The 285,629-nt window shown below is 50.8% G+C and overlaps 2 protein-coding genes across 5 annotated transcripts; both read left to right on the forward strand.

Moving 5' to 3' along the window:
- The first annotated feature begins 65,298 nt into the window (after positions 1 to 65,298).
- CHST8 (carbohydrate sulfotransferase 8) lies at positions 65,299 to 193,947 on the forward strand. Of its 2 annotated transcripts, none has more exons than XM_045988449.1 (4): positions 65,299 to 65,657; positions 130,602 to 130,817; positions 191,798 to 191,835; positions 192,424 to 193,947. In XM_045988449.1, exons 2-4 carry the CDS (start codon positions 130,688 to 130,690, stop codon positions 193,528 to 193,530), a joined length of 1,275 nt encoding a protein of 424 aa, XP_045844405.1. In that variant the 5' UTR covers positions 65,299 to 65,657; positions 130,602 to 130,687; the 3' UTR covers positions 193,531 to 193,947. The 2 variants fall into 2 exon arrangements, with proteins under 2 accessions (XP_045844405.1, XP_045844406.1); XM_045988450.1 differs by lacking the exon at positions 65,299 to 65,657 and adding an exon at positions 126,578 to 126,622.
- Positions 193,948 to 221,273: 27,326 nt separating this feature from the next.
- KCTD15 (potassium channel tetramerization domain containing 15) lies at positions 221,274 to 237,352 on the forward strand. Of its 3 annotated transcripts, none has more exons than XM_045988146.1 (7): positions 221,274 to 221,500; positions 223,163 to 223,260; positions 224,871 to 224,963; positions 225,600 to 225,775; positions 230,279 to 230,423; positions 232,867 to 233,172; positions 234,416 to 237,352. In XM_045988146.1, exons 3-7 carry the CDS (start codon positions 224,898 to 224,900, stop codon positions 234,572 to 234,574), a joined length of 852 nt encoding a protein of 283 aa, XP_045844102.1. In that variant the 5' UTR covers positions 221,274 to 221,500; positions 223,163 to 223,260; positions 224,871 to 224,897; the 3' UTR covers positions 234,575 to 237,352. The 3 variants fall into 3 exon arrangements, with proteins under 3 accessions (XP_045844102.1, XP_045844103.1, XP_045844104.1); XM_045988147.1 differs by having other exon boundaries at positions 223,166 to 223,260; XM_045988148.1 differs by lacking the exon at positions 221,274 to 221,500 and adding an exon at positions 222,937 to 222,959 and having other exon boundaries at positions 223,166 to 223,260.
- The last annotated feature ends 48,277 nt before the right edge of the window (positions 237,353 to 285,629 follow it).

The raw sequence follows: 285,629 nt of genomic DNA on the forward strand, positions 1-285,629 counted from the left end.
GGAGGGCTGGGGAGAAGGGCACACGTGGAGGGCACAGTTCAGGAGGGAGAATCTGCCAGAAGCTATCCCTCCTTTGCTTTCCGGGGCACTGCTGTTGGGTGCCGGGTCCTCCAAAGAGTTGGAGGAAGGGGTATCAGGGAGGGAGACTGGGAAGCAGGTGTTCCAAGGGAGCAACCTGGGCTGCGGGTGTTTTAGAATGATGGTAATACTAACAACTACTGGCAACAGGTACGGAGCACTCCCTGTGATCCCGTCCTTTGCAGATCTTAGGATCAGATCTTGAATCCTCACAACAGCTCTGTGTGGTAGGCTCTGTCTTTAAGGCCATTTTACAGATGGGGAAACTGAGGTCTAGAGAGGTGGGTAACTCACCTGAGTTCACACAAGGAGCCAAGTTTATGCAGTGGCACCCCTGACTAGTTACCCGTGCTGGCTCTGTGAAGGAAAGGGGCCCAGGACTGGGGGTGGGGGCGCCCCTGAGGTCCTGGGTCACATGAGGGTGTGCAGATGTGCAAGGACAGGCTGGGCCCATGCTCATGGGGATCCTGATCCCAGTCCCCACCTTTTTCGAAGCTGGAGGTAACTTCTGGTTGAAGGACTTGGGTTTGGGGATGCCTCTTGCTTCTTTGTGAAAGACAAGGATGGAGGTCACCATGGCCAGGGTGGGAGGCACCAGAGGCTATGAGATGGAGAAACAGCTGTGATGTGTTCCTACAATACTGGGAAGATAGCCAACCCCTTACACAGGGGAAGGAACCAAGCCTGACCACAAGCAGAGTGGGGGACCCAACATGGCCACTTTGAATCCCAGCACCATCCCTGGGTTCCTCATCTGTCAGGTGAGATCTAATGACACCACCGCATAGGGCTGCTGTAGGGTGTCAGGAGCAAACATCCGGGCACCTTTAGCCTGTGGTATAGCCAAAAGAGGTACCAAAGGCACGAGGAGGAAGGTGGCACCTCCAAATAGCCCTTCACCCCTCCCTGACCCAGTTAAGGTAGAGGAGAGGTGATGGAAGAAGGGGTCCCCATCCTTGCTCCCCCTTCCCACTACACATATAGCAGCTCTCAGGGATCTCCATCTTCCAGATAGGACTCGCCCAGAGAGGGTCTATCAGCCCCCTTGCCAGTTTCCGGGGGGAGAGGGGGGAGCAGAGGACAAGTCTCTCTACTTTACCCCCTGGCCCTAGGCCCCCAAGAACTTGCGCCCCTCCCCCCACTGAACAGTTGCGCTACCTTCAGCTAAAGAAACTGCATCCCATAAAAAAGAGACACTTTTTGAAAATAACAAAGGGTGAACAGAATGAGCTTTTCATGTTCCTTTCCAGAAGAAAAACCTGGCCCTGAGCTCATTAGAGCCCCTCCACCATTTCTTTTGACATAAAATACGTCAAAATTAAGCCAACTGCCAGCTCAGAGTGTTTATTAACATAAAAAAGAAGTAATTATCCTAAACATCCACAAAAATGAAAGAGGGAGGGCACCTACCAAGTCAGTGGAGCTCCCTGGTGTCCCTGCCCTTGACTCCCGTGCACCCAGGCCCACCTGGACGGAGGCCCAGCCCTGCTGCCCGCTACCACTGACCGCTCCCCATCAGAGGCTCTGGCAGGGCGGGGCTGGGCCCCACCCCCACCCTTCCTCATCAGGAGCTGGGGCTCCCAGAGAAGCAGCCCTGGGAGTGGGAGAAGATTTCGTAGTTACTCATGCAGGGCAGATCCAGACGCTGCTGGGAGCCAGGAGGCAATTGGAGAAAGATTGATTTTAGAGAGTTGGAGCAGGAGTGTGTAAATCAGCGAGGGGGAGCACGAGGCAGCACACTCAGGCCTTAAGCGATGTCACCTCCGAGGTCACAGGTCTTTGGCTGAAACAGTCTGCCATCACTGTGACCTACAAGGGGGACGGGGAGATGTTCTTGCTCAGCCAGCCCAGCAGCCAGAGCATCGGAACTCTCCCCAAGTGCCCTGCCCCAGCCAGACGCCCACAAGAAACTTGGTCCCAGGAGAGCTCCTCCTTGGCGCTTCTGTGGCTCCTTTTGTCCCTAAGACACTATGTCCTGCCAGGTTCCCCCACTCGCCCACCCCCGCCACCTAGCCACGTGTCCTTACAGCCCCGTGGACATTGCTGACAGCTGGCCACCTGGAGATGGCAGCCCCAGAAGTGGCCACCAGCTGGAATGACACAGGAGCCACCCTCGGGGCCTTGAGAGGTGTCCGCTGGAAAAAGCGTGACATGGGCCTCATCCATCTTCAGCTGCATGCTGGGGACACTGGTCTGCTGGAAGTCTCTGCAGGACCACACTGGAGGTGGCCTAGATGCTAGGTCTGTCCTTGGCTACCAAGCTGTCCCCCTTGGTGCCACTCTGAAACTGACCACGCTGTGAGGGGTTGGGGCCCCGAGCCTATGCACCGGAAGTCCTGGGACAGAGGAGGAAGAGGAACCCACCAACCGGGGGAACAGGGATACAGGCTGCCGTTTCCTCCCACCATCCCACGATTACTGATTCTGGGCAGGAAAGCAATGGGGGCCAAGTTCACATCTGGGGCTGGAACTCCCGGGGGTCAGAGGACAGAACTGGAAAGAGCCAGCAAGGGACTCTGCGCCTGCCCCAGGGGAACCCCAGCCTCAGGGTGTGAGGCGTGTGATGTGGGGTGTCATTTGGAGTTTTTGTGATTGTTTTGCTTTTGCTGAGAACAGAAGACTGGGCTCAGGGAACTTGTACCAAAGGCACTGAGCAGAAGAAACAGAGAGGGCAGGAGTGGCATGTTCCTACCCAACCTCTCCCAGAGTGGGGAAGGAAGGAGCGTGATGGAAAGGGAAAGCCCACGAGGCTGCCTCTCCATCAAGGCTCTGGCAGGTCCCAGACTTCTGCCTCTGCAGTGTCGGCAGAGACAGCCGCAGCTCTCCCATTCCTGAGGCCAGCTCGACCGCCCCCCTCCATCACGCATCCCCGGCATTTCTCCACCTTACTGCTCCTGCCCCTGCCTCCCCACCCACCCGCCTGAGGAGCCCTTTTCCTGCAGAAAAGAGGCAGAGGCTGAGGGGCCCTCCCTGGGCAGCCCGTCAGCATCTCAGATGAAGTGGTCCCCGCTGAGTGCTTTGCCAGGGTCTACGAGGCAATTCAAGATGAGAAATGGCATGGTGGCTCCAGGAAGGCAAATCATTCCAACAGCACCTTAAAAACATCGACGGAAACAAGCTCTTTGTGTGTGTGTGAGAATGGGGAATATATTGTTTTTCACTGTTTGGAAGACTGTTTTCTCATCTTGAAATCACAAGCTGTTTTCTTCCAGAGAGACTTATAAATACATCCAATTATCGACATTCAATATAGGAAATAAAGTTCTGAAATGGTTTTCTTCCGCACATGCGGAGTGGGCCGGCCGGGTTGCGCAGGTGATAATGACTTTTATTTCTCGCGAGTCGTATCCGTGCGGAGTGGCTGGTCCTTCCACCTTTTATTGCTTTCACCTTTATTACATTCCCCATGCTGCGCTGGGCTATTCATTGGGGTAACTTTATTACCACTTTCAAGATCTTGATAAAAATGAGAGACCTAATTTCAAGAGTGTGAGTGCCAAGTCCCAGAGCAGGGGAATTTGGTCATGTGGCTGGTGTCCTGGGGGCATCTGAAATCTCCCTGGGGACAGGGGGCAGGGATAGCTCTCACTTAGCCCAGCTCCAAGTTCCTGAACGTTGGCCCTTCCTGCTGACATTTACAAATACCCAGCTCCTGGGTTCCAGCCAGGGTGGCATTTGAAGGGGGACATTTTTGGCCCTTTAATGAGATTACCCACAGACTGTCCTCAGCAGCCACGTAACCTATGCATGTCACTGGTAAGACTGGGGTCACCTGTGACTCTGCCTTCTCTCATCCTCAAACCTGTCAACCCTTCCTCCTCAGTACCTTGTCTCTGTCCTGCCTTTCCCTTCCTGAGGGCCTTTGTCACCACTCCCCCATGTGACTGCCAAGGCTTCCCAGCTGCCTGCCTGCCTTCAGTCTCTCCCCATTCAAAGGCCCCGTGCTCATCAGGATTCTTTGCAGCAAACAGCCCCTGAGTCTATCTCAAGCAGAAGAGAGATGTGTCGGAAGGATGTCAGACAGCACATTTGAAGGAGAGGCAGGCTCGGAAAACAGACAGGAGCTAGGTGCGTGGGTCGCCCGAAGCACAACCAAGCCACACCACACAATGCTGCCCAGAACCCTTGCCACCACTGCTGCCCTTGGACATAACCTTGGACGGACACAGTAGCCTGAGGCTTCACTCCCCCTGTGGCCAATGCCCTTGGTGGGCAGTACAGCCCGTTGCAAAGCCCAAGCCTCGTGCCCATACTGGCTATCTCTTACCCCTTTTGGCTTTGGGGCAAGGGCGGGAGGATTGGGTTGGCCATTGACATCTCACGAAGTCCCACTCTGCAAACGGGGCAGTGGGGGGGGGTGTTGTTAAGATGTTGGAACATAGACACAAAGCCCCACGGCACACGGTGATGGGTCAGCTTGGGGTACAAGCAACTCCCCCGCAAATAAAACATGAAAAGTCCAACTTGGACAAACTCGTCCTGAATATTGTGAGTAAAAAGCCTAGAATGCAATTATTTCCATTTCAGCACAAGTGTGAGTTTCTTGCTTCGTGACTCTTATTTTCAGTTTACATGGGAAGGTATATAATTTTCATTTCCTCGGCTCTAAAAATCTTGCCTGGCCCTGCCTGTGTGTCACTGACAAAAAAATATCCCAAGCACAAAGTGGCCCATTAGAAACCATGTCATGGGGAAAGAAGTGCCTGGCCTTCAAAAGCCCAGTCTTCTGACTTCTCTGGTTCTCACTTTACCCATTTGGAGAGGGAGACAAGATGTCTTTGCCTCCCAATGGGGCAGTTCTGAGGGAGAAGCAAGGTCTTGGGAGACAGTAGATACAAATGTGTCAGGAGTCCCTTTTGTTATTATCATACTTACTAGAGAACATTTACACAATGGTTCGGAAGGTGGATATAGGAAACTAGATCCCATGCCTAGGTTTGGCATGTGTCTGCTATTCTATGTCTGCTAGTTGGCAGGCTGTCTCACCAGCAGACCAGCCAGGGCATCTCCACAAGGTGGCAAGCCTTCCGAGAGTGGCAAGAGGGTAAGCTCCCATAGGTGAGCACCTTCCAAGGCCTGTGCCTTTGCTAATGTCCTGTTATCCGAGGTAAGTTAAGTGGCCACCCTGGATTCAAGAGCTGGAGAAATGGATGCCGTCTCTAGGCGGGAGGGGCTGCCGCGTCATTAAGCAAGAGTGTGGACGCAGCGAGAAGAATTTGAGGGCACAGGTTTCTGCACAGGTTTCACTGTGTGGCACTGGGAAAGTTACTCAACCTCTCTGAGCTTCAGCTTCCTTCTTGGTAAAGTGGGGGTGATGGGTCTGAGTTTGGAGGATTGTTGTGGATTGTTGTGAAGGTGAGATAGGCTGGTCCTATGAGACACAGCATAGCCCCTGGCTCATGATGACCACGAGCCTTATGTCAATGGTCAGACGAGAAGTAGGGGCATTAGGAAAGGACCAGACCCCTCATCCCATGCCCTGTGAAGTCACTCTCAGCCCTGTCCTCCTAGAGAGCAATTCTACACAAAGAAGCGAGTTCCATAATCCCAAGGCCAGGCGCCCATGTCTCACTCCCTTCAAGAACGCTGGCTGCGTCCTGGGGCTGCCTGACTACCTTGAACCTGCCCTGGGCGCCCTGCACGTGGGCTGGAGCTTCAGTCTGCAGGGGCTCCGTGTGTGGGCATGGATTTGCCTGTGGAGAAGAGGGGCCGCCAGAGCTTTGTAAGAGGGGCTAAGGACATATAACTGATGGCAACACTGCCCTCAAATTCTTCTCGCTGCGTCCACACTCTTGCTTAATGACGCGGCAGCCCCTCCCGCCTAGAGACGGCATCCATTTCTCCAGTCCTTGAATCCAGGGTGGCCACTTAACTTACCTCGGATAACAGGACATTAGCAAAAGCACAGGCCTTGGAAGGTGCTCACCTATGGGAGCTTACCCTCTTGCCATTCTCAGAAGGCTTGCCACCTTGTGGAGATGCCCTGGCTGGTCTGCTGGTGGGACAGCCTGCCAACTAGCAGACATAGAATACAGGCTAGGCTGGCCCACATTCTCAGCCTCCACCCAACCTGAGAGCCGAATGCAGACTCATGAATGGGTCCAGCAGAGACCAGCAAGCCGGCCCCCAGAATCCTGAGCTGTGTAAATGATTGCTTAGAACAATTACATTGAGTGACTTGTTCCACCAGTTTATCAGAACCAATACAGGGCAGAGGGAGGAGAGCCCGGGGCTCCGCCCCAGAGCCGAGGCTGGGAGATGACGCCACGGGGGCTGTTTGCGCTAGGAACTCAGGGAGCTGCAGCGTCAGGTGTGAGGACCACTGCTGTGGGGCCCTGGGGAAGAAGTGTGACCTTCACCTCACTCCTGCCTCGAGCACAGCCCAGCTTCAACTTGGAGAATGTCACAGGGACGTGGATCCTGTCCCCGCACGGCATGATTGCACTAACTTAGGGACCCCCCCCCCCAGAGGCAGCACCGCCCCACAGCTGCATGGCCATGTGAGGCTGGGCAGTGGTAGTGCAGGGACGGGGTCCATCCGTGGGGCTTCCTGGGCAGCAGACTTAAAGTACAGGAAGTGGGATAAGGATACTTCTGGGCACCCGCAGGATCCCTGGAAGAGATTTCCAAGGAGACTGGAGGACCCACGTCATAGAGATGGGGCTGGAGCCAATTACATGGAAATGATTATATCCATGGAACAATGCTTGCCCCCAAAAGCCAGTGATCCTATAGCCTGGGGACTTGGCTCACACTGTCACATCCCAGGGCAAGGCTGGCATGGGGTTCACCTGCCATGAGATTACACCCGGGGGACCTGGATGGGTAACTGAGAAGTGACAGTCAGCCGGGCATTTACCCCTGCTGCGGAGACACCTGCCCAGGTCCAAGATCGGGACTGTCCAAAAGGAGCACCCTCCTCCACTTCCGAGCACTGGCCATTATATTCAGAGCATCTTTCGCAAAGATTAATAGGTAGCCCGGAAGTTGTCACTGCCATGCTCCATCCAGACGGTAACACGGGCGAGGCCTCAGACGTCAGGTTCACCAGCAGAGCAATGAGCCGGCAGGGGCCTCAATCCCTTCCCCATCTTTCCTGAACATTCTGTTCAAACAGTCTTTGGGAAAGTCACAGTTATATTTCCCTATCTCAGAGATCAATATTGAGGGCTTGAGGGAGAATTTACTGAAGATCAGCTCACAGTGGAAACAGACCACGAATTCACCTGCAGAACCAGCTGTCCGCCCTCTGAACACTGGGTGTCCCTGGGGCTCACCCCACCCCCCTGCTCCCAGCCTCTGGTTGGGAGCGGGAGTGACAGCCAGGCCTTACTTCACAGGGCTCTGGGAGGAGAAGGGACTGATCATTTCCAGCGGGTACCACATCTGCCTGAGGGGGAAGGTGGCCAACCCTGGGCTCAGGAGAGCTCCTAGAATTTGTGTTTGTTTCCTGAGCTCCAGTCTACAGAACCGGCTGGCCAGAAAGCCAGTTTTAGCTTGGAATCTAGCACCAAGGTCAGGCTCTGTCGCTTCTGTCATGAAGGGGCACTTGTTATGTGAAGACCAGGGGCCCTTTCTGTGGGGTCCAAGTCCTCTAGGGAAGGTGCACCCAGCTTGGATAAGTTCCAAGATCTGCTGATGTAGTTTTGGGCAGGATGGTGGGGGGGGGGGGTTGGGGAGGAGAGAGGGGAGGTGACATGGGAGCCGCCCCTCAGAGGTCCTGATTTAGTGGGCTGAAGTGGGACCCTGCCAGCCACCCCTCCAGGGATGAGGGGTAGGCACGGGTCATCAAGCCTGAGCTCATCAACCTCCAGCGCTCACACGCTTATCCCCTTCCTCCCCCCAGTGAGACTCTTTCATCTTCCCTCCTGCCCACGAGGCCCCCTTCTGCCCTTCCCACAGCCTAATCAAAACAGCTTGCTGCCCTGGCCAAGTACTGTTACCCACAGGGCCCCCGCCTCCTGGCCAGAGAGCCCGCAAGCCCCTCCGTTCCACTCTAAGACTGACACAGAGTAAAGCTTGCAGAGACAAACGCTATAAGGCCTTGGGGAAATAAATTGGAGCAGCTCATTTGGAGAGCACTTTAGTGATAGCTATTAAAACCCCAAAAATTAAAACTCAGCCTTCTGACCCGTAATTGCAACACTCACGATCCACCCTGAGCCTCCCCCTCCGCGTGAGCACAAGGAGTTATAAACCGGCGTTCTCACTGCAGGATTATTTGTGATAGTGAAAAATGGAAAGCAATGCCTGAGTTCATAACTCCCATCTGCTTGCGTGCTGGGAGAGCAGTTAGGAGGAATGTCCTAGATCTACAAGTATCCACATGGAGAAGTCCCAACAGCACTTTGTTGAGTGAAAAGTCAGAAGCACGACACACGCCGTGTTATGTCGTTAATGTTTACAAACCCATAAAACAATAGACTGTTCTATGAATTCTCTGCGGATGCGTGTTTTCTGTTGTAAAAGCACTTACAAGGTCCGGAAGAAGATAAACCAAAGGTTGTCTTCAAGGAGTAGAGGACGGTGCTGCAGGAGAAATCAGAAAGGAATGGAACTTTATTTAGTGGTCTAATTTCTTAGAAAGGAGGACGTCACCCATCTTTTGTGTCATCAGAAATAAATAAAACCACTTTAAAAAAGAAAATCTCTATCTCAGGAAGGGCCATAGCCTGTGTGTGTGGGGAGGTCTCTTGCAAACTGGGGAGCTTGTTTTAATCCAGAATCTGTTGGAGCCTCCCAGCTGTCCCCTGCATGCCCCCACTCTGGCCTGTCTCCACCACGGTGCCCTCCCCACGCCCGGCTCCGGAGTCACGGTCAGACCCGGTCAGGGAAGGGAGGTTGGTTGGTTTGTGTTTTGAAGGAAAAGGCCTGGTTCTTATTGTCAAGGATTGTGGGCAGATTGTTCCGGGGCAGTGCCGAGAGAAGAGAAGTGAGGCAGGCAGCATGGGTCTGAGAACCCCAGCGGAGGGTCCCACGGGGCCAGCCAAGAGGGTCCTCACCTTCACGCAGGATAGAAATTAACCGCGAGCCAGAGGAAGCAAAAACAGAGTTTATTGAATAGTGTGACAGGTAGAGAAGTGCAGAGTGTCTGGGAGACTCAGACAGGAAAGGAAAGCAGAGTGAGTCTCCTCCTTGTTTAGGGCTGGGGGTTTATATTAGAGAAGGGTCTAGGGTGGGGTGCCTGGGTGGCTCAGTCAGTTGGTACCAAGCTGACTCTTGGTCTCAGCTCAGGATGTGTCTCAGGGTCAAGAGTCCCACGTCCTACTCCACGCTCTGTGGGAGTCTGCTTGAGGTTCTCTCTCCCTCTGCCTCTACTCCCCTGACTCACACACACGTGTGTGCATGCTCTCTCTCTCTCTCTCTTTCTCTAAATTAAACAAATAAAATCTTTTAAGAATAGAATAAAATGGGGGCACCTGGGTGGCTCAGTGGGTTAAGCCTCTGCCTTCAGCTCAGGTCATGATCTCAGGGTCCTGGGATCGAGCCCCGCATTGGGCTTTCTGCTCGGCAGGGAGCCTGCTTCCCCCCCGCTCCCCCCCCCCCGCCTGCCTCTCTGCCTACTTGTGATCTTTCTGTGTCAAATAAATAAATAAAATCTGAAAAAAAAATAAATAGAATAAAATGAAATAAATAAAAGAGGGTCCAGGGTACCTGTTCCTTCCGGGTAGGGTCCGATCGAAGGCAAGTGTCATATGAACAGCAGGAGTTATTCCAGAAAGTAGGGGTATGGGGTCCAGGGTCAGCTGAGGCTGATTTGCAGCTAACATCCCAGATCATGTTGAGGATCTGGCTCTTCTTAGGTGTTCGCAAGTGTTTGGGGCCGAGGATGAAACTGAGATTGATTAACTTCATTGCTCCCCTCTCCCCCGCCACCCCCAGAAGCAGGTTTGGACTTTCTTTGGCTTATTCAGAGGCAAAACACGGAACATGAGTAAATGGGGCTGAACAGACAATCAGCAGAGTCGGAGCCTCTCTACAATGGAAAGCCTCAACTTCCCCACTTCAGTTGGGTAGTTGGGGCTGTTGGGTGGGGGGACTACGCTGGCTCATGGGAGCTCGGACCCCACGTGGCCAACCCCACCATGCCACTCCTGCCCCCCACCGTGACTCCCCACCCCACTTGCCAAACTCTGCCGCTTCCCTATTGACCGCCATCTGCCAGCCTCCTCCTCCACCAGGAGCCCCTCTCAAAGCCTCACCCCCATGGCCCCTTGACCCTTGACCCCCCCACCTCCACCGCACCAACCACTACCTGATCCTCAGCCCCCCAACTCCTGTTCCCCATCTCTTCTCCCCCTACCCTGACCCTTGCCCCTCAACCCGGGCCCTGCCAGCTCCTCCCGAAGAAAGAATCCTCCTGCCCTTGTCCCCAACAGCCCTTGAGGGACATGGGAGCCAATGCATTAGTGGACAGGCGGGCAGGGAAACAGACATGGGGTTTCAGGCATTTACTCCTTAAGGAACAGACCCCCCTTCTCCCCCTCCCCAGGATTTGCAAGAGGAGCTCAGTCCCCTCCTCCCTTCTGATTTCCAGCTTCCTCTGTGGTTTCCATGGATTCCGAGAATCCTCCCAGCACCTGAGCCCAGAGAGAGGGGGAGGGGAGTGAGGGAGCAGCCCAGTGGGCTGGGGGAGGGCAGAGGAAGCTGCTTTTCCAAAGTCGAAGTCGCCCCTCAGGCTCACCTGCCTGACCACTCCTCCCGGAGACCCCAGAGGGGCACCTGGACTCCCAGGGGAACTGATGTGTCTTGTCCTCCTTCTGGAAAGCCCAGGGAACTCCAGGAAACCTGATCTACCCTGAACGACTTCAAAGCCAGCTCACTGAGAGGCTGTCACCCCCAACCAGAAAATGCTAACTGTGGCCACAGCAAGATGGGACAGCGTCCAAACTGGCTGGTGAGGGTCACACTCTCAGTGAGAAGAGCAGGACAGTTTAGGGAAGTGGCCAAGGACATCATTGGGTCGGTATCTGTTCTGCGGGACCCAGGGGGTCCAGCTAAGAGCTCACTTGGGGCTCTAAATGCAGAATCTAAACCACTGGAGAGAATGTAAGAAGGATCTGCGATGGCTGGTCACTGACCATTGTCCGCTTGGGGGTAACGATCCTGCCCCGCTTAGCCCCTTCCGTTCTGCCAGGGCCCATGGGGGCACTGTCACCGTGGCTGCCCAGCAGCCCAATACCTTTTCTCTCTTGAGGCTTGCTAGGTGTGTAGGCCCCAAGCATGGCCAGGCCAGAGCCCTGCCCAGGGTCCAGCTTAGCCAGAAAAGCTTCAGTGGGCTGTGGGAGCACCAGTGAGAGCCAGGACGGGCAGCTGAGCAGGCTTTGACCGGAGCCAGTGTCGGTGGGGCCGTTGGGCAGAGGCTGTCCCCCCGGGGTCCTTCGGCCAGCCTGGTCTCAGCAAGTCCAGAGAGCCGCCTCCCACTCTTCTAGTGAGGTCCTTTCCACGTTCTTTGGCTCCAGTGCACGTTTGAGAGTCTGCCTGACGGGTTCGCCACGGGGTGGGTGGGCTTCACTGGGCAGTTAGATTATTGGGAATCAGTCGTGATCCCAGGGACCACCCACAACACAAGGCCTCCTGGGGCTCTGTCTTGGCTTCTGGTAGAATCCTCTAGAATCTTTACAAGCTAGTGCCTAGCTTCCCCCCAGACCAACTCCAGGAATGGAGACAGGTCCCAGGGATTTTTGAAACCTCCCGACTAAAAGTCAGGATTGAGAGAGCTTTGAGACAGAGTCCTCCCCAAATCCGTCGGTGGGGATTGTGGGGGAAGGGTCCCACACGAGGGATGGCAGGGTGGTAAGCGGGCAGGGTGCCCTCTCTTCTGACCAACTTCACAACCAGCTCCCCAGGGTCCACATCCGTCCACTCTGCTCCTGCTTCCTAAAGGCCGCCCACACGGACCCTGCCTCCTCACCCTCCTTGTCCCTTTCCCCCCTTTTACCCCCAAATCCTGGCTCCATCTTCACATTCAGCCGAGATGAGCCATGAAACCTGGAAAGGAAGTCATCTCTCTGCAACCTTAAAACACATGACTCACCTCTGATGCGGCCCAACCCACTTCCCAGGGAGACGTCCACCAGCAGACACGGGCCAGCCTGCTCACGGCTGTACCGCTCAGGAAACCCACAGACCAGAGCCATCCAGTCAATGACAGATCGGGTAAATCAAGTCACGTTCTCATATGGTAGAATCCATGCCAGGGAGAGGCGGAGTCTCAGAAGTCCGGTGAGGAGTGGGATGGACCAGGAGTGTGCTTGATGATTCCATGCCTGCCTTAGACTCCGGAGAGCTGAGCAGCTGCAACAGACACAGTGGGACCCGCAAGCCCAAAAAGCACTTGGCCTCTTCCAGGAAAATTTGCCAACGCCTCACCTATAAGGTGGGGGGAATGGAAAGGGACAGGGAGGGAAGCAAGACTTTTCAAGGAGTACCCTCTTTTCTATCACTTTGGTTTGGGGAACTTAATGAATGAATGGTCTGTTTATTTAAAAAAAAAAATAGAATAAAAACAAAATCCATGGGACACCTGTGGCTCAGTCGTAAGTGTCTGCCTTCAGCTTGGGTCATGATCCCCCGGGGTCCTGGGATCGAGCCCCGTATCAGGCTCCCTGCTTGGCCGGAAGCCTGTTCTCCCTCTCCTACGCCCCCTGCTTGTGTTCCCTCTCTCTCTCTCTCTGTCAAATAAATAAATATATAAATAATCTTTTTTTAAAAAATGCATGAAAAAGTGCACTAAAAACCTCATTTAAACTGTGGGAAGTCAGAACAATGGCCATCCGTGGCTGATAGGGCCGGGAGGGGGACACAGGAGGAACTCTGGGCCCAGCGATGTTGAGTTTAACTCATCTGGGTGGTCCCCTGGGCGTCTTCAGTTTGTGAACACACGGGGAGCTGCACACTTAGGATGGATGCACTTTCAGGGATGTGTGCCGAACTTGAGGGAGCGGTGCTGGTCATTGATGGGGCTGCCTCCAGGAGGAGGACGAGGAAGGTGAGGGAAGCGTTTGCAGCTCTTACTAAAGGAGGGAAGGAGAAGAAATCTAAACCACCAGGTTCATTTTCAAATCAGTGGAATATTTGCATCCTGCTGGCAATCTGTCGCTCTCCATCTCCAAGGCCACCTTGTACCCTGACACCTGGTGCTGAGAGGTGCAGACAGGAGGCCAGCCCAGGTCAGCCCAGGCTCCTCATCCCCTCCTCCCAGCATCCCCCCACCCAGACCTGTCTGGATCCTTTCCACCTTGTCCCACTTGGCCTCCTGGTGCCATAGTGCCCTGGGGATCTGCTCCCCCCTTCTTAAAACTCTCGCTTCCTTTATCTGCTCCCTCCCCTCCCTGGGAAGAGATTCAGCCCACCCCTCATGTCACGGGGAGAAGGATCCCCAGGCTAAATTCTTCCCCTTGGCTCCTTTTCTTTTGCCCAAACGAATCATCAGGCCTCTCAGGAATCTTTGGGCAAGACCACTAACTGCAAGCAGCCACTCCTTGACCTCCACTGATATGTGTGGCCAGCTGTCCACACAGAAATCTGATGTCATCTTACTTTCATGGGCACATCCCATCTGGTGCCAGCTCTCCTCCTAGATAGTTCTGGAATTCCTGTCCCTCTCCCACACATTGCCCTGGACTAAGACCTCTCTCTCTTTCTCTCTCTCTCTCAACAGGGTTATCTCTCGAAACTTCCAAAGGCTCTCCCAGCTTCTGCCCAGTGATCCTTTAAATAAGAGATCTCACCTTGTCCCTCCCAGCTGCTCGCAGCATTCTGGGAATGCCATGTTACCCTTAGGCGAAAGCAGGGAAGTATCAGGCAGGGCTGCATTTTAGAATCGCCTGGAAAGCTTTTAACAAAGTTGTATCCCACCTGATGCCAAGTCCCCACTGAGTCGGGCCTCTGGGCATGGGGTTTCCAACACGGGTGCAGCTCCTCGTGCCTCCTGTGCTCAGCTCTTATGCCATCGTTCTCTGTGCCCCCCCACACCCCCTTCCCCAACTCTACATCCCCAGGGCTGGTTCTTCTGCTTCCAACCCTCATGCACCAAGCAGGAAGTACGCTGTCCCTCCAGCCTCGGACCTTTGTCCTCCCTGACACTCCCTGCCTCTAGCACCTTCAAGGACACCCTGGACTCTTTCCCTCGCTCCCTCCTTCCCCTGCCTCCCCTCCGCTGAGGTGTCCTTCCCCCATGTGCCTCCTGTCCCTTCCTTTTCTTCTTTGTCTGTCTCCCTGACTAGAACCGCCCGCCAGGAGGGCACAGAGCCTATCTACCTTGTCTCCTTGACCTAGACTCTCTCTTTGTCTGAACTTAGGCTCCTCGGAGCTCCCCTCTCAGCTGGGCCCCAACCCTGGCCTATAAGCCTGTAGCCTCAGCACAAAGTCAGGACACCCCACCCTAACAGATGTGAGCCCTGTCTCTTGGTTTCTAGCAGCTCTAGGCCCTGTCCCTGCAGCCTCCCTTCTCTTCCTGCCTGGGGAAGCTGAAGGCTGTCCTAGAAATGTGCCCTTCATTCCTGCCAATACGTGAGGATAGGGCCCCCCCGGCTCCCGGTTTCTGGGGGAGGATAGAGGCCTATTTCCAGAAGCTCCCGGTAGCAACCCCCACCTGCTTTTTGCTGATTTTCCCTTCCCCAACTGCCCGGCCCTGGTCGCTGGCCCTCCCCACGAGCCCCCCACCACCCCAAATGCCCCATCACCTCCACATGAGGAGTGGAGCATAGGTGTACCACTTGTCCTTGTCCTACGGCTGTGGCTGCCACGATCTCTTTTTTAGCCTCTGGGTCTGGTGTTCTGCATACCCTCTGCTCCTTATCCTTGAGGGAAAGGCAGGCAGGATGCCAGAAGGCTCGTTCAGGCTTTCTGATGAGGGTCTGAAGCCCCAGGCACACTGCACTTGGCCAGCCACTGGAGAGGGAGTGCCCCCGCCCCTGAGTGGGCACCCCCGGTGTATTGACTTCCTAGGACTGTTATAACAAATCACCCCATGCTAGGGGGCTCAAAACAATTTATTCTCCTGTGGTTTTGGAGGCCAGAAGAGCCAAAGGAAGCTGTCTGCCAGGCCAGTTCGTTCCAGAGGCTGGGACAGAGAACAGTTCCAGGCCTCTTCCCTAGCTTCTGGGGGTTCCCGGGAACCCTGTCCTCCTCAGTTTGAGACTCCAGTCTCTTCCTCTATCTTACCTGGCCTTCTGCCCTGGGCTATGTCCTCTCCCCTTCTGTCCCTTGTAGAGACACTCGTCATTGGATTTAGGGCCTGTCTGAGTCCACACTGGGACATTAGGGGACTCCCCCGCCCCGAGGAACCCATGGGGCAGGGAGGACCCAAGTGGAAACGAGAGAGTCATCCCCAGGATGCTTGCATAGACCCCAGAGCGCTCTCTAGGGTGTGCAGAGAGAGCGTGCACACCTGTCCACCTTCTCCCCAACCCAGATTCCTGTGTGGGGTACCACCCCCTCCCCATACTCAGAACGGGTCACCCCATTGGGTCACCCACAATCTCTCTCTAGAAGATTCAAGTTGCAGTGCGTAGCCAGGATCAGGTCCAGCCCTGAATGGAATAATGAACACATCACATGGACTTATCAACCAACACCAAAGACTCCACCACGATGGTCCCCAAATAATATTTTCAACAATGGTTGTATTAGGGTTGTGGGATTATAAGGGATAGTCTTCTCTGTTTTCCAAATGTTTGCTAATGCGCTGATATTATCTTCATCATTAAAAAGCTAAACATTGAAAAATTATCTCCCAAGTTCCTTTTGTCAAGAGTACAGCCAGGATAATTACCATTCTAAAGAGGCTGCTCAGGGGACAAGCCACCAATTCACAGATGGGGACCCGCAAACCCTGTTCCCCCCGCCCCCTTTCCAGTTCTGATCTCCAGAAGGTTACAGAGCAGCGGAATATTTCTGCATTTTCACCCAGACCCGTTTTTGCCACTGAACTCCCTGCCCTCAGTTTCTGCCGAGGTTCAACAGACACAATGCAAATGTGTAGATTGCATTTTCCATAAAACGGCTCAGAGACACCATCCGCGGTGTTGTTCACGTCTCTTGCAAAGATCCGAGTGACACGCTCCTGTTGGAGTCGTGGCGGAGGGGGGAAACGCTCTCTTGATCAACCCCTAAGCTCCCGAAAAGCTCAACCATGTCTGTTTGGCTCATGTTGTTTCTCAGTGTCCATGCAGTACGGGGCACTGACGAACTGTTTGAGTATCGTTCGTAGAATGAAAGAAAAAAAGAACTTATTGACTTGCCCAACTTGGAAGTCCAAAGTACTTTTGCATCAAGTATAGCTAAATGTCAGGGTGCAGAGAATATCATCAGGAGTCTAACCTCCCACCCCGGCTCTGCTTTCTTGTGTTCTTTGCCTTCCTTCTCAGGCAGGCTGATTCCCTGGGACAGCCAAGAAGGCCACAACATTGTCCAAAGTTACTCCTGTACAACAGCTTGTCATCCCGTAGGAAGAGGGTACTTCATTCCCTAAGGTCCCAGGGAGGACACTGGTCAGCTGGTAGGGGCTGCATGCCCATCACGGAACCAGCCCAGGAGGCCAAGGGAATGAGGTCCTCTCATTGGCGATCTGGGTCATGTCCCACCCCTGGAGCAGGGGGGAGGAGCCAGCTGCATCCCACTCCAGATCGTGGAACCTCTTCTGCCCAGCGAGGACAAGGTCTGGTACTAGAAGAGGATCTGGAGAGAAGCTTGTGGAACCAGGGCTGCCCCAGTCTCTGTAATGGCCCAAACCGGACTCCAGGTTTTGCCCCTCTACCCTGTACATCCCCACCCTGATAAATGGTACAACCCCCAGCTCTTCTGTTCCTAGAGCTGGAACCCTGCAGATCATTTTTTGTTCTTCCTTTCCCTCCCCTGTGGGCTCATGGCCTGTGAGCCACCTAGGCCCACTAGGGACATGTGGCCACAGAGGTCCAGCCACCCAGCAGTCCAGCCTTAGTCCAGCACAGCCCCCACCTACTGTCTGAAAACTGAAGAGTGAAGTCATTATGCCCATTCTATGGATAAACACACTGAGGTCAGGCTGGGCTAATGAGGCCTCTCCTCAGGCTATCCAGGAAGCTGGTGGCAGAACCAGGACAGACTCCAGGACTCCTGAGACTTTTTAAAAAAGATTTTTTATTTTTATTTATTTGACACAGAGAGACACAGGGAAAGAGGGAACACAAGCAGGGGGCGTGGAAGAGGGAGAAGCAGACTCCCCACTGAGCAGGAAGCCCGATGCGGGACTCTATCCCAGGACCCCGGGATCATGATCTGAGCCAAAGGCAGACACTTAACGACTGAGCCCCCCGGGGCACCCCCAGACCTACTGAGACTTAGTTGAGAAATATGCCCTCTGTTGCATCACACCTTGGCCTGTGGCTCTGTCTGCAAATGACCACCAGCACCAGTGAGCCTGGTCCTTTCATCCAACAAGCCTCTCCAGCCAGCCGTGGCCCAAGGTCTCTAGGTTGGAAGCCCTGGGCTCCCTCAGTGTGGGGCAGGAGGGGGCAAGGCTCCCCTGTGGACCCGTGGCCATGGATGGGATAGCACTGAGAACATCTTTCCTTGGGAGCTCCTGGGCTTGGGTTCCAAAGCCAGCCTTCGCTGCGACAGGCTGCTGGACACGGGGACGGCTGCCAGATGTGTCTGCACTCGAGCTGTGCTCTCAGTAAAGCAGGACCCCTGGGGTTGAGGCTCAGAAGGCCTCCAGTTACTAGTGAGGACAAATGTACCTTTGCTCATGGGCTCCTTGACTTTGCGACATTTCAGTCTCTGATACAGAAGAAAGGATGTGCTCCCGTTCAGAGACTCCAATGCAGCCCACGTTAGCTGCGCCCACCAGGTGTCTGGCAGGTGCAAGGTGCAACTCTGGGCGGCGCCATCCACTCCATTCCTGCGCACAGTGCCTCCAGGAGCCAGGGATCCCCGCCTGACATCCTTGTTCACACAGTCCCCTTCCTCCCGCCTCGCAGCTCCGTGGTAGCCTCGTCCTCTGGGCCACTTGGGACCTCCAGGAAGTGGATGCTGAGATGCAGTGAGGGGTGCGACAGGTTTATGGGGGGGGCAATGTCTGCGAGAGAAAATAGGGAAGAAAGTGATTGGCAGGGAGAGCTTCAGATCCCAGCAGAGATGAGCTGAGACCTCGGCCAACCAGGGTACAGCATGGAGGCCTGGGGGCCCATGAGGATCTGCATTCAGCCCACAAGTGTCCCCACACCCAAAGGAGGGAGGCATTAAATAGCAAAACAATAAAAATAAAAATAAAAATAACAGGGGCCCCTGAGTGGCTCAGTAGGTTAAGCCTCTGCCTTCGGCTCAGGTCATGATCTCAGGGTTCTGGGATCGAGCCCCGCATCAGGCTCTCTGCTCGGCAGGGAGCCTGCTTCCCTTCCTCTCTCTCTGCCTGCCTCTCTGCCTACTTGTGATCTCTGTCTGTCAAATAAATAAATAAAATCTTTAAAAATAAATAAATAAATAAAATAAAAATAACAAAAACTCCCACCAAGACAGGTAAAGACTGAAAGAAAGAAGGAAGTTTTCCCTGCTCTTTGACCCAGAGGCCCCGAGTTTTCTTTCTTCCTTCTTCCCTTCCTCCCTCACTCTCTTCTTTCCTCTCTCCCTCCCTTTCCTCCCTCCCTCACTTCCTTTCTCTTTTTCCCTCCCTTCCTTCCTTTTTTCTTTCCTTCCTTCCTTCCTTCCTCTCTCTCTCTCTGCCTCTTTCTTAACCCTGAGCCCTGCAATGATACAGCCCTGTCTTCAGAGCTGCTGATGGTGCTGGTTTTCACCCTCTGAACCCAGGTCCTGGGCTCTCTCACTGTGGCCCCTTCCCAGGGGGCCCTTCTCTGGGAGAAGATGGGGCATTTGCACACACCTGCAAGAGAGTCGAACATGGGGCAGAGGGAGGACCGTCGCTCATCCCCCCCCACCCCCACCGCTCTGAGCTCCAGTCCTCTGCCTCCCCCCCACTTCTCACCCAATAGCCTCTGGCCTTCATTCTGCCCTCCCCCACCCTTCAGTGTCCCTTTTGCCTGGACTGCTCCTTCCAGCCCTTTCCGTGGCTGGATCCTGGGGTTCCCACTCCTACTGCCTATTTCAGGGGGCCCCTCCTGAGCCCGGTTGCATTTCCTCCACAGCTCGTGAGGATCTCTGAAATTCAATTTGGTTACGTGTCTGCTGGCTCTCTGCTCGTCCACTCTCCTGCCCTCCTTCCTGAGGGCAGAACTCTTTCTGTTTCCTTCACTGATGTGTCCCCCGAACAGGGCTAGACGCACAGCCAGAGCCCAGCAAACATTTGGTGAAGGCACCACGAGAACAGTGGGCTAGCTTAGCATTTGAGCCACAAGTCTCGGTCTAAGGCATGACTTCCAGGGTGCCGGGCCAAGACCCAGCTGGACAGACCCCTTCGGGCTGGCCCACGCCGGGGGGGGGGGTGGGGTGCTGTGTGGAGCGGCCCAGACTCCCTACAAAATGCTCCTCTCCTGCCATCAGCCACTGCTGGCAAGGTGGCCGGGAACACCAGGTGCCCCGAGGGAATGAATGACGAGGGACGAGGTGAGGTGTTGGATACACTCAATTACTACCCCAAACCCTATCATTGCTCATAATCTGCCTGAGATAAATCACAGGCAGGTAATTATTATGTCAGGCCAGGTAGCAGAAAGAACTTTTAAAATAGCAATCAAAGAACTTCCTGGTTAATTCAAATCTACCCTGACTCCCTCCGGGGGATAGAAGTGCTTTGGCTGTAGAATTGGCCAGGCGTAGAGAAATGCAATTGCTCAATGCAAAATGGGGGCTCCTGGACTTAATGTTGCTCTCTGTCGGGCTTCAGAATAGCACACCTGTCAGGAGTCCTAAATCAATGATCACCCACCCGGAGTAAATCATATCGCGGTGACGTTCTATTTTTTGGGTGTCAGACCCAAACTCTCCAGCCTGCTTGCCAGATGGCTCCTGACCGCTCCAGCTGGGCTTCAGGCCTCAGGACTCTCCCTTTAGTCCTGGGCCCCCAACCCCCAGGCCTTGGCCCCTGGGTTTCCCCCACCAGCAGCCCCTCCCCCTTCAAAACCTCTCCAAGGCTCAGCTCAAGCCACGTTGTCCCTGGGCATCCTGGCCCCAAGCTTGCAGGAGTCCCGTTCTTGGGATCTGTCTCTGGAGCTCCCACCTGCTGTTCCCACCCCCAGAGGACAGTGCTGGTTACCTGTCCTTGTCCTGGTCAGAACCAGGGGCTTTCCTGGAGCTCAGTCTGCCCATTCTCATTCTCTTGAACAAAGCAGCCTTCCCAGACCAGCCCCACCCAGCAGCAAAGGCCACTCGAGGTTAACTAAAGCCAGAAAAGTAGGTGGGTTTACTGGAAGGATGCTGGGCATGGGGAGGTCTTTGGCCAGGGGTGGGGGGGGGCAAGGGTAGAACACTCAACCCACTTTGGGCCAAGCGGACCCTGTCCAGGGCAGGCTGGTTGGGGCTGGACTCAACCGCTATCTCTGGGATCTGGGCTCTGGTCGACTCTGTTGGTGACAATCCTGGGATCTGCGTGGTGACCTGGTAGTTCCTCATACCTGCCCAGGTGTGAATCCACCAGCTCATGGTGGACACTGCTCCCACTTACCTCAGATAAAAACCCTGGGGCAAGTTCTAGAGGGCCTGTGTGGCCAGCGTCACAAGCACGTCCCAGAGCCAGCCTCCACCCCCAAGCTGGCCTCCTCCTAGAGGAGGAGAAGAAAGAGAGGGTTTCCCCTTCCCCAGAGAAACAGAATGGGGGCACTGGTGCCGAGGCCCTGCAGTGAGCCTGGACAGGTGCACACTTCTGGGGGTCTCCTCGGGACCCATCTCTGGGGCCTCACTGGGCAGCCGGAGGTGACCTCTCTCTCCACAGCTTTTAAGCAAGGGTTCTTGGCCAACGTAATAAGACGACAAATAAAGAAGAAGAAAAGCAGCACAAAGATTAGGAAGAAAGAGACAGTATTATCATTCTTGGCAGATAATATGTTTATGTTTACCTAGAAAATCCAAGCGAGTTAACTGTGCAACAATTAGGGCCACTGAGCGAGCCCAGAGAAGCGGTCAGACAGAAGACACTCGGAGAAAAACCCACAGCTGCCCACACACCAGAGCATAGCTGACTGGAGAATGAAATGAAACAGGGCCCCTTCACAACACTGACAAAGCTACGAATCATACCAACTTAAACATGCGGGGCCTGGATGAAGAAAACATTGCAGCATTAACAAAGACAATAGGACGCCGCTGGTTTGAGGGAAACGGTTCTTTCGGGGGTGGGAGGGAGACCCTGCTGGTGTGGAGGTTCCGGCTTTCTCCAAGCTTATCTATGTTTTTATTGCGATTCCAGTTTAAAAAAAAAAATTCCCAAATCACTGGAGTTTGAGAGGAAAACGCACAAGGTCCTCAGAAAGAAAACAAGAAGCCAGGCTGGGGGTGGGGGGCATTGCTGTCCCCACACATGGGACGTGGTTCTGCCACACACCAGCCCCTCGGGGACCCTGAGGGCCACTGTCCCCGCACAGCCGTGTGTCACTGCACGTACTGGGGATAGGCCGGCTCTGTGACCCGGAGCCTGGGTGCTGTCTGCTGGGTGGGTGGCCCCCAGTGGGTTCTGAATCTGCAATGGGAAGGTGAGGGTCTCCCCAGGGAAAGGGTGGTGGGCCCAGGGGAGGGGGCCCCAGGCTGAGTCTGGACCAGGGAGGACGGCTGCGTGGTGATGTCTCCCCAGGCTCTCAGGGGTCTCAGCCCTGCACAGACGTGCAGAAAAGAAGGCAGGTGGGTCAGGGAATAGAGAGCTGTAAGGACCTGGCCTCTGGCTGCAGAGTAGCGGCTCTTGCTCTGTCCTGACCCTCTCCTGTGGCTTCCTGAGCCGGGAGGAAGAGCCTCGCATCCCCTTGACCTGCCATTCCTTTTGTTGTGTGATCCTGGACGCGACCACTCTGTCCCCGATGTTCCTCAGTTTCCCCTTCTGTAACACAGGGAAGCAGCTGAATCTCAGAGGCTGGTCTCTCCAACAGGGCTGCCTTTCTCGGCAGGTGGAAACTGCCCTCGGATAAAGGGGAATGGGATGTCCAGCTGGCTGGGGAGACCGGGGCGGGGGGGTGACACAGAGCAGAGCCGAAAGCCCAGGACAGTCTGGAAGGGAGGTCCAGAGCGGGGTTCTTCCAGGATCTGGAGACCTCAAGCTTCTCACCCCTCCACAGAGGGATGGCGGGCAAACGGGCTGTAGGGAGGGGGTGTGGACCAGTGCGTGGATCTGTGTCCTCACCCCTACATCTGGCCTTCCTGTGATCTTGGAGACTCCCTTTTCCCAACAGGCCTGCGACCCGCAGTTGGAACCGGTCCCTTGCCTGGGTGACCCATGGAGCGTCCCTTCTTGCTCCCCCCGGCCTGCTGCCTCTGTGCCGGAACTGGGGACACTTTGCCGCAGGATTCATGACGGGGCTGGGTGGGAGCTGTGACTTTTTCTGCCTTACAGCCGAGGTCGCTCTCAGATTCATGGGAGCCATAAACCCGCGCCCTATTTCCGCTCTAATTGAGGCTATTTGTATTGGGACTAAAATAATCAGAGACAATTTTATTGGTATATTTTAAAAAATAACTACATCCTATCCATTTAAGTTATGTCACCGCAGTGAGAATCTGCTTGGGGACCCCAGGGCCCCAGCTTGGAGGGCCAATGCTGGAGGAGCCCTGTCCCAGCTCCAGCACCCTGCACCTCCCCAAGTCCAGGGCAGAGCTGACATGCATCCCCAGGGCCCAAGGCACAAGCCAGGGGCCCTCCGGAAGACAGGCAGGGAAGATTGGGGAGCGGGCGTGCCAGCCCAGGGACCCCAGAGCACGGCAAGAAAGCAGAAAGAGGGGTTCTCTGGGTCCTGCCCAGACCTCGGCCCAAATCTGGCCTTCGTGGGGACCCTCACCATTTTGCCACTCAGCAAGGAGTCACCTGCCTATTGGTCACCCCATTCCTCTCTGGGGACCCCCCACTCTTTGCCCTGCAGTTGCTCAGGAGCTGCCTGCCCCGCCAGCTCTGGGACAGGTCAGTCAAGCATGCCCCAGCCATGGTGGACGGGTTCAAGATTGACTCAGCCTGTTACCCCCACGGGGACCTGAAGCCGGCGCCGGCCCCCGGATTTTTCTCCAGCGCATGTCATTTGGGGTTAAGTCTGTTTGAGCTGGGCTTTGGTCCCTGGGATCAAAAGAGTTGTAATTGCTGTAACTTCCACAAGGGAGAGAACAATAGCTCCTGCCTGGTGGGTTTGGACAAAGACACATGGAGGGGACACACCGGCGGCACGGAGCCTGGCCCCCACCCCCAGCCCCGTAAACAGCGACCGTGGCTGTTGTCAGGGGTGTCAGGAAGCACAGACACTTGTCACCAGAACAAGGAGACGAGAAGAGTCTTAGAGGACATACTGCAGCCCAGGGGGGGCCTGGGTCTTGTTGGGAGGCTCTGGCCCCCACGTTCGAGGGAGGCAGGAACTTTCTTCTGCCGACTTGGCTGTGCCATTGCTGCCTTCTCCATCAGGGTCCTCCTGCGCGGGCCTGACCTGGCAGCTGGTGCTCGGCCCGGGGCCCTGGGTCACCGGAGGCCCTCAGCTAGGCTCCTTCTTCCTTTTCCTCCTCCGCATCCCTGGGCTCTCAGCAGAGTTGTCTGACAGGGCCGGGAAGCCCCCCTGGGCCCTGCTTTTGGAGCTCAGCTGGGTGCTGGCCTGTGTGCCCGCCAGGCTCACGGTGCTCCCACAAGCGTTGGAAACTCCGGGCTGCCGGGAGCAGGTTCCCTCTCCCCTCCCCCCAGAACGCCACATTTCTCCAAGCCGCTAACGGTTGGTGGGAGACTTGCCACCCTGCCCAAGAAAGCCTTTTCTCTGCTGGGCTCAAACCCTCTTGGTCTTAAATAGCGGGGAGAAAGCCCACCGTCTACCCGGGGTTGGGGGGACAATACCTTCTACCCCAGGACCTCTCTGGTGGGTATAGTGCTTGGAGAAGGGCCAAGAGAAGTATGGGGACCACAAAACCCCTTGGGACTCCCAGCCCCCCTGACTGCTGGTTCAGAGCAGACGCTCACCCTTGCGCACCCACAAACACTCACATGCCCCGGAGGTCTTACTTTCTCTGCCTCTGCCAGAGCGGACAAAATTCGGCAGGTGGCTCTCTTTGGAGCTCCACGCCCCTACACGCCCCAGGCTCTGTGTGAGGTGAGCCCGGGAGACGGCCAGCTTCTGGGCGTCCGTGTTCTCCCCAGCCCTCTGGGTCCCCAGCCTGACAGGTAGGTCCTAGCTCGCATCCTCGGTCCTTGTGAGTGTCGGCTTCCCCCCCCCCCCCCCACCAGATCCTGGATCTCATTCTTTCCTGTTGTCAGCCCTTATGTGCCACAGATGGCTTTGCAAGTCCAGATGCCCTCATAGGCCCAAGTGCGAAGTGCAGAGGACATGAGGCCCACAAAATCCTCCCAGCCTCGGGGAGACATGCAGACGCTGGGCACCTTTGGTACAGCTGGCCCCTGGGGTTCAGTGCGTGTGTGTGTGAGAGAGACACCCTCATCTCTGGATCTGAGTTACAGGCCTCCCCGTCTTGAGATCCTAGAGGGCACAGTCTGGCAGTGAGCACACCCCTGTTTCCCCCAGCAATGGCAGGCTCTTTCCCCCAGTAGTGGTCTCGGGGATTCCCTCCCACCATCTCTGCCCCCCAGGACCCCCTACCAGTGCCCACAGAGCCCTCATCCAGACACGTGGACTCCTGGACAACTTGCCACCTGCACACCCAGAACAGGCAGTGTCCCCCTCAGGGCACAGGGTAGGGCACTCCCCCCAACCCGGCCCTATGTTGTCACTATAACACAGAGGACATGAGTCTACCTGATCTTAGACTGCCTCCATGGGCACCGGCCAGTCCATTCTCAGAGGCCCTCCCCTCGTGTCAACGAGCCAGGCCCCTCCAGCACAGCCCCATGGAGGGGTCCTCTGGGTCTCCCACCCATCGCCTAGCCAGCCCGGTCTGCTCAGCTCTTCCTGACTCAGCTGTGAGGGAATCAAGAAAGTCAAGAGTTCCCTGTGGACCCAGACAAGCCAAGAAGCCTTCATGGAGGAAGCCCTCCTCCTCCCTGGGCCTCCAGACCAGTAGGTGACCTGGTGAGGAAGGTCAGCCAGAACCTGAGAGTGTGAAGACTCAGGCAGGGGCAGGGGGCTGGGCCTGCTGGAATGGGGGGCCCTGAGGTCCTGTCTTCAGGACCCACAGTGGGGCTCTGGGAGACACCATGCGTGCTCCCTGGTGATAGAAGTATAGCACAGATGCCCTGGAAAGAAGTAGAAGACAGAGGGAGAGAGGGATGAAGAGAGAGAGTGGGGGAGGCAGAGGGAGGGGAAGACAGAGTCTGAGAGCCCCTCAGAAGTATCTGGAAAAGCAGCTGTGCAGACTGGGAGCTGGTGAGGAACAAGGGGAGTCCAGGAGGGGACAGACAGACAACATCTGGGCCCCACAGGAGATGACTAGGTTCACCCTAAAAACAACCCTAGATCGGGAAAGAAAAAAATGAAACAAGATGGGATCGGGAGGGAGACAAACCATAAGAGATTCTTAATCTCATGAAACAAACTGAGGGTTGCTGGGGGTTGGGCGGGAGCAATAGGGTGGCTGAGTTATGGACATTGGGGGAGGTTATGTGCTATGGTGAGTGCTGTGAATTGTGTGAGATTCACAGACATGTATCCCTGGGACAAATAGTACATTATATTGTTAATAAAAATAATTTTTTAAAAGATTTTTATTTATTTATTTGACAGAGAGATCACAAGTAGGCAGAGAGGCAGGCAGAGAGAAAGGGGAGGAAGCAGGCTCCCTGCTGAGCAGAGAGCCCGATGCGGGGCTCGATCCCAGGACCCTGCGATCATGACCTGAGCCAAAGGCAGTGGCTTAACCAACTGAGCCACCCAGGCCATCCCGTTAATAAAAATAATTTTTTAAAAAACCGCTAGATGTCTGTGCCAACACCTAAAGACCTCACTCCACCCCACCCCCACTCCTTGTTCAGAGGAGGGAAACTGAGGCAGATGGGCAGCTCCAGGTTCCACTGCCAGCTGTGGGTGTCCAGAACCCGGTCAGGGCTCCCAGTTTGGTGCTGGGCTCTCACCAGCGACTGCCCCAAACCACGGCGCTTCTCCATCCCTCAACTCTCCATCTGCAAAATGGGGGCGTTGAGCCAGAAAGTTGCAGATGCCCCTTCTGGCTTGGATATCCAGAGACTTAGGACCCCTCTCTCGGAGCCTCTGGGAGCCCAGCAGGAGCCCGGGCAGGTCCAGAATCGCCTCCATTCTCACCGTTGGGCACCAGATCATTTTTTAAATTAGCTCTGTCAGTTACACAAGTAATACCTGCTGGCTGGCTAACCAGTTTCTAATAGCACAGAACAATACAAGGTGGGAGCCGGAAGCGCCTCCCACCCCAGTCTGTCTCCTCTAGGTGCCAGGTGTTTGGAGCAAACCCGAGCAAACCCTTCTCCAGCTCTTTAAGCAGTTCTTCCTGTGGAATCCAGGAGGACAGTCTGGAGCGGGTGAGCCGGGGTTAGCCCTGAGGCCAGGAGCAGCAATCCCACTCCGGAGCCAGCCCCCTGCCCACACCGGCCCCTCCCGGCGCCAGCCCCCTGCGCAGCGCCCAGGGACAGGGGCTCATTATCCCATCCTGTCTGCCTTCCATGTTGCAGAGTGACAGCTGTTCTGTGTTTAATTACTGATGGGCTGCGGCTATGCCAACCCATGAATAAAATTACAGTTGTTCTGCAATGCAAATACCACGGGCTTGGAGTCTGAGGGTCTGTGAGATGCTTATTTTGATTGGCTGGCTTTTTTAATGAGAAAAGTTTCATTACACTTTAAAGAACATTAGTAATGATGAAACTCACACACCTCAAGATTTATATAGCGCCGCAAACAAGTAGCAAGGAGAAGAGAAGTTATTTATAACTTCAAATATGTTCCTGCTCATCTGATTGCATTGTTTTAGGGAGCAGAGCATTTTTAGCCAATAATTGCTTTAATGATAAATGGGGGAAACTCAGGACCAAAATATCCGAAGTGTCTTTAAAAGACAAAACCTTCACCTACAATTGGGATGAATGAGCTGACTTAATTTAGGGGAGGGGACTGGAGAAGGGGGAGCATGACCTCAGCCAGGCACAGGTGGAAGGGGGGGTAAGAATAAATTCCAAAGAGTCGACCGTGGCAGGGGCTAGCCATCTGCAGGTGCCCCCAGGTACCGGTTCAGCCAATGAAACCAAACCTGGGACATGTGATCGTCCTGTTGAAGCCGCTTCTGCTGGACCATGGGACTCTTCCTGCTCTGTAGTTCTTGGGCGTTTCCTTTCTGAGTGATGTCCCCATGCTGTTGTGACCAGATGTCTCATCTGAACGATAATACAAAGTTTGGATGCACGATCTAAAATCCACATAGATTTGCAGGGCGCCTGGGGGGCTCAGTTGGTGAAGTGTGTGCCTTTGGCTCTGGTCATGATCTCGGGGTCCTGGGATGGAGCCCCATGCTGGGGTCCCTGCTCAGTGGGGAGTCTGCTTCTCCCTCTCCCTTTGCCCTCCAGCCCCCACTCATGCACACACACAGTTTCTCTCTCTCTCTCAAATAAATAAAAACTTTAAAAATAAAATAAAATAAAATCGATATAGATTTGAACCCAGAACATCTGATTCAACTTCCCCTTTCACTGAGAACATGGAGCTTCCCCCAGGAAGGGAGGCATTTGCTGAATAATGGGCCTAGGCGTTGGCATTTCTCTTGCTAAGTTTTCCATGGAGATCCTTCCCTCCGGAGACATAGCTGAGTCCAAGAACAGGAGAGCTGAGAGGGAGGGTTCTCCAGCTGGCCTGGGTCCGAATCTCCAAACAGAATAGAGCTGACAAACTTAGCAGCTTTGGTGCATTTCATTTGTTCCCTCGTTCTGCCAACATATATTTATGGCAGGTTTACCGTGAGCCAGGCTCCTGGCACACTCAGACGAGGAGGCTAGAGCCCGAGCCTCCAAAAATGGCTGCCTGGGTGTGGCAGAGACAACTGAGCCCCACGAAGTGACTATGTGACAAGGACAGTCATGGAGATATGGATCCCCAGCTCAGGGACAGCAGAGGACGAGGGCCCAGTGCTGCCTGGCAGGAGGAGGGGGCATCGGGTTGAGGGTCGTCCCCACCAGTATGAGCTTGCAGGAGGCAGCCACCACCTCCAGGTCTGTGGGAGGGAAGGGGACTGTGTGGGCTGGGAGCACAGGGGGCACCTAGGGGTCAGGTGGACATCAGGTCAAGGCACTGGGGCTTGTTCCCGAGGGTCCCTTTGCAGCTCAGAGCTGGGGTTCAGAGAGACCTGGAGGCAGCTCTGATGGGGATAGGGAGGGAGCCCTGACAGAGGGATGGGCCAACAGACAGACCTGTGAGAAACAGCGAGAAGATGGAGTTCGTGTTTTCTGCTTCCTTTCTCTTAGAGGTCAGCCAGGCAGGGCATCTCCCATCCATTCCGCCAAGGACCCGACCCTGGATCGGGGAGGCCAAAGAAAAAGGGGCAGGAATCCCAGACCAGCTTTGGTGCGTGTGCGCACGTGTGCACATGCAGTCTTGTTTCTCCGCACGTGTTCATTTGTGTGCGTGCCTCCGTGTGCGCTGTGTGTAGCTCCCATGGGTGTGCATGACTGTACACGCATTTGTGTGTTTGTGCCACGTGTGAATGTATATGGCGCGCTCACATCTGTGTGAGCATGCGTGCGTGTGTCGGTGTGGGCATCATGTGTGAGCGTGCACGCTGTAAGACGGTGCGCTCGTGTGTGCATTTGAGGATGTGTGTGTGCCCGTGTATGTGTGTGCATGCTGTGAGACGGTGTGCTCGTGCGTGCATTTGAGGATGTGTGTGTGCACGTGTGTGTGTGTGCACGCTGTGAGACGGTGTGCTCGTGCGTGCATTTGAGGATGTGTGTGAGCGTGCACGCTGTGAGACGGTGTGCTCGTGCGTGCATTTGAGGATGTGTGTGAGCGTGCACGCTGTGAGATGGTGTGTTCGTGCGTGCATTTGAGGATGTGTGTGTGCCCGTGTATGTGTGTGCATGCTGTGAGACGGTGTGCTCGTGCGTGCATTTGAGGATGTGTGTGAGCGTGCACGCTGTGAGACGGTGCACTCATGCATGCATTTGAGGATGTGTGTATGCGTGTGTGTGCGTGTGCACGCTCACCAGAGGATCCATGTCTAGACCAGACACTGGGTTTATTTGGTTTTGTTTTGTTTTTAATAAAGCCTGACAGCTGGGAAGGGACCATCGCTGGAACGTCTCCGATGAATCGGGTCCAGCTCCGCACACAGCTCATTCCCTGGGCGGCTCAGGTCGCTGGAGTCTCCTTGGTGAAGGGAAGCAAATGGAAACCGAATCATCACTGAGAGCGCTGCCTCCTGGGACAGCCCACACCAGGCTCGGGGGGAAGTGCGGGGTGGAGGGCAGCTGAGGCTAGCTGGATGGGCCCCCCCACCTGGACCCAGCCTCAGGCCCCTGGAGACAGGAAGGTGTCCCATCGCCTGGGCGTCTGTGTTGGTGCACATGGGCGTGGGGGGCAGGTATACACACATATGTAAGAGTGCACGTGGGCAGATCTGTGCAGGGCACGTGTGCATGTGTGCGTGTGCACCTGCTCGGATAGGCATGTTGGTGCCCGTATGTGTGTGTGCACATGAACTGTGTTTCCTGATGCAGGAACAACGTTGAGCACAGAGCTACTCAGAGTCGCCTCCGAGGACAGAGCAGATGAGGAGTAGCTCCCTGATCTACCAGCATCAAAGCTGCCCCAGGAAGCCGACCTTGCAGGGAGCTAGAGGGCTAGAGGGGTGCCAGACGGGTGCAGGACAAAGCAAAGGCGCTCTGCACCAGGCCCGTGCCACGGCGCGCTGGGAATTTGCTGCCTGTGCTAGAGGCCAGGTCTCTTCCTGTGGTCACATTGGGGGTTAGCCGACAGCATGGGCCCGCAGTGACGCAGTCTCTATTGGCTTTGAGGCACTTTTCTCGGGCAGCCGAGTCGCTAGATGTCTGTTTCCTCTTTCTACCTCAAGGCTGGGGCAGGCAGAGGGACCAGGGTGTGGCCTATGGGTGGAGATGGAATGAGCAGAACGTGCCCATTTTGGTGACAGTAGGAGGCCTGCAGGGGTGACTTGGCAGCCAGAATAGCTAAGTGCTTGGGATGCAGTAGACAGAGACACCAGTGTAGATGGCTTGCCAAGCTGCAGAGGGGAGATAACCTGGTGCACAGGACGGAGGACAGAGCTGATCCAGCTACAGAATTCTTCTCACCTGGGAGCGGGGTCATGAGTCCATTTCACAGGCAGGAAACCAAAGCTCCCAGAGGTTGTGGCCACTCAACTGGTCGGGTCAGAGCCATGGCTGCACTGAGGTCACCTGAGCCCATGGTGCCGCCTCCTCCATGCAGCCCTCCTCTCTTGTCGCTCCAGCCAGGCCATGGGGCCAGCAGGGCCTCGAGGTGCCAAGACCTCTGAGCTAAGTCTAGACATGGGGGAGCTTCCTGGAGCAGACATTGGACTGGACAACTGTGATGCTTGGAAATACACAAGGATTTCCTTTTGCCTCAGCCCCTGGCCACAGAGCCTCATTTGCTGAATTATCTCCATTTGCTCACTGTGCTCGGGGTGGGAGGGGGGATCCCTTATTTTGAATTTTAAGGAAGGGCACTAGTGAAGTAGTAGGTAGAGATCTGGACTGTGAGGCTGCATTTCAGAGGCCCTGCAGGAAGAAGAGGCTGACTCTGGCTCCCAAAGGGAAGCCCGGATGATATTGAACTATTAGGTATTAATTCGTCCCTCTAAAGTCACTGCTCAGGGGCGCCTGGGTGGCTCAGTGGGTTAAAGCCTCTGCCTTCGGCTCAGGTCATGATCCCAGGGTTCTGGGGTCAAGCCCCACATCGGGCTCTCTGCTCAGCGGGAAGCCTGCTTCCCTCTCTCTCTCTCTGCCTGCCTCTCTGCCTACTTGTGATCTCTGTCTGTCAAATAAATAAATAAATAAAATCTTTAAAAATAAAAATAAAAATAAAAAAATAAAGTCACTGCTCAGTGTGTGTGCACACGCATGTGCATAGAAATACACGGATGTATATGTATACACGTGTATATATATAAATTATGATTCCTAGCTGAGTTTGGGGCAAGATTAGTGTTGTAGGATAAACCAAAGCAGCACAGTGTTGTTTTTTTCCCATGGGAGTGCCATGCTTATTCACCAGTGTTCTTTATTAAGTCCTGACTTGGAGATAAGAAGATAATCCCAACCTCGGGCTTTCTGTAGTTTAGACAGAAAGCACAGAATGCGATTTCAGCCTAACACAGGATTGCACCGCGGATGTCGCGTTGTAGCAGGAATAAGAGTGACAGCTTCTATTCCGATAAGGAGAGTCTGGGCCTCACCCAGCCATCTGTTCCCTGTACCCTGTTGGAAGGGCTTTGCTGACATTCGGTGTCTCCATGAACTCAAGCCATAGAACCGGAAGCAGGTGTTGTTCTTTCCCCCGTCTTCGGATGGTTAAGGTGAGCTTTCTGTATCTCCAAATTTCCCAGAGATGTACCATCAACTTTATCACAAGGACGCTGCGTTTGCCCCCTGTTCAGGTTTCACTGGAGGAGTTTACTCCTCAAACTCCGGCCACGGGCATGTGTGGCAACAAAGCAGCCGAGGGTTGCAACTCCACAAGCCTGAGCTGTGTGCACGGAGGGGGTGGTGCGAGGAGAAGGTTTCGGATCCCTCCCTGAAATGAGAAAAATGCAAAAAAGGAAACCCAGACCGTCCTGCTGATATTCAAGGGAAGCCACAGCCCCTTGACAAACGTTCAGGAAGTTTCTGCTAGGTGCTGGGTAGCTGAGCCACAGCGCGGAGGTCGCTTGAAGTGGCCCCAGGGTTCTCTTTCCTGGGTGTGGAAAGAGATGGGAAAAAGTGTGGTGTCAGGGAAGGTAAGTCGAGGAGATGCTGGGGGGCCTGACACGTGTCTTCTCTAAGGCTTGTGGTGAGCACAGTCATGGGGAAGTGGGGGGCCAGTATGTAGAGTAAAGACCCAAGGGTCTTTAGAGGCCCCAGCCATGGGGCCACGAAGCAGGAAGCAGCCTGTGTGCTGGGAGTTTTCTCTCTTAACTGATATGGAAGAACTCCTTCTAGAACCTTCTAACTCAGAAAGGTGGACTAGAGAGGGTCAAGCATGTGTACCTTTTGCCCACCAGGCCCACCAGCCACGAGGTTGGCTATGCTGGGCCTGGACAGACTGAGGGTCCACGCCATACAGAATTCTCTGGCCAGGTTCTTATCGAATGTTCCCTTCCCCCACTGCGGCGGGCTCAGTCTGCCCTCAGGAGCTCCATCCCAGAACAAGAGGGCTGCACTTGCTTACGCCAGGGGACAGGGCATGCCTCACCCCCATCCGGGAGTGAGGATGAACTCAACCACAGACAGCCGAAGAAAAGATGGATGGAGCAGAAAACCATATTGTGATAACATCAAAGAAGGAGGAAAAGCAAAATTTGGAAAATATTTATTGCAGTGACAGTAGAGGCCTTGGACAATTGACTCCGTGACACGCAGAGTGCGTTCGAGGGGATTTTTCAGAATGCGGCAAAAAAAACCGACCAGACAAGGTAAAGGCAATCAGAGAGGGGATGGCAACTTTGAAGCCAAAAGTATAGGAAATCCGATAAGGGTTGATGAAGAATACAACACAATTAGCAGAAAAGAAAAACGTTCAAAAATACAAAAGAGGAAAACCCGCTGAATTGAGACAGATCCGACCTGTACCTTGAAAGGGTTCAGTCTCCACCAGGCAAAACAGATAGATATTGAAGGAGAGCTGATAGGGTGATCTGATCTGTTAAATGGATGAAAAATAAGGGCCTTCCATGACAAACAGACCAGCTGGTCCTGGTTGGTCTCCCTGCACCCCTGCCGTCCGATTCTCCTTGGAGGGAGCCTTGCCCTGACCTTTTTGTTTCTCTTTCTCTGCATTCTTGCTTACCCCTCCCAACTCCTGCTCTCAACCCATCATCATTAATCCTGATGCAATATACTCGGCACTTCTGGTCCTGCCTCTGGGCTGTCCAGATGGCCCAGGTGGCAGGAGAGTCTCCAGGGACCAGAAGCTGCCAGTGCCCACAAGCTGAGTCTCAGCCAGTCAGGCTTTCCCAGACCAGGGCCCCCATCTGTGAGTGGGATCTAGATAGGCAGAGAGAAGAGACCCATCTTTCTTCAAATCCAGATCGGTCAGTGGACAAGCCCTGAACAGCAGAGGACACATAACTACTGGGCCACATTGTAGATCAAATGAATGTTGTCCTGAGTCAGTGGGCCCACTGGGAGTGTGCCCAGACTAAGCCAGATGCCACCTGGCAGGGCTGCTAAGTCCCTGACCACCTACCCTCCCTATGACCCAGGGAGGGAAATGGCCTGCCAGCCAGTTTCTTCCAAGGCAGCTGTCGCCCAGAAGGATGAGAAACTTAATTAAAATCTCAGGTGCCTTTCCCCAAGGGTCATTCCAGCTGGAGAGCCTAAATACCATACAGGGTATGAATGTGCTACATTTATTATTTTCACCATGGAGACGTCCAAAGAAACTGACCTTTTCAGCTTCAATAAAAACGGATTTTCCTGTAGGTCCTTTGACAGCAGCTGTGATCATGAGCCAGCCTGAAACTCAATATTAAACACCAAAGAACAGAAAAAGGAGGTGCTTTCCCTCGGCCTGTGGGGTTATTGACAACTGTCTGCAGCTACACATGGGAAAGCATGTGGGGACCTGGGACTTGCTCTGAAGGGATTCCTACTACTTTTCTCGGGCCCTCATGGCTTGGACAGCCCTTGGCATCAAAAGTGTCTATTATTCACACACTGAGTTCAAGGCGGATTGTACTTAGAACAAAGCCATAGTAGCGGGCTGCTTTGGAAATTCAGAAGGGCTGGTTCTGGCATGCTCAGGACACATTGTCCCTCCTTATATATGCCCAGGAGCCCCCAGCATCCCATTTTGACTCATCTTCCCCTAAAATGCCCCCCAGGGCTGACCATCTTGATGTTGTTTGACCACACGGGTGGGAGAAACATTGCAGACCATCTACCCCACCATGATAGCCAATACTTAGAGGAGAAAAATAATAGTCAAAGGGTAACAGCGGTGCCTTGCACTGAAATTTTAAGAGGTTTAACCATGGGGCGCCTGGGTGGCTCAGTGGATTAAGCCGCTGCCTTCGGCTCAGGTCATGATCTCAGGGTCCTGGGATCGAGCCCCGCGTCGGACTCTCTGCTCCTCAGGGAGCCTGCTTCCTCCTCTCTCTCTGCCTGCCTCTCTGCCTACTTGTGATCTCTCTCTCTCTGTCAAATAAATAAAAATTTAAAAATCTTAAAAAAAAAAAAAAAAAGAGGTTTAACCATGGCGAAACCTGGAATTCTCGTGAAAAACCAGTGGCTTGACTGGGGGATGGTTGCAAGTTCCAGACTTACCGCAACATAATATCAGAATGTCTAGATCTCCACCGAAGGAGGTGAAGGGGGTTAAGAGGTACAATCTTCCAGTTCTGAAACAAATAAGACTGTGGAGGTATTAAGTACAGCATAGGGAACCCAGGCAATAACATTGTAACAACTTTGCCGGCTGATGGATGGTAACTAGACTTATTGTGGGGACCATTACTTAGTGTACATAAATATCTAATCCCTAGGTTGTGCACTGGAAACTAATACAATATTGTATTTTGATTATTCTTCAATAAGAAACAAAAATGAACAATGACTTGACCTCAGGCATTTCCTCCTTCCCCTTCCAGCCCTGTCCCAGTGAAAGTGAAGCAGTTACAAAAGGTAAAAACCAACAAGGACAAAGAAAAGAAGTAAGAGCAGCGAAGGATTTTCAATGAATTCTGGAAGGCAGAAAGAAGAGGAAGAGTGAAATCCGAGAGGGCAGAGCAGAAAAAGAAACACCAGAGGTGTCTTGGAGGGGACACTCGTGAGCATGACTTCACGAACCACAGAATCCCCAAGTTCAGTAGAGGAGGGGCTGGGTTCCTGGAGCTGGGCATAGGCGGGGGCGTTGCTTAGGAGGGCGAGGGAGAAGCAGACTCTCCACTGAGTGTGAAGCCTGAGGTGGGGCTCGATCCCAGGACCCCAGGATCTTGACCTGAGCTGAAGTCAGCTGTTTAACTGACTGGGCCATCCAGGCACTCCCCAAACTTATTTTTAATAGGCTTGTGGCAGAGATTTCAAAATATGTGGGAAAAAAATTCATGGGCGCCTGGGTGGTTCAGTCGATTAAGTAGCTGCCTTCAGCTCGGGTCATGATCCCAGGGTCCTGGAATCGAGTCCCGCATCGGGCTCCCTGCTCAGGAGAGAGCCTGCTTCTCCCTCTCCCGCTGCCTGTCTCTCTGCCTACTTGTGTTCTCTATCTCTCTGTGATATAAATAAATAAATTCTTTAAAAAAAAATTCATGATGGGTATATTGAACACCCAGCAAACACAAAAGTGAAGTAGTCACTAACTCAAGAGGGAAAGCAAAGGTTGGACAAGAGAGGAGATGGGACGATATTATAATTCCTGACTTGACAATAAGCAATATTTATAAAATCATCATGACATAAGCAGTGACTCTAGTCTTAACCAGAAGTGTGACCAGGGATGGTGGAAGAGAAGTAGGGAGAGGGTCCCTAGGAATGCTAGAAACTCATTCACGTAGTGGGATATTAATAAGGAATGACAGACCATCTGTATGAAGACAGGGCTGGGGTTGTGACTGTGCATTGGAAACATGGAGAGAAACATGATGGGAATGGGTATAAGAAGTAAAAGCATTGCATCTGGGATCAAGATTGGGACCTAGGGAAGTAGAATGCTATTCCTTATTACAAATCTTCCAGTAATATTTGACTTTTGAACTTCAGGCATGCATTGCTTTGATAACAACATTTAAAAATTAAACAAAACAATATTAAAACCTAACAATGTAACTCAGATGCCCCTTATGGTCTAGATAATATTTCACATGCAACAGAAAGACTAAGAACCCTCCCAAGATTTGTGCAGAGCTGAGCCTGAGAGTGGGGGAGGGGTGAATTATGTTCTCACGGTGCTTCAGGCTCCGTTGCTCCCTCTGCACAGTGTCCTCTGCTCGCCATCGCGTCTCTGTGATCTACTCATCACGGCCCACCCTCCCCAGATTCCCTAGCCTCCCCAAGTCAACAAGGTCAAAGGCTGTGAATGTTGCAACCTCTGAAGAGGGGGTGCTTCTCAGACTCCCCCTTTTTCCATGGCAGGCCTCCCCGCTCCAGCTGGTCCCCTGCCCCCACTCTGTCCCAGCAACAGAAGCCCCCAGGAGCCCGAGCTCTTATTCCCATCACCCCAGGCCCACGGTGGTTGTGCACACGCATGCGCATGCATACACACACATACACACACGTGCAAGCGCACGCACGCGCGCACACACACACACACGTGGGTCTGCACAAAGAGCAGATCTTCTGAGAAGAACCTGGAATGATTGTCTTTCCTTCACCAGGCTGCAGTCTCCCAGAACAGAGTGGCGGTTTCAAGCCGCAAAATTTTCCTCCACTACAACGTCACTCCCCCGACACTGCCAAGCGCAAGAAGCTGTGACTCACCGCGGTCCGAGGATGCGATGGTAACACGGCTTATCCCTGGCAGCTGGCGATCCCCGTGCTCTGCGTGTGGGCATGCAGGGAGCCATGCCATGTGGCCTGGCCACCATCCACCTTCCCCGAGCACGAAGATTGATGCTTAATGCTCTGACACTCCAACTTCCATCTCGGCAACCCAGAGATCAGAATGACTGGCTTGGGGTGCTCCTCATAGGAAGCCGGGGGTCGCTGGCTTTAGGCGTAAGGAGCTTCACTCATCCAGAACCTCTGAGGAAGGACTTTGGATCCCCTCGCAGGCCTTGAAAAGCGTCTCTGTCCTGCAGGGCTGAGGCCTCGGGGGGAGCAGAACAGTCCTGCACCTACAGCATGACCTCAAGCTCATGAACAACCGCACTCCGCATTCCTCTCCCATCTCCCCGGCAGCATTATCACAGACCTAGGGGATACCTGGAGTCTTATCCCTCTTCACCGGGTGGCCAAGGCCCACCTTTGGTCCTCCTGGCCTTCCTGAGGACACTATCCACACAGATGTTCAGGGAAGGGCTGCCTCCAGCTGGCTGGTCCCAGGACGAAGCTGCCAGTGTCCCCATGGACAGGGCAGCCCACAGGAAAGGGCTCGCTGACCCTGGCCAGCCCTCCCATCTTCGGACTGCCCTTCCATGTGTCTACTCTGCCCTGTGGGACTGCAAGGAGAGGGCAATGGAAGGTTCCAGGGAAACGTCCAGCTGCCACGATAAAGCCACATGTCCAGCAATGGCAGAGAAGTGAACATCCCGGGTACAGTGCTGCCCAGAGGCTATGACATTGACCACTGACCTGGCCGCACCAGCCTCCAGTTCAACCCAAGTGTGGACATGTGGCCTTTCCTCAGGACTCCAGAGGACAAAGGCCAGCACGCCCAGACAGCTTGGACTTCTTGAGCCTGGGAGGTTGCTTTCTTCCCAGCTCCTGACCCACCCCACGGGCATCCTCGTCTTGGAGCCTGTCCTCCAGAGGCCACACCTCAGGGCTTTCACCTCCTTTGGAATCTGCCTGTCCCTCCCTCCCCACCTGCCTCCTGCCTGGGCGGACACAACCTTCTACCCTAGTCCAAGTTTCCCCGAATGAGAACACCAGATATAGTCTTCTCTTTGGGCTGAACATCCATCCTCCTATCCCCTGCCCTCACCCCACCAGGACCCCCTCCAGAAAATTCAGGGGCCACTAGTCAGAAGAAAGGGAGCCAGGTGTCATTGAGAATGCAAGGCCAGAGTCCCATCCCATCCGCATTTCGAGTATTCTTCCTGGAGCGGGTCAGTCTCAAAGCTGTCATCAGAATCCCGGGGCACTTGGACTGGTTGCCATAGGGCTGTTCCCTCCCACCTTCCAGAAACTCCCTGCCCCCACTCCCAAGTCCTCCATGGAACTCCCTTTGGCTGGGGGCTGGTCCTTGAACTCGATCATGCCAGCTCGGACTTCCTAAGGAGCCACCCCAGAGCGGGGGGGGGGGGGGGGGAGGGAAGCACACGCTGTCCTGAGATGCTCTGTGTCTATGGAAACGCTCATGTCTGTGAGGCAGGAAATGTTCCCTCCTTCCACCAGCAAGTCTGGTCCTCACTGGTCTCCAAGCCACCAGGGCCAGGATCAATACCGGTGTGAGCAGAGCTACGTCCCGAGTTGTTAGCTGTCCTCCCTGGTTTGGAGCATAATCCATAATGCTTCTGCTGGCTTCTGGCTCCCCACAGGCTCTGGGGTTGCTGAAGAGTGGGGCATCTGGTCAGGGTGTGGGGGACACAGTGTCCTGGGGGCAGTTCTGGTTGAACCGTGAGGAGCGGGAGGCTGAGCTGGCTGTCAGCCACTCCAGCTAGGAGCCCGGCTGCCCCTGATCCGGGGAGCACACACACCCGTCTCCCCCCAGCACCAGGAGCCTGGACCCTCCCCAGACTTCCTCACGTAGCTGAGCTGCCCACACGTCCTTGTCTGTCGAATTTGCTGGGGACAATTTGTTAAGAACCGTCCGTGTGCTCAGCCATAATGAGCCTTGGCCCTTCCGCTCTGGCCCTGGTCGGGGGTGTTCCAGGGAAACAGGCTTTCCAGGGATGTTCGGCTTGGCCGTGCTGTATCCTGGCAACCAGACCCAAAGCCAAGTCCTCCTGAGACCCTGGCTCCAGCCCAGCGCGGGGCAGAGTGGGGACCGGCAGCCATGGGGGCTGCCCTCCGCACCAACCCCCCCCTCCTCCCCTTGGTGCCTGAGCCATGGAGGAGTCCGCACCCCTCCCAGGCAAACACACCCTTCTCCGTACTGGCCTGCTTTGCCATCACTGCCTCTTTGGGCTCCCAGGGCTGTCCCTGGGGTCACCTCCTCTTTGAAGGGGACGTGGGAAGGCGACACTGTTCCTCCGGCACCCACTCCCGGTCCCATGGCTCCCCAGCTGCCCACACCCTTCTGCCACTTCTCATTCTCTGCACAATTTGTTCAAAAGCCACAGCGGAGGAGGTGAAATTTGGGATCAGGGTGAGGGGCCTGTGATCTCCAGACGCAGACCTCCCTGTCCTCAGGGCAGACGTCTCCAAGCCGGGCCAGGCTGTCTTCCCAGAGGACCTTCCTCTGCCCCTCTGATCCAGGATCTGGAAAGGGGAGCAGCACACTCTGGGGCGCAGCCCCCCCTGCCGTCTTTGGGGACCCCCTCGAGTGGGTGACGCCTCAATTTGCCTTGCTTCCATTTGGGGCCAAGTCTGGAGGGCAGCTCTGGAGCTTTCTGGAGGACTGGCTGGGGGCCTCAGCTGTGTCTGCACTTCTCGCTCTGCCCACTCCTGCACTCCTCCCTTCCTTACAGGGGTCCTCCTGAGAGCCCTCGCCCCCTGGGAAGCCCCCTGCCCCAAACTCTCCACCTCACTCGGCTTCCAGGAAACTCAGCCTAGGATGGCCCTGGGCTCCGGGGCCAGTAGGTTGTGCGGATGGGCATCTTGGGCTCCCAACCTCTTGAAATCTTCACCACAAGCTCAGAGTGGTAACCGTCCAGGTCCTGACCTCCAGCGGACTAAGGCATGGGTCTGACCTTCAGACGCCCGGGGCCTCCCCTGGCTCACCACCGCTGTGAAAGTCTCCCTCAGTGATAGACATTAACGCTCTGCCCAGACCGTCTGCCAGCCCCTTCACCCCATCTGGGCACCTTGGGCCCCGATTCTGGAAGCCGTCCTAACAATTTCCCAAAGGCAAGCTTTGCCCACAGGCCCAGGGAGTTCCTGCTCCTTGGGAAGTTCTTAGGGGTTTGCTGTTGCTGTTGTTTTTACAAACACAAGAACAAAGCTCTTAATATCTTTTTTTAACATTTTATTTATTTATTTGACAGACAGAGATCACAAGTAGGCAGAGAGGCAGGCAGAGAGAGAGGAGGAAGCAGGCTCCCTGCTGAGCAGAGAGCCCCATGTGGGGCTGGATCCCAGAACCCTGGGATCATGATCTGAGCCGAAGGCAGAGGCTTTAACCCACTGAGCCACCCAGGCGCTCCTTAATATCTTGTAGCTAAAACATTCTGGAAGGGACATCAGCTCTCCCCGGGCACAGATCCTGACTTGGAACCCTTAGAGCGGGCCTCATCCAACCCCGACAGATGGTTTCCAGGGGACAACCTGGCCCTCCGTCATTGGCTGGGGGCTCATGGAGGTGGTGAGAGGAAGGCCCACCAGGGTCACCAGCCCTACAGTGACTGGGACAGGCATGTGAGAGCCCGGCTCCTCACTTCAAGGCAGGTGTTGCTCAGGGGCCTGGTCCTAAGAAGCCCGAGCGGAGACACTCTTATCAGAGAAAAGATGGAGCCTAGAGAGGACCGACGCACACACTCAAGCCCGTGGGCCTTGCATTTCCATGTTTATGTCAGGTCGGGAAGAATTTGCTCCCACTCAAGGATCCACCACGTAAAGACTGTTCACCCACGTTTTCTCCCATTAGTTTTGAGAGCTTCAGTTGTTATAATTAAATCTTTAATCCACTGGTTGGAATTTATTTTGGTGCACAGTATAAGGAAGGAAACCAATTTAATATTTTTCATAAACAGTTAACTAATTATCACAGTGCCGCTTATTTATTTATGTGGCTTTTAAATTAAAAATGAATTAGTACATGAAATGATTGCCAAGATATTATTAAGCAAAAAAAAAAAAAATAAGAAAACAAAAGGCAGAACTGTGTGTATAATAAGCTCTTATTTGTTTAGCAAACTGCAGGCAAGCACCTCTCTATGTGCGGGCAGTTCCTAAAAGGGTTTCTAGAGATCGTTTCTGTACATCGTTAATGGTGATTGCCTCCAGAGAGAGGGACAGGGTTCTGGAGTGGAGACCTACTTTTCATTGAATACCCTTTGACTTATTTGAATTTTTTTTATCATGTTCAGCGATGTCCTTTCTAGTAAAAAATAAATTAATTTTAAAAATTCAAGACTCTGTAAGTTGCAAGTAAGAAAACACAGCTGAGCTAACTTGAGCATATGGGGGCACATATTTTAAAGGATGTAGGGATCACCCAGCCTGAGCCCAAGGCTGGGAGGCCACCAGTGTTGAAGCAGGGATGTAAAGCTAACACGACAGCTCCTTCTTCTGGTCCAGCTGTCTCCAACCTGGATCAGAGGACTTTGCTCCCAATGGAAAATGTCTGAAACCCACCTGTCCTTGCCCTCCCTGCCTTCTGAGCTCAGGAAGTCACAGGGTTCCTCTTCTCGGAGCTCACTTTCTTTTCACAGGGCACAATTCACTTGACCAAGTGATAACACAGCCCAAGGACAGTAGTAAGTTTCATTTAGACAAGGTGACATGTTGGGGCCCTCTGGGTGGCTCTGTCATTAAGCATCTGCCTTAGGCTCGGGTCATGATCCCAGGGTCCTGGGATCAAGCCCCGCATCGGGCTCCCTGCTTGGCGGGAGACCTGCTTCTCCTTCTCCCATTCCTCCTGCTTGCTGACTCTTGTTCCCTCTCTTGCTGACTCTCTCTGTCAAATAAATAAGTAAAATCTTTAGAAGAAGGAGGAGGAGGAGGAGGAGTAGGAGAAGGAGAAGTGACATGTTAAGAATCTTCCTGAAGGGGGCGCCTGGGTGGCTCAGTGGGTTAAAGCCTCTGCCTTCTGCTTAGGTCATGATCCCAGGGTCTTGGAATAGAGCCCCGCATCAGGCTCTTTGCCCACTTGTGATCTCTGTCTGTCAAATAAATAAATAAAATCTTAAAAAAAAAAAAAATCTTCCCGAAGATGTCTTCCTGCCCAGGAGGAATAGGGGAGTGACGGAACCAATGGATTCTTGCCTTCCACAGTTCTCTGGCGGTTTGCCTCCCTGGCCAGCAGCTACCCCAGGGTCCATCGGTCAAGGGGGGACTTCTCGACCCAGTGTCCTTTGGGCTCATTCCAGAGAAAATTCCAGAGAAGATCCTGACGGCCTTGGGAGTCCACTCCCAGCTAGATCCCGAGCTCGGAACTGTGGATTTCCTGAGGGACTGAGAAGCAATCACAAACTCCTGTTGGCCAGGCTTTCTCTCCTCTAGCAACACATCTCTTATGAAAACCCGAGCCATGCAAAGGCAGGGGTCCTCTATGGCTTTATTCTGTGCTGGCCCCTAGTCTAGACCCGAGAGCCAACAAGCACCACAATGCTTCTCTGATATGTAACCCAGTTGATGGGCTTCTCAGTGTTGGGTGTGAAGTCCTCTGTGTTCTCAGTCAGCGCTTCATCTTTCAAGGACTGACTCCACTTCCTGTATGAAGGTGGATATCTTTTACTATTCTTCCGGTGACATCATCCAACTAAAACAGTCTTAAACAAAAATATGTTCTTTTTTAAGACTGTAGAACTGGTGGATGGAAACCAGGCCTTGGGAAGGTCCACACTCACTCAGAGCCTGGATTCCCATTGCTGGACAGTTGAAAACATGGCCGCCAACCTTTCCTAGCCAGAGAGGGGACAGGTCTAGCCACACGAAGGACTGACTTTCTTAGTCTGATCCCAAATTCCTGGCCAGAAGATCTTGACTGGCCTGGCTTGGGCTGATGCCCACCCCAGGTTCAACCCTTCAGGCCAAGATGGAGGGTTGAGGAGAAGACAGGCACATGGTACAAGATGGCTGCTAGTCACTCACCAACTTTGTCAAAATAAAGTGCTAGGATTAGAGATTGTTTTGAGTGGAGAAGCCACCTCTTCAAGGTGGACAAAAATCTAGTGGTATAGATGATCACTTTTCCATTTCAAGGGAAATACATGTAAATTACAGCAAAAGCTTTAAATTCAGGAAACAGGAAACATCCTTGATCTCATATACTGAAACAATCATCATTAACGCCTTGGTGTTCAACTCTCCCGCCCCCTTCCTCACTTCATCTGTGGGTGCGCATCCTTCCAGTCTTTTTTCTCTTTATTTATAATAAATTTTACACATACTTGGCAGTAGAATATGACTGCTCGGCCTGCTTTATTAGAGAATCTGAAGTCTTAGATCTTTTTTCTCTCCTCTGTTCTATTAGAGAGACAGAATGCAAATATTTCATCTCTCCTCCAGGAAGGTTTGCATATTAAGCCCTTCCTGCCCTTGAGGAAAGAAAGGGTAACCAGGTTTTTGGCTGCTAAATGATGGGCTTAATGGCTCATCAAATCAAGCCTATTGTGAAAGAATGAGAGAAGATGAGGGGTTTGTTGGCATTTGAGGTGAGCAATAAACAATACCCTTCTCTCCCCATCAAGTTTTGAACCAGCCGAACAATAAAATTCAGTAATCAGGCAGATGGAGATGAAATTGTCAGCTTTGGTTCTGATGAGGTCGACGTGAAGTCCCAAGGAGCTGCAGCCCCTGTCGGGTTTCCTAATATTCCCCCCGCCACATATCCCCTCCCCTCCCCTCCAGCTGGGACAATGGTTAGTGACATCCCCTTGCATATGTATCTACAAAAACGGATCATACCATATTCACTTTGCTCTGAAACCTGCTGTGTCCTTTGTCAATACCCTTTGCTTTACAGATCTCCTTTAGCTGACATCTGAGTTGTTTTAACCTGGAGACTATGATGAACAACCATATTTTTTATTGTATTTAACCTGTTTGATGATTTTCTTGTGAAAAATTCCAAGAAGTGGATCACATTAAAATTGTGTATGCATATTGCTACATTGGTCTCAGAAAGATGGTAACAAAAAAAAAAAAAAAAAAAGAAGAAGAAGAAAAAAGGAAGAAAGAGAGAAAGAAAGAAGAAAGAAAGAAAGATGGTAACAATTCAGAATCTTCCTAACAGGGTATGGAAGTTCCTGTTTTTTCCCCATGGGCTCATCCACATTGATAATTACCCTTTTTTGCTCTTTGCAAATATGACAGACCAGAAATATATTGTTTTAATATGTATTAATCATGATCACTAATGTCGGATGTCTTTTAATGATTCTTGTGCATTTCACTTCTTTTGGAAGATCGCATTTGTCTTTTCATTTTTTTCTTTTTTCTTTTTATTTATTTATTTATTTATTTATTTATTTGACAGAGAGAGAGATCACAAGTAGGTAGAGAGGCAGGCAGAGAGAGAGGAGGAAGCAGGCTCCCTGCGGAGCAGAGAGCCCGATGCGGGGCTCGATCCCAGGACCCTGAGATCATGACCTGAGCCGAAGGCAGCGGCTTAATCCACTGAGCCACCCAGGCGCCCCACTTTTCATTTTTTTCTTATTGACTTCTAAGAGCTCTTTATATGCTGAGGACAATAACCTTTTGCTCATTGTAATGTATTGCAAATCACTTCCTATATACACTCTTGTCAAATTTTTTTTTCTGATTTTATGGGAATAATTTGGAGATTTTTCACTATACACATGCCAGGTACATTACAAAATATGTACTATATACCAGGCACTGTTCTAATTGCTTCACATACATTAAATTATTTAATCCAGACAACAATAACCCTGTGAGGGTCATACTATTATTGTACTCATTTTGCAGATGCAGAGATAGGCACAGAGAAGTTAAATAGCTTGTCTAAGACACATAAACAGTAAATAGGATTCAAGCCCATTGCCTGGCTAAGAAGTCCTTCCTCTAACTGTAACCTAACACTGCGTGTATTTACGCTAAACCCTGGAGAATCTGAAATGTTTCCTCGGGTTTTAGACAGCATATGCATGTGAAATGCTCCCCAGGCAGCTGGTCATACCCCAAGGATGAGCACCAGTGATCAGTGGCGTTTTATTTGCGTTTTGCGCTACAGACATTCTAAATTTTTATGTAGTCCAATGTGTCCTATTTCTATTTTTCTTTAGTACTACATAAAGGAAAGGCCTGTTTCAGTCCAAATCTGTCAGTTATCTATTGCTGTACACAACACTCTACTCCAAGGTATAGTGGCTTAAAATGATAAATATCTATCAGTTTTTATGATTCTCTGGGTAGCATTTGGGCAAACCTCCACTAGGTGGTTTTTCTGATGGTCTCAGGTAGGATCACTAACGTGGTTAAAACCGGCAGTTGGTTCTGGCCGTTGGCTGGGGTGTCCTGGTTCTCTGGTAGAGAGCCTCTCCCTTCCTCCAAGCACCCAGGCTGCCCTCCATTGTGGCACAGTGGTCTTAGGCTGGGAGAAGGCCAAGTAGAAGCTGCAAACATCTCCTAAGGCAGAGACTCCAGACCTGGCCCAAGGTCACCTCTCTGCATTATTTTGGCCCAAATCAGGTTATGAGACCAGGCTAGAGAGACAGACTCCATTTCTTTCTTTCTTTTTTTTAATGTTTTTATTTCTTTATAAACATATAATTTATTTTTATCCCCAGGGATACAGGTCTGTGAATCTCCAGATTTACACACTTCACAGCACTCACCATATCACATACCCTCCCCAATGTCCATAACCCCACCCCCCTCTCCCAACCCCCCTCCCCCCAGCAACCCTCAGTTTGTTTTGTGAGATTAAGAGTCACTTATGGTTTGTCTAGACAGACTCCATTTCTTGATAGAAAGAACACCAAAGCAGGGCGCCTGGGTGGCTCAGTGGGTTAAAGCCTCTGCCTTTGGCTTAGGTCATGATCCCAGAGTCCTGGGATTGAGCCCTGCATCAGGCTCTCTGGGCTCATCTGGGAGCCTGCTTCCCCCTCTCTCTCTGCCTGCCTCTCTGCCTACTTGTGATCTCTGTCTGTCAAATAAATAAATAAAATCTTTAAAAAGAAAGAACACTAAAGCCACATTGCAAAGGGCCACAGACACAGGAAGATAGATTCGCTGGAGGACATTATGGCAATGTCCAGAAGATGTTGAAATCACTCTTCTGCAGTGTCTTCTAGTACTTTTTATTTTAGGTGAAATGCACATAACATAAAATGAACCATTAACCATTTTACAGTATACAAGTCAGTGGTGTTTAGTACATTCACAGTGTTGGGAAACCAACATGTCTGTCTGGTTCCAAGACATCTTCATCACCCAAAAGGAAAACCCACACCCATTGATTGGGCAGTCATTCCTGAAGCTTCTTCTACTCAGGCTCCTGGAAACCACGGCTTCCTAGCTCTATAGATTTACCTGTTCTGGGCGTTTCCTATAAATGGCAACGTACAACGTGTGGCCTTCTGCATCTTGCTTCTTTCACTCAGGATCATGTTTTAAGGTCCATCCGTGCTGTGGTACATCACCAGGGTGTCGTGTCCTTTTAGAGCTGAATAATTTTCCACGATACGGACGCACCACACTTTCGGTATTCATTCATCAGTTGGCGGCCATGTGGGGTATTTCCACCTTTTGGGTTTTATGACTCTGCTGCTATGAACATCTGGTTCTCTTGATTCTTCTTTCATTAAAATTTTGCCCACATCTGGGATTCAATTTTACACCATTCAAGGTAGAAAATCGGACTCCGTGTTCTGCCTTTTATCCCAGTGATGTGAATTGGTAGACCATCCTTCTATACCAATGTTTTCAGCCACTCTTATCACATCACCACGTGTGCCTTTGTGCAGGTTACACAACCCCCGTTGTGCTTTCGTATCCTAATCTGTAACTTGGGGTAGTAATAGTAACCCACCCCACAGGGTTGTTGTTTGTGTTAAATGAATTCATATATTTCAAGTGCTTAGAACAGGGCCTGGTACATCGGAAGTATCTGTTAATAAGTACCCATCATTGGGGCACCTGGGTGGCTCAGTCGGTTAAACATCTGTCTTTGGCACAGGTCATGATCCCAGGGTCCTGGGATCAAGCCCCACATTGGGCTCCCTGCTCAGCGGGGAGCCTGCTTCTCCCTCTCTCTCTCTCTCTCCCTGTCTCTCATGAATAAATAAATCAAATCTTTTAAAAAGTACCCATCATTATTCTTAGTCATCCCAAAGTTCTACATACGTAGGAAGCCACTTTGGACTCTTTCCTGTTCTGTCGTTCTCTTTGTTTCCATTTGTAATGAGCATCATTTCATATTTGTTTTCATTTCCCATAAGCCAAGTCTACCTTCATTGTTCTTCTCAAAAAAAAAAAAAAAAAAAAAGTTCTTGGTTCATCTTGGCCATTTGGAATTCTTCCAGTTGAATTTTATCAGGTTTTTTCCCCTCAATCCTGCTGGGATTTTTATTAGAATTACAGTTATAGATTAATTTAGGGAAAATTGAAATATTTTTATTACCAAGACTTCCTGTACCATAACATGGATTTTCATTTATTAAACTCTTATTTTATATCTCACGGTACAGTTTTGTGGAATTTTTCTTTTAGGTATTGTAGATTTCTTTTGGTTTATCCCTGGATATTTTATATTTTTGTTGCTATGGTAAATGGGATTTTTTTTTTCATTATATTTAAGTAGTTACTATTTGTGTTTAGGGAAACTATGGATCTCGGTTTCTTGTTTTATTGTTGATGTTCTAAAGGTTTTATTTTTTTTTTAAGATTTTATTTATTTATTTGACAGAGGGAGAGATCACAAGTAGGCAGAGAGGCAGGCAGAGAGAGAGGGGAGGAAGCAGACTCCCTGCTAAGCAGAGAGCCCGATGCGGGGCTCAATCCCAGGACCCTGGGATCATGGCCTGAGCAGAAGGCAGAGGCTTTAACCCACTGAGCCACCCAGGTGCCCCTAAAGTTTTTTTTTTTTTAAGCATATCTTCCAATAATTACCTTCTTTTCTCTTTTATCCATCATTTTATCTATTTTTTTCTTGACTTATTGCACAGACTAAGACTCTCAGAACGCTATGAGATAACGGCATTACAGCTGTGAGAAGGCTTGGAGGAGGGGCAGTGGGTGGCAGGGAAGGTGTTTCAGTGCAACAGAGTGAAGGAGGAAAGTGGTGATGTCTTTCCAGAGTGGCGCAGAGAAAGGAGAAGTTGGTCTTGAATACCACGGTGGGGACTGTGGGTTTGACTTGGCAATGGTGAGTGTTAGTCTGGTGTGGTCGGGTTGTATTTTGGAAGCATGTCTCAGGCCATCGTGGAGGGTATACCACGGAGAGGTGAGACCCAGACAGAATGACCAGAGGAGTCTTCAACAATCATCAGATGAGTGGTGATAAGGACGGGAGCTGATAGGCGTATCTGCTGGTGCCCTTGGTGATGAAGGACACTAGGTTTTCTGTTGGATTAGGTCCTAAAACCCTGGGGCCCTGCGTCACCTGGGGAGCACACCCAGAACGAAGGTTCATGCTTCTCCAAAAGAGGTTCAACGGTGGCAGGACCAAGCTAACGGCCCCACCTCCCTCCAGTCTCACCTTCCAGAAGGACGTCTACACTCTCAGTTGTACCTCCAAGATGGGATGGGGTTTTGTGGGATTTGTTCCTGTTTCTGTTATTGATTGTTGGATGTAATGTAATTAGTACCCATAAAAACTCAAGATTCTAGGCCTCAAAGGGATAGGACTCCAGGCTTTAGGGTAAACCCATCTCACACATCAGGGGTGGTGACTTTCTTCTTCTGTGGTCAAGGCCTCTCAGGTCCCCTCCTCCTTTATCTGGCTTTGGTTGGCTCAGTCCCATAAAGGTCTAGGGTCACCATGGTCATCTCCAGGTTGGGGGGAATGTCTGAGGGGCAGGCCTGAGAGACAGTGACCAATGTGATAGCAGCACTTCCCCACTCCCATCCGCTCCACCCAGTATCCCCAAGGGAGTTATTCGGACCTCCCTATCCAGCCATCATGGAGAAGAAGAACAAGAGGCATCTGGAGGTGGGGCCCCCACCGGGAGACTAGAGAAGAGAAGTCAACTCAACACCCATTGCAGCAGGAGCAACAAGGAGCGGGTAGGCAGCTAACAGGTGAGAAGAGAAGGGACGGTCCTGGGGCAGAGAGGGGAGCAGGTGGATGGGGGATGGCGGGGGCCCTGTGAGGTGTTTGGGCATGGGGTGGAAGTCCTCGAGGGCCTCAAAGTCCTCCAGAACAATCAATGTGGGGGAGGGCCAGCCCTGGCAGAGAACCCTTTGTTCCGCTGACCCCAAACTCCACTAAGGAGCCCAACCCCATTCCCAAGCCTCACCTGATTCTGCTGGGCTTTCTGCTGGCTCTGGCTGCCTTTCGTCGTTTTTTATTCCAATCAGCAAGAAAGCAAACCAAGTGTCCCTGGCTTCTGGTTCACCGAAGTCCAAGAATGATGGTGGACAAGAGATAAACTGTGATCTTCTACTCAAACCCAGCGCTGGATTCCCAGTTGGGACTTTGATTTGGTAGTTGACAGAAGCGTGCCTGGTAGTGATGCAGGGGATGGGCTGCTGGATGGGCAGGACTCCTCTGCCCACACCTGCCAATGCTCGACAGCCCCACCTGGTGGTGCCTGGGCTTCACCCGGGCATGGCAGAAACCCCCAGACTTACCCCTGGCGATAGATAGAAGGTGCAGGGTTTTCCCCGCCATCCCAGACCCCAGACAAAGTGGGAGACCCCTTGCCTGGCAAGCTGCTCATTCTGATTATGGGGATCCTGGACCCTCCCTCCAGGAAGTTGTCAAATTTGCAGCTCCCTCTCTCCATGACAGACCTTGGCTGGTGGGCAGGGCCCCACCCCACCTCTGCTTGGTGGGTTGCTCATCAGTGGACATGAAGGACCAATCCAAGTCTGGCGTTGGCTTTACTGTTGTGTGTTCACGTCTGCTGAGAGGTCCGAGGGTAGGAACCTATTGGAAATCCGCACGGACGGAGCATTTTAATTAACAGAGCTGGTCTGAAACATGAGGCCGATACAAGTTTGCTCAGTGCTGAAGATGATCCCAGTTTAACATCGGGAGAGAAAAAGCAATGAAGGAAATAGATGAGATGAGGCAATATTGGGAGTTTATGAATCCTGGGCATTTTCTTGTGGCTTCACAGTGATCGCTTTTAAACTGGCTGTCACCCATGCGTGAATTATCACCTCAACCTGGGAGGACGGGGAGGCTGACAAGACATACACCCCCGCACAGGGCACAGGCACTCGCCCAGCTCATAATTCTTTCTTATGCTGCAAAAGTGGAGAGCACTGTGATAGCAAAGAGAGATGTGACCCTTGTGATGCCTTTGGAAAAAAAAAAAAAGAAGAAGAAGAAGAAAGAAAGAAACCAACCCTGGGGGCAGGAGAGGAAAGAGGAGAGCTCAGAAATAAATAACAAAGCAAGATGCTATTTACATACCCAGGGAAGGCCTCTGAGACCACGCTCAGTGCCTTGGATGTCAGTAATAACTCCGTGATGGAAATAAAGAGACTGCAAACCCACATCGCCTGAGATGGTATCAGCGCCGTCTTTTCCCTTTGTTTCCAGGCAAATTCCAGCACAGCGGAGGGCCAGACAGGCCAGTCAAAGGGAACGGTGAGGTGGGGGCAGGGGGTGAGTCCAGTGGTCCCCATGAAGACTCAATTATGTTGGCTGTGAAGAGATTAATTAGAATTGAATTTTCTATTGATGTAAACCTGCCTTTTGCACCTGCCGCTGGCATCCTCATTACTGGTTTTCTATTACGGGGGATTATATGACGTGGGGAAATAAACTTTATGCTTCCCGAGCGGTACTCTTCAAATGGGTTTATTGTACTTAAGCTGGTGGAGAAGAGGGTTACCTGAGAGATATATGATTTAACCCATTCTCTTCTTCTTCTTTTCTTTTTTATCTAACACAAGGGGAACCTCCATCCATTTGTGGAATTTGTAAGGCACAGAGGTTTTTGGTTTTGTTTTAAAGATTTTATTTCTTTGACACAGAGAGAGACAATGAGAGAGGAAACCCAAGCAGGGGGAGTGGGAGAGGGAGAAGCAGGCTTCCCACTGAGCAAGGAGCCTGATGTAGGGCTGGATCCCAAGACCCCTGGATTGGGGCGCCTGGGTGGCTCAGTGGATTAAGCCGCTGCCTTCGGCTCAGGTCATGATCTCAGGGTCTTGGGATTGAGCCCCTGCATCCGGCTCTCTGCTCCGCGGGGAGCCTGCTTCCTCCTCTCTCTCTGTCTGCCTCTCTGCCTGCTTGTGATCTCTGTCAAATAAATAAATAAAATCTTAAAAAAAAAAAAAAAAAAAAGACCCCTGGATCATGACCTGAGCTGAAGGCAGATGCCTAACGACTGAGCCACCCAGGCTCCCCAGGCACAGAGGTTTTACTGTCCGCTGACTGGGTGATAAGCTGTGTAGAGAGGGCTTGCCTTACTCACTCTGTGCCTTGACACTTACTAGGAATCGCCAGCTCCCTTCACTGGGGTGAGTCACCTTGTGCGATTCTCTGGAGGACATGGCCCAGAGGTCCGAGGGTAGGAACTGGAGTCCCTCTGCAACTTGCCCCTTGGAGAGGCGGTACAGGTGAGGGGAGGGGTGCCAGCACCTGTGGTCTGGGGGGAGCTGGTGATCAAACAGCGCCTTCTGACCCATGAACCGCCTGCTCCTCCCTTCCAAAGTCAAGTTTGGGAGGCACTGGTGGGGAGTGGGACCCTCCGTGCCCAGGGAAGGCTCAGTAATTGTTCATTAAATGGAAAACAGGAGCATCACCCTCAAGAGCCCTCCATCCTCTCCTGCTGGGATAATGACTAAACATTTTGGCCTCTGCTGTCCGAGCCATTTAATGGCTCGAAACCGGGGAGGAAGCAAATAATTCCCAGCAATTTTCTATAAATCTGAATTTCATCTAAATCACCTTAAATGATTCTACCTTTCAAACATGCCCTGAATTTGGGTGTCCAAGGACAAAGGTGGTCCCTTATGTTCTCATGTGGGTACACCTGGCATCTGATTTTCTTGGGGACCCCCAGGAGCTGCAGTTGGGGGCCTAGATGGGACACATCAGTACAGGTCTTTCCTGTAATGTCTTTCTCTAGTATTTTGGGATGAACTCAGATTAAAAGAGAATGAACTATAGGTGTGAGCCCCAGAGCCCACCGATGTCCTTGCCTCTTCTCAGCAGCTTCTTCTCATTCAACAAGGTGAATGCTTAGTCATAGTCCTGGCTTCTCCAAAGCATCACCAATCTGGTTCAAAATTAAGGAGAAAGCACTATATCCCATTCCTCCCTGGCCGGGCCAGTCTCTCTCTGGTCTTCGTCTGGAAGCAGCAAGTCAATCCTTCACAAACGTGGCTCACCAAGAAGGTTCCCAGGACTCCACAGCCACCTCGTCCAACCAGGGGGAGGGCTGGCATCCAAAAGGGTCAGGAACTGACCTCAGAGATAAAGTTATGACCGAGTCAGAAAGAGGGAGGAGCCCGGCCTTTGTGGGGGGAGGGGGAAGGGGTGGAAGAGGGAGGAGGGATGGGAGGGTCTTGGTGTCTTCTACATGTTTTACCTGGACAAAGTGAAACCCCTGCCACATGCATTCATTTAGCAAATATTTATTGAGCACCTACTACATGCCAGGTGCGGCTGGGAATGCAGTCATGAACATGGCAGCAGCGGTGTCTGACATCCAGGAGCTTATATCCTGCTGGGTCAGTGGGTCTTTCTCATTTGACACTCTGTCCTTACTCCGGAGCTAGAGCCCTAAGGGAAATCAGTCACGGCCACAACCACCGCCCCTGGGCATGTGGAGAATGAAGAAGAAACGGCCGTCTGTGGAAATGTTTTAAAGGAATCTCTTGATTGCGAAATAAAACAGACAGAAAAAAAAAAAAATAAGCCAAAGTAACAGACAGCATAAGGAGTTATTATGAAGACCAACACCGGCTTGAGGACTAGAACTTCACCAACGTCCCCAGAAGTCCCTCATAAGCCTCTTGGGAATTTCAGCTGCCTTCCTCCCTGCAGAAAAGACCCCTCCGCTGACTCCCACAGTAATCTATTCTCCGGCTTTCTTTAGGGTGTCTCGCTTGAGTGTGTCTTCCTAGACGGATGAGGTGTTCTTGCCCGTTGTAGAAAAGCAGATCTGTCTTAAGAGTCTCTTTTAATCTATAGGCTTCTCCCCTCCATCCCTTTCTTTCCTTTACAATTTATCTGTTGAAGAAGCTGAGCTTTTTGACCCAGAGCTTCCCGCTGTCGGGATTCTGCTGATGGATGCCCTTGATGCAGTTCAAGAGTGTTCCTCTGCGTTTCTTGCAAATTGGCAGCTGAACCCAGACTTTGGATCAGCCTCAGGTTCGGTCATTTTGGCAAGACCACGGGTGTTGTGTTCTTTCACTGGGAGGCGCATGGTGTCCGTTTGTCTCTCTTTTTGCCAAAGTAGCAGCCGTTGGCCTCTCAATACCTGGGTCTGTTCATTTCACAGGGGAGTTCGAGATGGTGATATCCTAATTCTACATTTCTTTTTTATGTATTAGGTGATATCCTAATTCTACGTTTCTTTTTTATGTATTAACTTTTTTAATGTATTTCTTATTTATGTATTATGTATTAACTTGTATTAACTCCTTCTCTATAAAGAGAAGGTCCTGCTTATCTACCACGTGGCCACCCAGTGGCACAGTTTACAGGATATATGTCTGATTCTTTCCTTTTCTTTACCCATTTTCGAGAGAATAAATTTGTTCCTTATCGTCTGAAGGCAGTGATGTGTGTGTTTTTTTTTTTAAGATTTTTATTTATTTGTTTGACAGAGAGAGAGAGAGAACACAAGTATGCAGAGAGGCAGGCAGAGAGAGAGAGGGGGAAGCAGGCTCCCCACTGAGCAGAGAGCCCGATGCAGGCTCATGCAGGCTCCATCCCAGGACCTTGGGATTATGACCTGAGCCCAAGGCAGAGGCTTAACCCATTGAGCCACCCAGGTACCCCAAGGCAGTGATGTTTTAAGAAGTACTATGTATTAAAGGTTTAAATATATTTGATGGGTTTTAATCCATTACAATTATAATCTTTATTGAAGCCCATACAGTTCCATATTTGGCCACTGGGATCATCTCACAGATGGCTCCCATGTCCGTTTGTCATAATTGTTTAGTCTCTGCCCCCTTCCTTGCTTCCTGGTGTGACAAGGTGTGCCCGGCTCATCTCACACACTTCTTCCTCCAGACCTTGGATGCAATCAGCCGTGGAGAAATCAGACCCGGAGAAATCAGCCGTCTCTCCAAGAAGTCCTGGTGTTTATTAGTGGAGACTCTCTTTTAAAGTCAAACGAGGGCGCCTGGGTGGCTCAGTGGGTTAAGCCGCTGCCTTAGGCTCGGGTCATGATCTCAGGGTCCTGGGATCGAGTCCCGCATCGGGCTCTCTGCTCCGCGGGGAGCCTGCTTCCCTCTCTCTCTCTCTGCCTGCCTCTCTGCCTACTTGTGATCTCCTGTCTCTCGCTGTCAAATAAATAAATTAAAAAAAAAAAATCTTTAAAGTCAAACGAAAGAAAACAAACATAAAACATCAAGAAAATGAGAAGACAAGCCACAGACCGGGAGAAAATATTGTAAAGACATATCTGATAAAGGTCCGTTATCCCAAATATACAAAGGAATAAAAAGAAATGAGCTATCAAGCCACAAAATGGCATAAAGAAACTTAAATGTATGTCACTAAGTGAAGGAAGCCAATTTGAAATGGCTACGTCCCTGTGATTCCAACTATGTGACATTCTGGAAAAGGCAAAATTGTAGAGGCAGGAAAAAAAAAATCAGTGGTTGCCTGGGGTCAATGGGAGGAGGGGGAAGGAGGAGGGATGAATAGTTGGACCCCAGGGGATTTTTAGGGCAGTAAAACTGTTCTGTATGATACTATAATGGTGAATACATGTTCTTACACATTTGTCAAAATCCGCAGAATATACAACATAGAGTGAGCCCTAAAGTAAGCAATGGACTTGGGTTGATGTTGGTCAGTGTTGCTACATTGACTGTTGTGTCAACAATGTACTCATGGCCACTGGATGTTGAGAGTAGGGGAGGGTGAGTGTGTGCGGAGGGGATTTAGGGGAAACTCTGTACTTTCCATTCCATTTTGTGGTGATCCCAAAATAGCTCTAAAAAATAAATTCTATGAATTATTGCAAAAAAGATTAAAAACCTCATGAAGGAATACCGATTCTTAAATTCAAATTCAGAGTTATTGGGTGTTTACCTAAAATATTCTTTTTTATACCTGAATTCCTTTTTCTCACCCCAGACTCATAGCACAGGGGATGACAGAATCAGCATACCCAGCAATGACTCTTACCTTATTCTGTCACACCCACAATAGCCTCCATGCAAAACATTAATACTTCCTCAATCAACATCATCATTGAAAACAGGTAACATTTTCCATTGTGCTTCCTCCTTCCCTTATCCCTCCTCTTTATAGATGGCTGTCATGTAACTATATACCATCAGACATCTAGCCATCATGCATTCTACTATTTCCTCTTTAATCCTCATTTATTCTTTTTTTAAAGGTTTTATTCATTTATTTGACACAGAGAGAGACAGTGAGAGAGGGAACACAAACAGGGGGAGTGGGAGAGGGAGAAACAGGCCTCCTCCTGAGCAGGGAGCCTGATTCAGGGATCGTGACCTGAGCCAAAGGCAGATAGATGCTTAATGACTGAGCCACCCAGGTGCCCCTAATCCTCATTTATTCTTAATTCTATAGGCAATTTGTATTTCATGTTCACCTCCGTATGGTGATGTCCCTCTGGTCACCTTGGGTCTCCGAGGCTCATTTTCTAGTAGATTCCTCAAGAGATTCTCATGGGGTCCATATTTCCTGAATTCGTGCACGTTGGTGTGAATTTGTACCCTCTAAACTTGACAGTCAGTTTCCCAGGATATAAGATCCCTGGTTCATATTTTATTTTCTTGAGTATCTTAAATAGAGTACTCTACTTGCTCGTGGCACATGTTGCCATCAAGAAGTTGACGATAATCCCATTTTCTGAATCTTGTGCCAGTTTTGTTTAGGTACTCAAGGGTTTTTCTTTTTCTCTAAACCTTTATACTAAACTAAAATGATGCCTTGGTTTTGGTAACTCTGGGTCAATATTTTCAGGAGTGTGGTGTGAACTTTCATTATGTAATCTCAGCCCTTCCTTATTTCTGAGAGATTCTCTTGAAATACAGTTTTTGGTATTTGCTCTGTTCCCCGATTTCATTTTTTTCCCTTTGGGGACTCCTATTTTCTGTGTGTTGGATGGTCTTTACCTAGCTTCAGGATAGGTCACTTTTTCTTAAATTCTTTGTATTGTGCTCACTTCTTTTTTTTTTTTTTTAAGATCTTATTTATTTATTTGACACAGAGAAAGATCACAAGTAGGCAGAGAGGCAGGCAGAGAGAGAGGAGGAAGCAGACTCCCTGCTGAGCAGAGAGCCTGATGTGGGGCTCAATCCCAGGACCCTGAGATCATGACCTGAGCTGAAGGCAGAGGCTTAACCCTCTGAGCCACGCAGGCACCCCGTGCTCATTTCTTTCTGATCTCTAGAAATTTCCATGTTTTCCCATCCTCTCCTTCTTCTAAGGCATTCTCCATCATGTTTACCCATCCTTGTATTCTTTCCAATTTACTGTCTCAAAATGATGCTTTTTAGACCCAACTCTTTCTTCAGTTTGTCATTTCACTTCTGAGCTTTTCCATTTCTGATTTATGCTGTTTGTTCATATATCATTTTCTTAATTTATTTTCGCTTTTTTTGGAATAGTACGTTATAGGTCTTTACTTGTTTGGTAGGCATGTCTTTCTGGTGTGCTTTTCATTGTCTGTAGAGACAGCATTCTACCGCTTATTTTCTTTTTTCTTAAAACAACTTTGTGTGGGATCTGACCTTGATCCCTTTCTGCTGCTCATTTTTGTAAAGGTGAAATTAATTTTTCTGAGCTTTTAAAAGGAGGTTTCGTTCGAGATAGCTTTTCCAACTTCCAGCATTCTAACTTCACAAAGCTCCCTGTTTCGTTTCATGCAGTTAAAAGGTATGTCTCCCTCTTTTCATCTGGATCTTCTGTTTGCTTCCTCTCTATTCCTGCTCTTTCAATTTTGATCCTTCTCTCAGTAGTTTCTGCCCGGTGTGGGGCCCCTGTCCGGGGAGGAAGACCTGGCTGGTCAGCCTCAGGAGTTCCCAGGGGCTAGGCTCTCCATCCTAAATGTACTTACCTAATGACCTTCGCACTTACACACTGTAGCAGTGGGCAAAATGCCTCCCAGTTTCAGCTACCGTTCCAAAACTGCAGTCTGGTGTTTTCCAGTGAACACCTATTGGCTATTTTGGGGTTCTTCTGTTCCCAGGCATGACAAGCACCCCATTTCTCCCCTTTGCCACTATTTTGATGTTTGGGAAGGATACATTACCCACTCTTTTTATTGTGACTGATCCCCACTGTTTGGTCTTCCTATCTAGTTGGGCTGTTCCGTTTTAGGGGATTCAAGAACATTCAAAATTATACCACTAACCCTGCCACCGTCTTCTGAAACGTGCCCCAGGAAGAACTTTTAATAACTGAAGCACGGTATATCTCAAGCAGACCAGAAGAGAAAGACCACGTAAACATCTGCTTCCAAAGTCATCTGCTTCCAAAGCCTGGTGACCCTGGCGATTCGGGTGGAGTGTTACGGGCTGATCATGACATTGGAGCAGTCCCTGTTGATCTTCTCACTGCATCTGAGTTCAACCGGGAGACAGTTCCAGCTTCTCCATCTCCTGAACTTCTACATCTCTCCTTTTCTCTTTCTAGAGCTTTCCCTGGTACCACCCATGGTCTTGCTTTGTGCTGCCTGATACATTCTGAAATGAACTCCCTGCACCTGGATAAGCTTGTCTTGGGTCTGCTTTGGGGCAAACACAGCCCAAGAGGGACGCAAAGCTGTGTTCCAGGAGACTTGCCTGTTTCAAACACCTCTCATGTAGTATAACCTGCTGATGATTTTCAAAAATGGAGAGGCGCCTGGGTAGCTCAGTGGGTTAAAGCCTCTGCCTGCAACTCAGGTCATGATCCCAGGGTCCTGGGATAGAGCCCCGCCCCGCCTGCTTCCCTTCCTCTCTCTCTGCCTGCCTCTCTGCCTACCTGTGATCTCTCTCTGTCAAATAAATAAATAAAATCGTAAAAAAAAAAAATGGAATGATGTTAGCTTCATATTTTTCATAGTCTTTGGTGAGACACCATTTTATTCTACAGAAATGAAACGCTCGTCTTTCCTGTCTACACACCCCTTTATTCCCTCAAAGGGCCCTGGTTGATTAGCTGCTTCCCCTAGACACTGTCTTTCCTGAATGCTAGGTTTGTTTTCCCAAATTCAGCAACCCTGTTTTCTACACGTAGAGTCTATCCTTTTTCTGGGCATGAATATGAGAGCCCTTTATCTGTAGGTACCAGAATATCCTTTGTGTTTAACCGAGTATATACGGAATTACCATCCCTGGCCCTTTGTGGCTGGGAGTCTTATGAATGAGGACAGGACAAGTGAGACAAGTCAGGTCATACTCCACCTCTTCTGTGAAGCCCTCCCTGATGCCCCAGGGAAGACCACTTGGACACCTCTCTCATGGCTTCACCATAATCTGCCTTGCATTCTAGTCTGTCTGTCTGTCTGTCTTATTCCTTCATTGCAAGCTGCTCTCCCCATTGCCTCCCCTCATCCTGGCCCGAGCAGTCCCCTCAGCAAAGCCTTTGCTGGGCAGTCTCTGCCTAAAGGCAGGTCATTCCAGACACCTGAAAAAGAGGCTGGGGCTTCACCCTCGAGCATGCCTCCAGCTGGTGCATCCTGTCAGCACACCTCTAACCAGGACAGAGCAGGGCCCCTGAATCCTGGGACAAGGCACAGAGCCTGGAACAGGCACAGAGGGAGGACTCATTTGAGCCCCAGCCCTCACTGCGGAGAGCAAGCAGACAGGAAGCTCTGTCTGAGGACAGGGACAGGGAACAGAGTGTGACAGGCTCCGTGCTGGGACCTGAGGGCTGCCTTCATGCCACAAGGCCCTTCAAGTGGGGTCAAAAGAGGAGATTTGGGTTGTCTTGTGTTGTTGTTGGTTTTTTTTTTTTTTTTTTTTTTAGAACCTAACTTTAAACACCATTGACAGCAAGATGTCTCCAGCACGAAAGCCAACAGGGAGGCAGTAGCTCAGGGTTTCCATAGCTACCGACAGGACGCCACCGGGCAGTGTTCTGAACCCCAGAGCACCTCGGGCTCTGCCTACAGGATGAAGTTTCCCGGGCTCTGGGAGAACTCAGCGATGAAGCGGCAGGGGTTTATCTCGGTGTATGCGGCACTGCCTGCTATTTTCACTGACAGGGTCCCGTTCCTCCAGGTGTCCAACGCTGTCGCCTCAGATCACTCCTGCGTCTGGGAATCCTGAGGAAGCTGGAGATGTCCCTTGCCCCCACAAACCTGCCGCGGGTAAGGATAGCTGCTTCCAAAGCCTGGTGACCTTGGCGCCTTCTTGGAACTGAGGGGATGGCTCGGCAGCGTCGGGAGGATGGTTTCCTGGGTGGCTGGCTGGCTCTCAGTGACCCGTTGGCCGTGGAATAGGACGTTTTGGCATTACCAGTGTGCAGTTTGGAGAACCCCTGGAGTGTCTGCGGAACCAAACCCTCTCTGATTTTTCCAGTTTCTCCCTCTGAGGGTACCTGCACGACAAGGGTTTGGGCGCTCTCCTCTAAGGATGACCCCATGGCGATGTCGCCCCACAGAGGAGCGGGCAGCTCAGGTGCTGGAGGGGGAGAGGCACTCCTGAGCTGATGCCCTTGTGTGTGCTGTCCCCACGGAGGGACAGGCTGCCTGATTGATGGGCTCCTCCCGGTCTCGTCTCCTTGGATGCATCCTCCAACAGGCTTTTGTTTTCAGTCCCGGTGGAGAGATTCCTGCTGCCAGGCGTTGTGTGGGCTCCCGGCACAGTGTGAAAATACCACTTGCTCAGGACCGCCTGGAGACGCAGGGTAGTACCTGTCGCTGCATTTCCATCTCTGCTCGGGCCGCCCACATGGATTGGGGTGCAACTCGCCTCTCCTAAAAGGGTCTGAGCAACTCTTGAGAATAACCGAAGGCTTTGGGGAGATTTTTAGGGTGTCTGTCCTGGGGGCAAACAATGACTGGTACCCACCTGAGGGACCCCTTGGCATTCTGACTCCGAGGACACAAACCTGGGGCTCCTCCAGCACGAGGCCCCCAACCTGGTTGTGAAATTGCCCTATGCGTGACCTCTGTCTCCTTGTCGCATCTTGGCACTCCTCTGTCTGTAAACCTTCCGAATCAGGGAAGTCCCAGGGTGCACATCCTCCCCCGCTGGCATGCTCCTGGGGGCATCTGATGAATGTTTCTAGAGTGTTCCTATTCAAAACAATCCTTCCTTTCCTTTCAAAATCATCAAACCCAGTTCTTAATACCAAGCATTAGAGGTACAATAGCATTCACATTTGCATTTAAAAACATGCTTTTAGCTAGCTCAGGAACTCAAAAGACAACTTAAGCCCCACTTTTCCCCTGCCGTGGGATGGCAAGATAAGAGTGGATTTACAACCCTTAGTCAGGGTGGAGTTCTAGAAATGAGCTCTGGGCTGAAGAAAATCTTGCCCTGAGAGGACGCCCGCCCCCCCCCCCCCCACAAGGCCCTTCAGACCCCACAGAGCACTGGGCAGTGCTCAGAGACCTAGACCCACTATGATCTGGGGAGTGACCAGCAGCATCCTGACAGCTGGCCTAGTTGTGCCAATCTGGCCTAAGCGAGAGAAGTCAAAGCCTTTATCATCCGAGGCAGAGAAGACTGCCCCCCAGCAAGCCTATTCTCACCTTCCTTGACTGATAGTGAAAAAAGTCAACTTCAGCCCCGTCCTGTGTGACGTGAATGCTGGGTTAGTTTCGACCAAAGGAAAGGCATTTATTGAATTGCGATATAAAAATATTCCAGAATTTTAAATTCTTTACCCCCAAATAAAAAAGAAAAATCTCCATTGCTTATGTTCAGGGCTTACCTGGTCCTACAGAACCTCCTCCTGCAGTGAACCCCACCACCAGTGTCCTCTCCCATCTCCCGGGCAGGCCGCCTGAGGAGGGCCGGGCTCGAGATCTGTGAGGACTGAAGGAAGAATCCAGCAGCCCAGCCCAGTGGTGTTTTGTTTGTGTTTTGTTTTGTGTTTGGTTTTGTTTTTTAATTAAGAAGCACCAAAATGAACTTGAGCTTGGCAAGACCTCAAGAACTAAGCCAGGCTGGCTCTGAGCCCAGTCTGCATGGATGGGCTGGACTTGGACTTGGGCCTGGCTCCCTCTTGGGCTCTGGGGTCAACAGGGGCATGTCTGCAGATCGGCTCATCTTAGATCCGGGGAGGAGGGCATCCTTTCCTGCAGACCCCAGAGGTCCTGGACCCCCACCCCCAACCCCAGGGAGTTGCCGTCCTCCCCATGCCCACTCTGTGAAACTCCTCCAGGGTCCTTTCCAGGAGTCCTCCTTTTTTTCTCAAGTTAGCCACGTTGTTATTCCGTGCTACTCAGAAACCCCTATCTGTTCATCAATTCTCGTTCGTGCTAAGGATGGACACGGTATCACCTTAGCCTGCCTCGGAAACCTATTCTTCACAAAGGAAGTATTTTTATGATGGTGGAATTTCAGAATTTGCAACAGGCAAGGGAGGATGCAGGGTTGCCTGGAAGCCCAGTGGCATTGCTGGTGCGGAGGGCTCTCCCCAGACACGCTGGCATCGGAAATTTGCAGGCGACTCAACAAAGCAGGGACCAAAGAGATCCATTCCCTCCAGCTTCTCCAAAACCCAAGGGGTGACAGAAAAGGAAAAGGGTCACGGGGAATGGAGGAACAGGGGCAGGGAAGGGACATTCATCCAATATGGTCCTGGGTGGTCAAGGGAACCTCCCTGGGCCTTCTCTCCAGGGGAGGAATTTTTAGAAATTGTGGCTTTACAGCACAAGCCTGGAGGGGTCTCGAGAGCCTGGTGTACACTCCCCCCCCCTTACTGTTCAAATGGGGAAGAAAGGCTTGGCCCCGGTCCCACACAGAGGCCATGGCAGAGGCAGCTGGGGAAGGCAGCTATGTTTCTGGAGAAGGGGCTCCCATCCAGACGGTGTTCCTAGACCTGCCACTCCAGATGGCTCCCCTCCCTTCCCCAGAAAGGTACTCAGATTCTCACAGAACGGAAAGTTGAAGACTCAGGACACAGTCTTGCCATGGGCTTATGGGCCCTTCTTGAAATACAAGGTGCTTCCCCATTGTGTTGCCTTCAGCTCACCACCAGGGGAGAATCTGCACTCCAGCGGATACCCTGGGGGCCCAGAGTCCAGGGAGTGCGCGGTGGCGGGGTGGGGGTGGGGTGGGGGGTGGGGTGGGGGTGCCTGCCAGCCCAGGGAGGGGGGGATTTGCCTGCCACCGTTGGCCAAACCTGGCCTGGCCCCCTCTTCCCGCCTCTTTGGCAGCAAATAGAGTGGCTTCTGGACCTCTCGCTGACCTCTTTTGGGGCTTGGGTTGTAGGCTCCTGGGGTGATCTAATGCAAATATCTTTTTACCTTCGTTGGGATGCAAAGGGAGAAGTTTGCCACTCATCTTTCCGCGGAGACACACATAACAAAAACTGCAAGCGAGCACATGGGGCTTCATGCCTGGGAATTTGCAGCGTTTCTCCGCCTCTCTTGCTGCAGAGGCCGAGCCTGACTTTCAAAGAAGGGCACGCAGCCCTTGGCAAATCCCGAGAAGGAAAACACAGCGCAGGTTGGTGCCAGGGGCCTTGAGCCCGCTTTGGGGATTTCCCCCAGGGCCTCTCCAAACCAGAAAGAAGTCTGAGTGAAAGATTGGAAATCAGGCATATGTCAAAGGAATGCAGCATTGTTGATGCCTAGCAATGTCTGCTTGAATATTAGATGCAAATAAGTGCTAATAAGTACAGTTGGAAACGCTAATGGAAAAACCGTCCTTCCCGGGAGGATCACTGCACACAGATGTACGGGGTTCTGGGGAGGGCCTGACGGGCCCCACTTGCTGCTAGCTTGGTTCTCATAAAGCCTGTGCAGAGTCGTCCCGTGGAAGTAGGGCTGGTGTGGACTCGTCCAGTGGACTTGTGATTCAGAGCCTCCTTCTGGCTATAAGGCTGGGCTCAGGGGATGGAAACTCCTCTCCCCATTCCCTCCCAGCTGCCTCCTGCTGAGTGTGTGTGTGTGTGTGTGTGTGTGTGTGTGTGTGTGTATTCTCCCGCAGGAGTGTGCCTAGTACTAAAAAGGTTCCCTGGATCATCAGCTCTCTTCGGCAGGTGCCCACCCAATTAGTGGCCAGGCCTCTGGGAGCTGAGAGATGGCTGGAGGTATGGGGGCAAGAGGCGAGGTAGAGGGTCAGTGCTCTCTGGGCTCATCAGGCAAGTAGCTTTCTGCTCACTTAAACCCCCTCAACCTCACCTTTGTTCACCATCTTTCTTTCTTTTTAAAAGATTTATTTATTTGACAGAGAGAGATCACAAGTAGGCAGAGAGGCAGGCAGAAAGAGGGGGAAGCAGGCTCCCTGCTGAGCAGAGAGCCCAATTCGGGGTCTCTGGATTCAGAGGACCCTGGGATCATGATCTGAGCTGAAGGCAGAGGCTTAACCCACTGAGCCACCCACGTGCCCCTGTTCATCATCTTTCTTCCTGTTCTGCTCTGATAGCTTTCGGTCATGGGCTGGATAAAGATGCCACTGCCCTGTCCCTCCTGACACTTGCATCCTTGTCCCTGATATTCTGTCCATCCAATCTGCACCTGAATGAGGAGGAGCAGGGCAGTTTCAGCCCATATGTAACACTCATATGCAGACACAAGTAACACAGAGCCAGTGGAACACAGCTAGGCCTAGCACCCTGGGTCTGGAACAGTCTCTGAACTCGGAATCTTGGAGAGGAGAGCCCAATGAACCCACTCCACTTTGGAATCAGCAGCTCAGCCCTGGCTCTGCTACCCCCTGAATGTATGGACTTCGGAAACCCGGGGGCATCCTTGTACCTTGCTTTCCTGAACTGGAAAATGGATATGATAGTGCCTACTATGCTGTTGCAAGAGTTAAGGAAGATTGTGGTAGTGCTGGTCTGCTCAAGTTTGTCCTCTCACCTTCAGTGTTCTTTCTTTGAATGTGCTGAGCTCACCTGGGGGCTCTTAGGCTGGCTGCCTCCTAGGCCTTCTGCAGCTCTACTGCTGGGGACTCCCTGGCCTTCCCCAGGAGCAGCCCTGCACCCTGCCAGGGCTGCCCCAGGCTCTTCGCTCTCTGATCCATCAAAGGCCACGAGTCCACCTCACTGTCCAGCTCCATCGAACACTCTCAGCAGGGTGGAGTGGTCAAGCCAAAACAAATGGCAGATAAAATGAGAAGTGGGTGAACATTCTTTATTTTACTAAAGCTTTCTGGGCAGGTTTTTGAAAATACTGGGGTCCCATCAAGATTAAGAAGTGACTTATTTACAGCTTCATCAGGTTCCTGGAAGCCAGTCTGCCTCCCTTCCCAGCACCTGCTTGCCCCCTGCAGGTGGGGGCTTCGTCTTTTCAGGAAAAACAGGACTGGAGTCTGAGCTCCCTCTCCCCCCTTCCCATCTGGGCTCCGTTCCGGTGCTCCGTCACTGTGCTCTGCCCCTTCCTCGCAGTGTTGTCGAGGGTGTGTATAGGGAGGAGCTGGCTGACCCAGGGTGACCGGGTTCACGAACCCCGCCCCAGCCCCCAAATCTCAGGACTTGACTCAACAAGCACTTCAAGGAGGTAGCCCTCAAGAAGAGCCTGGGTCATGGGTCCTTTCAGCAGAATCCAGAGCCCCAGGAATTTGGGGATGGGTGCAGACACCTGGGACCAAGGCCGGCCAAGACCTTGACCAAATTTCACTGAGGCTGTCGCCCAGGGATCCCCTCAGAACGCTGCTAGGGACCGATCCTCAGCGTTTCACCAGCCCCGCGCCCCCGCAGCGGCCGGTCCCGAGCGCGCGCCCCTGCCCAGCAGTGGTCACGGCCCGCTCCGGTGACGCCTAGTCATTTTCCCAGGTCGGGGCCGGCGTGCGACCCACCGAGGCAGTGGCAGCACTTTGGCCGCGCTCTGGAGCCAAGTGGCAGCCCCGAGGCCGGCTCTCAGGGAACCCGGGAGACGGGCGCGGCCCCCCACACCACCGCCCCCACCCCCGCGGCCGTTGGACCGCGCCCAGCGGAGGCTCCCTCGAAGCGCGCGGCCAGTGGGGCCCGCCGCGGGAGCCGCAGAGCGCGCGTGGGCGCGGCGCCCGCGAGCTCCCGAGAGGAACCCGCGGGATCGCAGGAGTGATCCCCTCCCCGCCCGGCCCCCGCCGCCACAGCCACCGCGGGGCGGGGCCCAGGCCGGGGGCGGGGCGCCGGGCGGGTGCGGCGTTATTTCCAGCCTTGCCGGAGGCTCCGCTTGCACTTCGCTGGGAGCCTTCCCGGCGCGCTAGCCGGATCTGGCGGTGCTGTGTGGAGAGGAGAGGCCGGCGGTGGGGGCCGGGAGGCGGGAGGCAAGGTACGGACCCGGACCCGGGGCCGTGGAAGAACACGCCACCGCGCCCTCTCCTCCTCCCTCTCCTGCGCGCTCTGGCCGCCGGCCCGCGCCGCTCGTCTCACCCACCGCACCCGGCTCGGCTCGGAGCGGGAGGAGGCCCCGGGCCCGAGCTGGGGCGGAGGTCCTCCCTGCAGCCCGGAGCCCGGGAGCGGAGGATTCGCCGTGGAGGACCGAGCCGGGGCTGGAGGCGCCCGCGGCCCCGCGAGCGCCGGCTGCGCCAGGTAAGTGCGCTGCGCCCCCGCCCCAGCCCTTCCCCACCCTGTGCAGCTCCCGGCCGGGAAGGGCGCCCCGAAGGGTCCCGGGAGGACCCGCGACTGCACTGCGTCCCGGCGCGGAGAAGCTGCACGGTTAAGCGTCTGAAGCCACGGGCGGAGATAGGGCGCGCGGGGTTCCAGTCCGGCCGCGCTTCGGGGACCCGCTCCAGTAGCGGGAAGTTTAATTAGACTTTTGCTCCATGGCTTTCACTTGCCGCCGCGAGTCTGTGCACTGCAGCCCTCGGGCTCCCTCGGTCCCCGTGGACGCTCTGCTCCTCTTCCCAGCTCTGGGTGCCGGGCGCGGGGAGGCGGCGTCGGCGGCGGAGAGGGCCGGGCTGGAGCGCCCGAGGCGCCCAGGGCTTTCCCGCGCGCTCCAGTCCGGGACTCCGGGGCGGGTGGCGGCCAGGGGCGGGGGAGGACTTCGGAGCTGCCTGGGCTTCCCCCCGAGCGGCGGAAGGTGCCCCCGCGCTCCGTCGCGCGCTTCTCCACCCCGCGACTCTCCAGGGCACCGGCCTGTTTTGTACTTGAGGCGAGTGTGTGTGCGTCAGTGATCGTGCAAAGGTGTGCACGTGAGAGTGTCCGGGAGTGCGGGAGTCCGAACCTGGGGCGACTCGGGTGGGCGCGGGAAGGATCTGCGTCGCCGCGGGACCCCGCCGAGCTCTGGCGGTGGCTGCAACTCCAGCTGCTAGCTGCCAGTTTTTCCCGCCCGCCCGCGCTGACCTCGGTACAGGCCGGCGTCGCCAGGCGAAGGTGCGTTGGCGGGTTTTGGTAGTGCCGGTGTTGGCGCTTGAGTCGGAGGGGACCCCTCTCCCTTCCCAGGCGCGGGACTCTTGCCGCCCTAACTTTGGCCCTACATGTGGTCCCCAGGCTCCGGGACCCCGACCCGGGACTGGCCCGGCAGCCGCACAACGCCCTCGGCTGGGAGCACCCGCTGCGGAGCTGCTCTAACCGAGAAGTAGGGGCAGATCCTGGGGCTCCCAGTGTTTATCCTTCCCGGGTATCGGGTGGCTCTCGGGTCCTTGGGCGCCTCCCTGTTGGACCCTGCGCAGCTGGGACTGACTACGTAGGGAGATTGGGCAGCAGGGTGGTTTGTGTCTGGCCCCGCAGCAGAGCAGGGGCGGAAAGTGGTTGAGTGAAGGAACCATAGCCCCTGTGGGGTGCATGGTGGGAGAGGAGGTGGCAGAGGAGGAAGGGACAGACTGGCCCCTTCCCCACTTCTGGGATGCTTCCAAGCTGCACTACCAAGCCCACTTTTTTGGGGGGCGGTAACCTCTCACACCCGAGTTCACCTTGACCCTTGCCTATGGGTGGGGAACTTTCTCAAGTCCTGCTCTAGAGCAGGGCGGCCTTTGGAACAGAGTGGCTGAACCCTCTTTAAACTTTCCCAACTGTTATGGCCTCTCCTGGCCACCTTCTGTCCCTGTCCCAAAGGCAAGGCAGACAGGCTGCAGGAAGAGGTGACCTTCTGCTCCCTGTAGGAGACCCTTTTAAAATCCAGGCTGCCCACCACCTAGGGCAGGGCAGGGCAGGGCCGGCCGGGCCAGGCCAAGGAGCCCTCCCAGGCAGAGTAAAAACACATTTCAGAGCCCTCATCAGACTTGCCTCTGTGAAATGACCCACAGGAGGAATAAAATGCAGACCGTGAAGAGGTTGAGTTTCATAGGACAGTCAATGATGTAATAGCATCTGAACAGAGAGAACCTCAAAGTCAGGCCCCATCCCATTCACTGCCTAGCCCCTTCACCCCAAGACACACCAGTAGGGTGGCTTATTTATTTATTTACTTGGAATCAAACTCCGGGGAGTGAATTATGTTCCCCTGGTATTGATTTTTAAAAAGACCCCAAATTAAAAAGTCAAGGCTTTCCTTAAAACAAGGTCAAGGATTAATTATTTATAGAGAGACATCAATCAGGTGAGGTGGGGACTCATTTATAAAACCCCTGAGCGGGCCCAAGAATCATGGGCTGATTTTCACTGGCTCAGGCTGGGAGAGGAGCAGGCTTGTCTGACCTTCTGGGCTTGGCAAAGCTTTGCGGGATTGTGACCAGAGGAAGAGGCTTTGTAACTCAGCCTGCCGTTTGAGATGCCTTTTTCATCTTGTAGCCAGAATACCACTTGGGAAATTTCATGCATATTTGCTGTGTTTCCATAATGAACATTTACTGATTACAGAGTATCAAGGGAATTTCATTTTTTAAACATTTATTCAAATGTCTGTTTATGTAAGCTAATAAGTCTGGGAAAAGTTCAGTAGTGACTTTTTTTTTTCTTTTGCCGTATGGTCATACAGTCGTACGGTCGTTGGGAAAGCGAGCTGGTGAGCTCCTTGCAGAATTTGCTTGGGATTCACTTAAAAGGTGGGAAGTCAGAGTCTCCTGACTGGAAACGCCCTGGCAGACTCCCTCTCTGCTCTTTGCTCAGAGTTTTTGCCAGCGTCGACCTGATAGGCTTTTTGTGGTTTTGCTGATCGAAGTGATGAGCGCTGAAAGCTTTTATCATGATTTGCTGATGCATCCGGCTGGAGGCACCTGTCATGGGTGCTGGAGTCTTGTGCGGGCTGGTGGGAAGCACGGAGGCCCCCATCTCTGGCCGGCAGCCTGACTTGGAGTGGGAGATGTCTGTCTCAGCTGTCCCTGCTGTGCCTCCCTGATTCTCCCAGGTGGGTGTGAAAGCCTCCTTGGGGAAAATGTGGAGCAGGGAGGGAGCCTGTGGGCAGGACAGTGGACCAAGGGTATGGCGGCACCTTCATGAATGGCTGTGGTCATTAGAGCCAGTAAGCACTGTGTGAAACAAGCAAGGACCCTGGCCTTTCTGCTAATCAGAAGGTAATGAGTTAGAAACAGGAGGTTTATGGAGGGCTGGCCCAGTGAGATCATCGTGGCCCTGCTGTGGGACAGAGAGAAATTAAAAAAAAAAAAAAAAAAAAATCGAAGGTTGTTGTCTGGGTGTGAAATCGGGAGATGGTGTCCTGGAGCCTTAGGAAATTTGCTGGGAGCGGGGATCCTGTGTGGTGACAGCATGGGGATAGTAGGCTCCCTGGCACTGTCTTTGGAGTCAGAGCCAGGACTAGCCTGACTCCAGAGCGGCTGTGTTCCCTCCCTGCGGGGAAAAGGCAGCCCCAAGGCAGAGGGAACCCCTGCGTTCAAACAACCAGGGGACAGGGCATTCAGTCTGGTGGCAGGGGACACGGGAGATGCCATCTCATTTCTTCCCAGCTGGAAGGTGTGGGACCCCATGGTCAGTAAATCACGGTGGCCCAGGATGAGACTTACAAATCCGTGGTGGGAACAAGTGATGACTTTTACCCTGCACAAAATTACTTGTCATTTGCGATATGGGGGCGCTAGCGGGCACCTGCTGGTTGAACTGTAGCCTCGGCCACCAGCAAAGTGGGGGAGCCTGCGTCCAGGTGGGGTGACAGCAAAAGGCAACTCTGATTCCATCTGGAAAGCCAGGAAGTCAGAGTGTGCACAGGCAAGGGGCAGGGGCTCCACATCCCAGCTCCCCTACTTGAAGGTGGGCCATGCCTTTCTGGGAAATCAGGGGGCAGGAGCAGGGGAGGGATAGGGGGTGAAGGAGGCTCCCTGTCTCTGCCAAGCTGCCACCAGAGGTGGCCCTGGTAAGCAACAGTTATTCGAACTAAATGAGAGTTGTCAACATTGAAACCGGGAGCCGGAGGACCCCATCCCACGTTCCCATCGTCCCACCTCTTGGGGCTGTCCTCCATTCTGCCATCAGGGAATGCTTGTGGAGCAGGTAGCAGGTGTCTGTCTCTGGACCAGGCTCTGGGGACAGAAAGTAAACTAAACTAAGAGAGACCCCTCCCCCTGGGGGACAGCCACTCCCCCATCACTGATTCATCACTCACTGATTCACGCTCTGCCAGATGACGCCATTGCTAAACAAGTAACCAATACGTGTGTTTCTAGGCTGTGACAGGCGGATAAAGGAAACATCTGGGTGGTTCGGAGATGCATCGTAGAGTAGCCTGCCCGGGACTGAGGGTCGGGAGGACCTCCTGGAGGAGGTGAAGCTTCAGCTGAGGTCTGAAGGAAGAAACCTGAGGCTAAGCAGCAAGGAGGGGCGTGGCCAGGGGGAGGGAGAGAGCTTGCCTGGCAGAGTGTGCACATGCATGAGAGAGGGAGCTGCGGGAAGGCCCGCATGGCCAGCAGAGTGGAGGGGTTGATGCAAGTGGAGACACAGCCAGAGCCCTGGCCATGCTGGGCCTTGAAGGCCAGGGAGAAGCTTAGACCTTGACCCCAGCAGCTGCCGAAGAGGAGGGAGCCCAGTGAGGAGGGAGCTGCAGTAATCCTGCTGGAATTACTGGAATTACTGGAAGGTTCTGAAGAGGAGCAGGCCTGTGGGAATCTGCTGGGATTCTGGTGCTGGATTTGGTGTGAACGGGGAGATTGGGAGGCCGTCGGGACCCTGACTTCTGAATCGCTGCTGGGAGCTATCGGTTCCCTGAGGCCACCTCCCCACCCACACCCCTAGATCAAGAATTCCAGGTTCCTGTCCCCTCTGGTGGGGTCATGTCCTCCAGGGCCAGGGCTCAGGCAACTGCCTTTATGCCCCTGCCAACATGGCCCACTTCTAGCTTTCTTCTAAGCCCTTGGGCCTTCTGCTGCCTTGCCCCCCAGCAGGGAGTGAGACTCAGTAAGTGACAGTCCAGTGCCCCATGCTCTCCAGTGAGGACAAGCTGCTCTGTGTCCACTCTCCTTTTGAATTGATTGCCTGCAAGGCTGCTGGCCAGAGGTGGCCCTAACCTGGGTGTCACCCTTAGCTTTGTGGGGCCCTGGTAGGTCCTTTACCTGCCACCCACTTGTACCTGCCCTGGCAGCTGGCCGGCACTGGAAAGGACTCGCCTCCGGTCAGTCCAGCCCTCTTTCCTCCCCTCCTCCCCGTGGGAGCCCATCTGGACATGCTCCTGCCCTCTGCTGGGGGCTCTGCCGTGGACTTACAGCTCTCCAGCTCCCTCAGATGTCAGCGAGTTCCCTGTGGCTGTCTGCAGCTCCGCTCGGCATCCCCACAATCCACTTGGCCCCCCAGCTCTGTCTTGCAGAGCTGGGGTGGGGGGAGCGGCTCTATGAGTCACCCCGCTTCCCGTTGTGCCCACGCTGCTGGCTGTGGGCCCTGAGCCGAGCGGCCGCTGAGCTGCAAGCAACAGCCCAGGTCGCTGTCACCTTGTCCTCACTCTGGCTGGGCCTGAGCCAGCTCCTTCCCAGCTGGGCCAGACTCGGGGACAGGAGGGATGAGAGCCAAGGAGAGGATCCTCGGAGGTAGAGATGAATCCTCTGGCCCCAGGTGTTTCGGGAGCTGATTCTTCCAGCACCGGGACCCTTTGCCTGGAGGGTGGCGTCACCACACTGTCCCTCCCTGATACCCCGGGGGCTGCCTCATCACCATAGACCACCGACCGGGTGCCCAGGTGCTCACCGGTGGGAAGGTGACACAGGAGAGCCCTCTGCCAGCAGCCCCTAGTCCAGACTGACTCACACTTGGCAGACTAGTCATTCCCCCCGCTCAAGGCTGCTTCTTCTTGGGGGCTGACTCATCTCCCTGGACAGGACCCATCTGCCCAAGCCTGTGAACACAGAGACCCTCCATCCCTGAGACTGGGGGGCTTTGCTTCCAGTGCTCCTGACGGGAGCGTGCCAGGCATCCAGCAAAGACTGACTGCAGTCCTTCTGTGTGTGGAGCCGCCTGCCAGGCCCAGAGGAGGCTGAGGGAGCGTACGGGCAGGTTTCCGTGCTGGTTAAAACAGTACTCACTTTGGCTGTCGGGGCCGCGATGAGCTCGGAGAAGGGACTTGGTGATGGCTGCTGGCGGGCAGAGTGAGCTCAACTTTGCACTCTGTCTACGCCAGCTGAGCCAGTGCCTGGTGGAGGGGGTCTGTCTACACTGGCTGCATCTAGGGTGGGAGCACAGATACTCCCATTCAGTCTGGGCCAGTCCCACTCTGCGGGACTTTGTACAGGGTTCTCTGTGGTTTTGGGCATGGTCCCCGTGCCTGGGCTCTCCAACCCCTCCCCCACGGACATGGACCCTATCCATCAGGCCCTGGCTCCCAGAGCTGATGGGGGTGAGCCTGCCGTGCAGAGCAATCCGTCTACATTCGTTGAGCCCAGTTTGTCATGCAGGGAGTTTGTTTATACGGGTTGGGCTCAGCGCACAATTCAGGCAGTCTGTCTACACTGGTCAAGTCACAGCATTATGCAAACCATCTGTCTACAATGTTTGAGCCAGTGCTCAGAGCAGGTACTCTGTCTCTACTGGTTGAGTTGGAGGAGGTGCAGCCGGCCCGGTTTGGCTCCCTCTGCTCCCTCACCAAGAATATTCTTCTTAACCCCTTCCCTTAGGTGTGTCGGGGTCCGATTTGAATGCTACGTGCTTTTCTTGACGGCTCCCTCTGCTTTCCCAGGTCTGATTCCAACCGGCCAAGGTCGGTCTGGGCTGGGAGCGGGGTGGCTGTGGGGCCTGCTGATGGGTGGTGAGCTCCACGGGCTGTCCCCTGCCCTGTTGTGGCGCTCTGGGCACCGACGCTGCCTGGGGTCAGTGGCTACTGGCTCCTGTCGTCCCGCACTGTGGCCACACGCATGGCTCTCTCTCACAGACGTCCTGTAGGTGTGGATGACTCGGGTTGGGTCTGTCTTGCCTTCTCCTGTTCAGATTTTGGGCATCTTTGTGCCCTGATGTTATCTCCCTTCCCAAGGGTTGGTCTCATCTGCACATTTAATGTCTGTTCATCTCTGGGAGGACGCGATCTAGCCCTTTTATTTACCTGTTCTCAGTCCCTCTGCTGTGAATTCAACTGTCAAGGGGCAGCCATGAATGGCCACCAGCTCCAACCCTCTGCCTGCCCCCATGCAGCCAGCCCCGGTTCTGAATGAAACCAGCACCCAGGGTCAGATCTCCTGGGTTCAAATCCCAGCTTCGCCGCTTGGTCACCATGTGGGCTAGAGGCTCAGTTTCCTCATCTATAAAATGGGGATGACAGTAGAATCCATGTCCTGTGGCCATATTATTATCCTTATTATCTCCTGTGTGTGGTCTGTCTGTGAGTCCCTTTCTATCTCAGGTGCGAGGAAACATACTGATCAGGGCCTTGCCTGGTAACGTGACAGAGGCTTAGGGGACATGTGACCGCACTGGCTTGTGTCCCCTCAAGTCTCGCCTCTTCCCCATCCTGCATTTGGTCCATCAGAAAACTTTTTTTTTTTTTTAAGATTTTATTTATTTATTTGACAGACAGATCACAAGTAGGCAGAGAGGCAGGCAGAGAGAGAGAGAGAGTAGGTCCCTGCTGAGCAGAGAGCCTGATGCAGGGCTTGATCGATCCCAGGACACTGGGATCATCACCCGAGCTGAAGGCAGAGGCTTGAACCCACTGAGCCACCCAGGCGCCCCAGAAAACTTTTTATTCTGAGTGCAGTATGCATACTGAGATTGTGTGCACCACGTCGTGAAATCCCACAAGCCAAACACACCTACGTGCCAGCCCCCAGAGGAAGACTGGGAATGTGACCCATGTCCCAGCGGTCCCTGGGTCCCCTTCCAGGCCCTTCTGCCCTACCACGGCTAACTGCTATCCTCCCCGAAATGGCACTGATCAGTTCTCCTTGTCTTTGAACTTGATGTCAGTGGAATCCAAAGTCTGTACGCTTCCAGGGTCTGGCTTACCAGCCTGGGTATGAGACCACCTACCTTGTTTATTCGTTCTCGCGACTATGTGGGATGCCGTTGTGCGAATGTACCCCCGTGTACGTCTCCATTCTCCGGCTGACTGACACTGGGATTGCTCAGAGTTTGGGGTTGTGGTGAACAGTGCTGCTGGGGACATTCCCGCTCGTGTCTCTTGGGCACAGGTGCTCACCTTAACGAACATTGACCGAGAAGAGAATTGCTGGGTCTCGGGGTGCACGTAGGTTCACCCGTGCGGGTGCTGTCGGTTGTCTGACGTGGTTGTGTTAATCCCCTGCATGGACACCAGTTAGCTGAGAGTTCCCCTTGCTCCACACCCTTGTCCACACTTCCTGGGGCCCATGTGTTTTGTTTTTGTTTTTCATTTTAGCCATCCCATGAGTATGTAGAGATATCACACTAGAGTTTTAATTTTATTTTCCAGATGACTAATACAGTTTATTTATTTATTTGGCTAAGTATTTGTTGAACTTGACACCATTATTGAACAAATTTGAAGATTCACTTCCATCTTGCATATTGTGGGTATCTTAAATGTCTGGGGGGGCTTGTGATTCCCTCTGCGGGGCAGGCTTGAATCTGCCTGCTGGGGGATAATGGGTGCCGATGACAGGTGTTTCTCTGGATGAGACTGGGGACCGGCCACCGGCCTCAGGTTCACTCCGGGAGTGTCAGAGATGTAGGCACTGGGCCCTGGCCCCGGCCCCCAGTCACCAAATAAACCCTTGTGTTCTTTTCATCTCTCTGTGGCTCATCTTGCTTTCCCTTCACACATTCCATGAGCATGAGCCCTCTGTCCATCCTGTTCGCTGTCATGTCCCAGAACCTAAAAAAGTCCTGGCATATAGTGGGTCCCCACTGACTTGCCCCTTGACCTCTGCGCTCTCCCACCCCAGCTGCCTTGATGGGGTTTTGTCCATAGCCTGGGCTGCTATGGGGAGGGTTCTGGGAGTTGGGCTCTGGAGCCTCGGAGGGTGTCCCATCCTGGTGCTCTGCCCTTCTAAATGACCTCCTTGTCTCCAGAGCCAGCTTCTGACTCTGGGTCTTTGGGTCTTAGGCCCTATACTCTGTGTTGGTGTCCCTAAATCCCTGTATGCCCCCAGAGCTCCGGGCATTGGCTATTTAGGAACAACTCTTGGGTGACCTTATGTCTGATGGGCTTCTCTGTCATTGGGTCCCTCTGGAGAAGCCTGAAAACACCCCCCAAATGCAGCAATCCGTCCCTCTGCCAGTCCGTCCCTCTGCCACTCCGCATCCTGTGTTTCACAGACGACACACCCTTGGGTCAAGGGAAGGCAGGAGGGCCAAGTCTATGACCACCTCATCCACTCCTGCCCAAAACAGGAGTGGTTCCCATGAAAAGGGGATAAAACCTCCTTTCTCTGGGTGTTTCTTGTTCCCTTTCTTCTCAACTCTGACATACTTACTTGCAAGGCAGTATGGCCTGGGGGATGAGAGCTCTGGGTGAGACCTGTTTGGTTCAAATCAAGGTTCTGTTCTTGTTTGGTTTTGAGACCCACCCCTTGCCCCTAGGGAAGAAAGGGCTATTCACACACACAATCCTGATGCCACTGGCAGGGGATGGCTAGGGTGGCCAAGATCTCTGAGGTTGAAGAGTGAGAACAAGGGATCTGGCTGGGGCATCTGCAGGCAGGAGACTTGGACTGGTCCTCAAATGTGCGGAGGGGAAGATGACACCTGATGGGTCACTCAGTGTGAGCCCCACCCTTGAGGGTCCGCAGGAAAGGGAGTTCTCAGGGAAGGAATTGCACTGAGCTGGCAAGAGAACACAGTCTCGTTTACCCAACACTCAAGGGCACAGAGTAATGATCAGGGGATTGCATGTTAAAGGCCAAGAGTGAGAATTTTCTCCTGGTGTCAGTAGAAATTCTCTCCAAACTGTAGAATCGTGGGGCACGGACAGTGGGAGCCACATACCATTGGCTTTAAAATAGGGCAACAAAGAATCCATGACACACACACTGTGTTTATGCGATGTGGAGGCGGTGTGCAAAATGAAAGAGCTAAAAGCAGTTTGGGAAAAACAGCACCTTTTTTTGTTGTTGTTGTTGTTTTTTCGGTGGAAAGACAGATTAGAAAGGTTTATGCTCTTCTGTGATAACTAATATGAAAGGTTTATCAAAGTTAAAAAAAAAAAAAACCAACCCTTGACACTTTTCTCCAAAATTGATTTGAAGACTTGGCAGATTTGAAGAATCGTTCAGTAGCGTTTTATGGGTCGATGCTAATTTGATGCAGCAGACCCGTGCATCACGCCAATTTACTGCCAAACCAACATTAAGCACAGACCTCTCGTGCAAGGTTTATAGGCGGACAGCTCATAAAGATGCATGCTTGACAAGTATTCTTCTTCTCTTAGGATGTGCGATACGAAGTGTTTATCAAAAACTAACTAAATCGCCCTCGCCTTTTCCTCGTAAACAATCTCCGGGGACTTCAGGCCTGGATCACGGGTGATAATTCCCGTGCAATATTTCACTGCTCCGGCTTCTGTTACGCGGGGAGCCTTTGTCTCCAAAAGCCACAGGTAGCAATCCTCTGGAGTGGAGGGTTCCCTTAGGGACCACTTTGGAAAGAACCTGTAACCCAGGCCACAGGAAAGCCGGTGATGGTGACGTTCTTCTTAGCGGGGTCTCCTAAAAGCAGTCGAAGTTTGCACCTGAATGAGATCGGTGGCCCCAAGGAAATACATCTCCTGCCTTCGTTTTTGTTTCCGGGGCTGATGTGTGATGGGTGATCACCGCATGTCTCTCTTGGTCCAAATATGCGTCAGAGCCTTGTCAATAAGGAGATCACCCAGCTCTGTTTTGCTCGTCGGAAAGTGCTTAACCATAAAAATTGCTGAAACTCCTGTCTTTCACCACCGAAAACCACAGCTCACGTTTTCCACAAAGGAAAAGTGGACTTCGGTGGTCCTGGGCTCCTCTGCACACCCCCAGGCCCCCCAATGTCTCCCAGCCCCGTGTTAATTACCGGGACTCCAAAGAAGCAGGTTGCTGAGGGGAGGGGGCCCATGGTGTGCAGACGGCCGTGAGCAGGGAGCCTCGTGGGTTTTCACAGGGGGAAATTTGATCTTGGGCAAATGTCAAGACGTTTTTGAAATCTGTGTTATGATATCAGCTCATTGCCAGTGTAGGGCTTCATCTGGATTTCATAAATATTGAATGGACCTTGGCCAGCTGGAGAACACAACAGCTAACTCCTCCCCAACACACACACACACACACACACACACACACACACACACACACACTCACTCACATCCATGGGAATCACAATCTATTGCTGAGTTGTCATGAAAAGCCAATTGGTGATATTTCAATCACAGTGTTCTAACAAATTCCATTCAAATTCCTTCGGAATGGGAGCTAAGCCTTCCTCCTGCTGCTGAGAGAATGATATGCTAAATGTAGCTTCCTGGGGCCCTGGCAGCCATCCAGGCTTTGTAATTTATAGTTCTCCTTCGTGGTTCTTCAAGTGACCTTGGAACCTCCATGCTGGTGGATTTCTTAGGTTTGCACGTTGCCCTCCGTCATCGTCTCTTACGAGACGGGTCCCCAGGTGCCCTTCCAGCACCCACCAGCCTGGAGCTGGAGAGAAAGGATGTGAGCCGGGACGCCCAGGGAGCCCATGGCAGGTGATTGGAAGATTGCTTGTTTGCTTGTGACCTTTCCTCTGAAATTGATGTTGGCCACGAGCAACAGTCCAATATTGTGTTTCAAGGCAGTCTGCTGGTGACAGGAGCCTTCCCCCAGCCCCCGCACACAGCAGGTAATCCTGGAAAAGAAGGGGAGGGACACTTCGTGCAATTACATTCATCAGCTATTTCTGGTTGGGGAATAAACAAAATGGCCCAAAGTGCTGCTGTTACAGATTCTAGCAGAGGAGTGGCGTGTAGGAAAGATTAATGTACAATTAAAACCCGTGTACGGGTAAATTACAGGGTGACAGCAAACTAATGCAAACACCGCAGACGTGTAATTAAGAGGAGTTACGGGCTCTCGAGGATGGATTTGCTGAGGAAAGTGCTAGGGAGCTGTCTGGGGAGCCGGCTGGACAGGGGCAGGCGCCTGGGGCCAGAGGGGAGGAGGCGGGGTGGCTGGGGAGGTGGGGAGGAGAGCCCCGCAGCCTGTGGGTGGGGGCAGCTCAGAGGCAGTGGGTGGGTGGGCACCGCAGTTCCTTCTGGGTGAAGCAGTCTGCCTCCCCAGCCTCAGCCAAGTCTTGTTCCAAGCTTCCAGCTCTTTCTGGGGCCACCCCGCTCTCCCCCTCCTCACCTTTGGCTCTGTGGCCATGAGCGCCCATGGATGTCTTTTTTTTTTTTTTTTCAACGCTTTTAATTTCTCCTGCTTTGTCAGCTTTTTAAGGAATATGTTACATTATGTGGAAATTGGATGCTAACAAGATTTGTATGAATAAATTAGACTCTTAACTTTTTATGTTATTACAGAATTGAAATGGACTCTAATGACAGTCAGAATTAATGTTCTGTTTCAAATAAATGCTGGGGATGTGACTGAATTTTCAGTGCACTCTCCTGTCTTGAGCGTCTGGCCCTTTCCTGAGAGACCTTTCTGGAGAGCAAGTGGGAGACACCTCCGGGCCTTTCTCGTGGGACAGCCTTCTCGCCCAGCCTGACCGCAGTGGGTGCTCTGGGAAACTGCCGCTGCTGCTCCCAGAAGTACCCGCCAAGAAGAATGGCCCTTGGCCTGGATGGCTCCTTGCCCAAGGGTACGTCCCTCACTGTGTCCTCCCAGCCCCAGAGTGCCCTATGGGCTCAGCTGAGGCCTCACTGCCTTTCTCTCTGCTGGCTCCTGCCCCCTCACTTCCTCACAGGGGTCTCCCAGGAAGCCTCCCCAGGGAACTCAGCCCACCACACTGGCTCTCAGAGATTTCAGATTTCCTACACCAAACCTCTGCCCAGGTTGAGTCTCTTCTGCCGCAATCAGAGCCCCCAAGGACCAAGATCGGCCTTTCTGCTCTCTGTCCCCGTCTTGAACCCCGGGCTGGATGCCGCGCTGATGGGATCTTGGCCTCGGTCCTGGTCCACCTTGTAGGGTTTGAGCAGCAAGCAGTGGGACCAAAGGGATCCCCCGGATCTGACTCCCCAAACCACCTGGCTCTGTGTAGGGGGCAGACTTGGAGGGATTTTCTGTGATGAAAACTCCCATGTCCCAAAGGGCAAGGTTATTGGGGGGCTGAGGACACAGGGTTGGGGACCACAGGTGATGGTGGGAGGGAGGGGCCTGGGAAAGTAGCAGAGAGCGGGAGGCAGTCCAGACCTGGAGCAGCCTAGGTGAGGGGCTCAGGACGCATGGCAGCAGACACGCATGGGGTCTGGGGGGCCAGGAGCCTTACCCCTTGGAAGGGAACAGCAGATCCCCGGCACCAGCTGTCCCTAGCAGGATGGGGGCCCAGGGTGGCCAGATATTTGAACATTCAAGAACAGACAGGTTTTTGTACGAAATCTGTTCCTTTGGAGTATGGAGACTAATCCCAAATTTAAAAATCAAAGTCTTACACCGACCACACAATTTGTCCGTGACCTGCATCTGGAAGAATCTGCAACCCAGAGTTTTACTGGCAAGGTGGACAGTTTCCCTCCTAGAAGACGAGGGCCAGAGCCCCTGGAAAGGGACAGTAACTGCCGAGACCACAGGCCATGGCTGTGCAGAGCTATTGGGCTGCAGGCAATGGTGGCCTGCCACATGTGGCCTCTGTCCTGCCCCCTCCCCCCATCTGCTGGGAAGGGGGTCCTCACCGGTGGGTTCTGGGCATCCACGCTGCTGGGTAGGCCCTGAGTAAGGTTGGCTTCTGGCAAGTTTAGCCCTGCCCCGTCGGGCCACTCCACGTGGGGCTCCGTGGCTGAATGGGGTAGCAAAGGAGCCCATGTGGACCCCCACCCTACATCTGACAGACCTCACCTTCAGCATTTCCTGTCTCCTCCTTCACGAGTCCTAGAAAACCCCTGCAAAAAGGCTTTAGGAAGAGTAGAAAAAAGATTAGAAAAAAAAAAAAAAGTAAAAATAAGAAACTAAAAGTCTTACCACCCACTCAGCACGTTTTCTGGAGCTGGGGTTCCCATACATTGTTACAGAGAGCGAATAGCTTATATTTATATGTCTTTATATGCATAAACTCGTAAGTCATATTCATTTTATAAAAATGTAATAATTTTTATCCCTACTGCACATACCCTGGTTAATCACTGTATATATCACGAACGCCTTTCCAGGGTAATGGATCTATTTCCATCCTGTGTTTTACACCTGCACAACATTGCTTCATGTGAATTTATCATAATTTATATAAACAGTTCCCTGTTGGACATTTTGGTGGTTTTCATTTTTGTTTTTCAATTTTAAAGAACGTCAAAGCGAACGGTCTTGCTGTATTCCTTGGTGTCACTTCAGGATAAATTTCCAGAAGTGGAATTGTTGGCTCCGAGGGTCTGCATGGTTAAGACTTTTAATATTTCCTGACAAATCACCTTTCCAGAAAGACCCAGCAGTGCGTGAGTGTGCCTTTTTCGCACCGGCGAATCTTCATTTTTTTAAATCTTTGTCAGTTTGATAGGTTAAAGAGGGGCGTGCTTAGTGCTTTTTAACAATAACTTGAATTTTCGTCAAGGTAATCTATCTATATGTAGTTTAAAAAGCATAGGTAGTAGAAGGCTTATAATAAACCCCGAGCTCCCCTGCTTTGTTCCTCACCATGACTCCCGGTCCCGCCCCCCAGAGGCAAGCCCCTAGGACTTTTCTAGCAACTTTGTTAGTGGAGATTACTACCTCTGTATTTCTGTGTAGCCTGTATACTGCAGGCGTAGAAAGGCCAACCAACCATCAGACCACCATTTAAGGAGCACCTACCCTTTGCTGACCGATTTCCAAATGCCATCATTATCGTTTGCTTAAGTCTTTTATTTCCTGGGCTCATGTGTGGTCTCTTCTGTTTTAGTCTGCCTATTCTAGGACCAGAACCCACTATTTTAATTAATGTATCGCATGAACACGTTTTTAATATTGCAGAGGGCAAGCGTTTTCCCGTTATTCTTGCGTGACTCCACATTTTTATTCTTTTGGAGGTGCCCTTTAGAAAGAACTGTTGGGTCAAGTTTCCGATGATACCCCGTAGAGATTTGTGTTGGGGTTGTGTTTCATTTCTAGATAAACTTGGAATAAATTTGGAGGTAAATGGACCTATTAATATCTTTATTACGTTTTGCCATATTGAGTCTTGTGATCCCTTGAATAGAGAAATTTTTATTGAGAACCAGCCATGGGCCAGACACCGTTCTAGGCACTGGGTTTATCCCAGGAAACAAAGTAGAGGAAGATCCCAGCTCCCATGAAGCCAGCATAACAGTTACTTTGGAGAGACAAGCAGGGAAAGGGGGATTGGAAGTGTGGGGTGGGGTGAGGGTGGGGTGGATGGAAGTACTGAGTGGGGTGGTCAGTGTGGGCGCCATTGAGAAGGGGAGACATGAGCGGACATGAGATTTGGGGGGAATGTCAGCATGGACCATAGAGATGATCCAGACCAGTGGTTCTCCACCTGGGGCAACTGTGCCCCCAGGGGACTCGGGAGGCTACTGGCATCTAGTGGGGACAGGCCAGGGATGCTTCTGAATATCCTACCATGCACAAGACAGTCCCCACAACAAAGAATTGTCTGGCCTCAATTGATAGTGCCAAGGTTGAGAAGTCTTGATCCAGGCGAATATCTGCCAGGCAAGGGGATGCTCAGTAAAAAGTCTTAAGGCAGGAATAAGGAACAGCAAAGAAGTAGAGAGGGGGGGGCCAAGGGAGCTGGGAATGAGGCCACAGAGGTGGGTTGGGAGGGAATGGGGAGAGGGCCAATGATCTGGGCCTTGTAGGGCAGGATAAGGAAGTTGATTTTCTGCCATTGAGTTGGGGAGCCACTGCGGGGTATTGAACAGAGGAGTGCCATGATTGAAGTATGTTTTGAGAGGATCGCTCTTCTTGCTACTGTGCTGAGGGCCAAAGAGCTGGTAGGTTCTTACAGTGAGAGATGATGGTCTGAGCCAAGATGGTGGCAGCAACGTGGAGTGAATAGGTCAGATTCCAGGTCAGTTTTGAAGGCAGAGCCAACAGGATTACCTCACGGATTGAATGGGGTGTGAGGAAAGGAAAGCTTTAGTCTGAGCACCTGGAAGGATGGAGTTACCCCCAACTGAGTTGGGAAAGACAGTGGGCACAGCAGGTGTTGGAGGGGTTTAGACCAGAAGTTCAGTTAACACATACTGTATTTGGGATGTCTAGTATACATGCAACTGTGTATGTTGGTTGGTTGGTTGGATATACAAGTGTGGAGTTATGGAGAGAGCTGGACATATAAATTTAGGAGTCATCAGCACATGGTTTTTGAAGCCATAAGACTGGTTGAGGTCAGTTAACCAGTGAGTGTAGAAAGAGAAGGGAAGAAGACCGAAAGCTGATACCTAGAATATTCCAAGGAATATTCCAGGTATATTCCAGGAAGAAGTCAGGGAGATGAGGAGGGACCAAGATCAGAGGCCAATAAGTGACCAGGGAGGTAGGAAGAAACAGGAGAACACAGCATCTTAGAGGCCAAGAGAAGAGAGAGTGCCTCGTGGAGTGCATCGCTCACCTGTGTCAACGCTGGTGGAGGACCTGGGATGGACCAACGGATTTGGCAGTGCACCCGAAGAGGATGGTTTTGGTGGAGTGGAGGGAACAATGTTCTTGGGACTATGAGACAATGGCAGGAGTTGAGAATATGGGTAATAAGAGGCTTTGCTGCAAAGGAGAGCAAAGAAATGGGAAGTTTGCTGCTGAGGGAAGAGGGGCTGAGATGCTTTCTGTTTTTGCTTTTAGGTAAAGGGAAGAAATAGCATGTTTATATGTTGATGGGAATGACCCAGTAGAAGGTGGGAGATTCTGTAGGTAGAAGAGAGGATCGCTGGAGCAAAGTCTGGTAGCAGGAGCACTGAAGTTGGTGGAAGTGGAGGGATTGGCTCTAGGAGCACAGACTTAAGCTCTGGTGAGAGCTAAGAAGGCAGAATAGTGGGTACAGATCTGGTGACTGGAATATGGAAGTTCTCTCTCTCTCTCTTGCCACAACCCCCTCCCCATTATTGAGATAGAATCACATGACATTCTCCCATTTAAAGTGAATAATTCAGTGGTTTTCTTTCTTTCTTTCTTTCTTTCTTTCTTTCTTTCTTTCTTTCTTTCTTTCTTTCTTTCAGATTGTATTTATTTGACAGAGAGAGATCACAAGTAGGCAGAGAGAGAGAGAGAGCAGGAAGCAGGCTCCCTGCTGAGCAGAAAGCCCAATGCTGGGCTCGATCCCATGACCTGAGCTGAAGGCAGAGGCTTAACCCACTGAGCCACCCAGGCACCCCAATTCAGTGGTTTTCACTATGTTCACAGAGTTGTGCAACCATCACCAAAAAGAAACCCTATCTATGTTACTAGTCACTCTCTATTGAGACCTCCCCAGTCCTAGACAACCCCTCATCTACTTTGTGTCTCTCTAAATTTATCTATCATGGACATTTCAGGTAAATAAATCATGTAATAGGTGGTCCTTTTGCTTTGTTTTGTTTTGTTTTCACTTAGCATAATGGTTTCCAGGTTCATCCCTGTTGTGGTACCTCATCATTCCTTTTTATAGCTGAATAATATTCCATTGTATGGATATACCACACTTATTATTGTATCTTTTCATCCATTGATGGACATTTGGGTTGTTCTTGCTTTTTGGTTATTATTAATAAAACTGCCAGGTACACATTTGTGCACGAGGTTTTTGTGAATATATGTTTTCATATATCTCTGTGGTATATACAGAGGGGTGGAAATCCTGGGTCCTTTGATAACTCCGTGCTTAACCTCTTGAAGCATGCCAGATTGTTTTCCAAAATGGGGGCACCATTTGACATTCCCACCAGCAATGTATGGGGGGCTCTAATTTCTTCATCTCCTCAGCAATACTTGTTACTGTCTGTTCTTTGGTTCATAGCCATCATAGAGAGTGTGAAGTAATCTACGATTTTCATTTAGCATTTGATTTCATTATAGTTTTTTTTTTAAATATTTTATTTATTTATTTAACAGAGAGAGAGGTCACAAGTAGGCAGAGAGGCAGGCAGAGAGAGAGGGAGAAAAAAAGGCTCCTCACTGAGCAGAGAGCCCGATGCGGGGCTCGATCCCAGGACCCTGAGATTATGACCTGAGCCGAAGACAGAGGCCTAAACCACTGAGCCATCCAGGCGCCCCGATTTCATTATAGTTTTGATTTGCATTTCCGTAATGATTCGTGATGTAGAGTGTCTTTTCACGTGCTTATTGGTCATTTGTACATCTTTGGGAAATGTCTTTTCAAATCCTTTGCCTATAAATTTATTTTGTTTTGTGAACTATGGAATTGTAAGAGTTCTTTATGTATTCTGGGTATAAGTTCCTTTTCAGCTATATGATTTGCATGTGTTTTATCCTATTTTATGTATTATCTTATCACTTTCTTGATGGTATCACTTGCAGTGTTAAAGTTTTTAATTCCAGTGAAGTCTGACTTATGTATTTTGTTGTTGTTGTTGTTTGTTTCTTTGGTATTGTGTCCAAAAAAGCCTAACCCAAAGTCATGAAGATTTACTCCTTTCCTTTTTTTTTTAAGGTTTATTTATTTATTTTAGAGAGGGAGAGCGAGAGCGTGCATGCGCGCAAGCAAGACAGAGAGAGAGAGAGAAAATGTGTACATGTACATGCCCACACAGGGAAGGGGAGGGGCTAAGGGAAAGGGAGAGAGAGAATCTCAAGCAGACTCCTTCCGCTCCATCTCATGACCCCAAGATCCCAACTTGAACTGAAATCAAGAGTCAGATGCTTAACCGACTGAGCCACCCACATGCCCCAAGACTTACTCCTTTCTGCTTTTTTATTTATTCATGTTTTTTATTTAATTTTCCTTTCTATTTGAAGTAGTAGGTATTCCCAGGATATTAAACAGTAGTGGGCTTTCCTTGTTCTATTCCTGACACTAATGTTTCACCATTAATCATTGATGCTGTCAATATGGTAAGATTTTTAGAACTTAAAGAAATAAAGTGTCCCATATACATTTGTGTTTATGAATAATCAAAGACTTCTTCCCAAATTTATTTGATCCATCTATGGAGATAAACATGGTTTTCTTCTTTGATCTATTGATGCAATAAGTTATATTAATAGATACCTAATATCTGTTATGGCAGTTCTGTAATGCATTTCTGGATTAATCTTAATTTGTTGGGGGTACATAATTATTTTATTATACTACTGCTTAATAGCTGGAAGTTTTATAATTTCCTTTGTGATTCTTTGGCTCATGAAATATTAAGACTCTTAAACATTTTAAGGGCATTTTTTTTTCTTTTCTGCTTTTCAGTTATTGCACTATATTCGGAAATTGTAGTTTGCATGCTATTGATGCTTTAATTTTAATTGAGAACTGCTTTGTGTCCTGGTTGGTATATGGTCTTTTTTCCCCCATTATATTTAAAATGATCGTATCATTTAAAATAATACATACCCTCTAATCGCTGGGTGCAGAATTCTATCTGTATCATCTATATCTATCTACATACAATCTTCAGTTAGTCTTGTTACTTGTACTGTTTGTATCTTTTATATCCTTTAATTTTTTTGATGCCTAATTTATCAACTTCAGAGGGAGATGTGTTAAAATCTCCCAATATGATTATGAATTTGTTTATTTTTCTTTACAATCTTATCATTGTTTATATTTTTCAAAAGCTTTATTATTAGGTGCAGATAGGTTCGAGATTATTATATCTTCATAGTGAATTACCCCTTTTTTCTTTGTGTAATGACTCTTTTAATGTCTGTTGATGCTTTTTTTTGCTTTACATACTGTTTTGCCTTATATTACTATTATGAAAACAACCTTTGCTTTGTTATTTATGTATCTTTGTTATCTTCTCAGTATCTCTTGACTTCCAGCACTTTTGCATCAGGCTTTGGAAAGGTCTCATAACAAGTTAATCTTTTTTTGTGTGGTTACTGGTGTATTTGCTTTCTTTGTTTTGTTTTATTTTGTGTTTTTTACTTTCCTTGGTTTTTCATTCTTTTTTCTTTTTTCAAAAAAATGTGTTTGAACACATCTTCTTTATCAATTTATCAGTCGATGGAAAAATATTACTCAGCCATTAAAAAGAATGAAATCTTACCATTTGGAATGACATGGATGGAGCTAGAGTGTATTATGCTAAGCAAATAAGTCAGTCAGAGAAAGACAAATACCATATGATTTCACTCGTATATGGAGGTTAAGACACAAAACAGAGGAGCATAGGGGAAAAAGAGAGTAAACCAAGAAACAGTCAACTTTAGAATGACCTGTTGGTTATCAGAAGGATGGTAGTTAAGGGGTAGGTTAAATAAGAATAGGGATTAAGGAGGGCACTTGTGATGAGCACAGGGTGTTGTATGGAACTGTTGCATCACTAAATTGTACACCTGAAACTAGTATTACACACTATGTTAACTGACTGGAATTTAAATAAGAACTTAAAAAAATATATTTTCTGCTTTCTGAAAAATTGATTGTACTTTCTTTTTTTCTTATTTCGCTCCCTCTATTGATTTAGAAGTTACGCATTCTATTATTTATTCTTTCGGTGATTACTTTCGGCTTTTTAATGTGCATACTTGGCTTAATACAGTATGAATGACTCCAAGATTTCTGCCTTCCTCCAAAGCAACACAATGATGATAGAACATTTCAGTTCTGATCATATTCCCATCTTATATCTTTTGTCTATTTTTAGTGCTTTATTGTTAATAAGTTCCTAATTTTTTTTTATCAATGTTACTGTCATTAACATTTACAATTAATGGTTAGTTAGATTGATTGCTGTTTTCCAAGTTCTTTGCTCACTCCTGCTTATTGTGTCCTACTCTCTGGGTTCCATTTCCCACTGCTTCCTATAACTGCTTTCCTTAGTCCTTTCAGGGAAGGCTTGTGGAAATGCCCTTGGATTTTGTTCATTTAAGTATGATTTTCCCTTGATTGGTTGAGCTGAGTCTAAAACTCTGGGATGATAGGTGTTTTCCTTTAGCTCTTGAAGACTTAGATCATTGTTTTCTGGTCTCTACCATTTGTCAAAGGAGCCCTGGTGTTAGTCTGCCAGTCCTTTGTGGATAATATCTTTCTCTCTAGTTGTTTTGGTGATTTTCTCTTTGCTTTGATATTTCAGCTTCACTTGGGTATGTCTAGGTATATAATTTTCCTTTCCCTGCTTGGAAGTCGAACAGTTATTTATTCAATTGTATGGTTGTCTCAAGTTCTGAAGTTTTCAGTCATTATCTCTTTAAATAGGTCCTTTCCTTACTAGCCCTTTAAAGGCCAGCCACTTGTGTGAGGGATGTGACGGGTAAGAACACGGACTCTGGAGATAGCTCCATGGATTCAACCTTCTTCAGTGCTTAATAGTTGAGGACAATGACTTAAACTCTCTGTTTCTCAGTTTTCTCATCTAGCAATTGGGCATAATAATAAGCTCTTAGGTTGTTGTGATAATTAAATGAGTTAATATATGTAGAGTGATTAAAATGGCTCCTGGCATATGGTTGGCCCTATGTGAGCCTTAGTTTCTAGTGTTCCCTGAAGGGCTCCAGAGACCCTATACTGATGCTAATGTGATCATACGTTTTCTAGATGCATCTGACTTTGTTTCAGTCCCTGGGGATGCATTTCTGCCAGTCTCCATGCTTATTAGTATCGTTTTTGGACCTTCTTTTATTCTCTTCCTTGTAACCTCAGTCTCCTATTTTCCATGGATGCATGCTGGCTGGTTATGTCAGATAGATCTCCTGGTCACAGCGTCTCCTGGCTTAACTAATCAATCCATTATTAAACTCTTACATTGCGTTTTGAATTTCCATCACTCTATTGTTTTTTATTTCTAGGACTTCTATGGAGGTTTTTTAGATCTACATGCTATGTGTTTTAGTAATTTCCTGTTCTTTCATTGTTTTTAGTTCTTTACTCACTTAATAATTTAGAATGCAATTATATTATCTTTCTTCAGTTTTTCCTTATTGCAGATTTGTAGAATGCTAGTCCTTCTGTTTGCTTGACAAGCTGATTTTTCCCTCCTGGTAAATCATTTCCTTGAGCAGATTATAATGTCTTTTTTTTTTTTTAAGATTTTATTTATTTATTTTAAAGAGGGAGAAGGGGCGGAGGGAGAAGAGAACCTTCAGCAGACCCCACGCTGAGCACAGAGGTAGATGTGGGGCTCGATCTCATCTGGGGCTGAGATCACTACCTGAGCTGAAACCAAGAGTTGGATGCTTAACCGACTGTGCCACCCAGGTGCCCCCAGATTATAATTTCTATATGATATTCTAGGGAAGCAAAAATTATCCAAACTAAGACTGGTTTTGGTGGTTTTTTTTTTTTTTTTAACTTTTTTTATGGTAACCCTGTGCTTCTTGGATTGTACCAGGATTGCTTCGGAACATTTCAAAATATGTTTCTGTTGGCAGTCCCAGGGATGCATCCGCTAGGACCCATTTTTCCCATTATTTCTGTATGTGAGGATTCTACACCATATAGGTAGTGTAACTTTCAGCCTTTATAGCCAGGGTGCAAGCTTGGGACTTCCTTTCTTCCTGGAAAGTGCCCCCCCCCCAAGATTCTTTGTATTTTCCCCAGACCAGGGTTGAGGGTTCCTGCCCCCCTTTCACTGAGTGGGATGCTTTCTAGAGTCTAAGTTTTGTGCAGGACCTCAGGTCTTGCTCCTTATCACAAAAGGGATGAGAGCCCAGGCTGGATCCCTGCCCTTTGTGGACATCGGGCCCCCATCCTGGCCTCTGGGGTCTCTGTTGCTCCAAGGCCTCTGGGGCCCCAGCTGACACTTTATGGCTCCGACTCTCAAATCTCTTCATTTTCTGCACCTGAGGATTTCCTTTTCTTTCCTTCAAGCTCAATTATGTATTTAATTATTTTATATTGTGTTTTGCCCAGCATTTCCATGCATTGGGAGCTGGGGGGTGTTAATGTGTGTGTCTAGGGGGAGATGCTGTGCATATTGATTATCATCTCTTATTTAGGATTTTTACATCTAGAGTGACAAGCAAGATTAGTCTGTGATTTTTTTTTTTTTTTCGTTTCATCTTTCATAGGTTTTGGTATCCGGGTTATGAGTTATTCATAAAATTAATTAGGAAGTTTTCCTCCTTTCTTTATCCTCTGGAACATTTTAAATAGCATAGAAAATTTCGGTTCCTTGAAGGTTTGAAATTTTCTAGTGAAATGTGTCTGAGGACTACGCCTCTGGGGTGGGGATGATTGTTTTCCACACTTATTTTCTAGTTGGCTTTTCTACTTCTTAAATCAGTTTGTATTAACTTCTGCTTCCCTAGACTATCATACATTTAATCAAGACTTGAAAATTTATTAGCATAAAGATTCCACGTGGTATTCCTGTGTTTTAATTTTTTTTTTTTTTTTTTGCATCTCTGGCTACATCTCTTTCTTATTAATGCTGTTTTTTCCTCTCTCTTTTTAAAAAAAGATTTTATTTATTTATTTATTTATTTGACAGAGATCACAAGTAGACAGAGAGGCAGGCAGAGAGAGAGGGGGAAGCAGCCTCCCTGCTTAGCAGAGAGCCTGATGCAGGGCTTGATCCCAGGACCCTGAGATCATGACCTGAGCGGAAAGCAGAGGCTTAACCCACTGAGACACACAGGCGCCCCTTTTCCTCTCTTTCTATTCTCGATTGGACTTGCCAGAGATTTATATATTTTATTGACCCCTTCTGAGAAATAGCTGTTGGGTTTATTTATTCATCCTATTATTGAATTCCTAAAAATCAGTACTTCCTCCTGTCATCTTTAATCTCTTTTTAAGGTTTCTTATCTTGCTTTCATTCTGATTTTTTTAAGTTGAATGTTGAAGCCATTTATTATTATTTTTTTCTTTAAGAATAAAACACTTAAGGTAATAAAATTTCCTCTGAGTACAGTTTTGGCTACGTTCCCTAAGTTTTGGTGTGCATACGTTGTCACCATCATAATTTTTCATAGCCGAAAATTGCTATTTTTATCTCCTCCTTGAGTATTTCATAGCTTCTAAGTTTCCCTCTTGTTATTAATTTCTAGTTAGGCAGTATTGCATCCCGTACATTTTATCAAAACTACCATATTTTTTTATGAAATTGCAATGATCTTGATTGTAATGTATATCATTATTTTCCGTACCATGAAGAAAGAAAAAAAAAAAATCCACCACTGCTTAAATTCTAACATCCTGTCAATTGTAAGATGTATCTTGGTTTCAGAGATGATGTGAAAAAAGCACATCTTAGAATGTCTGAAAGGTGGAATTTGTCATTCTTTTTTTTTTTTTTTTAAAGTAGGCTTCACACCCAGCGTGGGGCTCACCTTGGGGCTTGAACTCACAACCCTGAGATCAAGACCTGAGCTGAGATCAAGAGTCAGATGCTCAACTGACTGAACCCCCCAGGCACCCTGGTTTGTTTTAAATTTAAGTGCATTGTGATTTGAGAATGTGACCTATATGGTACTAGTTCCTTGCAATAGAGTTTAACCCGGTATGTGGTCAGTTTTTTATAAAATGTTTTACAGATATTTGAAAATAATGCATCTTCTCGATCTGCCAGCTATAGGAATACACGCACACATATATATTTCTGTACATTTCACATATACACACATTCACACTCATGCATATATAAAATCAATCTTGAAACAGTGCTTTTCGAATTCTCTGTATCCTTGCTAGTTTTTTCTTGCCACTTGATCTTTTCCATTTCTTTTTTTTTTTTTAAGAATTTATTTATTTATTTGACAGAGAGATACAAGTAGGCAGAGAGGCAGGCAGAGAGAGAGGGGGGAAGCAGGCTCCCTGCTGAGCAGAGAGCCCGATGCAGGGCTCTCGATCCCAGGACCCTGAGATCATGACCTGAGCTGAAGGCAGAGGCTTTAACCCACTGAGCCACACAGGTGCCCCCTGATCATTTCCTTTTCTAAGTGAGACCTGTTGTAAAATCTTCCACACAAACAAACAAAACATTTCCACACTGTGGTAGACTTGTTCATTTAATTCGTGATTACCACTTTTTGCTTTACAGTTGATCCTTGAACAAAGTGGGAGTTAAGGGCACCCATCCCTGAGCACACTTTTGACTCCCCTAAACTTTTTCTAACAGCCTACTGTTGACCGGCATGATTATAACTTAAACAGTCGATGGGTATATTTTGGACATGTATTACATACTGTATTCTTACAAGGGTCCCTAACTTTTCCCCATTGTTTTTGCCATTTCTGGGCTGTGTGGTTCATCTGTGAGTTTTTTCAAATGGTCACAAACCTCTAAAAATTCTCTAATATACTGTTTGCAAAATTTGCATAGTTCAAACCCGTGTTGTTCAAGAGTCAACTGCGTATATTTTGAGGGGCTTTTGTTAGATGCCTACGAGCTCCTGTTAGGTCTTCTTTTTTAAACTGCCCCTTTCCACCTTCTGTTGTGCCACTCCTTACCCCTCCCCTCACTGATTCCTTTTGGCCTTGAAAGCAACTTCATCTGATAGTAACGTCACAGTGTCAGCTCTCCTTGGGTTAGTATTTCCTGGCATTCCACTTAACATGGACTTACTTCTGTTGCCTTTGAAAGGCTTTTCCACCAAGATTGATGGCCTTCATCTGGCTGGCAGTAGGCTGAGAACACAGGAAAGGCACAGGCTGGGGAACCTGCCTGGGTCCGAATTCTAGCCCTGCTCAGCCAGGAGGAGGCAATTGCACACTTTCCTTCACCTCCCAGGGCCTTAGTTACCCCATTTATAAAATGTGATCATAACAGAACCTCGTTCATGGGCTTGTTTTGAGCATTCAATATGAAAATGTGTAGACCGTGGCTTGACTTAGAGTGACCATTGCTAAATGTTAGGTGGGCTTAATCCCTAACCAGTTATTGTCATCACTGATATTTTGGATTTCTTTCCTTTTCTTTTTTTTTTTTTTTAAAGATTTTATTTATTTATTTGAGAGAAAGAGAGAGTGCCTGAGCAGGGGGAGGGATAGAGGGAGAGAGAGGGGGACTAGCATACTCCCCGCTGAGTGCGCCGTTGGTCCCAGGGCTCCATCCCAGGATCCTGAGATGATCACCTGACCCGAAGTCAGGTGCTCGACCAAATGAGCCACCCAGGCACCTCCTTGGATTTATTTCTATCACCTTATTTGTGGCTTCTGTTTACTATTCTCCTCTCTTGTGCACAGTCTAATCGATAACATTTTCTTTTTTTCCTCTGTTGATTTGAAAATGGTGGATTTTTTTTCCCTATCCTTTGATTACCCTAAGATGTTAACATACCTATATAACTATAAACTTTTAGCATGTCCAAAGTTATTGTCTCGGTCATCCTTCAAAATGATCACGAATCTTCGCACACGGGGACTGCAGAGTCTCTCCCACCATCTTCCCACTTGTTAGAGTTGAGGACTTTTTCTGACCTTAATACAGAACTGGTATTACCAATATGTAGAGTCAATGGTTAATTCAATTTGCTAACAAATTTTTATCAATGCTTGTGTTTTTTAAATCTTGCTCATTTTCTCAGGGTTCATTTCTCTTGCATAAATGTATCCTTTTGTGTTTTTTCTTTTCATTAAAAAACATGTGTTTTTTCATTTTTCTTGTTTTTCATTAAAAAAAAAAATAGAATGGGGGCGCCTGGGTGGCTCAGTGGATTAAGCCGCTGCCTTCGGCTCAGGTCATGATCTCAGGGTCCTGGGATCGAGCCCTGCATCGGGCTCTCTGCTCTGCAGGGAGCCTGCTTCGTCCTCTCTCTCTGCCTGCCTCTCTGCCTACTTGTGATCTCTCTCTCTGTCAAATAAATAAATAAAGTCTTTAAAGAAAAAAAAAATAGAATGACCCCTATTTACTTATAGCACTTGGAAAAAATGTATACTTCACTGTCGGCTGTTATTCACACCACTGGTGGGTGATCTGTCTTTTCTTTCTGGTAAACTTTAAGATTTTTCTTTTTGTTTTTTATTGTGAAGTTTTATCAAGATGGGTGAATTTTTTTGACTTTATCCTGCTTAGCACTGTCTATACACTTACACACTTTCTGTATAAGAAATCATGTGTTTCTTCAATTCCAGAACATTCTTAGCCATATCTCCTCAGTTTATTGCTTTTCCTACAAGTACCCCATTCTTTTCTTTGGAAACTCTATATTCAGTGAATGGGGTGATTTTCCCAACAATTGCATAGGATTCCAGAGTTTGGATGAACCAAAAAAAAATTTTTTTTAAGGTTGTATTTATTTGAGGAAGAGAGAGGAGAGCACAGAGGGAGAAAGAGACTCCCCCACTGAGAAGAGAGCCCAATGAAGGGCTTGATCCCAGGACCCTGAGATCATGACCCCAGCTGAAGGCAGGCCCTTAACCAACAGAGCCACCCAGGCGTTCCAGAGATGGATCAAAACTTAATTAAACTTTTAGCCACTGATGGGAATTTATATTTTTCCACCTTTTTTTTCCTATTAAAAACAAAGCTGTAGCCAACATTTTAATCTTTCTCTTTTCTCTGATTCTATTTTTATTGCGTTCTGTTAGATAATGACTTCTATTGAGGTTTTCTTTCCTGTAGTGTGATATAAGCCCATTTTTCTAAATATTCTATGAGTGAGAAAACTGTATTCTGTTTGCTGAGTGCAAAGGTGTAAGAGGTAGGGCCAGAGTTTTATTAGTAAAATCTTTAATATTCTCACTTAAATTTGCTTGCATAATTTGTTCACTTAAAAAGGGTTAAAAACCTTTATGACTAGGGATTTGTTAAGTCTCCTTTTACCCTAATCGTTTCCTTTATAGACTCTGAAGCTATGTTAGGAGATGTTTCAGTGCCTCTCTGGAGAGGCCATTCCATGGGGTTGACACTCCCAGGGTCCCCCTGAAACCTTCTTTTTTCAAAAAAAATTTTTATTATTTTAGAGAGGGAGGAGGGGCAGAGGAGAGAATCCGCAGCAGACTCCCATTGAATGGAGAGCCTGCCCCAGGGCTCCATCTCCTGACCCTGAGATCATGATCTGAGCTGAAACCAAGAGTCAGATGCTTAACCCGCTGAGCCACCCAGGTGCCCCTCTCCTGAGCCTTTTTGAACCTCCTTCATGGGTGCTTGGTATCTGCCAGGCTCCCCGACCTCCCAGTGGCTGCCTGGTCCCCCCCATTCTGTGCCCGCTGTTCTAGGTTTGCAGGAATTCCTGGTGCCACCGGCTTCTCTGCTCCACTCTGCACAGCTTTCCTCCATGAACACGGGCTCTGTGCTGCCATCCCATGTTTATATGGATTGGATCTTTCAAAGGAAAGTGGGTGGGAAAGGAATTAGGCTATTGGTGCCTGCTGCCACCCTTCGCACAGAAGTCCCTTTCCTCCCATCGGCTGCTTTCCAAGCATGAAAGCTCTTTCCGTCACTCAGCTTGACCTCCTTCCAGAGCTCCAGCCCACCTGCGTGTGCAGGTGAACTCTGTCCATGTATGCACGCGTTTGTGGCAGGAAGGAAGGGTTCCAGGACTCCTGGCTGCAGCGTGGGGACACAGAAGCTGTGTGGCACTGACAGCCTGGGCTTGATTCCAGGAGAGCGGTTTCTCCGCTTCCTGGCTTGTTAACAAGGGCCAGGAATTCGTTCTGCTGATGGGATGTTAGTGCACGGCAGCAGCAGCAGCCGCTGAGTACCTCTAGCGGGCCCAGCCCTTGTTTGGGTACAGTGCTGCGGGACCTCACCCCGTTCTTACAGCAAAGCCCCAAGAACCACTGATGTGGAGGAACCCAAGGTTAAAGCCTGAGTGTGTGGTCTTCCAGCCAGCCGGCGGTCCAGTGGGATTTTCAGTGGGGTCCTCCATTCCTGGCCACCTCATGAATTTCAGCCGGGTCAGAGCTCAGTACCCCTCTGCCCTGCTTTCTTTCCCAAAGGGAGGGTCCATGGAGCCCTTCGCTGTGGCTGGACCCTCAGGGGAGAGGCAATGCCCCTGCCCAGCTATGCCGCCCCGCAGCCCGCACAGCCCTAACCCCAGGCACGAATGGGACTCCTGCTCCTTTGACTAGGTGTTTATCCAGCTGCCTGTGGGTGGGGAGAAAGGACAGGCGGACAGCTGCCCTCCCCTTCCCAGATCTCTTCTCCACCACCAGCCAGAGTGTGTCTTTTTTTTTTTTTTTTTTTCCAGAGTGGGTCGTTTAAACAAGAAAATTGCATCCATCCGGTGGGAGAGGTTCATGCACCGGATTACCAGACCTTTGCTTGGGGGTGCCCCGATCCCTTACCTGCCGTCCCCCAGTCTCTACCTCCCCCATCCTAGGCACAGGCGCCTTCCTTTGCCCAGATCAGGGCTGCACACCATGGGGCCTTGCTTCAGGACCGTTTGCATCCCTGGGAACCCCGTGAGGGTGGGACGTAGGGGCTGGCACGTGGTGGGAGCAGTGCTCAGTGAGGGAGGTGCAGCAAAGGGCTAAAGTGAAGGTGGGGGGTGGGGGGAAGAGGAGGAGATAAAAAGGGGCGGGGGGGGGGAGGATGCTCTTGAGCCAAGCTCCAGGCTCTGCCTGTTCTGAAGCCTGCCTGCCTTTGCCGCACCGTTCCCAGAGGGTGCCGGCTCTGAATGCCTGTTTAAGTCACTCCACGAAGCTCAGCTTCTCAATCTGTTTTTTATTTGCAAGGGCCAGATTCATCTTCCTTTTTTAAAAGTCAAGCTTCTGAGAAAGTCATTTAAATTCACAGCGATTCTCCTTTCAAATAGCTTCTTTGAATGGGGTATTTGGAATCATGGATCTTAGGGGCTCTGCCAGGAGAGTGTGAGGGTCATGCAAAGACTCATTGGCAGGACGCTCATTGTGGGCAAGGGCCCAGGGCCCCTGGCGGGGGGGGGGTGTATCTTCCCATAAATGGGGTAGGCGCCAGGGGCCTGCAGGCCATCCGCTGAAGGTCAAGTTCCAAGGTGACTGGTGGTTATTGATTGTCCCAGGAAGGAGAGCTGGTACCATCACCTCCAAATGTTCGTGTGCCTTGAGATTAGAGTTTGCAATACCCGAACCTTTGGAATATTCTGGACAGTTAAAAGGCATGAGGTAGATCTGTAGGAATGGCCTGGGAAGCACATCCAAAATGTATTGTTAAGTGAAAAGCCAAGTGAGAACAATGCATAATATATAAAAAATATAACATTTATGGCTATAAAACCACTAGGATATATTCACTATTTACATATTTGTAAGTACATTATCTAGAGACGAGCCTAGAAGCGATGACACCATATTAACCCCAGAGTGGAGTGGACTGGATTGGAGTGGTTTTCCAAGGGATCTTTCATTGTACTGTTTGAGGTTTTTTTTTTTCCCTGTGAGAATGTATGTGTGTGTGTGTGTGTGTGTGTGTGTGTGTGTGTGAGATTTAAAGAGATAATGTGGATTTGGAGTTGGCGCCCTTCATGATTTGCCCTGAGCATCTGGGATTTTCATTTTCATTTCTTCAAGTGATGGTGTTGAACGGCTTACTCATAGTTGATTGGGCATCCCCAAGGGTTGTTTGATGATTGATAAAGAAATCACATTTATAGTTTAGATCAGAGGTCAGCAGACTTTTTTTTTTTCCCTAACAGGCCAGGTAGTAAACATTTTAAGCTTCATGGTCCAAAAGGTCTCTTGCTGAAACTTCTCAGCTCTGCCACCTTCATGTGAGGCAGCCATGACCATACGAGGAGGATGGACATGGCTGTGTCCCAATAAAACTTTATTTATAGAAACCAGTGGCGGTTCGGTTTTGGCCTGTGGACTGAAAGTGGCTGGTTCCCCACAGGTTTTATCGAATCTTAAGACACAGATAGGTACAAAAATAGAGAAAAATGGCTAATGGAAGTATTTTCTAGGAATTTAGTCAGAACTATCATGTTGAAAGCATTGTCTGAGGGGCCACAAAGTTTAAAAAAAAAAAAAAGTATTGCCTTTCTCAAGTACTGTCCTGCAGCTTCTTCCAGCCAGACCAAGCTGAGAGAGGGGCTTCCAGAACCCAGGAGAAAGGCCTGGATGAGGGCATTTGCTGGGGCTCTGCGGGAAGCAGGCCTTCTGGAAGATGCCCCAACAGTGGTCTGATCTTGTGCCAGTCTATAAGGTGCCTGATCTTGCACGTGGCTGGCCCTCAGTAAGCTTTGGTTATGTGAACAGGGCTCCAAGTGGCCAGGCCCTGAGGAGGTGGTGGCAGGGTCAGACTTGGGGCAGAGGACCAGCATGGCAAGGTTTGGGGAGACGCTCCCGGCATCCCCACGGTTAGATGCCGAAATCCAGACAAGCCTCTGCCGTCCTGGACGGGGTGTTAGAACCCTTCGGCCTCAGGTTTTCCCCGGGGTCAGAGAGCTGAGGTTATGCACCGTGGGCTGCCGGACTGGAAGGACTCATTGGCACCCAGCTCCATAGACCATTCTCATTAGACATGTCGCTAGAGATGCAACACAACACTCGTGTATCTGGCATTGAGCAGTTCATACCCCACGTGACTTGGAAGGTCAGGGGATGCCTACGGAGTGTGTTCCCTCTTGTCCACGCCCCCTGCAGCCTTCCAGGTAGAAAGAGGCTGTGCGCGCGCATGCGCACGCAGATGGGCGTGACCGTGAAATAATCACTGCTAGACCAGCACCTGCACGTCCTCCTCCCAGCCTCAGGAGGAGAATTCTGCCTGCTTGGCATTTCCCGGGCCTCCCTGCGGTCAGGGTAATAAGAAAAACAGGTCCTGCTGGTCCTGGGAGGAAGAAGGGATAGGGAAAAGCAGAGTTCTCTTGGTGGTGGAAAGAAGGGAGTAGAAGGAGCGGGAGGCCACTGGCCAAGGAGGCTGAAATCTGGGTCTGGGGGCAGAAGGGATACACAGGAGATTGCGAGGCAAGGTGGAGACAGGGCTTTGACAGGCAGCCCAGCATTACCAGTGGGATCCCTTTTGTTAACTTAGTGAACTTTGCAGATAGATTTAATTAGAAGTTGGTTGTTAAATGGGTATTTTTATAATTCAATTTGTTGAAGCTACAAAAACAAAACCAGTTCATTTCTTCCACACATGCCCCAACACCCCCACTTCTGGCCACCACTAATCTGTTCTCTGTATCTTTGAGCTTGTTCTTGTTTTTTTTTTTGTTTTGTTTTGTTTTGTTTTTGTTTTTTTTTAAAGATGGATAGATAGATTCTACATGTAGGAGAGATGGTATAGTGTTTGCTTTCTCTGGTTTATTTCATTTAGCATTATGCCCTTGAGGTCCACCCCTGTTGCCACGAATAGCAAGATTTATTCTTTGTTATGGCTGAATAATATTCCACTGTGTGTGTGTGTGTGACATCTTTATGCATTCACCTATTGATAGCTACTTAGATTATTTCTGTATCTTGACTATTATAAAAAATGCTGCTCTGAACATGGGATGCAGATATCTTCCAAGTTAGTGTTTTCATTTTCTTTCGATCAATATCCAGAAGTGGAATTGCTGGATCATAGGGTAGTTTTTGTTTTAATTTTTTGAGGAAACTTCATACTGTCTTCCACAGTGGCTGCACCAGTTTGCATTCCCACCAAGAGGGCTCCCGTTTCTCCACATCCTTGCCAATACTTGTTATTTCTTATCTTTTTTATAATATCCATTCTAATAGGTGTAAGGCGATATCTCATTCTGGTTTTGATTGGCATCTCCCTGATGAAGAGTGATGTTGAGCATCTTTTCATGTACCTGTATGTCTTTGGAAAAATGTCTATTAGGATTTCCTGCTCATTTTTTTTTTTTTAATATTTTATTTATTTATGTGACAGACAGAGATCACAAGTAGGCAGAGAAGCAGGCAGAGAGAGAGAGAGAGGAGGAAGCAGGCTCCCCGCGGAGCAGAGAGCCCGATGCGGGGCTCGATCCCAGGACCCTGGGATCATGACCTGAGCCGAAGGCAGAGGCTTTAACCCACTGAGCCACCCAGGCGCCCCTCCTGCTCATTTTTTAATTGAATCATTTGGGGGTTTTTGCTGCTGAGTTATATGAGTTCTTTATATATTTTGGGCCTTAGCCCCTTATCAGAGAAATGATTTGAAAATATTTTCTCCTATTCAGTGGGCTGCCTTTTCATTTTGTTGATGGTTTCCTTTTTTGGGCAGGAACTTTTTACTTGATGTAATGCCACTTGTTTGTTTTTGCTTTTGGTGGCAGATTTAAAAAATCATTGCCAAGATCAAGGTCAAGAACCTTACCACCTATGTTTTTTCCTAGGAGTTTCATGGTTTCAAGTCTTTCATTCAAGACTTCAACCCGTGTTGAGTTATTTTTTTGTGTATGGTATAAGAAAATGGCCCAGTTTCATTCTTTTGCATATGGCTGTCCAGTTTTCCCAACACCATATATTGAAAAGACTATCTTGTCCCCATTGTATGTTCTTGGGTCCTTTGTCACAAATTAATTGACCATATATGTGTGGGTTAAATTCTGGAATCTCCGTTGATCTGTGTGTCTGTTTTTATGCCACTACCATAATGTTTTAATTACTATAGTTTGTAATATAGCTTGAAATCAGGGAGATTGATACCTCCAACTTTGTCCTTCTTTCTCAAGATTGCTTTGGCTATTTGAGGTATTTTTTTTTTTTAAGATTTTATTTATTTATTTGACACAGAGAGATCACAAGTAGGCAGAGAGGCAGGCAGAGAGAGAGAGAGGGAAGCAGGCTCCCTGCTGAGCAGAGAGCCCGATGCGGGACTCGATCCCAGGACCCTGAGATCATGACCCGAGCCGAAGGCAGCGGCTTAATCCGCTGAGCCACCCAGGCGCCCCTATTTGAGGTATTTTTATAGCTGAATACAAGTTATAGGATTGTTTGTTCTATTTCTGGGAAAAATGCCATTGGGATTTTAATAGGGATTGCATTAAATCTGTATTTTACTGCGGCTGCTATGGACATTTTAACAGTATTAATTCTTCCAATCTATGAGAATGGAATATCTTTCCATTTATTTGTATCTTCTTCAATTTACTTTCATCCTTGTCTTATAGTTGTGAGTATACATGTCTTTAACTTTTTGGTTCAATTTTTTTTTTAAGATTTTATTTATTTATTTGATAGATCACAAGTAGGCAGAGAGGCAGGCAGAGAGAGAGAAGGGAGGAAACAGGCTCCCCGCTGAGCAGAGGGCCCGATGCGGGGCTCGATCTCAGGACCCTGAGATCATGACCTGAGCTGAAGGCAGAGGCTTTAACCACTGAGCCACCCAGGCGCCCCTTTTTGGTTCAGTTTATTCCTAGGTATTTCATTCTTTTTGACGCAGTTGTAAATGGGATTTTTCTCTGAATTTCTCTTTCTGGTAGCTCATTATTAGTGTATAGAAATGCATCAGATTTTTGTGTATTGATTTTGTATCTTGCCACTTCACGAATTTATTAGCTCTAACCATTTTTTGATGAACTCTTCAGGGCTTTCTGTATATAAAACATTATGCCACTTAAAACGAGTGACAGTTTTACTTCTTCCTTTCCAATTTGGATGACTGTCATTTCTTTTTCTTGCCTAATTATTCTGGCTAGGACTTCCAATACTATGTTGAATAAAAGTGGCAAGAGTGGACATCCTTGTCTCATTGCAAATTTTAGAGGAAAGGCTTTTAGCATTTCACTGTTGAGTATGATGTTAGTTGTGGGTTTGTCATATGCAGTCTTTGATATGCATACATACATTCCTTCTACACTTGCTTTGTTGAGAGTCTTTTTTAAATCGTAAGTGGATGTTGAATTTTATCCCTTTCTTTTTCTGCGTCTATTGAGATGATTATATCATTTTCTCCTTTGTTTTGTTAATGTGATGTATAACATTAACTGATTTGTGAATGTTGAGTCATCCTTGCGTCTCTGGAATTAATCCCTCTTGATCATGGTGTATGATGATTTTAATGTGTGTTGAATTCAGTTTGCTAATATTTTGTTGAGGATTTTTGAATCTGTGTTCATTAACGATATTGGTCTGTAATTTTCTTTTCTTGTGCCATTCTTGTCCATTTTGGTATCAGAGTATTGCTGGCCTTGTAAAAAGAGTTTGAATTACTCTTACTTTTCTCCTTTTGGAAGAGTTCAACAGGATTAGTATTAATTTTTCTTTGAATATTTGGTACAATTCACCAGTGAAGACATCTGGTTCTGGACTTCTGTTTGTTGCAAAGTTTTCCATTACTGATTGAATCTCCTTACTAGTAATCAGTCTGCTCAGATTTTCTATTTCATCATGATTCAGTCTGGGTAGCTTTATGTCTCTAGGAATTTATCCATTTCTTCTAGGTCATCAAATCTGTTAACACCTAATTGTTCATAGTGGTTTCTTAAGATCCCTTGTTTCTATGGTATCAGTTGCAGTATCTCCTCTTTCATTTCTGATTTTATTTTATTTAAGTCCTCTTTATTTTTTTTCTTGGTGAGTCTGGTTGAAGGTTCGTCAATTTCTTTCTGTTTTATCCTCAAAGAACTGCCTCTTAGTTTTGTTGATCTTATCCATTGTCTTTTTAGTCTCTTATTTCTGCTGTAATCTTTGTTATTTCCTTTCTTCTACTATAGGTTTCACTTTTTTTTCTTTTTCTTATACCTTGAGGTATAATAGTAGGTTATTTATTTGAGACTTCTTGTTTCTTGAGGTAGGCATTTATTGCTATTAACAGCTCTCTTATATCTGCTTTTGCTGCTTCCCATTTATTTTGTATGTTACATTTCCATTTTCACTTGTCTCAGAGTATTTTTAAAAATTCTCCTTTTATTTCTTCTTTGACACATTGGTTTTTCAGTGGCATATTGATTAATCTCCACATATTTGTGAATTTTCCAGTTTTATTCATGTAATTTCTAGTTTCCTACAATTGTGGTCAGAAAAGATGTATGATATGATTTTAGTCCTCTAAAATGTATTAAGATTTGTTTTTTGACATAACACATGATCTATCCTGGAAAATGTTCCGTGTGCTTTTGGGAAGAATGTCTGTTTGGTTGCTTTTGGATGGAATGTTCTATAAATATCTAAGTCTACCTGGTTTAATGTGTCACTTAAGGTTGATGTTTCCTTATTGACTTCCTGTCTGGCAAACCGAATCCATTTATGTAAGTAGGGTATTAAAGTCCCTAGTATTATTTTATTGTTGTCTATTTCTCCTTTAGGTCTGTTATTATTTGCTTTATATATTTAGGTATTTTGTGTTGGTGCATAAATATTTATAAATGTTATATCTTCTTATTGGGTTGACCTCTTTATCATTATGTAATGCCCTTCTTTCTTTTATTACTGCTTTTATTTTAAAGTATATTTTGTCAGCTGTAAGTACAACTACTCCAGCTTTCTTTTGGTTTCATTGAATATCTTTTTTCACCCCTTTATCTTCAGTCTATTTGTGTCCTTTCATCTGAAATGAGTCTCTTGTAGGAAGCATATAAATGTGTCTTTTTTGCTTTAAATCCATTCAGCCACTCTGTGTCTTTTGATTGAAGAATTTAGTCCATTTACACCTAAAGTAATTATTGGGAGGTACATGCTTATTGACATTTTGTTCACTGTTTTCTGATTGTTTTTGGAGTTCTTCTTTGTTCCTTTTTTCTTGCTCTCTCCCTTTGTGGTTTGATGACTTTCTTAAGTGGTATGTTTATATTCCTTTCTCATTATCTTTTGTGTATTTCCTATAGGTTTTTCCTTTTTAGTTACCATGAGGCTTACATATAGCAACTTACAATAGTCTATTTAAGTTGATAACAACTTGTTTGATCCCATTGTAAGCTCAACATTATTATTCTCCTTCCCCCAGTGTTTTATGTTTTACCTCTTTTTTAAATGTACCCCTTAACTAATTGCTGTAATCAATACTTACTTTTACTGCTTTTGTCATTTAACCTTCACACTAGCTTTATGAGTGATTAAAGTGGCTTAAGTGGATATTTTTCTGAAAGGGTCCTCAAGAATGTGGTCACAGGTGTGTGTGTGTGTGTGTGTGTGTGTGTGTGGGTGTGTGTGTCTAGGTTTGGACATACAGACGTTAGCCCAAATAGGTATAACCAGCATCATTTCACCTTGAAGAATGGTGTTCATAGAGGGAGGGTGAAGAGTACCTTCATTTTTTCTGTGTCCAGGCAGGCAGTGGCCAGCCTCATGTGGATGTTGCCCAGACCCCTGGGTCTGGACTTGGCTATGGGAAGGGCAGTGGGAGAAATGACATAGGAGAAAGCCTTATGCAGCACCCAAACGGAATTTCCTCCCCTGCTAGAAGTTAGATCCAATTCACACCCTCGCGCAGCTTGAAGGCTGGCGTTGGCTGTGTTTGGTAACATCACAGCAAACGGCTGCTTCGTCTCTATTTTGGTTCTTGCCACTGCAGCTTCTCTCTGCACCTTTCAAGAAGTGTTCCTTCCTACTGGAAGGCTGGGGCGCCAAGCTCCCCCAGCTCCTTCCCATTTTGGTAAATTAAGGAACAAATGGTGCCAAATTGTCCTCGTCTCTTTCACAAGATTATTCGTAACCAGCTTATTTTCTTTCCGTCTATTGAGCGAACGCATTAAAACTAAAATTAAATCATTACCCGAAGCACAGACTACGATCCCTTTCATAATTACATCCTCTTAATTGGCATCTGAGGGCCTAGCTCATCTGAATGCTTGCTGGAAAATGTCTCAGACACGTTTAAATTTTTTTTTTTTTTTTTTAGGTTTAAAGGTCAACAAGAATATCTTACCTTAATTTGACAAGTGTATAAGAAAGCCAGTAAGACCGGTTTATGTTCAGGTAATGCACAAAGAAATCTATAAATCAAGCTGGGCGAATATTAGATGATGCCATATCGGAACCATCTGCCTTCCTTCTCAGAAGAATCGATACCGCAAAGAAAGCACCAAAGATGTAGTGATTTATGCCCTTGTGTCAGGGGAGAAATATTGACCATTTTTGGAGTCACTTCATATCATCCTAAAACAACAGGGCCTGAGGGAAAGAATGAGAGTGACCATAACCCCCAACATGTCGAGGAGCGAATCTGCTCCTTGGTATTTGATTATCTCTGCTTGACAAAGGGTGAGCCTGAGGTCCCTTCCTGCCCATGACTCTGCCCCCTCTGCTATTGTGTGTGGGAAGGCTGCCATGAATGCTGAGATGGCGCAGAAGGGAATTAACTGAATTGCATCTGAGTGATTGTTGCCAGGGGATGGAGGCTTAGAGCTCGGGGACCCCGGATTTTCCATGCTAGCACGCTGCTTAAAACCCTGCCTTCCTTGGCCTCCTTCATCACCGGCCTGGGAGGACCAGGAACTCCACCCCTCTGTTAAATGTTGCATGTTGGGGCTTGGTCCCCACTACGACGTCTGCAAGGGGGCACAGGTGCTGCGGCTCTCCGTGGTGGGAAGAAAAGTCTCTGAGCAATTAGGGCTTGGAAAAACAAGTGACGTTGTCTTAACCGCCTTCCCCAGAGGTGGTGGTCGACAGCAGGACTCCTCCAGGGAGACAGAGGAAGAGGAACAGGTCAGGTGAACCTCTGGCAGGTGTATCCATCTCTGGGGAAGAAAAGGAGGATTTGTAAGGCTTGAAAAAGAACACCTCGTAATCAGAGACATCTTCTTGTGCGAGGGGCGGTTCAAAGCACAACATTATATTCTTATACTCCCCACTAACAGGAAGCAAAGCTTTCTGCAACTTTCCTGGGGTTTCTGCAGAATCTCCAGGGAAAGAGATCTGGCGGTTTCGCTCAGTGACGCTGTGGGAGGTACGTTGTAGACTGCCACTGTGTGTTTGTGTTGCCACATGTACTACGGTTCCCACGCCATGTCACGAACATCAGAAGCCGTTCATGTTTGGCGGTGAGGATGGGCTCTGAGGGAGAGTTTGATTTTTCTGTTTACTACAGAGCAGCACAAAAAAGGGACCGGGAGCCTCTTCCACCTCCGGTTTTATCCTTTCCGAGTGGCGAAGTTGGTCCTAACACTGCAAGCTGGAAATCAAAGTGGGATCATTTCCATCGCCACAGGTGCCAGTGCACGGTGCTCATGACTTTTGTGCGAAACAAACCCACAGACACATCCTGCTTCTTGGAGCCAGGGCATGGCTGGATGCCTGGCCTGCCCCCCGCCCTCTGGCTGCGGGCCGTGGAGGTCACATTGCAATGCGCAGACCAAAATCGAGCATCAGGACTCCTGATTTTGCTTTTTTTCCCTCGAGGCTTAGATCAAGGGCAGTTTATATCTATTGCAAAGGTGGAGCACACCTTCCTTGAGGTGCTCGGGGCAGGGATGCCGGACCGTCCTCATCCCTTAAATCGTGTTGGACCAAGATCACATGAAATTTATTCTAAAACCTGTGGGTTTCATTTTTGCCTGCAAAGCATCCTCTGCTTCACAGGAAAGAAACTCAAAGTGGAACACATCGTCGGGATCTGAAATGCTTGTCGCCTGTGTAAGCAACCTCTTGGTAGCCTTAAGGACACAGACCCTCGCCTCATTGGAAACTCCCATGAAACATACACCGAGGGCCACCAGACCTTGCCTGGGAGAGAAAATGAGAAACACACCCTGGTGGAGTTCATTGCAAAGGCCAAACCAGTGATCTAGGGAGGGCAGAAGGTTGAAAGTTTGGCCAAAAGCCAAATGTATTATTTGGCTATTAGTTGTCATGAATGGATGACAAAAGACCATGTGTACGGGCACACAACCCGGGTCGAGGGGACCTGTGGCTAAAAGGTGGGTTGGAGGAAATGCTGTTTTCCTGAGCCTTCGAGACCACTGATAGAATTGGTTATTGTCTGAAGCGGAGTCAGATTTCTTTGAAGTAAATGAGCTTCATTGGAAAATAATATTAGACTTTCCATGATAGGTGTTCTCGCAATGCTAAGCTCAAGACAAGGACTGTGTGTGTTTGTGTGAATATAGAGGGAAACCTCACAAATATTTTCAGAATATGCTCCCTCATTCCTTGGCAAGCTTCAGCTTCTAACAATTTTGCCAATTTTTAAAGAAGACTTCAACCTTACTTGCAAAATAATTAATTATGTACACAAAGAAAAGGAAAAAAAAAAAAGAAACCAACCAAAAAAAAAAAAAAAAAAACAAAACAAAACACCCACCGAAACCCAAGGCCTCAAATGCCAGGCTGTTTTCCCAGTTCTGCGATGATTTGACTGCCCGTGAGCTCACAGCACACACCTAACTCTGGTCTGAACCGAAATTGTCAGAGTGAGTACATGGTGAGCACATGGGCCGAAGATAGAAGGTACCATATTTTTAATCATCAGGGAAAAGACCAGCTACATTCAACTTTCATTTTTTTTTTAATATTTTATTTATTTATTTGACAGAGAGAGATCACAAGTAGGCAGAGAGGCAGGCAGAGAGAGTGAGAGGGAAGCAGGCTCCCTGCCGAGCAGAGAGCCCGATGCAGGACTCGATCCCAGGACCCTGAGATCATGACCTGAGCCGAAGGCAGTGGCTTAAACCACTGAGCCACCCAGGCGCCCCATACATTCAACTTTCAAAGTTGATCATCCTGACATGCTTGGCCTACTCAGCAGACAAGACTGAAATAGTTTAGCTAACACGGAATGTCAAAATAAATACCAACCCCTTTGTTGGGTGTGATGCGCACCAGTGGAGGTAGCTGGGGGCCGAGGTGCTTGTGCTGAGAGAGGCTGCGTGTTTTCCCTTCTTGACAAAGTGCTCAAGGGCCAGTTTCATGGAAACCCTTCCAAGAAGGTCACCATTCTCGGTGGGGCTGCTGTAGCCTGAGCTCCTGAGATATTCCTTGGAGAACCCCATTAGGATCCTCCATGGCTCCTGTTTCTTGGTGACCTTCAAGCTGTGCTAGGTGATGTCCAAGGGCAGGTCATTGCTCCAGCTGCGGGTTGACAGACTTGCATGGGACAAGCACTTTGAGGAGCTCTGGTCATTTTCTGAAAGTAGTCACTAATACGATGGAGCCGTCCCTGTGCACCAGGATCTGCCCCTTAATGCTCATCTTGTCCTTAGGACAACTTGAGGGGTAGCCATTATTACTCCCATACTGCAGGCAGGGAAACCGAGGCACTGAGAGCTGAAGCAGCTTCCCCAGAGTGACACGATCAGTGCCTGATGGAGCCAGGATTTGGACCCAGGCCACCTGGCTTCTTCCCAGTCCTTACCGAATGTCTATACCCCATGTTCATTCCACCCACAAGTACCAAGCCGCTGACTTTCCTGCACTTCTGGTTCTGGAAACGAGGGACTTACAGGGGCTCCTGGGTGGCTCAGATGGTTGAGCTTCTGCCTTCAGCTCAGATCATGATCCTGGGGTCCTGGGATTGAGCCCCATGTTGGGCTCCCAGCTCAGCCGGGCATCTAATTCTCCTTCTCCCTCTGCCTCTCCCCCTCCTTGTGCTCTCTGTGTCTCTGTCTTTGTCAGATGAATAAATAAAATCTTTAAAAAAAAAAAGAGAGAGAGAGAAAGACTTACATATTTTTCAGGATCCAGAATCCTCATGTCAGAAAATCTCATGGTCCACAAGTAGACTGAAGACACATACTGCTATCAGAGCGTCAGAGTAAAAACATGTAATTTTCAACGTCAAAATAAAGTCCTCTCGTTAAAGTGCCAATTCTCATAAGAATGACAGTCCTGCATGTTCACATCACAGCTGAAATCTCTCTCCCAGACTAATTTCTTCCCTGGCCTTCCTGCTTCTGCCCTTGCCTACCTATGTGGCCAGTCGGGTTCTGTTCCAATCCAAGTCAGATAATGCTCTTATGTTACTTACAGTAAAAGCCAACTTTTCAATGGCTAACCCAACTGGCCCCCCCATATTTCTCTGACTGTGTCTCCTTTCCCTCTTCTTTATGTTCACCCCTTTGCAGGCAAACTGGGTGTCAGGAACGCTCCCACCCCAGGGCCTTTGCACAGGCTGTTCCCTAGATAACCACATGGTTCAAATATCACCTTCTTGGTGGGTATTACCCACCCTTCTTTGGGGGTATTACCTTGTGTCAGTGGCTCAAAGTAGGGGTCCTTGGGCAGATGTGTCTGTAACAGGGGAGCTGCAGAGGATGGGGGGGAAAGGGTGAGGCAGGGGCGCTGACCATCAGAGCAGCTTGGCTTAGAGGGTGAACAAAAGGAAGGGCGTCCCAAGCTGACTTGCAGAACTGACTGTCAAAGCTAACTGGGGACAGACAAGAAACAAGACAGGTTAGCCAAGATCATGACTGCCTGGGATCAGCTTCTGAGAGCAGGGAGCTTGGGGGCAGGTGTCTGAGGACCCTTGGTGGAAGGGCTTGCATCCCCTCTGTTTGAGAGAGGAGAGCTGGAAAGAGGAATGCTGTTTCCTGAGCCACTGGGAAGGTCAAGACCAGAATGGGAAAGGGTCAGGTTTAGGAATCTGGAAAAAGACATCAGATGGAGGACTCCTCTGGGTCAGGATTGTCTTGAGCGGGACAGAACTCAGAGGTTGGCTCAGTGACATCCTGTGGCCCCATCAGATCCCCAGATCCTGGATTTATTTTTAATCATGTTCAGCTTATGCCTGTGATACTGATGGAGTGAGCATCTCAGCTGCAGGGGGACTCTGGCCCAGGCCAGGGCCCATAGTCTACGAGTGAGGTGAGCTTGTCCAGGCTCTCAGCGGGGCGGGCACATCTCATCCCCGCACACCCGGGCAGCTTCAGTGCCCCTGATGAGCACGACTCCTTGAGGGAAGCGCCATTGATCAGGCCAGACGGGAAAACAAGTGGCCAGGACTAGGATGAGTGAATATTCATTTGAAAATGTCAATGCGCAAGGGGAGATTATGCCTGCGGTGACATGCCTGGCAGGATCGATTCAGGACCTGAGGTGAATCAGATGTCTCAAGGGGCTGAGGGCTTGGTCTGGGGATCCTGGGGAGCATAGGGGTGGGGGGGGAAGGGGCCTGAGAATGAGAATGAGCAGTGAGTTCAGATATTTCCTGGCTGTCCCGCCCATCCTCATAGTTCTTGAGATGCTGATTGAAGCTGGGGCTGCCTGTGTTTATGGGGTGCGGTGAGTATCCTGTCTGGGCCTTTGTGTTCAGGCCCATCCCCCCACCCCCGCTGCACAATGGCCACCAGGCCTGGGACGTCTGTATGCATGACTAGGGGGTTGAAAACCTCAGGACACATAGTTGATGGGAAAGAGGGGGTCTGCTGAGCCTGCCTCAGTCCGAAGGTCCACCTCCCTCCTGGGCACACTAAGGGCCTGGGGCCAGAAGAAGCTGGATTTTGGGACCAGGGTCCTGTCTCCTCACCTTGCGGTGGGTGGATGCATGTTTGGATTCATCTTCACCCTGGCAGGCTGGTCCCTGGCCGGAAGCCTGCTAAGCAGAGGTGAGAGGTCATTGCTGCTAGCCCGGGAACCCAGGACCCCTGCCAGCTCTTTCCTTGCCAGGTGCACTGTCACCTGGGGGGGGGGGGGGTCCTGCCTCTTCCCCCACCCAGCCTCCAATTAACCATCTGCGGGAGCTGCTCTCGGCATGGGGGAGGGCCGCGGTCCCACTTCTCTGTGCAGGCTGCTCAGCTAATGAGGGGGTTTGTGAAATTTTTAATTATGGCTTCCATGCCTGGCTTAATTATTTGCATATGGCTTTTACAAGTGAGAAGAGGACGCCTGCGTGCTGCGTTTCTCCTCAGCTCCACGTTTGACTTTAATTAAAGGCAGAACCTGAGGTCTTTCCATCACTAATGATCGTGGAAAATTAGCTTCCAATTCCCAGGGGTCGCCAGAGTGATGCACCCTGAGGCGGAGAGGGGACGGAGGGGGAAGTGGAGCGGGAGGCACAGATGGCAGATGGCCCTGCTGGGCTGCCACTTCGGAGCCCCTCTCCAGCCCACCCGCCCTCCAGGCCCCCGCAGGAAAGGGGGCCTTGCTTGCCTCTGCCGGGAAGGAGGGCTGACCCCAGCCACCAGCTGGTGGGGGAAGCGCCTCTGAGCTGGGGGTGACAGTCATTGGTCATCATCCCGGTGGCCGCAGGGCAAAGGGATGGGAACTTCTGAAATGCCCACGTGTGTGGACACACGTCCCCCCACACCCGTGCTCGCCCAGACACAGCCACAAGCCCTCATCCTCTCCATTCACAGGACGGAGTCACAGACACGCGTGTGCTCACACACACATGTGCTCACACACACAGTCCCAGGTGAGCCGAGGGCCCTCGTGGAGGCCGGGGTCCCTGTGGGAGCCAGCAGGCTAGTGCTGTGCGGGGAGGGGCAGGCCAACAGACTGCTCTCATGGAGGGCTTCCGAGAGGGATGGAGTGGCCCTGCGCCCCTGCCCACTGACAGACCAGGTGTGTGCCGACCTGGGTCCACTGTGTGGCTCCCTCAGTCATGGGCGGAGGGGTGAATCCTGGGACGTGACGCGGGGAGTGGCAGACAGCACTACTTGGACCTCGACCTGAAACATGCCTCTCTCACTTCACCACAGGATGGCCTTGAGCAAGTTACTCAGCCTCTCTAAGCCCGTTTCCTCATCCTAGTCTAGTTTTTCACGCAGCTTTTGTACCTAGGGGACTCAGTAGCCCACTCTGTGTCGTGCCTTCCCCTTGTCTCCTGGTCTTTGAGTTTGGAGGCGCTGACCTTGCTCCCAGCTCCAAGAAGGGCAGTTTCATCCCACTGGTCCCAGGCCTGTGCCCACCAGCACGAGGCATGCCCCCAACACTAGGCACTGGGTCAAGGTGGGGGGCCTTCAGCTCAGGGCCCAGGAGCTTGGCTCGATGGTTAGGGACCAGGGCTCCCCCTCTCCTGCCAGATGTAGCGAGGATGCCCATAGGCATCCTGTGGCTGCAGCCATCAAACAACCAGGCAGAAGCCATCTGAGGACAGAGGACAGAGGCCCGAGGACAGAGGAGTGGAGCCTCAGGAAGGATCTGGGTCCTGATGACTCTGTGGAGCTACGGGATTCCCACTGGGATAGAGTTTCTGTTACTTACCTCCCAGCACATCCTTGTCACGAGCCTTGTGTCAAATGCTGGCCCAACACTGTCTACACACAGTTGATGATAACCACTGAGGCAGGCAGGAGCTGGGCTGCTGTAACAGCATACCACAGACGAGAGGGTTTCAACAGCTGAAATGTGTTGCCTCTGAGTCCCAGAGGCTGGACATCTGAGCTCAAGGTGTCAGCAAGGTTGGCCCCTTCTGAGGGTGGTGAAGGGAGATCTGTGCCAGGCCTCTCCCCTAGATTCTGGGTGAGGGGGCGGTTTGCCGGTAATCTTTGGCATTCTTTGGCTTGTAGATCTCTGCCTTTATCTTCACGTGGCATTCTTGCTGCATGCGTGTCTGTCCAGATTTCCCCTTTTTATAACAACCCTGGTCATATTAGGTTAGAGGCTCAGCCTACTCCAATGTGACCTCCTCTTAGCTCGTTACCTCTGTGATGACCCTCTTCCCAAATGAGGTCATAGTCTGAGGCATGGGGGGTTAGGACTCGAACATGTGAATTTGGCAGGGGTGACACAGTTCAACCCATGACTGGTGCATAGGAACGTGACTGCGTGTGCGTGTAGTGCACGCGTGTGTGTGTGAGTGTATCACTGCTGGGTGGACTGTGCCACCGCAGTGACTGTCCTCCATGCTGGAAGCCTGTGTTTCTGTGTGAGCGCCATCCAGTTACAGAGCTGTAGGGCACAGCTCCAGACCTGCGAGGCAGCGGCCTCTCTCCACACCAGCTGACTCACAGGCTTTTTCTCCTCTCAGCTGCTTTTGCACAAAATTCCTTGAATCCTTTTTATTCAGAGGTCAGGTGCCTTTCCCCAGTCTGGGCGATGCTCTTCATGGCCACAGTGGCAATGGGTGGACCCACGCCAAATCCAGCTTGGACATGAGTTTTGATTGGCTCGGGTAGGTTTGAAAAATGTGTGTTGTTTGCCAATTTGAGAATCAGGAAATTTCACGTTAAAAATCCAGGTTTCCAGGGTGCCCGGGTAGTTCAGTCCATTAAACATCGGACTCTTGATTTTGGCTCAGGTCACAGTCTCAGGGTCACGGGATCAAGCCTTGTGTTGGGTTCTCACTGCTCAGCAGGGAGTCTGCTTGAGATTCTCTCCCTCTCCCTTGGCCCCTCCCCTCCCTTAATTAAATAAGTCAAAAATCTTTTTTAAAAATCCACGTTTCCAATTTGGAAGATCTGAAGGTCTGGATCTGCCACCAAGGGTCATTGGCTGTCATTCTGATAATAATTTCCATTATGAAAATGCCATATAGTTAGTATAGGAAATGGACTGCTTCTGACAGGTGTGTTCACTGTAGACGGATGATTGGCCACTCTGGATCTCATCATGAAAATGTGTATTTCTACCTGTGTCTTTCTCCTTGCAACAACTGTGCAGGAAATTAGGGCTTAAGTGCCCTTTCATATGACATGGTGACACAAGGGCATGTATGGGACCTGCATGGGTGCCGTTCTGCTGTGGGGTGCTTCCAGTCCGCTGAGTGCTGCCTACATCCTTGGCCCAGCAAACATGCCATAGAGTACCATGTCCAGGGATCGTAAATACTTAGCACCTTTTCTGTCTGTTTCCTCGAGGCCAAGATATAAGAACTCAGGGACTTGGGACAGCAGAAAATAGGCTGAAAATTCAGGGGGAGATAAACCAGACCCCGTGTATTGTTCAAGGTAAGCAATGAAGTCAGCAAAGCTGTTTGGAGACCAGAACAAGACCACCCATGAAAGAGCATGTACCCTGCAGGGAGAGGACTGGGACCCAGTGGCCCATCCCACCCATCCTGAGCCTCTTCCCACTAGCCAGGCACAGCAGGGAAGAGTCCAGAGCTCTTTCCTCTACATTAGTCTCTCACCTGTGTTAGAACAAAGCCCAGGGGCTCTAGGAACACACAGGAGGGTGCCTCACCTGGCCTGGGGACCATCAGGGAGTGGTGAGAAATGAGACTAAAGGACGGAGAGCTGTAGACCCTGGATACTCACCGAGCCTTGCGGGATATGCTAAGACATTCAAACTTGAACCACTGGGCAACTGGGGGCCCTCAGACTCTTTTGCAAAAGGGAGGAATACCAACTGTCCTTCAGGGACCACAGTGGAGGTAGGGAGCTGTCCAGGCCCCCCGGTGCTGAATCAGCCTCACTGAGGGGCTGGGAAAAAAGAGATGGACAGGAAACACGCAGGAGGCTGAGTCCACAGTTGGAATGTGGGGAGAGGTGGAGGGAGGGTTAGGGTGGCCCCAAATTTCTGGCTTCCCAACACCTTGTGGTGAAAGAGGGGGCAGGCATTGGAGGGTCCATGAGGTACTTGAAGCACAGGATGTCTGCTGGAGGGAGACATGAGGCAGAGCCTCATGGAGAAGACAGGCTCCTGTTTTATGCATAGCCACTCATTAGAACTTCTAGGTTACTCACATTCTGGTCCCCTCCTGGTAGCCTGAGGGAGACCCAATTCTCCATAACCAGGATAGGGCCAACAGAGTTGATTGCTCAGGTAGGAAGACACCAGCTGTTCTCTAGTCATGCTGGACTAGAGAAGATCAAGGATGTGATGGTTAACCATGGAGCCATCTTAAAGGGGCCAGACCACTGCCAAAGGGGATGTCTGTGCACGCACACTGTGCAGACACACAGGGCACACCTGCTAGACTCCGCATGACCTCAACCCAAAGGACTGAGCTGGTCCCGCTATGCAAGGATCCCTTCCCCTTCTCCCTCCTCTTCCTAGCTCTGTCTTTGCTTGCCACACATTGCCCGAGCACCTACTCTGTGCCAGGCATTCTTGGCAGCTGGAAACACAAAGGCAAGTCCTCTGGGGGCTCCCTGTGCCAGCCACAAGGAGAGGGATTCCCTGGAAGAAAGCCAAACCTCCTTGCCATTCTCTCTTCTTCTGGAGTCTATGGATTGCTGTTTGTAGCTTGAAGGCAGCTGCACCCTGCCAGGGGCCAGGGCATTCTAGGTTTACTCATACACTCCTTTCTGTCCATATTATACCCCAACTTTCAATTTTGAGAAGTAAATATGCAATTTTTTCCTCCCGGTAATTTTCCCTGCTGTGGCTGTGGATGTCAGAGCAGCTGGAAAATGTGAAAAGCTCAGTGCTTTCTAAAAGTAAAAGGAGGCTGTGCAGCATCATACATCGTCTGCTACTCTTGGCAAGACCCAACGGCTTTGCTGGGGGTGGGGTGGGGGAGATGCTCTCCAGGCTGTACTGTCAGGGGAACTTTTAACCCAGAAAATCCATGCCCCCGCCTTCCATTAGCAATGAGATAATCGCCAAGAGCTAAGCATGTGTGTGCGCACATGCGTGCATGTTGCAGGGATGTCAGCGGAGGTGAGGTAAGTGTATCTGCTTACGCAGTCAGACTTTCTGTGTGTTCCTCTGGAGACCTTCAGCCCTTCATGTCTCAGTAGCTGAAGGTCAGGACAGTCTGATCTATGCTTTTGTTTGGAAGAAGCAGTGAATGGGGTGAGGAGAGGCAAGATTTGAGTTAGGCAGATCTGACATGGCTTATAGAGATGTAACCTTGGCCATGTTTCGTGTCTCTGGGTCCTAATTTCACCATGGTGAAATGGTGGTAGACTTAGAGATGTGCTCTCCAGAACTCCCTCCAGGAAGGACTCACTGACTGCCCATAGGACGTGTGGTCAGCAACCACCTCCCAGCTGTCAGCTCCTTCAGGATCTACTGTGGTTGCAGCACACTGTCCTCTCTGGGGTCGTGCCTTTCCCTGGGCATGCCACATCCAATTACTGAGCAGAGTGATGCATGAAGGCACAGCCATTTCTGCCTGCTGCGGGACACTCCCATGGGCTATACCTACTTCAGCCCTCCCTACCCAGGCTGGGTTGGACCTGCATCCCTGTCTAACCTCTTCTGCTTGCTTTGGCTTCCTCCCTTTTCCCTTCACAAGTTTTGATCCTTAATAAAAGTTTTGCACCCTAAACTCCATCTCCACATCTCCTTACAGAGAACCAATCCCGTATCCAATAGGGATAATGATTTTACTTCACGAGGTTATTGTTAAAAAGCTAAATGGGATGTTTATATGGTATCCAGCATGCTACCTGGAAGGTTAACAAAGCATGATATACCTCTATGCCTTCTCCTTGCCCTAAAAACTATGACACTAAATCCCATCCAGGCCTTGAGCCTGTGCTGTGTCATATTGGCTTGGAGAATGTGGCCCTGAAAGTCTGTGCTGCCTGCTACGTTCGAGGGCCGGGCAGAGGACTCTGGAGCCAGTCTTGTCCCTGCGAAGTTCATTATCCATGGATCACATCAGCCCTCTTCAAGGTTCCTCCCTGAAAAAGAAATTGAGCATGCAAATGCTCTTTTATCATAATCACCACGTATCCACAGGGTAATTCATAAAAGAGCTGGAAATATATTGAAATTCAATATAGTTTGAGTCCAAATCAATATTAATAATTGTTTGCATTTTTAAAGTGCAATTTGCAATTGAAAAATGCACAAAGATCAACCAGTAGTTGCTAACACATCAAATTTTCCTATTAAAGGCATAGTCCCTTAAACTTTAAAATGTTTCTTATACAACAAAGGATGGCGCTGATCCATGAAAATGGTTATCTATTATTTACGTGCACAACATTAGAATTTGCTTCCATTATGCACGAATGGAAAGGCCAGTTACTTTTAAGTTCTTGATTTTTAAGAAATTAAACCGTTCATTTTGAGATAATTTTAGATTCACATAACAGTTGTAAGAAATAATACGGAGTAATCTCAATATGCCCTTTTTCCTGTTTCCCCCCATACATCTTGTAATAGTATAGTATAATATCACAGTGAGGGGACTGACATTGATACAGTCAAGATGAAGGACAGCTCCGTCACCACAAGGATCCCTCGTGTTGCCCTTTTAAATTCTTTAAAAATTGAAGATATTTATTTGTTTATTTATTTATGTATTTATTTATGTATATTATTTATATTCATATTTTTAAATAATATTTATATATATTATATATAATATTTATAAATATTTATATATTTATATTATGTATATTATTCAATAAAAATTGAAGATATTTATTTATTATTATTTGAGAGAAAGAGAGCACATGAGTGGGGAAGAGGGGCAGAGAGAGAATCTCAAGCAGACTCCCTGCTGAGCAGGGACATGGGGCTCAGTCCCACAAACCATGAGATCAAGACCTGAGGCGAAACCAGGAGTCAGAGGCTTAACTGGCTGAGCCACCCAGGTGCCCCCTCCCCCTAATTAAAGATTTTTAGATGACAAAGGTGACTGTGGATACAGCAGAATCCCCATCATTAGCCTTGTTTGGATTTCTGCCTTGAAATGAATTCCATCCCTAAACTGAGGCATGATCTCAGTGCGGCTCAGTGTAGATGTTGAGACAGAGAGCAGTGGTCATGTAGGGAGGGAGTGGCCTCAAGTGGGACTCATCTCACCCAGACAGGCCTCAGAGAAACAAGGCTTTGTGGCTCAGAAAGAACCTGAGAATACAATTTCAAGTTTAACACTTGCATCAGACTCCTTTGCTCCCTCCACAAGGACAGAGTTGTCTTGAAGGGAAGGAGCTTGGCAGCTTTAGTCCATGGAGGCCAGCAGTGATCCAGATTTGTGGCAAGGGATTGGTGGCAGGTGTGCATAAGGGATGTCTTGGCTGAAAGGCCTCCTGCTCTGCCTGATCGTGGCCTCGTGCAAATGAAATTCACAAAAACACCTTTCTCTATGGACATTTGTCTCACACCAGAGCTGCAAGGAACTTGGGAATTCATCTTCAATGGATATTTTGGATTCTGGTTCTGAGGTTAGGAAATCAACTCATTAGGGTCCCACAGCTTGGAGGGACAGCCAGGCCTAGAACCTGGGCTCTCCACTCTGAGCCTGGTATCCATCTCGTGACATCTGACTACTTTGTTCAGGCTGCCTGGTCCATAAACGCAGCTCCCCTGTGTCCTGGTCATGCTTCACATGGGCATGAAGTTGACCCCTCTCTGGTGCTCAGCTCCTGGGCTCACAGTCAATCATCAGTGCAGTGAGGGAAACTAACAGCTAGAGGGTGGTTTCTGCTCAGTTTCAACCTTTAGTTTGCTTTTGTTGATTTTTTTTTTTTATTGTGGTGAAATATGTATAATATTAAATTTACTGGTTTTTTAAAGTTTTTTGTTTATTTATTCATATATCTGTATACTCAATGTGGGGCTTGAACTCAAGACTCCAAGATCAAGAGTCACATGCACTTTTGGCTGAGCCAACCCTGCACCCCTAAGATATTAATCATTTGAAGTCCAGAGGCATTAAATACATTCACATTGCTGTGCATCCGTCACCAACATCCATCTCTAGAACCTCCTTCAACTTCCCCAGCTGAAACTCTGTGTCCATTAATCAACGACGCTCACTCCCCCCTCCCCTGGTAACCATGATTCTACATCCTGCCCCTGAACTGGACTGCGTGGAGTCATACAGTGTTCGTCCCGCTGTGCCTGGGTAGTTTCACGTACCACAATGTCCGCCGTGCTCACCCATGTTGTAGCCTGTGTTGTGTCTGTTGACTTATTCATGTGCTCATTTCTTTTGTTTTTATTTTTATTTTTTTAAGATTTTATTTATTTATTTGACAGAGAGAAAGAGAGAACACAAGCAGGGAAAGCAACCTCATTTGTTTTGTTTTCAGATTGAACATGTAAGTGGAATCATACAGTGTTTGTCTGTCTTAGTCTGAATTATTTCACTTAACAGAATACCCTCTAGTTCCATCCCTATTGCAAATGGCAAGATCCCATTCTTTTTTATAGATGAATAACATTCCATTGTGTGTGTGTGTGTGTGTGTGTGTGTGTGCTTGTGTGCTTTTAGGTATGTGTGTATATATATACAATATCTTTATCCACTCATCTATTGATGGACAGACACTTGGGTTCTTCCATATCTTGGCTATTGCAAAAAAAAAATGCTGTAGTGAACATAGGGGTGCATTTTTTTTAAAAGATTTTATTTATTTATTTGACAGACAGAGATCACAAATAGGCAGAGAGGCAGGCAGAGAGAGAGAGGAAGGGAAGCAGGTTCCTCACTGAGCAGAGAGCCCCATATGGGGCTCGATCCCGGGACCCTGAGATCATGACCTGAGCCAAAGGCAGAGACTTTAACTCATTGAGCCACCCAGGTGCCCCCATATTATCTTTTTGAATTACTTGTTTTCATTTTCTTTGGGCAAATACCAAAAAGCAGAATTGCTAGGTCATATAGTATTTCTATTTTTAATTTTTGAGGAACTTCCATACTGTTTCAAATAGTAGCTGCCCCAATTTACATTCCCACCAACCATGCATTGAGGGTTCCTTTTTCTCCACCTCTTTGCCAGCGTTTGTTGTTTCTTGTGTTTTTTATTTTGACCATTCTGACAGGTGTGAGGTGATATCTCACTTTGGTTTTGATTTGCATTTCCCTGCTGATTAGTGATGTTGGGCATCTTTTCATGTGTCTGTTGGCCATCTGTATGTCCTCTTTGGAAAAATGTCTATCCAGGTCTTCTGCCCATTTTTAAATAGGATTATTTGTGGGTTTGGCATTGAGTTGAATGAGAGGTTTATATATTTTAGATCTTAACCCCTTAGCAGATATCATTCGCAAAAATCTTCCCTCATTCAGTAGATTGCCTTTTCCTTTTGTTGATGGTTTCCTTTGCTGTACAAAAGTTTTTTCATTGCTGTAGTCCCAATTGTTTGTTTTTGCATTTGTTTCCTTTGCCAGGGAAAACATATCTAGAAAAATATTGCTAAGGGGTGCTTAGGTGGCTCAGTTGGTTAAGCATATGTCTTCTGCTCAGGTCATGGTGCCAGGGTCGTAGGACCGAGCCCCCACATTAGGTTCCCTGCTCAGCGGGGAATCTGCTTCTCCCTCTCTTTCTGCCATTCCCCTTGCTCGTGCTCTCTTGCACTCTATCTCTATCAAAGAACTAAATAGGGGCGCCTGGGTGGCTCAGTGGTTTAAGCCTCTGCCTTCGGCTCAGGTCATGATCTCAGGGTCATGGGATCGAGCCCCCCTGTCTGCTCGGCAGGGAGCCTGCTTCCCCCTCTCTCTCTGCCTCTCTGCCTACTTGTGGTCTCTGTCAAATACATAAACAAAATCTTTAAAAAAAAAGAAATAAATAAAATACTTAAGAGAAAAAAGAAAGATATTGCTCAGGCCAGTGCCTGAGAATTTACTGCTTATGTTTTTTTTTAGGATTTTTATGGCTTTAGGCCTTACATTTAGGTCTTTAACCCATTTTGCATTTATTTTTGTGTATAGTGAAAGTGGTCCAGTTTCATTCTTTTGCATGTAGCTCTCCATTTGCCCCAACGCTATTTATTGAAGGGACTGTCTTTTTCCTGTTGTTTATTTTTGCCTTTTTTTGTTGAAAATTAATTGACTATATAATTGTGAATTTATTTCTGGGCTCTCTATTTTGTTCTGTTGATCTATGTGTCTGTGTGCCAGAACCATCCTGTTTTGATTACTATAGCTTTGTAGTATAGTTTGAAATCTGAGATTGTGATACTTCCTGCGTTGTTCTTTCTCAAGATGCTTTGGCTGTTTGGGGTCTTTTGTGGTTCCATATAAATTTTAGGATTATTTTTTGCAGTTCTGTGAAAATAATATTGACATTTTGAGAAGGATTGCATTGCATCTGTAGATTGCTTTGGGTCATATGGATATTTTAACAGTTTTTTTTTTTAACAGTTTTAATTCTTCCAATCCATAACCATGGTGTACCTTCCTATTAATCATTGTCAGTTTCTTTCATCAATGTTTTACAGTTTTCAGAATATAAGCCTTTACCTCCTTGGCTGAATCTACTTGTAGATAGCCTGTTCTTTTTTTTTTTTTAAGATTTTATTTTTTTATTTATTTGACAGATAGAGATCACAAATAGGCAGAGAAGCAGGCAGAGAGAGGGGAGGAAGGAGGCTCCCTGCTGAGCAGAGAGCCCTATGTGGGGCTCGATCTCAGGACCCTGGGATCATGACCTGAGCCGAAGGCAGAGGCTTTAACCCACTGAGCCACCCAGGCACCCCCCTGTTCTTTTTGATACAATTATAAATGTGATTGTTTTCTTCATTTCATTTCTGTGGGTTACTTGTGAGTTACTAGTGTATAGAAATGCAACATTTCTGTATTTTGATTTCATATCCTATAACTTTCTTTATTAGATCTAATAGTTTTTTGGTGGAATCTTTAGGGTTATATATGTATACTTCTCTATATAGTATTGTCTACATATCATTTGCTGATAGTGACATTTTGCTTCTTCCTCACCAATTTGGAAGCTTTCTATTTCTTTTTCTTGTCTGATTGCTATGTCTTGGACTTCCAATACTATGTTGAATAAAAGTGGCGAGAGGAGTCTCTTTGTCTTATTCCTAGTTTTAGAGGAAAAGCTTTTGGCTTTTCATCATTGAGTATGATATTAACTGTGGGTTTGTCATATATGACCTTTATTATGTTAAGGTATATTCTCTCTATACACACTCTGTTAAGAGTTTATCATAAGCGAATGCTGAATTTTGTCAAATGCTTTTTCTGCGTCTACTGAGATGATCATATGACTTTATCTTTCATTTTGTGTATGTTGTGTATTTGTGTTGATTGTTTTGTAGTGCTGAACAACTATCCTGCGTCCTTGGAATAAATCTCACTTGATATGCCGAATGATGCTTTTCATGCATTTTCAAATTCAGTTTGCTAATATTTAGTTGAGGAGTTTTGCATCTATGTTCATCAGGGGTATCAGTCTGTTATTTTGTTTTTTTTTTTTTTTTTGTCATGGCTATGTCTGGCTTGGGTATCAGGGTAATGTCCTTATAGAATTAATTTGGAAACATTTCTTCCTCTTCTATTTTTGGGAATAGTTTGAGAAGGATAGGTATTACCTCTTCCTTAATTGTTTGGTAAAAATTCACCTGTAAAACCATCTGGTTCTGGACTTTTGCTTGTTGGGAGTTTTTTGATTACTCATTTAATTTCACTACTAGTAATTAGTTCAAATTTCATATTTCTTCCTGATTCAGTTGTGAAAGATTGTATGTGTCTAACAGTCTATCCATCTGTTCTAAGTTGTACAATTCGTTGACTTTTTTTTTTTTTTTAGTAGTCCCTTATAATCCTTTGTATTTCTGTGCTCTGGGTTGTAACTTCTCATTTGTTTCTGATTTTATTTATGTTAGTCCTCTCTTTTTCTTGATGAAAAAGTTAAAAGTTTATTAATTCTAACCAGCTAATAGGTTCATTGATCTTCTCTATGGTTGGTTTGTTTCTTCGTTGGTCCCTATTTCACTTATTACTGCTCTGTCTTTATTATTTCCTTCCTTCTACCAACCTTGTGCTTTGTTTGTTCTTTTTCTAGCTCCTTTAGGTGTAAGGTTAGATTGTTTGAGATTCTTCTTGCTTTTTGAGGTAGGCTCATATCATTATAAGCTTCCCTCTTATTTTTTTTTTTTTTAGAGATTTTATTTATTTGATAGACAGAGATCACAATTAGGCAGAAAGACAGGCAGAGAGAGAGGAAGAGCCCAATGCAGGGCTCAATCCCAGGATGCTGGTATCATGACCTGAGCTGGAGGCAGAGGCTTTAACCCACTGAGCCACCCAGGCACCCCATATACTTCCCTCTTAGAACTGCTTTTGGTGTTGTCCCAGAGATTTTGAACCATTCTGTTTTCATTTTCCTTTGTCTCCATGTATTTTTTTTGTTTCCTCTTTGATCTACCAGTTATTTAGTAATGTGTTGCTTAGCTTCTCCACATCTGTGTTCTTTCCAGTTTTTTCTTATAATTGATTTCTAGTTTTACACCATTGTAGTTGGAAAAGATGCTTGATATGATTTCAATCATAAATTTATTGAGACTTGTTTTGTGGCCTAACATATGATCTATCCTGGAAAATGTTTTATGTGCACTTGAAAAGAATGTATATTCTGCTGTTTTTAGATGAAATGTTCTGTATATATCTGTTAAGCCCATCTGGTGTAATGTGTCATTCAAAACTGCTGTTTCCTTATTGATTTTCTGTCTAGATATTCTATCCATTGATGTAAATGGGGTGTTAAAATCCCCTACTATTATTGGAGTATTCTCAATTTCTCTCTTTATGTCTGTTAATATTTGTTTTATATATTTAGATGCTCCTATGTTACGTGCACAGATATTTACAATTATATCCTCTTGTTGGAGTGATCCTTTTATCATTATACAATGTCCTTCTTTCTCCTCTTGCTACAGTCTTTGTTTTAAAGTCTATTTGGTGTGATTCCTTGCTATCCTCACTTTTTTTTTTCTTCTACTTGCATGGATTATCTTTTTTTCATCCCCTCAGTTTCAGTCTGTATGTGTCTTAGATCTGAATGAGTCTCTTGTGGGGAGCATATAGTTGGGTTAGTTTTTCTGTATATTTAGTCACCCTGTGTCTTTTGATTGCAGCATTTACCCCCGTTACATTTAAAGTAATTATTGAAAGACATGTATTTGTTGTCATTTGTTAATTATGTTTGTGATTATTTTTGTAGTTCTCTGTTCATTTCTTCTTCTCTTCCTCTCTTCTCTTGTGTTTAATGTCTTTTAGTGTTATACTTGGGATCCTTTCTCTTTATTTTTTGTGTATCTATGGTAGGTTTTGGTTTCTGGTTACTATGAGGTTCATCTGTAACATCCTATGTAGATAGTTTATATTAAGTTAATGGTCATTTAAGTTTGAACACATTTTAAAAGCACTACATTTTTACTCCCCCTCCACATTTTATGTATAAGATGTCATATTTTACATCTTTTTACTTTATGTAAAGTAATTTACATTACTTTTCTACTTTTTGTAGATATAATTGATTTTACTGCTTTTATGTTTTAACCTTCATACTAGCTTTATAAGTAATTGATCTACTACCTTTACTATATGTTTGCTTTATCAGTTAAAGTTTTTTCTGTCATAATTTTCTTACTTCTAGTTATGGGTCCTTTCTTTTACTGGAAGAATTCCCTTTAACATTTCTTACAGTCTAGTTTAGTGGTGATGCACTCCTTTTACTTTGGTCTGGGAAACACTTCATCTTTCTTTCAATTCTGAACATTGCTGGGTAGAGTATTCTTGGTTATAGGTTTCTTCCTTTCAGTACTTTGAATTTCTCAGGCTGTTTTCTCCTGGCCTGCAAAGTTTATGCTGAAAAATCAGCTGATAGCCTTATGGGGTTTCCCTTGTATGTAACTGTTTTTCTCCTGTTGCTTTTAAATTTCTCTCTTTATCTTTACCTTTATCTCTTCCTGTTGCTTTTAAAATTCTCTCTTTATCTTTAGTTTTTGCCATTGTAATTATTATGTGTCTTGATGTGGACCCCCTTGGGTTCATCTTGTTTGGAGCTCTCTGGGATTCCTGGATCTGGATATCTGTTTCCTTCCCCAGGTTAGGGAAGTTTTCAGTTATTATTTCTTCAAATAAGATTTCTATCTCCTTTTCTCTCTCTTTTCTCCATCTGAGACTCCTGTAATGTGAATGTTATTTTGCTTGATGTTGTCACAGAAGTCCCTTAACTTACTTTCATTTTTTTTTAAAGATTTTATTTATTTATTTGACAGATAGAGATCACAAGTAGGGAGAGAAGCAGGCAGAGAGAGAGAGAGGAGGAAGCAGGCTCCCTGCCAAGCAGAGAGCCTGATGCGGGGCTCGATCCCAGGACCCTGGGATCATGACCTGAGCGAAAGGCAGAGGCTTTAACCCACTGAGCCACCCACGTGCCCCACTTACTTTCATTTTTAAAAAACCTTTTTTCTTATTTCTTCTTTTTTCTTATTTCTTATTTCTTATTTCTTATTTCAGTCTAGTTGTTGTCTACCCTGACTTCCAGGTCATTGATCTGTTCTTTGCATCCTCTAATCTGTTGATTCTTCTGGTGTATTTTTCATTTCACTTATTGTGTTCTTCAGCTCTGACTGGTTCTTTTTAAATACTTTCTATCTCTGTGTTAAAGTTCTTACTGAGTTCTTCCAGTCTCCTCTCAAGTCTGGTGAATATCTATAACCATTAATTTGAAATTTTTATCAGATAGATTCCTTATCTGTGTTTTGTTTAGCTTGTGTTCTAGGGTTTTTGTCTTGTTCTTGTGTTTGAATCATATACCTCTGCCTCCTCACTTTGTCTGACTCTGTGGTTCTTCTATATGTATATATGTGGTGCTCCTCTGTGTGGGCTGGAAGCACCCTCTAGTTATGACTGGGCTGAGTGCTGAGGGTGCACTGGTGGGTGGAGCCAGTTTTCAGCCTAACTCGTCTGGTGGGCTGGGCTTGACTCACATGCTGTTGGATAAAAGGGTCATGTGCTAGTTGGTAGGGCTCATTCCCTCACTTCCTGGGTCAGGATTTGTTCTGGAGATGTGCCAGTTTTGACCAGAGCTGTCTGCTGGGTGTGGGAGCTGATAGTCACTCTGGCAGGGCATCGGTCCCAGCTGGGGCTGCTCATTGTGGGAGCCACTTTGGAGAGTTGCCTGCTGGTAGGTTGGTTTGGTGGCGGGGGGGGGGGGGCTAGTCTTCAGAGGAATTCTGGGGCAGGGCAAGTTAGATGGAGAGTGTCAGAACTGGCTCCCTCAAGCATCTGGCCAAGACAAAAGGCAGGCAAGAGAAATAACACCTGCCAGGACTTCCCATTCCTGGAGAAAACTCTCGCAGATCCCTAACTCTCGAACACATACCCTAGAATTAGTCCATAAATCCCCTTCATGTATACCCCTGACGCTTTTTAAACTGCTGCTTCTGTTGCTGGCTCTCAGGCCCAGTGATAGAGTGCACTGGCCCTTTAAGACTGGAGAATCGGTTTCCTATAAACTTCCAACTCTTCCAGCAGTAAACCCTGCTGATTTTCAAAGCCAGACATCATGGGGGCTCATCTTCTCTGTGCAGGTCCTCAGGGCCAGGGATGCCTGATGTGGGGCTAATCCTCTTCACTCCTCCATGCCTGTGATGCCCCTCCTGCTTGTGGATTGCCACGCTGGGGGTTTGGTTCCCAACTTTGTCTCTGACTCTCGAACAATTCTCAATATGGCCTTCTCTTGATGTCTTTAGCTCAGGAAGATCTGTTTGGCTAGGCTTCACGTTGTTTTCAGAGTGAACTGTCACACATGTAGTTGATGCTTCAGTATGTACCCAGGTGGAGGTGAACTTAGGATCGTCCCTCTCCACTATCTTCCCCCACTCTCCTCATTGACTTTGGATCAACACATTAAAACTTCAGTTTTGTGTAGGAGCTTCCTAGCATAATCCGTTTTATGGCGTCTAAATGACTTGTATATTTGTACTTATGTATATTAATACATGTGTATATATATATATATATGAATAGAGTCCACATTTACCTCCCTGAGTGTATTGGTCTTCAAGCCCCATTATTTGAACTCTGCCTTACCAAAATGAGGATACAAAAGAGGCATCCTTGTGCATGTGCGTTGGGTATGTGGGAGCTGCCAGGTTCCATCAGGATCTCTAAAGGACCCCCCTTCCTCGCCTCCTATTTTCTTGCAGGACTGGGCTCCTCTTTGGACCTAATTCTAACCCAGACCTGATCAAAACAAACCCACAGCTCCCTGAAACAGCGTAACCTTTTAGAAATACCAGGTCTGTGGAGTGCCTCTCTGCAGATGGCCCAGACATGCTCACACCACATGCAACACAGGTTAAGTTGATCACCTGCCTTATGCCGGACACTGTGCTAAGTGCTGGGAATACAAAGGGGTGGAGAGGGTGTGACACTGCTCTCGGGGCTCCAAGAGTTTGAGGCAGGTGTGTGAACACTCTCCGCATGGGGAGAGAAGGGCTGTTATCGAGGTAACACATGCTCATGGGATTGGGGGTGCTGAATCTCCATCCCAGATTCTGCCAGGGTGGGACTCGGTTTCTCTACCTGCAGAATTATGATCCCCTAGCCTGCCTCATAAAATGCCCTTAAAATGAAATCTTGGGCAGAGATGGTATCCACGGTGTGGTCCTTCCCCTGAAAGCAATCAGGGCATCATAACTTGTGACTCCTTGGCCAGGCTCTCAGAGACCCCTCGCTGCAGCTGTGTTAGGGTTAGGGTTAGGGTTAAGGTTAGGGTTACACACAGTGGTGGAAAGCTGGGCTGTAGCCTAGTAGATTCGTGGGGATAAGGCTTTGGGGCTATTTGAGCCTGATTTATGCCTTGGCCTCTGCCTCAGGGCTCCCTTTCTCCCACCCAGCGGAAAGTATGGGGATTTGGAGGGAATCCCTGCCTTGTAATGGAGAGGAGTAGGGGAGGTGAACTGCCTTCCCCAGGAGTGGGGTGCACCCATGCAGCCCATGCGGGCTGGGGTGTGCTGAGGCTGGGGTGTGCTGAGGCTGGGCTCTGGGCATTTCAGGACCCAGGTCAGCGCCCTCTTGCATCTGGCAGGGCAGGAGTCCACAACCCCGCCTCTGTCTGAGGAGGCAGCCTCTGTCTGTCTTGCAGCCATTCGTCACCCTTGCCGGGCATTGCAACTTTATGCCTACGCATAAAAACTGGAGGGACTCATCCCAGAGTTTGCTGCTGCCACCGCTGCTGTTAGGTTTTAATTAGCTGCAGGATTTTAATGAGCTGAAATCAAGAAGAACCCCATCTCAGAAGCAAGCAAGAGCCACACACACGGAAGAACTTGTCTGACAAAACAGATAGAGGTGGCGTTCTCGGGGGACTGGGCTGTGTGCTCCGTTTCAGCGAGGAGCAAATGAGCTCCTGAGGCCAGGAGTGAGCAGGGAAAGCAGGAGGTCAGCCCCATCGCAGGAGGCTTGTCAGGGGCGGAGCGGAGGTGCAGCCCCCTCTGCCGCCGCGGTGGAATGCTTGGTGCCGGATTCAAGGTGACGGCAGTGCCTGGCTCCATTCTCCTCAAGTTGCCATAGCAGCCTCTCTCCCGATGAGCAGCTCCTCCTGGAGCCCTCAGCCGGGAGGGACGTCATTGTTTGCTCCTGCCCGTGCACGGAGGAGACTGACTGGACAGAGAACTTTCTGGGGCCCAGGGTCCACACACCAAGTGGGTGCTCCCAGGAGCACAGGGCCGGACGCCTCCAGCTGCCTCCAGTGGGGCACGGGAGCGGGTCCTCACAGCCCGAGGGGGTCCTCTGGGTGACTGGGGGAAAGCATCCAGGCCTTGGAGCAGCCGCAGCCAAGCGTGTCCTTGGAGCCATCCGTCCATCGCCTGCCGGCCTGTCGCCACTGGAGGTGCGTGCGTTTTGGCTGAATTCCCAAGTCCTTGCTTGTGCCCTAAAGTGAATTTTTCTGAGACAAATTTTTAAATCAGATAAATAAGGAAATGGGAGGAATCCTTGGCCCTGACCTGTGTCCCAGGAGGTGTTTGCAAAATTAATTGCTTTTTTTTTTTCCTTACAGTAAAAATTGGTGATGCCATTCAGGCCTCAGGGAGAGCACGCCACTGGGAAAACTAGGGGTTGTGAGGACAGGACCTTCTGGAAACTAAGTGGGCTGTTTATTTTTCTTGCCTTACTCCTCTTCACTCTGCCCTCAGTTACTTGAATTTTCTTATTGTCTGTTGGTCCTGGAAGAGAGGAAGGGGGGGGCTTGTTAGGGGAGCCAAGTGGGATGTTGCGTACTGTAAGGTTGTAAGCACTGTAAGCCTCAGGTGGGAGTGGAGGACTGTGAGTATGTCTACAGGGCCCTGGGCAGCCTGGCCTCGGCCTGTGACAGACCACGGAGTCCACTCCCCCTACAGCAGCCCAACTCCCAGGAGACAAGCAGCCTTGGACCAGCATCTCCCCGTTGCCTTGAAAATAACATGTGACTTTGAAGACAAGGACCCTCGTGGGAACAATAGAGGATCAGATACACACACTCCTGGAGTGTCGGGTGATCGCCTGTCTACTCTCCACCTTTAAAGGAGGGAGGTTCTTACGGGTTCTATGATGTTGGTCCCCTCCTGGGGCGGTGAAGACCCAGCCAGCCTGCAAGCCAGTTACCCAGGAGGGGAGGCATGTTAACCTTTTGATTCCATTTGCACGTAGCAGAGAGTTGGCTGATTAGATGGTCTGCAGTGAGAACTAAACACTGAGAGGAAGGCATCTGAGGGGAATGCTGGAGTCTGATGCTTAGGGAGGGGTCAGGGAGAGCCATGCCTGCCTCTAACGCCAGCTTCCCTGGGCATGGAGAACAGAGAGTGTGCTTTATTCTCTTGGGCGTCAACAAAAGGGAGGGTCTCTGAGACCAGACACTTCAATGGTTGATGCTCCCGCTCTGGTGAAGGTGCAGGTCCTAGGGCTGGTTTTCTCCCCCTAACCCCCGCTCCCCCAGATCAGGGGCCAGGGATGTGGTCCTCATCCTGGCTCCCAGGCACGTGGGCTGCTGGAGGCTGGCTCCGTGTTGGGGGTTGGGTTGGGGGTCGGTTCAGAAACAAGTGAGGACAGGTCGCAGCTGCAGAATGGGGGAAGTCTGTATTGGCTTGGACTGTGACAATGGGACAGTGACTGGGAGTGGGAGGGGACTGGCCAGTCCTTCCAGAGCCACTTTGGCCGCGCCAGCTCCTCCAAACAATGCAGTGATGGTAGCATGTTCTTCTGAGCCACTCCTGACAACCTTCTTTTTTTTCCATCCAATAGAGCCTTTGCACCAAGATCAGATGGCACTTTATTAGCTGTTTTACCGGGCAGCAGTGGGTCCCAGCCATAAAATGGCCACTCTCTTTTCCTTCCTTCCTCTTTCCCTCACCCTAGGTCAGATGGACCTCCTGGCCTCGTGTCTGACCCAGGCGGCCCGTGAGGCTGCAGGCAGCGTGCGACCACCCCAGCCCCAGACATCAGGGCTTTGTGGTACTTTCTTTACAGCTTGTGGCCTTGCTGGGGACTGTCGATGGTGTGTGCGTGCATGCTGTGTGTGCATATGTGTGTGTATGGGTGTTAGAGCCCGTGCATCTGGTTTGGAAGGGCCTTGAGCTGCTTCCCCTGCTCCCTATCTGAGGGTCTTGTCCCTGCCGAATCCGTATGTGTGACACTCTTCTCACTCTTCTGACTCCTTTTCGTGGGGGTTAACGAGTCGGGGGTTAAGCCAACTGCTTTGGGGCAGGAGGCCCTCTGCCCCCCACCTTCCCCCAGACCTCGAGGCTGGCCCTGCACACAGGGCCTGTCACTGGGAGACTGAAGGACACAGTGTTGAGAGTGACCTTGTCCTTCAGTGGGGCTTGGGACCTGCACCACTGCATCTGTGTCTTTGCAGGACATTGAGCCAGGCACTGCCCCCTCACCCCCCACCCCCCACTGCCAGGACAGTCCCATCCTGGGCAGCCACAGAGGGAGATGCCACAGAGCCCCACTAGGGGCTTCAGGGTTTGAGCCTTTAGGGACATGCGGCTGCCTATTTTTACCCACTGCAAGCCCCCTGCAGCGGTGTCCCTGGTGATGGTGGGCGCAGCTGTCTTTCTTTGGGGTGGGGCCATTACCAGGAGGTTGGGGCCAATGGCAAATTGAGCTGGCTCCAGAGACAAAACAGCCCTCCTCGGTGCTCCCTCCCAAACATAAAAGCTGGGAGGTCGTGGGAACCACCTGCTCAGCACAGCCCAGAGAGCCCTGCGCTCAGACGTGTTCCCGTGCATAGAGGCCTGGGGCAGGTTAATTAAAGTTAACTGAGTGAAAACATAATTACAGATACTGCAGAGGGGAGAAACCCAAACCTGCAATTTAACAATCAGCCCCAGAGCTTTGCTGAGAACAGTCTAGACCTTAGGAATTTTTGTCTGGGCTGAGGAGGGAAGGACTCCTCTGACTTCCTGCCTCGTGCTCCCCCAGGAGCATGAGTTCACAGAGGGACGGGAGCTGGGGCTTCCTCCCCCAGCGCCTGGGTGCCTAGTCAGGAATGGGTTCCCCGACCACAGTACAGTGCCCAAGGAGACTCCAGGCAGGGAAGTGTCCATGTGCCAAGCAGTACATCTGGTCTGGGGCCCTAGCCACCCACCTGTGATCTCAGAAACTGCCCATTTCGTCTCGGCCTTTAGAGCTGTCCTGTGTCAGGGCGGGGGAAGCTCCCACAAGGCCTTTGGGTAGAGAGAGTATGGTTTCTCTGCCCAGACTAGTAGGAATGAGTGAAAGCAAGGGAACAGAGCAGCCCTCATCTAAAAGAGGGGGTTCTGAAATCCCTGCCCGTCCAGCATGACCTCCTGTGCAGTTCCCTCTTCAGCACCTGCCCCACTCCACCCACGTCACACCCCACTGCAGGATCTTACCTCCTTCCTTTGAGCAAATGGCCTCGGGCTGCCCCCATCTTGACCCACAGCCTGGCCCAGTTGGAGTCACTCGTTGGTATATGGGGTGTTTGGCATTTCTGGCTCTGCCCTTCAGGAGGAACCAAGGTGAGGGGCAAGTCACCTGGGCACGCTCCGGGTCGGCGGTGACTGGTGCCCTTCGGCAGGAACACAAGGGAGGTTGTCACCTGCCTCTGAACCTGGGATCTGTCAGTTGTGGGTCTGGCTGCCTCAGCTCTAGGCCCGAGGGCCTCAAGAACGGGGGTAGCTTGGTCTGACCAGAGCTTCAGCTCCCCCTGACGCAGCTGACTAGCCGGTGGGGTCTCTATTCCGCTAGCCCATCCGTCTGTCAGGGAGACACAGCCCTGGCTGGTGAGAGCAGCCACCAGGTGGGGGATTCTCTGTCCCCGGCAGCCTCTGGGCCTGGGAGTCTCCTTCCCAAGGCATCTGGCTCTGTAGGGATACTTGTCCCCAACACCCTCCAGAGAGGAGCCAGGGCAGAGAGATCCAAGAGCTTCTCTGTCCACCAGGCCACTTATAAGGGACAAGGACCCCAATTGTTGGGCCTGTACCTAGGCCCCCTATAGGGACCTATAGGGACACCAGTTCTTCTGGAAGCTCGGAGAGCCTGGACAGTGCAGGGCTGATACTGGCTACGGGTCTCTGGGGCTCCACCCTGGGCTCTCCCAGGCCGTCCAGAGAGTATCCCCCTGGTTTTTCTGGGGGTACAAATACAGGAGCCCCTGCTGGGAAGCTGGTGTCCCAGCCACAGGTGGTGCCTAGACCTCCCTCAGCCTCCCTAGGCTTGGAAAAATGGAAGGGACATGCCTGAGTAAGTTCTAAAAGACGGAGGGGCCGGGGATCATGCTTGGTCGTAGGCAGTGACTGGGGCCTCAGCCCTCACGGGATGTCTTGTGTCTCGGTGATGGATCCTCTTTCTCCCCGTCTGCCCCGTAGAGTGTGCCCTGATGGATGCATGGTGTGGACGATGAGGGAAGAACGCACCTCCCACACCCGAGAGGTGACCCCGGAGCAAGCCCCGGATGACCCCGCGAGCCGGAACCATGCGGCTGGCCTGCATGTTCTCATCCATCCTGCTGTTCGGAGCTGCAGGTCTCCTCCTCTTCATCAGCCTGCAGGACCCCACGGAGCTCGCCCCTCGGCAGCTGCCAGGTGAGCCCCTGCGCTGGGCCCTGCTGCCCGTGCGCCCCAGCTTTCCTGTCCAAAGTGCAGGCCTCCGTGGCTGCCCCGGTGCCAAGTCTGTGCCCAGAGCCCCGGCAGGCAGAGGAGGGGGCCTGAACTTCTCCTGGCGGGCATCAGCCGCTGGCCTCTAGCCTGTGATCTCTGGCCCATGCCCTCCTCTTGAAATGATAGCCAGGCTCTCATCCGCTTGTTGCCTTTGGTGAAGCTGAGGCTTAAGGAGGATTCTGCCATCTCTGGGGGGCCTCTCCCATGGGATATCAGATGGTGAATGACTTCTCCTTGAGCTCATGCCCCTCCATGAGGCTCTGCTTCTCTGCCAGCCCTGGGACCCCTCGAATCCAGGCCCTTTGGCCTGGGCAGAGGGGGTCAAGGTACCTCCTGCCTTTGTGAGGCTGAGATTGCTCCTGCTGGCATCCACCGGCTACCTGTATCCCACGTGTCCCTCGTGAGCCGTGGAGGGGAGCGCCCTTCCTGACTTGCAGAGATCTGCTGAGGACAGGTGGAAGAGAAAGTGGAAGGGATGGTTCTGGAGCCTCAGGCAGGCAGGGTATGGAGACGGGGAGCTCAGGCAAAGATCCTCATGCTGAGACCCAGCCCCGAATCATCTCTCAGTGGCGGGTCTGGGACCTTTAGTGCGGAAGTCTGTGAGGATACCCGTGTGCTCCAGGACACGGACAATATGGAAGATGAGTAGAGGCTGTGGGCTTAGGCAGATAAATTCCTGCACCAGTTTGCAGAAGAGCAGGGCCCTGCATAGGGCACCTGACCCTCAGGGAGGGGGGCCCAGGTACTCGGGCCTACAGCCCCCTTCCCAGCTCCGCCCTCAGCTCTGGCTGGCTCAGCCATCCTATGCACAGACTGAAGGCCTGTAGGCATCAGATGGAAAGTCAGAAGGAGCACCAGGAGGCTAGAATGAGGCCTGGCAGCTCCTACCAGAGGCCCCAGGCGGGGAGGCAGATGAGTTCACTCTTTCATCAAGAATCAGCAAAACGCAGCCAGGGTGGTGGGACCCCAGGAGACAGCAGGTGAGTCACTGGGACTGACTCATGCCTGGGCCAGGCCCTCAGGGATAGTGACTGTCAGAAGTGAGTCTATGTTCTCCCCAGCTTCTGGAGAAGCAAGGATACTGCTTGCTTCTGAGCTGGCTCCTCTGTGGGGACTTTACAGCCCCATGTGAGCTTTAGAGTAGCTGGCGGCCCTGTGGCAGCAGAACCTGGCCCTGTAGGTAGGGTAGGGCTGTCAGGCGGGCTGAGATCAGACCCCCTAGGCGTCGGGTTATCTGTGCTGAACAAGGGCCCTTAAATATTGCTTGGGGTGAATATTGTATCCTCGGGGTGACCCCTGGAACTGTGGTGCCCGTTTTGGTGTGTGTTGTGTGGTTGTGGTACACGCACGAGCAGCGGGTCCTTGTGTCCAGGGTCTGTGTTCTGTGGGATAAGCCTGGGAGAGAAGGCCCGAGTCTGTGAATGGTGTCCGTCTGGGCAGGGGTCATGCACTCAGCTGTGGTACACTGCAGGGAGATGCTATATCCCTGGGTAGAGCTGGGGCCTGGTAGCCCGGACCCGCACCCCGCCATGCCAGTCAGCCCGCAAAGCAGCGCGCTTGCGCTTTGTGTCTTCCGGCCCCCTCATACCTGCCGGCTGCCCCTGCGCATGCGCCCCCGGCCAGCTGCGCATGCGCATGCGCCTGTGGATCTTCTCCATTACCCATGGGGCCAGACCCCGGAGGACCTCTAGGATTTCCAGGGTAGGGTGGCGAGCTGGGGAAGGAGCTCTAAGCCTCCGCAGGGCGTGGGGGATGCCACGAAGCTTCAGCGCGTATTTCTCCCTGCAGTAGGGACGGCGTGGGCCTGGCTGACTGGTGCGAGGAGCGCACCTGGGGCTTGAACCAGGTGGGTGTAATGGTGTAAATGGAGACGGACCACGTGGCGGGGGATGAGCAACCTTGACGGTCTACGTAAATCACATCAAACACAGTCATAAAACTTTAAGTAATGCTTATGTTACTTTCCCTGAGCAAAGTGTTCCTGACACAGGCTGTTTGTGTTGATTTGTTACTATTCATTTATTCTTTCCCTGTACTTCTCACAGCAGCCTAATTGTGATTCGGTACCAAGAAAGCAATATCAAAGTAATTTTCCACAACATTAGTTACAATTTTCTTCTGATCTTTCAAGTGAAACAATCCCATCCTGTTGGCTTCTCTGAGCATATAAACCTTGATTACATTTATCTGTTGGAAACCAGTGCTTACAAAGTGTATGTATCCAGTTGCATGCGTGGGTGGCCCCAGGGGCCTGGACAAGCCTTCTCCCTGTGGATTTCTGCTGGTGGGAGGTACAAAGTCAGGAGGCTGCCCTGTCATCCAGATTGAGGAAGGCCATTGGGGATGCCGCCTGGAGAGGAAATTCCACACGGGCTACTCGGGCTTTCACAGCGTCAGCAACTTTGGGAATGCGAGGTCTGGGAGCCACCGTTGTGGCGTTGACCAGGGTGGGCAGGGGAGGGTGAGTAGGTGAAGATCCAGAAGCAAGCCTGGGAGTGGGAGAAGGAGCCTTCGGTTGCTTGTGCTGCTCAGTTTTCTCTAGGGCAGTCATTAGGTGTTAATAGCATGTGAACTTCTCAGGGCACAGTTAGCAAACCTCACCTGACTCGTGCATCAGATGCAATCCTACGGGCTTGCCAACTTTTGTAAATTAAGCCATTTAAAAAAAAAAAGTTTGCTATATTTTAAATCAGTCAAACCTTCTGGAATGTGAATAGCTGCTGGTTAACCTATCTCTCATCTAAAATGAGATTTTGGTGTGTCGTGTGTAACAGAATTCACGTGCCCAATTATTTTCCGGTCTCCAATATTGCCAGGCCCTGAGGCCTCAGGAAACTCACTCCTTGACCCAGGAGACTAGGCTTGCTCCTCCTTTATGTACAAGATGCAGAGAACACGCCAGAACCAGGAGTAGCACATCCTAGCCTGCTAGCCCTGGGGATACAGAAAACAGGTTCCAGACGTGTGGCTGGGCAGACTGAAATTTTATGAGTGGCCTTTCTTTATGAACTTTTTATTAGGGAGGGTTTGGAACACACACAGAGACGAGCTACGGGCTCCAGGTACCAGCAGACTCTGTCATGGGGCTGCCCACGCCCACAGCCCCTGGCACCTTCCTCCTTCTGACTGTTGAAGCATATACCAGATAGCATGTCAGTTCAGCCATAAATATTAAAATGTATTGCTTTATTTAAGAGATAAGAATTCTTAAAAAAAAAAAGAGTTAAGAATTTTTTTTTAATCCAATTTTTTTTAACCCAATATCCAGTGTTCAAATTTCTAGTTGCATCACAAATATTATCAATACCCTTATTTCCACTTTGTTTTATCCAGGATCCAGATTAAGCTCACACATTGCAGTTGGTGGTCGAGTCTTCTAAGTCCCTTTCAATGTGTAGGATTCTCTCCTCACCTTTGTTTCTCTTGCTCTTTATTAGAGGAAATTGGGTCCCAGGTCCTGCCGAGTTTCTCCCCGTTGGGATTTTTGTCGATTGTATGTGTTTGGTGTATTTTAACATTGTTTTGTGCTCTTTGTATTTCCTGTAAATTAAGCAAATCTAGCAGCTTGATCAGATATGGGTTTGGGGGATTTTCTTTTCTTATTTGGAGATTTTACTTATCAGAGAGAAAACGTGCCTGCGCGCATGCATGAGTGGAGTGGAGGGGAAGGCAGACGGAGAGGGAGAAGCAGACTCCCTGCTGAGCAGGGAGCCCGATGTGGGGCTCTATCAGGGGACCCCAGGCTCATGACCCAAGCCAAAGGCAGACACTTAACCAACTGAGCCACCCAGGTGCTCCTCTTTTCTTTTGGGGGGATGCACGTGTGATTCTATGTTCTTCCATCAGGAGGCGCACATCTGCTTGGCTTTCTCTTGTGACACCCATTAACCACTGCTGAAGACCCTGGATCCATCCGTTCGTTCATTCAGGGCTGCAACTGCACAATGCGGTGTTGAGAGTTTATCATTCCTCCTTCAATCTTTTTTTTTTTTAAGAATTTATTTATTTATTTGACAGAGACACAAGCAGGGTGAGCAGCAGGCAGAGGGAGAAGCAGACTCCCCGCTGAGCAGAGAGCCCAATGCTGATGTGGGGCTTGATCCCAGGACTCTGGGATCATGACCTGAGCCCAAGGCAGGCGGTTAACGTCAAGCCACCCAGGTGACCCTCCTCCTTCATTCTTTTAAGTGGGATGGATTTTGTTTTAATGGGGCAAGGTGAGTCGTTGTTAGTGACCCATGCAGCCAAAGTGATGGTGGATTGATTGGTTTATTCATTGGCAAATAAAAAACCATGACCTTATGACACAGATTCTGTTGCTAACACACTATAAATAGGTCTTTTTTCTTTCCTTTTTTTTTTTTTTCCCTAGAGTGAGTTTTCGTAAAGCGGGGCCACCCCATGTTTCAGAGAAGTAAGCTCTTGGCTTTCCTGAAGCCATGGAATTGCGAATGGTGGAGCTGGGTTTGGGGATGATGTTGGGGTGTCGAGGACAGAGGCAACCACAGTGACAGCAGGGGTTCAGGGGCCCTTAATGCAGACAAAGGGACTGGACAGCCCCCGGTGACCTCGTCAGCAACAATCTGCCCGGGGCATTCCTTCCACAGCACAATGGCATTCAAGGATGAGGGTAAATCTGCTTTTTACCATGTGCCAGACCCTAGGCCAAGCACTTTGTATGTTTTAATACATATAATTCTTGTTTGTGTTTTTGTTTTGTTTTCTTTTTTAAAGATTTATTTATTTATTTGAGAGCCGGAGAGAGTTAGAGAAGCAGACTCCCTACTGAGCGTGGAGCCCTATGTGGGCCTCGATCTCACAACCCTGAGATCTCGACCTGAGCCAAAATCAAGAGTCAGACACTTAACCAACTGCACCACTGAGGTGACCCAGTACATAAAATTCTGTGAACAACTGATAATTCCTGTTTACAGATGAAGTGCTGAGCAGCTGCCGGGTGGGCACACAGCGGCACTGTTCTTAATGTGTTATTCGCTGCATGCCGGGCACTGTGCCCGGCACTTTACAGGTATTTAGTACTCACTGAATGCTTTTAAACCCATGAGTTAAGCACTATTACACCATCTGACGGATGAGACTATTGAGATCAGAGAGGTTAAGAGCCATGCCCAAGACCACACAGCTTTGGGTTTCGGAACTGGGATTTGTCCTTGGGCAGCAGGCTGTCGACGTGCACCTGCTTCCCTTCTAACAACGGTGATGCTCCATGTTGCCTCCCCTGGCCCCAGAGCAGAGCCTGGGCAGAGAGAGCCTGGATCAAGATTTGGAGGCATGTTGGAGTTTGGCATGGGAGGAACTCTCAGTGGATCAGGAGCCGGAGTGTGACCTGGGGGTCTAGACTCGTGCTGTAGACACAGCCAGTCCTGAGACCCACAAGCCCTCCCTTGGAGCATCTCAGAGGAGCGAGCCTTCACTACAGGCCGAGGGGAAGCTCCTGAGGTGGGGGTGGCTGTTAGAAGGCTCACATCTGGAGCTGTGGTCAGGAGCACGGGAGGGGACAAGATCACAGGGAACCCAGCCGGGAGGTACAGAGCAATGCAGGAGAGAAGGCAGGACCTGGGGAGGCGGAACCCGGAGAGCGTGGATTCAGGGGGTTGGGGCAGAGTCAGCAACACAGAGTGGGACGGTGATGAGGGTGAGTAGGGCTGCTGGCTCTGACATATTGGGACGGGTCTACCACTCACTGAGGCAGACACGCCAGATAGGGAGCGGTTTGGGGGAGGGGGCTGGAGACCACGTGTTCTCTTTTAGGCAGGTGGCTTCTGAGTTGCTGGGCAGAGCTGCTCTGCCAGTCCTCCACCCTGAACTCCAGACTCACAGACTGCAGGAACAAGCAGGAGACACAGAGAGCCCCTCCCCCTCCCGCCTCTCTGCTCTCAGGCCTCACACTCATTTCTTCCAGTGTCCTATGCCTGAGGGCAGAGTTGTGGCTGGAGGAGCCAGCAGGGCTGCCTGGAGAAGGGGAGCTGTGGGTGGCATGTTTGTCTTCTGTAGCGCCCAAGAGGCCACCGGGTGTAGCCCTACCATGGAAGCAGTGAAGTAGGTTTGGGTGAGACTCCCTTGGAGCTTGGGGTCTCTCTGCAGTGTGCATGCCCTTGTGCCTTTTGCCTAGTCTCTCCCAGCTGCAAATCTGCAGAGCCAGAATTCCACTGCCCAGGGGCCGAGAACTGCTGTCGAGGGCTCCTGCTTCAGTCCCCTAGAGGCAGGGATGTGTTGGCTGGAGAAAGTGTGGCCCTCACCCCTGGTCCCATGGTTACCGGGGACACATAGCCCTGCCAGAGCCAGTTCTGAGCCCACACTTGGCTCGTGCGTCTTGTTTCTACAGCAACTCTTGGCCCAGGGATGTCCCCTTGGAGCCCTAAGAGCACGGCCAGGCCAGAGTGGGCTGGGTGGGCCGAGGCAGCAGCCGTGACTGCCGAGCGGCGATCCATAGCTCACTTATGTGAGGTTGATGGCGTGAACAGAAGCGTGGTGGCTGACCCTCCTCTTCCCCCCACTGGCCCCAGGGCAGGGACAGCCCACTGGCACCGGGGCGTGCATGCTCACACTCTTTCTGGGCCAGGGAGCCAGACTCCCTGCCCCCCGAGCCCCCATTTCTGTGGAGCCATCTGCTTTCCCCGGGCAGGTGGATTTTATTGGAGTTCTCCTGAGTCTGTTTCCCGAGACCAGTTCCCACCAGCATTGCAGAGCGCCATATATATTTTCCACAAACCTTGCGAGGCTGACACATCCTTGTTGTGACTGTGAATATCAGAAGTGACATGTAATTGCAGTGATCCATCCTGTTAAGTAGCTGGCAATATATCATTGCGGAATCAGCAGGGCTGGGATTCCCAGAACCTGGTGTTTCTGAACAACACACCTGCGTGTTCAGACTCTCTCACTAAACAGCGCCGAGGGCTCGCGAGGGACGCCTCACCCTCCTGCACCTTGCTTTTCTGTGACCACAGCAAAGGAAATTCTACTCGAGGTAAAAGCACCTGCTGAGTTTCCTCCTAGTCTTTGGAGAACCCTCTCCTCATCATAGAAGGCACCGGGCTCAAAGTCAGGGCCATGGGGCAGGATCCTCGTAATGGTCTCCTTACATGCATGGCCCTTGGGGGCTTCTTGACACCCTCCCCTGCATCCTTGTGATCTCCAGAGAGGCTCTGAGGGGTTCCTTCTGGGGCCACAGGGTGGGTAGTGAGCTGGGGCCTCCCAGTCATCACTGTGCCGGTGGAAAGAAGGAAACCCATGAGCTCAGCTGTTGCGAGATTAGAAACCCACGTGGCCAGAAGCCTAGGGGCGTGATGGCTGAGCCCTCCTTGACGGGGTGGGCGCACGAAGGCAGAGTCTGCGTATTTCAGGAGGCACCACTCACACCGCATTCTGTGCTCATTCTGGAATAGTGCTGACTTAGACTCTGGGGTGAAGGCTGCCCCCTGAAAGTGCTGAGGGCAATAGGGATGAAGACGGATCCCCCACGTGGTAGTCAGGCAAAAGGTGCCGGAAAGGGCAGGGCAGTGTCAGAACGCATAGCCCTCAAGTGTGGGCACCTGGAGCCCACTGGTTCGGTGGACTCTGGGGTGCTGGCTGGAGTCTTCTTTTGGGGGTGGGGTTCCTGAAGGACCCTCCTTCTGCCCTCCCCGGGAGGCTCTATGGGCCCTGTCTCTACAGAGGGAATTTCCCAGTCCCTGCCTTCTCTCACTGCAACGGGGCTGTTCTCAGTGGCACACCTGGCCCACAGCTCCCCAGCATCTGCTTCTCTGATTCAGGCCTCAAACACACTCCCCTCATCCCTGCAGAAGACACCCCCGGGGTCTCCAACCAGAATCTCACTTTCCTATGGTGCGTTAAAATAGGCTAAATGAAAAATAATGAACATGGAGGAACTAATAACAGGAATCACCTAATTAAATTAGGAAACAGACATCATATCACTGTAATCTGGAAATTGATATTAATAGAAAACGGTCCCAGAATTGTTATGCTAAAAGTTCCTAGGGGTGGGAGAGATTAAGAAGGAGAGCAGAACGGAACATTGGGGCACCTGTTCCATTCCAGTCAGAGCAAGACTTCGGTTTTAAAGGAACTAAAGGGAAATGTTAAGAATAGGAGACGGGGTCACTGCATGGGTCTCACCGAGTCCTGGACGAATGTGGCTTAGAAAGCCACAGACCCCCACACATGTGTTCATTAAGTTTTTAACGAGACCGTGTAATTAAGCTTCCATGTGCGTGAAACGTTGTGAGAGTCGCGTTCCTTGGTGCTTGGCACCGACCCTAGCACCTTCCCTTTTTTCTCCACCCTGGGAGTCAAACACGATTGTCCTCAGCTGGGACTCAGAGGGTAAGTGGCCCAAAGTCGTGCGGCCAGAGTGGCCCCAGCCAGGATTTGGACCCGGATGGGCCTGACTGCAAAGCCCCTCCTTGGCTCACCGTGCCCTCCGTGCCTGTTGCTACTGGTTGATGTCACAGTCTACATTTCTTGTACATTCTGATGTTTTTCTGCCATTTCCTCAAAGTGCCTTTCTTGCCGACACCCAGCAGCAGCCGGACACCCTGACTCCAGCCCCAAGGCTTTTCTGGAGGCTTAGCTAATAAGGCCCACACAAAGCCTCCTTCTGAAATTACAGTCATGCTGGAAAACTGGGTCTCCTATTGTGTCTGGGTCTGGGTGGGGGGCCGACCGGGGCCGCCAGTTCCGATGCCCATGCTGGCTCACGGAAACCCCGGTTTCAGGTTGTGTAGCCACAGGGACCTACTGTTCCCCCGGGCCCCTCACTTGGGAGGTGAATCTGGCTCTGTTCACCTGTGATGTGAATCACGGCTTGGCGGGCCCAGAGCGGGGCTCAAGTGTGGTGTGACCCCTCTCCCACTTTGCCCGTCCTGGAATGAACTGGAAGGAGACCGGGGTGGGGTGGGGCGGCTCGAGATCTCTGTGTGGGATGCCCCAGAATCATATCCGGTCTGGGATGCTGTGACTGCCCCTGGGCCATCATTGAGCCCCGGAGCACTTAGACTCAGGGGTAACTTCCAGGACTGAGCATCTTCTCCCTCCATGTGGGCCCTACCCCTCCCCAACCCCTGACCCCATTCACCAACCAGGCTTCTTTAGTTGGGGGGTCATTGACATCAGAGCCAAGTCCTCCACTCAATTCAGGAGATCTGCCAGCAGGAGCGGAAGGGCAGAGAGAGTTCTGGTCCCAAAGTGGCACGGGGCTCCGAGCGGCGGCCCCTCTGCCTGGGTTGCCTTCCCCTCAGCCACTGTGCTGCGGCAGGAGAGGGGGGCCTCAGTGCACACCATGAATCAGAATGCCATGTTCATTGCCAGTGTGGGGAAGAGTCCAGTGACCTCCTACCGTGTGTTTACGGAAGGCCCTCTAACCTTTCTGAAAGCCTAAGTAGCTAATGTGGGCAGCAGAGAAATGGTTCTGTGCCAGAAGGGTCCAAGGACGGGCCTGTTGCTATGGTTGCTGTCCTTCTCCATGGCCACTGGGTGGTTCTTGGTTTTTTAAACCCCGAAAAGGTCATGGTGGTAGTTATGACAACAGCAGCCCTGGAAAGTTGGTTCTGAAGGCCGATGCAGGCCGGCAGTGTGGTGAGCCCACCAGGGGCGCCCTGGGGGTGGGCCGAGGCCCACGTGCCTTGGGTCAGGCCTCGGTGGGGCTCTCACCGCACCCCACCCACTAGCCCCTCCTGTTTGTGGTGACCCTTTCTTGTGGCTTGCGGGTCAGCGTGTGTCTTCTCCCTCCTGAAGTAATTTGCAGGAAGTTATGAGCTCAGGCAAATGCCATCTAGGCCAGAAGCTTCCCAATACCTATCTGTTGGTGTTCTCATGCTAAAGCTTGTTTCTGGGTTGGGGGGTCCTCTGCAGTTTTAACTTGAATCATGGGGAAACTCAGTGGACTGTTCTTTCATTGAAAATGTTTTCTTTATATGGGAAAAGTAGCCCAGCTACAATGGGTTCCATTGCCCACCCTACATAGCTGCTGCTTGGGAGCCCCGCATAGACACTGCCCCTAATGGATGGGGGTAAGAAGCCTTTAGGGGGTTCTTCCCATTCTCACGGCTTGGGGTCCAGACAGGAAGTTGAAGCTGCTTCTCACCCAGCCTTTAGGCCTGGCCATGGCATGCCCAGCCTTCCTCAGAGGTTCCGAAGACCACCTATAGAGCAGTCTAGCCCCCGTTCAAGTTCCCCTTCCCCTCCCCCGAGCTTGGTTGTGCCCAAAGCAGGTCAAGGGTCCAGTCCCTGGCCAAGTGGTTCTCAGCCCAGGTGGTTCCCCACCTAGGTTGGACCTAGGGGGATGGTTTGTGAACCTTTATCCCCATTTTGGTTGTGTATCCAGATGTGTTAACTCCTGGGAAGTTGAAGGCCACAGTCATTTGTGAATGCATTCGACCTTTGCCCTCAGGGTCTGGCCTGTCCTGGAAGGAGGGAAATGGGGAGGGACAGGAACAGGAGGGACAAGGATGAGGTGGGATGTCAGTGAAAAGTGTGTGGGGTCACCAGGTCCATCAGAAAATGCATCCAGGGCAGGGAGACCATAGGAGACCGGGTCGGGGAGGGAGGTAGGGAGCAGATAGGCCTGGGCCACTGCTCAGCTCCAGCCAAGAGTTCGGTGCCATGTGGGCCCAGAGTGCCCAGACCCTCCTTTTGATTTATTTTTTTCCAAAGAAGCTAGGGATCTGTAACATATTTCTGTGACTTCTCCTGTTTTTTTTTTTTTTTTAATATTATTTATTTGACAGAGATCACAAGTAGGCAGAGAGGCAGGCAGAGAGAGAGAGAGGAGGAAGAAGAAGGCTCCTCGCTTAGTAGAGAGCCCGATGCGGGGCTTGATCCCAGGACCCTGGGATCATGACCTGAGCTGAAGGCAGAGGCTTTAACCCACTGAGCCACCCAGGCACCCCTGACTTCTCCTGATTTTTAAGTAGTGGTCAAATTTTGGAAGTTGAGAACACAGTTTTAGAGTCGGACCACACTTCACATGGGTACCTCCTACCAATTGGATGGACAGGAATGAGGGGTCTATCCCATATCCCAAAGCTCCCTCAGGCTGAGAACTGTCCCCTCCTGCCTTCTCTGTGCAGCCCCCATGTCCCAGGACAGAGAGGTGGTGGGTCTGCCTGATGGGAAGGGGACTTGTGAACTCTTCCCGGCCCTGGTAGGACTTGCCTCAAGCCAGACCCAAAGTGAGTCAAGGCAGAGCCTCTTGAGGTGCTGACAGAACAACAGTGGCCTCCTGGAGTCCCGAGGGGGCCCTTGCCTGGTTCGGGAGGCCCGAAGCCCCACCAGAGAACCGTCATGATTTCAGCATGGGGCCTGGGGGGAGGGGCAGAAAGTGACTAGTCAGCAGAGGCATGGGGGAGGCAAGGGCCAGGAGTCAGGGTCTGGGGAGGTGCACAACGAAAACCTTCCTTCATTCGCACACATGATTACTCATATGCAAGTATTTGCACCACTAACAGCAGCAAGCTTTGGTTGCTGTGAATAAAGGATCATTTCTGGACAAACCTTCTTACAAGGGTGGGCCCCTCACCAAAGGACTGGGAGTGGGCTGTGGGCTCCCTGTGGGGCAGGCTTGGGTGAAAATGGGAGATCCTGCTTACCATAGTGATGGCAAGGTTGGCTACACTGGCCTTCTTTCTTTCCTGCCTGGGATACCCTCTGTGATAGTCACATCTGTCTGGGGTCTTCTGGGTGAGGGACCAAGTGTGACCCAACAAGGGACACTGTGCACTCTTCCTTCCCTGCTGTCTCCTTGTCAGGGACGGTGCTACCAGGGCTGTGAGTGGGACCAGAGAGTTCTAGAGAATCCAGACAGCATCCGGGGAGCTGGCACCAGGGAATGTGGTCTGATGACAATATGAGTGCCGAGCACTTGCCGTTTACTAGGACCTTCTCCCTGAAGCCTCCTAGCACCAGGTCTCTATTTTAACAGATGGGGAAATTGAGGCACAGAGAGGCAGAGTCATTGGTCCAAGGTTACACAGTCGGCAAGTGGCAGTGCCTAAACGAGATCCCAAAGACACAGGGTCTCTTTAGTGACTCTGACAGCCACTCAGAGCTGAGACACCACGTTGGAGGGCCAGCCTAGGGGGTTGTGCCACATGGTCACGCTGGTGTTGGGGCGTGCTTCCTTCCTGTGTGTTGCAAACACATTCTGGTCCGTGCATACGTCTGCTGGTGCAGGGATGGGACCTCTGTGAATGTGTGCACGTGTCTGGCTTCCACCCACAGTGTGTGGCCAAGTGTGTTTGCGCACAGTTCTGAGGTCCAACCTTGTGTGCTTGGGGCTCACTGCTCACGTAAGAAACACTTTCACGTGGGACAGTTTGGGGCTGACTGCTTTGAGGGCACACTGATGCTCCCTCCTGCCCTGGGCAGATGGGGGACACACACAGGCAGGGCTCCGGGCTGGGCAGGACAGCCACAGAGGAATGAGGCATGGCCATTCTAGCAGGAACTCAGCAAAACCAGTTATTGTAACCCTCTTGCCTGACGCGACCTGGGTAGACCAAATAATGAAATTACGTTCATAATATTTCAAGTCGAGTGATCGCTGCTCGAATTAGTTTCTTCCCAGAACCAAGCCAGAAGGAGCGGCAGTAATTAAAGGATTTGTGGGCTTAAACTGAGTCTGTTCATCAGGCGTGTACAATATACGGGACTGTCAAGAAGGGGCTAGGCCTTGTCCCTTCCTGGGGAGCATGAGCAAGCATTAGAAGCCCACAGGCCAGCGGGAGGGGGGGTTCTTCATGGCTGGGAACATTTTTCCACTTTCACTCAGTTATTTCAGAAATATTTACTGAGCCCCAGCCTGGCTAGGCACTGGGATTCTGCAGGGAGCAGGACCATGAGGTCCCTGGGCAGACAGAACTCACTGTGAGTAGGGCGATGGGGAGCTCCTGGTGTCCACCACGATTCCTTTCCAAGCTGACCCTTTCACAGTGTCCCAGGAGTGCTGGGAGGTCTGATCCTCGTTCCATGTCAGGGCTTGCAAATTAAGAGAATTAAGGGACTGAGCTAGGATTCCTGCTGGTGGGAGAAAGAACTAGAAAGGCATTGGTGTGGCTCGACCCCCACTCAATCTATTCTGTGTCCTAGAGAGAGGCCGGGGGAGCCAACAGGAGAATCACACCCAGGGCCAGAACACCCCTCCATCCGGCCAGTTTTTGTTTGTATTTCTTCCATTTGCTTCACTGAGGGGGGAGCAAATGCATGCAGCCCTCCTCGGGGAGCAGAAAATACCAGAATCCCGTGAAAGCGAATACCGACCGTGTGGTCAGCCTCGGCAGTGTGCCCACCTGCCCTGGAAAAAACAAGACCTAAAACTTCTTTAAAATCCAAGAAGGAAAGAGAAATCCCAGGAGCCAGAAAATGAGAGGGATTCAGGAGAAGCTGTGAGCTCCAGGGGATGCCTACCACGGTGCCTGGAGCTAGGGCTTTTTAAAAAAACAATCAGCTTTATTCACATATAATTCATGTGCCATAACACTCAATCTGCTCAAGTGTACACTTCAGCAATTTTTAATAAATTTACAGAGTGTGCAGCTATCCCCACAATCCAGTTTTAGGATCTTTCCATTGCCTCCTCCCCCCAAATCACTTATGCCCATTTACGGTCAGTCCCCCCTCCCCGTTGCCCCCCTGCAACCACAGATCTGCTTTCTGTCCTTCTAGATTTGCCTTTTTTGAACTTTTCACATAAATGTAATCCTCTGATACGTAGTCTTTTTTTTTTCTAAAGATTTTATTTATTTGACAGATCACAAGTTGGTAGAGAGGCAGGCAGAGAGAGAGGAGGAGGAAGCAGGCTCCCCGCTGAGCAGAGAGCTGGACGTGGGGCTCGATCCCAGGACCCTGGGATCATGACCTGAGCTGAAGGCAGAGGCTTTAACCCACTGAGCCACCCAGGCGCCCCTCAGATACGTAGTCTTTTGCATCTGCCTTCTTTCACTGAGCGTCATGTTTTCGGGATTCACCCATGTTGCGGCATCTATTAGGAATGTGTTCCTGTTTACCCCTGACTCACGTTTCCAAGTCACACAACACCATAGTTTAACTGTTCAGCAGTGGCTGGGCATTTGGATTGTTTCTACTTTTTTTGGTGATTATGAATAATGCTGCTATGAAACTCTCGTGTCTCTCTGTGAGCACATCTTCATTTCTCGGGTGGGTGGATAGGAGTAGAATTGCGAGGCTGTATGGTAAGTTGGTGTTGAGTTTTTGAAGAAACTGCCAGGCTGTTTCCAAAATGGTGCCATTGCCATTCCCACCAGCCACACACGAGGGCTCCAATTACTTCACATCCTCATCAACACTGGGTAGGATCTGTCTTTTTAATTATAGCCATTCTAGTGGGTGTGAAGTGATCCCTCATTGTGGCTTTAATTTGCACTCACTGAAGACTAATGATAGGGAGCATATTTTCATGGGCTTATTAGCCATGCGAATATCGTCTTTAGAGAAATATCTATTGGAATCTTTGCCCATTTTTTAAAATTGAGTTATTTGTCTTTTTGCTGAGTTGTTGTTCTTTATTTTGTAGATCCAAGGGCTTACTAAATTTGCAAGGAATTTCTCCTATCTGTGGTTTGCCTTTTTGTTTTCTTGATGGTGTCTTTTGAAGTGCAAAAGTTTTTAAATTGGGAGAAGTTCATTCCATCAATTTGTTTTCTTTGGGGGATTATGCTGTTGGTGTTGTGTCTAAGAAATCTTTGCTTAACCCCAAGGTCATAAAGAATTCCTTCTGTGATTTCCTCTAAAAGTTGTATAGTTTTAGCTCTTACATCTATGTCTGTGATTTGTTTTGAGTTAATTTTCATGTTTTGTGTGAGATAATGTTCTAAGTTCATCCTTTAGCTGTGGTTTATGGTTTGTCCCATTGTCCCAGCACCACTTATTGAAGACCGTCTTTTTCCCATTGTACTACCTTGGTGCTTTGGCCAAAAATAAAATTGCCTAAATGTAAGGGTTTGTCTCTAGGCTCTCAATTCTATCCAGTGGAGCCTTATGTCCATCCTATGCGAATAGTACAATGTCTTGATTGCTGTAACTTTATAAGTTTTGAAATCAGGAAATATAAGTCTTCCTGCTTTCTACTTCTTTTTCAAGATCATTTTGGTTATCCTGGGTCTTTGCAAAGTTTGCATAAATTTTACAATTCATTCATCTCCGCCAACAAAAAGCCTAGTGGGATTTTGATGGCTGTTGCATTGAATCCAACTATGAAGAATATTGAGTCTACCAATCCATGAACATGGAATGCCTCTGTATTTATTTAAGTTTCCTTAGTTCCGATTAGCAATATTTTGTAGTTTTCAGTAGACAAGTCTCATCCTTCTTTTGTTAAATTTATTCCTAAGTATTTTATTCATTTCATTGCCATAGTGAGTGGAATTGTTTTCTTAATTACATTTCTAGTATGTTAGATATTATTGCTAATACATAGAAATGTTCATTGCTAATATATAGAAATAGATTAGATTTCACTATATTAATCTTATACCCTGCAACGTATTAATTCTTTTAGTTTAATTGTGTGTGAATTCCCCAGGATTCTTAAGACACAGGGTCATGTTGTCTGCAAATTTTACTTTATCTTCCCATCTGGGTACCATTTTTTTTTCTTGCCTATTTGCACTGGCTACAACCCCTAGTACAATAAGAAACAGAAGAGTTGAGAGTGGTCTTCCTTGCCTTGTTTCCAATCTTGGGAGGAAAGCTTTCAATATTTCACCATTAAGTGTAATGGGAGCTATAGGATTTTTGTGGACCTTAACCACTTGGAGAAAGTGTTTTTCTACTTCCAGTTTGTTGGAAAAAAACATGTTTTTACCATGAATGTCAAGTTTTGTCAAAGCTTGTTCTATATCTGTTGAGATGCTTAGGTGGTTTTATCCTTTATTCTGTAAATATGATGTATTACAGTGATACATTAACCTTGTGTTCTTGAGATAAATCCCACAGACTCATGGTGTATAATCCGTTTTATATGTTGCCAGATTCAGTTTACTAGGGTTGTGTTGTGGGGTTTTTGAGAAATAGTTGTAGTTTTCTTGCGATGGCTTTGTCTGGCTTTGGTATCAGATTAATGTAGGTCTCAGCATGAGTTTGGAGGTAGTTCCTCCCCTTCTTCTGTTTTTCTGGAAGAGTTTGTGAAGGATTGGCATTCTTTTTTTTTTGCTTGTAAAATACAGTACATACATTTATATATGGTATTAGAAGTTAACATAACATCTCTGTTAATCCAGCAGCTTATTTTCCCAATGGAATTGGAACTGATTGTGGTGTTTTTTTTTTTTGTTTGTTTGTTTTTTTTTTTTTTTTTTTTTAACATTGTTACATCTCTAGGATTGGCATTCTTCTTTAAATGTTGGGTAGAATTTGCCATTGAAGCCATCTGGAACTGGACTTTCTTTGTGGGAAGATTTTTTTTTTTTTTAAAGATTTTATTTATTTATTTGATAGATCACAAGTAGGCAGAGAGGCAGGCAGAGAGAGAGGGAAGCAGGCTCCCCACTGAGCAGAGAGCCCGATGCGGGGCTAGATCCTGGGATGCTGAGATCATGACCTGAGCTGAAGGCAGAGGCTTAACCCACTGAGCCACCTAGGCGCCCCTGTGGATAGATTTTTAAACCACTAATTCAATTCCTTTACTATAGGTCTATTCAGATTTTCTACTTTTTAAGTCAGCTTCGTAATTTATGTCTTTTTAAGGCTTTACTCATTTCTTTTTTTTTTTTTTCTAAAGATTTTATTTATTTGACAGAGATCACAAGTAGGCGAGAGGCAGGCAGAGAGAGAGGAGGAAGCAGGCTCCCCACTGAGCAGAGAACCCAGGGCTCTATCCAAAGATCCTGGAGTCATGACCTGAGCCAAAGGCAGAGGCTTTAACCCACTGAGCCACCCAGGTGCCCCGAGATCCTTCTTTTTGAATAGACATTGCCGCTCTAAATTTCCCTCAAATGCCGTTTTATCCATAGTCTACTATAAGGATCTCCTGTCCCAGAGCTGTCTTTAAATATCTGTCTGGTCTGCTGGTCTGTTGCTGCCCCCAAACTCTATCATAATCTCAGAGAGCTGAGATTTTGGAATTATTATTTTCAACAACATTCCTGGGCATGGGAGTATTTGATCTTCCTGGCCTGCCCTACATTGGTAGTACTTCAGTCAATGGGGAACTGGGTGGGGGCGATGGAAGCCGACCCAGGCTTACTCTCCTCTTCCTGAGGTTCAGGAGAACTTCTTGACTAAAAGCTTCTTATATTCTATATCTCCGGTCAATTTCCAGAATTCTTAAGTGCTGGGGTTTTAAAAAATTTCTATTTTTATTTTTTCCTCTTCTGTTATTTCTTTTTTGGGGAAAGAATTTGTCAACCTTCTCCCTCAGTCATTCCAGAACCCCTACGTCCAGGACCGGAGTCATGATGTCTACCCAGACAGGAGATGAGAACTCTGGTCCGACCAAGGTGCTGAGCTGGACTGCAGCCACTTGTAAATAGCACCCTGGGGAGGCATCAGGATCCCTGCCCGCTGGCCCAGATTGTTTGAGACGGTCCCAGTTTCCACCTGTGGTCAGGGCTAATTGTTACCAGGGCCCCTCCCACTCTTAGAGGTGGCTTAGTTTCGATGACAAACTGTAGTGTAGATATAATTCCGTAAGAGGAAAATTCAACCAGAGAGAGTGGGAGGCAAGAAATAATGGTAAGATAATACATTGGCAGCAGGTAGATAAATACTTGTAAGTCTTTAAAAATAATCAGAAGCCCTTGTTTTTGCAGGGGTTTCAGAACCGAGATGATGTGGAGGTTCAGACAGGGGATGGTAACTGGGGTTAAGAAGTCTAAGGGAGTCAAAGTCTGTCAGGTGGGGCCTGGGCCAGGGGCTTGGGGTTACCTGTGACAGGGAGGGGTGTCGGTGCCGGAAACACCGGAACGCCAGGATTGTAATAAACTTTGGACTTTATTTTAAAATATGGCTGACCCCCTGGAAGTATAACGTGTATCCCCTGAGCCTCTGCCCTGACCCCTCTCACGGTAGGTAGCTCCACTCCCAGGGCTGGGTGCTTGTTTGATTAAACAATCACCTTCTGTTTGCCTCACTGGTGACAGAGGGATTCCCAGCCTGTGGTTATGGGATGGCCAACAATTCAGCATGGGACCGACATGTGTCACATGTATCACATGGGGAGGAGGATGGCCCATGGCATGCAGAGTCCCAGGGGCAGTAAACAGCGGGGGCTGTCAGAGGCAGGCTAGTAGTGTGGGATGGGGGAGGGGTGCTACCCGGTTCTCACGGGAAGATGTCGTTGGCTTTAATTGAAGAATTCTGTGGGCTGGCAGGGCATTTGACCCCTGTGCACAGGTAAGCGGGAACCATGCTTGGTCCCCTTGATGAGGACTCTTGTTTGGCTAGGGGACCTCACGTGCAAGAGCGGAGAGAGAACTTACACTGGAACTCTCTGAGGGCCTCCCAACTCTACCAGATATCAAGGCGGCATGTGACATTGGGCCTCACTTTCCAACCTTACAGGCATGGCAGCAGTCTATCCCGCAGCAGCCTGAGTGGAAACACATTATCCTCAGCAGGAACCACCTTGAGGGCACAGCTGGAGAGGGGAGGCTCCTTGCCCCAGTCTTGGGACTCCCCCAACCATAGCAAGGGTGCTAGGACCCTGCCTGGTTCTTGCCCTGGTCACCCTCGGCCCCTTCACTCTGCCTGTGTATCCATCCCTCTCTCCCCCAGCTGTCTGTCTATCTTTGTTTAGAGGGACGTGCTATAACCTCGGGGCCTAGTTTGTGCCCCCTTCAAAAACAGCATCAGTGGAGACTGCCAGCCATGTGACCTGAGCTCAGCATCGGTTACCTGTCACAGGTTAGGTTACCTGTCACCATCCCTGCCCCATGCAGGGGGTCTGGAGCCTGGCAGTGCTCGCTGCCATTTCCAGAACTGCAGTGGAGTTCAGCAGATGGGTGAAATAATGTTTCACTGGCTGCTTGCAGCTTCTTCCAGCCCATGGGGCTCTGCGGACATGCCCCGTCTAGTATCTGCTCGTCATCGTGTAGGAATGACAATTGGGCCCCCCTCCTGGCAGGCCCTGGTGCTTGGGACCCGCCCTGGAGTACAGGTCAGCAGTTAGGCCCCCACCCCGGCCATCTCTGAGGCATGGTCTCAAATGCCACCACACATGGAGGGGCAGACATGCGGGCAAAGCAGTTGCTTCCCCTCCCTCCCTGGGGTCTCCATTCCTTGGGGGCATGCAGCGACCCAGCAAAACCCAGACAGTTCAGGTTATTACTGCTGGAGAGACTGGGACTGGGGTTTTGAACCTGCCAGTTATTTTGAGCTGCAGAATCCCCACAGAGCCTAACTGGGGAGTGCAGAGCCTGATGAGGGCATTCGGCTTCCATCTACCTGGAACCGGGAGAGGCAGCTGCTACATACATAGTGCTTGTTAATTAGGCCATCAGAGCCTGATGTCTGAGCTGCTTCCTGAACCAAGCAAATCTGAATCTCTGGGAGAGCCCGTCAGGCCACAAGCAAGCATGAAAGCCATTGGATTTGGAAGAGTGTTTCTCTGGCTTCATGTAACTACAGATCACTTGGATCCCCTGTGGAGATCCAGATTCTGATTCTGTAGATCTGGGGGGGGGGGCAAGATCCCTGCATTCATTCATTCATTCTTCTTTCCTCTTCTTCTCTTTTCTTTTCCCTTTCTCTTCTTTCTTTCTTAAGATTCATTTATTTGAGAGAGAGTGAGAAGAGAGCACTGAGGAGAGGGCAGAGGGAGCGAGAGAATATTAAGCAGACTCCCCGCTGAGCATGGACCCTATTGTGGGGCTCGATCTCACGACGGTGAAATCATGACCCGAGCTGAAATCAGTAGTCGGATGTTGGCGCCATCCAGGTGCCCCAGGATCCTGCCTTTCTAACAGCAAGGGTTTATATTTAGTATCATGCTACTTAATGTCTCTGTAGGCCAGTAGACTCCATAACATTTGGGAGCTTCCTAAGACGCTTCCTGACCTCAGATCTACTCAATTAGAATCTGCATTTTAACAAGATTCCTGGTGGTTTTAATGCATTTGAAGGCTGAGAAACGCTGGTTGAGGAGACTTTAATGGCCCAGCAAGCCTGAGAGAGAGAGAAGATGCTTTCTGCTTCTTTGGGGATCATAAGCAAACATGTCTTTGTCACTAGGTGAGAAAGCCTGGACTCGGGTCCTGGCAGCTCGTTTTTCCTTAAGGACTAGGGCACAGCTGAGTATGGCTCTCCCTTTGCCTTCCCCGACCCCCTGCTCCTGCCCCCTCCTTCCCTACCCCAACCTGGTGTGGGATCCTGACACCAGGCTTGCCTATGCCTCTGAAACTGGCCTCTGAACTTGACTCAGCTTCCCAAAGCAGTCCAGTCCATAGGGAGGACTATGCAGCCTCCTGGCCACAAAGCACTCTCTCCAACCCAGCTTACCCCCATCCCTGCCTGCCCTGGCAGACACCTGACCCCAACATCATGGCCACCGTCACCTTTTCCCGTACACCCACTTCTCTCTAGATGACTCATCCAGGATGCTCCTCTGTTCTTGTACTTTCCCACCTGCCATCTGAGCTGCACCCCACTTCTCCGGTCAGTAAAGAGCCCCAGCCTTGCCCACTCACCCTGGAGCTGCTCTTTGTTCAGGCCACGGTTGTGCTGTCAATGGCCTGAAGCTCCTAATCCACCATCTGGCTGTCATCCCCTGCCTTGTCCCCTGTCAGGTCTGAGCCCCTACAAAAGCTCAGACCCAGGCCCCCGTTCCCAGGGTTGGATAACATGGGGATCTTGGCTGCAGCTTCTTCTGGAACTGGGGTCAGGAAAGGGAAGCATACCCAGAGGGTCAGCTTCTGAACTGATAGGGACAGACCTTGAGGGAGCACTGGTAGGTCTGCGGTTTAGGAAACGGAATACGGTACTTCCCGGGACTATCAGGCCCGCATCCCGGTACGCTGATGCTTGCCTTGGCAATTCAACAAGTTCAATGTCAGCATCCGTGCCCGCTCAGGCAGGAGGTGACGGGATCCCTGGAGGTGTGCTGATCTTCAGAGGGCAGGCAACTCGGCACGCAGGATGACCTTTACCTTCTTGCTCTATTAACTGGCCTCGGTTGTCCCCCAGCTACCCGCACGATCACAGGATCATGTCCAGCCAGCCACCCGTGCATCCAGCCATCTACCCACCTATCCAGCAAGCAAGTGTTGCCGAGTGCCTGCTGTGTGGCTGGCCTCACGCTGGCTTCCTGGCCCTCCAGGTCCAACAGGAATGCCTCTGTGGGTCCAGAGGTAGCCGGGTAAGCATGGAGGTCCGGAGATCCATAGGATTTTTTTTTTGCCAGCACCTATGTGAGCCCATTTAGAAGACACTCTCAACCCGTGTACCCCGCAGGCCTGCCTACCACCTTCTACCAGACCCCTCTTATGTACACGCAATCTGCATAAACACAGTCGCACCCCACGTACTGTGATCCATTTTCCAACACCTACTGCGACATGGTCGACCGCTTTCCACACTGATCCATGTCCGTGGTTTTTACCCCTGCTCAGCGGCAGCGCCATGGAACTAAACCGTTGTGAAGATGTAGCATAGGTTTGCTCCACCCGCTCTCTACTGGTCTGTGCTTTACGCTGTGCTGTTCGCAGTTTGGGGCTGGTTCCCGAATCATTGCTATTTCCTCCGGAGTCTTCCTTTTCTGGTTGCTTCTCTTTGTCTCTCTGGTGGTGGAGGCTGTCCTCACATGCCTGGCGGCTCATGTGCCTTGTGGCCCTCCGTTCACAGTTGAGAGTGGGGCACCCAGGATGTGACTGGTGTGGAGTGGGGGACAGGGCTTTCCTTCGTGGGGTGGGGTGAAGAGTCAGCCCTCTCGCTGCAGACTTTCAAGGGGGAATGCGTCAGTTCACTAGGGCTGCTGAAAACTGCCCTAGACTTTGGGGGTGGGGCGCTCAAACAAGGTCCTGGAAGCCAGAAATCCAAGATGAAGCTATTGGCGGGACTGCTTTCTTCCAAAGCCTCTCTCCTTCGCTCATAGATGGCGTCTTCTCCCCGTGTCTCCACCTGGCCCGTCCCTCCCTGTGTCTGAACTTCTCTTTCTGGGAGGACACCAGTCCTCTTGGATTAGGACCCACCCGGGCGACCTTATCTTGACCTTCAGCTCCGTGTCCCCGTCCCTGTGTGGAATCTGTCACCACCCTCCATCCACTTTCTAATTTCCAAAAATGTGTTGGAATCTGTGCCACCCCCTTTCCAGCTCCTGTAGTTCCCGTGGCCTTCTGTTTTATTCCTTTGCTGTCATTACACTGGGATCTTAGGAGGAAGATGAGACAAATGTATGTGTCCGTCCGCTGTGTCTCCCCGAAGCCTCCTGGCTTCTCCCCCAAGAAAAGGGATGAACCCCAGCCTGCCAGGGAGGGCTCTGAAGCAGGATCTGGTGGGGGGGGGGGCCTGCAGCAGCCTGGGGCTTGCCCTTTGAATCCTGAATTGCTGTTGCTGCTCAGAGAGGGAAGGAGCTTCCCTGGGAGGTCTGGCACCTGCCTTGCCCGCCAGCCTCCTCTCCCCCTGTGATGTCATAGGTGTGCCACTCTCGATCCAGAGACAAGGTGGGTGTCTGACACCTCCAAAATAATGCATGTTTTCCAAACTTGTTGCTGAAGCTGCTAAAATGTTTTTTTAAAACCATTTACACTTCCCTTGATATAAGGCAAATACCTTCTGTCAGCCGGGCGTGGGTCGGGTGGGGGTGCCTGAGACTGGAGAAGCCAGATCAGAGCAGCCCTGGGCCTTGGGGCTCCCTAGGACGTAAGAGGGTCTCGCGGGGAGACCCAGACCTTGGGGGTGGGGTGGGCCCTGTGTCTGGGGGCGAGGGGGAACTCCAGGACGGGCAGAAGGGCCGAGCAGCTGTCACAAGGTAATTTGCGTTGACAATGATGATCTGTGTTTGGCTTAGCAAAATTGTCCCTTCCAAGGCCTCTCTGTGTCCTTGAAGGGAGTGGCTTTGTATCTGAGGAGATGCCCCCCCCCACCCCCCACTTCTGGCTTCTGTTTTGGAAGGTCTGAGCTCATGGAGGAGTTGTTCTAGGGAAAAGGGACAGAGGGGATATCTTTGAAAGATATGAGATAGATCCAGTGACCGAAGCGGAGAGCAGCAGGATTGGCCGGAGGCTAGAAAGAGATGAGCGTTTGGGGGTCCCCTGGATCGTGAGCGATAGGCCCAGGGAGGTAGCAGGGTTGCGGGGCCCACCTGGGGAGACTAGACAAGACTGGAGGGTTAAACCATCCTCTTGCTTACAGTGACCAAGAAGGAGCAAAGCAGAGGCCCTCACTGGAGACTCCAGACCGTCGAGGCCTGGAAGGGGAGTTTCTGGGGACCCCAGAGAGGGGGAAGGGCTGCACATGGCTGAACCTAACCCTCCCCTTTGCCAGATGGGGCCTGCAGCGATTTCTTTTAAGCTACAAGAAATAAAAGAACTTGTGCAGTGGAATCCAAACCATTCACAACAGGCCTGGGCTTTTCATGGTGCGTGCCCTTCTCTTCCCAGCCAGGGAGGCCTGCGTACACTGTGCCTAGGTCCCCGGTGTGGCTGTGCGCTCACGTGTGGCAGCTGCCAGGTGACTGTAAGGAGGCTTAGGGCCACAAGGGCCACTTCCCGTCGCGAGAGCTTCAGCACTGTCTGCTTTCTCCTCTGGGAGGCAGGGCAATCCTACTGTCTGCCTCAGTGGCTCACTCCTGCAGAGACTGGGAACTTAGCCTCTGAGCCAGGCCTTCCCAACTCAAGAACAGTCAGAGGAGTGAGAAGAGCCAGAGGTTCCCAGTACGCTGGGAAGTGGAAGGGAGGGACTGTCTGGGCCCTGTGGTGTGCTCACATCACACACACACACACACACACACACACACAACCATCCCACTGGCACCTGTTCACCAGCCCAAATCACACCCAGCTAAAGCTCCTCTGTCAAGCCTGGCATGTGATCCCTGAAGAGGGGGCGCCCTTTCCCCACCTTTACCCTCTGCAGTCCCCACGGCGTTCAAAGCACTCAGGCTGGTGAGAGCTTGGCACCTTCTCCAGCCCAAAGCCGTGAGGAGGCAGGAAGCAGGGAGCAGCAAAGGAGTGCGGTGTAGGAACTTCCCAGGGCAGGACCCTTCTCCTGAATCCCCCACAGGGTCCAGCCTGACCTGGGAGCTGGGACCACCGGTGGGGGAGCCCCCATCAAGGATGACCATGCCCATCATTGCTGAAAGCAGAGGCGGCCAGCCCTGGGCTCTGGTCCAGCCCGGACACAGGGAGGAAGGGTGCATGGAGGCAAGCAGGCCTAAGCCAGGGCAGCCAAAGCGAGGTCTGACCGGATGCTCTCTGCCCATCCTGGGCCTGCACCTGTGGCCATCCCAGGCTCAAGGCCATTTGTCCCAGAGATGCCTGGTCTGTGGCAGCAGGAAGCCCAGAGCCCTCATCTCCACAAGTGAAACCCCTGTGGGAAACGATGGGGCCTGGCAGGAAGGCTGGCGGTCTCTGGGGACCTTCCTTGGGGGTCCCCACGGCCACTCCTTGGAAACCCAGTTCTAAAGTCCCTGGAGCCAGTGTTGGTGTTAGAGGTGTGCACTTGCCTCGCCACCAGCAGAGGGTGCCCTGAGCCAGCTCACGATGTTCTAGTCTGCCCTCAGACCTCGGAGACAGGACATCCCCAGGACAGGACTGAGGTCTAGTCCTGTCTCTGTCCACCTACAGCCAGCTTCCCACCTCCCATCACCATAACGGATGCAGGACCCGCACATGCTCAGTGCTTAATAAATGTCTGTTGGGTGGCTGCGGGGTTTGACGGATGGACAGACAGATAGATGAAAAAGAAAGGAGAGGGAGGAAAGGAATGGATGGATGGATGGATGGATAAACAGATGGGCAGGTGAGTGGATGGTTGGGTAGGTAGATGGATAGATGGTTGCCTGGGTGGTTGGACAGATGGACAGTGTATGGATGGATGGGTGAGTAGATGGACAGGTGGACAGATGGTTGGGTGGATGGACGAATGGGAAGGTGATGGATGGACAGACAGCTGGCTAGGTAAATACACCATCAGAAGGCACTAAAAGGTCAGCTCAGGCTTGTTGATGGACTAAAGCCACAGCCCCAGCTACAGATGAAGGTCTTTAGGGAACAGAAGAAGTTTAACAACATCTCCAGGACAAGGGCCCAGGTGTTGATTTGTTCTTGCAGGCTCCGTGCCCAGTGGTCCTGTGGTCTTGTCATCAGTTCTCCCTCCGTTCCTCCCGTGCCCTGGTTTCTCCCCTTCCCCTCTCCAGCCCGGACTGGGCAGTCACGGCTGGAAACCTGGCCAGCGTGTGACTGCCGAGATGAGGGGGCATCGACCGTTCCCTGCCCAAGTGTAACTGCGGGCCCAGCAGGGGCTGTGGGCATGGACCAGCCTGGCGGGCCCTGCCCCCCCCCCCGCCCCCCCGCCCCCCCCCCCCCCCCCCCCGCACAGACTCGGCCCTTCCCTCCCCTGCTTCCTGTGATCTTTAGCCAGGGTGCTGGTACGAGTACACTAAGTGGATCAATAGCGTGTCAGCCCTTTGCCAAGAGCAGGCTGCATCTATCAAGGGCTGAGTGACAGCTAATCATTTTCCACCTGGTGTTCACCCTTGCAGAGACCTGCGGGCTCTGCTGCCGGGCCTGCTGGAGACCAGGAGGCTGACAGACTCTGCCCTGCTCCCCCTGCAGGCGCCCTCCTGGGCCACACTCCCACTCCTCGCATGCACCCCCCCCCCCCGCCCTCATGAGGGTACGACTTAGTGGGAATGTGTGCGCACCCGGGGCTTGGGAGCACACGTGTGCCTGGGAGTGTGAGCATACCTGGAGGGTGCGTGGCTGGGCTCTGGGGCACGCCTGAGGGCTCGTCCAGCAGCTCGTGCATATGCCTGTATGGGTTTGGCTGCGTGCACTTCTGTGTGGATCCCTGAGGGTCCGTGTGAGCACGTGCATGCACAGGCATGTAGGAACTCACATCTCCGTGAGTGTGTGGCCTTGTCTGCATAAAGGAGTGTGCTCCGTGCCCATGTTTGTCATCAGGGTGCTGCTGTACATGCCAGAGACCACAGGCCCCTCCGTACTCCCGAGTCCTCTCTCCGGGACTGGCATGATGCCCCACGTGGAGCCATCTCACCGTCACCCCCACCCTCGTTGGTGCCTGGAAGGGAGGAGCGGTGGCTGGAGCCCCATGCTCCCTCTCTGTCCCTTTCCTGCTAGAGAAAGCAGGTGCCGGAGGGAGGAGGGGAGCCTGAAGGGAGGAGGGTCCTGGGTTGACAGGAACATTTCTTTCTTTCTTTTTTTAAAATTTCTAAAGTATCTTTATTCTTTTTTTTAATGACTTAAATTCAGTTAATTAGCATATAGGGTATTACTCGGTTCAGAAGTCGAGTTCAGTGAGTCAGCAGTTGTTTATAACACCAGTGCTTTTGACATCTCATGCCCTCCTTACTGTCCATCACCCAGTTACCCCTCCCCCCACCCCCCTCCCCTCCAGCAACCCTCAGTTTGTTCCTATGATTAAGAGTCTCTTAGGGTTTGTCTCCCTCTCTGGTTTTGTTTTGCTTTATTTTTCCTTCCCTTCCCCTATGCTTCTCTGTTTTGTTTCTTACATTCCACATATGAGTGAAATCATAAGATAATCGTCTTTCTCTGGCTGAGTTATTTTGCTTAGCATGATACCCTCTAGTTACATCAGTGTCATTGCAAATGGCAAGATTTCTGGCTTTTGATGGCTGAATAATATTCCATTGTGCATACACACACACACACACACACCACATTTTCTTTATCCATTCATCTGACAGGAGCATTTCAATTGAAAGTGATAGCATCAGGTAGGGCTGTATTCAGGTGTCGTCTTGGTGTCAGAAGAACTCAGCTTCTCCACTCTTCCCCTCTGCTTTGCCCTGTGTGCTTCACTGCCGGGCATCCTCGCCCCTAGGGGTGGCCGTCATTTCCACGGCCCCCCTCAGTTTCATCTCCTGATGTTCCTTGAGCTAATTCCTATGGCTGGGGGATGGACTCGACTGCGGGATCACACGCCCCTCCTGGTGTGTACCACAGGGTCTAAGAGCAGCAGGGGGGAAGGTGGGTGCAGTGGGACGGGAATGGGAGATGGGTGGGTGGAAGCTGTGTGGGGGTTCTTTTCTCTCTGCCTGAGGTCTCGCATCTGAGGCGTGAACAGTTGCATCCGAAAGGGCCCTGGTGCCGTCTGCGCCCCCTGGGGGCTCACAGCAGCTACTACATAGGCCCCAGGCTGGAGCCCGCTGTTCAGGCTTCAGGCTTTCAAAGAACACCCCCCTCACCCCCCCACCCCCACTGCCCCCCAGCCTCAGACTACGTGCCCCTGACCAGGCTCCACCCTTGGTTTCCAGTCACCCAGGCCCTGAGTGGGCTCTTGCCCTTAAAACCGCACAACCTGGCCAGGCCCCACCTGTCTGATCTACCATTGCCCCACCTTCCCGACAGACCCCAACCAGCAGGCAGCATCTGCCCTGGGTGTGGGGCCTCAAGCCCTGGAGGGGAGGGCACTGGGCCAGGCCCCCAGCCCTGGGTTCTTACAATGGGGGAGGGACTCGCCTTCCCTGGCGGTAGCTGAGGACACCCATGGCTCCTCTGGGTCACTGCCACAGGAGCCACGAGCAGCCGTTCTGCAAAGTGTGGCTGCAGGCTTGCTCTCAGCAGGCAGGCAGCTCTTCCAAGTCTCCATGAATAATTGAAAACACCTTAAGTGTGCACCCGCAGCCTGGAGGACGCCCCCCTCCCCCGTTGCGTTTAGGAGCAAGCTCAGACAATAGCAATACCACTGGACTCGTGGGGGACACCAGGCCCAGGCCTGCCCCTCCTGGGCCTGCCCCCTGCCCCGGCCCTCTCTCCTTCCCCACCTCCCTACCCTCAGAGCCCCCGGGCAGGAGAGAGTCGGCTGGGAGGGCTTGCTGCAGATGGCAGGCATGGCAAGCCCCCACCCCCGCTGCCAAGGGCTCAGGAGACAGGTGCACCGAGATGATGGGGGCGGGGGTAGGACCAAGGAGGAAGGGCTCCAAGGGGACTGACTTGGGGCCACCCCCGGGCGGCCCCCTCTCTGGATAGCTGCTCCAGGGAGCCCAGAGGGAGGCGCCACACCTGGGCAGACCCTAGGTAGGGGCCAGGCTAGAGCATAGCCAGCCTGCCGCTGTCCCAAAGCACATCCCTGGAGGAGGGACTTGCCGGGGATGGGTAGAGGGGGCAGGTAGGTAGTGATTGCCCTGAGCTCCAGGGAGCTCTGTGTGTGTGCATGTGTGTGTGCGTGCACACGCTGAGGGGGGCAGATACAACGAGAGCTATGAGTGGGTGTGTGCAAGCGTGTGGCATTGTGTGGGTGCGGCAGGGGCTGTGCTCCTGGGGCTGTGCGACTGGGCGTGGGGTTGAGGGAACACACCTGGGCCTCCATGTCTGTAGCTTTGCACATCAGATGTCTGCTCAGGACTGAGAGGTCCCAGAAGGGCCTCTGCCTTGAGCTCCAGGCTGGACACCTCCCCCACCCAGCTCCAGGGCATCCTGTCCCAGAGCCCTCTCTCCACTGCTGCTGTCGGGGACTCCTCTCAGACCCTCCCTCTGAGAGCTGAGCCTGACGTCCTAATCCCTCCAACCTCCAGTTCCTGGTAACGACATTTCTGAAACGTGAAAATTAGAAACCGGTTGCCACATTGCTCTGGGCCCTGGGCCAGCCTGGCTTCCTGCTGGGCCCCGCGTGGGGTCTCAGAGGCCACACACGGCCCTTCTTGCGGCTGTTCTGCTCACACGGAGGAACCTCCTTTCTCATCAGCACAAAGGGGTGACTCTACTTCCTATGTTCCCCGTGCCACATGAGCGGGAGACAGGATTTCCCGCAGCTCTGCCCGTCCTTACCTGGGACCTGGGGTCTGCGTAGGGGCCGTGCAGAGGGAGGGGGTGGCAGTGCGAGGGGAACCAGGAGAACCAGACTCGGCGGTCAGCTGCAGCTCACTTCCCACCTCGGGTCCTGCCATTCCCTGTCCCCTTGTGTCCCCTTCTGTCCCATCTTCCAGGAATGGTAGATCCTTTGGAGGGACTCAGGCTAGAGTGGCAGGGGCTCCGGCCTGGTTCTGTCCCCGTGAACCCACAGAGAAGCGGCCACAGTGGGTAGGAGTATCATTGCTTACTGTGGTGGCAGACGTCCTGCACTTTCTCTTCCCCTTCGGACCTGGAGAGGGTGGTCAACTGGGCACGAGGCCAGCTCTGCCATGAAGCCTTTGTGGACTGGGCAGAGGGCCCTGGGACCACTGATCTCTTGAGATGACCGTGCTGCCCACTGGGAGCAGAAGACGGGGCCTTGGTGAGGGCAAGGGATGAAGCCAGTTGCTCTCTAGACCGTGCAGAACCCGCCATGCTGGGTGGGGACTTGGAGCCACTTGAATGTGAGGCGTGGGCCTGGAGGTGGGGGTGGGGCACAGACCGGAAACAGGACACAGCTGGGTCCAATTCCCTGGAGCAGAGAGGGCCACCAGCTAGGTGCCTCTCGATGACAGTGCCAAGCACCTGATCTGGCAGGGGAAGGTCTGACTTTGCTTCTTGATCCCCACAGCTACAAAGGAGGGAGATCCCCTGGCAAGGGAAACATGGCTGAGGGCTGTGAGCAGAGGCAGTGGGAGGAAAATGTCACAGTGGGCCTGGCCTTCAGGTTCCCCCAGCTGCCCAGCCTCGGGGCCACTGCTCCTACCCTACTCCGGCCCTCCAGCCTGTCCACAATCCCTGATCGCTCCTGACCTGACGTCCCCCTTCCAGCCCAAGCTGAGATGATGAACATTGTCCAGAATCACCTGGGGACCATGTGTCCGGCTCCCCAGAGGTATCCCATGATCCTCCACCACCACCTCCCCGCAGGGGGAAAATCCTGGTATCTGGAGCATTGCCGCCCCCGGGAAGCCCTCCATCTGTAGAGCTTGCAGTGGACAACTTCGTGCTAACCAAGGAGGCAGAACCAGTTCCCCCAGTGGTTCTCAGCGCCATTCAAGGGGTCCCTGCCCTGTGGGAGCTGGGGATTGGTTGGAGGTCACTGCGTTTGTATATGCATTACGTACGTGTGGGTTTCTACAAGCCTGGGGCATATGCATCCACGGCCATGTGTGTCTGTGCACGTGTGTGTGCCCCTGAGTCTCGGGGTGGGCCACAGGGGGCCCCAGAGTCTGTGGCCAGGCAGGCTCCAGCTCCCAGCCGGAGGAGCAGTACCGGAGGGCTGGGACCTGTGCACTTGTCGTGTCTGGCTTCTTTATTAATCCCTTTTATGAGCAGACCTGGGAGTTCGTGTTGTGAATCTGGCCATTTGCTCCTGTCCCCCCTCCCCCTGCCCCGTGCACCCCAGGAGGAGGAGCACATGTTAAATATTTGTGTGGTTTTGCTGCGTTAGGTTTTCAAGTTCAGCAGTAATTACCGTGACCAGGTGCCAAGTGAATCTGCTCCCTCGGGAAGCCTCCCGCCGTAGCAGGGCTGGTGGCTGGGTTCCAGGCCAGCCGCGTGCCGTTCGCACAAACCTGCGCGCCTTCCCTTCTGGACCTTACTGCCTCACTGAGCCCCGAACCCAGTCAGGCGATACCACCTGTGGACGGGGTGCAGACGGATGCTCATGGTGGGTGCCTCGCCCGAGTGCCGATGTGGGGACCCTGTGAGCAGAGCCTGTGGGCCGAATGAGCACCTTTGCTCCCCACCACCCCCTCTGCCCAGCACAGTTCCTAGCCACACTCATCCTGGCACAGTGGGCAGAACTGCTTTTATTTTCAGGAGAGATTTTAATTGTTCAGCTCCGGAACCACCCCCCACCTCAGCCCACCTCTCCCAGGACTGCTCAGCCTTTCTTTCAGCGGTAGATTCAGTCCAACCCATGATTTCTTGGACACCTTCAAGGTAATTAAGACAGTGCCTGGCACAAGCCTGGGTGAGCGGTGGCGGCCACGTCCTCCGCCTGGTTGTCTGTAGGCGCGGCTTCTGGGGTGGCTCCGGGGGCAGAGGTGGTGCCCTCACATTTTCTGGGTAACAGCTGTTTGGCCCTTGGCTTTTCCTAGGACGACACATCACACCCCTCAATAGTGGATGTTCTTCAGGGTATTCAGACCCAGAAATTCGGGGGGGAGGGGTGCCAGGTGAAGGAGAGGGGCAAGTTCAGGCCAAAGTTCCCATCTGTGTACCTCTAGGACATCGTGCAGTCCCGGGAGGGAGCTCCCAGCCCAGCTCCGATGCAGCCATTTGAGCGGCCTCCCAGATGTTCTTCTGGCCATCCCTGGGCTGGCTGCAGGCCTCCAGAGGTGCACCTGTCCTCAGTGGGCTCACGGCCTGCTGGGGGAGAGGTGTGGAAGAGCCCAGAGCAGGGGATGGAGGGAGGGAAGGAGGGAGGCAGACCCCACCCTGATAGCTCCCTGAACGGCTGTGAGCTGGGGGCGAAAGCTGTTGGGACCCCCTGGGAGAGAATGCACCAGGAGGCAGGCTTGCCCCTTTAAGGGAGTCTTGGGCAGAAACCCACACACCACAGGGTATTGGGTGCACCAGTTCAACTTCTGGGCTCCCCACACTGGACCACATCTGTGTCCTTTGGGAGGGGCTGGGAATGGACAAAAAGGCATCTCACCAGATGCCAACAAAGCATTCTGGCACGGGGGGGCTGCAGGAGTGGGAGGGAAGGGAGATGGGCCCACTGCTGTGCTGTGCCAGGATGCCCTGCCTTTTGGCCATCCCTGGAGTTATAGGGTCCAGGGGCACTTAGAGGGAAAACCAGTGGAAGCTCAAGGAGAAGCAGGCTTCCATTCAGGCGTCTGGGGCAGCAGTCTCATCTGAAGTTTCAGCCAAGGGCGGACCCGTTTTTAAGCTAAGCCCCACAGCTGCTGGCAGGTTCCGTTCTATCTGCCTTGGCCTGAGAACTCCCTCAGTTCCTTGCTATGCGAGTCTCTCCCAGGAACAGCTCACAACATGGGAGCTGGCTTCTTTCGGAGTGAGTAAGCAGGAGAGGGCAAACCAAAGAGAAGGCTGGACATCTTTGTAACTCACCCTCCAAAGTGACATGCTGTCCCATGAGTTGTGGCCGGCCCGCGCTCACAGAGGGTAGGTAAGAAGGGCAGCTCACCCGGCAGGGAGCTGGGAGGCTGCCCCCTGAGGTGGGCTGTGACTGAGGGGCTTTCGTGGGGGGGAAATTGTGTGTTCTGGTTTATGGTTGCAAAAGGACCCCTCCGGCTGCTCTGTGGAGAAAGTTGAAGCCGGGGGACCATTTGGGGGAAAGCCTACTTCACTGGGAGCTTCCCGACGGGCAAGCTGGGTATAGGGCTCATAGTAGAGCCTTCCTCCGAGAGTTAAGTAAGATAATACAGGACCATGCTTGGCATGGGCTGGTTGGCCATGTGGGCTTTTCTCTTTGGACACAGCCGTTGCCTCCTCTAGAGTCTGGCATTGGCCGTGGCCTCCTTCAGTTCACTGGGGGTGTCTTTCTGTGTCTACGTGAGTGCGAATAGTGATTGGAGACCAGGTTTGGGTTCCTTCTGGGGGGCTCCAGGCCCCATGAATGAGGGTACAGCCAGGTTCCCCGGTTTGCGACACTTCCACCCGAAGCAGCTCACCCCTCAGGGAAACAGGAGGGCCAGCCCAGCACCTCCGCTCGATGGGCAGAGATTGGGACACAGGCATAGGGTGTCCCTTATCCACCTGCGGGGACAGCTTCCTCTTCAGCCCGGCCTGGTCTGCCGGGCTCTGAGCACTGAGCACATTAGCGTGAATTCAGCTGAGAGCTGAGTGTGTCCTGTTGTGATGCTGCCTCTTTGCTGAGCAGGTCTGAAACACAGCCCCTCAGACTCCCGATTGCCCTTTAGGGATGAGGTCAAGCATACTTGGGAAGCTCCCGCCTGAGGTGTGCACTTGCGATCTGTTTCTCCCCGAGCTGGGCTGTTCCTGACTGCACCGCGGTTCTGATGCTGACGCCCGGCGGCCTCGTCACACCCCGCGGGTGCGCACTGCAGACCCCAGCCTCCAGTGGGGTCTCCAGGCCACCCGCTCTGCTCACCAGCAGGCCACAAATTGGGGGGTTCTCATGACCCCTTCTATTGGGATAACTCACTAGAATGACTCACAGACTCACAGGTGCGCTCTATTGACAAGAACAGCCTTATTATAAAGGATACACAGGGCCAGGTCCCGGAGGGTCCTCAACACAGAGTTTCCAGGCCCTTCCCCCACGGAGCTGAAGCACTTTGCTCTCCTAGCACCGCAGCGTGCCCACGTCAGGGGAGCCTCGCTGTCTGGAGCTTCTCTGGAGGTTTCGGTGGGTAGGCATGATTGACGGATTATTGGCCACATAATGGAACTCAGTCTCCAGCCCCTCACCCCTTCTCGGTCAGGCGCTGAAAGTTCCAACCCTCTAATCAAGCGGTTGACCTTTCTGGTAACCAGCCCCCATCCCAAAACTGTCTGGGGCCCCACCACCAGTCACCTCATTAGCCTAACGAAGACACCTGTCACTCAAGGGTTTGGAAGCTCCAAGCTGGGAGTCTGGAGACCAGGACGGGTTCTACTCCTTGTTAGACCTCAGCCCAGTCCCCGGTGAATGGGTCGCGGTGAAATGCAACTTTCAGACCGGCTTCGGATCCATTTCTCTCCCCGCCGGGTTTTTCCTTCTTCCGTCAGACCCACCTTTAATACATGCTCTCATTTCTTGTATGCCGAGATGGAGTAGAATAGATAATTATCAGCGGTTCCAGCTTCAGCTTCAAAAGCGCGTGTGACCTAAGAGCAGAGACTTCGGTGCCCGTCACCTAACGGCGGGGAGCACCATGCGGTGGGGGGCCCCGCTCCACCGCCACAGCCCGAGCCAGACCCTTCAGCCGCTGAGTTAGTGCTTCTTCCAGGTCAAGGCTCCTTTCTCTGCAAGCAGATGGCAGCGGGACCCGCTTCGCATGATGCAGGCATAGAGATGAAGGGCTCGGGTGCTGGCTAGCTAGGCCAGACCCCGGGCTCCTATCTACTGAGAGAATGCCTTTCCGTTGTCACCCCAAGTGCAGGAACTCTGTGAGCGGACAGAAAGCAGGAGGAAGAGCACCAGCATGGCTCAGAGCCCAGGCGAGGCACCTGTGGTGGAGTGTGTTGGGGGTGGGGACTCACCTTCCTGCTCCCAGAGCTGCCCCTAGCTGGGCCTCTCCTGCCACGCACAGAGCACCACCCTGGGAGCTCGGACTCACCCCGCAGACCCTGCTGGGTGAGTTGGAGCTGAGGTCCCCTTCAGGGTCATGAATATTCTGAATATCCCACAGCCAGTTCCTGAAACATCTCCCGTGCCCCCCACCCCCAGCATCAAGCCCAGCAGGGGGTGGGCGGGGTCCCTGGGCCGGGGTTCTCCATGCAATGTCCCCAGCAAGGCCAGAGACTATAGCAAATGTGAGGCCCGGAAGCCCCCGGCCCCAGGGAGAAGGCGGCATCCTTTAAAGGCATGAGCTTGCTGGCAGGGAGCAGCGCTAGGCCTGGCTTCGGATCAGAAAATGCCAGCTGTTGGCAGAAACCGAGACAATCCCTGGAAACAGGCTGGCTGAGGGACGATGGAAGAGAGGGGTGGAGATAGCTCCAGACCCCCGCCCCTGCTGGCACACAGCCTCCCACCGCCACAGAGGCAGCCGCAGAGGCTGCCTTGCTTCTCATCGGGGAGCGTGGGGCACGTCCAGATGAGGCTTAAAACGCCTCAGACACAGGGGAAGCAATTGAGCTGGAGAAGAGAACTCACAGATTGATGGGAAAAGGCATCAGATGTGCCCCCGGCAGCAGGAGAGCTGGAATGTGAGAAGAGGGGACAGTGCCTGCCTCCAGCCAAGCACTTCCCCTTCTGACTCCGCAGCCCATGGGCAGCCAGAGGGCTGGTTCGAGTGCATTCTCTCCCTCCCCACCCACCCTGCGCTGGAGCATGGGATGCACACATACACACGCAGACACCTGGCTTTCTGCAGCGCCCATAGAAAATCCGCCAGAAGGATCACTCACACCTTATAAATGGAATAGAGGGTCCTCTGCACCTGTTTCTATGAGGGAAGTGTTTTCTCAGGTCCTATCCCTCCATCTACTACAAAGAGGATGACTCTCTCCCGAGGGTCCACGGGTCGTCTCAGCCCAACAAATCCAAGAACTTGTGACCCCGGAAGACACTGGGGATGTGCTCGGATTGCACATGGGGATTCTCTGTGGGCTGGGGATTCTCTGGCCTCACTCCCCCATCTGGACCCTTAGCTGGGAACAACCTCAGAGGCTGTTTCTGGAATCTTTGCGTGAGCTCATTCTCCCTTGAGTTGGGGGAGTCTGGCAGCACCCCAGGCTCTGCCCTTGGGCTGCGTGGTTTATTTGCTTTGTTCTTGTCCCCATCAGTGAGGGACAGAGAAGGAGGCTGGAGGACCCTCAAAGTCGAGGTGTGTTTTGGAAGTTGGCAGTGAAGAATTAGCCGGGAGCTAGGTACCGACTGGGGTCCTGTGTGCCTTCCCCAGTGTCCTCTGGGTCGCCCCTCCCTGTCTTCCCCACTCTGCCCGCCTTTCTTCACAATGTGCTCATGGATGGAGTGGGGAGAGGCCGTGTTAGGATCACATGGGGCTCTCCCAGACCCTGCCAATCAGAATGGAAGGCTGGGGTGGGGTGGCGATCTCCCTGCACCTGGCTGCTTCTATGAGCTGGTACTGCCATCTTCAAAGAGCGAGACCTCCCTTTTAGAGAGAAGGCCCCTCTGAGGGCCCTTCTGGATTGCTGTTGGGTGTCTTCTTGAGCTCAGACTGGATGCATAGGCCAGTGCCTCTCAGACCAACTGGGATGACCACTTCCCTGGCAGACGAATGTGTGGGGGCAACTGTGGGGACATCAGGCACTGCAGGGGGTCCCATATCCTTGGGGCTGTGAGAATGTCCTGTCCAGACTCCCTTCCTGTGCTTTTTTTTTTTTTTTAAAGATTTAATTTATTTATTAAGGAGAACACAAGCAGGGGGAGAGGGAGAGGGAGAAGCAGGCTCCCCGCTGAGCTGGGAGCCCACTGACGCAGGGCTCAATCCCAGGACCTGGAGGTCATGACCTGAGCTGAAGGCCAACACTCAGCCAACTGGGCCACCCAGGCGCCCCTCCCTTCCTGTGCTTTAAGAGATGGGCCAGCTCCAGCAGACACACCGGCCACCACCCCCTGCCCCCAACCCCATTCCATAGAAGTGGTGTGTGGGTCTGTAGCCGCGCAGGATACAGCCCACAGCCCAGTCCCCAGCACACACGGAAGAAAGGATATGTGCTATGTCATTGTCATTCCACGCCCCAAAGCAGGACCAGTGGGTCATGCGTTCAGAGCTGTCCCCAGCAGTGGGGGCTGGCAGGGGTAGGATTCGCTGTGGGCATGATTAGAGCCGAGACGAATGGAGGAGACAGTTTGCCTCCCCATGCTGTCAGGCCTCACAGTCAGCTTTTCAGAACCCAGGAAGAAGCCTTAGGACAGAACTCTGGGGAGCGAATTGTCCCCAGGCAGTACCTGAGCTGGTCACACTCTCTGAAGTATGGCCGCCCTCCCAGGATGGATGCCTCAGCCGACTCTTCCGTTGGGCTCCCCCTGGGCCTTCTCCAGTTTGCTCTCTACGAACTGTCCCCTCGCCTGATTCTGGGCTTCCCACTCTCCCTGGGACTGCCTGTTAATGTGGCCTCTGCCTTTGAGAGCCATGCATCTGGCCCTGGATTGTGACTCAGTGCTTATTTCCAAGTCCTGGGGAATTTTCTCATGTCATCTTCAGCAACAAGTGGTTGCAGTTTTCATTATCATAAGACCAAAAAAAAAAAAAAACCTGAGAAAATAGATATGTGCCTTCTACCCTACGCTGGGAACATCTTGACATTTAAATCCAATTACCCTTTTCTCATTCTTGATGAGGATATGACATGCAGATAGAGAACATTCTGCTAGATAAATATATCATATTCTCTGACTGCTCAAAACTTCCCAGGGCTGATCTGGGGACCCTGTGCCCCCCACCCTTGCCAGCCACCATCAGCCTGGGGGAGAGGTTAAGGTCACGGATCTGCCAAATAAAGGGCCCGGGCCCTAGTAATGTTTGAAAAATTTGGGCAATGTTTGACCTCTACCCTTCCCCAAGCCATTAACGGGGAAAACAGGACAGCTATAGAAGCAGGAGGACTCTGCCAGCCTTTGCAAAGAGCCTGTGGTCATCCTGAGCTCCCCATCCCAGGGCTTTCAGCAAAACACCACAAACCAGTTAGATGGTGAGATTAATGAAACACATTCCCATACTCCTTCAGAACTCCACTGGTCTCGGAAGCAAAGAGTAATTGACTCCAGATGAATTAGAAAGCCAGCAAGGAAGCCTTGTACAACTATTCTGATGTAAATACTAGTTCTCTTTGACATCCAGAGAGATGGAAGGCAAGTTCCTTATCAAGTGCACAGAGCTGTCCTTGGCTGGAGAGACAGCAGGAAGAGAGGAAATTGCCAGGATTAATTAAGGCCACAAGAATCCTGCCTCCTATGCCTTCCAGAAGGGCTCTCTGGTACCGGCTGTGTCCGAGGAGATCAGGCAAAGCTCTCCACCCCAGCCCTGCTTGGCTTCAGAAAACCTTAAAGTTTCAGGGTTTGCCTTGATGCTTCTCGCTCCATTTTCATCTCTGTGTGAGAGAGAGAGAGAATGGAGAGAGAGGGAGCCCTAGAGCCCAAGGCAAATGTAAGTTCATGGAGATTAAGAGTCTCATTTCAGCTTAGTTCCAAACACCCAATCTCTTCCCCAGCCTCGACCATTAGCTGCTCGAGCTAACTCTTCTCTCCATACCCAGAAGGTGGAGGACCATCAAGCAGAGAAAAGTGACCCCACCCGACTTCAGCCATCCCCCAGAAGTCACAGAAGTGGAAAATCTTCCCTCCCTCCCCTTCCATCAGGGCTGGGGGACCAGCTCTTTCTTCTGCAGAAGATCAGATCGTCCTCAGAAACCGCACATGGTGTCTGTAGCTGCTCATCCCGAATTAACACTGTTGTTTTAGCCCGTGTGCTCAGTACTGGTTATTCAATAGAAATTAAGTCATTCATTTACTTTTTGCTGCAGATCACAGTGTGAGACTCGAGTGGTACTTCTGTTTGTGAGTGCATGGGTGTGACACCGTGCACCTGCTTGTGTGCTAAATGGAACTCAAGACTCACTCCATTAGCCCTAAAGCACCATTCCCAGGAGTTCGCGTGTGTTTATGGATTTTTACAAAAGCCTATTTTTGTCTCTTTTCATATTCCCTGAATGCTTAGGGAAGAGCTGAAAATGAGATCGCTCTTCTCTGACATACACGCTCTGGGCATCTCTCGGAAAGAGAAGGTCAAAGGATCTGATAAGGTCTTGGCTGACGGACAAGGTGCCATAGAGAGCCAGACATGTCCTCATCCTGGCAAGTGGCGTCTCATGCTCAAGGCTTTGGTCTGGTGCAGTCTGGTTAGAGGAGACCAACTCTCAGAAGCAGGGGTGCATATGTGGACCCTGTCATTTTCTTAATAAGTCCTTACGTATTGCCTTTAAAAGGCAAATATATGTTCTGTGTTTTCTAAATCAATTCGCGATAGATGCTTGTAATTGTCCCGAATTAGATGCCAATAGGCATCTAGGCTAGAACCTTCCAGCAAATGGAGAAGCTCAAATTGACTCATAGGAGCAAATCCCACACAGCTCCCTCCAAGAGTACCTCACAGTGGGTGGTAGAGTTCCTTGGTGGATATCCCCAATCCCTGAGGGCAAGGGGACCCCCTCCAGTGACCCCCAGGGACCTTTCTCAAGTCTTTTGGTATATTTGCAGAACTGTCTCACAGAAACCATGTGCCATACCAAATTCAAAGTCTGGGTACCTGCCAGGCTGAGAAGACTTGGGGTTTCCCTGTGGGCTTTCAGCCTGTGTGGCCATGTGCCTTGGGACATTAGGTCTGAGACAAACATAAGCTGCTAGACTGGGTCAGCTCAGAGAATTAGTGGAACAGCCTTTCCAGGAAGCAGAGAATCACACTGAAACTGATCAAGACTTGTTGTTTAAGACACACTCTTAAACTCCTACCCCAGCCAAAGGTCCAGACCAGTGGATCTTGACATTTTGGGGCCTCCCTCTTTCTTCTCCCCACCCTCTCTCTTACACACACACACATAAACACACACACACACAATGCTCACCATTTGAAAAGATTCAAGGACCCTTAAAAGCCATTACACGTTCACCATCTTGGATAGTGGACTTCTCTAGAGATAAATTATTTACTTTGGTATCAGCTCCCAGACTGATATCCTGTACATGTACAGATCTTGACTTCTGAGCTTTTAGTTCCTTTAGGAACTGTCTGTGGTGTTAAAACTTGCTCATGGCCATGCTGATGGCCAGGACCTCACATAGGTTATCCAGGAGAACAGAGCCTAGGGCTAAATCCATGCCAAGGAACATTAGGTGCTGTCCATTGTCCTGAAAGTGGCCTCCATTCTTCCAGTTGGCTGAGCTGTCACAACAGGGTCCCGTTCTCAGAGATGTCTCTGGTGCCGGGTCTCAGTTTGGTTTTGATCGCCTCCTTGATAATTGCTCTGTTTCTTAGTCCACCTTAGATCCCAGCCTGAATCTGGCCTTTTGCTTCCATCATGCTTCTCAGTCTGACATGATCCTGACAGATCCAAATCCGCTCTGCCTGTCACCTCAGGGCTGCTGGCCCCTGAACAAGGGTTGGCCTCTGACCACAAAACTATATCTCCATTTCAGCCTGTTGCCTGTTGGGTTCATTGGGAAAGCAGACTCTGAGACAGGGATTTGTGTGCAGGAAGTTTATTGGGACGATATTATAATAGAAGAGAGTTAAATTAGCTTTGGAGCAAACGATGGACGTCTAATGTTGTCCATTCCAAGTCAACATGAACTGTTTCTGCCACTCCTTTTTGATAGGGATGGAAAAGAACCTATTTATTGGACCAGTGTTTGCCTACCTGAGATCATGTAAATCTTCTCTAGCTAAAATACCACACTGACACAGTGGTTACAATTAGGACTACAGCTTGATAGAGTTCATGGTCATCTCCTGTCATCCTCCAGAACCCATTCATCTTTTGTAGGGACAAGACTGGTGAATTTCATGGATGTTGTTAGTATGACTAGTCCTGAGCTTAGGTCTTTAAAGGTAACACTAATCTCTGCCATTTTTCCAGTATTATTACCCTTGTTCAATATGTTGGTTCAGATGATATGGTAACTTTCAAATGTCTCCACTAGGCATTCCTTATTATGGTAGTTTTTGTCCCAGGGGTCAAGGACATGGCAGTTTCACCAACTATATACCCAGAGACTGGGGAAAATGGATCCCCTGGGGTGGGGGAGTCTTTGAACCCAACTTGAGCCAGATTTGGGCAACTCATTACCTGGTCTTTGTTTGTCCTCCCCAGGAGGCTACAGTGACTCTAAAGATTGCCAAGGATCAAACCCCTGTGTGTAAATGTCAACTCAGACAAAAATCTGACATATGTGGTGTTTCCTTTCGCCACAATGTACATTTAACCAAATAAATGACTCCAGGTCACTTGGGGAAGGACCAGGGAAACCTTACTATTCACTTGCCATGATGTGATAGAGTTCTACCTCTTGGGGAACTAACCTGTCCATCAGTCATTGACTTCTGCATCTGAAAACTGGCCAAGGGATTATGCCCTGTTATTAGGACAGCTGAGCTTAGCCTCCTGATTTTCCATCCCTGATTTCTTTTAGTTTTATGTATTGGTGCATACCTTGTTGGCCACCCATCTTTCCTGCCCTTAGGGATGTCACATTCTAGTAACCATCCTCATAGCTCACTCCTGGTCGGCTTCTCTTGGCTGCCACACTGACAGAGCTGCTCACTGAGATTCATTTGTGATGGCTGAGTACTGCCATGTGGCTTCTGTTGTTTCAAGATCCTATGGTTCCCCATTGGTATCTAGAAATCCAGGTCTCTAATGGCATCTCCCACACTCAGCCCTGCCCTACAGAGGAGAGCCATGTCTGAGCTTCTCATTGATGCTGGTGCCCCTTCTACCAATGAATTCCCTATTGCTTTAGACAAGGGGGGTGCCCTCCAGGCCCTCCCACAAAACATAGTCATGTGGTCGGTCCTCCAGCCTTTCATTGATCACTCTGGCACGATCACCTCTGAGAGCCCTTTGATCTCTTCCTCCAGTGTATGCCACAACAACTCTGTCATTTCTGCTTCATTTGGTGTGGGCCATGGCCTTCTCGGTGTTTCTGAGAGCATCCTAGCAGCATGTTAGCATCATCATCTGGGGTCCTTGCCATACTGTTCAATCCTGTATCCCAGGAGAATGCTCCCATATAAATTATTCCTCCTTACCCAGCTTTATATTCTGGTGTCTTATGTAAGATCCTCAGAATCAAGTTGGGTGTGTACTTCTGGCTCCCATGAGGACCTGGTTCCTGGTTCCTTTACCTCTTTCTGAGTAGGGTCACATTCCTCTTCAAGCGCAACAATCCAGATGTCCCCATCCCATTTCTCAGGGTCCCATTCCTTCTTCATCAGGTGCCTGACATTGCCAGAAATTTACCTTCTCTGCGGCTCTGCTACTTTTACCACTAGGACCTGGAACTGTTCCCCTGGAGCAGAAGACGTGAGTTTCTTGATAGGCTGCAAAGGAGGTGATAGCCCTTTGTCCCGAAATTGCTTTTTGCCCCATATTTCTCAACCTTTTGGTACATTTTGGTACACCCCAGGGTGCTTCCTTCCATATGCCATCCTAGTTCACCCCCAGTACAAAATTTAACAGTTGCATTACTGCATCTTGCCAAGGGCTTTCTGCACTCCACCTACAGCCAGTTCTGGGGTCCTCATTGGTGGCTGGTTGCCAAGCGATTCAAGTCTAACGTTTCATCTTAGCATCTGCTTTCTCTGACCACTAGCACCAACTGTCACATTCCTGGGGATTCGACTCAGAGGAGGTGCAGGGAGTGTGTGGCAGGGGTGGGAAAAGGTCCTAGAGGATTGACACCCATGGGGAAAGGGAAAGAAGCGTAATCAGGCAGCCGGGAGAAGTCAGACTGTGACTGAGCTGGCCACTCCTGCCCAGAGGTCTGGAGCTGGGTTGTCCTGAATCAATGTAAGAGGTCTGAGATGGTTTACTCTGCATCAGGTTACGGGCAGCCTCCAGGAAGAAGATGTAGCCTTCGGTGAGGGGAACTTCACTAGCCCAGAGTTGATCTCTGCACGGAAACTGGGCTGTGAGCCGTGTCACTGCTTCCACGGCGCTCACAACACCCCGTCATCCCCCAAATTTCATCTGATTGCAGCCGTCACCTCTGGCTCCCAGCCCCCACTCATCCCATCTCCTCAGCCCCATACGACAAGGATTGCCTGAGGCTTAGTTTGGGGGCAGGGGACAGTTTTTCCAAATTGCTTTGCTTACTCCAGCATCATTGAAAGTTAACCATAGCTGATGCTATTGAATTCAGTCCTTTTTTCAGTTTGATCAAAGCTTTTTCCTTCCAGGTATTGCCATTTGGTTTTTGAGATATAAGCGTGATCTCCGCAAAACTGAAATAGCATATTTTTTTTTCCCACATAGCACTTTAGAGTTCTAAAATATGTTCACACAATTTTTTAGCGATTTAATTGAGGTATAATGTATATACAGGAGAACACATTCATGGTGAGCTTTGACAAATGTATACCATCACCCTGGTCGAGATCTACAACATTTCCCTCACCCCAGAACATTCCCTCATGCCCCTGCTCACTCATCCCCCACCCCTTTGTCCCCGTCCCCCAGGCAACCGCCGATCTTATTCTGTCGCTAGAGATTAGTTTCGCCTATTGTGGAATTTGATAAGTGAGACCCTACAGTATGTACACTGTGGTTTCTTTTTGTTCAGAGTGTTTGTCAGCCTCAACCCCATTGTCATGTGTATTGGTGGCTTGTTTCTTTTCTGTGGACAGGAGCATTCCGTTGTATGGAAATGCCATCTTTGGTTTATCTGTTCTCCGTGGGTGGGCAGTTCTTAGAGTTTCTTGTTGCGGCACACGTGGACACGGGCAGTGCTGTCCTTAGTGAAGTGCAGGCAGGAAGGGGGACCGTGCACAGCCGTGCAGCCAGGCGAGGCTGGGGCCAACAGCTACCCCACCCTCCAGCATCACTTAACAAAAGAACCCTGGGAAACAACGATCTGGCCAGATCGCTGGTGCATTTCGTCATTTCTTCCAAGGCATGTATTATTTTCTAGAAGATGCTCGAGGCATTTTCTTTGGGTGCTACTTGAAGTAGCATCCTGCCAAACAGTATTAATTCTCCTTTTTAAATTCAGGGTAATCGCGATTGAGGGCAGAACGGCAGAGTGATCGTTTTTGGCACATGCATGTCAAAAGGACAATATATCATGACATCAGACATTTTGAGAAAATTGCTTTTCCTCCCTGAATGCCAAATCATAAATAATTTCAGGTTGGGAAGCGCTCTGGTAAGTATGTGCTTGACTCCGGGGAGTGGCCTGTAAATTGTGTGAGTCCCAGAATAAAAAATGAGTGGACAGATTTGTGGGATCACTTGGAGTGTGGACCTTGGTATGAGTCCTTGTAGGACCTGCGGCGGGTGCCCCGCCCAGACCTGTTTCAAGGTGGGTGGCCCCCCTCCACCCCGCCCCGCCCCCCTCCGCCGGCCCCGCAGCCCTGCAGGCAGCTGCTGGTTCACAGCTGCGTACTTCATCGGAGGCGTGACCTCCAGTGACCCGGAGGCGCCTCAGGAAGGCGATGCCTTCCTCCTGGAGGTGGTCTACCACCAAACACATGGTGGCAAAAGTGCTTTGGACGCAAGGGACAAAGTCCTAATTGGTCGCATTCACTCCTTTCTCTGGTGTAAATACTCCCACGGTGGCCAATTCCAAGCTACCTTGCAAAGATAGCTAAGTTGCTTAGGGGTATAGGCACATGCAGATAATAATATTTCCAAAAAGAGAATGATTGGGAGCACCTGGGTGGCTCAGTTGGTTAAGCGTCTGCCTTCAGCTCAGGTGGTAACCCCGGGGTCTTGGGATCAAGTCTCGCATTGGGCTCCCTGCTCAGCGGGGAGCCTTCTCCCTCTCCCTCTGCCCCTCCACGTACTTGTGCTCACTCACACATGCTCTCTTTCTCTCCCTCAAATAAATAAAATTAAAAAAAAAAAAAGGCAAGAGAACGATTAACAGAGAATTCTGTCTAGTGGCTCTCCTGGGTCGGGGTGGGATGGGACATCTGGGAGGAGCACCGAGGGAGCCCGCGACAGGGATAAAGGTCTGTTTCTCAAACCGGGTGATGAATACCTGAGCGTTTCTGTTCTTATTCTCTGTCCTTTATGTGTCTCTTTTATGTGTATACTTTGTACTTCTTCATATGGGCATTTTACACATTACGTATCTTCTTTTGCATGAATGAAATGTTTCATGACAAAAACAATTCTAAGGAAAGCTTTGAACTTGATGTCCCCTGCGCATAGGGGCACGGCTTTTCGGTGGAGGCTGCAGAAGCAGAGTGAAGACTGTTCATAGTCCTAGACCAAGTTCACAGTCCTAAGGAGTTGCGGGGGGTGGGGGGTGGGGAGAAGTATGATCGCCGGATGGAGGTTGTCTGCTCAGAAGGGCATCAGGAGGAAGTGAATGTGGAGCCGTGGGAAGACTCCTGTGTGGCATCCCCTCCCACCAAGAGCACAGGGGAGAGCTGTCCTCAGGCCCGACGCCAAGCCTCCCCTCTACTGCCCCCAAAGCAATTCTTTGCCCCTTCAGCAAAACCTTCCTTCCCCGAGGTTCCCCTTCTGCTGGCAGTCTGGGCGGGGCTCCCAGCTGGGGAGGTGGAACTAGAGTGTGGGCCGCCCCCTCCCACCCGGTCACCCAGAGGCTCTTACTGCGTGAATACCACCAGAGGGGGGTTCCTGCCTGTGGGCCCTGTGGTTCACTGTCCTGCTGTCTGGGAGACTCAGTGGTCTTTGGGTACAAAGCCCCTGGCTGCTCATTGTAGAGATGGTGAAACCAGGGCTGCAGATAGATCTTTGGGGGGAGCTGGTGCCAGGAGGGAGGAGGGAGCCCAGCTCAGGCGACAACACCCTGGACTAAAGGCAGAGAGCAAGGAGAGTCTTAAAGAAAGAAGTCGGTCTGGAAAGCTCACATCCCACAGGTATGCACAGACGCCTGAGGGCATCCGAGAAGTTCCAGAAGCCGTCTCTGAGAAGTCCTGGGCTAAGGCGGCCGGCAGGGAGAGTCCCACCCTGAGGGGAGCACAGAGGGGAGCACACGTGGGGAGGAGGGGTGCTGAGCCCTGAGGAGAGGAGGTGGCAAAGGCAGGCCCTGTCCCTCACTTGGCAGGTCCCTGTGGGATCCCCATCTTGCCGCCACCAGCGAAAGAAAGCACCTGAGAAAATGGCAGGTGGAGAAGAGAACAGACCCTGGGGCCAAGGACTACTGGGTTCAAATCCTGGTTTATCCACGGACCAGTGTGTACCCTTGAGTAGCTTTCATGTGCCCAGTTGGGTCAACATGGCCCTGACCCCATGGGCCTCTGCAAGGGCCCAGTGCTGCAGGCTCTTTGCAGCTAGTGGGGACCTGGAATCCATGTCCTTGCTGAGGAAGACGGCTGAGGGGAGAGCCAGGCGGGCCTCTGCTCACCCCGTCCCTGGGCGGCCCCTCCGGCAACAAGCCAGCCCACCCACATCTTGCCTTGGAGGCGCTGGGGGGACTGTGGGTGGGTGCATAGCCCCGAGGCCCCAGGCTGCGGGGGGTGGGGGGGGCAGGACACACCCAGCTTTCTAGTCCAGGTTCAGACTCCCAGGAATGGGAGTGTGGCCCTTTGTAGAGGGTACGGGTTGGTGGCTCACAGAAGGGTCAAGGACATCGCAGCCATCAGGCGAGGGGCCGTGGCAGGCCATCTGGGTCTCTGAATGGTTCTTGACCTCCAACTGTTCACCAGCTGCCTTGCCGCAGTCCTGTGGGGCCTGAGGGCCTCTGTGAAGCCTAGAGCAGGGGCAAGCGGTGGCCCCAGGCCCCAGGTTCCCTGATGGGACTGAGGGACCACAGGGCTGAGAGACAGGCCATGGGAAGGATCCAGTCTCTGGGTCAGGGTGCACTGCATCAGGCCTGTCTGAGACGTGGGACTGCTCCCTGAGGAGAGGCAGAGAGGTCTGGAACCTGAGAGAGAAAGGCCCAAGAAGGGAGTGTCTGAGGGGGATGGTGGCACTTAGGAGACTGTCTTGGAGTCCGTGAGTGGGGTTCCAGGGGTCAGGGAAGGCTGGGAGAATGCATTCTTGAACAGGGGCCTGTCTGGTGTGCGGGGAGGGTCACAGCGAAACTCAGTTTTCCCAGCCATCTGCAAAATTAGACACCCTCACCAGGGGCACTGGTCCACAGCAAAGGCATGAATGGGGACAGACCCTTTCTCCTCAGGGTCTCTTGGTCGTTCCCCTCTGGGGTTATCTGGGCCTGAGGGCCCGTCCCTGAGGAGAAGCCTGAGTCAGCATCTCCCTGTGTCCTAGGCCACTCCTCTCTCCATGCCTCCTGCCCCCAGCCCCCCGGCCTCCAGCTGGGCCAGCCAGGCCCCAGAGGCTCCCCGAAGAGATCCCCACACCCCCACTGCACCAGCAGCCAGGCTCCTGAAGGCCCATCTTCTCAGTCTCCCTGTCAGGAGTTCAGAACTATTGATTCTCTTAATTGGTTGCTCATAGGAGACCAAAGGGGGAAAAAAACAAACAAACAGGCAAAGCAAAACCAAACATGCTTTGTAGTTTTCCACAAGTCTGGGCACCAAAGCCTCACGGTTCTCCCATGAGACCCCAGACACCGGGCGCCCACCCACCCAGGGAGAGGAGAGGTGGCGGTGGGCGCCAGCCACCAGCCCAAGCCCCTCAAACCGAGCCTCCTTTCCAGGACAGCTCCTGTCCCTGCGGCCTTCTAGCCATGCCAGGGAGGGCCTGAGAATTTCATTATGAGCTCAGATTATTATCAAGTACGAGGGGGAGTGAAGGGGACGTTAGAAGCTCTCCTTTTAATAATGAATCCCATTTCCTCTTGCATTTGGTTTTCTTGCAACAGATGCTGTTGCAGAAAATGGAACAAAATGGAAAAGATAAAAAGGCGAGTAATTAACTGGGCCCAAAAGCCTTCCCAGCAGATGTCAGGGACGGCGGGGCAGGGTGCCCAAGGCCCACCCACCGCACCCTCGCCTGGCACGGCTGCCCGGCGGCTGCTTTGGGGACCCATATGTTCCGAGGATTCTCGGCTTGGCTTGGTGTTGGGGAAGCATGGAGCCGCCCCCCTGCTGTTCGGTAACTGATGACCATTTTTCTCCAATTATACTGAAATTGAAGGATCCTCAGACTTAGACACCCAAGTAAAATAATTAGTGCTTAAAATGTTAATTGTGCTCAGATGTGCCTTTGCCGATGGAGGCTGTCTGCAAGGAAGCATGCAGAACGGAACCCTGTGCAGGGAGAGCCCCGCCTCTGCACCCCTGCTTGCCCCCCCACCCCCACCCAACGGGCTGGCCTCCGAGGGAACGCCAGGGTGGGCCGCCCAAGACCAAGAACCCGGTGCCCGTTCTCACGGGTGATGGCTATGTGAGGCGTGCCGTGACCACCTACCAGGCCAGCCCAGGGGTCCCCAGGCACTGATGGTTAGAACAAGGGCACATGGGGTCACGTCTGGCCTGGGCCCCTGCTCTGCCAACTGCCCAGCCAGCACTGTGGATGAAGGCAAGATAGCCAACCTCTCTGAGACTCAGTGCCCCCACGTGAATGGGGTAGGCACACAAGCCCCCTCCTCCAGGGCCCGGTGGGTTGGGGGTCAGGACAGAGTCATCCTGTTGTGGGCAGTCAGGGGTCCCATTCTGGGCAGCCTGCTGTATCCCGAGTGGAAAGGATCATCAGGGTTGCCCATGCCCACACCATCCCACCGCCTTCTCACTCACTGGGGGAGAAACCTCTCCCCGCCCCGTGGAGAGGAATTCACTCTCCCTGCTGGTGACTTGGCCCATGCGTGCACCCAGGTCCGTCCTCTGCGGAGATGACACGCCTAAGAGGCTTAGGCTCCTTTGTGCCTCGTGTCCCAAGGAAATACACTCAGATACTCCGCGTTCCGGATCCGCCACATAATAAGATTCCTTTATCTCTGGTTGTCATGGGAAGTATATATTAACTGATTAATATTAATGTGTTGGCCGATTAATATTAATATCAGAACCGATTCCTACTTCACCAGGCAGTGATGTTGATGAGCCCGGCAGAGCCCGACAGCTGTCGGGTGTTGGCAGTTTCCCCGGGGAGACGGCGGAAGTCAGTGTGCTGACCCTCTCCGCCGCGCCTTGTTACGGACACCGTCATTAGCGGTGTCTGTCAGTGCTGGCGTGAAAGTGTGTTTGGACTCCGATTGTGGCAATTAAAACCCTTGCCATCGAAGACAGCATATTTTATCATTTAAATAGCATTTTACATTCTCCTACCATATTTTCCCAGTAACATTGTTAAATTAGGTGATAAAAGGTTATTTCTTGCTTCTGAAGTTGAAATACGTTACCATTATTCCTTATCTGCCTGGAATTAGAAAGGTTTCAGTATTATACGTTCTAAAGATTTCATTATCAAAATTTGCCAGACTTTAGAAGATAAACATTTTTTTTTTTTTGGGCCCTTGTTTTAATCAAAGATGGATGGAACTCTCTTTGTCTTCTGACGCTGGAGACGGCTTCCAGCATTTGGTGGAAAGGGAAAGGGTACTCCCAGGGCTCAAGGGGGTCACTGGGGACCCTGGCTTACCTTCAGTTTGGAGCTGTCAAACTCCTGTGCCACATCCAGATCCTGGATCTGTGCCAGATCCAGGAAAACCAAAGACAGTCAGGAAAGCCTGAGTGTCTTGTCCCTCTTGCCTACAGGGAGGGACACCTTTAGCTGGTGGGGCTGGACTGGAGCCTGTCTGCGGCACACGGCTTCCCCATCCACCTCCCCTCTAGCCACCCACCTCTCCAGCCCTAGTGCTTGCCTGGCCTGTATCTCAAGTTCTGTCCTCTGGACCTCAAACTATCCATCCACCATCCACCTGTCACCCACTCACCACCCATCCGTCCATCCATCCACCCGCACACCAGCCCAGCTGCCGTCAGTGTGCCCCCCCCCCCCCAGGCCATCTCCCCATCACATCTGACATGGAAGGCCCCCCACACACACACACCCCTGCTTTCCCCACCCACACCTCCCAGTTAAATGTGCCATGAACAGGGGCTGGGGCCATATGCTTGGTAATGGCTCACTTTTCCCCCGATGCCCAGCATCCCCAAGTCACCCTGTATCATGACTTCTTAGAGGTCAAGTGACTCTGATGTGGCATTTTCAGCCATGGGCTCTTGTGCAAACATATCTCTGCCTGCAGGGGAGAAGACATGGGAGAGTAGCTGTGTTGCCCTGGGATGAATCGACCTTCCCTGAAACTTGACCCCAGGCCCACCTCTTCCCATCGTCTTTCCCAGAGCTTGGATGCCAGGGGCAAGAATTAATTTCACCAAGGAGGAAGCTCACGCTTCTTCCTCTTCTTCTTCTTCTTCTTTTTTTTTTTTTTAAGATTTTATTTATTTATTTGACAGACAGAGGTCACAAGTAGGCAGAGAGGCAGGCAGATAGAGAAAGAGGGGGAAGTAGGCTCCCTGCTGAGCAGAGAGCCCGATGCGGGGCTCGATCCCAGGACCCTGAGATCATGACCTGAGCCGAAGGCAGAGGCTTTAACCCACTGAGCCACCCAGGCGCCCGAAGCTCACGCTTCTTAACAGACTTCTGGCCAGAACAGAACTGTAGCTGGGTTGGTGGAAATGGTCCTCTTGTACAGTGGCAGTCCTCCAAATGTGTCCCCTCCCCACCCCCACCATGCTGTCTCCAGCCTCTGCACTGCCTCAGGAGGCCAGCAGGTCCCAGATGCTGGGGGCAGGGGTGAAGGGTGGGCACTGGGGAAACAGAGCTGCCCGTATCTTCCTGAACCTTGACATTGATAGCCGTGTTCCTCTGAGCTCCTCTCAGCAGGGCGAGGTCTCGGTGGAAATCTGATCCTCAGAGTGAGAAATGCAGCCCAGGGTCATCTGTCTGGAGCCAGGTGGGTCCTCATTCACCTGCAGAGCTCAGCCCTGCAGACCTGCCCATCCAGGTCTCTCCCCACCCAGGACAGGGCTGCAGACTGAAAAATGGCCTCGGCATATTCCAGAAGCTGTCCTGAGCCCAGAGGAAAGGGTTAATCCTCAGGAGAATTCCTTGCCCTGACTTCGTGCTCCTAGTCAGGGGTACAGCCGGGCAGACAGTGGTTGAGAGCTGGAAATAACGTTCCCAGGAAGTCCGCCCCCCATGCGCGGTCCTCAGCACCCAGGATAGTGCCCTTCCTGTCCATTTCCAGTGCGTCCCAAATCCCTGCCATCTCCAACCACAAATTCTCGCAAAAGCCCCAGGCATTCAAGCCTGCTGCACCGTGTTCACGCCGCCCGCCGCCCGCACCCCCATGTGTCCTGTGCCCTCCCTGCCCCATGCGGGCCGTTACGCAGCACCCCTCGCTCTGCAACCACCTGCCCAACAAACAGAAAACAAGCTCGCCGCCATTGTAAGCATCCCCAGCGTGATTTACGGCCATCCTCACAATATTTTGTTTGGAGCTGTGAACCTCCAGACATAAATCAAGTCATTAGAAGGAATGACGTTTAATCCCGCAGAAGATGCCTCGGTGGGCTGAGCAGCCCTTGCCCAGCGAGTGAATCATTCATTCTAGAGAGGACGGCCCGGTACACACCTCTATGGCCAGCTCCTCGTCTGCACCGCACAAGGGCATGGCAAGCCGGAGGCACACGCCGGGCTGCTTTTGTTTCTTGGAACAGCATATTCATGACCGCGAAGAGATGCCCCAAACACATGCCTGGGAATCCAGACAGGAGTCTTAATTCTGCAGGAGAAGCACGCAGCCTGGTGGGGCCGTCTTTGTGCCTGTGACGGCTCGCGTCGTCCTGAGAGCTGCCGCCGGTGGGACTTCAAAGGAAGCAGGGAAACAGCTCAGAACTGTCTTCAGCTCTCCTCGCACAGAGACCCCCGCCACCTTGGAGCATCCATTACGGAGGACCATATTTTATATGCGAGACCGGAGGGTCTAATTTCCAGAAGACACCTGCTGAGCTTGAAGGGGGAGGTTCGGGCACCTCAGACAGTGCCTTCCGAGAACCGCGCACCCCCACCCCGCCCTGGCAAACAGCATCGGGCTCCCAGCAGGAAGATGGTGCCTCTCACAGTTAAGGAGTCACCCCCAAAATGCTGGGGAGGGGAGGAGACCGAGGGTCTTGGCTGAAGGATCGCCTTAAAGACTTGGGCAAATTCTCAGTGCACATGACAATTGTGAAAATTCTGGATGACATTTCCAGGGTTTAGTTCTACTTAATATTCCTGTGCTCAGAGCTAACGAGGGTGTTGTTACGCGGCGTTATGTCGGCTGCGTGTGTTTCAAGGATGCTGGCAGTTGCAGTGCTGGGATGCACGGCTCGTTTCTGGACAGCGTTGGCCCACACTATTCTGTCTCCAGCCCAGAGCTCCTCACCGCAAGCCTTACCCAAGTCTTGTGCCTCTGGGTCCACGTGGCCCAGTTCAGGGCTGGGTCTTGTCCTCTGTCGGCCTCTCTGTCCCCCCAGACCGCCCTCTGACAGCATGTGGGGGCACAGACATTTTCTTGCCCTCCCCCTTCCACCCTGACTCACCGAGCCCCGCAGCCCTCCCTCCCTTTCTCCTCTTGTGCTGCCTGAACTCAGGTGCCCTATCCTTCACCTGCAATATATTGTAAGAACCCTCCCCAGTTTTGCCCTTTCTTTGGGACCTCCCCTTTTCTTGGCCATTCCCCACTTGCCCCCAGAAGGATCTCTGCGTACACAAGGCCCCCTCTGCCCGGGGGCCTGGATGCACAGATCTGAGAGTCTTCGCAAGCGTGTGTAATGCGGGTGTAGAGCCCAGCCCAGCCCGCTGTGGTGCGACAGTCAGAGGAGAGGGTGTCTGCTCCCCGGGATGGCCTGTGGTCAGTGTGGCCATCTGCTGTCCAGAACCCAGGACACCAGGCTGGGCAGAGCCAAGAGCTGGCCAGCCAGAACGGAGAGGAGGTGGGTGTTGGCTAGATGTCCAGGGACGGTGGTGTCCCCACAGTCAGCAGCCACCAACGCCAAGACGAATGCTGTGCTCCAGGCCTTACCCCTCAGGGAAGCTGGCCAGACGCTTCCTGAGGTGCTGCTGGCCCAGTCTTCGGCGGGACCTACCTTGACGTTCAAGGGGGCAGGAAGTCCCCTCTCCTCTCCGATGTGGATTGCAGCTACCTGGACCCGTGGCAGGGCCACCCTCCCATTGCACGGTGCTCCAAGCACCTCCGGGCTTCCCCTTGCAAACACAGGCTCCGTTCTGCTCAGAGCATGCGGGATGCTCCCTGAAATGCCGTTGCCGTTCAGAGATCTGTATGGCACAGGAGGAGAGCCTGGGGCTGCGGCTCCGGTGTATGGAGCTCGCATCAGGCTGGGGGCTTGCTGCCCAGTCTCGGGGCCCCTCTGGATACAATCCGTGGACAGTGGTGACCACCCATACGCAGCCTCTGGGGACTCTTCCGAGAATTGGTGCCTCTATACCTGAGCCCCGGCGCAGCTCCTTTGCAGCCCTACTTCTAGGAGCCTGACTCCCCCATGGATGGGGGCTGGAGGGCTCCCTGCGGACAGAGGGCTCTGGCCGCAGGAACGGAGCTGCCGGGGAGTGGTGTGCTTCAAGGAAGCATCGGCTAGAACAGATTCACTTCTGTGGCTCTCAGAGTATCGAAAGCAGCAGCTGTGACAGGTCTGGCCGCCACAGGGCAGCTCGGTAATTGACGCTGCAGCCGGAAAGACACATCCTGAAGCCAGCTAGAGCCTGACCGATCATTATCTTGGGCCTGGGCCGCAGCAGTCAGGAGGCTGCCCCTGTGGGCAGGGAGAGGCTCCCTGTGGGCTCTGGACAAAAGCAGATTCAGGCAGACTCTCCTGGGCCTGCAGTGGAGGCTGCTGGGGATGGGCTGTTGGGGATGGGCTGCCACAGGCCTGCTTCCCTCCACTGAGAAGGGCTGGTCCTCCCTTCGGTGGGCCCTGGACAGCCACGGGCTGTGGACCGTGCTTCTGCACACACATACATCTGCCCTAGCTCATCCCCTCCTCCCCATCTTCCATCTGACCTCTGGACGTCTACACTCAGAGACCCAACAGCATCTCAGACTCAGTGAGGATCAGCTCCCCTTCCTAGGAAACGGCACCAGCGTCCCGATGCTCACGCTCGAAACCCAAATCTCCCTTATTCTGCTCCTAGTGGTGACCCAGTGGTGTGCAGGAACGGGCTGTTACCAGCCCATGAGGACCCAACCCCGTTTCCCATCAGTAGCCTGAAATCTGCCCGGGAGGAAGTGTTTACACTGCAGGAATCAGCCAACACTGCAAATGAGCCCCTCCCCAGCATCCCGAGAGCCGATGTTAACATCCAGCAGCGCATCACCCCATTTATTCTTTCTGAAATTGTCTTCACATCTTCCTCCGCATTTCCCCATCAGCCCCTGGGTCCCGGCCTCAGACGTCTCCTCCCCAGACGGTGGCAGCCACCACTGACCGACCGACCGGCCTTTCTGTTTCCGTCTTCAGCTCTTCATCTCAGGATGGTCCTTAAATTCAAAATAGCTCCCAGCTCCAAAAAGCCTTTGTAGACTTTCTTTGGGCCTAGGAGATAAGATTGGGTGTCTTTGCCAGGCCCAGAGGACCCCTAGTTTGCTGTTCCCGCCACCCTCAGTGGTCCCATCATTTCTGGACACCTTCAGCCTCTATATCCCTTCATCCCATAAAGCCACCAAATCCTGCCAGGAATGCCCTCATTACCCTCAGGTGCCAACTAACGGTCCCTACCTTAAGGAGACCTCCCCTGGTGCCCTGGGCTTGCTGACGTCCCTACCCCACGTGGACTGTCATTCACCCCATTGCTGCCATTTCCCTGCGAGACTATAAGCTCCATGAGGGCAGAGGCCCCGACGGTCCCATTCATTGCCAAGACACTGTCACCAGTGTGTAAGCCACTGCCGGCCACACACACAGGTGTTCCATTGGTGGAGCGAAAGGACAAATGGCGTTGGCCAGCACCACTGAGTTCTACCTCCTGGTCTTGCTGCCTACACATTGCAGGGGCGGCAGAAATGGCCGCCAGGGGGCACTGTGCCTTCACTGGCCAGCATCGCGGACTTGCTTCTTTGTCATCTGCAGCAGTGTTCCTGGGCTCCTGGTAATCCTTCCACGCTCATGTGTGTTGAAAGAACACATGAAGGGAGGAGAGGCATGACCTGCTCTAAGCCACATGCCATGAGCTCTCAGAAGCTGGATACAGATGTGAACGTACACCTCCCCACCCCCAGCCCACCACGTCCCGTGGCAGGACACAGGCACAGAGAAGCCGGGTATGCGTGGTGTACCACGTCGGTTCCATGTGACCTGCACACGTGGGGGTGCAGTGCAGTGCAGTGGAGGAAACCCCCCTGCCCCCGCCCCCGGCCCAGAACATGGTAGGAATCACCCCAGGCTCTGACAGGAGAGCTTTGGAGCAGGAGCTGGGGACCCTTGTGTCTAGGCAGGCATGCTGCGGAGGTGGGGGAAAGCGCAGGTACAGCTCAACCCCCAAGTGATGGACAGATGGGGGGTGTGGAGCAGCAGGACAGCTGCTGGGTTTGCAGACTGGCTCACCCGCTGGCTGGTTGACTGACAGGCAGCTCCAGCGCTCCTCTCTGACAGCTGCAAGGGATTTCACAGCCAAGGCTGAGCTGACAGGGAACTACCCAGTTGAATCGTGGATCCTAATCACGGAGGCGAGGGAATGGAATCGCTAAACAAAACAAGTGGTGGTCAGAGCCGTCAGGAGCCCATCAGGCCGAGACGGGAAGATTCCCTCTTTCCTCCTCCACAGACAGGCCCCAGAGTCCCTGCGCTGGTGCTGGAGCTGGGCTCGGGAAAATGGGCTCGGAAAAACTCAGCTGTTACAAAAGGTGACCCGGTGATGGGAATGCCAGGAGCCCCCAGCTTCCCTCCCATGAGCTCTCTCTGTGCCAAGCACCGTGCTCGTTTATGGACCTGCAAGATGGGCATTTTTATCCCATTTTACAGATGAGGGAACTAAGGTTCACTGAAGTCGAGGGATTTGTCCAAGGTCACACAGCTGTGCTCTTGCTCTTGTTTCTTGTAAAATATGTGACCCCTTGTTAAAAGCTATTACTCGGAGTCTCCAGGCGAAGGGAGGGCACGCCCTTGCTCTGGTCTAGCCCAAAGGTCAGGGGTTACTGTGTCACCCCACCATGAGTTTGGTTGTGTCCGAGCCTACCCGCAGAGGCTGAGGCAGGAGGAGGGGGCCTGTGGCTTGCCCAGCTACCTCCTGCCTCTGCCCGAGGCCCACACTTTGGCCACAGAGCTGCCGGGAACCCTGTCTCCCTGCCCTGGGCCTGGGCCAGCAGAGGTGGGCACCGCTGGGACTGAGGCTGGTCTCCAGGCCATGCACGAGCCCGAGCAGAGAATTTAATGAGTTGGATTTTCCTGTGATCACAAGTGAGAATTTAAGACCCTTCGGTGAGGCTCCTTCCATCTGAATTCTGTGCCTGGAGTCCAGGCTGCCCGCTAATTGCTGAGTGTGTTTAAACTTCAGTTTTGCATCTCATCTGCATAAATTAACAAGCTTCCCAGAGGAAGGGAGCAGCTCACAATGAGGCATCAGAGGCCGATGTCGGGGTAGGGGGTGCCCCTCAAAAGGGCAGAGCCTGAGCTGCTGGTGGGAGTAGAGCCAGAGCTGGTGTGGCCCCAGGGAGGCCACAGGCCCCATCCTAGTGCCCCACAGATGGCAATGGGTGGCAGCCAGTTGGGTGCATCGTAGATCTGACCTCACTGCCTGGGTGGGAGTAGACAGACCCCTCAGCCCGGGCAGCTCCTTCCACAACTTGCATGAGCTGATTCTTTAAAAGAAATTCTCCCCTCCCCCTGTACATGGATCCTAGTCATGGAGGACTAATTGAGCCCCTCCTTCGGAGCCCTTCCATGCTTCCTGTGGAGTGGGGCCTGGATGTTCCCTCAGGGCTTCCTACCCTGACTGCAGTGAGCAGCACACTCTCCCTGGCTGCATTTCTCCTGCCCGCATCCAAGCTTCCCAGCTTACGGCCCCCCAGCACTGTGTGAGGACCTGTACGCCACCTCGCCGTGCGGGCTGCCCCCTGGCACACACCTGAGGCTCAGGAGCTGCTGCTTTCTAAGGAGGAAGTGACGCAGCAGAGCAGGGCAAGACTGCTCACCAAATGCACCTGCCAAGGAATCTGGGCCGGGACCCAAGTCAGACTCTGTATCTCACACATGCCAGACACCAAGATGCAGTGGGGGCCTTGTTTCCAGTGTCTTCCTTGGCTCAGGCCAGCCTGAAAGCCCTGGAACTTTCCTGGCCTGATGGACAGCATAAGAGGACATGTGGTGAGACAGCCCCAATGGTTGTGGCCACACAGGCTCAGCCACTAGAAGATCCAGGACATGGAAAAGGAGCCAAAGAAAGGCGGTTGGGGGTAGCTCTGGAGATCAGGGACCACGGGTTGAAACTCTGCACAGAACAGGGACTGTGAACTCACACCCATGTCCCATGGCCCATGCTGGTGCCTTCTGTTCTCTCCCACCTCTTTCTCTTTGCAGGTCCGACTCCTTCAGGACAGCCCTGCCTGCCCCCAGGCTGCGGCGTTCAGAGCAGCAGGACCCTCTCACCATGATCAGGGCCTGGGGTTGGGATCTGGGCAGTTGGAGTAACAGTCACATTCCTCAAATATGGTCAACCAAGGGCTCATGTGGCAACTTCCCGCCCTTTCTGGGAACTTGGGTCCTGTTTCGGCCTGTGTCAGTGTCACTGGTCTACACAGCCTGACCTTCAGTGGGTCCTGACAGCAGAGATTGGGGCTTTTGAATTAAACCCAGCAGTTCTCTCTCCTGTAACTTGGGAGAAGAGTAGGCAGCATCCCTCTCCCCAACAGCCCATGTGCCTACAAAGCCTGTTTGGTGACTCTGTCCCAGACCCAGGCTGCACAGCCTAATTATAAGAAACTGGCCACACAGGGGTGCCTGGGAGGCTGGCGTTTGAACATCTATTTTGGCTCAGGTCATGATCTCAGGGTCCTGGGATGGATACCAGAGTTAGGCTCCATGCTTAGTGGAGAGTCTGCTTCCTCGTCTCCCTCTGCCCCTCCCCCTGCTTGTACTCTCACTCTCTCTTTCTCTCTCTCTCAAATGAATAGATAAAAATCTCAAAAAGGAAAAAAAAGGTGATATGTCAGTTTTCCATCTTTATAAGGAAGGAAGGGAAAAGATAAGAGAATCTGGCCACATACACCATCATCAGCCTTTGCCTCCCCTTGGCAGGTAACCAGTAAGCTTTTCAGCCCAACAGTCTGAAGAAAACCCCGAGCCAGAGAAGAGTTCACAGTCTGGAGCCCACTTGGCAGTCCCAAGAAGTCACGCTTTGTTTATTCTCACCAGCGCTCACTCCTATCATACAGCATGTGTTTCAACCACTCTGCAAATATCTGTCCAGAACGAGAAAGCGGTTGTCTTTTTCTTACTGTGCAGGGGAAGGAGCTCTCTCACAGATTGTTAACGTGATGTTGAAAGGAGAAGACAGGTAGCTCAGACCCTGAATGTGGAGCATGGACATGACGGACCTTGGGCTTCCCCTGTCGCAGGGTGGGGGTGAGGGAGACAGCGGAGGCGTGTGGTGGCGTGGGTGCCATCGGATGGAAAAGGAGGCTGGGGCTTGTGGATTATGTTGTTCAGCAAGCCCACTGTTTCTGTCTAGATTGCAAGTTTATTTGAGGGCTTGGGAGGGGATGGTGGTGGTTATATTGAAGCCAAGTTCTCCCTGCCCCCATGGTACTTTCGTGGGTGCAGCTGAGGCAGCATCCTTAACTGCCCTCCACCCCTCGCTTCCCCCCGCCCCCCACCCCGCACCGTAGGCCACGGAGCTGTCCAGAGTGCTGAAGTGCAGTCCATTGTGGGATACCCAGACCCCGTCCTCAAGACACCCAAGGCTGCTCACCTTCACTTGCTCAGAACTAGGCGTGGTCTTTGCTTTGGCTTTTATCCAAGCCATGCATGGAAGATTATCTTCTTCCACAGAAAAAGTAGGGACAGTGGGCCCATGGCAAGGAGGGGAGCCTGTTACATTTCCTTCATTAACTTTCTGTCTTTATTCCAAAATGTCATACGGTTTAGGGTCAGTCTTTGCCAAATGGACGATAATAAATTTAAGGTCGAGAATGTACAGCTTGTGGCACATTCGGCCTCCACCTAAGGCCCGTTGTTGGGTTTTCCACAAGACAGTTTTTTTCTTTTCAAAGGGGGCAATAGCAGCCAGCTTGGCTTTATTGGGTTAAAGTGGCCACGAGGTCAGAGATGCCCCCAAGCCTGGGTTCGGTCTAGGAGGATGTTCTCTCCGGCCTTCAAGTGGGCTAACCTGGAAAACCCCTTGGGGCTCAACATCCTTCTGCCCAGGCTGCACAGATAAAATGGGACAGGTCCCACGGCCCACCACCCTCCAGGCTGTGAGGACAGTGCCAGCGGGAGGTCACAGCTGTAGGGCCTGACATCTCCATAAACACATCCTCCTCCAGCTCCACCGGCTGGCAGGGTGCTTTCTGTGAGTGGCTCCTGAGTCCCACTCTTGGCCAAATCTGGCATGACTCATTTGCTCCCGAAAAGGGATGTAAATAAGCGCCAGCATACCTTGACAAGTTGACAGGATTGACAAGCAGAGTAAATTCCTGTATCGGAGACTCTGAAGAGCAGAGGTGGTTTAGCAGAGGCAGCTGCCGTCACCAGAAGAAAATAATTAAGGAAACCCAGCAGCGTGGAGGAGACCTGAGTATGCAGCCCGTCCCTTCTGCTGAAGGGACCTGTGATCACTGGCTGCAGGAGGAAACCCTCACGTGCCAGAAAGAAATGGGCTCAAGAAGCCCATGCAGGGGTGAGGCAGGGCAGAGGAGGGGTGGCCAGCAGGAGGGAAGTAGGCTCTGGGCTCAGAGGGGGACTCTGATGAGGTGCTCAATTCTAAGAGACTCTTGTCTTGGAACCAATTACCCACTGCTTGCACCCAGTACCCGGAGGGGTGCAGCTGGTTCTACATGGAGCTTCCCTTTGGCCTCCATGGAAGAGTCTGGAAGCCTTGTTTCAGAGTTGCTCCATATGTACACATATATTGCCCGCAAGCTTGGGAATGCCCAGGAAGATATGTACACTCTGTCCTCTGCCACACCCCTGTTCCCAATCCAAACGGATCCAAGGAAAGTATTGCAACAGAAGAAGGAGGCAATGGGCCCAAGTTCCACCTTTGTTTCAATTTTGGAACTCGGAGAAGTTCCCAGGAGGCTCAGGGAATGTAGGCTTTCCATTCCAGGGGTGACCTTGCATCCCCCCTCGTAGCTGGTGAGTGAAGGAGATGTAGAGGCACATCCTCAGACTGACCAGCATGAGGCCAGGGTCACGGCAATGGCAGAACCAACCTGTAAAACAACCTTGTGGAGAACTTGGTGGAGTCCCTGGGTCAGGGACTGGATGTTCTCTCACCAGCTGGGTTCTGGCCACTGGACCTATGCCAGGTACACAGAGACAGCAGGAGACATGCTGGGCCGCCAGAACATCTCACACAGCCCAGGAACATCTAGAACTCGGTCAGGTGTGCCGCGTCATGCCAGCTGGAAGTTCAAGCCTTCTCTTCCTTAAAGGGTAGCGGGTGCTAATTGCGACTGTGGTTTTTGACAAAGCCTCAGAGTAGAAGCAGCCATGTATATGGCACAAGAGCAGGGAGAGCCCCTGGTGCCTCAGTGGCCAGGAGGGATGGGGGAGGAAGGCCAAGACTCCTAAATAGGTCCCCCCAAAGGAAATCGTCTTGTTTTCCTAGGACCTCCCCCAAAACAAAGTATGAAGCAGAATCCTTCCCTCCCAGTGGGGGTTCACTTCCCCAGAGCTTGTTATCCTGGGTGACTTCAGCCCCAACCTAGTGAAAGGGCCTCCTTGGGGAAAGAGGGAATGTTGTGGAGTGTGGTCAGCAATGCGCTGATCTGTCTCCTCTCCTCTCCAGTGACAAGTGCTTGCCGGACAGTCACTCTGTGCCTGGGCTCTGCTCAGCCCTTTGCAGGAGACCAGGGTGAGCAGGAGATGGTCAGCTCACACCAGAGTCCCGTGGCCAGCTGAGCTGGCCAAAATCTCAAAGTAGGTGCTTAGGTTAGGGGAATTCCCAGAGCAAGTGGGGAGGCCCCAGTCCAAGGGAAGGCGTGCGTTCCACTCCCAGGCCTGTGTGTGCAAAGGTATGGGTGTTATTGTGTCATATTCTGAGTACAGAAAGCTCACATTGACCAGAGCAAGGGCTGAGCCAGTGGAGCAGAGAGAGAGGAGGGGCAGAGCTTTCAGAGGGTCCTTTCCCTGTGACTTAATGACAGTGAGGTTGCATGGGGGCAAGGCCCAGTGCTGTGGGTTTCCTGGCTATTCCATTGAGCAGGTGGCCAGCTTTCGAGACCTTCCAGGTCACATCGGGAGGCGAGACACTGAGAAGGCACCATCAGCTGGGAGCCAGTGGGGCTACATCTCGCTGCACCCTCATTTTCCATTTGGGTAGGGGGGTGGAGGGGCACTCACACGGAGCCGTGCACCCCTGAGTTGCTTTTTCATGGAGCCCACGCCAAGTGCCCTCCAACTTGGGGGCCCAACTGTCAAGGGCCCATGAGCAGGTCCTTGGGAGCCACACGTTACTTCTGCTAATACTGTCCTCTCTGCTTTTCAGGAATAAAGTTCAGCATCAGGCCACAGCAGCCCTACAACGTGAGTTCTGAGAATCCGATAAATCCGAGCACCGGCAGCCTGGGGCGAGTTGGGGGGTCGTGGGGTGGGCAGGGAAGAAAATCCAGAGCTCATGTCAAATCCATTCTTGGAAAGAAAAACGTGCCCGGTCCTTCCCAGGAGCCTTGGGAACAAAGCCCAGGGCTTTGGACCCATGAATTTCCCCTTTCTGTTAGCTGGCGGCTTTGGACTTGTGTTAATAGAAGCAGTAAATCTGAGCCGGCCTCCTCCCGCCACCAGCCCCCTGCCCGTTCGCCTCGCCCGGCTCTGAGAGGTTCCTGGGAGGCCTGCGCCATCTCGTGGCTTAAAAGACACTTGCATCTCCGGCCTCAAGACCGTGGCCAGCCAGGGGTGAGGCCTTCAGAGACTGGACGTGGGCTCAGGCCAGAGGGGTCCCATCCCGCAGACTCAGCTGGTCTCCTCCCTCACCTTGAAAAAAAAAAAAAAAAGACTCAGACCACAGAGGGGGCAGAAACCCCAACCATAGTGAGGGTCTGACCTGTGTGACGCTCAGTGTCCTGCTGGTAAGTGGCCCGTCCACGCTGATAACCATTTCTCTTATTGTCCCAGGACGCCCCACCAGGCAGTGCCCAGGATGGTGACTCGAAGGCACCGACGGAGAAGGTCCCCGGAGACTTGTCCAGCTGGGCCCCAAGGGACTTCCACCTGCTCGTGCCAGACCGGCCTCAAGCCCACCTAAACGCGGGGGCCCGGCCCCGGCCCCGGCAGCGCCGCCGGCGGCTGCTTATCAAGAAAATGCCCCCTGCGGCAGCCGTCCCAGCCAACGGCTCAGTGGGCGCGTTCCCGTGGCCGGCACCCTGGGCCCCCGACGGCCACTGGGTCACCCTGCACCGCAGCCAGCAGGAGCGCAAGCGGGTGATGCGGGAGGCGTGTGCCAAGTATCGGGCCAGCAGCAGCCGCCGGGCGGTCACCCCCCGCCACGTGTCCCGCATCTTCGTGGAGGACCGCCACCGCGTGCTGTACTGCGAGGTGCCCAAGGCGGGCTGCTCCAACTGGAAGAGGGTGCTCATGGTGCTGGCGGGGCTGGCCTCGTCCACCGCCAACATCCCGCACGACACTGTCCACTACGGCGGCGCCCTCAAGCGGCTGGACACCTTCGATCGCCAGGGTATCCTTCACCGCCTCAGCACCTACACCAAGATGCTCTTCGTCCGCGAGCCCTTCGAGAGGCTGGTCTCTGCCTTCCGCGACAAGTTCGAGCACCCCAATAGTTACTACCACCCCGTGTTCGGCAAGGCCATCCTGGCCCGGTACCGGGCCAACGCGTCCCGGGAGGCGCTGCGGACGGGCTCTGGCGTGCGCTTCCCCGAGTTCGTCCAGTACCTGCTGGACGTGCACCGGCCCGTGGGCATGGACATCCACTGGGACCACGTCAGCCGGCTGTGCAGCCCCTGCCTCATCGACTACGACTTCGTGGGCAAGTTCGAGAGCATGGAGGACGACGCCAACTTCTTCCTGAGCCTCATCCAGGCGCCGCGGAACCTGACCTTCCCCCGGTTCAAAGACCGGCACTCGCAGGAGGCCCGGACCACGGCGCAGATCGCCCGCCAGTACTTCACCCAGCTCTCAGCCCTGCAGCGGCAGCGCACCTACGACTTCTACTACATGGACTACCTGGTTTTCAACTACTCCAAGCCCTTTGCGGACCTGTACTGACGCGCAGGGCCACTGGTGGCAGGCAGTCCTGCCCCACGCGCCCGTGCGCGCTCCCACACCTGTCCGCGCTCGGAGCAGCCGTGACTGCTCGGTGCCGCTGGCCCTACGTGGGGGACAGAGGCCCGGGCCTTGGAGGGGAGCCTCTGGCCCCTGTCCTATCCCCACTTCCTCACTCCTCCGCTGAGGAAGACGCCCGGGGGTTGAGCAGGACCCCAGGAGTCCCAGCTGCATACACCCAGCTCAGCAAAGAGTCAGGATGGCCGGGGAAGTCTGAGGCCCGGAAGACGAGGGCCCCAGCGGTGAGGGACTTCCTGCGGTCCCTTAGCCATTGCCTTGTACCAAACCACATGGTTTGCAGCTTTTCTATGAGCCAGGAGGGAGGTTCCCTCGGAAAGAGATTCCAAATAAAGCACATGGTTTCCAGAGTAGAGGTGTCTACACTTGGTGTTGGTATGGGAACACATGGCCCCTTCCCCGGGCTCTGGTGGCTCTTTCTCCCTCCCTAGGGGCCTGAGCCAGGCGACTGCGGGTCCTGCTGAGGGAAAGGAGGCGGGAAGAGTAGAGAATCTGAGGCTCCCATTTAAGGTACCTGGGGCCTCTGGTCTCAGTTCCGGCTCATTTATTCTGAAAGGAGACGCTTGACCTGTCCCCCTGGGGGTCCACTGGGGTCTCTTCTTGTTAGTCACTTTGGAGGCCCTCTGGGGACCTGCCAGGGCTCCCTGGGCAAGCTGCCATGTGGGGATCTGTGGGGTCCAGAACGGGGGTCTCCGTGGGTATGGCACTTACGGGCCAGGAGGGATGCTCTCTCCGTTTCTCTCAGCATGGCTTAATCTCAGAGCTGTTGTCTGCAGACCCTTTGATCCTGGCCTTGACCCCTGGTTCTCTTCACCTGACCAGACCCCCTTAAAGCTTTCAGGACTGCCCACCCTTGGGGGAGGAGGAAGAGAAGCCCACAGGGGGAACTTCTCCAACAGTGTACTTTCCACACACAGTAATGGCTCTGAAATTGCCCAAAACCAGGGTGATTCTCAAAAGGTCCCAGAAAAAGTGTGTTGGAGCTTTAAGGGTGGTTGTGGCCGTGACTATGTCGGGTCCCGTTTGTAACAGAAAGTGCTGCCTGTTTCTAAAGGTCGGTCTGTCTGTCTGCTTTCAGACCTCATCTCTCTGTCAGCCTGTCTGCTGCACGGCCTTCTGTATCTTTCCAAGGGCGTCTCCGTGGATCTCGCCAGGAGATTGCTGTCAGTCTATTCCCACGTGTTGAGGGGAAATACTGCTGAGGCCTGGGAGGAGACCCTGCTGGTCCCACGGTGGCCGTGCTGCTGGTTCCCAGCCAGCCTCATGCTGGCCCGTGTGGCTCCACCCCCTTTCTGCCTCCACCATGGGCTCCGGAAACTTAACAAAGGTGGGACAAGGAACTGAGGCTGCCTCCCCCTGCTCGGGGTCACGTATGTCCAGGAACCCCAAGCAGGGTCCTGCTTCCCCAGGTTCCAGCTGGAGTGGCCCGGCCATCTGGCAGGAGGAGCTCAGAGGGGCAGGAAGGAGGCTGTGGTCAGGGCCCCAGGGGCTCCCGGGTGTGGAGGCAGCAAGACAGGTACCTGGAGGCTCCAAGGCCCGGTCAGCGTGAGAGGAGGCAGGGAAGGGCCCCGGCACAGCTGCATCTGGGCTGCGGGGCTCACAGAGTGAGAGGGAAGTCTCCATACACAACTAGTGTCTCTGGGCAGGGAGGCACCTGGTGAAGCCTGACGCCGGGTGTCACCATGTCATCCCATCAGCCAGGGGGACACCTGGAAGCCCGGCTGAGGCAGGCTGCTGCTTGGAGATAATTTGGATTGCCACAGGACCATCCTCCCGCTGTGCGCGTATACGTGTGTGTGTGTTGCCTCTGTGTGTGAGAGAGAATGAGAGAGACGAATGTGTGTGTTGGGGGGGAGGGGTTACGGGGAAGAAACACCTTTACTCGTGTCATCCCTCAGAGACAGCTCAGCCTGAGCTGGGCAGATGGACACACATAACACGTCCATCAAAGAGGGGCTTTCCTGGGGCACCTGAGTGGTTCAGAGAGTTAAGTTTCAGCTCAGGTCATGATCTCAGGGTCACGGGATCGAGCCCTGTCTAGGTCCAGCACTGAGAGGGGAAGGCTGCTGGAGGAGTCTTTCCCTCTGCCCCTCCTCCAAATGGCATCCCTCTCTCTCCCTTTCTCTCTCTCTCTCAAATAAATAAATCTTTAAAAAAATAAATAAACAAATAAAAGACGGGGCTTTCCTTCTGGGAATGGAGAGTGGAGACCCAGAATCCAGGCAATGATCATGATGGCCGCTTGGTGGCGCCCGGCATGCCGTCCACCTGCCCACAGGAGGCCCAGCCCTGAGTCCTCACCCTGAATCCACCGAGGGGATGCTGAACCCAGCCCCAGCCCCCCAAACTCCCCAGACTCCAGCCTCATAGAGCCCCAGGGTTTGGGGACCATAGACTCGACTGCCGACACAGGAACATGTGTGGGTGTGAGTGTGTCTGTGTGGGTTGGTGGGGCAGGGGTCAGTGTGAGCGTGTGTGGCGGGGGGGTTGGTGTCTGTCTCCTGGGGGTCGGTGTCCGGGGTGAAGGTGGTATGGACCCTCCGTGAACCTGGGTTTGTGTCGGGTGGGGGAGGGTACGGTGGACGGCCCTCTCCCTCTTCTCTGTGATCGTCTTGTTCTGCTCCCTGCCTGGCCCATCTCTGCCCCTTTTCATCTGCTCACCATTTTGTGGCTAGAATCTGGAGGGGGCCCCAGGCTGCTCCCAGGGTTCAAGCAGGCCCAGGAAGTTGGGGAAATAACTCCCCACCCCCCAGTGCCCTTCTCCAGCTGCATCACCTTCCCAGATGTCAGCCTTGCTCTCTGACCCGTGAAGAGCATAGACGTCCCCCAAACCTGGAGTTTCCACTGGGGCCTGTGAGCCCCAGAAGCCCTGGAGCGTCCGGCGGAGGTGAGATGTTAAGTCCAGCCAGGTGGTCTCTGGCCTCGGACACGTGCCAAACCCTCCTGCCCTCATTCCACCGGCTGCTCACAAAAGGGCCCAGGACAGACGTGGTCAGGCCGCAGGCAGAAAGACAGGCTTCCAGCACCCACTTCCCCTCCCAGGCAAGGCCCATTTGCCAACTTCAGCCTCCGGGTCCAGCCCGTTTGTGGGGTTGGGAACCCCTGGAGAACCCACGAGACCAGGAGGTGATCTGCCCTCACCCCTTTCCCCTGTCTCCTCCTCAGCCTTTCCTCTCTGGGGAACAGCCATGGCTGATAAAGGGGATTGCCTCCTGGTGTCTCCCCACCACCCCACCCAGAGCTGGGCACCAGGGGCTCAGGAAGACTGTGGGCCCCAGAAAGGACCAGGTGGTCTCCAGAAGCTGCGGGCAGGCAGTCTGGGGCTGAACCGGGTGGAAATCACGCTGCGCCCTTCTCTAGGGACCCATGCTGATGGCCCAGTCATGCTGGATGAAGAATGAGCAGGCACCCTGGGGTAGCCTCCGCGGCTGGTGGGGGAGGGGATAGCCTGTGTTCCCCTCGCCCCTCCTGCTGTGGGACTGGGGGCTTGAAGGGAGAGGCAGGGGGAGGGGAGGAGAACACGGGGGGACCCCTGAGCTCTGGTCCATCCTGTCGGCCTGGCCTGCCCTGGAGGTGAGGCTGGCGCTGTGCCCTGACTTCCTGCTGCCCAGAAGGGCCTTTCGCCACCAGAGTCTCAGCTATGAGGCGGCAGCACACGGTATCCAGGAGTCTGGCCGGGCCGGGACCACTATGGAACAGATGTCCCCTCTCTCACCTCTGCATCTACCTCCTGAGGGGAGGGGGAGAGAATAGGCTGAGGGCTGCTCCCCAAAGCACATGAAACCCAGGGCAGGTGGCAAGGGTCAGGAGTCAGAGGTCAAAAGCGAGTCATTCCAAACTGTGGGGCCTAGGGTCTACCACGCTGCGGTGGCCTCCCCCGCGACAGCCTGATAGACCCCTCCCAGCAGCCCTGACCGTGTGTGTCTAGTCCTACTTTATAAGTGGGGAAACTGAAGCACAGAGAGGTTGTCCGAGCTGCACAGCGGCAGCACCCGGAGCTGGGATACCGCCCCGACAGTGGGGCTGGGACCCCTCCCTCTGGTGCCGCCTCCGCCCCGCCCCTCCACGTCTGCGTGGTGCTGGGCGGGCACTGGGCAGGCGCCGGACTCCGCCGGCAAGGGCGACACTCGGCCACCAGGGGGCGCCAAGTCCTCAGTCTTGAGCAGCCAGGGCCAGGAGGTTGCACCAAGACTCCGACCCCGCATCTCCAAGAGAGGTGAGGGGATCCCCCAGCCCCACCGGAGACTGGGTCCCCAGCCTGCCACCGCCCCCCACAGTCAGCCGGTCTTCTGCCCTTTCTCCCTACATGGAGTCCTGGGGCTCCCGCCTCTTCAGATACCTCTGGGCAGACGCAGAATTCACTTCCAATATACCAGCTCCAGGGGCCCCACCGACCATAACCCCAAGCAAGAAAACAGGCCCCGTCCCCACTCCTCCGCCTCCTCACGTGGGCCTAATGGGACAGGACTGTCCCAGGATTCTCTCCAAAGTGCAGACACAGGGAGGACACCAAGCAGGGAAGGGCCACGTGTTCACCACTCCTGCTGGCTCCAGTCCTGGTTTGGGCTGCAGGCTTAGACCTGGGGGTGGATCCTGACCTGCCTGACCTTGAACACTACTCACTCAGTCTCCTTGTCCTGGCAAACCCCAAGCCAGCCAAGCCCCCATTCCCCACCCCCTCTGCGGCAGGAGGAAATGATCAGGAACCCACGGAGCCATTAACTACCTGCTGTGTCTGTCCTACACTCCCCATGAGGGTGACCTCAGGCCTTCTAGGACCTCACACGTGTATACGTGACACACTCACGCAGACATGCTCCCCTACACAGACCCACACAGACCCATCCTCACGAACACACACGCAGACACGGAGACACAGAAGCAAACACACATGCGGATACACACACACGTGCTTGCGCATGCGTGTCTACAGTCAACTACAGACCCAGCCGCACACGGACACAGACACACATCCACACACTTCGGCAGACACACACAAAAAGGCGCACAGCTAATGGTGGGCCTCTCGCTGGAACGAGAGCCGCAGGAAGGACCAGAAAGGTCTTGGCTGTCTTCCGACGTATTTATTTCCGCTCCTTTTTAAGATTTTATTTATCTATTTGAGAGAGAGCACGTGTGTGCACAAGCAGGGGGAGCAGCAAGGGAGAGGGAAAAGCAGACTCCCCGCTGAGCAGGGAACATGACAGAGGACTCGATCCGAGGATCCCGAGTTTAGGACTTGAGCTGAAGACAGACACTTAACCAACTGAGCCACCCAGGCGCCCCTCTGCCCCTTCTGTCCATCTCTCCTCCCTGCCCTTTCAGAGCCTGCCCTCCATGCACTCTTGGAACTCCAAGCTCTTTGTCTCCCCCACAGAGACATCACTCACACGCCCACCCCTCCTTCCCTGGGTCACTGGGCTTCCCTGTCAACACCTCATCTTTGAAAACAAAAAGCCATGGCCCGTATGCCCTCCAGCTCTTGACCTGTTCCTCTCTCTCCTTGCCCCTCATCTCCACCGGTCTTTGACGCTTGAACCTGCTGCCTTCCAGTCCCACCCCCCACGGAAACAGCTTGCTTCCGTGTCTTCAACTACCCCACCTTCTGGATTCCACAGACACTGTCCGCACACTCCCTAGATGAGCTCAACGGTCTCACACACTCATGATCCTTGCCCCGCAGACCCCTGCCGCCAGCAGCCTAGCCCTCACCTCTGTCAGCAGGGGTGAGGGCACGTCCATGGGAGCCTTGAGTTTCTCCCCTACAGGCCTCCCCTGCCCCAGGCTTCCCATCTGGGCCCTCCATCCCTGGATCGGTCTGGACTTCCCCCTTCACACTCATTGTCTCTGCCCCCCACCCCACCCCGTGCTGAGACCGCGTGTTCCCCTCCTTCTCCAGCACCTTCTTCTTAACCAGAGCCACTAACATCTCCTGCCTGGGCCTTCTGAAGCAAAAAGTAACAGTCATGGTATTCACTGGCTTACCAGGGACTGGTATTTAATCCGCACCACAAATCTGGAAGACAGATACTGTCATTGGCTCCTCATTTTCCCAGCTGAGGAAACAGACACAGAGAGGTTAAGTAATTTTCTCAAGCTCACACAGCTATTAAGAGGATGTCACGGGACTCAAACCCTGGCAGTTTGGCCCTGGGGTCCACCAGCGTGCCATCCTGCTTTTTGTGTGGCATAGAGTTCAGAGCTGGGCTCCCCTAGACGTATGCGGTGGCTGGAGGAAAGGGGACAGGGAGATGGTGGCCCAAGGGATCTAGAGCGGGCCCGGAAAGACTACTGGGCACAGGGAGGGTGAGGGTGGGGAATCTATAAGCTTGGAGACAATGCATCTTCCTGTGGCAACGAGGGCAGACTGTGGCCAGGGGTGGGGGTCTGTGGCTGTCCAGGATGGGCAGAGGGAAAGGTCACCACACAGAGATGACCTCAGTGCCGGAGCTTGTAGACAAGTCACATCTCACAGACGTACCCGTCTCACCCTCCGCGGGGATCTGAAGACACCATCATCCTCCACCCATGTTGGCTCACAGCGCTGTCAGGTCATGCCTGTCACCTGGGACAGCCCATGGGGGCCTGAGGGTGGGAGCCAGCCTGTCTGCCTGGGTCCGTGGTGGTTGCCAGGACCACAAGTCAGGCCTCTCCATGGGGTGCAGAGGCTGGGAGCTGGGGCGGGGGGTGATGGGAGGAACCCCGAATGGCTGAGGCCTGGAACCCACTCACAGGGAGACCCCAATGCACCAAGGGCGACTACCACAGACCCAGGAAAGGGGACGCGGTGTGGTGGCACGGGGAGGGGGGGTTGGGCAGAGCAGGCAAATACAGGCCAGGAGGGGAAGCCACATTCTTACTCTGCAAGCCCATGTGCTGAATTTTACTTTTCCTTTTATTTATTTCTTCTTCTTAAACCCTTTCTCTCCCTGAGGCACCTAATCTATTATTTAACATTGGATTGTACGATTGAAACTCCCAGGCAAATTGAAAATTATTTGTGTTTGAGGTTTCAGGCATGAGGCTGAGGCAACCCTATCTGGGAGATCCTGGGAACTGGGGTGAAGGAGAAGAACCTGCAGCCCTGGGTTCTGGGGCTGCAGGGTAGGGGTGAGGAGCAGGGGGTCTGCAGGCCCGCAGGCCCAGCCCGGCGTCGCTCAGCCCCTGTGCGCCCAGAGCCCACAGCTCAGGGGTCATTAATCTCCACGCGGCATTTCACTTGGGAACCGCTGTAGACACCTCCCACTGGCCAAAGTGCTCGCAAGCCAAGCAGGTGCAATCAGTCACCCCAGCCCCGTGCCCACCCCGGGGGGGAAAGGCCTCGGTCACAAGAGAATTAATGACACGGGGACAAGGGCTCACCATCATTTCTCAGGGGTTAGGCTGTCCCAGAATTGGCCGCCAGGGCTGCGGGTCCAATAGGGTCCCCGGGGTGAACCAAGGTGGGAGGTAACCAGTGGGCGGGGCTCAGGGTGGGGCTGAAAGCTGGTGGGGTTTGGAAAGGGAGAAAGGTGAGGAGGGAAGATGAATCGTGAGGCCCAGAGGCAGTCAGCAGGCGTCCATTCCACCTGTTCTGTGCGGTCATGTGTCAGGTCTGCGCTAGGCACTGTGGGAGCGCGGTGATGCGGCGCATGCGCTCCCAGCCCAGAACCGGGGCCCAGCGTCAGGGACGACAGCGAGGCTCAGGGATTCCCCAGCATGGCCCTTGGCCACTCAGACAGGAACACTGGGAGGGAAAGGGGTTGCAAAGGACTCTCCTAGCCCAGCCCGCTGCCAGCCCCTCCCACAAGCCCTAGGAGTTTCCAGAACTCAGCCACGCAGACCTCTTTGTGCAGCAGTGCCCCCACCTCCCACGCCACCCCGTGATGTCCACAAACACCTGTTCAGCACCAGGACTGAGCGCAAGATGCACTTACCCGTTTCACCTGCTGTCCTCCCACCTGTGACCCAGAGCCAGGCCTGTGTACGCAGCCTGGCCCCGCGAGGGTCAACAAGGGGCTCGTGCTATTATGCTTGTATTTAGAATGAGTATCATTTTGCAACCCGGAGAGGAGGCAACGCCTTTTCAGAGGCGTCGGGAATATATACAGAAGCTTATCACAGATTTCTCTCTCACACACACAAGCACACACATCTCCGTTTTCAAGGAAGGAATGTAAGAGATGCCTGTTTAGACAATGACAAGAATTGGAACTTGTAACAGATGGACCCTTTTGGTAGCAAGTATAACAAATCAGGAGGACCCACTTCAGATAAAGGAGGCCCTTACGAGTAACTTGAGGACACACACAGCTGGACCACAGGGCCTCGGAACCTGGGACCTTGAGTGCCACATAGACTTTTGCTCTCGGGCTCACCGCCACTCCCTCTATGGGATGTTTCGTGCTTCTCTGTCCCATTGGGGATCCACTTCCTCTGCCCTTTCTATGCCCAGGGCAAAAACCCAGGCAGAGAGCTCGCTGTGGGCCCCGCTGCCCAGGGGGGACCTGGCCTCTTCATTCCCAACCCCAGGAGACTGGTGGGCCCAGCAGAAATCTGTCCTGCAGAAACTTCCAGCAAGGGCACAAGCCTGTGCGTGGAAAATGTTCCCTGAAACAAGACATGAAGTATCAAAGGATTGTAGACAGCCTCAATATCCGTGAACAGCGAAATGGTGGACAAATTGTGATCCACTCATGCTGCCCAATACATTATCCCCCCATTTGATTAGGAAAGCAGTCGTCCCTTACATTCATTTATTCCACAGATACCTTCTGAGTACCTCCTCTGTGAGGCCCAGTGTGCTCAGTGGAGCAGTAATAAACCCCAGCTGTGTCTACCTGGTGGGGGGAGGGTGGGTCTGACTCTAATGAAGTAGTAGTGCCTACAGCTGTAGCATCATGACCTTCAAAGAGCTATGAAGACAACCCAGACAGAGAAGTCAGGGAAGGCTTCCCGGAGAAAGTGGTAATGGAGCCAAGATCAGGACAAGTGGGAGAGGATGGGAAGAATATGTGCAAATGTCCTGTGGCAAAAGATTCCATGGCCAAGCGAGGGATAAAAGGGGGTTGCTGGGGCTGGAACAGGGGGGCTGTGGTAGAGGCCATGATGTGCACCCCTGGTCTCCTTCAGGAAAGAGAGGCTTCCAGTCGCCAGAGTACTGCTAGCAGACAGGCCACCAGCGCCAAGCCTCTTAAGGGCCAGGCCTGGCTAAAGACAACTGTCTGCCGAAGGTCACATCATACCCAATGACAAATCAGCATGGAAGGAGAAAGGCCCAGTGTCCCCACCCAACAATTCTGAAGGGTCATCCAATTTCAAAGCTCTGCATGCACAGATAGAAAAATGACCCCCCCCAAAGATGTCCAGGTGTTAATCCCCAGAATGCGTGAATGTGTCGGCTTACATGTCTAAAGAAATTTTCTTTAGAATCAATGAATGAAGGATCAGAGCATGCGGAGATGATCCGTGATTACCCAAGCAGGCACAGTGTAATCTCAAGGGTCCTTATGAAAGGGAGGCAGAAGGGTTGGAGTTAGGGAAGAGACTGGACAACAGAAGCTGAGATGGGAGTGATGAAAACCATCACTCCAAGAGCCATGAGTAAAGAATTCAAGAGGCCTTTGTAAACCAGGAAGGGCAAAGAAACATATTCTTCCCAGAGCCTCTAGAAGGAAGACAGCCCTGCTGACCCATTTTAGACTTCTCGACCCCAGAAGTGTAAGAGAATAATTATGTAATAAACATGTACTTTAAGCCACTAAGTTTGTGGCAAAGTGTTAAGAGCAGTCCTGGGGGGCTAACACAACATCAGAGCCCAACTTCTCCCTCTGCCTTAGCCTGCTTTCCTCCCCTCCACTCCATGCATGTTGATCCCAGGAACTCTCCCTAATAAGCTTCTCGCTTGCTAATGAGATCTGCTTCCCCAGGGAAACCACCCTCTCCCCGCTGCCCCCAGCAGTGAGTGCCCCATGGTCTGAGAAAGCAGATGCTGGGTGGGATTTCATAGCCGATTCAACTATCTTGCCTGCATGGCAACAGGACCCGGTAGGGCTTGGTAAGAGCATAAAGTGATCAGGCAATTGTCAACACTTTCACCATTGGCCAATTGGGACTGTTTACCCATTGAAGAGAATGCAGTGGTACTTGAGAAATTTCAGGGGAAAGTGAAATCAGTGGGCATTAGATGGCTGTTGTTAAATTTGAGTGACACTTTGAGAAAAGGTAGGGCTCCGAGCAGTTAAGAGCTGAGTGTGAGAGCCAGAAGTCCCCTGGAGAACATGAGGGGATCCTTGGTCTCCTGTAGCAAGAGGGTGGAGAAAGCTGAGGACCTCAGAGCAGCCAAGTTCCATGACCTTGACCTATGCCAAGGTCATGCTCTGGTTGGGCCAGACTGTCACTCTGACATTTCAGATGGGGCATCTGAGCGGAAGCACCCCCAAAATCTTAAATCCCAAGATTGCCTTGAATGCTCTGGGCTTGCAGAGGGTGGTCCGGTCTTCCCTACTAAGGGCTAAAGCTCCCCTATTCTTTGAAGAAATGCAGAGGTCTCTACTCTGCAAGACAGCGTGCTGCCCCTCCAGGATCTCCCCCACCTCCCCTTCCGGCCAATAGACTTGTAGTCAGGGGTCAAGTCACAACATAACTGGGCCAGAGAAGTGTTGCGTTTGATAAGGAAGGAAAGGAGCTCTAGCTCAAAGGAGCTCTGGGACCTGTGGCCCGCAGGCACTGGCAGGTGCCAGCGAGCCCAGGTGGGACAGGATTCTGAAGGGGCTCTGTCCAAGATCACATGGCAGGGAGGGATGAGGGGCAGGGGGAAGCATATAGATTAGAATAGGGTGATAAACTTATCAATATAGAATTCAGTATCCTAGCAAGAGCTACAAAAGATGGGGCAGAATGCTTCTGAGATGGGTTCTAGAAGTGTGAACAAAGGAATGCCCTGTCATACTCTTAGAAATGCCCAGACTTCCGCGTTAGATGGTAGAAAAGGTTATGAATGGGTTCCGCGGCGTGGGTATGCTGGAGTGAGTGTAAGGGCCAAAGGACAGTAGAGGACCATGCTCAGTGGGAGGCCCCAACAGAGACAGAGCTTAGGAATGTGCTGGTTAGAGGAGCACTGGGTGTCACTGAGGGCAGATGACAGCTGGCCTCCATAGGCCAGGGCTGCTGGCAGGAGAGGCACTCAGCAGCGATGGGGCCAGGGCACCCAACCACAGAGGTCAACTGTGATCTTTCCCCATCAGAAGCAAGGCGGTGAGTGGTCAGGTCAGCATGGCAGCTCTCGTGGCCTGGCTCATAGAGAGGCAAAGAGCCGGTCCACAGGAGAAGGTGTTCCCCAGGGACAAAATGGATGGGTAGCCAGCAGGAGAGCTATTCGATCGGTTCAAAGAAATCAAGAATGGATAATCCGGAGCCTGAGGATAAACCTCCCAATTAAAAAAAAAAATCATGATTCTTCGCCTAGTTTCTGGATGTGAGCCAGCTTTCAGGGCAGGAACCCAGTGACTAAAGGAGGGTCAAGCCCCCAGGATCAGCCTCTGACACCAGAGCAAGAATATCTAGTAATTATCATCCCAGTTCTTCCCCCAGAAGGTACAATGGAGAAATAGTGTACCCAAGCAAACCGAGGACCGTTGGATGGGGTCTGACTTGATATTGATAGGCTGAGATCTGATGTATCATGGTGGCCTTCCATTAGAGTGGGGGCGTGTAGGGCTGGCTGATCAGTGGAACGCTGGCCCCCATCTGGCTTACAGTGGACCCAGCCAATTCATAGACTCACCCAGGAGTCATGTCCCTACTCCCCCAATGTGTTAGAGGAATAGACTTAGTAGTTGTCACACCTCCCTCATCGACTCTTTGGCCAGTAGGTCAGGGCTTTTTGTAGTGGGGCAGGCCAAGAGGAAGTCTCTGAAACTGCCCTCTGCCCCCTTCCAATGTAGTAAACATAAAATTATATTGCTTACGAGGGCGGGGCAGAGAGGCAGCAGATATCTGAGTTGCCCTTTAAAACCTAAAGGAAGGCTCCAAGGGTAGTGGTCTTCAATACAGCTTCGTTGAACTGACCAGTTGGAACCCTGAAAAACAAGACAGATCCTAAAGTATAGACCATGAACTATTGCAAGCCCAGACAGGTAGTGGTCAAAATTACAGTCGCCGTGCCAAACGTGGTATCCTTGTTAGTGAAAACCATCATGACCTTGGTGGGTGGTCTTTGGCCATTGATCTGGTAAATGCATTATTTTCCATCGCCGTCGGAAGAGAGGATCGAAACCAGCTTGCCTTCAGTTGGAATGGATAACAGTATTCATTGACGGTCTTGCCCCAGCAATAGAACTCTCCGGCCCTCTGCCTAAAAACAGGCCCGAAAGATCTAGATTGGCTGGACATCCTACAGAATAGCTCATGGGTCTGCTGTATCAATAACCTCATTCCAATCAGAATGAATGGGCAAGAAGTGGCAAGTATATTGTGGTCTTAGGAAGATCCATGCACTCCAGCAGGTTGGAGGGTAGCCCCATTAAGTTTCAGGGGCCTCTCATATCGGTAAAAATTGGGGGATCTGCTGTGCTCTGGGGCATTCCAGGACAACCAAAGTAAAGGAAACAGTGGCATCTTGGGCCTCCAACCTCAAAGAAGGAAGCACAATGCTTGTTAGATCTCTTTGGGTTCTGAAAGCAGAGTTCCCATGTAGGAAAACCCTGAACCACATATCAGAAGAAATGAAATACTGCCAGCTTTAAGACTGTCCAGACCAGGAAAGGGCTTTGCAGCAGATCCAAGCTGTGGTATGAGAGGGGCTAGCTTGGGCTCTATGACCCAGAAGACCCTATGATATCGGAGTGTCAGTATTAGATAGAGATGTCATGGGGCGCCTGGGTGGCTCAGTGGGTTAAAGCTTCTGCCTTTGGCTCGGATCATGATCCCGGAGTCCTGGGATCGAGCCCCATGTCAGGCTCTCTGCTCAGGGGGAGCCTGCTTCCTCCTCTCTCTCTCTTCCTGCCTCTCTGCCTACTTGTGATCTCTGTCTGTCAAATAAATAAACAAAATCTTTTAAAAAAAGAAAAAGACGTCATGTAGAGCTTTTGGCAAACCCCAAAGAGGGATTAGAATGCAGAGCCTTAAGGTTTCGTCACAGGCCATGCCATGTGGAAAATTGCAAATCTTTTGAAAAGCACCTCCTGGCGTGCTAGGTATGGGTTTTGGTAGAGACGGTCGGCCTGAATGGCCATGGGACACTGTGGAAATGCAGCTGTGACCACCTAACTCAGTCCATGCAGGCTGCTATAACCAAATACCATAAACTGGATAGTTTATAAACAGAAAAATATGCATTTCTCACAGTTCTAGGGGCTGGGAAGTCTAGTTCAAGATCATGGCACCAGCAAGGTTGATGAGGGCCCTCTTTGTGGTTCAGAGCTGACACCCTCTTCCTGTGTCCCCGTGTGATGGAAGGGGCTAGATCCCTCCTGAGTGTCTTTTATAAAGCACTGGTCTCTTTCATGGGGCTTCATCCTTATGACTTACAGGTCTCCTCAAGGCCTCAACCCCAGATCTGGCTGATCTTAGGGGTTGGGACTTCAATATATGAAGTTTGGGGGTTGGGGGACACAAACATCAGAACATAGCACTGCCTGTCATAAACTGAGTTCTGTCAGACCCACCGAGTCACAAGGTCACATGGACCTAGCAGCAGCCATCATAAGACAGAAGTGATGTGTCTAGGACCAAGCGAGGACAGGACAAGAGGCCACACACAAGACACGTGAGCATACAACCCAGGCTCTCTGCTTATTCATCCCTGTTGCACCAGCACCTCTCTTTGTCTCACACCTATAGCCACATTGTGGGGAATGTGATCGGCTCATGAAAGAAGGAATAGCCAGAGCTTGGTTCACTGGGGTATTAGCTTGGCGTGTGGAAGCAAGTAAAAAAAATGTGTAAGGTCTACAGGGCAGCCCCACCCAGGGGTGGCCTTGAGACATGGCGGGTGAAGGAAATCCCCCCCAGTGGGTAGAGCTCTGAGCAATGCACTTGGTTGTCCACTTTGGTAGAAAAAGAAGGACTCATGGGCCCAGAAGGAAACCAATTAGAAGGAAGGAGAGGGCTGGGAGGCAGTCATGGGGATGGGACTTGGATCAAAGCGTGAGCCTTGCTCTCTCATGTGTGGACATTCATTGGAGAGCATCCGTCATGGAAAGGGGACTAAACAAATAAGCCAACAGAATGACTTAGCCAAGGGACATTAACCAGCTTTGGTCATTGGCCTCTTCTCTACTGGCACAAAGAGTACAGAAAAGGAGTAGTCTTGGTTGCAGGGATGGAGGCTACGGAATGTCTAACACACGGACGGCCACTCACAAAGCTGATCGAGCTGTAGCTGCCAAGTGCAGCCTTCCAGAGCCTAACACTAAGTCCCAAACCTGCCACCATTCCTTGAGGACACCAACTGGTCACCTCATGGCAAGTTGCCCCCAGTGGATCCCTTTCATTCCCGGAAGGAGCAGCAATTCATTTTGTTAGGAATGAACACATATTCTGGGTACAGTCTTGTTTTTCCTACCCACAGGGCCTGAGCCAGGCTACCCTCCAAGGACTTACAGATGCTCCAGCACAGGACCCCACAAAACATGTCAGCAAAGGAGGTGAGAAGGTGGGCCCGCGGCTATGGGATAGGTCATATCACTCATGACAGTGAGTGTGTCAATCAGATAGAGGAATATGCCAAATCAGATGGGCCATTTTACAAAGATGTGGTCCTCCTCTTGAGAGCAAAGCATATACAATACATCAACAATAGTTTGACATGGGTCTACCCCTAGAGGGAAATGACCATTTCCCCCAAAGATGTCCATGTCCTAATTCCAAGAGCCTGTATGTATGTTCCCTTGTATGGCAAATGGGATTTTGCAGACATGATTAAGTTGACCTTGAGATGAGGTGAATATCCTGCATTATCTAGGTGGGCCCAACATCCTTATAAGTGAAAGAGGGAGGCAGAAGAATGTCAGAGTGATCCAGGGTGAGAAAGACTTGACCAGCCATTGCCAGCTTAGAAGATAGAAGGGAGCCGTGAGACAAGGAAAGTAACCAGACTCCAGGATCTAGAAAAGACGAGGAAATGGATTCTCCCCTAGAGCTTCCAGAAGAAACACAGACCAGCCTAGACCTTGATTGTTAGCTCAGTGGGACCCATTCCCGACATCTGACATCCTAAACTATACATAAGATGACAAATTTATGTTGTTCTCAACTCACCAAGTTCCTCGTAATTTGCTACAATAGCAATCTGAAACTAGTCAACTAAATTAAAGGCAGGATGGGTTTGGAAGCCAAGGAGTGGAAGTAAGGGGGTCCTGTTTGCTCCTGGTCACCTACGTGGGGAATTTGGGCCACCCATTCCCACAACCCTGGATTCTAAGGGTTTAGAGATCCTGGTTCCAATGGGGAATGCTTCTGCCAATAACATGGGAAGAGTTTCATGAGCTCTTGAAGCTGTGGACGCTGCCTGGGCACTTTAAGGTCCTTGGGCCAAGGGACCAGCAAGCAGGAAGAGTCCCCATCTTGGCAGGGGTTAAGGACCCTGGTCATCAGAAAGAGGTAGTTGTGAGATACACACACACACACACACACACACACACACGGGGTAGGAAGAAACATATTTGGTGTCTGGTTAATTAATCTGTGTGGATGCCTCTTGGTACCTTCCCCTATTGTGACTGTAAGTGGAGAAGCACAACAGCTCTGGCCTGAGCTCATGTTGGCCAGGGTCTCAGACCCCTCAGGGATGAAGGTCTGGTTATTCCACCAGATAAGCCCCTGAGGCCAGGATGGTCATGAGCTGAGGGTGAAATTCAGAATAGATAACCAAGGTGAGAGAGAGCGAGTATCAGCTGTTGCCTCAAACCCACTGCAGCAACGGGGGGTTGTCGTTAATCCCACTAAACTTCCTTTTCTCTCCCTGAGGGAGAGGCACGCCAGCATCCTGGGGGGGTCTACCCCCTGAACATCCATGAAGAAGTAGAGCCTGGTCATACAAGTGATGGACTGTGTTGGACGCTGTGGTCCACCACAGTAATGGTGGTCAGTAATGAAGGATTTCTCTCCCCAGCTTTGGGGGCTGTCATCTGCAGAGAGCATCAGCCATCAGCTCCCTTCAGAGACGGCCTGGGTGGAGAGTGCCGCCTTGCTCAAGGTAACACCCCCATCCAATATGGCGACACAAATGCCCAGCATGTTTGCTTCAAAAGAGGGACCATTCTGTACTCCTTGTGAGGTCAAACACGGCTGCTGTTGAGACTGTACGAGAGCTCAGCTTCTCCCTCTGCCCACTCCTCCCTTGCTCTCTCTTTCACAAACATCGGTGTGAAGCCAGGAGGACCGCCGCTATGGGCATCCAGATGAAAGGCGATGGTAGCTGGACAGAGGCGGCAACAGAGGAACGTGTGTGGGTCTGGGGGAGTGACTGGACAGACCGTGGTGAAGGGCTGGAGGTGAGCGATGAACAAGAGGGTAAGGAAGGCGGCAGATCCCGCAGGACTCCTGGCTTCCAGGGTGAGATGGGGCCACTGAGGAAGCGGCCAGGCCTGGAGGGGGGCAAGATCAGGAGTGGGAGTCAGGACGTGCTGAGTCCGAGGAACCCGTGAGACATCCCGGGGGAGGCATCGGGCAGGAGGCGGGACCTGGCAGGTGTAGATCTGAGGGTGTTTGACACTGCAGAGCTGAATGAGATTATGCGGGGAGCAAGTGTGAGAAGAGAAGGAGGCCTGGGAAGGGCCAGGTAGAGGAGAATGAGCCAGCAAACCAAACTGAGAAGCAGTGGGCTGAGTCGGAGGATGGGGAACGGGTGTGAGTACTGCTCTGTAGATGTCAAGTGCCCTGGGGTTGGGTGGGGGTCGCAAGGTCATACAGCAGATACTACTGCCCGTAGAGTCCCCATGACCTAGAAAGACCACAGTCTATTTCTCTCTCACTGTACAGGTCCTGCATGGGTCAGCAGGGACTCAGCTCATCATGGTCAACCGGGCACCAGGTTGAAGGAGGCTCTGTCTCTAAATAAGCCTCCACAATCTCCCAGGCAGGGAAGGGAAGTCATGCTGCCTCCTTAGGTCTGTGTCACTCATAAAAGCTGGCAAAGTGAGTTGCATGGCTCCGCCTAACTTCAGAGGAGGCAGGGAAGGACAGAGCCATCCTGGAGTCCACAGACGGAGAGAGCAGGGAGCTGTTGGTCCCACTACCATCCAACACAGTGAGGAATGGTAGTTGAACCACATGCCGCGGAGGGGGGGAAACTGAATGAGGGGATGTAGGTCCTGGGTGACCCGAGAAAGACGGGACTTTGGAGACTTGAAGGGACTAAAGGGTGGAAGGTGACTGGGATTGGTTCTAGGCAGGACTGGAGGTGTGGAGGAGACAGGAAGTGCCGACCACTCTTTCCATCACATCCGCTGGGATGAGTGGAGGGAGGCAGGGAAGGGGCTGGAAAGGGATGCCTGGAACAGTTAGAGTTCTGTTCGCTTGTTTCATGGAATACAACTTGAACGTGTGTTAAGGCTGATGGAAAGGATCCCTTGCAAGGGGGAGGTTAACTATGCAAGGGGAAGACAGGATGTGCTGGTGCAGGGGTAAGAGGAGATACGGTCTCTATGTGCCGATGCATCTGAGACCCTTGGATTTTCTTTTTTTTTTTTTAATTTATTTTTATTTGTTTATTTACAGCATAACAGTGTTCATTGTTTTGGCATCACACCCAGTGCTCCATGCAGTACGTGCCCTCCCTATTATCCACCACCTGGTTCCTCAACCTCCCACCCCCCCCCCCCCACCGCCCCTTCATAACCCTCTGGTTGTTTTTCAGAGTCCATAGTCTCTCATGGTTCATCTCCCCTTCCAGTTTCCCTCAACTCCCTCTCCTCTCCATCTCCCCATGTCCTCCATGTTATTTGTTATGCTCCACAAATAAGTGAGACCATATGATACTTGACTCTCTCTGCTTGACTTATTTCGCTCAGCATAATTTCTTCCAGTCCCATCCATGTTGCTACAAAAGTTGGGTATTCGTCCTTTCTGATGGAGGCATAATACTCCATTGTGTATATGTACCACATCTTCCTTATTCATTCATCCGTTGAAGGGCATCTTGGTTCTTTCCACAGTTTGGCGACCGTAGCCATTGCTGCAATAAACATTGGGGTACAAATGGCCCTTCTTTTCACTACATCTGGGAGATTCAAATTAAAACCACATTGAGATACCACCTAACACCAGTTAGAATGGCCAAAATTAGCAAGACAGGAAACAACGTGTGCTGGAGAGGATGTGGAGAAAGGGGAACCCTCTTACACTGTTGGTGGGAATGCAAGTTAGTGCAGCCACTTTGGAGAACAGTGTGGAGATTCCTGAAGAAATTAAGAATAGAGCTTCCCTATGACCCTGCAATTGCACTGCTGGGTATTTACCCCAAAGACCCTTGGATTTTCTGCCCAAACAGCCCTGAGCTTCCTGCCGGGGCCTGCCTGGGGATCTTCCTCAGGTCCGTTGTCCTGAGGGCGGACAGCACCCACCCGTGTGTGTACTCCCAGGTACATGGGGTGGCCAACAGGCGGCCATTTGTGGGGTGTAAGCATACAGTATGAATGAAGCCCCCCAATTTTCTGGGGCAGAGCCAAGCGAGGTGAGAGGAGCAGTGGGCCCGGGCCAGCTCTTCCCAGTTGCCACCTTCCAGCACAGGACTCCAGAGAATCCAAGAAGTCCAGACTGAACCCATTATGCAGGTCATTATGCAAGTGTATCTGTATACATATACCATTGACCTTTGAACAATATGGGGGGAGGAGTGCTGATGACCTCCCCCACTGGCAGTTAAAAACCCATGTATCACTCTGCCCTGCAAATAACCTATTGTTCACCAGGAGTCTTACCAATGACGTAAATAATTAATACATATCATGCATGTTATCTGTACTAATATACAGTATTCTTATAATAAAGTCAGCTGATAAAAAAGGAAAATACTAAGACTATCATAAGGAAGAGAAAACACATTTACTATACTGTAAAAAAAATCCGCTGTCGGGGCACCTAGGTGGCTCAGTGGGTTAAGCCTCTGCCTTCAGCTCGGGTCATGATCTCAGGGTCCTGGGATCGAGCCCTGCATCAGGCTCTCTGCTCAGAGAGGAGCCTGCTTCCCCCTCTCTCTCTGCCTGCCTCTCTGCCTACTTGTGATCCCTCTCTCTCTCTCTGTGTCAAATAAATAAATAAATAATCTTAAAAAAAAAAACCCGCTATCAGTGGATGTGTGCAGTTCAAACCCATGTTGTTCAAGTCATTTAAGGGCCAACTCTATAGGCATTCCCACACAAATTAGATTGGGAGCATATGCACACACAGACACACACACAGACACATACAAGGGTACAGTTTGTACCGGTCAGCTTCTGCTGTGTGACAAAGAAACACAGAAGTCTCAGCGGTGTACAACAAAAGGAATTTATTTCTCATGCAACTGTGGTGGTTCTGGCAGCCCCACCCCACGCCGCTCATTCTGGGGCTCAGTCTGGAGGATCAGCATTTCTTCCTACCACAATGGCGGGAGCTCAAGAGGCAAGCTCAGCCATGGGAGTCTATTTCAAGTCTCTGCTCATGCCACATCAGCTAACTTCCCTTTGGTGAAGCTCAGTATCAGAGAGAGGAAAAGTACGTTCTGCCAAGCCTGATGCCGTAGCAAGTGTATGGATGTCTGAAGCTACTACAGGGCAGGGAAAAATTGGAATCAATAATTTAACCTATCATATACCAAAATGAGGTTCCCTAGGAGGAGAATGAAGTTGCTGGAGGGAGGGGGGGAGTAATTTGCAATTAATTCTAAGTACTGAAAGAATAGATGTTTTTGTTTTGTTTGTTTGTTTGTTTTTTACAACTTACATGGGTTCCCATATTCCTGGTATAATAAAGCAAAAATAAGAAGACCTCAATTCTCTCCAATTCCAAGCAAAAGCCTAATATGAAATTTTTACTAGCTGATTCCCCTGGAAGACTGGCTAGCCGTCTTTAAACAGCAAATTCTATTTTAGATCCCAACCTCAAACTATAAGCAAAAGTTAATTATAAAAGGATAAGGGACCTAAGTGTAAAAAAAGACATGTAAAACATCATAGGGAGATCATATTTTGAAATACATCAAGATGGCTTTTCTTTTTGTAGTTCCTTGGGTGACCTTCCAGCTTTTCAGCCAGAGGCTTGCATCGCCTCTAGGCTCTAAGCGAGGAAGGTGGAAGAAGGGAGAGGAGAAGGGGGGCGGGGAGGAGAAAGGGAGGAAAGGAGGGAGGGTTGAGAGGGAGGAAAGGGAGGAAGGAGCTGGGGAGAGGGAGGAGGGGGGAAAGAGGGGAAGGGGGAAGAGAGGAAAGGAGACAGGACAGGAAGGAGGGAAAAGGTGGGAGGGAGGAGGGAAGGAGTCATCCACACAAACACCTGCCAGGCAATGCCCTTGTCCAAAAGCAGCCTGGTGGTAGGTAGGAGGTGAGAGGTAGGAGGTGGGAGGTGGAGTATTTCCTTCCCTCCTACATCCATTGACATTGAGGTGGTCAGAAACTACTGTTTTCAGCAAATGCATCAAAGACCCAATTCCAGCAGGAGAGGCCCCTTGGGGCCCTTGGCTTATAAGACACAGAAGAACAGGCTGAGGGAGGGGGTGGGGAAGGAGGCGGAGGCCCAGTGTGGATCAAAGGAGTGACAAGGGAGGGCACCCACCACACCCCGTAATGTGACAAAAGTGAGGGGCAAAAACAAAATGCAAGAAGACACACATGTCGGATATCATTTGTGTAAAAGTTTAAAACCAACACAAATGGTATCATTGTTTATAAATACATTCATATGTTGCAAAAAGTATAAAAATGTGCTCAGGAATGTTGCAACTTCTGGGTGGCAATTAGAAGAGGGGAGAAGGGAGGGATTCCAACTGGTCTGTATCATTTCCTTTGATTTTTAAAAGGGGAATTGAAGCAAATATTCAAAATGTTAACATTTATTGTGTCTGGGTAGTGGCTATAGGGGTGTCTGTTAAATTTTCTCTATTTTGAAATACACAGCATGGGAGAGAGAGGCTATGGATTAGCACGAATGGTTTGATGCCCTAGTTTGAAAACTATGTACACATGGGTACATTTGCATGTGTGTGCACGTGTCTCTGTGCCTGTGGTTCTACGGGACTCTGTATCTGTGCACATTAGGTGTGTGTGTGGCCCTTTGTGTGCACCACTGTGTATGAGCGCGCGTGCGTCTGTATATCTATGCGCCTGTGTTTCTGTGATCTCACGTGTCTGTGCAGTTGTGTCTGCGGTTGTGTTTGTGTGTGTCTTTGAGTGTGCATATCTGTGTGAGTCTGTGTGACTGTGTGTGCCTGTGTGTGTTTGTGCCATCTTTGTGTGTACACATGGGAGAAAGACTGGCTGGATGAACACCAAACACCAAGTCATTGACACATTCCTCTCTGGGAAAAGGAAATAGGATTTTTGTTTCCCCTTCAAACATTTTTCCTGTTTGTGTGTGTGTGTGCGTGTGCGTGTGTGTGTGTGTGGTACGCATGCACACACGTGCAGTTTTTTTAAATGATAATGTATTCTTTATTAAAATTTCAAAATACTTTGAAAAAAGCAGTGAAGACTTTCACAGTTTGAAAAATGAAAAGAATTTACCAGCGAATCGCTGATGCCCTCCAGGGTTCCTCTTTGCTCCCTGGGCCCCAACCTGGTGGGGTGGATTCCATCTCTCCCTGAGGGTCCCCGAGGACAGAAGAGCCTGAAGACACTTCCCAGCTCCACCCCAGGGGCATGGCCCAAAGCGCGATGAAATTTCTCTGAAGTCTTGTGTCTTATCTTTACATGTTGGGCAACGTCTACATTCTCCTCTTCAATGTATACATGTTTATCTTAATTATACAATCACGAGGTTTTAACCCCCGAATCTTGGGGTCCAGGAGCCATTCAGGGGGACTCCCTCTGGCTCACCTTCCCCAGGTCGTATGCACCCCCTGTGTGTGCATGCCTAGCCAGCTGTAACCGGAGTCAAGGTGAAGGGTATAACCGCGGTCTGTGGTCTAGACCAGAGGCTCTTGGAAAGTCAGGGGGAAGAAGCAGCGAACCATCGTCATTTCAAGAGCACTGACAATGGGCTGGGCCAAGTTCTTGCTCTCTTGAGGATACTGAGACTCACAGAGGTTAAGCCCAAGGTCACCCAGTTGGACTCAGACTTCCAAGTTCATGCGGTGCACAGACCCGAGGAGATGGAACCAACTGTGACAAGGAAGAGGGTGGGTGTGCGGAGCTTTGGCCTGAGGGAGGAGCCCCGGGGCAGGGTCTCTGCTCTCCTCACTGTCTCAGCTCTGTTTTACCCTTGGACCTGTGCAAGTGCTGCTGGAAGGCCCTTTGTGTTGTGAGCCCAAGGCCACTTCAGTGGCCCCTTGGAGCCAGACTGGCAGCCACACAAAGTCATTCAGGGGCAAGATTTGGCATTTAAGTCTGTTCTCTCAGGGTTACAGACTACGCTTACATGGATTGAGCGACCTGGAGAAGCCTGGAGAGAGTCTCACTGGCCCCTAGGACGGTCGCAGCTTTCTAGAAATCTTTTCCGTGTGTTGCACAGGGAGAGCGGTCCTGGGAGCTGCTTTCGTGCTTCTTCCCAACATTGGATGCCAGGCCTGTGTGGAGATCCATTGTCCTACCCAGCTGCGGGCGCAGCTCAGGGAGCAGGAACAGCCTCATCCCCCATGTCCTAATGGCCTACTGGGAGTAGGGACTTTACTAATGAAAATGGCCTCAGGCCACCTGCTCTGCCAGGCCACCTCCCTGTTTGGGTCTGGTGTCTCCTGGGACCCAAGGAGGATTCGGAGTGGCATGGCTGTTTCCAGATCCCCTGAAAGTGCAATTGGGGCTTGGGGCCTCTCATCACTCTTCAGCTTCTACCTTCCCTCCAGCTCAGCGTTCGGTGGGCATCAGCCCCCAGAACCAAGTCCATTCTCTCCCCCTTCCCCCTGGACTGTGCCCAGGGTCCACCTTCCTCCCCAGGACTCGGGGCAGCAGCACTGGCCTCACAGGACAAGGGCTAAACCTGATTGGTCCAAGCTAATCCCCTTCCCAGGGACTGGCTTTTGAGTCAGCCAATGGGATCATTTCCCTGTTCTCCATGCGTGCACAAGCAGGTGCCAAGCCTGGAGCTACAGGAACCTCGAGACCAGAGCGGAACGGCAGTGCAGACAGGCCAACGTGTGGAGGACCACAGAGGAGAGTGGAGGGAGCCTGGGTCTTTGAATACACTGCTAAGCCACTCAGAGTCCAGTTGCCATTACGTGAGAACCCGTTTTCCCCAACTTGAAGGTTCGGTTATTTGCACTCATGTTCACATAGACACATCTGGTGAAAATTTCCCTTGGAAAAAAGGCTCAGAGTGTTGAGCAACTTGGGGGCGGGGGGAGGAGGGTCTCCTGGTCCCCCAAGAATGCCTAGTCAGGAGATCTCAGTCTTGCCTCGTTACTGTCCCCATTCCCGGCCTTCCCCACCCCCACCCCACCCCCTACTCCCCCACCCCCTCACCCCTACCCCCTCCCACACCCATGCTAGGGAAAGCAGGCTGGTTCGGGGCTGAGCAGACCACTAGGACTACTGCAGAAAGCAGGAAGGATGAGGTGGTCTGTAGCACCCAGAGGCAGTCCCTGCTCTCTGTCCCACCAGAAACTGTAAGTGCCCCTGAGCCTAGTGCTGGGGACTGGCCAGAGTTCCGTGAGAGCTGGGTGGTCCCATTTTATTCACTTCAAGGACAGGCAGGGGGGCAATCCCCCAACACACACCCTGCCACACACACACCCTCAACCACCACCCTAGGATAGGTTTGGACTGCTGCTCTCCAGGGAGTGGGTCCCCAGATGACAGTCATACGTTTCATCTGTCCAGGGTCTCTGAGGTCCTAACCTGTAGGGATTTCTGGGGTGGAGGCCACGTGGATGTGAGACTGATGTGTGAACCAGGCGGGCTCCATCCTATCCTGGTCAGGGGCAGGCCATCTCTGAGCCTCCATGCGGGCACAGACCTAGGAGGGCCAGGCTTTCAGCCTAGGAGGCCAGGGGCTGGGGGAGGTGACAGCCCTGTCACCCTCCTCCCCGGGTGGGGTAGGGAGTGGGGAGCAGGCAGCTGCTGTGCCTCAGCCCTTTCATCTGCTGTCTGTCTGATCACAGCCTTCCTGAGCAGGCTGAGTTAGTCTAGCCAACTCTGGGATCTCATTACGAGCTCATTTTACTTTCCTTACTGAGGTCCTCATTGCTAACCATTCTCGGCAAATGGCAACGACAGGAACATCTGGAGACTGAGGTCTTGTCTGTAGCACCTGGATGCAGGGCCCAGCGCCCACACCGTGAGCACCTGCAGAGGGGCCCCAGAGCAAACACAGGTTCGCGCCTGTTTTTTAAGATATGAACCATAATGGCTTAAGCTCTAGTCCAATCTATTGATAAAGCCAGTTACAGTTCTGGTTAGACTCCCATCCAATTTTGTTCCTCGGACCACAGCAAGAAACAAGATGTATTTTACAAGATGTTTCAATATGTTTTCAGTCCTAATTACACATCTTCAATTAAAAAAAAAAAGCCTCACTGTTTTATGATATAGCACAGATCATTAAATGCCTATCACAACCCATGCCCAAGTCTTTCAATGCAAAAGATGGTTGACATTTAACCAGGAACTTTTAAAACACTTGAGAATAAATTATGACCCAAACTTACTCTTCTTAATGACACGTATAAAGTTCAGCTCTTTCATAAAAGGATTCAGGAATACGAAAACAAAGTTCCCAGCAATATTAAGGAAATAAAGGTCCTGCAAAATGGCCAGTTCTTGTTTCGATTAAGTTGTGCCTTTTTAATATAGCTGGTATAAAGTGAAACCCTTAAAAAAACATGTAGGAATTTAAAATAAAGTGGAACATCCTATTTTCAGGGTCACCAGCACCACAGTGAGATTTTGTCTCTTAAACAATGACACTTAGTATCTCTGTAGTTCCATGAATACTTTTGAAGTGTCATATTAAAACCAATCTCATGGCCTTGAGGCAAAGAGAAGCAATTAGTCTTGGAGTTGTGAATAAATAAAAATCCATTTATACACCCGTCCTTGACATGTACCTTGCAAATCTTAGAAACTTCATCTAGTGGGAAAAGAAATGTTAAATCATGAATACCAATACTAATCACATCACCATGTGGCTTCCTAAAACAGTTTGGTTTATACCAATCTTTTAAGTATGAATTTATATGTATATATTCACCCATGTTGAGCACAAAACAAAGCCATCCTCGCTGGCACCTAGGAGAGGGTGGGGGAGGAGTGAGGGATGCTAGGGGCCCCAAGGGCCATGACAAGTAGGTTTCCAGTGGGTCTGCTCCTCAGACAGGAGCCTGGTGCGTTTTTCCTCCTGCTCCCCTTTCCCTCAAACACTCAAAGGCCTGGAAATGGGGTAGGCTCGGTCCGGAAGAACTTTGGGGTAGGTGTCCACACCCTGCTCCATTTGGGGTCCCAGCCCTGTATTTAAGGGAGGACTCAGGAGGTCTAAGTATTTGGAAACTTGCTTCACTTCTAAATTGGGTGCATTCCTTCTGTGCTGCATGGGGTGAGTGTGGATGGGGGCTTTGCTTTTTCCTAGCCCCTCATAGCGCCCAGAGTGACTGGGGCAGTCGGCCACCTAGCAGAGCAGACCTCCCGGGCCTGGGCTGGCCTGGCCACAGTGTAGAGAGCGGAGAGCCGTGCTGTCAGGTCGGAGCTCAGAGCCAGAAGCCCGGAGGCGCCAGGGCGTTGGGGAGCCGAGTGGGCAGCCTGTGGGCCGCGCTGGAGCTGCTGCACAGATCCCTGACCTACTTCTAGGCCCCCTTTCTGTTCTAGGAGCAGCTAAAAATCCATAAATTAAGGAAATTAACTGATGGGGCCTGCGGCATCTTTGTAAGCTATTTAAATCTATAAATTTACAACATCTTCTGCATATATCAAGTAATTGAACTAACTGCAGGGATGTAACTTTAATGAGAAAATTTCCCCCTTCTCCTGTAGTTCGAGCTCTAAAATAAATAAATAAATAAAGCCTTCCCTCAGGAGGAAAGTTTCTGCTTATTCCCGCGTGGAGAAGTTACAGAAGCGCTGTCCAGTCGCTCTTTCCACGCGCGAGGTGCCCTAATGAAGGCAAGCAGGTCCTGACTTGGTGCTTCTGCCACCAGCGCCCCTCACCACCAAATCCTCCCCCCTCCCACCCCCGCCCAGCCCCGGGTCCGCCTGGAGCGCCCCCGACCCCGCGTGATCGAAGCCGCTAGAGGGCGTCTAGGTCCGGCTGGAGTTCGGGGTGGGGGCTCCCGCGCCGCTCCCGGCGGGAGCGCACCCGCCCTCCAGCCGGAGTCAGCCTCTGGCCCGGGCGTCCCCGGAGCCGGATGGGGGCGCAGTGCAGGCCAGGCGCACTGGAGACTCCGCGCTCGGTTTCCTAGGAGTCGGGAAATGGAGTTGGGGAGGGGGTGGAGCGGGCGGGGCGCACGGGAAAGAGGAGAAAGAAGAAGCGGGGCCGCGGGGGGGGGGAGGAGGTAGGAGAGGAGGAGGAAGGGGCAGCCGACCCGGGGACCTGGGAGGGACGCCCCGGGCCCTGGCCTCGGCGCCCGGGGGAGTCTTAGCCGCAGACGTCTCTACCGCGCCGCGCGCGGAAAGGAAATGGCGCGTCTGGCCGCGGGCGGGTGCCGGCCGGGTGCCCCCCGCGCGCCCCTCCCCCGCGGTGGCCGACCGCGTGTCCGCAGACGTCACGGGCGGCGCTGCTCTCCCGCAGAGGGGCAGTAGGGGCCGAGACCCGGGGAGGGAGGCCGTGGAGGGGGAGGGGCGCCCTGGCCCCCGGCTCCGCTGCAGCCCCGGCCGACTCGCAGCCCAGTTTCTTCCCAAGTCCCGCCCCTACCCCCGGGCGCCGCGGCGGCGGCTGCTCTCCTCTTTGTAACCGAAGAGTCAAGAAATGTGAGAAACGTGCCCTGTGTTACTTATTTGGGAGCCGAAAATTTATGCCCAGCTGAAAGCGCCTGGGGAAATATTACATCAGATGAAATGACAATGATTAAAATCAGCTTCTCCCCCGCCCCCTCCCGAGCCCGGAGGAGGCCCGGGCGCCGCGTGGCCGGCCGGCGGGGGGCGGGGGGCTGGGCGGCGGAGGGCGCGGGGGCCCGGGCGCACCGCTCCCGGGAGGGTCCTGGCGGAGGCCCCGGCGGGAAGGCGCGGGCTCCGGGAGAGGCGGGTGGGGATCGCCCGGCGAAAGGAGGGGAAACAGCGCATTTTTGTCGCCGAGCGCGGCAGGCGCGGGCGCGCGGAGCTAATAGCGACTCTAATCCTCTGCCCCGCGGCGCAGCCGAGCCCCGAGCCAGGAGTCGCCGCGCGCTCCCGCTCGCCGCGCTGGTAATTTGGAGCCGGATCGCTGCCCTTTGCGTCCGGGCTCGGCCGCGACTGAGCGCGGGCTACAGACTGGGGTGGGGGGCTGATTTTCTCGCCAGCAGCCAGGGAAGGCCGCTGGAGAGAGAGGAGGGAGGAGAGGAGGTGGGAGCGGCGGGAGGGCAGCCGGAGAGCGGCACGAAGAGGAGGTGGCGGCGGCGGCCGCGAGGAGGGGAGGAGGCGAGGGGAGGGCGGGGAGGGGAGGCCCCGGCGCGCCGCGCCGCGAGGGGCCGCGCGAAGCGGGGGCCGGGGCGGGAGGGGTGGGTGGGGGGAGGGTTGGGGGCGAGAGAGAAAGTAACTCCAGGACGAGACCGGAGCGACCCGCGCAGCGAGCATAGGCGGCGAGGCTGTGCCCGGCGCCCGAGACCGGCGGCTGCGGGGGGCGGGGGCTGTGCCCGAGCCGGATCCGCCGCTCCGGCTCCGAGGTAAGCCCCGCGCGGGCGGCCACCGCTCGGCGCCGCGCACCCCTGTCCCCAAAGTGACGGCGATACCGAGAAAGTCGCTCGCCTGGGGTTCGGACCTGGGTGGGGGCGGCTGCTTTGTCCCGGTGCCGGGCGGCGGGGGCTGACGGCGCGGGGGCACCCAGCACAAAGGCCTGGCGCGGGAGGGGGGGATTGCCCACGTGGGCTGGCCCTGGCCCCGGGTGGACCCTCCCCACGCGGGCGGGCGCCGAGCTTCCGGCCGCGCGGGGCGGGAGGTGGATGTTGCAGGTCCCGGCCCTCGGGCCTCAGTGCAGGGCCGAGCGCCCTGCGGGGCCAGCGAGTTTCCGGGGTCCGAAACGAGCTCATGCAGCTGGGGCTTCGGGGCGCACAGGGCCCGGCTTGGCGCCCAGATCAGAAAAAGTCTCTAACGGGACAGATGTACGTCCTCTAACACCCACCCCGCGAGTGCGAGACGGGGCGGGAGGGGCCGGTGAGCTGGTGGTGGTTCCAGGTGCGCGGGGGTCGGGGGCCGGGCGCGGGCCGCACGGAAACGCGGTGGCCACCTTCGGCTCCGGGTGCCCGCGGGTACTCCCTGACCTGGACGCGCGCACGGGGCACACACTCGCAAACGCCCCTCTCCTGTAGCCGAAACGCCTTCCCGTCCTCCCGCGCCCCCCACCTCGAGTGCAGAAAGATAAGCTTCAAGTTTTCACTTCGTGTCTCAAATGTGCATGAAGGAATTTAACTGCACGAGTGAATAACAGCATTAGTTTCAATTAATTTTTTTTAAATCCCGGCAACAATAAACTTTGAGAACAAAAGCGCTTTTACGTCCTTAATTAGGCGAGCTTCCCATCTGTGGTCTCTAAGTGTCTGCCTCTTGATTTAACTTTGTCCTCCGCCCCGCCCCCGCCGCACAGCCCCTCCCCGCCCTGCCGGGCACTTCGGGTTCCATGGCCACCCCCGCCCCGCAGCGCCGGCGGCGGTGGCCCAGCCTGCTCTGGACGCCCCGAAGTTAACTCCGGCCGGCGGGCTCTGCGGCGGGGCTGGCGCGCACCAGGTGGCACGCCCGCCCCTCTCCGGACACCCCCACCCCCACCTCTGACAATTCTGCAGGCCCCTGGCACTCTTGCCCGCGGCTGGCGCCCAGGGCTCAGAGCTGAAGGGAGCTCGCGAGGCGCCTTCTGTTTACCTTTTATGGTTAAAATAACAGCTTAGCAAAGAAGCGACTTCACGAAGAAGCGATTTAGTGAAATCGTCTCAAGCTGCCGCAGCTCAGCCAGTTTAATCACCCCCAGAGAGCTGAACAACTGCGAGCACAATGGGACACAAAATCATTTTGTGTGTAAATGAGCGTGGCATTCTGCTCGCTTCCCTCTGCTCGGGCGGGCGGGGCGCGGCGGCGGCGGCGGCGGCTGGCGGGCGCGGGACCCGGGGCTCCCACCGCAGCTCCAAGAAGCAGGTCAATACCTAGCCAGTTTGGCATCCCGCAGGCCCCGGAGCACACACCACACCGCGGAGGCCCCTGAAACAGGCGGTCTGGGCGAGCCTCTGGAGGGCCCCCGGCGCGCTGGGGCTGGGTCGTGGGGTCGTGGGTTTGCTGGTGGTGTTGAGGGACTGAACTTGTGTCTCTTACTGCACCCACTTTTGTGCTTCTGACCGCAGCAGTGGTGTCGGGGAAAGGTCGTTGTCCAGCGCAGATGCGTTTGCCCGAGGCAGCACAAGAGGTTCTGGTCGAGGCGTAAAGCCTGGGGCTTCCAATGGTGAGTTTCTGGTTTGCCGTGAACATCAGGTTGTGCTTGTGATGGAGAAGAGGCTTGGGTAAGAACAGGATTGAAGAGCTTTTGTAGGGGGTAGTTGGTGTTAAATGTCACTTTGAGTCTTGTTCCTAGTAGTTGGGAAAACATTGCGCAGTCCGCTTTGATAGAATTTCCATCGGAATTCCTTCCAGCAGTTTATCCCCAGTGTGGCTTTCCTTCTGACTCCTCCCCCAGCAGAGCCTCCCAGGGCAGGATAACCCATCCTGAGGTCTGTTTTGGTCTCTCAGAACTTCCTTGAGATAAGAGACCTGCTTTTCTTTTCCGAGCTGGCCAGAAGTCAGGAATGCCACAACAGCAGACCCTGAGTAGCCCCCAGTGAGAGTCTAAATTAGACCTCGCTGTCTAATACCAACCCCCACCCCCACCCCAGTTTCCTGTCGGGGAACCTGCCAGGACACCGAGGGCAGAACAAATCCTGGGAGAGGAACCTTACTTAAATTGACAGGATTGATGATGCTCATTGGACCTTGGTCCAGGTTTTAAAACTGGAGGTTGGATTTCAAGACACAAGTCAAGGTTAGGATTTCCAGACAGATAAGTCCAGGTTAGGCTTGTGGGGGGCACCAGCGTGTGTGAGGTCAGTGGGTGGGTGTGGGTGTTCACTCTGCCCCCCCAGGAGAGAGCCTCAAGTCCACGCAAGGGACTGCGTACACCTGTAGCCCTCCTACGGTGTCCGAGGGTGGCTTCTAGCGACTGAGGGACAGTCTTATTTCAGGTGGTCGTGGCATAGAGGAAGATCGCTAAGTGACTGGGGAGGAGCAGGAGACAGGGTCCATTTGCTGAGCCGCTGTTTCCTTCTGGCCAGCTCTCTAATGCCTTGGGGTGGGGGGTGTGATCGCGAAGGGGTCTGGAATACATTAGGCACAGACAAGACTGTTCTGTGGGTCTGGGGAGCAACTGCAGAGGTGTGGGCTAGGCAAACAAAGGCAAGTTTCCTCTCTCAGGCGCCCTAGGGAAGAGGTGGCTTCCTCTGTGACTTTCGCTCTCCCCCTGGCTTCTGCCAAGGGAGGCTGCCCTGGGTCCGGCCATTCACAAATTGCACCTTAACCACGGTGGAGACAGTGTTCAGAGAGGTCCCGGGCTCCCCAGCTCCTGGAGGGTGGGGGATCCTCCCTGAGCTGTGGTCCATGGGCTCTCTGCTGATGCAAGAGGAGACACGCTTGGTAACATGGCTCTGAACCAAAATACCAGGAAAATCAGATTTGTTCTGAGACATTGTGGGGCAATAATGGTGAGCATATGCTTCAGCGCTGTCATTAACCGAATTAGCAGACATGGAGCTGCCCAGAAAACACGTGTGTGAGTGTGAGTGTGTGTGTGTGTGTGTGAGTGTGTGCACATGTGCATGTGTGTGGTGTGTGTGTAAGCTGCTCTGGCTTTGGAGCGTGGGGACAGGGTAGTGGCGGATGGAATCTGGAGAGGGCTGTGTGGTGCGGGGCTCCCTGGGAGCACAGGCAGAAAGGATGAGTCGGAGCATCTTTGACTCTGGGAACCCGGGCAGCCACAACTACTGAGGAGTAAAAGCCCTGTGGTTTTGTCGGTGCTCCCCACAGATACTCTGGGCAGCGATGGAAGCCTAGATGCCTCACCGCAAGGAGCGGCCGAGCGGGTCCTCGCTTCACACCCACGGCAGCGCCGGCACTGCGGTGAGAGCCAGCAGGGTGGGCTGGGACAGCGGCCGGTGGCCCCCTCCCTACCGTTTTCCCCAGCGTCTGCCTGCTCACCGGCCACCCGTCCTCTCGGCCGCCACCTTCCAGAGATGGCTGTTGACTGGCTGTACGATTATGTATTTTTTGAAACCAAAATGCTCTTAATTTGATGTGAAATTTACTACATGTATAAAAACCCAACGCCTTAGGTGCTGAGGAAGTCACTAATTTAGAGGTGTCTCGTTACTGAGACAAACTTGCAAAAACCCCTGAATCCCAATTCACAAATTGGTGATTCGTTTGTCAGGGGATATTTCACATCTAACACATAAGCCCGCGACCTTTAATTAGAATTTTGCAGTTTGTTTTATGCCCCTGGAGGCTGACACCTTGAAAAATTTTTTTTCTTGATTTCTTATTGCTAATAAGCATCTTTCCTTTTTTCCCTCTGGTACTTTGAAGAAAATGATGCAAATACACTTAATTACAGTGGTGGCCGTAATTTGTCAGCTGAATATGTGATCAGGCACAGGCAGAAGTGATCTGATTAGATCTGTGATCACATTGGCAGAAAAGGGAGTGCACGGCTCTGTGGTGGAGACACTCTTGTTCTCGCCTTGTCCCCATCTCCAGGAGGGAGGAAGCATGTCCCGGTTATCTCTTACCCGGTCGCCCGTATCTCCCCTGGCCGCCCAGGGCATCCCACTGCCCGCCCAGCTCACCAAGTCCAACGCGCCTGTGCACATCGACGTGGGCGGCCACATGTACACCAGCAGCCTGGCCACGCTCACCAAGTACCCCGACTCCAGGTAAGCACCAAGCGCTCCGTGGCTCCTGACAGTATTGGCTGCCTGCTGCCAGTGGAGTCCGTCCCCTCCACCGGCCAACAGGTGGGCTCCCCAGGGCCCACCTGCTCTCCCAGACCCAGGGCTCTAGCGTTTGGGAGGCCCAGGCTGCCTCGAGAAAGATGCTTTATACAGGACTTGGGACCCTGTGTGCGTGGTTTCGAAAGTGCCAGGTAGAGCTCCTGACCCACCTGCAAAAGCTCCTGCGAGACCCTGAGAGGTAGCAGCTGGCTCCCTTGGGCCAGGTGGAGGGGTGGGGAGCAGCTAGGAGCTCCAGGATGTTCAGGCGCCTCCAGGGCTCTGGGCCAGCAGGAGCCTCATACCCCCATCAGCACACCAAGTATCTCTGACCTGGAGCCTCCCAACAGGGCCCCTTGCGCGCTCCGCCCAGCTCCCTGGAGCTCCTGACTCCTGGGCCCGCTGGTGGGAGGCGCTAGGTGCTGCAGGCTCCCCAGCTCCTGCTGCTGGGGCATGACCCTCCCAGGGGCAGCCCTGGTTTCCTGTCGGCATGGCAGCAGGGCTGACTGGAGCTGGGATGGGTCTCCCTGCATCTCCTGGGGGTGACGCAGTGTGCTGCTTGCAGAGCCCACGCCTGCTTGCTCCTGGCACAGGGAGGCCGCCGCCACGGAGGGCAGAGCAGCGGGAGGGCTGAGGCTGTAGGGTATTGCCCTTGTTTTATACATTTAAAAAAAAAAAAAAAAAAACCAAGAGGAGTTAATTAATCCCCCAGACACCGAGGGATCATTTCTGGGAAGGTTTCTCATCAGTCTGCCTTGTCGCCAGTGCTGTGGCTCAGCGCAGAGATCTGGGCACCTGGACTCTGGAGCAGGGTGGGGCTGGAACTCTCCATGGGGGCAGGAAGGCTTCCTCCAGAGGCCTGAGCTGGAGGTGGAGATAGCGTCCAGTTGGGAATCTGGGGAGTCTAGGGTACAGGTGGCGGTTGGGCTCATTCCCTCGGCCCAACAGTGGCCAGGCTTGGGGCGCCTGTGAACTTGGGGCCTGGCAGGGGCAGCAGCCACGAGGCCACACCGGCAGTGCCGGCCCGCGCGCTCTCTTGCGGAGCTCTGTCTAGGATGGGAGATGGATTCTGCTTATTTAATTTCAATTTTGCCTTCTGCGGCATTCCCGAGTTGTTCGAGATAGATCATCCCTTAATCGGTTGACGACGTTTGTGAGTGAAATTCATAAAACCCTTGCCCACAACCTCTCTGAAGAGTGTTTCTTGAAATCAGACACTTGCCTTTCTAGAGTAATCACAGCCCAGGCCTGCGGGGAATGGCTGCCTCGTTCTTGTCTTCAGGCTGCTGCCTGGGATCAGCAGGGGCAGGGGGCAGCCCTCCCCCTCCCCATACCCACAGCGGAGCTCCTCCTTGCCCAGCATCCTGCTCTGCAGAGCGGGCAGGCCCTCTCACTGAGGGGGGCCGAGGCCCCCCATGATCCCATGATCTGGCATGTGGGACCCTCAGCCCGCAGGACATGCCCAGAGGGGGTGGCGATCTGCATTCTTTCCCCGGGCCTGGGGCTCAGAGATGAATCTGTCATTCTTGCCTGGATGGCTTCTGGCTCAGGGGAGAGCTGCTCCCGGGGCCTGAAGCTTTGGCCTAGAGGCCAAGGAGTAGCATGACCCGTAGGACAGTCAGGGGACAGTGGGTCAGCCCACCACGGGTCTGGCCAGGCCTGGGAAGCGGGTTGGACAGCTGTGCTGGCAAGAACCCCTCAGATGTCTTGTCCTTCTTTAAGTGAATCATTATAATTAAAAAAGGTTTTTTCACCAAATCTGGAAACCAAGATCAGCCCCTCACCCAAGTGGCACTGATGTGTGAGTCAGCAAGAGAGGGAGCAGTGAGAGAGCTGAGGTCACCCCAGGGAGCTTCTGGATGTCAGGCAAGTCCCACCTGTGCGGTGCTGTGAGACTGGGGGCCTGGTGCCCCACAGCCGTGGGTCCCTGAGCCCACAGGACTATGCCTGGGCTCCTCAGGGGGGTTCCCTGAGCAGGGAGCAGGCGCGGCCACTGGCTGGCCCAGGCGTTGCCATTATCCCGCAGTCAGAAAAAGCAAAGCATGGCCGCCCAGGGCCGCTGCCTTCACAGTCCCAAGCTGGGTCCATGCTGGCTCTGGGAAGCAGCCAATTAAGCCAGGAGCTCCAGAACTTCCACTTAAAACCTTCCACTGAAACATGCAGGGAATTGGAGCCAAAGCTTTAAAAAAAAAACAAAAAAAAGACTTCCGTCATGTGGGTTCAGAACTGGCCAGGTTATTCCATGAAGGACCTCTGATGTTGGCAGCCCCAAACCCTGCAGCGTCCTCAGAGAGTGACCCAGGGAAGGAGCTGGCTCTTAGACCCTGACAGTGGTTTGGCGGGGGTGGGGCTGGGGGAGGGGGCTGCTTTTGTGGCAATTGTCCTAACCTGCCCCCAACCTACTCACATCCTTGGTAGCCTCAGACCCCGAGGGCCTGAAAGGCCTTTGTCCTTGGAAGAGACGCTGACAGTAAGATCTAGAACCAGTCTTAGAGTGAGGCAGACTGAGAACCTTCTAGTCTTGGACCAATAAGGTAATCTAGAACCCAGCCAGACCTAGAATGTGGGGTGGCCAGGGTCACCCGAGAGATCTGCGGCTTAGGTAGACCTAGAACAGCGCTTGCCGCACGGAGTGTTCAAACTCAGCGAGGAAGAGTGGCAAAGGTTCCACAGGGCTTACAAAGGCTGAGGCTTTGGACTAGCTGGCTTGCCTATGGCTGTGGTTCGTGCTTCTTCCTAATAGTGCCACATGTGGGCCCTCTCCTGCCTGGCAACAGCTGCCCATGGGACTGGGGCGCTGGATGGCCCCCATTCTGACTTCTCTGTGCCCATGCTCTGCTGAGGCCAGGTCTTGGGGGCTTCGGCAGCTGGAGCAGGCCTTGGAGCCCACGACGCTTTCCAGCGGGGCTTCTCCACACCTCATCCAAGGCTCTGTCTATCCGTGAGGCAGCCTTGCCCTCTACCCGCCCCCCACTGGGACTGGGGCTCGGCTATGTTCCCAGAGGGAGACTAGGTGAGTGCATGGCCGCTGCACACGGGGGCCGGCCCTCAAATGTGGACGGGCTTTGGGACAGCCCGGCTTTGGGAATTCTCATGCCTCAGCTTCTGCCCAGCCTGTATGCCCTGGTGCACAATGGCAGGATGGGGTAGGGCCTTGGGAGCCCTTGGAGCTTGGAGCGCACAGAGGACCAGGCTGTTGGTGGAGAGGCGGGCCTCCCCAGAGGGTCCTTGCCAGGGCAGGCCGTGAGTCAGGAGGCTCTGGCACCGGCTATGCGTCCTGGGTAGAAGGCCTCAGTCCCAGACCCCGGCTGCCATGCTCCCGGGCTGTGCACGCCACGCTGTCGCTGTGGCAGGGTTTTGCCGGTGGGTGGCCGTACCTGTTGAAGGGTGTTTGGAGGGGCTGCCCCTGAGGGGACCCTGCCAACCCCACCCCCCAAGGAGGGGCTCCTAACTGTCCACAGCCAGGCCTGGGTCAGATGGGGCTGGCTGCCCTGGGCATTAGAGAGGCCCCAGCCCTCCTCTGTGGAGCAGACAGGGGCCAGCAGGGTCTCCCTCAAGCTTCCCGCAGGTTCTGGGTTTTTGTCAGAATCCCTGCCCTCCAGAGGACAGGCTGCTGGCATGGGACCTGTCTCTCCTGCCAGGGTGCGTGCCTGTTTCCACACCTGTGCACACAGGCGTGTGGGTACACACCGAGCGCGTGTGTGCGTATAGATTGTGGCGCGTGTGTACTTGTTTACACTGCGTCTTGTGAGCAGGCACACTGGGCGTGTGAGCGTGTGCTATGGCACGCATGCTGACCCCCCATCCACGCCTGCCTCTCTTCCTCCCCTAGGGGCCCCCTGAGTGAGTGTGTGTGCGTGGTTTGTCCCGTGTCTCAGGGTGGTGGGTGGTGGGCTGGTGTGGCCTCTGCCTGGGTGTGCCTGGGGCTGCCTGGGACTCGTGTGTTGCCAGGGAGGGGACCATGTGATCCCGGGCCCGGTGCCCAAGTGCGTTCCATCTGAGGCTCATTCACATGAGTCGGGTGCGTTGGGTATGCGGGACCCAAGACCGCCTTGCCCAGCCTACGGGTGCTCACTGGGCGTGGGGCCATGGGTCGGGGTATCTGACGGCCAATACGAGTTTTCTGGGTGGGTCTGCCTGGCAAGGGTCCGTGCGCATGGGGCAAGGAGGCTGCTGTGTCTGGGTCTCACACTAGTTTTCCAGGCCTGGAACGTGTCATGTCGGTGGGCAGGTGCGAGTGGCCAGTTGTGTCTGTCTCTGGCTGGGGCTTGTGGGGGTGGGCCGGGTACAGAACATGTGCTAGGGTCCTGCCCAGCTGTGGCCCCAGTGGACATCTGTCGTGCCTGGCATGGGCCCAGAGTTCCACGTGGCGGCCCCCTCACCCCTGCAGGTGGCCTGGCCCGGTGACCTGGCCCCGGCCTCAGACGCCCCACTCTCCCTCTCTCCCAGAATAAGCCGCCTCTTCAATGGCACCGAGCCCATCGTCCTGGACAGTCTGAAGCAACACTATTTCATCGACAGGGATGGGGAGATTTTCCGCTACGTCCTGAGCTTCCTGCGGACGTCCAAGCTGCTGCTCCCGGATGACTTCAAGGTGAGTCTGCGGCTGTCCGCTCCCGGCACCGCCTCTGTGGGGCCATTCCAGAGGGGACGCTGGGACTTCATGAATGGGCCCGTGGTCGTCATGGCAACGATAAAAAAGTTAACCGATGAAGCCGAGGGCTACATCCGTTTTTCTAAACTAATTTTGTTTTCTCACATTTTTAGCTTATTTATCAGGGTGTAACAATGATTAAGCAGCAGCAGTTACCCCGTTTTGTTTGTCGCCTTGAAGGACGGTTGCAGGCCCAAGTTGGAGCTTCCCACAACTGTTCCTCGTTGGCAGTGAGCAGGGAAAACCCTGATCCAAACCAAAGACCTCTTAAACAAGAGGTTACCCAAGGTCCTGGGGCAAGCCTCTCTAGGGCAGTGGACCTGGTTCCGAAAGGCCTGCCTCCGCGCTGGGCCGCTCCACAGTGTCAGGGATCCCAGAGGAAGGGAGCTCAGGCCTGGCTCGAGCCAGCAGATGTCCTTCCTTCCTTCCTGCACCCAGAGGCCCAGTGGCCCTCGGGCTGTTTTGTTCTCCATCCAACTGATACTGGGTGCCAACCACCAAAGTCAGGCCAGAGATAACTGGTAATAGGGGCAGACATGGGTCCTGTCCCCATAGCACTTACAACCCAGTGGGAAGACAGGTGCTGAACAACAACAAAAATGCATGAATTCCCTGGGGGGGCAAATGTTCCATAGAAGTAGAGAGTGTAGTGAAGGAGAGCCATGGAGAACCCGGCCCCAGGGGGTTCGGAGGGAAGGATGCTTCTCCGGGTGGAGGAGGAATGGGGCCAAACAAGTGTGAGGGCCTTGATGAGGGGGCAGGGTGGCAAGAAGCTTGGTACCTTCCAGAACCAGAGAGAAGGTGTCGGCTTGGGGCTCTGTATGAACAGGGCCAGGGAAAGGAGGCTGCCCTTTGAGGCGGGACCTTGGTGACCAGCTCTGGCGTTTGGTATTTTACCCGGAATGCAGTGGAAGGGTTGTAAGCAGGGAATGACCATCCGGTTTGCAAGTGAGAAGGACAGCCCTGGCTGCTGCGTGGGGAAGGATGCCGTGAGGGCGAGGCATGGGAGCAGGAGGCCAAGGGAGGTTTCCTGGAGGCCTTGGTCCAGGTGGGAGACAGCGAAGAGAAACAAAGCGGCAGATTAGATTTCTGTTTAGGAATTGGCCACAGAAGGCCGTGGCATGCGTGGATCGGTCGGGGGTAAGGGGACTCGAGGTTGCCTCCTGGCCTTTGGCTTGGGTCCCTGAGGGGATGCATGGAGGCCCTGGGGTGGGACAAGCTGGAGGGAGTTGCGTGATGACGGGGCATCGGGTGGAGAGGTTCTGGGCTGTAAGGGAAAATGTGCGCAGGTATAATTTAAAAACTTTGGGAGTGACTGGGAGCAGACGCCAGGGAGGGAGCCCTGAGGAGCCCCAGCAGAGGGACAGGATGGGTCCCTGGCAGACAAGACAGACCCAGGTGGGGGCCTTGGCCTTCCCTCCGAGTAGCTGCAGAGGCTGGGGCCAGCAGGGGGAAGGGACTGAGGGCCTGTGGGGTGGCCCTGCTCTGGGGGTTGGGCCTCCTTGCCTCTCCCCCAGGGGTCCTCAGGCTCACCCACTGGCATTGAGCTCAGCCCCAGTGAGTGGCCCAAGTCCTGGGTCCTAAGCTGCTCAGGGCCAGGGCAAACATGGGTGTGCATGTGTTTGAGGGACAGGTGGTGTGAGCCTGCCAGCCTGGGAGTGGGCTGTGTAGAGGGGGGCTTCCCGCTCCCAGATGCCTCCTCTGCCTGCCTGCTAGGGCAGGATGGGCCCAGCGCTCTGCAGATTTCGTCTTCCCTCAGACCTCACCTCCTTCTCTGAGCTGGGTGTTTATGTCCACTTTATAAACAGGAAAACTGGCTCTGAGAAGGTCAGTAACGGTGATCAGAGGTCTCAGGGCTGGTAGATAGTGTGCCAGAAATTGGCCCCAGGCAGCTCTGCTTTGCCTCCCTGGGAGCTGTGACCCCCACTTCCTCATCTCCTCCCCGCCCCCGCAGGTGAGGCTGCTGCTGTGCTGTGCCACGCCCAGCCTCTCCTCTCGGGGATTCTAAGAAGGCAGCAGGTCCCCAGGCATAGGCACGGCCTCCGCTCCACTAGTCCAGCCCCCTTGGTCTTTGCAGAGGCCGCTCCCTGCTCCAGGCACTTGAGGCCAGATGGAGGAGTGTTACCCGGCAAAGGCCCATGCCAGCTGCTGCCTTTTGGATTAAGGCTAGAGTCCTGAGGCTTGTCTGCGTTCACCTGAGCCTCATTGTCCCCATCCATACAATGGGCACAACCATCCCAGTGTGCACTGAGCAGTGGGGTAGCAGCTCCAAGGAAGTGCATATGGGGCAGGGCACGTGGGGGGGGCGGGGCTGGAGGGGGCGGGGCTGGAGCCCGAAAGAGCAGCCCCCACCCGCTGCCCTCCGATCTGCGCGCGCCCACAGGACTTCAGCCTGCTGTACGAGGAGGCCCGGTATTACCAGCTGCAGCCCATGGTGCGGGAGCTGGAGCGCTGGCAGCAGGAGCAGGAGCAGCGGCGCCGCAGCCGCGCCTGTGACTGCCTGGTGGTGCGGGTCACGCCGGACTTGGGGGAGCGCATCGCGCTCAGTGGCGAGAAGGCCCTCATCGAGGAGGTCTTCCCTGAGACGGGGGACGTCATGTGCAACTCTGTCAACGCCGGCTGGAACCAGGACCCCACGCACGTCATCCGCTTCCCGCTCAATGGCTACTGCCGGCTCAACTCCGTGCAGGTGAGGGCTGCGCCTGCCCCGCCCGCCGCGCCCGCCTTCCCCCTCCTTCACCCCCTTGGCCCTCTGGCAGGCGGGCTACTGGGATAGGTGGAGGGAGGCGCCGTCCCTGAAATGGTGAAGCCCTCCGTGCCATCTTACAGAAAAGGCAACAATGTGTCGATGCATAATTTATGTCCCGCTCATAATTAAATGATGGCGCCTGGGGGATGGACTTAAAAAAATTGATCTGGGCTTTTTTTTTTTCCCCCAAAAGGATGTTCTATAAAAATGGCCCAGAGTATTTTCAACAAAGTGTGCTTCATTTGACACCCAGAGTCTGCCTTTCGATTCAAATTAAACCCAGGCCATGGGCGGGGGGCGGGGGGGGGGGGCAGGTCAGAGGCTGAGGGAGGGTGGCCTGGAGCCCCCTTGCTCCCAATGCTGACCCACAGCCCCCCCCCCCCCCCCAAACAGCCGAAGGTGAGCTGAGCTGGCCTTCCTCAGATGGGTGTAGAACCCATCTGAGGAACCCCAGATGGATGGGGCCTATTCCATACCGGCTCTTCCAGACCCAAGAACATGCTCCTAATTTAGGCTTAGGGCAGAGTGGACACTGCGGGGGGGAAGTCTCCCTCCCCCTGCACACATTCCACAGGCTGTCAGTCAGAACTTGCTACTTGTGGGACACAGGTGTCAGACACAGTGACAAGACACCCCCACCCCCACCCTTCACAGAGGCACAAACTGACATGGACACGGAGGCCTACAGAGACTCAGACACCAAGAGCGCTCCTCCCCCTCCCCACCCTGAGTTCCCTTGAGCTGATGAGCCCCGGGGCCCCAAACCATCTGGGACTCACAGCTCAGGGAAGCAGGTGGCTGCCCAGAGGCCGGGGGCAGGGTCTCTGTTATTGAGTCAGGCCTCAGTGAGGTGGGGGAGGAGGGCAGGGACCACATGTCCCTAGAGAGAGGGTTAGGCCCTGGACAAGAGAGAAGGGACCCCAAGTCTCTTTCTGCCTCCGGATGGAGGCTGTGGACCCCCTAAGAGGGGCAGGTTGGGGTAGCCTTTCCCAGGTTTGGTCACATAGGGGGACCCTGGGTCTGGCTGCTCCCGTCCCTCCTGTGGTTGCTCAGCGAGTGATTCTAGAAGCAGCGCGACAGGAAGGCTAGCTTGCCCTGGTTGATGCCCACCTGCCGGCAAGGTCGAGCCAGGCCGGCTCTCTTGCTGCGGGGCCCTGCTGACGCTTCTCTCTTCCCCGGGCAGGTGCTGGAGAGGCTGTTCCAGAGGGGTTTCAGTGTGGCTGCGTCCTGTGGGGGTGGCGTGGACTCCTCCCAGTTCAGCGAGTACGTGCTCTGCCGGGAGGAGCGGCGGCCACAGCCCACCCCCACTGCGGTCCGGATAAAGCAGGAGCCCCTGGACTAGGCCCTGCCTCAGTGCCCGCCTGAGGCCGTCTGGCCCTGGGGACACCCCCAGGGACCTGGAAACAATGCTGGGGAGTGCCGCCTCTGCCTGCTCAGCTGCGGGGCATGAGACTGAGGGCGGCGCTGGAGGGTCCAGAACCAGCCCGGGGAGCCCCAGGTATCATGGCCACAGAACGTGGGCTGCCAGAGGCCCACCCACTGAAGTACGGTTGATGGGACCCAGAGATGCTGCCGTGGGAACAGTGCTCCGTGTGCTCGGGTTCCCCAGCCCCGTGCGGCCTTCCCCAGGGTGGGGTCCGCAGAGGCTTCCCGGCCCACGCCAAAGGAGCCGCTCATCCTTCTCCACGCGTGGCAACTCCTTTGGGTCTCCTTGCGTCACAGATGGATTATTTTTCTACAGTATTTAAGATGGAAGGAACTAACTGCACAAGCCAGAGAGGCCGACAAGGACCAACGCTTCTTCATCTGGTGCTCAGTTCGTACCTGGACGGGCAGCGTGCCCCGACCCTGGGGCAGAGGAGCTCCTGGGCGCTGGGGCCCGGGTCCCTGCAGAGTGGGGCTTGGAGACTTCTGGTCCCTGCTCCAAAGACAGACGCAAGAACAGCAATGCCTTCGGAACTGATGCAGGGTCCCCAGGGGGGCAGGGCTGCTGAGGGGAGGGCTGTGTGGGGGTTAGAGGGGGTGGAAGTCTCCAGAACCATCTGAGACCCTCCCCCTTTGCTGCCACCCAGGGTGCAGGCCACACTTGGTGAGTCACCTGACCTACGAATGCCCTGAGGGCTTCCAGTCCTGTCTGTCCTCCCACCTGGGCTTCTGCAGAAGTCTCTCTCCATGCAGACCAGCCACGGGGCCACACTGCATCCTTACCTCAGGAATGGGCCCCATGGTGAAGGGGCCCGTGTGTCAGCAGCATCCTCTGGGTCCCCAGCTCAGGAAGAGCCATCCCCAGCTCCGATTTTTCCCACACTAATATGCACACTGAATTGGAAGCAAGCTGTTACACTCGCCTGCCAATGAGACTGGGACACAAAGCGTACCTGGGGCTCTGGGCTCCAGATTCCAACAAGGACCGGCCCCAAGGGGTCCTCCCAGATGACAGGTGCAAAGACGGACACCCCCCACCCCCTGGTCTGGTCCCCCTTGCCCACGTTCTGGCTCCACCCGGGTGGGGAAATCTTGGAGGGGCCCCCAACCGGCCCCCTGCTGTGTACGATGCCTGTAGACTTGTATATGACTCCTTTAATATTGTAAAGATGCCGATGTACAATTGTGTGTGTGTGTGTGTAAACACATTACGTTCCCAGTTCATGCCATAAATGATGCTCTAAAGTGAATGACTCGCACGCAGGCGTTGTCTCCTCTCCCCCCCCCCCGCAATCCCCCACCAACGGGAAGAACCTGCGGACCCCCCACTCCAGTGCAGCCCTAGCTGGGTGGGGGGAGGGGCAGGGTCCTGAGCCCGCGTTATTTATTGCATTTTGGTGTTTCCTCTCCGCTGTGCCTGTCCCCTCTGGGCAGCACAGATTCGGAATTCTGATTCACAGCTCTGAACCAGATGCGATGGGGTGGGGGGTGGGGGGGAAGGCAGACAGAAAATGTCCAGGGGGCTTTTGAACCCAGTCTTAAATGTTTGGGATTTTTCCCTCCCTGGCTCTGGGTTGAGGTCGGCATCCTCTTAGCGCCCCACGAAGCAGTAGAAGTTGGTCGGTCATCCGTAGCTCAGGCCAGCCCCGGGGTCCTCGCAGCCCCCAGCACGAGAACCACAGGCCGCCGGGGCAGGAACAAGGCCTCAGCATGCATCTTTCCAGGGGTAGGCCTCCCGTTTTAATGAGTCGTTTCTGCGTTTTTCCTCAAAGCCTTTATGCTTTAACCCACGAGGACCCTTTTCACATGCCTGGTGAGGGGTACCAGCTTCCACCTGCCCGAAGGAGCAGGGGAAACAGGACATGGGAGCACAGGACAGCCTCATCCTCGTGGAGGCCACAAAGCAGATGCCTTCCACTGTACAATCTAATTTGCTGGACAGACTTGCTAGCCTTCTCTGCTTAGCAACACGTCTTACCATCCACACATCTGCATTTTGGCATCGGAGGCTCACGTCTGAGAGCAGGAGAAAGTGTTGCGCTTACTAGAAAGGAAGTCTTGCGAATACAGCTCAGTGCTGCTGCGTGTGTTTTTAGATTTTTCTGGTCGGACACCCAGGATGGTTACTGGTGGCTGGAGACTCCCTCACATTTTCAAGCCAACTCTCTTTTTGAATAGACCACTGTGCTGGAGAAACAACAAAGAAAAGAGTTAATTACCTTCACTGACTGTCACCCCTTTGTCTTTACTAATTAAATAAAATCAGGAAGTCCATTTCATTGGGAGATTTCTCTGTCTGTAGAGATACCTTATGCTCCCATAGTAATGCTAAAATTCTTATAGAGGTCCCATAAACAGCACAAATCAGTGATTCCCTTAAAATGTTTTTCTGCTTCTGGAATGACTACATTGCAAGTAAGCTTTTGATCCAATCCCAGCAGCATAAATGTTTCTTTGGTTCTTCATGAGCCTCAAAACTGATTATTTATGATAAGCAAAACTGGAGAGGGAGCTCTGCCAACCTTGCCCAACCTCTCCCAGGTCAGGGGAGAACCGGACAAGCCACAGCACATGGCTTCTGCCAGTCCTGCTCACATGGGTCTTGAAGTCAGGTTCCAACACTAAGAATCTTTGAAAAAGGTTTTTTTTTGCTTTTTTTTTTTTAAGCTACCACTTGACTGTGTTCCTTAGAATAAATAAAGGCTATTTTATAAATTACGCACACAGCTCTAGTGTTTGTTTCTAATCCAAGCATGGAAGCAGCCACAAGAAGGTACTCTGGTCTAGATGATTCTGAAATCACCGCTCCTCACACCTGAGACTTGGCTTGGCCAATGAATCAGATCCTGAGCTGCCCAAATCCCAAATCCTAGACCTGATTGGAGGAGCTCCCCGACGACCTAGCATGCACCATGCTGGTAGTCCTGAGAACAGGGGCAGTTCCCCAGGCCCCAACCCCCCAGCCCTGATCCCTGTGTTCACGATGCAGTGGGCCTTTTGCACTATCTTGATTTTGTGGTGTGTGTGTGTGTGTGTGTGCGTGCGTGCGTGCGTGCGTGTGTGTGTGTGTATACCAAACCAGTACATTTGGGAAATTGGCAGAGAAGCACAGATATGAGCAGTGAGGGCCAGGCTCTCCATTAAGCCCCTGACCAAAGGAAGACTAACTGGTCTGAGCCCAGGAGAGCCTAATGAACATAGAGTTGGGGAACTGCCCTTTTTCCCATTCAGGAGGCAGATCTGTGTTTGCTGGAAGGATGGACTATCCACTAGGATGGCCCCAGTCCACTGGGCCCTCTCCTCCCTCTTGACTCTCCAGAGACAGGAAAACAGCTAGAGTGACCCTGGAGAACACTAAGACACATGAGATTGGAGCTTCTCCTAAGTGGGTGACAAGGGGGGCACATAACTTCAACTATGGGGGACATAACTTCAACTTGAAGAGTATGCTGATGAGGTTACTGAGGATTCGGACATCAGCTAGCAAAAGAGTCCCTGTTAACTGCAAAGATCCTTACCTTCCCAGTCACCTGAGGGGCGCCATTGGTAGAGGGCCAGCATGCACCAGCCACTGGGGGTGCCTGGGGACAAGACAACCCATGAGACTGAGGGAGGACATTTGTTTTTCCACAAGGATTGTTTGCCTGAGTCTCCGTGAAATTATCTGGAAGAGAAATTTCCATATTATAGTTGTCCAGGTTATCACGGCATCAAACACAGATCACCCCCAAATTCCTTGATTTGCACAGACAGCGAACAACTCCTATGCCAGCACCTCTGTGGCCAGCAAGCCTTCTCTGAAATTCTAATGAGAGACCCAGAAACAGAGGCAGGCACACTCCCGGAGAAAACACAAAGGAGAGAGGGCTGGAGGTCAGCCGCACTTGGATTTTTGTCTTTTATTTCCACTACATCGAACAGCCGGTCCTGACAGCCATCTCTGGGCCTGGTGGTCACACTGGACAATGCTGTTCTTCGCCCCGGAGCCATGGCTCGGGGACGATAACAGCTGGGTCATGCAGGGCCTGACTCCCAGGACCTCCTCACACAGACATCACAGACCCAGACGGTCTTAAAGGGCAGGGGCGGGGCCAGGGAGGGGCCGGGAAGCCCAAGCCAAGTGCCTGGGAGGATGCTGCCGATGCCGCCCTGCCCCTCCTCCCCCACCGCCCCCCTACCCCCGGGGAACAGAGGTCCCCCGGGTCCCTGGCTGGACAGCCGGAGGTGCGCCACTTGCCAACCGCTCCCCGCCAAGCCTGCTGCTCGCAGCCTGTGTCTACAATGTCACCAGAGCTTCCTCCTCTGTGTTCTGGACCAGGTCCAGGGCTCCCGCGGAAGCTGCGGTTCGGGCGAGGAGTCTGCCCTGGCAGGGCGGGGCGGGGCAGCTGCTCCCACTCCGGACGCGGCCACGCCCTCTTGGACGCCGAACACACCCCCATTTCCCGGGGCCCACGGAGACACGCCTCGCCCTGCAGCCAAACAGCAGGAAGGCAGATTTGTACGAGTATATACAAGGTCCTGGAATTCTCGCCCGGTTGCCACACAGTCGACGGAGCATAATTGGGGGAGGTTGTGCAACTGCCCGAGAAGCCGGGGCGCTCCAGGTTCTCATCACAGGTGTCCATGAGTCTTGGGACGGGGCCAGATGCCAACATAGCCACCTTTGGGGGGCACTGATGGCCTTGCTTCGGCAGGTTCTGCTTAGAGTTGGGAAGCCTAGGTCTCTAGGAGCGGGGCCAATGGGACTGTGAGTTGGAGACCTGGGACCATGCTTGCAGCACCCCACTCCCGAAGCTGCAGGAGCAGTGGTAGCAGCAGCCCCGTCTGGCAGGCCAGCGAGGTTGCCCCTGAGGCCCCCAGGTAGGACCCACACCTGCCTCCTGGTAGGGGAGAGTGGACCCCAGGGGAGGCTCCACCCAACTCAGGCTGAGACTGACAACCCCTTCCCCACCCCATGGGGCCTGTGCCCAGCAGCTGGCCTGCATTCTCTGTCTCTAGAAACCCCATGGGTGGGTCCTTGCCCCGGGGCCCAGTGAGTCACTTCCCCAAGCCCCGGAGGCCTTCGTTGAAGGTGCCTCCCTCTGCAGCAAAGCCTTCTTTGTTCTCTGGCTGGCTTCACTTCACAACCCTCTCCTCCCCTCTCCCTTGCAGGCGCAGGTCCTGCCTGCTCTAGGCACGGGGGCTTGCACAGGGGTAGGCCAATGAATGCCACCTGGAAAGTGGGGTGGCTGTGCAGAGATTAGGAGCTTGGTTTCTCGTTTCCTGTGTCCATGCCCCCTCCGAGCTCTGGATCTCTCTCTCACTGCCCCAGAGGCTGGAGCAGCCCCTACTTCCCTGCCTAGGTGGTGCAGCCTGGATATGTGCCAGGAGGGAAGTGCTCACTCTGGTTGGCACCAAAGGGAGCTGCTGAACTGGCCTCCGACACTTCCCTTGCGGAAGAGGCTTCCTTGGCTCAGACCATTGCAGTATCATCGCTCCCTCTCTTGGTTCTCCCTTTCCTTGGCCTACCCTGGGTCCCTTGCCCTGGTAGAGGAGTCCAGGAAGAGAATTCAGCAAAGTACCTTGGGACACAGCTTCTAGTCTAGTCTTCTCTCCTTTCTCTGCCTTCCAGCCCCAGCTGGGCAGACCACATCGTGGGCTCACCTGCCCGGGTTGGTGTCCAGCTGCTGGGGGAGCTGAGCCACCCTGCACTGAAGGCGTCTGTCCACCGCACATCTTGTCTGTGTGTGAGCACTAGAGCTCTGGTTTGGGAGAAGTAGAAGACCGAATTCGGAAAAACAAAACAAAACAAAACAAAAACCTGTATGCACCAAGATTCTCAAATTTTGTTTACGATAGTTTAAAAAAAAAAAAAAGAGCATTGGGGAGAAACCCCGGTGTCAGAGGAACGATGAAGTCCCTTATGGAACATCATTTGATGAAATGGATTTATCCTTCCACAAATACATATTGTCTACAGTCTGCCAGACACTCGTAGGACCTCTGATCAAGAAGAGGGGTTACAGGAGACCAGGCTCCTTGCCACATGCAGCAAACTCACCAAATCCGTAAACCACACCCATGACGCAGAAGTAATCCATAGTGTTATTTGCACAGAAAAAGAAAGGGGTCGGGTCTCTCAGCTATCAAGGACCAGAAAAGCAGCCCCAGCCTGTGCTCTTGATCCAGTAAAAACAATGGCTAGTGCATTCGCTTCCTATTGCCACTGCGATATCAAAGCCACTATCAAAGCCACGAGCACAGTGGCTTCAAACAACACACACGTATCGGAGATCAAAAGTCTGAAATGGGTCTCGCCAGGCTAAAACCAAGGTGTCAGCAGAGCTGCATTCCTTTCTGGCGACTCTAGGAGAGACTGTGTCTCCTTGCCTTTTCCACCCTCTAGAGGCTGCCACATTCTTTGACTCACGGCCCCTTCCTCCATCTTCAAAGTCAGATCAAATCTTTTTGATCCTGACTCTTCTGGACTCATGATCACATTGGGCCCACCCAGATAATCTGGGATAATCTCCCTATTTTAAGGTCAGCCTATTAACCTGAATTCCATTTGCAACCATAATTCCCTCTTGCCATGGAAACTGACATACCCACAGATTCCCAGGTTCAGGATGCAGACATATCTGGGGCCTTAGCCTGTCTACCACAGCTAGGTAGCAACTTTAGCCCATTGAAACCTATTTATTGAACACAAGTATGTGCCAGGTTCTGCTGGGGAGACAGCAGTGAATGAAGAAGACAAAAATCCCTGACCTTCTGGAGTTTACACTCCAGGGGAGGGAGATAGACAATAAGCAAAATAAATTAGCCAATGTATCATAAGTTAGATGGTGCTAACTGCTAAGAGGAAAGAAAAAGCAGGGAAGGGGCTAGGCAGTGTCTATATATTGCTATTTTGATCAGTGTGCTGGACATCTGTAATTTGCTCCTTCCTGTGCCCTACACCTTGCAGCCCGTATCTGTGAACAACATGAACCACCAGCTTCCTGTTGGGCATGGCTAGTGGGAAACTCCTTCAGGAGCCCAGAAGGATGCAAGTAAGGTCAGATCCCTCAGCCCTCCTCCAAAAGCCTCAGTCCCTATTAGGAAGGTTTTCCCACAGGGCCCACCCAGTTCCAAGAAAACCTTCCTTTCCTTGTTCCTTCCGACCTAGCGATGGTAACTATGGCTGCTTTTACTAGCCCCAGGGAGGGGGGCTCACTACCGCTTCTAGTTCCCCTATACCCTGTCAAAACCTTTGTAAATATTACTTTATTAAACTCTCCTCAGATAGTCGTAACTGGAGGCTGCCATCTGTTTTCCTAGGAAGGATCTGTTGAGCTGGTAACATTTAGATAAAGCCCCAAAGGAGATGAGGTGGGAGACAGGCAGATACCTGGTGGGAGAGCATTTGGGGCAAGGTAGCCGTAAGTGCAAAGGCCCTGTGGTAAAGGCATGCGTGATGTGTTTGGGAAACAGCAAGGAGGCGTGTATGGTTGGAGTGGGTGAGAGAGCATAGAATGGCAGGTGAGGTCACTGGGATACCTGGGATAGGACAGAAGTCAGATCATGTCGGGTCTTTGAAGAAGGTGCTGGGAGTGCTTTACCTATATCCCCTCAGCGCTTCCCATGGACGCACATGGACTCTATGGCTTCCTACTGCCCCTGCAGCTCTCTGCCTGGGGGCCTTTGCTGGCCACAGGTCTACAGTAGACCCTAGTGCAGGGAGAAGACCAGGGAGTTAATGATCCTGGGAGTGGTCCCCAACCTATGTGGTTTGGTGAATGAACACCCAGGTGCCTTGCCTCTTGGGTTTGACAGTGGTGAGGCATGCTTTAGGTAGACTCTCAGAAATCCCCAGGAGTTTGGGCTCCTGTCCTCACAGCAGTAATTCCCTTATTAGCACACCCTGTATTGGCTTCCTTCCTTTTCCTTGTCTCGCTTCTCTGTTTATCTCCCCATGCTCCCAGAAATCAGCTCTCAAGTGAACTACTTAGACTCAAGCCCTTGCCTCAGCATTGGTTTCTAGAACATTCCAATGTGAGATATGCTGTGAGCCATTATCTGGACTTGGGCCTCTAGAAGAACGAGGTGAGCAGCCCCTGCAGATTAGGGGGTAGGGGGTGACATGGGGGCAAGAGAAAAGCGGGGAGACCAGCTAGATGCTGCTGCAATAGTTCAGAGGAGTGATAAGGGTGGCTTGGAGCAGGGAAGAAGCCATGGAGGTGGTCAGGAGCGGGTACATTCTAGATATTCTTTGAAGAGCCAATGGCATTGGCTGCCTGGTGACCTGTGGGATACGAGGAACAGTAAGATGTCTAGGGTGATCTCAAGGTTTTTGGCCTGAGCACAGGAAGGATGGAGTTATCTTTTATTGGGGATGAGGAAGATTGTTTGGTGGAGAGCAAAACAAGGAAGGCGGGGAGCTCAGTTTTGGATATGCTGAGCTGAGATGCCTGTCAGACACATGAGCCCAAGCAGGCTGCTGGGCAGGGACACAAGTAGGTAGCAGAGGAAGGAGCTGGGGTTGCAGGTTGAAGTTCAGAGTCATCTAGATATACAACCAGATGAGGTCTCCAAGGGAAGGAGTGTGGAAAGGAAAGGACTGAGACTCCAGGACTGAGTCCCAGGCCCTGAACACCCAGAAGCCAGAAGAGAGAAGAGGGGACCAGCAGAGGAGTCCAGAAGGAGCAGCCAGCCGTGGGGGAGATGGGCCAGGAGGCTGAGTGTGGAAGAAGGGATCAGCCTGCCAAATGCCGCTGATGAGGCAGACAAGGGGAGGCCTGGGTTAGCTGGACCCAGTAGCATGGAGCTCACAATGACTTTAATCCCTGCTCTAGCAGGTGGAATGAGGAGGCAAGAACCCAAAGGGAGATTATGCAAGAGAGAACAGGAGAAAGAGGAGAAAAGTCAAAACAAACATGGATGACTCTCAAGGGAAAAGTCATCAAGTATTTTAAATTAATTTTGTTTCATTTTGAAATCAGCCCCAATCTGCAAATACCATCCCAATAATGCATCCCAAATAATCATTCCAAATAATGCAAACTATTTTTCTGACGAAGCATTTCATAGTAGCCTTGCTGGCATGATGCTCTGTCTCCCCCAAATACTTCAGCCTCTGTTTTCCACAAACAAGGACCTTCTCCTAGGTGGCCACCTACAGTCACCAACACCAGGAAAGTACATTGATATTTCTCTGACTCATTCAGGTTTTACCCATTGTTCCGGTAGCACCCTTACTAGCAAGGCGTCCAGTTCAGGGTCATGTGTGTGCTTTGCATTCATGTCTCTTTCTTTCCTCTGTCTGGAAAAATTCTGCCTTTCCTGACTTTTCACATCCTTAACATTTTTGATGATTACAAGCCAGTTATTTTGTAGAATGTCCCTCAGTTTGAGCTTGTCTGTTTTTTGTTTTTTTGTTTTCAGGGTGAGAGCAGGTTATGTGACCTAGCATTTGACTCTTGAAATACACCCCCAGTGAACTGAAAACAGATGACGAAGCAAATACTTTTCTGTACTATTCACAATGGCCAATAGGTGGAAAGAACCCAAATATCTATCAATGGGCGAGAAGACAAACAGTGGTACAGCCACATGGTGGAATATTATTCAGCCCCAAAGAGAAAAGGGTACCGATACAGGCTACAGCATCGTTGAGCTTCACAAGCGATATGTAGAGGAAAAGATGGCAGACACAGAAGACCACACGCTGTATGACATTTATAGGAAATGTCTGGAATCTGTGAATCCATAGAGAAAGACAGCAGGTTAGTGGTTATGGGGGAGGGAGGGTGGGTAATGGGGAATAATAATGAGTATGGGGGCTTTATTTTGGAGTAAGGAAAATATTTTGGAACTACACAGAGGTGGTGGTTGTACAACACTGTGAATACACTGAGTGGCCTCGGAGTACTTGCTTTAAAATGGTTATACTTATGCTATATAAAGTTCATCTTAGTTAAAAAAAAATTCAGATCATGCATCTTTGGCAGGAATATGCAAGGAGGGTATTTCTCTGTTCTCATGATGCCCGTTCAAGTGACACATGCTTTCTATTTGTCCCATTACCAACGGTGCTTACTTCGGCCACTAGATTAAGGGGGTGTCTACTAGGCTTCTCCTCCATAAGAGTCACTCCTTTTCTCTTTGCCATTAATAGCACTTGTTAGGTAGCTACTTTGAAACTGGATATTGCCTGTCACTTCTAGAATTTTCCATCTGCTCATTTATCTGTGTAGGTCAGTGACTTCCTAGCCATTCATTTCTATTCTATTCAAGGGGTTATAATCTGTTACATTCATTCCTTATTTTGGTGTTCTAGCTCCAGATCTCACCAGTGGGAGCTCGTTTATGTTGGTTTGGGGCATTCTTTGGACATGTCCCGTCGTTTTTCTAGTCCTTCTTGCTTACTGGCACAACGGGCTCATCCTGTATTTTCCCTGCTTTAGTTCTGCAATCAATCCTTCTGGCAAAGAGAATTAGTTCATTTTAATGGAGAATGGTATTTAGAAACCAAGATACACCGCTAGGTGTACTCACTGCTATCGGGATGGTGGTTTTCCCAGACCTTCTCAGAGGCCAAAGCTAGGGAATATATGTGTGCATGCACACATGCATAGTCATGCTTTTGTGCACATTATTTCTCTTTATATAGAAAATCGTGAGTTCTTACCGATACTTCCAACTCCAACCCAACAACTCATGTCTTGGTCTAGTGTTCTGTTCATATCTGAAACTCTCTTTTCTAGCAGTGAGAAACATCACTCCCATAGCCTTAAAGTATCCAGTCACTGCCCTCCCCACAAATCCTCAGAAGCCTTCCTCATCCAGCTTGGGCTGTGACACCTGTGCGAGGTCACACCCCTGCACAGATGCTTCCTTCATCCAGCATGGGTTCACACCCAACCCCTCCCTGCACTGAGCTACTCTCCTGTGCAGACGTCCTTCTCACCTCTCAGGGTGCAAGCTCTTTGGACCACCGCTGTTTCCTCCCTTGCTCAGCTCCACCTACTAAATTTTAGCCTGAAGTGTTCAGGAACGAAGGAGAGAACTCCGAAAAAACATCAAGCATAAAAAGCAGATGAACAGACCTTATCCATTCTATATTTACAGCTTTACATTTTGCATGGAAAAAAGACTGTAGAAATTATACAAAAATTATAATTGGCATGGTTGTGGCTTGAAATTATGAAGGCTCTTTTTTTCCCCCTTTTTCCAGACTTCCCAAATTATCTGTAATATGGTTATGTTACTTTTCAATTAAAACATTTCAAGGAAAACATCATTTAAATTGCACTTTCTAAATCACCACAAGCTGCGTATAGCGTGCACGCTAATGGTCCAAGAAGATGCCCATGATTTTAATAGAAGATCTGGAGCAGAGCTGTTTTATATTAAAACAAACTGAGATCAGAATATAAAGTTCTCCTCAATTTTAAAAAGAAGACCTGAGTTCCAATTTGGAGGGAGGGGAATGATACTTTTCCCTTCTTCTCCCTGTGTTGTAAGTTTCAAGACCTTGTACTGCCTTGACATCAGGAGGACCTCAAAAGGTCTAATTGTAAGTTTCCTCCTTGCCCTGCTCCTATAAGTTCCTTAGCCAGATAACCCTCCTTATCCAAGTGATCCCACACAGTTCCTGCTCATCCCTGATGTCGGTGTTCTACCAGCTCGTGGAATTCTTCACACAAGCTGATCACAACCTCCTACAGGAATCAGGGGGTACCTCGCTCTGTTGATACTCTGGAGCTCGCCTCCCACCGCCCCTGCTTGTTCATTCTGTTCCCAAATGCAGCTCGCATGTGTCCCTGTGTGGCATGTGGTGTCCTCCAGGCTATGAGTATATGTGACTATTAAAATGCTATTGATCTCACTTTCCCGGTCTCAGCGGTTGTGTATTCAACCATCCCCACAACCCTAGGGCAGGAAGCCCTCCCTCACCAAAGGGGTAAAGAAGAGGTGATCCAAACACTGCCCTCTAATTACAACTAAATATCCTCTGGAAGTTACTGGAACAGACAATGATTAGAAGACTCTTAAAGCTGGAAAGCAGAAGGTGGACTATTGAGGAACAAGGATGTAGTCAGTTCCCAAACGACTGGGCGCTGAAGATTCTTACAACCCAGAACCACCAAGAGGCATGAAAAACTGAAAACAACCAGGAAAGCCTGCTTTCACAGGACAAAGGACAAGTAAAGGAAAAGCCCAAGAGAGACCTAACGGGGAGCCCCAGTGGCTGATCCGTGACAGAGGCGCTGGCAGGAGTTCCGACCCACCTGCAGCAACAGAAAATCGGTGTAGAAGTTGGTCCACCTGCAGAAGGTCCACGGGCAGCTGAGCCCCGTGTCTGCTCACCTTCCACCCAGTGGCAGAAAAAGACCCAGCCCAGCAGCTTCTGTCCCCATCCCCAAGTCTCCGAAGAGAGCTGAAGAGAGTGGCCCTATGCCACCAGGTAGCCCTGGAAATGACCCCAACAGATGACACCAGCTGCTCAGAGACTGAGCAGTAGCCCTAGCAGTTCTAGAAGAATTAATCTAGAAGACAAGAATCACAATGGAAGATTTCTGATAAACAAACCATCATAAATATATATATGGGAACCTGCATACTAAATCTAGTCAGAGTGACTGCCCCCTAAAATAGATTTAAATAGGTCAAGAGTGTCATAACATTAATAACCAAAATGTTCAGTAAGAAAATACAACTGACTCCAATACCTAGATGAATCAATGTTGGAACTACCTAACAAGAATTTTATCTTATTTTATTTTTAAGATTTTATTTATTTATTTGACAGAGAGACACAGTGAGAGAGGGAACATAAGCAGGGGGAGTGAGAGAGGGAGAAGCAGGCTTCCTGCTGAGCAGGGAGCCTGATGCAGGGCTCGATCCCAGGACATTGAGATCATGACCTGAGCCAAAGGCAGATGCCCAATGACCGAGCCACCCAGGCACCCCTTTTATTTCATTTTGTTTTATTTTATTTAAAAATTTTTATTTACCCAACAAGAATTTTGAAGCATTATCATAAAAATGCTTCAAGAAACATTTGCAAATTCTCTTGAAACAAAGGGGAAAAAAATCTTAGCAAAAAGTAGCGGTAATTGAAGAGAAACAAATGGAAATTACAAAACTGGAATATACAACTGAAAAGAAAAACCCACTAGATGGACTCCATAGTAGAATGGAGATGACAGAGGATAGAAACAATAAGCTTGAAGACAGATCAATAGAACTTACTCAGTCAAAACAACGGACAGAAAACAGACTGAAAAAGATAACGACAAGAGCCTCAGAGTTCTGTGGGACAATAACTAAAGATGTAACATTCATACAATTAGAATCCCAGAAAAGAAGAGAAAAGGTGTGGTACTGAAGAAATATTTGAAGAAATACTATAAAAATGAAAAAAAAAAAATAGGGGCACCTGGATGGCTTGGGCTGTTGAGTGTCTGCCTTCAGTTCGGGTCCTGATCCTAGGGTCCTAGGATGGAAACCTTCCTCTGGCACCCTGCTCAGCGGGGAGTCTGCTTCTCCCTCTGACCCTCCCCCCTGCTTGTGGTCTCTCATGTGTGTGCTCTCTCTCTCTCTCTCTCTAAAATAAATCAATAAAAAACCCTTAATAAATAATAAGCCAACACTGCACCAACACGGAACATAATCAAACTTCTAAAACTAAAGACAAAGGAAAAAATGCTGGAAAGAAATGACACATTAGGGGCGCCTGGGTGGCTCAGTGGGTTAAAGCCTCTGCCTTCGGCTCAGGTCATGATCCCAGAGTCCTGGGATCGAGCCCCGCATCGGGCTCTCTGCTCAGCAGGGAACCTGCTTCCTCCACTCTCTCTGCCTGACTCTCTGCCTTGTTGTGATTTCTCTCTGTCAAATAAATAAAATATTAAAAAAAAAAAAAGAAAAAAAAAAAAGAAATGACACATTACCTGTCAAGGAACATCAACTAGAACGAGAATGTTGTTGTTGTTGTTGTTGTTTTATCTGAAACCATGGGGGCCAAAAGTAGTGGCATGATAGTTTTCAAGTACTGAAAGAAAAGAACCATCAACTGCAAATCCCTATGTCCAGTAAAGCTATCCTTCAGAAATGAAGAAAAAGAAAGTCATTCTTAGATAAGGAAGCTTAGAGAACTTGTTGCTTGCAGATCTATCCTTGGAAGAAGCTCTCCAACCAGAAAGAAGATGATAATAGAAGAAGGCTGAGACATTCAGAAAAGAAAGAAAAAGAATGGAATGGGTAAAAATTAAAGGTAAATACAATAACCTCTTCATTGCCTCATGAGTTTCTTTAATCGTATTTTGTGGTTAAAACGCAAGTTATAACACTATCTGATGTGGTGATGTTCAAGATAGAGAGGAAATGCTTAACGTCATTATATTTAAAAAGCCAGGATAGTAAAACAGATGGTTTTTACACTTCACTTGAAGTGGTCAAACATCGACACCAGTAGACTGATACGTTATGTATATACATAGTAACACCTACAGCAACCCAAAGGAAACTATACAAAGCAATATACTCAAAAAAATCATAAAGAAATCAAAATGAAACTAAAAATATTCAAATAGCCCACAGGAAGGTAAGAACAAAGAAACAGAAGGATGAGAATCAGAGGCAACAAACAGAAAACAAATCATAAAATGACAGACTCAAGCTCTAACATATCAATAAATACTTTAAAAATAAATGTTTAAATTCCCAAATTAAAAGACAGAGATTGACCGAGTATGTGAAAATACAGACACACACACAACCACAATCCAAGGATATGCTGTCTATAAGAAACTGACTTCAAACATAATGACAGGGAGGTTAAAAAAGATTAAAAGGGTGAAAAATAGATATCATGCAAACACTAATTTTTTTTTTTTTTACATTGGTGATGGTTTTTGGATTTAACACCAAAAGCAAGGCAACAAAACCAAAAATAAGCAAGTGGGAAGGCATCAAACTAAGAACTTCTGCACACCAAAAGAAACCACCCAACAAAAATGAAAATGTAATCTCTGGGATTGGAAGAAAATATTTGCAAATTATATATCCAATAAAGAATTAATGTCCACAATATATAAAGAGCTCATATAACTCAAAAACAAACCAAAAAGAAAACCCCACAAACAATCCAATTAAAAAATGGACAGAGGATCTGAATATACATTTTCTAAAGAAGACATATGACCAACAAGTATGTGAAAAGGTCCTCAGCATGACTAATTGTCAGAGAAATGCAAATCAAAATCAAAATGAGATTATCACCTCACGCCTGTTAGAATGGCTATCATCAAAAAGACAAGAGAAAACAAATGCTGGCAAGGGTATGAAGAAAAGAGAATCCTGTACAATTCTCCCTTTGGTAGGATTGTAAACTGGTACAGCCACTAAGGAAAACAGTATGGAGGATCCTCAAACAATTAAAAATAGAGCTACCAGGGCACCTGGGTGGCTCAGTGAGTTAAGCGTCTGCCTTTGGCTCAGGTCATGGTCTCAGGATCCTGGGATCGAGCCCCGCATCAGGCTCTCTGCTCAGCGGGGAGCCTGCTTCCCCCTTTCTCTGCCTCTCTGCCTACTTGTGACCTCTCTCTCTCTGTTAAATAAATAAACAAAATCTTTAAAAAAAATAAAAATAGAACAACCATATGATCCAGAAATTCTGCTTCTGAGTCTTTATCTGCAGAAAATGAAAACACAAACTCAAAAAGATATAGGCACCCCCATGTTCATTGCAGCATTGTTTACACTAGCCAGGACATGGAAGAAATCTAAGTGTACACTGATGGATAGATGGATAAAGAAAATATGGTGTGGCTATCCAATGGAATATTATTCTGCCATGAAAAAGAATGAAATCTTGTCATCTGTGACAATGTGGATGGCTCCTCTGAGGGCATTATGCTAAACAAAATAAGTCAGACAGAGAAGCACAAATACAATATGATCTCGCTTACATATGGAATCTAAACAAGCAAGCAAAGAAAACACATCAAACTCCTAGATACAAAGAACAGATTGGTGACTGTCAGAGGCACGGGGTGGGGGTGGAGGCAATGGGTGAAGGTGGTCCTTCTAGTTATAAACGTCTACTTATAAAATAAATTAGTCCCGAGGATGTAATGTACAGCATGGTGATTATAGTTAGTAATACTATACTGTATGTTTGAAAGTTGTTAAAGGAGTAGATATTAAAGATTCTCATCATAAAAAATAATTTGTGACTGTGTGTGGTGATGGATGTTCATTAGACTTTCTGGGGGAACATTTTGCACTATATATGAATATCAAGTTATTATGTTATACATCTGAAACTAATATAATATTAAATGTTAATTATATCTCAATAAAAATAAAGTGATGGGGGGGCACCTGGGTGGTTCAGTGGGTTAAGCCTCTGCCTTCGGCTCAGGTCATGATCCCAGAGTCCTGGGATCGAGCCCCGCATCGGGCTCTCTGCTCAGGAGGGAGCCTGCTTCCCCTCTCCCTCTGCCTGCCTCTCTGCCTACTTGCGATTTCTCTCTCTCTGTCAAATAAATAAATAAAATTTTTTAAAAAATAAATAAAGTGATGGAAGAGATATATCACGCAAACATTAACTTTAAAAAAAAACCACGAGTAGCTATATTAATACTAGATAAAGTCGACTTCGGAGCAAATAAAGTTACTAAGCACAAAGAGGGACATTACTTAATCCACCAGGAAGATCTCGCCATCTTTAATGTATGTGCATCAAACAACAGAGCCTGAAAATATACGAAGCAAAAACTGACAGATCTAAAAGGAGAAACAGACAAATTCACAATTATAGCTGGGGACTTTAACACCCAACTCTTTGCAAATAATTGACAGCCTAGACAGAAAATCAGCAAAGATAACTATGAACCAGCAGGATTTAAATGCCGTGTATAGAACATTCCACCCAACAACAGCAGAACAGTTATTCGTAAGTACCCATGAAGCATTCACCAAGATAGATATCTTGGGTCATAAAACAAACCTTAGCAAATTTAAAAGAATTGAAATCATACGGAGTATGTTCTCTGACCATAATGGAACCAACCCAGCAACCAATAACAGAAAGTCCAGTAAGAAAATCTCCAAACACTTTGAAATTAAACAACATACTTCTGAATAATCCATGGGCCAAAAGGGAACTCCCCAAAGAAATTTAAAAAATACATATAACTGAGTGAAAATGAAAACACAACATTTCAAAATTTGTGAGAGCCAGCCAAAGAAATGATAAGAAGAAAAATTATAGCACTAAACACTTACATTTAAAAATAGAAGATGTCTCAAACCAACCAGCTAAGCTCCCATCTCAGGAACCTAGAAAAAAAATTAAAATTAGACAAGTTGGAATGGCAGAAATAAGACATTCTCTATTTGTAGATGACATGTTGCTGGTAAGTAAAATCCCAGAGAATCTACCAAAAAACAAAACAAAACACCATAAACTTTTAGAACTAATAAAAGAGTTCAGTAAGTTTGCAGGTGATAAGATCAACACATAAAAATATATCGCATTTCTGTATACTAGCAGTGAACAAGTGGAAACCAAAATTTAAAAATGAAATGCCATTTAAAATTGCTCCAAAAAATAAATACTCAGATATCAATCTAGCAAAACGTGGCCTATATAATGAAAACTTTAAAATGCTCACAAAAGAAATCAAAAGATATAAATATGTGGAGAGATGTGCTATGTTCATTGATTGGAAGACTCATTCCAGTAAAATGTTTAGTTTCCCTAAATGATGTATAAGTTTAACCAACTCCTATTAAATTCTCAGCAAGGTTTTTTTTGAGACATACACAAAATTATTTGAAAATTCATATGGGAAGACATAGGCCCTAGCTTGGCCAAAACTATTGGAAAAAGATTACAGTGGGAGGAAATGTTCTCCTTGATGTTAAGGTTCACTACATAACTACAGTAATTAAGATAGTGTAACTATTGGCAGAGGGATAGACAAACAGCAGAACAGGGTAGAAAACACAAAATTAGACCCACACAAATATGCCCAACTCATATTTGACACAGGAGAAAAAGCAATTCATTGGAGGGTTTGCCTTTTCAATAAATAGTGTTGGAGCAATTGGACATTCATAGACAAAAATGGAGAGAGAGAAAAAATAAATAAACCTTGACTTAAACTGCATTCCTTATACAAACATTACCTCAAAATGGATCATGGACTTAAATGTAAAATGTAAACTTACAAAACATTTAGAAAAACACAGGAAGAAATGTTTAGGACCCCAGACAAAGCAAAAAGTTCTTAGAATGAAATTAAAAGCATGATCCATAAAATTTGGTAAAATTAACCTCATCAAAATTAAAATGAAAAACCTTTGCTCTACATATACTCTACATACATAACACTCAGGATGAAAAAGGCAAACTAGAGACTGAAAGAAAATATTTGCAAATTACTACTCTGAACAAAGGACTACTACCTAGAATATATAAAGAACTCCCAAAACTCAACAGTTAAAAAAAAAAAAATCCTCAAAACAATACAATCAAAAATGCAAGAAAACCTTATACAGACATTTCACTGAAAAGGACATACAGATGGCAAATAAGCACATGAAAGAAAAATCAGGGGGCGCCTGGGTGGCTCAATGGCTTAAAGCCTCTGTCTTCGGCTCAGGTCATGATATCAGGGTCCTGGAATCGAGCCCCGCATCAGGCTCTCTGCTCAATGGGGAGCCTGCCCCTCTCACCCCGCTTACTTCTCTGTCTACTTGTGATCTCTCTCTCTCTTTCTGTCAAATAAATAAATAAATAAAAATCTTTTTTAAAAAATCAACACTGGATAATCTATGGAATTGTTGAATCACTTTAACTACTATAACACCATGTTAACTGTATTGGAATTAAAATGAAAACTTTAAAAAATGCTCAACACAATGCACTGTTAGAGAAATGCCAATTTAAAACACACCGAGAGGGGCGCCTGGGTGGCTCAGTGGGTTAAAGCCTCTGCCTTCGGCTCAGGTCATGATCTCAGGGTCCTGGGATTGAGCCCTGCATTGGGCTCTCTGCTCAGCAGGGAGCCTGCTTCCTCCTCTTTCTCTGCCTGCCTCTCTGCCTACTTGTGATCTCTGTCTATCAAATAAATAAATAAAATCTTAAAAAAAAAAACCTGATGTTTAAAACACACTGAGATATTACTACACACCTATATTGTATGAATTGCTAAAATAAAAATGCTGGTGAGTATGTCGCAAAACTGAATAACTCCTACAATGGCTGGTGGGAAAATATGAAATGGTCAGCCACTCTGAAAAGTAGTTTGACGATTCCTTTTTAAAACTAGCAGTGGACTTGCTATACAACCCAGCAATTGCCCTCCTGGGTATTTATCCCAGAGAAATGAAAACTTATTTTTATGAAGAAATTCATACCTAAGTGTTCATTAAACCTTTGTTCATAAGAGCCCCCCCCCCGGGGTACCTGCCCACATGTCCTTCAGTGGGTACATAGTTAAACAAACTTAGATACATCCGTCTCGTGAACTACTACTCAGCAATAAAAAAGAATGCTCTGTTGAAACACACAACAACTTGGATGAAACTGAGGAAATGACCTTGGGGTGTAAAAAAGTTAATCTCCAAAGGATGGTACTGCATGATCCCACTTATATAACATTTTTATACAATTACATAATTATAGAGACCAAAAAATAGATTAGTGGCTGCCAGAAGGGATGAAGGGAATGGGGAAGAAGGGTGGGAATGTCTATCAAGGGGTAGTTCCAGTGATGATGATAGATGATGTTCACACAGAGCTATTCATGCGATAAAATGGCCTACACACACACACACACACACACACACACACACACACATTTATAACTGGTGAAATCTGAACAGCTCTGTGCATGGTACCAGCATCAGTTTCCCAGTGTTCCATTAAATAAAGTCATGGAAGATCCCACCTCTGGGGGAACTCAGGGAAGCACACGCAGGCCTGCCCTGTGCATTTCCTTGCAACTTCCTGTGACTCTGTAATTATTTCAAAATAAACATTTCTTAAAAAAAAAAAAAAAAGTAACGAAAACTTGAGGCTTTGGGCCCATTCTGCATAGCCTGGGCCTTCTCAGACTTCAGGAGGCTTGTCTCCCTGCTCTGTCTCCTGATCCGGGAGGAGCTCTCTGTTTCATCCATGCCCCTGGCATAGCCCCAGGGAGGGGCTCTGCAAATGTCTCCTGAACAAACTCACATGACTCCAATGATGCAAACATGGAAAGAACAGCAAACGGGAGTCTGTCCCTTTGGCATTTCCAGTAAAGGCCCGCAAGTGCCAGGAGCACAGAGCTGACGGGCTGGGGGTACCGAGGGTTCATCATCCATTTTCCTAGAGGGCGGGTGAAGGAGGGGTTGTGTCAGACACCAGGTGAGGCCAAAAACCCAAAAAAGTCAGGGTGGGCAATGAGGGTGTCAGGAGAGGCAGGAAGGGGTGGTGGGGTTTGCCACCACAGGGCCTTGAGAGAAGCTGGAGCTCCCCATAGACACCCATTTTCGGGTTCTAGCCATGGGCAACGTCCCCAGGGGGGCATCCTTCTGGCTTCCAGTCCCCATCGCCTGAACCTAAGAGCTCATGCCCAGGCTGTGTTGGGGGCAGGGGGCAGCCTTTTTGGCATTCTCTCCATCTTCTCTCTTCCCCATCACGGCACACACCACCTTCTTTCTCTTCTTCCAGTTACAAAACAAGATCTCCAGCACACACGTAGCAGTAAATGCAAGCAGGCATGGAGGAAATGAGAGGAGGGGATCTGAGCAGACCTTTCACAGGGGCTCAGCACACGGGACCTCCTGGATAGTAAACAGACCTGCTCTGGGGGACCTTCCACCGGCATCTCAGTCCTTGGCACCCATTGAGGGCCTGTCTCTGGCCCCAGGCAGGGACAGGAAGCACATCCTCACCTTCTCCGCTCACAGTGACTGTTTTAGAGATGGAAATGCTACCCAGGCGCCTGCAGAAGGAATTCTACTGTGAGCATGGGAGATCTCCTTCTGGTGGAACTGCTGGCAACTTCCTCGCCTCAGGAAAAGCCTACAAAGGAAACAGATGCCCAGGAGAGAGAGCTGAGGACTGGGGGAGGAGTCTGAGACCTGATGAGGGTCTCCCCTCCTGCCTCTCGCCATGTCTGAAGCAGCCCACCCCGCTGCCCCTGGGCTTTTCAGTTATTTGAGCAAACATATTTCCTGTTCTGTCTTAAGGCAGTTTGAACTGGGGAACTGGGTTTATTTTTTTGCCTCGCAACATAGAGCCCTAACTGATAAGAGGATTATCTGCACTAGTATTGTCGTGGGCCGCGTTTAGCCAGCCAAACATGATGTAAATGTGGATTTCCAGGAACACATCCACTGCCTAACATGATAGGCGAAACTCCCCATCACTATGAGAAATGAGGAGATGGTGTGAGACCAGCCCTCGGTTTCCTGCAAAGGGAAATCTCATTTGAGGAGTGGAGAGGGAGAAGAACTGAGTGGGACAATGGTAATGATACCTTCTCAGAATTTCAGAGACTAAAGATGAGGGCGAGTTTGAGGCAGTCATTAAAACTTCTAAGAAATATACTCAGACTTTGGAATCTCCAGTTCAGGATTTAGGATTCCCCCCCCCCACCCCCCACAGTGGTCCAAGGGAGATAGGTAAGAAACAGAAAAAAATGGTAAAGATCTAATATTCATAATTTTGAGGGGTGATTTCACCTAAAAAGGAAGCAAGAAGTCATGGAAATAGAACACTTGGAGCCAGAAGTATTCTTGGAAATGAAAAATAGATTTTTTTTTTCTATGAAGCAATGAGAAGAGAACAGGCAAGTTTGAAAAAGAACATAATTATAAGCCAATCTTATCCATGAACATATACATAAAAATACTGACAAAATGTTATAAACTGAGTGAAGCAGTGTAAAATCCATCATAACCAAGTGAGGTTTAACCCAATAACATATGGAAGGTTTGGGCACCTGGGTGGCTCAGTGGTTTAAGCCTCTGCCTTCGGCTCAGGTCATGATCCCAGGGTCCTGGGATCGAGTCCCGCATCGGGCTCTCTGCTTGGCGGGGAGCCTGCTTCCTCCTCTCTCTCTCTCTCTCTCTCTCTGCTTGCCTCTCTGCCTACTTGTGATCTCTCTCTGTCAAATAAATAAATAAAATCTTTAAAAAAAAAAAAAACATATGGAAGGTTTATCATTAGAAAAATATTGATGTAGGATGCCTGGCTGTCTCAGTCAGTTAAGCATCTGCCTTTAGCTCAGGTCATGATCTCAGGGTCCTGGGATCGAGTCCCGCCTGCATCTGTCTCCTTGCTCAGTGGGGAGCCTGCTTCCCTGTCTGCCTGCCACTCCCCCTGCTTGTGCTCTCTCTCTCTCTGACAAATAAATGAATAAAATTTTTTAAAAGGGGCACCTGGGTGGCTCAGTGGGTTAAGCCGCTGCCTTTGGCTCAGGTCATGATCTCAGTGTCCTGGGATCGAATCCCGCATCTGGCTCCCTTCAGCGGGGAGCCTGCTTCCCTCTCTCTTTCTCTGCCTGCCTCTCTACTTGTGATCCCTCTCTGTCAAATAAATAAATAAAATCTTTAAAAAAATTTTTTTAAAGAAAAATATTGGTGCACCTGGGTGGCTCAGTTGGTTAAGTGACTGCCTTCTGCTCAGGTTGTGATCCCATAGTCCCGGGATCGAGTCCCACATCAGGCTCACTGCTCGGCAGGGAGTCTGCTTCTCCCTCTGACCTCTCTCCTCTCATGCTCTTTCTCTCTCTCTCCCACATAAATAAATAAAATCTTTTAAAAAAAATGGATGCAATTAACTAAAAATAGATTAAAGAAAAAAAGAAACACATGATCACCTCAGCAGATGCAGATAAACCATTGGATAAAACTCTATATGCATTTATTATAAAAATCAGGATAAAAGAAGTACAGCAAAACCTACAACAAACGTTATACCTAATGGTAAAATCCCAGAAATGTTTCCTTTAAAGTCAGAAATGTGGGCACCTGGGTGGTTCAGTCGGTTGAGCATCTGCCTTTGGCTCAGGTCATGATCCCAGGGTCTTGGGATTGAGACCCACATCTACCTCTCTGCTCAGTGGGGAGCCTGCATCTCTCTCTCCTTTCCCCTGCTCATTTTCTCTGTCTCTGTCTGTCTCTCTAATAAATAAATCAATAAAATATTAAAAAATAAAATCAGAAACATGATGAGGGCGCTTATTATCCTGTTTCACCCTGCACTATCAGTTGTAGCCACCTCAGTAAGAAAAGAGAAAAGAAGTAAAAGGACTAGAGACATTATAATTATCCACATGGGGATAAAAGCTGGAAACAAGTAGAACTAATGAGAGAGTTTAGCAAACTTGCTGTAAACCTATACAATATACAAAGATGGCATGCCTTAATGCCAGCAACACACCATTAGGAAAAGCAACTTTTAAAAATCCCATTCACAACCACAACAAAAACCTCAAAGTACATAGGGACAAAATCAACCAAACACAAGCAAGATATTATGGAGAAGAATTTTACAGAAGGACATAATAAAATACTTAAAAAAATGGAAAGATGTATGCAGTGTTCATTGATGAAAAGATGGCATTGTGAAAACACTGAATTTTCCCATATAACCATATAAACACAATGTATTTCCAATTAAAATGCCAACATTTTTAGTGTGCAATTTGAAACATTGATCTTAGAAGTTACATGGAAAAGCAAAAGGTAACAAATAGAAAAGAAAATTATAAACAACAAAAACAACAGAGAAGTAGGGCTTGCCCTACCAGAAATCAAGGCTTATTACAAAGTTATGGTAATTAAATCAATAAGGTATTAGCACAAGGTAGTAAAGAAGAACCAAAGGAGAAAAACTGAATGAACTGATGAATGTAAATATAAAAACTTGGCGTATGACAGAAGTGACTTTAAAATGAGTGGGGAAAAGGAACCATTCAGTAAGTGTTATTGGAACTACTGGCTACATGTACAGAAACAAATAAAATCACCTCCCCCTACCATTTCATGCTATATAAAAATAAATTCAAGAAGGACTGAAGTCCTAAGCGTAAAAAGCAAAATGTAAAATCTTTTCAAAAGACAATATAGGTGAATGTCTGCTTCTGGTCATTATACATCATAAATAATGAGAAAACTGGACAAAATATATGAATCAACAAGCAGTGAAGGTCTGTAGTGTCTGAGAGAAAGGAAACAAATGAAGTGGGGTCTTATGATCACTTTGGCTTTTTGCTTAGAGGCTCCCTCTGGACTCTGCCACAGAGGAAAGAATTCAAACAGAGCATGGCACTCCTATTCAATTGAGAAGACAGAGACAGAGTTCAGAGAGGCAAAGGGGGACTGGAGTTTGCAGTGCACAACACAGGAGAGGAAGGAGATTTGCACAGAAATATCTCTAGAAATATGCATAGGCATCCTCTTCAGTCTTTAGTTGCAACTAACTGATGCATACAGTGAGACTCAAAGAGGCGAGATAAGGAAAAACTAATAGGAAAAGAACAACTACCAGGAAGCATTAAGTGGAATAATTCCATACCGAGAGCAATAAGTGGAACAATTCTCTCCCAGAGAGCTCGGAGATATTGGCATCCCAACAGGCAGAATGAAGAGAATTTATTGAACACTGAGGCCATTCCGTAGATACCCCAGAAGGAATACGGTGTGATATTAAAGCTGAACTAGCCTGAGCGTAAAGACTCCTACAGACTCACCCTAACAAATTGTAAACACATGCTTCAAATGATTCACAGGTTACTTAGTTGACTGGCAAAACAAAACTTAACTCTCTTTAAAAGAAGACAACAAAATCCAGTTACTAAATGATGTCTAGCATCCAAAAAAAAAAAAAATTACTAGGCATATGAAAATGTGATCTACAACCATGAGAGGAATGAGTCAATACAACAGAAACAACAAAGATGATAAATCTATTAGATAGAACAATTTAAACAGTTATTCTTTAGAAGTCAAGAGTTTGATGAGAATATAATGAGACTATGGGATATATAAAAAGAAGAACCAAACACAACTTCTGAAAATGAAAAATACACATTTTAAATGATTTCATTAGATGAGATTAATATCAGAATAGACACCAAAGAAGATAAAAATAGGCAAACATGAAGACATAGGATTTGAATGCATAGAATAGCAGAAAAGCAAAGCAGAAAGAAAAAGCATTAAAAAAAAAATGAACAGACTCCTAGAGACCTGTGGAACAATATCAAGCAGTCTAACACATCTATACAAGCAAACAAATAAGGAAGAGGAGGAGGAACTTTTGGGGGGGAAATAATGATCCCCCAAATCCCAGATTTGATGAAAAGTGTCCACCCCCACAAAGAAGAATCTCAAAAAACCCAAACAGAATAAGCATAAATAAATCATAATTCAATAGTTGAAACAAGTGATGCAGTAACTATTTATTTATTTGTTTGTTTTTATTTATTTAAAGGCACACTATAACTTTACATATAGAGATTACAAAGATAGTAGTTAATGCTGGCTTCTGGTCAGAAACAATGTGATCAAGAAGAAAATGCATTAACATCCTTGAATGCTGACATAAAGAAATATCAATTTCTAATTCTACATCCAACAAGGTAATCTTCAAAACTGCTCATCTGAATCTGCTTTTATTTTACTTTAATTTTGAAGGTTACCTTGCTGGATGCAGAATTACACATTGATCTTTTTTTCTCTCCACATTTCAGAGAATATGTCACTAGCAGACCTTCATCTCAAGAAATGGTAAAAGAAGTTCTACAGCTGGAGGAATATGACACTAATTGGAAATCTGACTAACACAAAGGAGGGAAGAGAGGCAGAAAAGATAAACAGGTTGACAAATATACGCCCTCCTTTTTCTTGTTTTTTAAAAAATTTCTTTAAAAGATATTTGATTTGTTTTTTAATATTTTATTTATTTCACAGACAGAGATCACAAGCAGGCAGAGAGGCAGGCAGAAAGAGGAGGAAGCAGGCTCCCCGCCGAGCAGAGAGCCCAATGTGGGGTTCAATCCCAGGACCCTGAGATCATGACCTGAGCTGAAGGTCGACGCTTTAACCCATTGAGCCACCCAGGTGCCCCCCACCTTTTTTTTTTTTTTTAATTTATTTGACAGACAGAGATCACAAGTAGGCAGAGAGGCAGGCAGAGAGGCAGGCAGAGAGGAGGAAGCAAAAAGATACTTGATATTTTTAAAAGATTTTATTTATTTATTTGAGAGAGAGAGAGTAAGAGAGAGCATGAGAGGGGAGAAGGTCAGAGGGAAAAGCAGACTCCCCGCAAGGCTGGGTGCCCAATGTGGGACTAGACCCCGGGACTCAAGGACCATGACCTGAGCCAGAGGCAGTGTCTTAGGCAACTGAGCCATCAAGATGCCCAAGATATTTGACATTTTAAAGCAGAATTTGAGGTATATAACATATGCAGAAGTAAATTATATGAAAACAATTGTACAAAGCACAGGAAGTGGTAAAAAGAAAGTATGGTATTGTACTTTGTATTATGCATACACAATGCATAGTTCTTACATTGTACATAAAATAGTTTAATATCACTTGAAGCCAGACTGTATAAGATGCACAAAATAAACCCTAGAACAGGACAAAAAAATAAAATGAATAAGTGTAGTTAACCAGTCCATATAGAGTAGAATAATAAAGATACTTAATCAAAAAGAAGACAGGAGAGGGGCGCCTGGGTGGCTCAGTGGGTCAAAGCTTCTGCCTTCAGCTCGGGTCATGATCCCAGGGTCCTAGGATCGAGCCCCACATTGGGCTCTCTGCTCAGCAGGGAGCCTGCATCCTCCTCTCTCTCTGCCTGCCTCTCTGCCTACTTGTGATCTCTGTCTGTCAAATAAATAAATAAAATCTTTAAAAAAAAAAAAAGAAGACAGGAGAGAGGAATAAGAGAACAATGAATATGGAACAAAAAGAAAACAAATAGTAGATGGTAGACTTAAACCCAATCATATCAATAATTACTTTAAATATAAATGGTCTAAACATTAGAAGGCAGAGATTGTCATACTGGATAAAAAAGCAAGATAAAATTATATGCTGTTTAAGAAACACTTCAAATATAAAAACACATACAGGTTAAAAGTGAAAAAAGAGAAAAGAAAAATACATATCGTTCAAATACACATAAGAAACCTGAAGTATCTACATTAATATCATATAATGTAGAGAATATTATTGCAGAGAAACAGGAACATTACATAATGATGAAAAGAGCATTCCATCAAATAGACCTAAAAATTATATTCACTTAATACCACAGATCCAAAATGCATGAAATAAAAATTAACTTAACTAAAAGGAGGAATAGATAAATTACAATCAGTTGGAGATTTCTATATTTTTCTCTCAATAATTGATAATATAAGAAAACAGAATATCAATAAGGATACAGAGGACTTGAACAGTATTATCAGCCATCCTGACATAATTGCATAGAACATTACATTTCATAATATAAGAATACACATTCTTTTCTTTAAAAAAGTATTTATTTATTTGAGAAACAGTGTGCATGTGCACATGTTAGCAGGAAGGGGGGAGATGAGGGTAAGGGGAAGGGAGAGAATCCCAAGCAGACTCCCTGCTGAGTGGGGAGCCAGCATGACCCTGATACCATGACCTGAGCCAAAACAAGGAGTCCAATGCTTAACCAACTGAGCAACCTAAATGCTCCAGAATACAGCCTTTTTAAGTGTATATGGATCATTTACAAAAATAGACTATTTTCTGTTACAGAACACAAATCTCAATAAATTTTAAAGGACTGAAATCATAGATGTTTTCTAATTACAAAATATTAAATTAAAAATAAGTAACATGGTACCTGGGTGGCTTAACTGGTTAAGCATCTGCCTTCAGCTCAGGTCATGATCCCAGGATTCTGGGGTCAAGCCTCACATCTGGCTCCCTGCTCAGAGGGAAGCCTGCTTCTCCCTCTCCCTCTGCTCCCCCTTCTTGTGTGCACTCTCTCTCTCTAATAAATAAATAAAATCTTTTAAAAAATTAAAAATAAAAAAATCAATAACAATCAATAAGATATCTATTTATAAATATTTGGAAATTAAATAATACAGTTTTAAATAATCCATGAGTAAAGAAGAAATTACAAAAAGTTCAATAATATGTTGAACTGAATAATAATGGAAATGTAACACTAAGTTATTGGTAGACAACTAATATGGAGTTGAGCACACCTAAACAGCACATAGAAGAAAGTTAAAAGCTTTCAATGCATATATTTGGAAAAGAAGAAAAGTCTAAAGTCAGTGATCTAGGCTACCACTTTAAGAAGCTGGAAAAAGAAAAGCAAATCAAACTCAGAGGAAGAAGAAGGAAGGAAATAATATAATTAGAGTGGAAATCAATAAAATTAAAAATGGACAAAGAGGTTCACCTGGCTGGCTCAGTCAGGAGAGCATACAACTCTTGATAGCACGGTCATAATTTCAAACCCCATGCTGGGTGCAGAGATTAATAAAAAAATAAGTAAACCTAAGAAAATGGACAAATAATAGAGAAGGTCAATGAAATCAAAACCAGAGTCTTCGAAAACCTAAAAAAAACCTATAAACTCATAGTTAAACTGATCACAAAAAAAAAAGAATGACAGAATTACAACATTAGGTATAAAAGAGGAGTCATTATTTAAGATCCTATAGATATTAAAAGAATAATAAGGAAATATAAAAACTTTGATTTTGTCAATAAATTTGTAAATGTAGATGAACTGGACAAACTCCTTGAAAAATACAAAGCATCAAAACTGACCTAGGAAAAAACAGAAAGTCTGAATAGTACTCTATCTGCTTTTGAAATTTTTATTAATTAAGAACTTTTTAAAACTTCTATTAGAGAAAATTCCATACCAAGGTGGCCTCACTGGAAACCTTCTATTGAACACTTAAGGAAGAAATCATTCATAAGTATACATAAATTCTTTCAGAAAATAGAGAAGGAACAAATACTTCCCAGCCCATTTATGAGGCCAATATATTAACTTGTTAATGAAACTAGACAAAGACATTACAAGAAAACTCCACAGTGCTATACCTCATTAAAATAGATGTATAAGTCTTCAACAAAATATTAGCAAATTAACTCCAACAATAGATGAACAAGTGAGGTTTACCCCAGAAATGTGAGGTTGGTTTATCATTTCAAAATTAAATAATGTAATTAATTTTATTAACAGAAGAGAAGGAAAAAATCCATCTGGCCACCTTAATAGATCCAAAAAGAAAGTTTGACAAAATTCATTGTTCATTCATGAAAAGAAAATTTTCAGCAAACTAGGACTGTAAAGAAACTTCATCAACCCAGTAAAGAACATCTGAAGAAGCTAGAGCCAACATCACACTTAATCATGAAAGATAGGAAGCTTTCATCCTAAGATCAGGAATAACAAGATGCCCATTCTTAACCACTTCTTTTCAACATTGTATTGAATATCTTAGCCAATGCAATAAGGCAAGAAAATAAAATTGATTCTTTTTTAAAATTTGAGTATAGTTGACACATGATGTTACATTAGTTTCAGGTATAAAACATAGTGATTCCAAACCTCTATATGTTATGCTATGCTCGTCACAACTGTAGCTACTGTCTGTTAGCATGCAATGCTATTATGATACTACTGACTATATTCCCTATGCCACACCTTTCATTCCATAACTGGAAGTCCGTATCTCCCACTTCCCTTCATTCATTTTGCCTATTTCCCCTTCTCTTCTGGGGAAAAAGAAATTAAAAAAATAGACAGCTTTTATAGGAAGAAGAAAATGTTTCCTTCTTCAAAGATGACACAATAGTGTACATTTAAAAAATCCTAAGTAATGTTCAAAAGCCTTCTAGAAATAATAAGGAAATTTAACAAAGCCTCAGAGTTCAACCTCAATATAAAAACAAAACAAAACAACAACAACAAAACCCCAGGTTTTCTGTGTACACTAGCAGCAAAGAATTGAAAAGAAAAAAAATTTTTCATTGGTAATAGCACCTAAACCCATGAAATTACATAGGCCTAACTTCAACCAAAGATTTGCAAGACCTTATACTTAAAACTGCAAAATGTTTTTGAGAAAAATTAAAGAAGACCTAAGTAAGTGGGGAAGTGGAGACGTACTCCATGTTCATAAATTGAAAACAATATTGCTAAAATGTCAATTCTCTTCAGGTGGATCTACAGATTCAAAACAATCCCAATAGAAATGTTGATAAGCTTTTTTGCATTGGTTGATGTTGACAAGCTGATTCTAAAATTTATACGGAAGTATGAAAGCCTAGAATACCCCCAAATGATTTTGAAAAAGAAGATGAGAGGGGCACCTGGGTGGCTCAGTGGGTTAAGCCTCTGCCTTCGGCTCGGGTCATGATCCCAGGGTCCTGGGATCAAGCCCCGCATCGGGCTCTCTGCTCCGCAGGGAGCCTGCTTCCTCCTCTTTCTCTGCCTGCCTCTCTGCCTAGTTGTGATTTCTCTCTGTCAAATAAATAAAAATATTAAAAAAAAAAAGAAAGAAAGAAAAAAAAAGAAAGAAAGAAAAAGAAGATGAGAAAGGTTGTAGGACTTTCCTAAGTGATATATACACTTTCAGTAAAACTATAGTAATCAAGACCTTGGGGTGTTGGTATCAAGACAGATCAGGAGATAGAGATTCTGAAATGTACATCAGAATAGAGGCCCAGAAATAGAGCCTCACTTATATGGTTACTTGATTTTTGACACAGTGGTTAAGGTCATTTGATTGGGAAAATGACAGTCTTTATAGGACATGGTGCCAGAATAATTGGGCATCCCTGTGAAAAAAATGAGCTTTAAACCCTACCTCACAACCTACACAAAAATTTACTTGAAACAGATTAATAGACCTAAATGTAAACTACAAAGTTATAAAACTTCTAGAAGTAACTATAGGAGAAAAGGTTTGTGAACTTGGGGTAGGCAAATATGTGTTAGAAAAGACATGACACATTTTTTTGTAGAAAAAGAGAAATTTGGGTAAATTAGACTTTATTAAAATGAAAAAACTTCTGCTCTCTGAAAGACACTGTTTAGAAAATAAAAATCCAAGACATAAACTGAGAGAAAAAAAAATATATATATATATATTTTTTTAAATAGGCTCCATGCCTATCATGGAGCCCACCGTGGGGCTTGAACTCACGACCCTCATTTCAAGACATGAGCTGAGATCAAGAGTTGGATGGGTACCTGATTGAGCCACCGAGTGCCCCAAGAAAATATTCTTTTTTTTTTTTTAAAGATTTTATTTATTCATTTGGCAGTCAGAGATCACAGGCAGGCAGAGAGGTAGGCAGAGAGAGAGGAAGGAAGGCAGGCTCCCTGCTGAGCAGAGAGCCCGACACGGGGCTCAATCCCAGGACCCCAAGATCATGACCTGAACCGAAGGCAGAGGCTTTAACCCACTGAGCCACCCAGGTGCCCCCCAAGAAAATATTCTTAATACACACTTCATACAAAGGACTTGTGTAATTTCTTACAAAAAACTCAATAAGAAAAATAAGGAGGAGGAGAAAGGAAAACATATATACATGACCAAGATTTGTACACAAATGTTCATAGCAGCTTTATTCATAATAGCCCCAAACTGGAAATAATCTAAGTGTCTAACCACAGATAAGTCACACACACACACACACACACACACACACACACACACACACACACACGGTATATCTATACAATTGAATACTACTCAGCCGTAAAAAGATGAACTCCAGTACCCGGGATAGCATGGGTGAATCTCAAAAGCATTCTACTGGGCAAAAGAAGCTAAGAATATGCCATATTATTCCATTTAAATAAAATTTAGAAGAGGCAAATCTCATCTATAGTGACAGAAAGCAGATCAGTCATTGCCTGGGGCCAAAGGGTGGGAAGGCAGAACTTCTGGGCTGGGGTGAGGGAACAGTCTATATATTCTGTGGGAGGCATGGTTACAAGGTTGCATACATACGTCAAAAAGCATCAGATTCTACATTTAGAATGGGTGCATTCCAGGGTGCCTGGGTGGCTCAGTCTGTTAAGTTTCCGGCTCTTGGTTTTTGGCTCAGGTCATGATCTCAGGGTCATGAGAGTGAGCCCCACATCCGGCTCTGTGCTCAACACAGAGTCTGCTTCAGATTCCCTCTCCTTCTCCCTCCTGCTCACTCCCTGTCTCAAATAAATAAATAAATAAATAAATAAATAAATAAATGCAAGCTTAAAAAATAGAATGGTGCATTTTATTGTGTGTACATTATCCCTCAATCAATTTGAATTAAGAAGAAAAAAATAAAATTTTTTCATGTCATTGAGAGTGGAGGAAGATTTTTTTTGAATAAAATGTAAAAATTATAAACCACAAAGGAAAAGGAGAAGTCTATTACATTAAAATTCAAAACCTCTGCACATCAAAAGATACCACCAGCAATGTTTAAAAAGAAAAAAAAAAAAAGACAATCCAGAGACTGGGAGAAAAAATTTATAACCCATATAACTGAAAAAAGATTAGTACCCAGAGTATGTCACAAGCTGTTACAAATCAATAAGAAAATTACAAATAATCTAATAGAAAAATGGTCAGGATATCATCATGCGAATCATAGGTGAGAAACACTGGATAGTCCATAAACCTGTGAAGAGATATTCGAGCTCTCTATTAAACAGGAAAATATAAGTAAGAGTGGCAGAATGTGATCATCTTAACTTTTTTTTTTAGATTTTATTTATTTATTTATTTCACAGACAGAGATCACAAGTAGGCAGAGAGGCAGGCAGAGAGAGAGAGGGGGAAGCAGGCTCCCCGCTGAGCAGAGAGTCCGATGCGGGGCTCCATCCCAGGACCCTGAGACCATGACCTCCGAAGGCAGAGGCTTTAACCCACTGAGCCACCCAGGCACCCCAGAATGTGATCATCTTGATAGCACCAACTGTGGGCAAGGACATGTGCAAACGGGAACAGCTTTGTGTTCCCAGGGGGAGTGTATCTTCCTAGAGCAATTTGGAGATGAATCTGGCAAGAGTAGGAAAGCTTAAGGTGTGCTTCCCCTCACGGCCAGTTCCCCATTTCACGGAATACCCCAGAGCCTTCAAGGGGCAAAAGGAGACATTAAAATCTGTTGAGGGGTGCCTGGGTGGCTCAGTGGTTAAAGCCTCTGCCTTCCGCCCAGGTCATGATCCCAGGATGCTGGGATAGAGCCCAGCATAGGGCTCTCTGCTCTGCGGGGAGCCTGCTTCCTCCTCTCTCTCTGCCTGCCTCTCTGCCTACTTGTGATCTCTGTCTGTCAAATAAATAAATAAAATCTTTAAAAAAGGGGGGCACCTGGGTGGCTCAGTGGGTTAAAGCCTCTGCCTTCGGCTCAGGTCATGATCCCAGGGTCCTGGGATCGAGCCCCACATCGGGCTCTCTGCTCCACAGGGAGCCTGCTTCCTCCTCTCTCTCTGCCTGCCTCTCTGCCTAGTTGTGATTTCTCTCTGTCAAATAAATAAAATATAAAAAAAAAAAAAATCTTTAAAAAATTAAATAAAATAAAATCTGTTGAGCCCAGCATTGTTTCTTCATCCCAAAGTGGGAATGTCATAGATTTCCATTACTTGAGCAATGGGTAGATAACGAGTAGTATCATCCTCTAATGGAATAAAGTCAGTCATTACAATGAACCCAGAATGATATATGTCAACAGGGCAAGATCTAGAAAGTATACATATCTTTAGAGTAAATATCCATATTTAGAGAGAGACAGAAAGTAAGAAAGCAAGCTACAAAAACATACCTACTGCCCAGAAAGGGAGGTGCTTAGCAGGACCCTCAGGGAGGGGTCCCCACTTTATGGAGATGGAAGGGGGCAGGGCCAGGGTAAAGAGCTGCAAACTGCCTATAGGTAGGGCATCTTGAAGACTCTAGAACTCTCCAAACAGACACCCAATACCTGCTTTCTATTAGCAGTACAGGTCTTTTGAATTTGTGGGATGCTGCTGGCCGTCCCCATCACCCTTGGCAATAAGATACAAACAATCACTGAAAAATATTGTGATCCCATAGCCTGAGCACTGCAGAATTCAAGATGAGCGCCCCCCCGCCCCCTCTCCCACTGGGCCTCCAGCACCAGCCCACATCACAACTTGCCTTGTTTTTCTTCTCCACTACCATTCCACTCACTTTGGCTCCAAGGACTCGTTTTGAGGTCTGGCAATTTCACATTTTTAATATAAACTCAGATGCTTAAGACAGCAGCAACAAATCCTTAAGGAAAAAAAAAAGACACCTCCAAAATCTACTTCCTAATTTTCCACCTACCCTTTGTCTCCATAAACGACACCCGTGTAAGAGCAGCTTGTGGGTTGTTGGTTGTAACCTCTTCCCTGAATGAAGAAAGTGAACCCTGCTTCCTCTTTCTCATGCACCCCAAGCTCCTTAATCCCAAACCTGTGTGCTTCTAAAGCCCTCCTGTGATTTTTACCTTGGGACTCCTGGTCCCCTGCTTGAGACGGGCTGGGGTGTGGGAGGTTTGTCTCTGACCATGACCCTACCTGAGTCTGTCTTTATCTTCCGTGGGGAATTTAAAAAACATTAGTATCTGAGCTGGACAGGATCAACAGAATGGAGGAAGGCTCTTTTTGTATGAATTAGAGAACACTGCCCAGAGCAGGAACCCTTCCCCGCCCTCATGCAAGAGCCAAAGATGCACCTTTCATCCTCCGGTCCCCCTCTACCCGGCTCCCTGCCCTAGGGGCTGCCCTGTGGGGAGGGGGGCACAGGAATGGGCTCCTTTGCCTCTGGTTTCCTGTTGGGGCGGCCCCTGGGATCCTCCTGCTCAAGACTGGAATGAGAGAGGAGAATGCGGAGGGCATTTCTCCCCTCCAGGGCCACCCTCGTTGAAGGTCACTGCCCAGACAGGCTCCCACACAGCCCTTGTTTTCCTGTGCGCTCACACCATACTCTTGTGGCAACATCCTAAAAGTGAAATAAACAAGCATGGCAATGTTCTTAACAATCTCTCCCCTCTTTCTCTGTATTGCAGAAAAAAAAAAAACCCTTAGTCCTTCTCCCTCTGGTGTCTCTCCTGTGCTTTCGCACAGAATACTTCACTGCTGACACTACACGTGTGTGTGTGTGTGTGTGTGTGTGTGTGTGTGTGTGTGTGTGTGTGTGTGACAGGGAGCGGTGCTTCCCACACCAAGCAGTCCCACAACACCTGCTGGGTGTCCTACAGTTCAACCCCATTCTGGCACTTTCTACCTGGAGAGAGCACCCGATCCCAGAGGGGAAGGGCTCAGTCCCACAAGGCTGCCCCCCACTTCGGGGGCTAATCACAAGTCCAGCGAGCTACCTATGCATAGACCCATCTGCTGTAAATCAGAATTAAGTGACAAAAGTGGTTCACAGAACGCAGGAAAACGGTTCCTTACAAACGTGATTGTAAGGTGTCATATTGACAAAGGACACCAATGAACAGCCAGATGAAGTTACACGGACTGAGGTCTGTGAGGGCTCCCAGCCCAGGACCTTCTGTCCCTGTGGAGTTGGGGTATGCCACCCTCCCAATACACAGATATGTTCCCCAACCTTGAAGCTCTCCAAATGCTGTCCTTTTGGGGATTTTTCTGGAAGCTTCATCACATAGGCATGATGGATCAGTAACTGACACCATCTTCAAGGGGCAGAGGGGAGGGGGGACTGATAATGCCAAGCTTCTGACTATGCCTGGTCTTCCTGATGACCAGCCCTCACCCGGAGTTGCCTTGTGAGAACAGGAGACAGTCCATCACCCAGGAGAGTCCTAGGGTTTCTGGAGCCCTGGGTCAGGAACTGAGAGGGCAGAGACCCATGTGTGTCTTGTATTATCTGACTATTTCTGTCTGCCTCCACTCGTTCATTCACAGATTCTGTCTACGCAGCACCTATGATGCACCAAGCAGGGTGGGGTGTGGGGGGTGAGGGTTCGTGACAGCGTGGCGTGCAGCCTGTAGAGCCGTGTGCACCAGGAGAAGAGGGTTTCTGACCACCAGAGCATCTGAACGCTTGCCTCTGCCTCCTTCTCCATGGAATAAATGACAAAAGCCACCTACGATTCCTGGGCATTCCTGAGTGATATCAGTCACTCGGGATTTCCTGAGCACTGACCTCCCAAGAAACCTGTGGCAAGGACCTCGGGGTGGCAACATGCGTACAACTTGGGGGACAACCCCTTCCCTGGCTTCGTGAAGGTTGCCGTCTACTGGGGGGACATCAGAGGAGTGGGGCTGTCTGGTGGAGAAGGATTTCTGAGGAATTTCCAGGGAGAGAGTAGGGAAGGCCACAGAGAAGAGATTTCGCAAACGCTCTTTGCATACAGTAAGAGGCTCCTTTAGGGAAAGGCCATGAAAGTGGCTTTAAAAAACATGATACCCTTGGGGCGCCTGGGTGGCTCAGTGGGTTAAAGCCTCTGCCTTTGGCTCAGGTCCTGATCCCAGGCTCCTGGGATCGAGCCCCACATCGGGCTCTCTGCTCCGCGGGGAGCCTGCTTCCTCCTCTCTCTCTGCCTGCCTCTCTGCCTAGTTGTGATTTCTCTCTGTCAAATAAATAAAAAATAAAAAATAAAAAAAATAAAACATGATACCCTAAATAAAATCTTTAAAATAAAATAAAACAAAATAAAAAACACGATACCCTACTGCTGGACCTGAGTCATCGAGGCATCCCGCTGCCTGCCGGGAAATCACCTGTTTCCCGAGGAGGCTTGAGAGCAGCTCCATCCCAGGGACCTGTGAGCAGGCCCAGGAATGAAGGAGGCAGGCTGCCTGGGAGAGCTCCATCCTGACGCCTTCACCCCTGCTGCTAACCTGACAAGGACCCACCTGAGGGCTCCCTGCCTGCCTCCAGCCTGAAAACAGCCTTAAAGGTGCAGAAAGAACCCCATAGGGAGGGAATGGTCCCATTTAGGGGAGCTGCTCTGTGGGACAGAGGCAGAGCCAGGCCCTGAGGCTAAGCGGAGTTTGGAGAGGGGCCTCGATGATGAGGGTGGGGATACACCTCGAGTGTTAAGGGTGTCCCAGGTGCTGTGCTAAGGGCCCCATGTGAATCCCGTCACTCAGTCCTCCCAGAGCCCTGTGGGGTAGACACCACCATCTCCACCTGCAGGGGGGGAACCAAAGGTGAAAGGGATAGCCACCTGCCCACAGGGCCCCGGGAATGGGTGTTTGCGCCACGCTGCAAGACGGGGACATGCGGTGGGTGCCAAGGGGTGGGGCAGCACAGAGCAGGTTTGGGGAGAGGCAGGAAGTCAGCTGGGCTGGAACAGAGGCCTGGTGAGGGGTGTTGAGGGACAGGGAAAGCCCCATGGTGAGAGCTTCCTGGGGCAGGCTGAGAGGTCAAGGGCTGGAGGGGGAGGCTGGGTGGGGGTGGGGTGAGGATGGCCCCTCCGGCTAGAGTGCTTCAGGCAGAAGCACCACCCCCAACATCCCCTTTTCATTCACATAAAGCTGGGTTTGTTTCCATTTATCTGCTCGACTTTTCAGCCAAGATGCTGTTAGAAAAACATATTGCTCTAATTTAACCCACATGTGCATCCTCGGGACAGAGTCTAAGAGGAAATGTCAGGTCCTGAGTCCTCGGCCTTGTGGATGTGGCAGGGAAGGGCCTTGGCCTCAGGAAGGGCCCTGACCCTCCTTTCAGGGACCCTCCTAAAGCGAGTCACACGGCGGGGTGGGGGGCAGGCAGGAGGGGGTGTCCTGAGAAAGGAGGCCGGCAAGGTACCTTCCGCCAAGGCCTGCTTCCAGCAGCTGCCCAGAGCGGGGGGGGGGGGGGGGGGGGGGGGGTGCAGAGCAGAGGAGCAGGAATGGGGCCTGAGGCAGGAGGAGCCGTCGACCCCCTTTCCCAGGTCTCCTAACTCTGAAGTAAGCAGAGGTAACAGGAGGGGGCTTATCCACTGACTTGGGGGAGATGCTCCCTGTAGGACCAAGACCCGGGAGAAGCCAGGCCCAGGCCTCAGCGATGTGGCACGAGACGCCAAGAGATCCCGCCTGAACGTCTGGGGGCACGTGATCGGCTCGGTTTTGGAAACCTGTCTGGCAGCCCTCCCCTCGCTGGCCGAGAGCCAGCAGGGAACAAAGCCAGCGTGCTCATTTCAATACTCTCCACCAATTCTGCTCCCGTCCCATAACTTATTTTGAACGTAATTATATTATTTGGAGGAACTGATGGCCAAAACTTAGAAAATAAAAGCAGTCTCACACAGATGTTTTTTCAGGGCCAGGACTGGAGACACAGCATCCAAGGACAGGGCTGAAATGCCTCACTTTTGATTCAAGGCCTCACGCCTTCTTGGTGGCTTACAAGTCTAGTTCTTGGTGAATTAGTTCAGAAGGACACACTGAGCCTCCTTCCCCAAGCTTGCCACTTACTGGATACCTCGGTCTACCACAAAACTCGCTGTCCGCTTGCTCTGGCCTTGATTTCCAAGCAAAGGCACTTTTAAATGAAGAACCGGACATCTGAGGCAGTGCCAGAGTGAGGGTTCACGCAAGCTGCTTACATCTGTGACCCTCGGGGTCCCCTCTCACCCTTGTGGCTTCCAAGAGTTGAGCCCCCAGACCCTTTGGTGGCAGGGAAGGGCCAGGAACAGCCATCAGAGCACACCTGGATGGCCTTTCAAAGGGAACTGCTGGAAAGAAGGGATTGGGGCCGATTATAAGGTTACCAAAATAGACGAAAGTGTATTTCTAGCAGAAACAGCAAAAGAAATGGAAGTGATCTCTCAGAATGTCAGCATGGACTGGGTTTGCATTTACTGCCCAGAGACTGGAGCACAGGTCTTGCTCATGATCGTGACCAGTGGCCCCTGTTCATGTCTGTGGCCAGGCAGTCTTGTCAGGGTCCCCTCCATCAAAGAAGGGCAGGGCTCCCCGGGGTCTTGTTTTGAAAGCTTTGAACTTTCCCAGGCTACCAGCTACCCATCTCAATCTCCAGACAGGAGTTCAGCTGACAGCCAGAATGCAGCTCTCAAGAGCTTCCTGAAGGCTGGGAGGCCCTGGGGGAGCCACCTGGAGCATGGCAGCCTTCCCTTAGTGCCCTTCCCAGAGGAGGAGAGGGAGGGAGAGCATTCCGGATTTTGCAAGGACAGGTGTCCAGGCCGGGCTTGAGCTGCTCTGGTTCTGTCAGGGGGATGGCTCAGCCCATTCCCTGGCCAATCCTTTGATGGACCTCCATGCCAAGAGGCTGCTGAACTGTCCCAGCAGAGACACTTTGTAAGAACCCAGGGCCACCAGCAGGCAGAGAACCCAGAGATCCAGAACGCTAAATCCATACACGTTCAGCCCTGTCCCGACACACGGATCCCGAATTCTGGACTGAGGACCCTGAACCTTTGAGCTCATCTCCTGGGAGGCGAAGGCAAGGAAGCCCCAGGTTCAAGACCAGGTTCAGTACTGAAAACCAGTCACTGCACATGAGCTCCAGGGAGGAAATCCAGCACACAAAATCTCAGGCGGCAGGTCTTAGATGTTACCTTCTTAAGTTGGGGCTGGGCCTAAATTTTGGTTTATCCCATTGGCCTCTCCAAGTTCTGGTGACCAGTTAAGATGAAACTGCCTCTCACCATTAACAGTTGATAACTGCTGTGCAGACGAGTGCCAGCCCCCCCCCCCCCCCCCCCCCCCCCCCACCGCTCATGGTCACCGAGGCCGCCCATGTGCCTCTGATGGAAACTTTTTTATGGTTTGACAAGAATTTGATGTGATTCTTTTTTTCCACGATGGGCTGGGCCTCTGGACACAAGGCTATACAGTAACCCTGTAATCTTGGGATTTAATCAAAACATATTCCAACAACTTATGCTGGTGCTACAAATGAATGTTTATTTTAAAACAATTTGCTATGGCTTTTTTTTTTTTTAATTAAAAAAATTTTTTTTTTCTTGGAGCTAGATTTCTCCCAGCCCTAAGCCGTTCTCTCCCCCTCGAAAGGCTGTGTCATATGCTCAGGTCTTAATTAACCACAGAGCTGCTTCAGAGAAGGGGACAACAAGAGGACATTTGACAAAGAGTTAACAGATGTCATCTTAGAGGCTGCTGGCCCACTGCTGCTGGGTCATTTGTGGGATGGAAGCTGATTTTGCTGCTGTTATCAACAGAGAGTAGTAATAATTATATGCGGGCTGCATTAGGCATAACAGATTGAATGTAGAACATTCTGTTAAAAAGCAGCTCATAGCCTGTTTCTCTTAAGACACAATGGAGACGACCCCTAGTTCCCAGTTCTGAAAGTCGTCCCCGAGGATTCTTTCAGACTTTCCAATCGAGAAATAGGTCAAGTTCTTCCATGGCAAAAACCGCTAAGGTCCAGGGGATGGCAAAAAAGACCAGCTCGGGAGCGAGGATAGGCACACTTCAGTGAGCTAGCCTCACCGCACCCCAGAGCTGCCTTTTTCCATTTGAAAAATGAAAGAATTAAATTCAAAACAAACAACTTCAATTTAACACCAAACTACAGGATAACCAATCTTAAAAATGTCACCGCGTAATGGATCTTAATACCCATAGAAAACACGAAAACAGCACCATTGTTCCCCGGCAAGGCAGAGCAACCTCGCAGAATTTCAGTGAAGGAGAAAGAAGGGAAAAACACCTTATTACTTCCAACCCCTGCGAGCCATTTTGGTCTCCAAAGGTTTTAGGCTGCCCGAGGCCGTGTGTCTGCAGTGTTTCGGGAAATGACTTGCCTTTGCACGAACGCTGCTCTGTTCTGCAGCGAGGCTGCCTGCCCCCGAGCTGCGCCGCTCCATTTCTGGTTAACTCTTCCTTTCCGGGCCGCCGCGCGCACAGGAGCAGTGCGGATGGGGGGCTGGCGGCGGGCAGGGTCCAGGGACGCCAAGGCCACAGCACACGGCAGCGGGGCCTCCTGCAGGGACAAGCTGGGCCTGGGGTGCTGGCTCCGGCAGGAAGCAGGAGGCCGGCGACCCCCTCTGCTTTTTAAAGAATCTATTCTCAAACGGAGCTATAAAGCAACTATCCTCAGACACACAACACAGCCGAAGCCAGGGGACAGAAGTGGGACCTGGTGAGCCAACACCGGCCGAGCCAGCCTCTCGGGATCAGCAGAAGGGACAGCATGCGGCTTCTGCCCCAGGCTCAGGCAGGACAGTTTTCTTCTGGTTCAGGCGATGCGAGCGGGGTCTGGCCTACTGAGGACACTTAGGTCCCCCTGTGACCCTGACCGAGGGAAGCGAAGTGACAGGAACACGTCCGCCCGCACATCTGAGCCAGGAGACGACAGAAAACCGCTTAGCACTTAAGAGGTTAATACAATTCCTAAGTGTTCGGCAATCACTGCAATTTAGTGCCATTTCGATTATTACACAATAAACAGACCCTGTTGTCTGGAAGCAAATTTTTATGAGTATAGCTGAAGGGTCTGCAACTTATTTAGCTGCTGAAACTCACAGGGAAGGAGCATTTCCGAATGCTGAGACCACGGATCAGAAATGCAGGTAGCACACAGAGGTTACTCTTGGGTCACGGCTCCGGCAGCTCAACACCGTGACCTTTAAAATGAGGATATCGTTAGGAGGAGATAAAGTTCACCAAAGCGTTCTTTAAACGGAACTGTGTTAGGAACGATATTGTTGAGTTTCCGAGGGAAGGATTTGGGGAAACATGTTAAGTTTGGGAAAGAACATCATGTTAACAGGGCTGGGGATATGTAAACCATTTGCCTACCTCGGTTATACATTATACACCACACACACACACACACACACACACACACACACACACACACACACACAGAGTCAGTTCATCGGTACCGGCCCCTGCCGTCTTTCACAGGTACTTGGGAACAATGACCATAAATCAGATCACATTCCTAATATAACAAGAGACCCCAAACATGGGAACCAGGGAACAGGGAGGTGGGAGATACGGGAGCCCACAAAGCCTGTGCCACATTTCACTACATTCATCTCTGAGAGGCACTTCTTACCCCCGAGGCATACAGGGGTTCAGTTCTGGGGAGGAAGAGTGCCTTGCCCCAGCTCCACTCATGGAAGAAGGAAATCACCCCAAATACACTTCACGATTCAAGGTTAAAATGTGCACAGAGCCTTCATGTGGGCACATCTTAAGGCATGCAAAGGGCTCTCGCATTGATGAGGTGTGAAGCAGCCTCTGAGTGAGGCAAGGAGGTTATTTTTACTCCCATTTCGCAGATGATATAACTGAGGCTCCGCCCGAGACGAAAGAGCTTGCTTAGCCCACCCCAATAGCTGCTGCATTCCAGGAAGCCTTCCCAGAGGGGATGAAATCCCAGAAGGAAGGTCTGGGCCCCCTCCTCTGAGGGAATTGGACACACAGTTAGCCCATAGGAACTGGGCCTCTCACCACACAGGGTGCCTGTGACCCAAAGAGTTTAATGGGGGCCATATGGGAGGCAGGGCAAAGCTGCGAAGTCCACTCTGATCCCAGGATACATATGCCTGCTCCTGAGGGAAATGAGTCCTGGGGGCAGGGAGGGCACCTCGTGCCCAGAAGCCTGGGCTAGAGCCAGTGACTGCGTTAGCCCAGCTAACAGGAGGTGGTGCAGACAGCAGAAAGGAGGTCTCAGCTGCAGAATTAGGTAAGAGTTTCCACATACACACATACACACACTCCCGCCTCCAGCAGATCAGCCTCAAGTGGTCCGACGAGCACACCCTGAGACACCCTAGTTTGGGTCATGTTTCTTTTTGTGTGGCATCCTTCTTTGGTCTCAAAAAATGCTGATGCTCCTTGAAGGGGTAACGTTCAGTTCCTCGTGTGAGTTCACAAGATACTCTCAACCATCCTGTAGTCTGTCTGTCCTCGTATCCATCCATCATCCATCCTTCCCTCCATCCACCCCTCCATTCATCAATTCGTCCTTCTGTTCGACAGATCCTTCCCAGACACCAATCCCACATCTGGCCAGGTTCTAGGTGCTGGAGGGATAAGAGGGCCCAGCATGCATAGAAGGAAGACCTCCGGGGGGGTGGGGCTGGAGACTCAGAGAGGAGAACGTTGCTCTGGGAGACCCAGAGGTGGGTAAGCCACACTTTCTGGACACCCTGCTGGCCCCTATGTTGCTTGGACCACTATGACAGCCGGCTCACAGCACAGTTTGTGTCCCTCGAGCATTAATCATCTCCTCAAGGGGTCAAGTCTCCTCTCCTCTCAGGAAAATGCAATTCATGATCATAGCATGGGGAGAGAGAAAACAGGAATCAGAGGACAGTGACAAGGGCAGCCACAAAGAGACTCCCATACATTCTGCATCGGAGGCCTTTTAGAGACCCAGGCAAGGCCCATTAGGAGCACAAAGGCCACCAGGCCCAGAGCTGTCTTGTCCCCCTGCTCCACCCCTATTCCAAATTCTCTTTGAAACAGTGTTAGGAACTGGCTGTTCAAAACAACTGTGTGCTTATAAAGCCCAGGCTCAGGGCAGCGTCTCAGACAAAGAAACACAATCAACCAACTGAAATGTAGAGTTGACCTTGAAGGACATGGGAGTAACAGGGGTGCTGACCCCCTGGACACAGTCAAAATTCAGGTATAACTTTTGACTCCCCCAAACCTTAACTCCTCATGGTCTACTATCGACCGGAAGTCTTACAATAACATAAATATCCCATAACCCATATTTTGTGTGCTTTTTGTATTGTAGGCTATATTCTTACAATACAGGGAGCTAGAGGAAAGAACGTGCTATGAAGAAAATCATAAGGAAGAGAAAATACATTTACAGCACAGTACTGTATTTATTGAAAAAAAAATCCATACATAACTGGATATTTGTGGGTTGAGCCTGGGCTGTTCAAGGGTCAGCTGTCATTTCGAACTAAGCCAACTTCCGTCCTGACATTTCTATGGTCAGAAGGAGAGACGCAGACCACAACACTGCTTCTGAAATTTGTCCCTTCTCTCCTGATTCTTCCCTGGAGTACTTTTCCACACTCCCCAGTACTGTCCCCCAGGCCTCTTCCTCTTGACCCTGACTTTTTCTCTCTTTCCCTTTCTTTGCTGTTCAAAACCCCCAATGGACTGGCCTGGCTGGCCAGAGAAGAAAGTTATTGGATGCTGCCGGGCCCCTTGGACCCCTAATCCAACCTTCTATGGGTTAGTGGTAAGCCTTAAAGGAAATAATATAAACAAAACATTTACTAAAAGAATTGGTACACGCTGGACAATTAAGGAATAACTTTTCATACGCAAAAATCATTACAGACTTTACTATTTCGAAAGTGTTCATGATTTCACATAAAATGATTCTACATATTATAAAAATTAACTTAGGAATTGGGGAGAATGTTCTCCTGATTTATGGCAAGGCAAACTGGAAAGCAAAATTACTATTATGCAACGTTTTCCCCCCAATAATTCCCGTGTTAATATTCAAATGAAAATGGGCTCCCAAATTTCTGCATTTTTATCATGTGTGTCTGTGTTAGCATTTATGTTATATTCTGAATTAACAAACATCAAACGCTAAAAAATTACATATGCATAAAAATGGGGAAAGGGATATGCATCTTTTGTAAATCTCAGTGGAACACAAGCAAACGTCTAGCCCTACCATTACACTCCCAGCTCAAACCGCATGGTAATTTTGGAATAAGGAGCATTAATGAGTACAAAACAATAAGAAGGTGGTTTGGGCATCTGCTAAAAAAAAATAAAATAAATCTTTTTTTTTTTTTTTTGACACAGTGATAGAGAGCACAAGTAGGCAGAGCAGCAGGCAGAGGGAGAGGGAGAAGCAGGTTGTCCACTGAGCAGAGAGCCTGATGTGGGGCTCGACCCCAGGACCCCGAGATTATGACCTGAGCCGAAGGCAGCCGCTTAACCAACTGAGCCACCCAGGCACCCCTAAAATAAGTCTTTAAATCAGGCCATCCTTATCATTGGGTGCCTCCTTATGGAATATCATTCTCAGTAAAGAACCTTCTGGCTTGCCGCCGACATTCTTTCTGCTGGTTAACATCCCATTCAAGTCATCTCGTGTCACGCAAAGTTAACGAGAATCCAAAACAAAATAAAAAGGAGAGAATGTCAAAAGAACAAACTTTTAAACTCTGCACTTTTTATTATTAGATGCTATTCCTAACTTGTTAAAATTGATCAAATAGAAAGCTGTGAAAAGAGAAAAAAAAATTAAGCCAAGTAGAAAAGTGTGACTTGGGTTTAATATTTTATAATTGCCAAGGGACATACTGAGATCAATGAATTTTTGCCTGAGATGAACGTCAGAAAGAGATGTACTTCAGTCTTTTAGGGAACATTGGTCTATTTAATTCTTGTGTCTGATGCATGGGAAATAGGCCCTACCTCGGCCTTCTCTCTTTGCCGGGGGCCTCGCCGGTGGCAGACATTACCACTTTTAATAGGGCCGCTGTCTGAGGAGTGGCAAGGCATCCCATAACCCATCGACTCTAATGGATCTGCTTGTTTATTCACTTACACCTTTTTTCCAGCTAATTTTAGTTTTGCATGCTGAGTTGTTTCACTTTGAATTAAATGAAAAGAAACAAAGGAAAAAGCTAGTGCCACTAATAAACCATGATTATGTTCACGGCCCCTCTCGACAGGCTTTTCCACATACCAGGTACACCGTCTGAGAACGGACTCACGGCAGCATTTTCTCCACTTGTTGACGGAATTGACATTTTATTCATGCTCACATTTGGAGGAAAAATTAGATTATTCAAATCATTTGACATATAATGTGCTGTTTTTTTGTCGTCGATCTGAAGGCCCAGCCTCCGGCCCCAGACGGCCTTAGATTTCAGACACTGGTCAGCGACTGTTCCTACCTGGGGAGTTGCTCCAGAGCTCTCGGCCGGGGTCATACAAACAGGACAAATGCTGAGATGTGTTGCTTTGGCTAATGAAAAACCAGAGAGACACAAGGAGACCCGGGCTGAGTGTCCTCCAACAGAAATAACAAAAGTCACTGCTTTAAAAACATCCTCCCTCCCAAATTCTCTCCTTAGGCAGACAGAGCTTGAAGAGGATTCCAGAAAGTTTTAGGCTAATACCTGCCAAGGAACACAAGAGGGACAAGGGTGTCCAGTACAGAAGAGAAGGAAACTTGAGCCAGCTTCCCCACATTTTCTGAACAAGAGTCATTTTCCACTGTTGGATTTTTCCACAAATCCTGCATGCAGAAAGGGTGGGCAGTGCCCACCCGTGCCCCACGGGGACTCCCGCCAATTCCTCTGGGACCAGGCAGATTGCAGGGGCTGCCTCCTTTCTGCCACAGGTAAGGTCAGCCTCCGTTGGAGGCTGGTGACCTGAGCTCCAGAAGAGGCATCTTCTACATGGTGGGGAGGGCTACTATTCCCCAGAGACCAGAAGATTCCCCTGGAAACAGCTGGTGCCTGGAGCTCACTTCCTCCAGGATGGCACCATACTGTGATGCTGAGTCCTCTCCTGGCAGAGAATTACTATGTCACCCAATCGGGAGCTAAGATAATTTACAAAATAATCTGGAAAATTTGGAGAGAGAATTTAGACTAGCCAGGAGGAACAGAACGTGATCTGTCATGGAATCTAATAAAAATAGGGTCCTCCGAGTGTTCACCAGAATGTCAACAGCTCTCTGAACGAAATCCCTTTCAGACGAAACCATTGCCCGATGCCTCCTTTTGCCCTCACGCAATTAAAACGGGGTAATTTTTTAGCCTGTTTCTCTGAGCTGTAATCTGTCACTTGAAGAAGAAAGGCCCTTAGCATCCCAGCTGTATCCAGTTTCACACAATGGCTTTCCTTCTACAGGGTCTTCCAGAGCAGCCCGAAGTCTCACAGACTCCGCAGCCCTGGCTTTCTCGGACTCGGGTGCCTTGCCCACTGTTTCTTCCCCCCAACTGCCCCCCCCCCAACCAGTTTTTCCTTCGTGCAGCAGGAGCTCTACAGGAGCATTGACTTCTACTGGACTGGGGCGCTCGGATGCTGGTGCGGAGCTGAGACAGATGAGCGTCTATTGGCTAAAGAAACGAAGGAACGCGGCGCCGAGGGTCCCTGACTTACTTCCCTGCACAGGGCCATTCAACCCTGCTGTTCAACCCAGAGTGTCAGGGGCCCTGTCTCTTCTCCATACCCAGCTTCCAGGAAAACAAGACACGGGTCCACAATACGTGCCTTGCAGCACAACCCCAGTACAACCTCACCACGCAAGGAACTATCAGCCGCCGAATAATTACAGTTCCCCTCTACGGGTGCGAGCAGACCCGGATCCTCACTCTCAGACCCACCGTGCAAAGCGGCCCGGGAACAACAGACTCAAGTTGGAAGTGATTTACTTCATTAGCTGGGATTACAAGTTTAACTTACAAACCAGAGGTCAAAATTTCTCATTAACAAGGGGGCCGTGAATCGCTGCAGGCTTTGGTTCAAGAGGAGACCACTCTTATTACTAACTACACATTTCAATCTGTCTTTGATGTTCTCCTTCTTCCCTCCTCCCTTTTATTTTTTGGCAGAGGAGCTGATTTTAATTGTGGTGCTACAACAAGGCTCCCTCCATCCCGGGGAGCAGCCTCCTGTCTGCTGCCGCCGAGCACCAGGCGACAAGATTGGGTGCAGCCCATCGCTCAGGGCACATTTTAATGGCTCCTCTTTCCTACAAGGCTTGGATTGTTTTCCACGTGATTCTGGTTAATTTCACTGGGGGGGGGGGAAAGGGCATCGGTTTTCCTTGTGAGCTTCTGATCCGCCTGCCTCAGAGAGGTGAAATATATTAAAACGGAGAAGGAGGTGTCATTCTAACTGTCCCAACGCAAAGACCAGACCCGACACGTTCTCCCGCACCCAGAAAAGAGAAAGGAGTTTGACAGAGACCACGGTGCTGTGAAAAAAAAAAAAAAGTGTTCTCTGGAAAAAAAACAGCCGCTCTCCTCGTTTACAAAATTCTCTGACTGTTCTTCACACGCCTCTTCTCTTGAAAACCACAGCCAAGGGTTAAAAGGAGCAAACGGAAATGAGATAAAAACCTTTGGAGGGGTGCCTGGGTGACTCAGTGCGTTAAAGCCTCTGCCTTCAGCTCAGGTCATGATCCCGGGGTCCTGGGATCGAGCCCCACATCGGGCTCTCTGCTCTGCGGGGAGCCTGCTTCCTCCTCTCTCTCTGCCTGCCTCTCTGCCTAGTTGTGATTTCTCTCTGTCAAATAAATAAAATATTTTTTAAAAAAAACCTTTGGAGAGGACGCTCTACTTGGAATCTCAAAATCCAACCCCACAGATAAGAACAGGAAGAAAATAGAGCAGCCTCTCCCGGTGTATAGCACAAATCAGAGAATGCTTAATGGGCACTTTCTATTTCTAAAGACCGTGACCCCCATGCAGGTCATGGTGGCACAGGGACCATCTTAACAGAAACTGGGCTTCGAACGGAGTCACTGGTGGAAGTGATTACGATATCTAATTATTTAGTAGCATGGCAGTTATAGAGAATAACTAAATTGTTATTCCGGTCTAGTCTGGGAAGAAGGTCACTTTCAAACCACATAAGCTCTAAATTCTCCTCGGTTACTATTAATGTGCGAGGACGTTGCCATTAATGTTTGCTCCCCCCGAGAAATGTTTTCTTAGTCCCCGTGTGAAGAGCCAGCCCACGGGTACCGCAGAGACTGAGGCTGAGTGCCCAGTGCCCAGACAAGAGGGGGTCATGCAGCCCCCTGAGTGAGCGTCGGCAGCCGGAATCCCGGCTGGCCCATTTGGCCACACCCAACCGTAGCCACGTTCCAGGCAAGGCAGTGTGCCATGGGGAAGAAAACTCAGCATGCAAAATGAGTGTGACAAGGGGGGTGGTGCGGTTCGGTGGGGGTTCTGCACAGGACCACCCGGTTCCCCTTCTGTGCCCCTTGAGGGGGGCTTCACATCCTTGGAGAGATGACTACTTCTTTGCTTTTCTGCTTAAGGTTCAGTATTAGTCCCTTGACGTCTCTAGTTCCCTTTAACAAAGATACTGGTTAGAACTCAAGGAATCTGTTTGGCCGGGAGGTGAAGAGTGGGTCTCGAGGTTGGGGGGGAGGCGGAGGGCGGGTGGGGACAGTTAGCGGCTCAGACCTAGGAAGCCAAGGCGGCTCCAGGTCACAGGGGCCCGAGGCAGCCTGGCCATCTGGGCTAGCGGCCACTTCCCGCCGCCCGCAGCAGCCCGGGCCAGGCCAGGCGGTCACCTTGACCGGGCTGCCGGGGTGTCTCTCACCCACGCTGGGGGGCTTTTCAGCTTCACCGGGGGGCTATCTTAACAACAAGACATCTTAGAAAGGTCATTATTGCTGGTCTGATTTCAAATAGGCACCACAGTGAAGGACTGTCTTTGTGTGGGATTAATTTTAAAACCTCAGGATTTGATGTCAGTGGGAAAGAACCAGCGTGGGACTCACACTGCTGTCTTCTCCCGCTTCTGGCCAGTGCCGGGGGCTCGTTTCTTAGGAGATGAAAACTCTGACAAGCCCTTCAGTCAAGCTGAAAGCAGGCAGCGGTCCAACAACACCCACAGGCCTCCCGGGCATCCTGTGACCCCTCCGAAAAGTCACATTCACTTTGCTCTTGAGAAAGGAAAAATAATGCTGCAGGCGCTTTATTTTAAACAACGTGAAATAAGGAAATGTGAAGATGCGAAAATGAAGTGGAAAAAAAAAAGTTAGAATTCATTTCTGTCCTTTGCAATGGTTTAGAAGCCAAACTGGTTCATTTTGAAAGAGTGTAAAAATCTGATCCATTCACCAGTAGGCTGAGACTACAAAATGCTTAAGGTAAAATATGTAAATATGGAAAATTATCTGTTGAAAACCATCTCCTTTTGTGCTTGAAAGAATTTTTTAAAGCATCTTTATTTCTATTCTGCATTAATATACTGTGGAACAGAAAAGTTACTTTCTGGCAAAACAACAAAACCAAGATGCTGAAAATAGAGGGAGGGAGTCTACAGCGAAGTCCACAGATAAAGGGAAGGACAAAACGGATTCTACCTTACCGGTCACCTGTATGGCATCGTTAGGTAATAATTTAAAGAATATCATTAATATAACAAATTACAGAATCCGTGTTTCAAAAGCAGCGTCTGCCTAATAGCTTGAAACAAAACCCACCTCCCAGCCTGCACTACCTTTTCTTTTGGAAGTGAGGTCCTTTCCCCAGACCCTTCCACCTCCCCCTGACCCAGCATCCCCGCCCACCCGGGTCCCACGTCCTTGATGAAAGAACTAGAGGCCTCTTGGCCATGCGTTTAGACACATACTACAAATACACAAATAATTGGCCACAAACAGCTTACCTGATTTCTAAATATTCTCAAGTTCATTTTTTAAAAAAATATGTAAGAACAGCAGGAGAAATGCATGCGGTATAGTATCATTATTCATTCAGTTTGATTTAAATATTTTTATCGCAACAGAAATGGTTTCTGTTACATGATGTCATCTAACTTGCAGATATAGTTTTGTGGGGTTTTCCCTCCAGTTCCACTCCTTTGGGGAGGGGTTTAATCAATGATTAATTGATTGTTCATCAAATGAACATCTAGATTGTGGTGTTTCCTGTCTCTTCCTGGATGGAAACATACATCCTTGCCAGCTGGACACCCAGCCCTGTCAGCCAGGGATGGAGGGATGTGCCTAAGATTGAGAATGGTGTGTGTCTGAGAGCAAATCACCAGGGCTTTCAACCCAGGTGTACAGAATGCTCAGCTCCTACAGGGGCAGACATGATATACACTTGAACTTGTCTTTATTTATTGCAGCAGTATTGTTGGGGGGATGGGAAGGCACTTAAAACTGAAAAATTGCTCTTGGTTTTGCAAACCCTTGGGTATTTTCTGAAAGATCAGAGAGCAGAAAGTAGAAGGCTTTCTCAGAACAGTTTGCAAATCTGCCTTTTCTACTGTAAACGCTCATGGTCCTATCCCTTGTTTCCACGCTTTGCTTTGTTTAAATCTCTCATTTCAACAG

The sequence above is a fragment of the Meles meles genome, chromosome 19, assembly GCF_922984935.1.
Source record: "Meles meles chromosome 19, mMelMel3.1 paternal haplotype, whole genome shotgun sequence".
In the NCBI taxonomy this organism is placed as follows: domain Eukaryota; kingdom Metazoa; phylum Chordata; class Mammalia; order Carnivora; family Mustelidae; genus Meles; species Meles meles.

Coding starts and splice junctions, on each gene's coding strand:
- CHST8 (XM_045988449.1), top strand. CDS start 130,688: ATGACCCCGCGAGCCGGAACCATGCGGCTGGCCTGCATGTTCTCATCC. Junction 130,818..191,797: donor CGCCCCTCGGCAGCTGCCAG/GTGAGCCCCTGC, acceptor TCTGCTTTTCAG/GAATAAAGTTCAGCATCAGG. Junction 191,836..192,423: donor GGCCACAGCAGCCCTACAAC/GTGAGTTCTGAG, acceptor TTATTGTCCCAG/GACGCCCCACCAGGCAGTGC.
- KCTD15 (XM_045988146.1), top strand. CDS start 224,898: ATGCCTCACCGCAAGGAGCGGCCGAGCGGGTCCTCGCTTCACACCCAC. Junction 225,776..230,278: donor ACCAAGTACCCCGACTCCAG/GTAAGCACCAAG, acceptor CCTCTCTCCCAG/AATAAGCCGCCTCTTCAATG. Junction 233,173..234,415: donor GCCGGCTCAACTCCGTGCAG/GTGAGGGCTGCG, acceptor TTCCCCGGGCAG/GTGCTGGAGAGGCTGTTCCA.